The sequence below is a fragment of the Bufo bufo genome, chromosome 6 (genome assembly GCF_905171765.1).
Source record: "Bufo bufo chromosome 6, aBufBuf1.1, whole genome shotgun sequence".
Taxonomy (NCBI): Eukaryota; Metazoa; Chordata; class Amphibia; order Anura; family Bufonidae; genus Bufo; species Bufo bufo.
The window spans coordinates 217,130,275-217,413,605 of NC_053394.1; the positions used below are offsets into that span (position 1 = coordinate 217,130,275).

At 44.7% G+C, this 283,331-nt stretch overlaps 2 protein-coding genes across 5 annotated transcripts; one reads left to right on the top strand and one right to left on the bottom strand.

The window, feature by feature from the left end:
* The first annotated feature begins 52,617 nt into the window (after window positions 1-52,617).
* Window positions 52,618-234,535, top strand: LOC121004016 (L-threonine ammonia-lyase-like). 4 transcript variants are annotated; one of them, XM_040436039.1, is made up of 12 exons: window positions 52,618-52,851; window positions 62,266-62,289; window positions 75,027-75,372; window positions 96,724-96,840; window positions 102,961-103,202; window positions 106,042-106,207; window positions 117,924-118,020; window positions 137,912-137,987; window positions 155,501-155,626; window positions 191,986-192,153; window positions 196,491-196,548; window positions 233,815-234,535. In XM_040436039.1, the coding sequence occupies exons 1-12, from the start codon at window positions 52,751-52,753 to the stop codon at window positions 233,911-233,913; spliced, it is 1,620 nt and encodes a 539-aa protein (XP_040291973.1). In that variant the 5' UTR covers window positions 52,618-52,750; the 3' UTR covers window positions 233,914-234,535. The 4 variants fall into 4 exon arrangements, with proteins under 4 accessions (XP_040291973.1, XP_040291976.1, XP_040291972.1 ...); XM_040436038.1 differs by having other exon boundaries at window positions 52,718-53,009; XM_040436042.1 differs by lacking the exon at window positions 62,266-62,289.
* A 14,777-nt stretch (window positions 234,536-249,312) lies between these two features.
* TMEM254 (transmembrane protein 254) lies at window positions 249,313-280,104 on the bottom strand. The gene is made up of 4 exons (XM_040435377.1): window positions 279,947-280,104; window positions 277,791-277,894; window positions 271,794-271,853; window positions 249,313-249,966 (listed from the first exon to the last, which is right to left on the bottom strand). The coding sequence occupies exons 1-4, from the start codon at window positions 280,031-280,033 to the stop codon at window positions 249,849-249,851; spliced, it is 369 nt and encodes a 122-aa protein (XP_040291311.1). The 5' UTR covers window positions 280,034-280,104; the 3' UTR covers window positions 249,313-249,848.
* Window positions 280,105-283,331: the final 3,227 nt, after the last annotated feature.

A 283,331-nucleotide genomic window follows, 5' to 3' on the forward strand; every position in this document is an offset into this window, starting at 1 on the left:
GAGGACCCCCAGAAATGGCAGATGGGTTAATGTAGGTTCTGGAAGTCTTAGAGTGGTGGATAGAAGACATGTCCCACAGTCGGTGGTTCTCCATAATTCATTTGCAGCACTCTCAGAATGTAAGGACAACATGGATATGGACTCAAGCACAGAGGGTGAGAAACCATTGACTCCTATGTCTAATGTATGCAACAAAAAAGATAAAGTGAAGTCTCAAAGGATGCAGCTGTTGCTGGGTGATTCAATCATAAGAAGTGTGGAGCTTAAAGAAAATGCTTTTGTGAGATGTCTCCCTGGGGCTACTGCTAGAAGAGATAGAAGACGTATTATTAATATTGTTAAGCAAGCAAAGCAGGAAGGGGACGTGGATGTTCTTGTCCATCTAGGGACAAATGACCTGGCTTGCAATGAAGTGTCAGAGGTGAAAAAATCTTTTATCACACTTGGTAATGACGTACAGGATTTTGCATCTACCATTTCATTTTCTGAAGTTCTGCCTGTGCATAATGTTCAGAATGATAGGCAGAGGCGCATAAAGGAGTTCAACATATGGCTTGGTAAATGATGTCAAGAGCAAGGATTTGGCTTTGTTTCTCATGATAGCTCTACTTGGAATAGAAAGGAACTGTACAAAAAAGATGGTTTGCATCTTTCTCTCAAAGGAACAAATGTACTTAGTGAACAGCTCCAAGAATTTGCGAAAGAGTATTTAAACTAGGAAGGGGGGGCAAAAGAGTGAAAATAAAAGAGTCCAATTGCCCCCCGAAACAATGCCAGAACAGGTCAGAAGCACAGAGGTTAAGAAATGATAAGCTCAGAGTTCTGTCTACAAATGCTCGCAGTTTAGGTAAAAAAATCAATGAACTTGGGTCAATAATGGCATCTGAGAATGTAGATTTAGTGGCTGTTACGGAGACATGGTTTAATGAAAGAAATGACTGGGACATAACCATACCAGGGTACTCTTTATACAGAAGAGACAGAGAAGGCAAGAAAGGAGGAGGAGTGGCCCTGTATGTGAAAGATAGCATTAAATCTAACCTAATACAAGTTGGTGAGGCCAACATAGAGTCAGTTTGGGTTACGTTGCAGTTTGCTAACCATGCAGTAACTCGTGTAGGTGTGATATATAGACCACCTGGTCAAGTTAAAGAACTAGATGATCTACTAGTTGAAGAAATAGCTAAAATGACAATGAAAGGAGAAGTTATCATTATGGGAGATTTCAATCTTCCAGATATAAACTGGAAAACCAAAATAGCAAGTTCTACCAGGAGTACAGATATTCTAAATTCCCTACTGGGGTTATCTCTACAACAAGTGGTTGAGGAGCCAACCCGGAGGGAGGCCATTTTGGATTTGGTATTCACAAACGGGGATTCGGTATATGATGTCATTGTAGGCGAAACCTTGGGATCTAGTGATCACCAGTCAGTGTGGTTTAATATAAGAACTGTGAAAGAGTCCCACCACACAAAAACAAAAGTTTTAGATTTTAGAAAAACAGACTTTTCAAAAATGAAATTAGTCATAAATGAGTCCTTATCAGACTGGAACGGATTACATGGAGTCCAGGAGAAATGGGACTACTTAAAAGGTGCATTATTGAAGGCAACAGAAAATTGCATTAGACTCGTCAGTAAAAGCAAAAAAAGGAGGAGACCAATGTGGTACTCAGCAGAAGTGGCCCAAATCATTAAAAATAAAAAGCTAGCATTTTGTAATTATAAAAAAACCCAGAGCAATGAAGATAAGGAAATCTACAAGATTAGGCAGAGAGAGGCCAAGCAAGTTATAAGAACTTCTAAAGCGCAGGCAGAAGAAAAACTAGCTCAGTCTATGAAAAAAGGGGATAAGACATTCTTCAGATATATAAATGAAAAAAGGAAATTAAAACAAGGAATAACTAAATTAAAAACAAAGGACGGAAGGTATGTAGAAGAGAATAAAGGGCTAGCCGACTGCCTTAATGAATACTTCTGTTCAGTTTTTACAAAAGAAAAAGGAGAAGGACCTCCACTAGAAAGAATGACTATTAAATCGTTTGATGCATGTATCTTTACAGAGGAAGATGTTCTAAGTTTGCTGTCTAAGGTGAAGACAGATAAGTCACAGGGGCCTGATGAGATACACCCAAAATTATTAAAAGAGCTTAGTGGTGAGCTGGCAAAACCGTTAACAGATTTATTTAACCAATCATTAGTAACAGGAGTCGTCCCGGAAGATTGGAAATTGGCAAATGTCGTGCCCATTCACAAGAAAGGTAGTAGGGAGGAATCGAGCAACTATAGACCAGTGAGTCTGACATCAATAGTAGGCAAATTAATGGAAACCCTATTAAAGGATAGGATTGTGGAACATCTAAAATCCCATGGATTGCAAGATGAAAAACAACATGGGTTTACTTCAGGGAGATCATGTCAAACAAATCTTATAGATTTTTTTGACTGGGTGAATAAAATAATAGACGGTGGAGGTGCAGTAGACATCGCATATCTAGATTTTAGTAAGGCTTTTGACACTGTCCCACATAGAAGACTTATCAATAAACTGCAGTCATTGAGCATGGACTCCCATATTGTTGAGTGGATTAGGCAGTGGCTGAGTGACAGACAACAGAGGGTTGTAGTCAATGGAGAACATTCAAAACAAGGTAATGTTACCAGTGGGGTTCCACAGGGATCTGTACTGGGACCGATTTTGTTTAATATCTTCATAAGTGATATTGCAAAAGGCCTCGCTGGTAAGGTTTGTCTTTTTGCTGATGACACAAAGATATGTAACAGGGTTGATGTTCCTGGAGGGAAACGCCAAATGGAAAAGGATTTAGGAAAACTAGAAGAATGGTCAGAACTCTGGAAACTGAAATTTAATGTGGATAAGTGCAAGATAATGCACCTGGGGCGTAAAAACCCAAGGGCAGAATATAGAATATTTGACACAGTCCTGACCTCAGTATCTGAGGAAAGGGATTTAGGAGTAATTATTTCAGAAGACTTAAAGGTGGGAAGACAATGTAATAGAGCAGCACGAAATGCCAGCAGAATGCTTGGATGTAATAGGGAGAGGTATAAGCAGTAGAAAGAGTGAAGTGCTTATGCCGCTGTACAGAACACTGGTGAGACCTCACTTGGAGTATTGTGCGCAGTACTGGAGGCCATATCTCCAGAAGGATATAGATACTCTAGAGAGAGTTCAGAGAAGAGCTACTAAACTAGTACATGGATTGCAGGATAAAACTTACCAGGAAAGGTTAAAGGACCTTAATATGTATAGCTTGGAAGAAAGAAGAGACAGAGGGGATATGATAGAAACTTTTAAATACATAAAGGGAATCAACTCGGTAAAGGAAGAGAGCATATTTAAAAGAAGAAAAACTACCACAAGAGGACACAGTTTTAAATTAGAGGGGCAAAGGTTTAAAAGTAATATAAGGAAGTATTACTTTACTGAGAGAGTAGTGGATGCATGGAATAGCCTTCCTGCAGAAGTGGTAGCTGCAAATACAGTGAAGGGGTTTAAGCATGCATGGGATAGGCATAAGGCCATCCTTTATATAAGATAGGGCCAGGGGCTATCCATAGTATTCAGTATATTGGGCAGACTAGATGGGCCAAATGGTTCTTATCTGCCGACACATTCTATGTTTCTATGTTTCTATGTTATCTGTTTTACCATAAAACAGGCAAGTTTTGATATTGTCCTGTGGTTATATATGGCCAACCCTGGTACTCCTATCAAAGATACCCCTAAACTCATATATTCTAATCTAGAGAGGAGATTCACATTATAATCACAATTTTCTGGTAGCTGTAGGAAAGTGTCACTCGTGTGTCGTGTCTGCATTGCTGGAAATAGTGGTATCATTGCTAATGTCAGCCTGGCTATTGTACAGGGTCCCTCTGTAATATTGGCCGGTATGTATGTGTAACTAGTATTCCCACAGGCCAATACCCATCCTGTTGGTAGAGGTACATGTTTGTCTAGGGATGGTACTGTTTTTGTAATATTACATTGCATATTTTTTCCTGATATTATCTTTTTACAACTACCTAAATCTCTATCACAAATATTTGGCTTAATCTTATTCTGCATTTTTGCTTGTATGCAGGGAGGCAATAGTGTCTCATCACAGGTGAAGTTATAACATATTTCTGCTGCTGTGACAAGACCTGTAATTACTTCTATCATATTACTCTGCAGATTCTCATATGTAGGACAGTCAGAACAAGCATGATAAGGATTTACATATCCATATTTAACATCATGATCCTCCAAGTCTGTGTCGTTCCATTGGGAACGTAGGAGCTCCGTCCATACGTCTAGTGGGGTGGGGACTACTACCAGACATGTCTCCAAAATGTTAGATGCCGATAAAGTGGTTTGGAGACAAAAGTCAGTTAAGCTCAGAGTTTTGGCCAGGTACAGCCATAAGTTCTCCTTTGTCTTGCATAGACTGTCTTCCCCTCTGCATTCTGTTTCCAGGTATATCTGTCTGTTCCACAGCCATGGGACAGTAAGTAGGAGACACAAAATTACAATTATTAAGGCACTACATCTCAGCCATCTCGAGGAATTTCCCGACTGCGTCATCTTGTTGGGGGTCAAGGCTGTCTGCCTCCGTTAGTACCCCTTCTGTATCTTCTTCGAGGTCAAGGCTGTCTGCCTCCGTTAGTACCTCTGGGCCTCGTTGGAGGTCAGGGCTATCTGCCCCCGTTAGTACCTCTCTTTTCTTCACCAACTTAATCCTTGTGGCGTGGATCCACGTGGGCGATTGTTCAGTGAGGACTGCTGTTCTGGTGATCACGACTACCTCGGTGGGTTGTCCGTAGGTGAAACTTCCTGGTTCCTTTCCCTTCTTTAAGATCTTGATCATCACCTGGTTGCCTATCCGGAATGGACGGGTTGATTCCTGTGAAAGAGAAGGAGACTTACAAGCCACTTTTTCTTCAGTTTTACTGAGGACTTTGATCAGATTAGTACTTCTCTCTGATCAGGTCCAAGTCCCCTTCCTTCACCACCAGGGGGCGTCTTGCCCATGGTGTGGGGAAAAGGCCTACCCATGAGTATCTCAATGCTGTTTATGTCCTACTCTGTGGAATGTCCTACTCTGTGGAAATGTGCTACTTAAGATGGAAGCACTGTGTTGGGGAATGCATAACTTCCCCTCTTCGCAGACTAATCCTATCTCAGGATTTTTCTGCAATACTGGATAACACCAGTCCTGCTGTTCCTGTTCAGTGACATACCACTGAAGATCAGTAAGTATTTGCAGCATCTCAGGGGTTGGAGATGCCAAACATGGCATCTCCCAATGGTTATACAAACCTGTGAGGTTGCTTTTGGCAACTCATTTCGCCATCTTAACTGCCAGCGCATTGCCCTGTGAGACATGTTCCTTACCATCTGCTGCCGTAAATCCTCTCCTCTGCCAGATCATACCATGGTCCCACACTACCCCATGTGTGTACCTACTCTCAGTATGAATGGTGACAGGTCTATCAGCATGTAGAATACATGTCCTAGTGAGTGCAATAAGCTCAGCTGCCTGCTGTGTTGAGTGCGGATGTCCTTGAGTAGGCCTACAACATCATGAGTGGTGTGCAAAATGGTGTAATGTCACATTGTGAAAGAATTTGCCGACTCTACCATCATAGCACAGGCTGCAAGAGAACGCAGACATGCCGGCATCCCCTGGACAGAGGTGGGCATTACCTTTGAGAAAAACACACAAGGACGCAACTTGCCTCCGTTTTCTTGTGTCAGTACACCCGCCATGGTTTTACAATTTTGGCGTGCAAACATGTGGAAGGGCATATTATAGTCAGGGAGGCCCAGCCCTGGACTCGACATGAGCGAACATTTCAGATAATCAAATGCATTGTACATTTCAGAAAACCATTTAATCAAATCTGGATTTCCATCCAGAGTGGCTTGCCTCAAAACATTGTCAATAGTGGGAGCAACCAGTAATCCATTGTCTACCGTTTATCATACCAAGGAAAGATAACATTTCTTTCTTGGTGTGCGGGGCGACCAAACCCGCAATAGACTGGACTCTTTCTGCGCTGATTCTCCGTTCACCTTTTGTGAGGACAAAGCCCAAGTATTCAACCTGCATTTTACACCATTGCATTTGCTTAAGTGTCACTTTGTGACCACATCCTGACAACCATTATAACAGTGATAAACCATCCTGAATGCTGGCCTCCGCTGACATGCTACACAGTAATAAATCATCGACATATTGCAGCAGCACAGAACCTTGGGGGGATGTACCATGACTCTAACATCGCTCGGAGGACTATGCTGTACACTACAGGTGAATCAGCATATCCCTGGGGCATCTCTGCACCAGGTCAGTTGGCGTCTGTCAAAGGAAAAAGCAAAAAGTAGTCTGGTTATCTTATCAACTGGGATAGAAAAGAAAGCATTTTTCAGATCTATCACACTGAACCAAACAGCGTCTGCTGGAATGGCAGATAATAATTAAGTGACATCAGGTACAACAGGGGCTATAGGCACAATGATGTTGTTGATGGCCCTTAAATCCTGTACAAAGCGGGCAGCACCATCTGCCTTTGTCACTGGATTCACGGGCGTGCTGTAGGGTGAAATCACCTCTGCCAGGATTCCCTTTTGTAGGAATTCCTTTATCATTGGCCTAAGTCCATCAAGTTTCTCTTTTAACAGCAGGTATTGTTTCTGGAACACTGAGATGACACCTGGTTTCACAGTAGCTTTGTAAGGTGTGCAATCTATGAATCCTGTGTCATATTCATTTGAGGACCATAATGCAAGGTTAATGTTATTCTGGGTGGTCCTGTATGTTTGCAAGAATCAGTGGCACTGGTGTAGAGACTGGAATGAGACCTGAGTGTACTCTTATGTCCTGATTCTTTGCTGATACCTGCAAGTCAAGCTTAATGAACAAATCTCTCCCTAATAGGCTGACTGGGTAATCTAGTATAATGCTAAATACATGACATGATGTATTTAGCAAGGAATCTGTTCTGTATGTCCTTGTCAGTACCCCATTTATTCCCATAGAGGGCTCACATTTCCTTCCTGACACTCTGAGTCACCTAAGTCCGCCCCTTTTGGTGGACGCTTTGGTCTGTCTTCTGTTCTGCCATTAGTATCTTAGCTGTCCATACGAGCAGAGCTCTGATGTTAAGCACAACACTGAACATGTAACATGTAACTGCAAACATTGAAACAAACAGATCTGACAATACAGACATGAACACACAAAGGGCCCATAAAAACTTTTCATTGAAATAAAAATGTACAGCTTGATCAATGCTGTTGGTACCAATAAAAAACCAAAAAACTTCCAATAAAATAAAATAAAATTCTTAATGCGCATATTTAAAAACAAATACCGTATTCCATACGCATTCATATACATTTTCATGTACTCATCTTCACAAACCAGCTCATAACCACGCCCTTATACATAAAATATGAATTACACACACAGCTCTGCTACGTACATATAACTCAGAGCCACACCCATTCACATTCCACTGAATCATGTATCTTTCACCCAATCACACAATCTCTTTGTTACATCCCAAAACTTGCAGCACAGACAAACACAGCAATTGCTGATGGTCTGTCGCTGTAAAACAATATACATGTTAATCATACAGTCATTTTGTTAAAATTAACAAATCATCTTATATGCCATGTCGTTTTTTTTTTTTTTTTAGTGTTACACACATCGCCACTTATTGTATATAACTAACCCTTCCCCCATTTCCTCTGCCTTGCGTCTCCTATTTCAGGAGTGTTCAAACAGGGGAAGTAAAGCAATACATCAAGGACATTCAGCTGTACCACATGTTCCTCAAACTTTTACTCACATCTGAATAAGAACTTATTGGGTGCAACCTTAGATTGATACGAGTGGACACTTCTAATTAGCATCATCACTGCAGGCACATTTTAAACCATCGGAACATACAATTTGGAAAGATACAATCAATACTGGAGCCCTGTCTGGAATATCTTATAGATAACACAGGTTAGTATCTTCACATTGCTGCTTATGCATTTAGCAATTAGCAGCCCCCCTCCCCCCCTCAACCCCCATATGAAATTCCTGAGCAGAGGAGGGGGGTGAGATGGGAGGGGGCTCTCTCTGAAAACACATCTCAGACAGAACAGGAAGAAATTTTTTTTTTTTTTTTTGTGGGACTACAAGTGACATTTTGGAGTTCACTGCAGATGTGGTGGGGGGGGGGGGGGGATGCCTCATGGCAACTTCTTTGTTCTCTATAGGATTCAAAATCCTCCATCTTGAAATAAGAAATGCTGCTCATTTCATTTCTCTAACTTCAAGTTCTCTCAGTCACTTCCCTATACACTTTTTCACCATAACTCAGCTTGCACCAGGCTATTATTATCCTTCAACAACTTCTCTCTTCAACTATCAATACACTTATGCATTAACTGTCCATCTTTTAGTGCTGTAATCTCTAATTTTAGGACTATAAATCGTCACTATTTAAACACACACAGATCATTAGGGCAACAAAACTTAACCAGTTCATTTCTGAACGTTTAACACAAGCCCTTTCTAATTGCAAACACTGAAACACTTTTTTTCCTTGCCATGAATTAACTTCCTGACTCTGCTGTGTCTTGTCACTCACCCTAGCCCAATTGTCTACTCATGTTGTTAACTAGGAAATAATTTGTGGGACTAGACCGTGCAACAAAGTTTACATGTTGGCAGTGATAGAAACAGAATGATTTCAAAGCGGGATGCGACCGTAAACTTACCACCCGGCCAACATCTCACACAGACAGATAATCTTAATACTTCTAAAATACTTATACTATATATACATAAGAGTTAATTCAAGCTTGTATCCTTCTGTTCCCGGAACAGATATCCTTATATAGTGCACTATCTCTTAACGATACGGACTCAAATGAGCCTCTTACAATCAACATTTTATAACGATATGGACTCAATGATATGAGCCGCTTACAATCAACATTTTATAACGATATGGACTCAATGATATGAGCCGCTTAAAATCAACAAGCTCCCTGAGCTTTTGCGCGTGTCCCAGACATCGCAATTCACCGAAATCATAAATAGATGGTTCGACTTACTTGGATGAGATTTTGGTCATTGCTCCCAGGTCCAAGGCGGACAAAAATTGATGTCTTTCACGGTAGACCTGAAGAGTTGACCCTCCCAATCCCGGAAGCTGAGCCCCCAAAGCTGTAAGGATAATTTACTCTCTTCCCTAACGGTGTATCCCTGACACATGATTTCAGTGGCCAGCTTGAATTAAGTCTTACCGGTACCGGGAGAATGAAGAAGATAGACCACATGAACACATGTCTATTTCCAATCCATTCTGGTTTATTCACAGCTGGCAAACAGTTTTAATAGAGGGGGTTGAGCTTCCTTTACATCCAATCATATGTTAGCATTAGTATTTGACCAATAGTATGGTCACACATAAGCTCTGCATTAACATCATAGCTGACTCATAGTAACAGCATTTGACCAATCAGGTATATACACATAAACTAGCAGACACTTGAGCCAGATGTCCTTTTATGGCTAGAAGGCTGTTCATACTTTCAACATGTATGGATTTCCTGAAACAGTTTAAGGAAGTGTCTCACATTCCATAGGGGGGAGGGAGGTTTTGTAGTGCACTAACCAAATGTAATACACGTGGCTAAATGAGACAAAATGGAGTCACATATATCCCATCAGACCCTGGTAGTAGTAGTGGCAGAAGTAGCCACAGAAGTAGCAGTACAGTATGAAACTTGACTGACAAGGCAGGAGATGTGTGGCTGTGTAGGTGTATCAGTAGGAAGAGTAGTGGCTGCAGCAGCAATATAGTATGGTAAATGATGGACAGGCAGACAGCATTAGTGGCATCATTGGGCCAGTGATAAATAGCCACTGTCAGCAATGGTAGATCTATTCATTGACATCAGACAGAGGTGTGTGAAAATCTTCATGAATCTATGCCTGATTCATTTTCACAAATGTAATGTTTTTCTAGACTTGAGGAGGATAGTTTTCTCTTCTTTGGGGTGACAACACCACCTGCCGCGTTGAGACCTACCCTCTCTCATGGTACACTGGAGGCTGGACAAGACAGTAGACTGATAGAAAACTGGGTCAGTTCTAGCCACTGTTCCAATCTGCTGACTCGGAAGTCAGTGGGGTCAGGGAACAGGGTATTTCATGGAGAAAAAGCACAGTTGTTCAGACAGTTATTATCCGTTTGCTGATGTGCGTCAGGTTGGTGAGGCACTTGAAAAAATATCTTCTGCTATGTGCTGTAGCACTGTAGCACTGGCAGAGACTGTGAATTTGCAGTGGGTGGAAATGGGCTTCCTTGTCAGATGGCAAAAGCGGCAGCAAGCTGGATACAGAAAGTATCCTAGTAATATGACAATTTTGCTTTCCTTTCGGTATCAAGAAGACATTCCCCCATTTTGCTTTTATAGTGGAGGTCTAAAAGTAAAAGAATGACTATCTAGTAGTCATTCCTTTGCTTGATGCTACCAATACACTTGTCTGCACGTAAGCGACCAAGCATGCATGCAGCCTACCATGCTCGCCAGCATGCCCAAGGACACCAGTGTTGTCATCGTCATGATCATCAGCATGTCTGCCCTAATGAATGTCAGCCTTGTCCTCTAGCTGTGCCTGGGAAAACTCCATGTGCCCCTGTACCACCAATTCCTCATTTTCCTCCAGTTGTAGCCAGGCATGGGATTCAGCCGCTTCCCTCCGGTTCTCCAGATCCGGTTGTTAAAATTACTGCTGGATTGGAGAACCGTGTTACCGTCTGAATCCCGATCCGGTGCGGCGGGAGATGAGCGCTTGCATTGTGGAAGCGCTCATCTCCCTACATTCATCTGTATCCCCATCCTCAGGGCGGCGATGCAGAGGAACACTGCAGCAGGGCAAGGGAGAGGCGTCTACCTTCCCTGTTCCTCTGATAGGCTGCAGACACTATGCCGGATCGCATCGCTGACAGCGTGGAGGTAAGTGTTTTTTCATTTTTTTTCTTTTCTGTGGCACGCTGGGGGCATTGTTGGCACATGGGGGACACTATGGGGGTATCTACTTGGGGCATTGCTGGCATATGAGGAACACTATGTGGGTATCTACTGGGGCATTGCTGGCACATGGGGGACACTATGGGGGCATCTACTGGCACATCCTTGGGGACACTATGGGGGGCATCTACTGGGGACATTGTTGGCACATGAGGGACACTATGGGGGCATTGCTGGCTCATGGTGAACACTATGTGGGTATCTACTGGGGCATTGCTGGCACATGGGGGACACTATGGGGGCATCTACTAGCACATCCTTGGGGACACTATGGGGGGCATCTACTGGGGACATTGTTGGCACATGAGGGACACTATGGGGGCATTGCTGGCACATGGGGACACTATGGGGGCATCTACTGGGGCAATTGCTGGCATATGGGGGACATCTACTGGGGGCATTGTTGGCACATGGAGGCATCTACTGGGGGCATTGCTGGCACAAGAGGGACACTATGGGGGCATTACTGGCACATCATGGGGGATACTATGGGGGCATCTTATACTGGCACATTATGGGGACACTATGGTGTTGGAGGGAGGGAAGAACACTATGAGGGCATATTATATAGGCACATAATGGGGGCACTAAGAAGAGGCATTTATACTTATACTGGCACATCCTGGGGGCGCTATGGGGGAATCTTATACTGGCACATTATGGGGCACTATTGGGAAGAGGAGAGCACTATGTGGGCATTTACTAGGGGCATTATATAGGGGTATTTTATACTTGCACACATTATGGGGGCACTATGGGGACATTAGGTCAACTGGGGGCACTGAGGGAATTCTTTTGTACTGGCACACAGAACGGGAGCATTTTTGAACTAGTGCACATTATTATTATTATTATTATTGAAGGTGGCAGGTGAGTTGTTAAGAAGGTATGAGGATGAAGGAAAAGTAGGAACCTAAGATGTCTTTTGTCAAACTGCAGAGACAAGAGATGGGTGAAAAATGATCATGGCGGTCTGGTCTCAAAAGAGAAGATGAAGAAAGAAAAGGTCTGCATCAGAGGAGAAGTCACTTGATGTAAGAGGTATGTGGTGCTGTATTCTGGATAGCACAGAATATAATATGTATGCAGATATGTATTTAGTGCTAGGCACAAATGTGTATAAAATGTATATGGTGTAGGTAAATCTACTGTAAGTGTAGCCTAGGTATCATTTATATACTGTATGGTGTATATTGTATATGTGATTATGTGAGTGTAGTGTCTATATAGTCTGTTTACGTATGCATACCTCCCAACCATCCCAGATCTGGCATAACTACTGTGTGGGGGCACAATGGAGACTAAGCAGGGTTGGGATATGTACAGATAGACATTGGGAGGAGTTAGAGGTGTGGGCCAGCGCTGTAAAAAAAAACTTTGCGCAACACTGATAGTTTAGCTCCTTAGGCTTTTTAAAAGTTTTGTGGTATGTATGTGTAGTGTATACATGGTGTATTTATGTATGTGTACCATGCATATGGTGTATTTATGTGTGTTACATATTTATGGTGTATGTATATGTAACATGTGTCGTGACGCTGCGTATCTGCCATTGAGTAGGGAACCTGTTGTTAAAAATTTGAATCCCACCCCTGGTTTTAGCTCCTTATTCTCATCTTCTTCTACTTGCTCCTCCATGCGACTTCTTCCATGTTGGTTCCCAACAGCCACACGGCAGCAAGCAAGATTTGAAAGCTGTTCCTCTTCCATCTTGTAGCATCAGCATGAGTGGTTGCTTTAACATAAATAGCAGGGAGATGACATAGTTGATGGCGCTTTTGTCCCTACTCACAAATCTGGTGGCCTCTTCAAAGGACCTAGATACATGACACGTGTCCCTCATGAGCTGCAAATAAACCATGCTCCGTGCTGGGTGGTCTGTTGCATGATGTAATCATTAATCACTTTATGCTGCTAGTACAGAGGGTCAGCATATCCAAGGTGGAATTCCAGTGGTGCTAAGGCAAACTTTTCTGGCACTACAAATCCAGGATGGTGTTATTTGCCACATTAAGGGTCCATTCACATGTCCGTAACTGTTTTGAGGTGCGCAAATTGCGGATCCGCAAAACACGGACATCGGCCATGTGCATTCCGCATTTTGCAGACTGCACATGGCTGGCACTAAAATAGAAATGCCTTTTCTTGTCCGTGTCTGCAGACGAAAACAGGACATTTTCTATTTTTTTGCGGGCCTGCGGAACGGAAGCGAAAATAAATGGGTCCGCACCCGTTTCACAAAATTGCGGAACTGATGCGGACCCATTTTGCGGACGTGTGAATAGAACCTAAGATGTGCAGATGCTCTCCTGGACATGGCCAGTACCTTCTGTGAGCATGATAGCTTTACACCACCAAATTAATCGCATGCGCCAATTGCAGCTCAACTACTATGTTCCTGCCATTGTTATTGACTACGTTCTCCACTTGTAATTAGTAGGTAGACCGGCAGCAGAAAATGTTCTGCTCAATACAGATAAGCAAGTGAAATCCGTACACCAGGCCTATGCTGACATCTTAGTGTTGTACTAGAGCAGGGGTACTCAACTGGCGGACCGCGGTCCAAATACGGACCGCGGCCGCCAGTTGTCCGGACCCCGGCCATCCTTCAGAGCGCTCCTCCAATCGATTCAGTTCAGAGTGATCCGATCCGTTTGAACCGGCTCAGCTCAGTCACAGCACACAGCAATGCTGACAGAGACGCTCACCTCACGCTGGCAGCAGGAGCCTGAGGGCGGGACTCGGGAGGAGCGTAATATGATCCTAGAGTGGAAGCTGCTTCTGCCAGCCCCACCCCTCCCCGCCCACCAACCAATCACCGACCAGAGCTGAGGGGGCGAGGCAAGCACAGCACACTAGCAGCTCTGACTCGAGTCCTCAGAGTAGTGCAGGGTCAGGGAGTCTAAATGAATGGAATGAGTCAAAAGAACCTAAAGATCCGACTCAGTTAGTGACTCATTCGATTCATTGAGTTAGAAGAGCCGTGAGTCAGACTGTAGAACAGGTTACACTGAGGCTGTCGGCTCTTGTTGCAGCAGTGATAAGATTAAGGGACAGGAGCAGAGAGATAAGAGAAGGGACAGATGACACAGTTCAGCACATAGTTTTCCCTGTGCATTCACATTTCACATCACTTGGTTCGTTGTACTACTGTCAGTGTCAGACTGTTGTCACTGTGGGGAACAATGCACAACAGACAACAATTCACATTGCACACCACAGTGACAGCTTCCTCCTGTCCGCCTGTCCAACGTCAGCCTCAGCTTCCCTTTACTATAAAAAAAATCACTCTTCCTGACTCACTCAATACTAATCAGAGACGAGTTCAACTTCAGAGAGCTGAAGAGCCGACTCACTGCAGTGTCACTGACTGAGTCAGCAGCTGCGCATGCGCACCGGCACCTAGAGTCTTCAGTTCACTTGCGAGTCAGCTCAGCAGTCTGACTCGCCAAGTGAACCGAAGATCCGATTCTGATCCGAATGAGCTGATTCAAATGAACCGATTCACCTAAAAGATCCGAACTTCCCATCACTATCTCCTGCACACTGTGCCGTGCAGGAGGAGGAGCTTACCGGCGCACTTCCTCCTGTCCCAGAGCGCAGTGAGACAGGCCGGCTCCCTCCACATATAGCGCTCCTCCTCCTGCACACTCTCTGGTACGTGCAAGAGGCGGAGCTTACCGGCGCACTTCCTCCTGTCCCAGAGCGCAGTGAGACAGGCCGGCTCCCTCCACATATAGCGCTTCTCCTCCTGCACACTCTGGAACGTGCAAGAGGCGGAGCTTACCGGCAAACTTCCTCCTTCCCAGGGGCGCAGTGAGAGACGGCTCCCTCCACATGCAGGCACCAGCGCTTTCTCCCTCAGTGCGCTCACAGGTCCCTCCTCCCCTGCAGCAGGGACAGCACATAAGGGAGCTTCAAGCTCCAAAGGACACTTACGTGCTGCTGGAGAGGGGAGGGACATCACCACTGCCACCAATGAAATAAATGTCACATTTGGAAAGTAAGGGGTGCGTGGAGAGGGCTACAGAGAGGCGGGAACACGTCACTGACTCCAGTGTCATGTTCCCATCTCCCCTGGGCCATCTTCTTTAGGTAACCTGATTAAATAAAGTGATTAAGCCCCATCAAACCATGATAGTTTTGTTCCGCATCCAATTCCCATTATTGGGGCATTGGATGCGGCCCCTTAGTTTCAATGGAGCGGAAAAAGATGCAGACAGCACACAGTGTGCTGTCTGCATCTCTTGGGGCCCCATTGTAATTAAGGGGCCGCATCCAATCCCCCAATAATGGGAATTGGATGCGGAACAAAACTATCATATGTCTGTTCTTTGGCTTGAGTTGCCACCCGGCCAGTAGTTCACCAGCAAGGCTGGTATTTTAGTTCCCTTGCCGGTGCCAGAATTTTCCTGTAAGGACTGTTAGGGTACTTTCACACTTGCGGCAGGACGGATCCGACAGGCTGTTCACCCTGTCAGATCCGTCCTGCCGCTATTTTGCCGGACTGCCACTCCCCATTGACTATAGCGGGAGTGGAGCTACGGTGCAGCATGGCAGTGCACGGCGTGAGGCCGCCAGATGGAAAAGTCGGACATGTAGTACTTTTAGTCTGGCGGCCTCTCACCGTGCTGCGCCGTAGCTCTGCCCCCATCCCCATTATAGTCGATGGGCACAGAGCAGCGGCACGGCGAAGTAGTGGCAAAATGGATCTGACAGGGTGAGCAGCCTGTCGGATCCGTCCTTCTGCAAGTGTGAAAGTACCCTTACTAATGAACGCTTCCATCATGGAACGCCCATTAGTACAGCCGTTACCTCCACCGCAACTTGTGCTAGTAAAAAAATTAATAAAATTACGGTACCTCTACCTCCATTTGCTCACGCTGTGGAGAACACTCCCTGCTGACTAGAAGCTCAGGACAGGACCTACAAGACGTCATCACGTTGGAGCACCGGTCCTGAGCTTGCAGTCAGCAGCGAATGTTCACCGCAGCCAGGTGAATGCTAATTTTATTTTATTTTTTTGCAAAAGCAGAGAAGGGGGGCACTAATGGGGGCATTACTCTTACTGGGGGCACTAATGGGGACATTATTCTTACTGGGGGCATTATTCTTACTGGGGCACTAATGTGGCCATTACTAATTCTGGGACTTACCCGGGGCGCTCCACTATAACGTCAGAGCGCCCCACGCGCATGGATCACATGATCGCATGGCATCTTTACTGTTGGCGTTCAGCTCGGACCTTCACCTGACTGCAGACCCAGGTATGTGGACCTTTAATAAAACTAGTTGAGTACCCCTGTACTAGAGTAATGATTTTAAGATGCGATAGCACCCAGGACGTTCGTTGCCTATTTGAGCAGGAAAACTGTATTTATGATTAATAAAGTATATTACTAAAAAACTTTTTAGGTTATTTAGAACATTTTAAAGGAAGTTTGAAGAAAAGTTTAGTTACCCTTTTATGACGCTTGTCCTGTTCCTAGATAAATCCTCTCTCTTTATCAAATAATTAAATCAATCTATCAAACTAAATCCCTAAATCTTTCTCTATAAGACCCTGAACTCACTGTATTGGTTATGTGTCTAAAGATAACTTTAATTGCTTTATGTGTGGAAGGGGGTCCTGCCTCAAAAGTGGACAAACCCAGGATGCCATAATTTCCTTGTTTGGGGTCTTACTGCTTATGACACATATATATATATTGTCCTTTCTGATTGGCTGAGGCTGACTGCAAGGAATAAGGGGGCAAGCCCGCTGGCCAGGGTCCTGACCAGAGTTATGTGATCCTCTTCATCTACCCTGCCCTGCTGTGCTCACTACCGTGATATGTAAAATGGCGGATGCCATTTTCAGCAATTTGTGCAAATCGAATTGGAAAAACTTCAGTTTCATTTGAAAGACAAATTCCATTTTCCTTCTAGTTTGTTGGAGCACAGTGTCAGAATGTAAAGATCCCGAAAATCTTATATGGAGGGATCTGCATGGGATTATGATTATCCCAATGGTGGCCTTAGCTCATTTTGGCGGGAATTTTCCTGCCAAAGCCTGTGGTAAAGAGGGCTAAAAATAGCCTAAGTTGCTAGGTAGGATGAGGTAGCAGGGGATTGGGTAGGAAGGTGTCCTAAAGTGTACTGTTGCTGGGTTAATTTTAAGGGACCCCAGCAACAGTTAGGACATTGGATAAGGGTTTTTTGGGTGGTGTTATGGTGGGTATATAATTGCGGTGGCTCCGTCTACTCACCCTTTATCCCGCCCAGGTCCCCTGTTCTGCCCACCCCGCTCCTCTTGATTGAGGCCACGGTTCGCAGCATCGCTTACGAAATCCTGAATGAATGATGCGCTCCTGGTGTCGGATTCTTTACTGCACCTGCGCCGACTACGTCACAGTGAGGAAGCCGGCATCAGGAGAGCGGCCTTCACTCACTGCACCTGAAGTGAATGGCTCAGGCACGGGATTTTTGTAAACGATGCTGCGAACCGTGGCATCAGTCAAGAGGAGCGGGGCGGGCAGAACAGGGGACCTGGGCGGGATAAAGGGCGAGTAGACGGAGCCTCTAGGTGCTGATTTTACGCCCACATAGCACCTAGATGCTCATTAGCATATTATAAAAGTGCTTATTTTATCAGAACGGCTGCAGGGAGAAATGTAAAAAACATGATTGGGTTATTGGTCATTCCCCAGGGCCTCTCACCTCATTTAAGAAGATAAACCGCACCCCAACCCTTCTACCCAAAGAACACTCACAGCCTGGGTTGGATTAAATAGGCCACAGCAGCCGGTTTATTAATAAAATAAATAAATACATAACATGTATATAACAATGACAGTAACATACCCCCTGACAAGGGAGGTCATAGAAGCCCCAAATTCTTAATCACATATGTATAAACACCCTAACACGGCAATTCCATCTTGCCTCCAGCCGCAAAACTCAAGCTCAGAGACACCAACTGATGGACGCCTCTCTGAACCAACCAAATGCCTCAACTATGAGAATCCAGCCCCCATCCTGGAGGCCCTCCCATTTTCCATACCATCCAGTACCACCAGCTTCTATGACCTTCCACCGCCTCGACTGCCGCGACATCCCTATCACACCACTACCCTGACCCGTCCACTTTAAAAAAAAAAAAATTTTTATTAACCCACCACTCACCAACCCAAAGAAAAAAGGGGGAGGGTGGGCAGGAGATGCCTGCTCTTCTCTGCTTCCTCTAAAATGGCGCCGCCGTGCATGCGCCCGCCCCCCTTTATTACCTATACCCAGCCCCTTCTTACAGCCCGCCCAACTAGCCCCTTGCTAACCCCTTACCTCCCGGCTCTGTATCCCAAAACCCATCATGTCAGCCTCCCTTGATACGTCCAGCCTCACTTGATTGGGTTATTGGTCATTCCCCAGGGCCTCTCACCTCATTTAAGAAGATAAACCGCACCCCAACCCTTCTACCCAAAGAACACTCACAGCCTGGGTTGGATTAAATCGGCCACAGCAGCCGTTTTATTAATAAAATAAATAAATACATAACATGTATATAACAATGACAGTAACATACCCCCTGACGAGGGAGGTCATAGAAGCCCAAAATTCTTAATCACATATGTATAAACACCCCAACACGGCAATTCCATCTTGCCTCCAGCTGCAAAACTCCAGCTCGGAGACACCAACTGATGGACGCCTCTCTGAACCAACCAAATGCCTCAACTATGAGAGTCCAGCCCCCATCCTGGAGGCCCTCCCATTTTCCATACCATCCAATACCACCAGCTTCTAAGACCTTCCACCGCCAACAACGCGCAGCTTGACTCCTGCGCCTCAAGCCTGCGAGTTCCTCCAAACACCTAGCGCCCTCTCAATACCCCCCTGCAGGCCCAAGGACCACAAATCGATCCCCACCGTATTCAAATGAACGCCATCAGCCCTCCAAAAACCTCCGGTACCCGCCTCCAAATCAGTATGCCGAACCACCACAGCCCCATTCCTGGCCACAAACTTACCAACCACCCTATTCACTTTTATCCGCGCCTTATTCACCCGCTCCACCGACCTTGCGTCCCGCCACGACTTCCGATACACCATGTCCGACCAAACTGTTATTAAACCCGGGAACAATGACCATAACCTCAAAAGGTCAAATTTTATGTCCTTGATCAACTCCCTACATGACCGTACTCCCAGATCATTGCCCCCGACATGCAGCACCAGGATATCAGGGGAACGATCCAGCCGCGCATGCCGATGCACCTCCCCCATCACATTACCCCACAGCATACCTCTACGCCCGATCCATCTCATGATCACCGCCTCCCTACCAATCCCCAACTGTCGCCCATTCGGCTTCACGTCTGCCCGAAGAGCCCCCCAAAAAATGAACGAGTGCCCCAGGATCCATACTAACGCCCCTGCACCACCTGAAACATAAAGGAGAAACGAAAAAAGGGGACAAAAACACGGCATTAATAAACAACAATGCTTCACAAACCCCCTAAACGCACGTAAGACTTAAAACGAACAGATTCCCATCTCCCAATCTTCTTGAGCACCTCATCATCCAAACCCAACCATGCTGCTTCAGTCGCCGCCCCAATCCGGAAGGAATGACCCGTGAAACCTTTTGAGTCCATTCCCAACACTGCCAAACATTTTTTGAAAACTGCCACAAATTGAAACCTTGACAAAAACGACCCGTCCTCATGACGTAATAGAGGACCCACACCCGCCCAGCTAACCCCCGACCTATAATCCCTCAAACAACTGACCGGGCATACCAAACAATCCGGCACCGCATACAATGACACACAACAACCCCTGCCCTCCCTATCAGTCTTAGATACCCGAAGTCGTACCACCACCCTATCCCCATACAAATCCACATCCTCCCCCCCCAAACCCCAGGACTAACCACACTCCTGCTCACTAATTCACCCAAACTAAATGCCCCAAAAAAAGGCCAACGAAAAAGCCAACCTAAATAAACTCACCTCACTTGCTGACCTACACACCGAATCAACACAAACCCCCATCCGCAAAAACAAATCAAAAGAGACCGGCCTCCTACTGTCAGCCAATCGCCCGCCCCGCCTAAAACCCTTCAACACCTGCCTCACTAAAAACATCTTCTTAACATCCGGAAGGCCCCTCAATTTAAAGCTAAAAACCAAACCAGCTAAACACCTATTAACCCTTGCCAACCCTCTTCAACAATATGACCCAAAAACAATACCAACGGAGCCTCCCCCCCATCCACCCGCCTCCCCCCCCATCCACCCCCATTCCCAAACCAACACACCATTGCTTCCAACCACGTACCCGCACTCAACGACTGTCTAAACAAACCCGCTATGGTACCTCCAATAGATCCCAGAGCCAAACCGAACACTCCAACCCCTCCATCTCCGCCTCTGGCGCCAGCTGATGAAATCGCTCCAACTGTAGACGAGAAAGAGAATCAACCACTCCATTAGCAACTCCCGGCACATGAACCGCCAAAACCCAAGCATTCAAAGGCAAACACATTAGCACCAAATGCTGCAACAACCTGACAACGGGAGGGGAAGATGCCGTCAGACTGTTGACCGCCTGCACAACACCCAAGTTGTCACAATGACACCGCACCTTTTTGTTCCTGAATTTGTCACCCCAGAGTACAACAGCCAGCACTATGGGGAACAATTCAAGTAAAGCAACATTCTTTACCCAACCCTTCAAAAACCACGACTCCGGCCACTTTCCTGCACACCACTGTCCTTCACAATAGACACCATAACCCACCCCGCCCGCTGCATCCGAGAACCACTCAAAACTCTCGACCATGTGACCCATGACTAACGCCCTACCATTAAACTGCTCCAAAAACCCATTCCAAACCTCCAAATCCCTTCTCAACTCCTTACCCAGCCGAATAAAATGATGCCCTGAACACACACCTCCCGTGGCAGCCGCCAGCCTCCTACAAAAAATCCGGCCCATCGGAATAATTCGACAAGCGAAATTCAACTTTCCCAACAAAGATTGCAACTCCCTCAAATGAATCTTTGGCCCACCCCTCGCCGTCCTCACCGCAGCCTTCAGGTCATCCAACTTGTTCTCAGGCAGCCTACACTCCATCCGCACTGTGTCAAGCACTATACCCAAAAAACACAATTCCGTAGTAGGCCCAACCATCTTCTCCGCCGACAACGGCACCCCAAACGACTCAAACACTGACTGCAACGACGCCAACAACAACCCGCATACCCTGGAATCCGCAGGACCCAAACACAGGAAATCGTCCAAATAATAAAGTGAAGTGCACACCGACACGTCCTTCACCACCCATTCCAAAAAGTAGCTAAATTTCTCAAAATACGCGCAGGAGACAGAACACCCCATTGGTAAACACCTGTCAACAAAATAACCCCCATTCCAAAAACAACCCAACAAATGCAAACTATCCGGATGAACTGGCAACAGACGAAAAGCCGCCTCAATGTCCGTCTTCGCCAACAGGGTACCCGGCCCCAACTTCCGCACCCAACCGACCGCTGTGTCAAAGGACGTATACACCACTGAACACAGCTCCGGATCAATCCCATCATTCACCGACGCCCCCTTTGGGAACGACAAATGGTGAATCAAACGAAAGCGTTCGGCTCCTTTTTTGGAACCACCCCTAGTGGAGAAACTCGTAAGTCCACCATAGGCAAATCCTCAAAAGGCCCATCCATTCTCCCCAAAGCAATTTCCTTAGCCAACTTTTGCATCACTACCTCCGGGTGCACCAAAGCCGAATGCAAATTTCTAAGCTTCCCGACCACTGTTTCCAAAGGGGAAGACGGAATAACAAAACCTTCCCCGAAACCCTTCCTCAAAAATTCCGCCACTGCCCTATCAGGGTATCAACTTAAATACCGCCCCATCACGTCCACTCGCATCGGCATCTGCCCCTTTTCCAACCGCCTCTCCACCCCTTGGCCTGGGGCCCCGTAAACAACGACTGACCCCATGACTTCCCCCGCAAACAGAGCATTCGTGCTTGAACTTGCATTTTTGTCCAAACTTGCAATTCCCTTCATTGGATAAGAAACACAAGCCCTTGGCCAAAGCTGCCGCAAATCCGGAATGCTCTAGAGGAAGAAGCGAAAAAATATCCACGTATTCCCCCCTCCATATCCTGTCCCTCATCTCCTGCTTTAAGTGTGCTCCCAAGGGGCCCTCAAAGCACTCGTACACCTCCCCCCTAGCCGCGTCATCCACCCTGGGCCTATCCTCTTCACCCCCTACCTGCGTTTGCACCGACACTCCCCCAACCCCCTCGCCGCACGCCACGCCCCCAGCCCCCGCCTGCGTCTGCACCGATACCCCACCACCAACCGCCATCTCTCCCCCAAACCCCGTCCCCACCCCCCACGCTTGCAAAGGCCCTGCCCCGCCGGACCCCGACCCCATGCCCGCCAGACCACATAACAACCGGCCCAACCCACCAATGATTTTAGACTGACCACCCCCACATCCCCCCACACCGACACCCTGAATGAACGAAAGTAGCGTCCCCCAATGTTGCCTCACCTAGCTGCCCGGGTGCTGTGAACCCCCGCAGCCATTGATCCGGACTCCCGCTGCTCCACTTTGGATCGCACACGGACCCTCTTGCCGGAACGCGTCATCGAGTGCTATATAGCACCCGGTCACGCGGGTTCGGCTCATTGCAAGTCAGGGAGAGCTGCTGTTAGGAAGGGACAGAGAGTATAGGGAGAATTTGATCGCAAATTACTCATTTTAAAGACGTTTCAAATACCCAAAAGTCCTTTTAAAGACTATTGTGTGTGTTGGCAGCAATCTTTTTTAATTTTTTTTTATAATTTACATATATTTCCCAGAATCTGACCACATTTTAGCTGTCTGCGGTCTAATCCGTTAATCTCAGTGCTCTTCATTTGAACAACGTCTGTGGTTTTCAGGGCCATATATTGGGAAAAAGTGAAAAAAAAATATATACGATACATATTTCCCAGAATCTGACCACATTTTTGCTGTCTGCGGTTTAATCCGTTAATCTCAGTGCTCTGCATTTGAACACCGTCTGTGGTTTTCAGGGCCATATATTGGAAAAAAGTGAAAAAAAGGTGGCAAAAAAGTTTTTTTGGACACGGTTTAAATTTTTTTAATTTTAATGGTGTTTATCGGACTGGGTGGATCATGTGATATATTTAAAAAGCCGACCGTCACGGATGTGGCAATACCAAATATGTCTATTGATTTTTTTTTTCTATTTTTAACCCCTTAAGGACCCAGGACGTACCGGTACGCCCTATTTCCCGAGTCCTTAAGGACCCAGGACGTACCGGTACGTCCTGACTTAAAATCTGTATTCCGGCGCCCCAGGGGTTAATTGGAACGGGATTTCGGCTGAAATCATTCAGCCGGCATCCCGTAACAATGCAGGGGGGGGTCATTTGACCCCCACGTATCGGCGATCGCAGCAAACCGCAGGTCAATTCAGACCTGCGGTTTGCTGCGCTTTTTGTAGTTTCTGATCGCCGCGGTCCCTGACCGCGGGGATCAGAAACTTTAGAGTGGCTAAAATAAATATTTTTCACCCCCCCTGCACCCCTGCACGATTTTATGCCGGAGGGTGGTGCGGGGGGGGTGTCGCATGCGGTGGGGGCGTTGCGGGAGGCGGGCGGTGCGGCAGGCGGGATCGCGATCCCCCGCCCGCCTCCCCATGAATGATCGTTGGCTTCTAGTGGTTATACCAGGGTGCCAGCACATTGCTGGCACCCTGGTATAAACGGCTGACATCTGTGAAGATGTCAGCCGTTTAACCCTTTCCATACCGCGGTCCGTACGGACCGCTGTATGGAAAAAGTTAACTGTCATCGGTCAGGGAGCTCCCTCCCTTTCCATCGGGGGGCTGCTGTGCCTTTGCAGCCCCCCGATGGAGAGGGAGAGAGCCCCCAGAGAGCCCCCCTCAGCCCCGTGCTTACCCTTCCCCGTCTGCGAAGTTCTGAGCAGACGGGGAAGGTTCCCATGGCAACAGGACGCCTGCTCAGGCGTCCTGCTGTCCATGGTGCTGAACAGATCTGTGCTAAAAGCATAGATCTGTTCAGTGTAAGTAAAATACAGTACAGAACAATATATATTGTACTGTACTGTATTATACAGACATCAGACCCACTGGATCTTCAAGAACCAAGTGGGTCTGGGTCACAAAAATGTAAAAAAAAGTGAAAAAAGTTAAGATAAAAAAAAAAACATTTATCACTGAATAAAAATTAAAAAAATTAAATACACAACACATATTAGGTATCGCCGCGTCCGTAACGACCTGATCTATAAAACGGTCATGTTACTTTCCCCGCACGGTGAACGCCATAAAAATAAAAAAATAAAAACTATGAGAAAATTGAAATTTTGCCCACCTTACTTCCCAAAAAAGGTAATAAAAGTGATCAAAAAAGTTGCATGTGCACCAAAATAGTACCAATCAAACCGTCATCTCATCCCGCAAAAAATCATACCCTACTCAAGATAATCACCCAAAAACTGAAAAAACTATGGCTCTTAGACTATGGAAACACTAAAACATGATTTTTTTTGTTTCAAAAATGAAATCATTGTGTAAAACTTACATAAATAAAATAAAAAGTATACATATTAGGTATCGCCGCATCGGTATCGACCGGCTCTATAAAAATATCACATGACCTAACCCCTCAGGTGACCACCGTAAAAAAATAAAAACAAAAACGGTGTAAAAAAAGCCATTTTTTGCCATCTTACGTCACAAAAAGTGTAATAGCGAGCGATAAAAAAGTTATATGCACCCCAAAATAGTGCCAATCAAACCGTCATCTCCTCCCACAAAAAATGACACCCTACTCAAGATAATCGCCCAAAAACTGAAAAAACTATGGCTCTTAGACTATGGAGACACTAAAACATTTTTTTGGTTTTAAAAATGAAGTTATTGTATAAAACTTACATAAATAAAAAAAATTGTATACATATTAGGTATCGCCGCGTCCGTGACAACCTGCTCTATAAAATTACCACATGATAAAACCTGTCAGATGAATGTTGTAAATAACAAAAAAAAAAAAGTGGCAAAAAAGCTATTTCTTGTTACCTTGCTGCACAAAAAGTGTAATATAGAGCAACCAAAAATCATATGTACCCTAAACTAGTACCAACAAAACTGCCACCCTATCCCGTAGTTTCTAAAATGGAGTCACTTTTTTGGAGTTTCTACTCTAGGGGTGCATCAGGGGGGCTTCAAATGGGACATGGTGTCAAAAAAAACAGTCCAGCAAAACCTGCCTTCCAAAAACCGTATGGAATTCCTTTCCTTCTGCGCTCTGCCGTGTGCCCGTACAGCGGTTTACAACCACATATGGGGTGTTTCTGTAAACTACAGAATAAGGGCCATAAATATTGAGTTTTGTTTGGCTGTTAACCCTTGCTTTGTAACTGGAAAAAAATATTAAAATGGAAAATCTGCCAAAAATGTGAAATTTTGAAATTGTGTCTCTATTTTCCATTAAATCTTGTGCAACACCTAAAGGGTTAACAAAGTTTGTAAAATCAGTTTTGAATAGCTTGAGGGGTGTAGTTTCTTAGATGGGGTCACTTTTATGGAATTTCTAATCTAGGGGTGCATCAGGGGGGCTTCAAATGGGACATGGTGTCAAAAAACCAGTCCAGCAAAATCTGGCTTCCAAAAACCAAACCGCGCACCTTTCACTCTACGCCCTACTGTGTGCCCGTACAGTAGTTTACGGCCACATATGGGGTGTTTCTGTAAACGGCAGAGTCAGGGCAATAAAGATACAATCTTGTTTGGCTGTTAACCCTTGCTTTGTTAGTGGAAAAAATGGGTTAAAATTGAAAATTAGGCAAAAAAATGAAATTCTCAAATTTCATCCCCATTTGCCAATAACTCTTGTGCAACACCTAAAGGGTTAACGACGTATGTAAAATCAGTTTTGAATACCTTGAGGGGTGTAGTTTCTTAGATGGGGTCACTTTTAGGGAGTTTCTCCTCTAGGGGTGCATCAGGGGGCTTCAAATGGGACATGGTGTCAAAAAACCAGTCCATAAAAATCAGCCTTCCAAAAACCAAACGGCGCACCTTTCACTCTACGCCCCGCTGTGTGGCCGTACAGTAGTTTACGGCCACATATTGGGTGTTTCTGTAAACGGCAGAGTCAGGGCAATAAAGATACAATCTTGTTTGGCTGTTAACCCTTGCTTTGTTAGTGGAAAAAATGGGTTAAAATGAAAAATTGGACAAAAATATGAAATTCTCAAATTTCCTCCCCATTTGCCAATAACTCTTCTGCAACACCTAAAGGGTTAACAATGTATGCAAAATCAGTTTTGAATACCTTGAGGGGTGTAGTTTCTTAGATGGGGTCATTTTTGGGTGGTTTCTATTATGTAAGCCTCGCAAAGTGACTTCAGACCTGAACTGGTCGCTAAAAATTGAGTTTTTGTAAATTTCTGAAAAATTTCAAGATTTGCTTCTAAACTTCTAAGCCTTATAACATCCCCAAAAAATAAAATATCATTCCCAAAACAATTCAAACATGAAGTAGACATATGGGGAATGTAAAGTCATCACAATATTTTGGGGTATTACTATGTATTACAGAAGTAGAGAAACTGAAACTTTGAAATTTGCAAATTTTTTCAAATTTTTGGTAAATTAGGTATTTTTTTGTGCAAAAAAAATTATTTTTTTGACTTCATTTTACCAGTGTCATGAAGTACAATATGTGACGAAAAAACATTCTCAGAATGGCCTGGATAAGTCAAAGCGTTTTAAAGTTATGAGCACTTAAAGTGACACTGGTCAGATTTGCAAAAAATGGCCTGGTCCTTAAGGTGAAAATGAGCCCGGTCCTTAAGGGGTTAACTTTTTTAACTTTTTTTTTATTCCTTACTTGGGTATTTTTATTTTTTTGTTTGTGAAACCTTTTCTATACTTTCTATTTTTATTTTTTATTTTACACTTTTCGTCCCCCATAAGGTCATACAAGACCTCTGGGGGACATTTAACTTCACTTTTTTTTTTCCACCATTGATTTCTCCTGTAACTGGGGCTGACATAGTAGCCCCAGTTACAGGGGAAATACACCCCCCAGAGAGATTGTACAGCACTACACAACTCTGTACAGCCTCAGTGCAGGGCTGATCGAGGTCTGTGAAAGACCCGACAGCTCCTGCACTCACCCGGGTCCGGCGGTCACATGACCGCCGGGCCGGAAGAGGAAAGGAAGCGCATAGCACTTCATGCACTGTATTCACAGCGCTCGGTGCGTTAATTGTGTGATCTGCATTTCAAAGCATTTGCTGGTTGTCAGGGGCTTATCCAGGGAAAAAATAAAGGTTGTCAGGGCCATATCCAGGCCAATAATTTAAATACAGAAAAAAGTATTTTTTCCCAGAATCTGACCACATTTTTGCTGTCTACGGTGTAATACGTTAATTGTGTGATCTGCATTTCAAAGCATTTGCAGGTTGTCAGGGCCTTATGTAGGCCAAAAAATTTAATACAGAAAACATTATTTTTTCCATAATCTTAACACATTTTTGCTGTCTATGGTGTAATCCCTGAATTGAGTCATCTGCAATTCAGGTCCAGATTTTGACAAAAAATATAAAATACAGAAAACATGTTTTTTCCCATAATATATCCACAATTTTTATGTCAACGGTGTCTGCCATTAATTGTCACATCTGCACTGCAAAACCTTTTGTGTCTGTATGGTGCAAATATTTGAAAAAATTTAAAAAAGCTAAAAAAAAAGCTTTTCAAAGACCCCAAAGTAATTTTAATGACTACTGTGTGTGTGTGTTTGACAGCAGCAAGATATTTTTCTTTAATACCTATTACTGACATATACTGTACATCATCCGCAGACTGTGTTTTTTTGCGTAAATTCAAATAATCAGCTCCACATTTATTGTCTATAGTGTGTGTGCGTTTAATACACATCCGTGACATATACAGTACTCCATCCGAAAAGGGTTTCTTTAGGTATAATTGATCAAATATGGGCCTAATCTAGTGTCCATAGGGGTTGTTTTCTGTGACATTTACAGTTCACTATCCGAAAAGGGTTTATTTAGTTCAAATTTTAGTAATCTGGGCATAATCTAGAGTCCATAGTGTGTTGTTTTTTCTGTGACATATACAGTACACCATCTAAATCGGGTTTCTTTAGGTCAAACTTTACAAATCTGGGCTTAATGTTATAGTCCATAGTGTTTGTCTTTCTGTGACTAATACTGTACTACATCAGAAAACAGTGTCTGCAGCGCTAATTTAAATAATTTGAGCCACATCTACTGTGTGTGTGCATTTGATCCATATCAATGACATATACTCTACTTTATCCATACACGGTATATGCTAGTCTGTGACATTATCAGGGATACATCTCCAGTGTAATGTGTGAGCATCCCAAATAGCTATTTTTCTTTACTTGCACATACGCTTACAAATCCTACGCTACTGTACGTGTGACATACTTTGAAGCTTATATAACATTTGATATTATGAAGGTGGCATGTACGGGCCGTGTAAGTGGCCGTGTTGCTGATGGTGCACGCAGAGGCTCAGGTCCTGTGCGCAATGAAACTGAGTAAAATAATGTAGCAGAGGGCCTACAGGTGCACTAACACTCAAAAACATTATTTGAAATGGCCTTCCGGTCAGCTAACCTTAAAAAATATTCTTTTCTAGTCCCTTCCAGTCAGCTGACCCTCTAAAACATTATATGTCAGGGCCTTACGGTTGAGCTCACCCTCTAAAACATTAGATGTGAGGGCCTGCAGGTGAGCTGACCCTACCAATCATATGTGAGGGCCTGCAGGTAAGCTGACCCTACCAATCATATGTGAGGGCCTGCAGGTGAGCTGACCCTACAAATCATTATGAGCGAGGGCTGCCTAAAATGCATGTTGATATGATGGATGATGAGAAGAAGGATGAGAAAAGGAAGATTGAACCATATAACCTTTTTTGTGGTGGCAGAGGTGCATGTGAATACAGTGTATTCAGTACATTAAAAACACCACATTTAAATTGCCTTTATGTTCAGCCACTTTCATCTGGTGCAGTAGAGAAGTCAGGGGAAATCCAGGCCTTGTTCATTTTTATAAGAGTCGACCTGTCAGCATTTTAAGTTGACAGACGGATGCGCTTATCAGTTATTATGCCCCCAGCAGCAACAAATACCCGCTCTGACAAAACGCTGGTGGCAGGGCAGGCCAGCACCTCTGAGGCGTAGAGTGCCAGTTTGTTTTCACGTGCCCAGCTTGGACACCCAATAGTTGTAAGGCACAGAGGGATCACTAAGGACGCTGGCATGGTCTGCTATGAACTCCTTCACCATCTTCAAAAAAAATTCCACACGTGTGAGACTAGGACACGCATCAGGTGGATGGTGCTGGCGGGGTGTCATAAAACTGTTGGAACTGCTGTGTTTTTCCCATAATCTACCCTGCTTGGTTGGCCAAGGAACTAATTACTCTGCCGCCTGCGCTGTCAGGTTCAAATTTTTGCACAATTACATTTTGTTCTATTATTATTATTATTATTATTATTATTGTTTTTGTTTGGATTATTGTTGTTATTTATTGTATTGTTTTTATGGTTTATGGTTGAAAAAATTATTGTTTTTATGGTTTAGGGTTTGAAAATATGTTATGGTTATTTGGTTATTTTGAAGTTAATTAACAGGCCATCCCATTGGTTTACCTCCACTTTAGTGTGTTATGTTATTATTTATATTAATGTATACGTTTGGAATGTTTGTTGTGCGTGGGACATATAAGCTGTATGATTGCCATGTGTGTGCGCTTGCCGAGCTGAAAAGCTGCCAACAAGTTACGGCCATTATCAGACACAACAAACAACCATGCCTGGTTGTAGGTTGAGTGGCGAGAGCCACAGCTCAGTCTGGTCCCTTATACCCTGTCACAGCTCTGTGGTGGTGTGCTGTTTTTCACCTAAGCAAAATAATTTCAGAACGGCCTGTTGCCACCTCCCCACTGCCATGCTACACTGCTTACAGCTACTGACTGATGGCTGACTGGGGCTGAAATATGATAATTCTGAGGTGGAAATGGAGTAGGAGTAGGAGAAGGGGGGTTTGCTTAAACTAATGTAGGTGGTGGTGGTGGGAAGTGGGCCCGCAATCCTTTGCGTTGGTAGCCCAAGGTGCCATCCAAGGGTACAACCTGCTCCCGGCCTCCACAAGGTTCACCCAGTGTGCCGCCACGGACATGTAGCGTCCCTGACCAAAAGCATTTATCCATGTGTCAGTTGTTAAGTGGACCTTCATAATAACTGCGTAATGGTGTAATGCAGGGCTGGCACACCAAGATAAATAGTGGCGGCTGTGGACTCAGTAACGATGGAAGGCCGCTGCCATGAGGCTGAGGAAAGCCTCAATGTCCACAGGCCTAAATGACAACATTTCCTAGGCCACCTATTTTTAAAGGTTTGCATTAAGTGCTATGGCCTGTGGGTGGGTGGCTGGGTATTTGCGCTTTGGTTTAAAGGCCTGGGTTAAGGACAACTGTACGCGGGCCTATTTGGTGTGGCCTGCCTTTTCCCTTTTGCCACCCCACAGCCTCTTACAGCCTGTTGCGGTGCTGTGGATCCCTCCCCCTCTGTACTGCTGTCCTAGCTTGGTTTACCACCTACCCAGGTTGGGTCAGTGATGTCATCGTCCAGCAACCCCTCTTTCACTTCCTCATTCGGGTCATTCTCTTGACTTGTGTTGTTGACCAAACAAGACCCTCACTTATTGACAACTGTGTCGCGCCTGCATCATCCACCTCATTAAACACTGATTGCCATTCCCCACCCTCATCTTCTTCTGACTGTGGATGCTGAGGAGTTTGGGAATCAGTGCACAAGATCTCCTCATGTCCCTCTTCAGGGAGGGTCAGCTCACCTGCAGGCCCAAACCTAAAATCTTTCACTGGGTCAGCTCACCTGCAGGCCCGCAACTCAATTTGAATGAGGCGCTCATTAATGTGATATACAGGTTGTATAGGAGTGCCTATTTCTTGTAATTTTTTGCTGCAATTACACTTTATATACAAGTAAATCTACAAGAAATAATGTTTTTTTTTTCAATTTTTCATCTAAAATTTATTTTTGATTTCAAATGTCGGTGTAAACAATTACTTACATTGTGGGCTTGGTGATCAGTCTAAGGCCTTTTATGCAGCATCAGCAGCAGCATGGTGATGAAAATGAGTCGCAAGGTGATATACTGTGGAGATGGCAGGATGAGGAGGACACATAGTGGCACAATGAGAATGACCCGAATGAGGAAGTGAAAGAGGGGTTGCTGGACGATGACATCACTGACCCAACCTGGGTAGGTGGCAAACCAAGCTAGGATAGCAGTACAGAGGGGGATGAAAGACTAAGGCCACAGATTGATTATAAAGATGCAGATGGCAAAGGCATCTTTAGAGCTGTATGACGGCACCTGCAGAATAATGCAGCCATCAAAATGAAGTTGGGATTGTCGGTTCCACCGCAGCTCACCAGCAGGACCGAAAATCAAATCTTAAAAAGGATCAGCTCACTTGCAGGGCCAAATCTAAAATCTTTTACAGGGTCAGCTCACCTGCAGGCCCAAACCTAAAATCTTTTACAGGGTCACCTCAAGTGCAGTCCCAAACCTAAAATCTTTTACAGGGTCACCTCACGTGCAGTCCCAAACCTAAAATCTTTTACAGGGTCAGTTCAACAGCAGGCCCCCAACTCATGCTGCCTTGCTTTGAAATGGTAGCCGTATTTGTTTCTCAGGAGCCCTCTCCGAAATCGAACAATGATTCACCTTCACCCGTGGTCACCATGTTAGGCGCATAAAAGAACATCGAAAGTTGATAGGGAAGATATCAAAATGGATCATGCATCAGGCAGAAGTTATAAAGCGGCAGCAGGGCCTCTCCTGTATAACGTTTCCTTATCCAAAATACCGCAGTGACATTCCCTGTAATTTTTTTTTGCTAATTCCAAAAACAGGGCATTTTAAGAGTCCTGTATTGTTATTTATCGTTAATACCTCCCAGAGTCAGGAGAAATTTGTGCGCCCCCCGCTTGCCTTCCTTGGATGTGGTAGCAGGTTGTCAGGCTACCTCTCCGGAATCAAACACTGATACCCCCTTACCCGTAGTTTACAATTGTTTTGAGCTGACTATTACATGGACAGTTAATAGGCCAGACATCCGAATGGATCGTCGTCGTCACGGGGACGTGCCATCAACCCCAGGTTAACTAGAGTCACCAAATCGGCAGCAGGCCACCGCCCATAATGTTTTAGATGGTCAGATCAGCAGGCCATTGCTCCTAATATTTTTGAGGGTCACCAGCAGGCCATCAATGATAATTTTTGAAGGGTGTGTATGATGCCCTCCTTTATGTGTAACAAAGCGTGTATTGGAGCGCCGGTTCATTGTAATTTTTGGCAGCCCTTTCACTTAGTGCATAGGCTTTATGAGTGTAGGAGTCCCACTACCTGAACAATTGTAACACAATGTGAATGAGGCCCTCCTTTATGTGATATACAGGCTGTTTCAGAGTGCCTCTTGCGTGTAATTTTTTGCAGCACTCGCACTTTATATACAATTTAATATACAGGAAAGAATGTTTCCTAACAATTTTTACTTTAAGGCCTCTTTCACACTACCGTTTTTTTTTCCATTTTGCGGTCCGTATACGGTCCGTATACAGAACCATTCATTTCAATGGTTCCGCAAAAAAAAGGGAATGTGTTCCGTATGCATTCCGTTTCCGTATTTCCGTTTTTCCGTTCTGTTGAAAGACAGAACATGTCCTATATTTGGCCGCAAATCACGTTCCGTGGCTCCATTAAAGTCAATGGGTCCGCAAAAAAACGGAACACATACGGAAATGCATCTGTATGTCCTCCGTATCCGTTCAGTTTTTTCTGAACCATCTATTGAAAATGTTATGCCCAGCCCAATTTTTTCTATGTAATTACTGTATACTGTATATGCCATACGTAAAAACGGAACGGAAAAACGAAACCGAAACGGAAACACAACGGAAACAAAAAAACTGAAAAACGGATCAGTGAAAAACGGAACGCAAAACACTGAAATCGACATACTGTAGTGTGAAAGAGGCCTAACATTGATTTTTTGGGGCGGCTTTGTGCGTATTTTGATCAGTCTGTAAAAGTGGGGTACAAAGCAGACAAAATGGTTCCCCGCAGTGACCTGGGAGTCCAAGATGCATCCAGACATCGTCCCCATGCTGTTCCCGATCCTTTTCGGTGGTGTTTCTGTCACTTTCTGACCTTTTCCAATGGACTAGGTACCCTCCCCTCTTCCGAGCAGGGGGTGCCTGGTTGTCTCCCATTGACTTCCATTATACTTGGGTGCTCGGCTGAGCGCACGAATATCGCAATGTGTTCGGGCCGAATACTTTGGTGCTCGCTCCTCACTAGTCCCAACCTGAATTTGTCAGAGTTTTCATAGCTGTCACTGGTTATTAACTGAAACTACAATGCTACACCTACAGAGATAGGCAGTATTTGGCAGAATCATGAAACTGTCTAAATGAAAAAAGGGGCATTTACATTTTCAGATGGAGCAGGCAATTATCTGAAAGGAACTGTTGCTTCCCAATAACTGCCTTCTCATCAGTGGAGGTAAAGAACTGCAATTTCTGTACATGCAACAATCACTTCCACTGTATGGGGATGAGCGATCATTTCACCTCATGATCCACAGCACATTGATATGTAATGTTCGTTCCCGATAAACTTAAAAACAACTGTGCTCTGTAAATCCACCATAACTTTTTTTTTCCCATAGCGGCCAATCACAGCACTTCTTTCATTTTTCAAGAGCACAATATGAAATAAAAGCTGTGCTGTGGTAGGGGAAGAAAGACAGTTTTCTTTTAGACAGTTTCCTTCCCCTATGAACTTGTCCAAAAAGATGAGTAAATTTGAAATCCAAACACTTTAGGTAAATAGCAAACATTATATGACATCCACATTAGCTAGGTTTCTCTGAAGACAGAGATGAATGTTACTGAAAACGTGGCATGAAACATGCCTTTCCATAGATGTCCAATATGAGAGCCAATATTTGGTAACTTTCAAATTATGTGTTAAAGTAGATCTTACTTGTCTCTAAAAAAGGCTTGTGATGTATATATATGCAGTGAGGTGTGAGTGCGGTGGGCCGATGGGTGTAGTAGTGGTTACTCACGGTTAGCAGCTCCCTGTGCCTTTCGTGCAGTGACGGGATGGACAGCCCTGGATTCCTTCAGGGCACACCAGATCGAAGGGATCTCCTGCCAGATGTTGGTTGAGGTGCCTTTGGTGGTATGGTTTTAGGTGCAAGAACGGCAGGGTCCCTGGTGTTTGTGATGCCAGCACCCTTGAGTCCGTTTTTAGAAAAAACGGTAACATTTTCTTATAATCCCTTGCCTTGAGTTATAATCCCTTGCCTTGAGGTAGTTGTTGAAGTCATTGACATGGCAGAGGTAGTAGTAATCCATATAAAGCACATTACATGTAGCTGTGGCTCTAATCCTAGTAACAAGCTCTTGGTGAGGTATAGACTCTGTTCACACTCAGGCTGATGTAACTTCTAGCTGACTGTTTATCTTCCAGGTGTGGGGTATACAACAATAAACTGCTTCACATGGCCATTACACATATATCTCGCCTTACTGGCTTACTTACAAATTCACAAGTGTCCACACTGTCCATAGAGGAATGTAGCTCTGAATACAGCTTGTACTTCACTGTAGATTGTGAAAAGGCACCATGGGCTAAATCCTGTTTCACATAGGTTGCTAGTGGGTCCATAGGCTGAGGAAAACACTCTCAGCTCCACTAGGCTCAATTTATACTCTCTCATAACATACTGGATCACGTTAGTCCTTTTATTAAGGCCTACCCTTGGTCTGCGCACAACTCCGAGGGGTAGTTACTTGTCAGCTCTTGCAGGTGCAGCAGGTCCAGCCCTAGCCTTGGTCCTCTACTTCTTTTATCTGTCCCACTTCAGTATGGCTATGGCGTTTGACCTCTGTGGGTCTGATGCCGGAGGCAGCCTCCAGCTGGCGGCTAAACATGTGCTGCCCTTACTGCACTTCACACTGCTCACATCTTACTATACTTCTAATTGCTCTTCTTCTACTCTGCTTTCTACTCTGCACTGCCACACCTTGTGATTATATATATATATATATATATATATATATATATACACATATATTGTAGGAGGATTTAAGGGATGATCTTGAATGATAGATATGTGTCACCGAGAGCCGGTTTCATGTGTTAGCAGCAGTTGCTGTTTGACACGTTGCTATTTAGTATGGCTTTAATAGCTGATCTGGGACGGCTCTTACTGGGAGTAGTGCTGGGTGGGTGACTAATCCCCATGTTCCAGGCCGTGTCTTGGTTTTGGGCTATAAAACACAGGCAGCACTGTCAGGTGGTGTGGATTACTCCTCTCTGAAAGTGGAGCTCTGTCAGTCTCTCTGTTGGGACCTGGGAGTTTGGGCCTGGATTAAGGCCTGCTACCTTGTTGGTGTGAAAGCAGGTGGATTCTTTGGCAACTTTGGATCTTGGCTGTGTGCTTGCAGTCATTGCCTTGTTGGAAGGTAAACATTCAGGCCAGTCTGAAGTCCAGAGCTGTCTGGATCAAGTTTTCATTAAGAATATTTTTGTACTTTGCTCCATTCAGTTTTCCTTCAACTCCAACCAGTATCCCAGTCCCAAATTCTGAAAAATACCAACACAGCATGATGCTGCCACCACCATGCTTCACTGTACGGGTGGTATTGGGTAGGTGATAAGAAGTGCCTGGTTTCCTCCAGACATGATACTTAGAAAAGTGCCATAGCAAATAGTCTGTATACTTATTTCTATGCAAAATTTTAGTTTAGAGTCCTGATTGATAGGGGGAAACTTAAGCTTTTTTGATATTAGCACAAGGCCGCAGCATCATGAAAAAAGTGAAAGGGTCAGAAGAAGAGGATCTCCCGGGTAGTGGCATCGTCCAGAGCAGGTGAGGGTTTAATTTGAGGCCTGATCTGAGGTCTAAGACACGCTGGGGGTCTGACTGGAGGTCTGATCTGAGGCCAGAGACATACACTTGAGGTCTAATGCTGAGGGTCTCATCAACACTGGGGTCTGATATGAGGCCTGAGAAACACTGGGGGTCTGATCAACACTGGGGTTGTATTGGGATCTGATATGAGGTGTGGAAAACACTGGGAGTCTGATTGGGGGTCTGATCTGAGGTCTGAGAATCACTGGGGGCCTTATTGGGGGTCTGATCTGAGGTCTGAGAATCCTTGGGGTCTGATTGGGGGTCTCATCAACACCAAGGGTCTGATCTGAGGTCTAGGACACACTGGGGGTCTGATCTAAGGTCTGAGAATCATGAGGGTCTGATTGCAGGTCTGATTGAGGGCATGATCAATATTGGGGGTCAGATATGAGGTCTGAGAAACACTGGGGTCTGATCTGAGGTATGATTAACATTGGGGGTCAGATATGAGGTCTGAGAAACACTGGGGGTCTGATCTGAAGTTTGGTGAAAAATATTTTTTTTCTTATTTTCCTCCTCTAAAACCTAGGTGCCTCTTATGGGCAGGTACATCTTATAGGGCGAAAATATGGTATAAATGATATACATACTGTATATAATATACATATGTGTAAACTTGGTTTTGAAGTCTTGACGTCTCTGGATTTTTAATCTCCAGTCGGAGGCAGTGCCCCCTTGTCTTCTAAGGGGATTTTACATGGAACAGCTTTTCGCCATATTTTTTTAGCCCATTTATATACTTGTATATGTTAATCATGTCCCCCCTTAGAAGCCTCTTCTCAGCACTAAATAAAATTAATTATTTTAATCTTTCTTCATAACTAATACATTCCATGCACCTTATCAGTTTAGTTGCCCCCTTTACTTTTTCCATCTGCAGGGCATCCTTTCTATGGACTGGTGCCCAGAACTGAACTGCATATTCCAGATGAGGCCGCACCAAATCTTTGTAAAGTGGTAGTATTACATTTCTGTCCTGTGCGTTCAAGCCTCATTTAATTCCTGACAATATCCTGCTAGCCTTACAAGCAGCTGATTGACATTGCATGCTGTTATTTAATCTATGATCTACAAGTACACCCAAATCCTTCTCTACAAGTGACCCTCCCAGTGTTACATCCCCTAGGACATATGATGCATGTAGATTATTACTACTACCCAGATGCATACGTTTACCTTTATCCATATTGAACCTCATTTGCCAAGTTTATGCCCAAACACTCAGAGTGTCCAAGTCAGCTTGTAGTTTATGGACATCTTCCATAGACTGCACAGTAATACATAACATGGTGTTATCTGCAAAAATAGAATCACTGCTATTAATCCCACTCTTTATATCATTAATAAATAATTTTAATAATAGAGGACCCAGCACTGAATCTCGGGGTATACCATTTATAACCTGGGACCATTCAGAATAGGAATCATTTATTACAACTCTCTGGACATGGTCCTTCAGCCAGCTTTCAATCCAATTAGAAACTATACTTTCCAAGCCAATAGACCTTACTTTACCCATTAAACGTCTATGAGGGACAGTATCAATAGCCTTCGCAAAATCCAAGAATACTACATTGACAGCCACCCCAATGTACAAGCTTCTACTCGTCTCCTCATAAAAAAAAAGGAATCAGGTTAGTCTGACAACTTCTGTCCTTGGTGAACCCATGCTGGTTATCACATCATAAGTTATCACTTATTATCACTTATCACTAATATTATTAACAATTAAATAATCCTGTCTATAGTCCTTCAAACCTTTTTTCTAGAACAGAAGTTAAGCTTACTATGCTATAATTACCTGTGGAAGACCTAGAGCCCTTTTTGAATATGGGCACCACATTTGCCTTGCGCCAGTCACTTGGAACTGCACTAGTCCCTAGAGAAAAGGGGCAGAGCAATAACTGAACTGAATTCCTTAAGAACTGTTGGGTGTAATCCATCTCGACCTGGAGCGTTATTCACATTTACCTTATTTAACTTAGCTTGGACCATATCTTCAGTTAGCCAATTGAGTATATTACTGGTTGTACTAACAGCCCTGGCCATGGGCGTAGCTATAGGGGGTGCAGAGATAGCAGTCGCTACTGGGCCCAGGAGCTTGAGGGGGCCCAAAGACCCTTGTTCCACATAAGAAGACACACAACGCACTGAGGGAAGGGGAACCAAGCTGAACTCTTGCACCAGGGCCCATGAGCCGTTAGCTACGCCCCTGTCCCTGGCACAACCGATATCAGCTCATTTTTCTTGTTTTGTACTGTATGTACACAGGAGTGTAATTTTAACAACTGGATCTGGAGAACCTGAGGGAACTGGCTGAATTCCATGCCTGTATGTACAGAGCTAAAAAATCCATTTAGTAGTTCTGCCTATCCTGATCTTCAGTGACCATTCCCCCTTTTAGAGGACCTACCTGCTCCGATTTTTTATTTTTTTAGCAATTATATAATTAATAATTTTTGGGGGGGGATTTGTTTTGTTCTCTTTGGCCATTTATTTAGTATTTTTGCAGATTTATCTCTTTTTTTCTTTACAGATTTTATTCAGCCCAACTCGGCTTACCCCTTCAGACTTTTTTGTCTTTTATTGCACTTTTTACAGTAGCTGTAAGCCATGGGGGGTTTAATTTTAGCCACTTATACTTGAATAAATGTTGCAGTGTAATTACCCAAAATGGATTTAAAGCTCTCCCATTTATCCTCTGTATTATAATGTGACAATAGATATTCCCAGTTAATATCCTGAAATGCTGCCCTTAACCCCGGAAAATTGGCCTTTTAAAAAAAATATATATATTTTTGCAGAGTTTGCAGTTACATTCCAACAAGCACTGCATTTTTTGCGGCAAGAAAACACTTCAGTGCACCAAGTGTCCAAGTGTCTAGGTGGTGCCCCTCGGTGCACGGAAGCCCTCATGTGTATAAAGAATAAAAGTCATTTTTCTTCTTCTTGGGAACGCAGCAACTGATTTTAACAAGACACTTATCATTTTAATCAGCAGGATCGACCCTATCAGGCAGTATGCATAGTTAAAAGGGGTTAATCCCGCTGGCAGGTGCTCTTTACCTAAAATATTAAAGTAAAAGGAAATCCCTCATGGTGTTTTCTTGTGCTGCTTACACAGGGCCACATAGGGCAAGAATCTCTGGTTATGTAACTGTTAATGGTCGTTTTCATAAGAAAAAACAACTTTGAACTAATTCTTTCCTATAACATCTATATACAATAGCTGTCTCTCTTCCCTCAGTCTAATCTCTCCCTAAAAAAGGGACCTCCCTTTCCCAGCGCAGACATCTGGCTGTGTTCCATGCCTTCATTGGGATACTGGAATCCCTCCCAGCCATGTGAATACACGTAGTCCTGGACATGTTTGTTCTGAGAATACAGTCTTTCAGTACCCGTAAGGGCTGTTTCTTGTTAGTCTACTCTGCTGATTTCCTCCCACTCTCGGCTGCGCTGAATTACTTCATTTATTCCCACATAACAACCGCATGATGTATATGAAAAGTCAGAGGTCAGATATGAAAACTTTAGAAAAGGTGCCTGAAAAAAGACAGCGTGGATTACGAGTTTGTACACAGGCTGGGATGATGCTACAGATTTCACTTGCTCTGCACCAATTTTATTTTATTTATTTATACTCACTTATATATTTTGTGCAGTGTTTTATTGAAAATATCCACAGATCGAATTCAGATGTGGCACTAACCTTATTGTAAGGATTATTGAACTGTACAACATCGAGGTAAAGAAAAAACGATAAAGACACCCAGGGGTGGACTGAGATTTTTCTGCATTTGCTCTTTGATAAAATTGTGAAGGCTTGGTAGGTTTGATATATTCATTGCCAGACTTGGTGGTTTTAAAAGATAAAATGATTTTATCTGCATACCCCTGTGAAATCCAAATTCTTTGACAGCATGAATTCCACTGCACTATTGAAACCACTTTTAAACACAGAATACATACTGTAGTAGGGAGCTATACATTTTATGGCCTTGCATATGCTCAAAACCTGGTAATACGGTAAAAAGGAGTTATGTTAAGGTCTATTAACATGGAGCAATGTAGTCTAACTCACCACATGACAAGCAGTGTTAACAACAGTCAGTCTGTGTAAATGAGCTATAACGGGCAAAGGGTGTGGAACGACTGTGGTTTGGCTTTGGGCTAAACATAAGGCTGTAGTCCTGGTGGTTCCCTATTATTCACCCTTTAACCCCTGTACAAGGATCTGGACTTTGCTGCATGGAACGAACCAGGCTGCTACCTCCTAGAGTAGTCCCAGTGTAGTTGGCAGCTGACCCACAGGAGTCAGAGACACCAGTGTGAACCACCAAGAGATCAGGCAATACTTATAGTCAGGAAACAGTTGGTTAGCACCTTAGCAGCTGAACAGAATGCAAAAGTGAAGTTTAACACCTGTAATACTACAATCCCCAATAGACACAGGTTGAGTGCAGCGATGCCCGAGCCCACCCAGGATAGCTGAGTAGCAGAGGACATGGGTCACCAGTGCACCAGAGCAAATCAAGAGTAGATTAAAATGTTCCTTATAATTTGGAAAATGTGTCGTGCTCAGATAAACATTTGTCAAGCAGCGCAAGGTATCATGTTATGGCCCTAGCTCCAGTAGTTTAGTAATAATTCATTTATTCATAAAACCATATTGAATGCGTCAATGATAGCAACTAGAGTTGAGCGAACACCTGGATGTTCGGGTTCGAGAAGTTCGGCCGAACTTCCCGGAAATGTTCGGGTTCGGGATCCGAACCCAAACCGAACTTCGTCCCGAACCCGAACCCCATTGAAGTCAATGGGGACCCGAACTTTTGGGCACTAAAAAGGCTGTAAAACAGCCCAGGAAAGAGCTAGAGGGCTGCAAAAGGCAGCAACATGTAGGTAAATCCCCTGCAAACAAATGTGGATAGGGAAATGAATTAAAATAAAAATTAAAAAAATAAAAATTAACCAATATCAATTGGACAGAGGTCCCATAGCAGAGAATCTGGCTTCACGTCAGCAGAGAATAAGTCTCTTCATGCCATTGCAAAGAATCTGGCTTCATGTCAGCAGAGAATCAGTCTCTTTATGCCATAGCAGAGAATCTGGCTTCATGTCAGCGCAGAATCAGTCTTCATGTCATAGCAGAGAATCAGGCTTCACGTCACCCACCACTGGAACAGGCCACTGTCACATATTTAGGCCCCGGCACCCAGACAGAGGAGAGAGGTCCCGTAACAGAGAATCTGGCCTTATGTCAGCACAGAATCTGTCTTCATGTCATAGCAGAGAATCAGGCTTCACGTCACCCACCACTGGAACAGGCCACTGTCATATATTTAGGCCCCGGCACCCAGACAGAGGAGAGAGGTCCCGTAACAGAGAATCTGGCCTTATGTCAGCACAGAATCTGTCTTCATGTCATAGCAGAGAATCAGGCTTCACGTCACCCACCACTGGAACAGGCCACTGTCACACATTTAGGCCCAGGCACCCAGACAGAGGAGAGAGGTCCCGTAACAGAGAATCTGGCCTTATGTCAGCACAGAATCTGTCTTCATGTCATAGCAGAGAATCAGGCTTCACGTCACCCACCACTGGAACAGGCCACTGTCACATATTTAGGCCCCGGCACCCAGACAGAGGAGAGAGGTCCCGTAACAGAGAATCTGGCCTTATGTCAGCACAGAATCTGTCTTCATGTCATAGCAGAGAATCAGGCTTCACGTCACCCACCACTGGCACAGGCCACTGTCACATATTTAGGCCCCGGCACCCAGACAGAGGAGAGAGGTCCCGTAACAGAGAATCTGGCCTTATGTCAGCACAGAATCTGTCTTCATGTCATAGCAGAGAATCAGGCTTCACGTCACCCACCACTGGAACAGGCCACTGTCACACATTTAGGCCCAGGCACCCAGACAGAGGAGAGAGGTCCCGTAACAGAGAATCTGGCCTTATGTCAGCACAGAATCTGTCTTCATGTCATAGCAGAGAATCAGGCTTCACGTCACCCACCACTGGAACAGGCCACTGTCACATATTTAGGCCCAGGCACCCAGGCAGAGGAGAGAGGTCCCGTAACAGAGAATCTGGCCTTATGTCAGCACAGAATCTGTCTTCATGTCATAGCAGAGAATCAGGCTTCACGTCACCCACCACTGGAACAGGCCACTGTCACACATTTAGGCCCCGGCACCCAGACAGAGGAGAGGTTCATTCAACTTTGGGTTGCCCCGCAATATAATGGTAAAATGAAAATAAAAATAGTATTGAATGAGGAAGTGCCCTGAAGTAGAATAATATATTGTTAAGGGGAGGTAGTTAATATCTAATCTGCACAAGGGATGGACAGGTCCTGTGGGATCCATGCCTGGTTCATTTTTATGTACGTCAGCTTGTCCACATTGGCTGTAGACAGGCGGCTGCGTTTGTCTGTAATGACGCCCCCTGCCGTGCTGAATACACGTTCAGACAAAACGCTGGCCGCCGGGCAGGCCAGCACCTCCAAGGCATAAAAGGCTAGCTCTGGCCACGTGGACAATTTGGAGACCCAGAAGTTGAATGGGGCCGAACCATCAGTCAGTACGTGGAGGGGTGTGCACAGGTACTGTTCCACCATGTTAGTGAAATGTTGCCTCCTGCTAACACGTTCCGTATCAGGTGGTGGTGCAGTTAGCTGTGGCGTGGTGACAAAACTTTTCCACATCTCTGCCATGCTAACCCTGCCCTCAGAGGAGCTGGCCGTGACACAGCTGCGTTGGCGACCTCTTGCTCCTCCTCTGCCTTCGCCTTGGGCTTCCACTGGTTCCCCTGTGACATTTGGGAATGCTCTCAGTAGCGCGTCTACCAACGTGCGCTTGTACTCGCGCATCTTCCTATCACGCTCCAGTGTAGGAAGTAAGGTGGGCACATTGTCTTTGTACCGGGGATCCAGCAGGGTGGCAACCCAGTAGTCCGCACACGTTAAAATGTGGGCAACTCTGCTGTCGTTGCGCAGGCACTGAAGCATGTAGTCGCTCATGTGTGCCAGGCTGCCCAGAGGTAAGGACAAGCTGTCCTCTATGGGAGGCGTATCGTCATCGTCCTGTGTTTCCCCCCAGCCACGCACCAGTGATGGGCCCGAGCTGCTTTGGGTGCCACCCCGCTGTGAACATGCTTCATCCTCATCCTCCTCCACCTCCTCCTCATCCTCATCCTCGTCCTCTTCGTCCTCCAGTAGTGGGCCCTGTCTGGCCATATTTGTACCTGGCCTCTGGTGTTGCAAAAAACCTCCCTCTGAGTCACTTCGAAGAGACTGGCCTGAAAGTGCTAAAAATGACCCCTCTTCCTCCTGGGCCACCTCCTCTTCCATCATCGCCCTAAGTGTTTTCTCAAGGAGACATAGAAGTGGTATTGTAACGCTGATAACGGCGTCATCGCCACTGGCCATGTTGGTGGAGTACTCGAAACAGCGCAACAGGGCACACAGGTCTCGCATGGAGGCCCAGTCATTGGTGGTGAAGTGGTGCTGTTCCGCAGTGCGACTGACCCGTGCGTGCAGCAGCTGAAACTCCACTATGGCCTGCTGCTGCTCGCACAGTCTGTCCAGCATGTGCAAGGTGGAGTTCCAACTGGTGGGCACATCGCATATGAGGCGGTGAGCAGGAAGGCCGAAGTTACGCTGTAGCGCAGACAGGCGTGCAGCAGCAGGGTGTGAACGCCGGAAGCGCAAACAGACAGCCCGCACTTTATGCAGCAGCTCTGACATGTCGGGGTAGTTGCGAATGAACTTCTGCACCACCAAATTCAGCACATGCGCCAGGCAAGGGATGTGCGTCAAACCGGCTAGTCCCAGAGCTGCAACGAGATTTCGCCCATTATCGCACACCACCAGGCCGGGCTTGAGGCTCACCGGCAGCAACCACTCGTCGGTCTGTTGTTCTATACCCCGCCACAACTCCTGTGCGGTGTGGGGCCTGTCCCCCAAACATATGAGTTTCAGAACGGCCTGCTGACGTTTACCCCGGGCTGTGCTGAAGTTGGTGGTGAAGGTGTGTGGCTGACTGGATAAGCAGGTGGAAGAAGAGGAGGAGGAAGCTGAGTAGGAGGAGGAGGAGACAGGAGGCAAAGAATGTTGCCCTGCGATCCTTGGCGGCGGAAGGACGTGCGCCAAACAGCTCTCCGCCTGGGGCCCAGCCGCCACTACATTTACCCAGTGTGCAGTTAGGGAGATATAGCGTCCCTGGCCGTGCTTACTGGTCCACGTATCTGTGGTTAGGTGGACCTTGCCACAGATGGCGTTGCGCAGTGCACACTTGATTTTATCGGATACTTGGTTGTGCAGGGAAGGCACGGCTCTCTTGGAGAAGTAGTGGCGGCTGGGAACAACATACTGTGGGACAGCAAGTGACATGAGCTGTTTAAAGCTGTCTGTGTCCACCAGCCTAAATGACAGCATTTCATAGGCCAGTAGTTTAGAAATGCTGGCATTCAGGGCCAGGGATCGAGGGTGGCTAGGTGGGAATTTACGCTTTCTCTCAAATGTTTGTGAGATGGAGAGCTGAACGCTGCCGTGTGACATGGTTGAGATGCTTGGTGACGCAGGTGGTGATGTTGGTGGTACATCCCATGTTTGCTGGGCGGCAGGTGCCAACGTTCCTCCAGAGGCGGAGGAAGAGGCCGAGGCGGCGGCAGCAGCAGAAGAGGTAGCAGGGGGAGCCTGAGTGACTTCCTTGTTTTTAAGGTGTTTACTCCACTGCAGTTCATGCTTTGCATGCAGGTGCCTGGTCATGCAGGTTGTGCTAAGGTTCAGAACGTTAATGCCTCGCTTCAGGCTCTGATGGCACAGCGTGCAAACCACTCGGGTCTTGTCGTCAGCACATTGTTTGAAGAAGTGCCATGCCAGGGAACTCCTTGAAGCTGCCTTTGGGGTGCTCGGTCCCAGATGGCGGCGGTCAGTAGCAGGCGGAGTCTCTTGGCGGCTGGTGTTCTGATTTTGCCCACTGCTCCCTCTTTTGCTACGCTGTTGGCTCGGTCTCACCACTGCCTCTTCCTCCGAACTGTGAAAGTCAGTGGCACGACCTTCATTCCATGTGGGGTCTAGGACCTCATCGTTCCCTGCATCGTCTTCCACCCAGTCTTGATCCCTGACCTCCTGTTCAGTCTGCACACTGCAGAAAGACGCAGCAGTTGGCACCTGTGTTTCGTCATCATCAGAGACATGCTGAGGTGGTATTCCCATGTCCTCATCATCATGAAAAATAAGTGGTTGTGCGTTAGTGCATTCTATCTCTTCCACCCCTGGGGAAGGGCTAGGTGGATGCCCTTGTGAAACCCTGGCAGCAGAGTCTTCAAACAGCATAAGAGACTGCTGCATAACTTGAGGCTCAGACAGTTTCCCTGATATGCATGGGGGTGATGTGACAGACCGATGGGCTTGGTTTTCATGCGCCATCTGTGCGCTTTCTGCAGAAGACTGGGTGGGAGATAATGTGAACGTGCTGGATCCACTGTCGGCCACCCAATTGACTAATGCCTGTACCTGCTCAGGCCTTACCATCCTTAGAACGGCATTGGGCCCCACCAAATATCGCTGTAAATTCTGCTGGCTACTGGGACCTGAGGTAGTTGGTTCACTAGGACGTGTGGCTGTGGCAGAACGGCCACGTCCTCTCCCAGCACCAGAGGGTCCACTAACACCACCACGACCATGTCCACGTCCGCGTCCCTTATTAGATGTTTTCCTCATTGTTCCCGTTCACCACAATTTTGAGAATGGCAAATTTGGGAATAGTTTTTCACCCCAGAACAAAAACTGTGCTTTTACGGTCACTACAAATAACTTGACCAGCTCAAACAGTACAGATTTAGTTGAATAGAAATGTGAGGCCTATTTTTTTTTGCGCTGTGTGACAGGTATACGTTTAATCACAGAATTAGACTTGTATCTGCACGGTAGCGTGTGTGTTACGTTTTTCTGAATGACACTATCAGCACCTTGAATCTAAGATATCCTTTTTGGGATAGATTTCAAGTAGGCCTCATAAAGCATAAACTACTTATTTTGAGAATGTCAAATTTGGGAATAGTTTTTCAACCCAGAACAAAAACTGTGCTTTTACGGTCACTACAAATAACTTGACCAGCTCAAACAGTACAGATTTGGTTGAATAGAAATGTGAGACCTATTTTTTTTTTGCGCTGTGTGACAGGTATACGTTTAATCACAGAATTAGACTTGTATCTGCACGGTAGCGTGTTTGTTAAGTTTTTCTGAATGACACTATCAGCACCTTAAATCTAAGATATCCTTTTTGGGATAGATTTCAAGTAGGCCTCATATAGCATAAACTACTTAGTTATTTTGAGAATGTCAAATTTGGGAATAGTTTTTCAACCCAGAACAAAAACTGTGCTTTTACGGTCACTACAAATAACTTGACCAGCTCAAACAGTACAGATTTGGTTGAATAGAAATGTCAGGTCTATTTTTTAGGCGCTGGGTGACAGGCTCAACTTGCCCCTGATGTAGTATATGGCCAAAAAATAACCACACTATTGATGGTTAAATGCACTTGGGTGACACAGGCTCAGCCTGCACCTGATGTAGTATATGGCCAAAAATTAACCACACTGTTGATGGTTAAATGCATTTGGGTGACACAGGCTCAGCCTGCACCTGATGTAGTATATGGCCAAAAAATAACCAGACTGTTGATGGTTAAAAGCACTTGGTGGTAGCTTGTGCTGGCACACCACAAGCCACAAAATGGCCGCCGATCACCCCAGAAAAAAGTGATCTAAAAACGCTCTGGGCAGCCTAAAAAAAGTGAGCTATTCAATATCAGCACTTCAATGATCCACAGCTGGAGATCGATCACTGGATTAAGTCTTTTGGAGGAGTTAATCTGCCTAATCTCGCCCTAACGTCGCAGCAGCAACCTCTCCCTATGCTTGAATCAGCAGAGTGACGTGCAGCGCTACGTGACCCAAGCTTATATAGAGGCTGGGTCACATGCTGCACTGGCCAATCACAGCCATGCCAATAGTAGGCAAGGCTGTGATGGCCTCTTGGGGCAAGTAGTATGAAGCTTGTTGATTGGCTGCTTTGCAGCCTTTCAAAAAGCGCCAAGAAAGCGCCGAACACCGAACCCGAACCAGGACTTTTACGAACTTATACAGTTCGGGTTCGCTCATCCCTAATAGCAACTAGTGAAGTGAATGGCGATGAAATCTCCCTGATCTTTCTGATAGCTAACCATACATAAGGGTCTTTTCACAGCAATGCTGTAAGTTGATCAGCACTGATTTGAAGATCTTTTACATGTGCAGATAATTGCCCGAACGAACTGCAGAGGAATGATTGTTGTGTAGCTGGTCACTTTTACATTATGGTCAGCAGCACATGCCCTGTAAATGTAATTTACTTTGGAAGTTGATCATCTGATGGTGTGCACACAAGTGTGTTTATTGTCTTCTAGGACAGGAGGGTACAGCAAGGTTCTTGCAAAAAGGATGCGACCAACCTGGATAATCAAGAAGAATTTTGCAGATGATGCTAGAATCAGTGATGGCTAACCTCCGGCACTCCAGCTGTGGTGTAACTACGACTCCCAGCATGCTCCATTATTTTTTATGGAGTTCTGAGAACAGCCAAGCAAGTGTGCATCTTGGGAGTTGTAGTTTTACCACAGCTGGAGTGCCGGAGGTTAGCCATCGCAGTGCTAGATGATATTTTTCTAATTTCAGAAGTGCACCACAATGTGCTGGCACGTGCACGGGTGCTCTGCAATTGTTTTACAAAACCTTTTTACCTCATTGTTGCCCAGTAAAGTAGAAGTGATTTACAGTGCAGCAGGTTTGGCCAACACTTACTGAATAGAATATACTACCAATACACTTTCATGAATGGGAACAGAAAGGCCCCTTTACATTGCCAGAGCATCGGCCAAGTAATAGCTAGGAAGCATTCATAGGAATACTCGATAGCGATTATCTGCCGGTGTGAAGGTGCCGCCAATTACCAGAAGAATGAGCAAAACGCTTGTTCATCGGGTAATATGATCGTTTGTGCGGTCACCTACATCGTCGTTTGCCGGCAGTAGATCTACCATCTAAACAGCACTCTGCTGCTGGCAAACAATGAATCTGTGTGGTGAGAAGCGATGGCATTGGCGATCGCTCCTCTCTATACCATGGAGGGGATCAGTGCATGAAAACACAACACTGACGAGCAGGCAATTGTTAAAAAGGAACACTTTCTTCCCGACAATCGTCTGCTAAGCAGTGTAGCAGTCTAGCAGTTTAAAGGGGCCTTGAACCAGTGCCAGACTCCTCTGGCAGAAGTTTATCTCCCTTATTTGCTGTCAGGGTAGAGGTAACATCCCCCATAACATAAGTTGCTAGGCCTGTCCCGCCAAAATTGGTGGATTTGTCCGACTTTGCAGTAATGTGTATGGGCACCTTAAGCATAGTTAGTATATCTAGCAATTTCCCCAAACATGAGAACCATTTTTAATATCTGCAGATGCTCACCAAGACGACATATTATCAGTTATCTATGCATCTATAACCAACTTCTATATTTGTTAATTTTACGTTTTCAGAGATATTTTACATTGTCCAAGAGATTCTAGAAAATCCTTGAGCTTCCAGTGCTAGCACTTCACTAAGTTGTCTAAAATTACCTTTCTATAAGATTCTCTATAAGCACAAGTTGAGATACTCTCTAAGATTCCATCAGACATCCCAGTGACCTTTTAGTGGAGAAATACATTCCAAGCTTAGATTAGGCAGCCATTTCAGGTCTCCGGATGAGATAATATGGGATTTCTAAGCCTTGTGAGCACTCTCACTACAGGATAGCAACAGTTTGACAGAAATGTGATGGCTGAAGTCCTCTGACTAGCATTGTGCAATAGTCTGAAGTTGTAGTTATATTTCTGGTGTAGGAACTGTAGATTATAACTGAATAAATATGAAAGATACCGCGCACTCCTTTCCCTAAACCAGTAAGATGTCGTGCATATAAGTTGTACCCCCGCACTCTTAAGGAGAGAATAGTGACGTCACTATTCAAACTACGGATAGTTGCGAGAACCAGTTTGATAGTTGCTACTATCCGTAGTTTGTGCGGTCTTGCTGTGATACCGCAGCCAAGTGTAGAGAAGGAGGGTATAAGTGCCAGGGAGACACTATAGCATAACTGTAGATTATAAATTCCATTGGTGCAGGCAGTGGTGGATCACACAAGGTATGTGTATTTTATTGCAGAACCTTTTCACGCTTAAAGGGAACCCGTCACCTAGAAAATGCATATTAAACCACCAACAGTACCTTATTGCAGCCTGTAGCATGATTATAAAGGTGTCTGTGTCTTTTCTGTACAATGCTCCATAAATCTGAAAAAATACTTTTATTCAACAGGCCACGCTATGTAAACAATAGTCTTAAAGTCAAAGGGGCAGCGGCTTTCTCGCCTGAAGTCAAGCGTGCCCCGCCCCTTGACTGCCCTTTAGTATTTGATTGATAGGATGTCCAATTCCTTCACTGCTGGGTGCTTGAGCTTAGTTTCGCGCATGCGCAGGCTCTCATGTGCGAGTGCCTAATCATTGAGCCTACCTCACAGCGGAGTGGAACAGTGTGCAGGCGCCGGCACTGCAGGGTCACAGCGCGCGCGCAAGATTACGTTTGAGAGTCCAGTGGTGAAGGAATTGGAATTCCTATCAATCAAACGCTAAGGGGCCAGAAAGGGGTCAGGGCACGCTTGACTTCAGGCGAGAAAGTCGCTGCCCCCTTGACTTCAAGACTATCGTTTACATAGCGCAACCACTTATATAAAAGTATTTTTTCTGACTTTTGCCGCATTGTACAGAAAAGACACAGACACCTTTATAATCATGCAACAGGCTGCAGTAAGGTACTGCTGGCGGTTTAATATGCATTTTCTAGGTGACAGGTTCCCTTTAATATGGAGAATTTATTAAGATCAGCTTTTCATATGCCAGTCTTAAACTGATGTGCACTGGAGTAATATGCACCAGAGGTGCAGCGTAGGCCATCTGTACATCTAAAAAGCAAATCTCTGGAAAAGGCGTAAATTATAGTAAATCTGTTGGCCCACTGGAAACCTTTGGCACATCCTGCAAAATGGAAAAAAAGGTGCAAAACTGGAGTAGACCAAAATTTAGAATTTTTTTCATGTCAGATAACTCACACTGAATATTTGGTAGTTTGTAATGCCATGCACAGTGCTATTCAATGGAGGTCACTGATGAACAGGTCTGGTCCCATGCCCATCCATTGGCAACCATGTGGCAAGTAGCGTACTGTACTGTGAGTCTGATAGATTGTACTAAGCGAGAGGGTAGCACTTTAGAAAAGGGGGCATCGGTGCTCCTCTGGTAATAACATTATATTACTAAATGGATGAAATGGTTGTATCTTGCACAAGTGGCTGATCCCTTTAGTGATATGCCTCTTTCTCTAGTGTTAACTACCAGTGATATGATTTGACCATTGTCAAAGTTCTAGTATTGCTAAAACACCCCAGGTCAGGGGGCGTAACAAAACACCCCAGGTCAGGGGGCGTAACAAGTAACTATAGAGCTCCATAGCAAAACTACTTTCAACATGTTCAGAAAATCTTATGACTGGTCTCCCTAATGCACAGGGCTAAGGCACACATTGAAGTCATAGTACAGGGATAATGCACATAGTGATGTCACAATACAGAGCTAATGTACATAGTGAAGTCACAGTACTGCACACATTCATGTCACAATATTGGCATAATACACACAGTGATGTTACCACATTAGAATTATACAAACGGTGATTTCACAATACAGGGATAATGTACATAGTGAAGTCACAATACAGGGATAATGCACATAGTGAAGTCACAGTACTGCACATATTGATGTCACAATATTGGCATAATACACACAATGATGTTACCACATTAGAATTATACAAACGGTGATTTCACAATACAGGGATAATGCACATAGTGATGTCACAATACAGGGATAATGTACATAGTGAAGTCACAGTACTGCACATATTGATGTCACAATATTGGCATAATACACACAATGATGTTACCACATTAGAATTATACAAACGGTGATTTCACAATACAGGGATAATGCACATAGTGATGTCACAATACAGGGATAATGTACATAGTGAAGCCACAGTACTGCACATATTGATGTCACAATATTGGCATAATACACACAGTGATGTTACCACATTAGAATTATACAAACGGTGATTTCACAATACAGGGATAATGTACATAGTGAAGTCACAGTACTGCACATATTGATGTCACATTATTGGCATAGCATACACAGTGATGTCACAGTACAGGAATAATTTACACGCTGATGTTGCCACACTAGAGTTATACAAATGGTGATGTCACAGGCAAGTATAATGCGCATAAGATGTCACAGCACAGAAATAATGTAGTGATGTCACAGCACAAGAAAAATACAAATGCAAGGGATAATGCAAACCAAGTAGCCAAGAGACTCCATAGTAAAACTTAGAATGAGGTCACAATAAATTTCCATCCTTTTATCACCTATACATCACTTATCACTTTACAACTGCACTGTACAGCTGCTACGCAGGTAGTTACACCCATGCCCTTGGTGTTGACAACAGCTGGAGAGCCACATTTAAGGGACCTAAGAGCCCATGTGGTTCCCCAGCCACAGATAGGGGAACACTTCCCTAATTAGCTGAGAAGTGAATATAGTTGTGTCCTGTCTAGACAATGCTCTGTGAGCCAAATACACCAGTGACAGTTGTGGCTCCCTACGCACCCCAAAACAGCTGTCTACAGATGGATATCTGGTCTGGCTATGTTCCTTTGTGAAATCCCAAGACTTGTTGGAAAGTCGGATTTTGACTCATAGGGAGCCACTTCCAATACGTGTCACTGGTGAGATTGTTCTCTTTCTTGGGAGATGCCTCTTTGCATATTCGTTTCCCATGGAGCATGGCCAATATGTCTTCATACCGTGGAGCACTTCCAGTAAGGCTCCATACAGGACTGGTCTCTTAAGGAGATTCAGCACCCGGCCACGCTTGTATTTTGGAATAAACATATGCTGTACACAACTAGCTACATAGTTAAAGTCACTGGAATAACTATGTGTATAGCTTTTTTGCCTCTGTCTTCCCTTCCAATAAAAGGATTATCCCTGACAATAAAATGAACTGGGGCAGTGATGTAGCAAAGAGATAGTCGTTAAGCCTCTAAGGGATTTAGCCAATTCTCCATCTTCAAAGTACAGTATAATCCGAGGTGTGAAGGAAATTGGCAGGGACAGGTTGGCATGTGTAGTAAGCTCTATATATAGCAGCAGCCAACATGCAGCCACCCTCTGTGTTTGCCAGTGTCCTCTGATCTGAACTTCAAAGAGAGAAAAAAACTGAGAAGTCAAGCAAAAGGCCCCCCATAAAGTGGGGTGACTCCACGGCCTGGAGAAGGAGGGAAACAAGAAAGCAAATCATGTATCTTGCTGCTCAGTTCATTTATTCCAAGATATTACGCAGCAGGGATCGTGCCCTGGAGTTTGAGCGGGAGGAAGATTCTGATCCTTTCTGGAACAGGTTGGGAAATCTGTAGTCTGCTGTTTACTCTTAGGAGACATGGGCAATGAGCGAGCCCTCGGTGCCCCTCTGTATCCAGACCCTCTCCTTCCTCCCTTGGGGGCAGTAGTGGCGTGCTTGCTTCACATCGCTGTATTTGTTGTAGCTGTGCTATATAGGTAAATCCCTCAATGCTACTTACTGTACATTTAGCATTTGTCTGTTTCCAGTGATTCTGATTAGTATTGTGGTACCTGTTTGTGTACAGTGCAATAGACAGTTTGAGGTAACCTTCTACAATGTCATATGCGGAGGCCAAAGCAGAGTAGTGGCGGTGAAGCAGATTTACTAATCCAGTCCATAGTGCAGACAGCGTAAACTTCAAGTCGAAAGATCAACCAAATTTATCACAGTGGTTCAGAATGGAGGATCATTTTTTTCCGCTTTCCTGTTAGTTTCTTATAATGTTCTAATGCCCCTTTCACACTTAGGCCTCATGCACATGACTGTATCCATTTTGCGGTCTGCAAATTCCAGAGCCTCAGAACACAGATATTGGCTGTGTGCATTCCGTGTTTACCCATTCTACTCGTCCCACCCAATATTAAAAATGTTTGTCTGCAAAATGGACAAGAATAGGACATGTTCTATTGCTTTTGTGGGACAACGGAATTGACATATATATGTGGACGGCACACTGTGCGTTTTGTTCCTATTTTTATTTTTTGCTGCCCTATTGAAATGAATGGGACCACATCTGATCCACAAGAAATGCAGATTGGTTGCAGACAAAAAATACAGTTGTGTGCATGAGGCCTAAGCCACGTCCACTGATGAGTGAGGAAGCTGGTTTGTTAGATATGTCTTAGACTCCATTCAGGCGTCCGTAGAATGAGTCTGCATCCTTTCCGCAATTATCCGGAACGAGTGTGGACCCATTCATTCTCTATGGGGCCGGAAGAGATGCGGAGAGCTCACTATGTGCTCTCTGCATCCGCATTTCTGGAGCGCGGCCCCGATCTTCCGGTCCGCAGATCCGCAAGAAAATAGAGCACGTCCTATTCTTGTCTGCAATTGCGGACAAGAATAGGCATTTCTATGGGGGTGCCAGTCGGGTGTATTGCGGATCCGCAATTTGTGAATCCGCAATGCACTACGGACGTCTGAATAGAGCCTAAAACTAGATGCGACACTTTGCTCCAATAATGTGTCAGATTTTGGCACAATATATGCAAGAATTCAGGCAGAACCGCATTGTCAGCTTAAAGAGGACCTGTCTATTTAAAGGGATTGTCTCACTTCAGCAAATGGCATTTACCATGTAGAGGAAGTTAATACAAGGCACTTACTAATGTATTGTGATTGTCCATATTGCTTCCTTTGCTGGCTTGATTCAATTTCCCATCACATTATACACTGCTCTTTTCTATGGTTACGACCACCCTAAAATCTAGCATCGGTGGCCATGCTTACATAATACAGGAAAAAGCGCTGGCCTATGTGCACTGCTAGCAAGGTGGATAGATCTTTAGGGGAATAAATCCCTCTGAGAGTAGGTCTCGGGAGAAGAGAAAATGGGGGGAAAAGGGAAAAATAAGTGTAAGAGTAAGTGCAAATAATGTATAATATGTAGGTATTATAGTGTAAAGGCGTCCTATATCATTCCGCTACTAGGTACTTGGGCTGTGATCAGAAAGCATTTCTTCCACCAACAGAGACTATAGAATTAAATGTATAGTAATAGTGGAATATTTGTGCTTTTAAAATATTTGAGAAATATTAAATATATTGGTTATCAACTTACTTCACTGGGGAGGGGGCCTGAGGGATAAACTCAAGACACCGACAGGTCCCACCTCCCCCGCCGAGATTGCTTGTAGAGTGTTAGAAATTGATGTCAGCTTCAGGAGGCAGCATCTTCACCAATAACCTTTAATAGTTAGCTCAACGCGTTTCTGGGGTTACAGACAAATCCCCCTTCTTCAGGAGAGGTATAACAGTAATAAAGCAATGTACAAGACAAACATAATCACAACATACAGCTTTACCCCTTTAAATAGTGGTTGTTCAGCTCTGAACCCGGAGAACCCCTTTAATAAATACTTCAAAATATTCTAAAAATATATTGGTGGCAGTGAAGGGCATTCCACAAGTGAACGCTGAGACTTTTAGTGTTCTGCAGAAACTGGCCGGATCGAAGAGGAAACTGTCCGGATCCACGCCGGATCCTAACAGACAGGAAAGTTTGGGCTAACGATAGGACCAGATCTAAAAGTTCGCTGTGGAACGCATGTGCTTTCCACAGTATTTAGTTAATTATGAAGAAGAATAGCGTGCCTGGGACTGTATGGGTAGAGCAGACAGGAGGAAAGTATGCTAATTATGCAGGTGGAACGCACACACGTTCCAAGGACCTGTATTGGGAATATATAGGGGGAAATGAGGGGGAAGAAAAAATTAAAATGAACAGAGATTTGTGAAATCTAAATTATTCACTATCTATCAAATAGCTGGAATATATAAAATATAAAAACAATATATATATATATATATATATATATATATATATGGGAGGGAACTTAGGATAGGCCTAGATGTATACTCAAACTGCACATATAGACCTATATGGCATATGGAACATGAATAAAATTGTAATTAAAACTTGCAGAAGAATGTTAAAACTAACAGAAAAATATTAACATGCCTCTGAACATAAAAACACTGTCAGACATACAGTAGGTACATAAAAATAACACTTGTCATTAATAAAACAATTAATATAGACTAAGGACGGTAAAAATCATTTAGATGGATCCATTGGATCTATTGACTCAGCCGGATAGTTATAAAAAGGGGGGAGGGGAGATATTGTGTTCTGGGGGTGTGTGGGAGTTCTGTAGCTGGTCCAGATACTTCCCTTATCATTATAGGGAGGTCAGTTTAACAGGATCTTTTTCTACCCATTCAATAATTGGTATATTCAAGGGTTTCATTAAGTCCAAACGGTGTTAAAGTATTTAACCAAAAGATCCCAAAAATTTCCTTGCGGCTTAGCTGTTGGAATGAGTTGCAAAATGTTTGGACACACTTTGCATCTCTATCCGACGTTGAATGTTGGAGCGATGTTCGCTCATCCTTTCCCTCAGTGTCTGTGTGGTGCGACCTACATATCTTAGGTTACACGGACATTCCAGCATATAAATTACGTTGGATGTGTCGACCGGATCTTTAGTGGTGTGGATGATTATTTGTTTAGTTCCGTGGTTGATGATATTGCAACATTTGAACCGTTTGGTGCCACATTTGTAAGCTCCATTCTGGGGCTCCATCGGCCCAGATTTTATTGACTTGGCATTTTGTTGGTAAGACATTTAGGGGCAAGAGGGGGCTAGAATACTTTAAAGTGTCTTGGCCCTACGAAAAGTCAGGATTGGATTCTTCAGCATAATTTCACCTAGGATGGGATCTTTTTGTAAAATGTTCCAATATTTGGCCAAAATATGTCTGATGGTTATATGTTTCGAACTGTAGCCAGTAATTATACTAACCCTAAAGGGGTCATGGTCTTTTACCCTTGTTGTGGTGTCCCTAGGCTTCTTATTAGATGGTTGAAGGCAGTGTTCCCTCTAAGCTGCGCGGGTGGGCGGCCGCTCAGCAATTATTGTGGCCCCGCTCACAATTTTATAATGCCCGCTCACTCAGCTGTGCCGGCCCCCAGCTGATTCCCCTGTCTGTTTTGCAGGCTGACGCCGCCCGCCGCACGGTCAGTTCATTTACAATACCTGACTGTGGGCTGCCGGTGGGCGGTGGCTAGTATTCAAATAGGGGGGCGGAGTCCCGGACCCGGTGGAGGCAGAGAGGGAGTGCGTGCTGTGCGGCGCAGGCTATGTTGACGTCACATCACGTCACGCTGCATCTGATCTGAGTACCCTGCGCGCCTGGCCGTCTGCTAGCTGGTGAGGTGAGGGCATATAAAAAAAGAAGTATGTCCCCCCCCTGTCCCACAGTGCTACGAATCCTCTGTTGTCCCCTGTATTACCCTGATACCCCTCAGTTATATAATATATCTGAGGGGTATCAGGGTAAATTATACAGGGGGTAATATAACTAGGGGTATCAGGGTACATGAGGGGTAATATAACTGAGGAGGGCTAGACTACTATCAGACATTATACAGGGGTAATATAACTTATCTTACCCCTCACCCCTGTATTATGTCCCTGATAGCCCTCCTCACTTATATTACCCCTGTATAATGTACCCTGATAGATACCCCTTAGTTATATTACCCCTGTATAATATACCCTGATAGATACCCCTTAGTTATATTACCCCTGTATAATGTACCCTGATACCCCTCAGTTATATAATCTAACTGAGGGGTATCAGGTTAAATTATACAGGGTGGGGTAATATAACTAAGGGGTATCAGTGTACATTATTATACAGGGGTAATATAACTAAGGGGTATCAGTGTACATTACTATACAGGGGTAATATAACTAAGGGGTATCAGGGGACATTATTATACAGGGGTAATATAACTTAGGAGGGCTATCAGGGGACATTATACAGAGGTAATATAACTTATATTACCCCTGTATAATGTACCCTGATACCCCTTAGTTATATTACCCCCTGTATAATTTACCTGATACCCCTCAGTTATATTACCCCTGTATAATGTCCCCCATAACAGTGTGTCCTCCACAGGTCCCCCATAACAGTGTGTCCTCCACAGGTCCCCCATAACAGTGTGTCCTCCACAGGTCCCCCATAACAGTGTGTCCTCCACAGGTCCCCCATAACAGTGTGTCCTCCACAGGTCCCCCATAACAGTGTGTCCTCCACAGGTCCCCCATAACAATACCCAAAGGAAAAAAACTATTTTAAAAACCTGCTGTTTCTCTAGATGGCCTTATGTTTATGGTAGTGGTAATAGAGTCTCAAGGGTCTATAAAAGCAGCTACACTATTTTTACAGACCTTTGAGACTCTATTAACACTTCTATTAACATAAGGTCATCTAGAGGAAAAGCAGGTTTTTAAAATTCTTTTTTTCCCCCCCTTTAGGTGTTAGAGCAATCTAATGAAAGTTATGTTTTAACACCTAAGAGATGAAAAAATAAAAACCTACGGTTTCTCTAGATGACCTTATGTTGATAGTAGTGTTAATAGAGTTTCAATGGTTTGTAAAAATAGTTGCTTTTATAGACCCTTGAGACTATTACCACTACTATCAACATAATGTCATCTAGAGAAACAGCAGCTTTTTTAAATTATTTTTTTCCTTATTAAAGCAATCAAATGAAAGTTATGTTTTAACATAAGGGTCAGAAACTGGGTTTTGTTTAGCCTCTTGGTTATTAGTTTTTCTATGTAAGTTCTCTGGATCAAATATTTTTTTTCCCTGTATGGTTTATATATGGAGAGCAATGTCCAGTGATAACAGAGAGGACTATACTGTATATTGTACGGGATGGTGCAGGGGTTATACTGTATTGTATGGGATGGCGCAGAGGTTTGTATGCTCTTTGAAGTGACAATTATCTTAGGTTTTCCTATCGCCCACCTTTGATGGCGCTGTGCCCAGCTCTGAGCCGATCCCGCTCAGCAGCTGCGAAGGCTTAGAGGGAACACTGGTTGAAGGCTGTCCCTCTGGCTTAGAGTGGAGACCCTTTTGACTGAATCCTCCACTATTTTTTTTAGGAGAGCCCTTTAACCTACCCTCTTCATCTGGCTGTAGGGTATAACCTCATTTTTGATAGTGGCATCTTTTGTAATCGAAGTAACTATTTGCATCAACGTCTTTAAAGTACGTTTTAGTGCATATCCCCCCAGTGGCACCTATCCACGTATTTCACTAACCGTGGGAGAAGGCTTTTTCCCAAAACCTTGAAATATAACCCTCTATCTTTTTTCCCCTCTCTATGTGCGCTGCCACAGTCAAAGCCACCAGTGAAATATTTTCCTATAGTTTAGAAGCATGACCACCGCTGCTAGATTGCACGGTGGTCATAACCCCTGGAAATGAGTAGTGTATAATGATGGAAAAATGAATCCAGCCAGCAAAGAAGACAATATGGACAATCACAATACATTAGTAAGTGCCTGTTACTAACTAACTTTCTCTACATAATAAATACCATTTGCTGAGGTGGGACAACCAAATCAGTATGCAGGTTTCCTATATTGATGACCTATCTTCAGGCTGAGATGTAATTACGATGTCGGCAGCAAGCAGGTAAACAGCGAAGAGAAGGCAGCGCTTGCACAAGTGCTGCGTTCTCTTCAAACTGCTGATCGCCGATCAGATATAGATGAGCTATCCTGACGATAGGTCATCAATATAGGAAACCGGACAACCCATTTAAGAAAATGCTCCCTTTTTCGTATAAAAAGCAATTCTGGAACATGTTTTATCTGGGTTTTTTTTGCCATAGCTACTTTATTCCACTTGTAAATGTATGAAAATGCCAGTGGTTACATTCAGTTGTTGTTTACATACATTTCCAGAAGGAATAACAGAGGAATATCAAAGCACAGGTTTATAAGGCTATTTCCAGAATATTTAATTTAGGCTATTTTCACACTAGCGTTCGGGGCTCCGCTTGTGAGCTCCGTTTGAAGGGTCTCGCAAGCGGCCCCGAACGCATCCGCACTGCCCCAATGCATTCTGAGTGGAGGCGGATCCGCTCAGAATGCATCAGTCTGGCAGCGTTCAGCCTCTGCTCCGCTCAGCAAGCGGACATCCGAACGCTGCTTGCAGCGTTCGGGTGTCCGCCTGGCCGTGCAGAGGCAAACGGATCTGTCCAGACTTACAATGTAAGTCAATGGGGACGGATCCGTTTGAATTTTACACTATATGGCTCAATTTTCAAACGGATCCGTCCCCCATTGACTTTCAATGTAAAGTCTGGACGGATCCGTTTGAAGCTACTTTCAGACTTAGAATTTTTTCTACACTATAATGCAGACGGATCCGTTCTGAACGGATCCAAAGTCTGCATTATATGAGCGGATCCGTCTGGGCAGACCCCAGACGGATCCGCTCTGAACGGTAGTGTGAAAGTAGCCTTAGTATACCAGTATTTGAACAGACTTAACAGGACAGCTAAAGAAGTTCTCTGCAAAGATCTGAAGCTCTGCTAAGGCCCAACAGTCCCGCCACTGCAGCCAATTGCACTATGCAGGCCACACCCACAGATTTTTCATGCTGCCATTGGCTGAAGCAGGTGAGTTTGGTCTGTATTTGCAGCAGACTGGCCTTACCCTAAGGGCTCATTCAGATGGCCGTATGCTGTCCGCAAAAATGCGGATCCGTTTTTTTGCGGACAGTTCAGCATGTCCGCAAAAAAAATTATTGCATTCCGTTTTTTTGCTGATCCATAGACTTCAATAGGGCCACGTCCTGATTTTCACTGTCAAGTATAGGACATGTTTAATTTTTTGCTGAGCTGTGCAATGGAAGAAAAGGTCCCCATAGAAATGAATGGGACAACATCTAATCCGCAAAAAAACTGATTTGCATTTTTGCGGACAGCATTCGGCCGTCTGAATGAGTCCTAAGACCTATTTACCATTGATCATGATTGATCGTGCCATCATCAAAAGGATTATTTTGGCAGCAAGATCAGTGATGTAAATATCAGTGGCAGTGACATTTACAACAGGCATTGCATCCTAGTGTGCGGCTTTCACGAGAGCTGACACTAGGCAATAGTGATGCTCCTTGCCTGTCAATCCCTGGTTAAACTGGTTGTATGTAGCATTTGCATTGAAATTGAGATGATTTGGAGGCATGCTGGAAAGATGGATGTGCCATAGATGTAATCATATCTGAAGTTGTCTTTCTCATAAATAAGGGTGATCTGGTGGAAATGACTGGACAACAGCTGGAGGGAGAAGGATGAAATCTCTGTGCCAGCAGGTCGCCATTCAATAGCTTTTAAATTATAGATTACTTAGGCTCTGATCACACTGGTGTCATGAGTTCTGTTTTTACAGGAGTCATGAGGGGTCCAATATGATCCGTTTTTTTTATCGACTTAGATTAGACAGGTTTCCATCAGGCATCTGTTTGTTTGCTGAATACAGCGCTACAGCATGCATGCTCATCTAACTATCAAAAAACAAAAGCCGGACAGAAATGCAAGTGTGAACAGAGCGTTAGTTGTATGTTGGCTTAGGGATTTATCCTACTGTCCTTCACTGTCTTCTTTACCAGCATGTATATTTAGAAAGTGACGTGGGCGACAGCCATGGGGAGAACGCAGCATTGTGCACACTGTGTGCCGCAGGCTATTTATGGGACTCCTTTGGACACTATCCTGTTTTTTATGTCAATGGTTTTATCTGTTATCAGTTTTGGCAACCTATATTCTACTTGTGAACTATTTCATATTATGGCTTTTTTCTCAAGCAATTTCAAATTGAAATTCTAACAATGTTCTCCTTATCGATTGTGAATATTTTCTTCTGCTCTAGAAGCTAGCTAGTAATGGCATTAACAGCCTTTTGAGGGTTGGAAGTTACAGAGACCTCAAAATGGAGGCTACAGGTCTGGCCCAATGAAATGATTAACTTGATATCATCCAATATTACTGTATATATGTATACAGGGTCATATGTAGGTTCCTTGGGTGCAAAAAAGGAAATGACTCTAAGTCGCCCCCTACAACCTGTACAGAACATGTGATGAAGTTGTTCTGTGTGACACTTCATTGCCTTATTACTAAGAGGATCCTGGGGTGTGCTAATCCAATGTGTGTAGGTACATTTATATCTATCAGTAAGAGGAGACAGTTCTGTAACATTCTTCTCAGATTGAGTACTTCCATATACTTTAATATACTGGTACACTTACCCCATGAGGATAAGGACCCAGGATTTATAGGACGTCAATAAAGTGATATCATTCACAATAAGAAAAGACCACAGTGTGATGACACAAGTTACAGCATCATTTTCTATGTGTTCAGTCGGGAGAGGCACCACTGGTGGTGGACATAAAAATTCTGAATGCCCTAATTCTTTTCTTAGGAGAGTCAGGAGCTCCCTGTACATGTTAGACTATTGGCCGGTCTCTTCAAAAATGGTGGAGTTAGGCAACAATAGTAGAATGTGTATGGGGGCCTTACCTTTGCACATACACAGTATAAGTAAATCTGCCTCAATAGGTTTATGCCACAAAACGGATGTCATCAGGTAAGGCCAGATCTAGTCTTTGCCATGTAATCCATGCTGTTCATACTGGTTAGGTAGAGAAACGCCTCTGAATGTGACATCTTAAATAAGTTAAACTATCAACTATTTCATTTGGCAGTCAATTTGCATTAATGTCCAGGGCTGCATTTTTGTCCTCTGAGTCACTGTATTATCAGTTCTGCCTTATGTGATACAATTGCAATTCTCTTTTTCTTTCTTCCTGTTCCAGCTGTGTCCAGAGGTTGGTCAACAAGTAGGTTCCTACGTACATATCCTTAACTCTTGCCTGCTTGTTGTTTTTTGAGTACTTGCTGTGGGTCTGTCAAGCTCCTCAATTGGTGGCCTGATAACAGAAAATACATACTTTACTAATTCACTCCTTGTGTCTGCTCTTGATGAGGGAATGTTTCCAGCCATACATGTGCAAACCAATAGGCCAGAAACCCTATCTATCATCATTTAAGCAAATGACATACACTATATGATCCAGAGCACGTCAGCATTAAAATAATTGGTGAATTGCGGAATTGCTTCCCCTTGTAGTTCTACAAAGCCTGAGGTGATGTAATAAAATGAACAGAAGACAATTATAGCAAAGAGTGTGGGAGAAGATAAAACATGTCTAAAGGAGAAACCTAGTTAAAGCACTTAGGCTTCTTCATTACTGCACATAACATCTGAGAGCTGGACTCTTCTCATGACTGGGCTGTAAATCTTCAAGGTTTTACACTCTTTAGAAACGATAGGGCTAACCGCAAAGGTGTATGTCTGTATGCTAGGAGTGATATGAAAGTAAGTGTGAAAGAAACAATTCTGGATGAAGGTTCTGAAGAAGTAGAAACTTTGTAGGTGGAATTACATAGGGAATAAAATAATGAAAAAATAATTCTTGGTGTGATATATAGATTTTAACTATTCAAACATAGATTAGGAACATGATTCTGCCTCTGCTGCAAAACCGAGAAAGTTCCTCAGCTTTTTGCAAGGTAATTTTATGGGCCAGTTTATAGAAGATCCTACTAGAGGCGATGCTCTTCTGGATCTAGTAATTTCTAACAATGCAGAGCTTGTAAAAAATGTCACTGTCCATGAAAACCTTGGTAACAGAGACCACAAAATAATTATATTCTAACTAAACAGTAAAAAAACAAACTCGGGTTGGTAGGGCAAAAACACTTATTAAAAACATGTTTTATTTCTCCCTATAAGATGCCAAAAGTAGGGGCAAAATGGCAGTGCGTCTTATGGGGCGAATGCTGCAATTTACACTGATACACCGCCGCAGTGATGCTGCACAGCGCGGCCAGCGGGTGTATCAGTGGGGAGGGAGGAGGGTCTGGGGGCCGGCATCTGGTTTTGTAATGGCAGCGGGGCCCAGTGCAGTTACTGTATTCTATTACACCGGGCCCCGCTCACTGTAGTAATCATATCTAACCTGTAGACAATGTTAAACTATAGAAATCATTTGTAATCCAGCCTGTAGTACTTACTACAATCTTCCGTAGCAGGCAGGAGGCCAGGCGGACGGCAGCGTAACTCACTACGTCACGCGCCTGCTCCTCCCACTTTATGAATGAAGCAGGCAGCGCAGACGCTTGACGTAGTGAGTTATGCTGCCGCCATCCGCTCGCCCGGCCTGCTGCCTCCTACGGAAGATTGTAGTAAGTACTACAGGCTGGATTGCACATGATTTTTATACTTTAACATTGCCTACAGGTTAGATATGATTACTACAGTGAGCGGGGCCCAGTATAATAGAATACGCTGCCATTGCAAAACCAGATGCCGACCCCCACCCCCTGTATTGGGGGTCATTCACTACACAGGGACACTGTTATGAGGGGGATCTGTGGATGACACATAGCATAAGATGCTATATATGTGTCATCCACAGATCCCCCCCCATAGCAGTGTCATGCCATCCACAGATGCCCCCATAACAGTGCCATCCACAGATGCCCCCATAACAGTGCCACCCACAGATCCCCATAACAGTGTCATCCACAGACCCCCATAACAGTGCATCATCCACAGATGCCCCCATAACAGTGCCATCCACAGCTGCCCCCATAACAGTGCATCATCCACAGATCCCCCATAATAGTGTCATCCACAGACCACTATTAGTTCAAAACCCACCAAAGCACACCTTTTGGGTCAAATCTTTTTTTTCTTATTTTCCTCCTCAAAAATCTAGATGCGTCTTATGGGCCAGTGCGTCTTATAGGGCGAACAATACGGTAATTTTAAAAAGGCGAATTTCCCAGGGTTGAGCGCTGCACTTCAGGATATAGACTGGGAGCAACTATTGTTACATAATGACACTAATGCTATATATAATTAAACTCCACATGGCTTACAAATAGTGTAAAAAGGGCAATAAACGACAAAAAGAAAGAATTGATAGAATTATGAGAATGGAAGATATGATGGCCTCAGAGTCAGGTACTTACTCCACCTTTGGCTCATTATGGCTACCTTGGGTATCCTTTAGGGACTCGCCCTCTTACCACAGTTGGCTGGAGGGATATCTACAGTATATATCTAATCTTATCCAGAAACATGTAGTTCATGCATAAGCCTTACCAATATGCCTCAACTAAAGCTATCTTATAAGTAACAGCAGCTGGAAATAATTGAACAGTTACAGTATGTGAAAGACTGACATAAAAAGGCTGGAGGTTTTGTTTTTTTTACAATTATTGCTGCTGAATTGATTCAACCAGTTATTAGGATTGTCTAGGATTAGAAAAAAACAGTGGCCCAGATTTACTAATGTGTCTTGCGCCAAGAATCTGTAAAAAATTGGCAATTTGGCACAACTGGTATTTCCACACTTTCTGACCTTTTTCAACTTGCTTGGAAAGGGGGTGGTGGTTTCATGTTATCTATCCTAAGACACTTATGAAATCTGTCACTAGAGGTCTCCCTTCTAGCGATTTTTCTCTTCACTCACTGTTACTAGGGGAATCCTCTCCTTAGCAGCATAGACGGACATAAGGAAGTGGGTGTGTCTTTCTTTATTGGCTGGCTCCAGAGCTCAGTGAGCTTCTGCGCTCTTTTCAGAGGCCCTTCCCCATCTAGGTCTGAGTGCTTGAACACTGCAGAATGCTTAGCATCTCAGACAGGGGCATAGCTATAGGAGATAGCGGTCACTACTGGGCCCAGGAGCCTGAGAGGGCCTAAAGACCCTTGTGCCACATAAGAAGACACTGGTATTATAGAAAGAGCATGCAGGTCAAGTTACACCTCTGGCTGGAGGGAAGGGGTTAGGTCAGAATTTGGCATGGGAGGGGTGCCGTTTCAAATTTTGCCTCAGGCAGCACAAAGGCAATGTGTTTCCCTGCCCATGGTCACAAAGCAGTAAGGGGGCTCAAGCTGAACTCTTGCACCAGGGTCCATGAGCCTTTAGCTAAACCCCTGATCTCAGACATCTTCCCTTCAGTACATAGTAAGCGCATTTCTTACTCCAGTGATAATAGAATTAATTTATGAAGAGCTTGATGGGTTCTGCATGTGTTGGTTTTAGTTTGTTTATTAGTCAGCATCCTTCCCTGGACGGACTCTGCCTCATTTGTGCTATAATCAATAGTGTCTCTTGTGTTTAGAATCTTTCCCCTCTCTATGCTGTAATACTAATATGCATTCTGGGCCCTACATCTGTGTGTTGTGAGCATAAAATATCTGTTACACACTATGGGCCAGATTAGCTCAAGTCAGGATAATGGAGTGAAAAAGTTGCAAATTTTTGCGCAATCGCTTAAACTGCGCAAAAATTTGTGACTTTTATTGGCTCTGCGCTATGCTCGCCAGTTTTCTGAAAGTGGGCGTGTTTTCTTATGTAAATGAATCTCTAGACAGATTTACTATTGCGACTATTTAAAAAGTCGCAAAAAAAGTCGCAATTTCACTCCAGTGAGGACCATGCTCATCTTATGCGACTTTTTAATAGAACATGCAACTTTTTTGTAAAGACGTGCGACTCTTGTAAAGCTGCTTACTGACGGATAAATTGCTACCGTCAAACCACATTTATTACAGTCTTAAAGGGCCGATCATAAATCTGACTTGGCTCAAACTGACTTTAGCCATATGTGAAAGTGGAGTGAGCTGTCAGAGTAATGATAAATCTGGCCCTTTGTGTGATGTAGATAGGGGCAAGGATTAGGATAGGTCTCATTGGTGATTGGCCTAGCAGTATGGAAAGGAAGTCTAGAGCAGTATAGTACTTGCAAACTGCTTTATTAGGAGATGTCCCTGGGCTTGAAGAGAACTGCTGGATGCAGGTGCAGAACACTAGGGTAACTAGAAGTCATACAGTATGAGAATCTATTCCAGCCTCCCCCAGTGCTCTGGCCTGCATACAGTATCTCACAAAAGTGAGTACACCCCTCACATTTTTGTAAATTGTTTATTACATCTTTTCATGGGACAACACTGAAGACTTTGATACAATGTAAAGCAGTCAGTGTACAGCTTGTATAACAGTGTAAATTTGGTGTGCCCTCACAATACCTCAACACACAGCTATTAATGTCTAAACCGCTGGCAACAAAAGTGAGTACACCTCTAAGTGAAAATGGCCAAATTGTGCACAAAATGTCAATATTTTCAATATCCACTTTTCAATCTTCCACTCCTCCATGACAACATTACACAGCTGGTGGATGTTAGAGACCTTGCGCTCCTCCACCTTCCCTTTGAGACGCCAGTCTTCGTCCCTCCTACGCTGGCCGTTGTTCCACCTCAATTATGTAGAGCAGCCAACTCTACATAACTTGTCTAAACACTTGCTGGCATGGATTTGGACCATTTTCTATGCCTAAAACAAGTGTAGAAAATGATAAATGAGATGAACCTGCCCTTTTCCCCTCCCACACCATGCCCCCTTTCTTAGACCTGGCATGAGCGGCGGAACAGGGGAAAGATTTGCAGATTGCAGAGCAAATAACCCTTGCGCCGCAATCTGCAACAGATATACACCAAAAAGTGGTAAATATCTATTTGTAAATGACCGCCATAGTGCAGAGAATCAGGTATACAACATTGGCTGTAGAACATGAGAATGTTCTAAGAATCTTATAGTGCATCGTTACAGGTTTTCAATTTCCTTATGTTGTAGGAATAGGTTCCTTTTTGTGTAGTACATGAACTCCTGATCAGAACAGTTCTCAGAATTGGAGGTTGTTGGTAAAATAGCAAGGGTGGGTCTGGGAAAATATATTTAGCTGCTCACTCTTATGTAGGACATTATGTAAATTCTGTAAATAGTTTTTGAAAAATTTTGTCTTTGGCTCCTTTCAGTCCACCCCTCCATTATTTTACTGATTATACTGTCTGGCTGGTATCTAAGTCCAGTCACATCTTGCCTTGATGAGGGCAAACACACCTAAAACAGAAATTTAGAAGAGGAAATCCTGCTTCTAAATAAGTTTTATTTTAAAATGAATAATCTTCTTGTAGATTTGTGATGACAGTGATAACATACAAACGCCTTCTATTTGTAGACAGGAATGGTGTACTTTTTACAACCAGATCTTAGAATGGTTACTTGAGAAAATGACATTCCATGCTACTGAGCCACAGTAATATACTCTATAACTTTACACAGTGGCGTACACACAATCCATGGGGCCCCAGTGTGAAACTGATCCATGGGGCCCTCTCCCCACCGCCCCCCCCCCCCCCCCCCCCAACCTGCCTCAACCCCCCCCCCCTCCCCCACTACCTCCTCTACCAGTGGTGTAACTATAGTGCTCTGGGCCACAGTGCAAACTTTGGATTGGGCCCCCCCCCCATTTTTACAAAGAAGCGGCAGATTTTCATACTAAGGGTTCTTTCCGTGTGGCTAATCCGCTGCGTGAATGAGTGCCAAGCCCCATTCTGGACAGCAGAGACACGGAGCAGTAACATGATTGACTGTGATCTTTTTACTACAAAATCACGGTGACAACTTTATCTCACTGTGATTTTGTAGTAAAAAGATCACAGAGAGGCAAAGAGCATTATCAATCATGTTAATGCTCCGTGTCTCTGCTGTCCGGAACGGGGCTTGGCTCTCTTTCACGCAGTGGATTACCCACACGGGATCCGCTCGTGTTAAAGAGCCCTAAGCCCAACGCATGGCTACACTCACCCAGTCCTAATGAAATCTGGTCCTACTGGATCCAGAACAAGATCCCTGTGGTGAGAAAAAAAGAATAATCACATAAGGAAGGGATGGTGACTGCCCCTGTGAAATCACCAGCAGGGGGTGCTGTGCTGGCCTGTAAGACTAAGCCATGCCAATGTATAGCAGGGTAATCTAGGACATTTCCCCTAAGTGCAACTACACAGTACTAATGCCCACCTTGTGGCCCCTCACAGTAGTTATGCCCACCTTTGTTCCTGTCACAGTAGTTATGCCCAGATATGTGCCCCCTCACAGTAGTTATGCCAAATATGTGCCCCCTCACAGTAGTAATGCCCAGATTATGTGTCCCCTCACAGTAGTAATGCCAGATTATGTGTCCCCTCACAGTAGTAATGCCAGATTATGCGTCCCCTCACAGTAGTAATGCCAGATTATGTGCCCCTTCACAGTATTTATGCCCAGTTATGTGTCCCCTCAAAGTAGATATGCCCAGATATGTGTCCCCTCAGAGTGGTTATGCCAGATTATGTGTCCCCTCACAGTAGTAATGCCAGAATATGTGTCCCCTCATAGTAGTAATGCCAGATTGTGTCGCCTCTCAGTAGTAATGCCCAGTTATGTGTCCCCTCACAGTAGTAATGCCAGATTATGTGCCATCTCACGGTAGTAATGCCAGATTATGTGCCCCCTCACAGTAGTAATGCCAGATTATGTGCCCCCTCACAGTAGTTATGCCAGATTATGTGCCCTTTTGCAGTATTTATGCCCAGTTATGTGCCCCCTCAAAGTAGATATGCCCATATATGTGCCCCCTCAGAGTGGTTATGCCAGATTATGTGTCCCCTCACAGTAATAATGCCAGATTATGTGTCCCTTCACAGTATTTATGCCCGGTTATGTGCCCCCTCAAAGTAGATATGCCCAGATATGTGCCCCCTCAGAGTGGTTATGCCAGATAATGTGCCCCTCACATTAGATATGCCCACATATGTGCCCCTCACAGTGGTTATGCCAGATTAAGTTCCCCCTCACAGTAGTTATGCCTTCATATGTGCCCTCTCATAGTTATGCCTTCATATGTGCCCCCATCACAGTAGTTATGCCAGATTAGGTGTCCCTCAGTAGAGATGCCCACTTTTGTGCCCCCTCACTCTAGTTGTGCCCATCAAACCCCCCCCCCCCCCCCCCTTGCCCCCAGTCTGCAGCGTTAGAGAAAAAAAAAACACATACTTACCTTCTTCCCTGATGACAGGCTCCCTCACTTTTCGCGCTGCTGGCTGTGCTGAAGGCAGATTTCCGAGCTTTTAGCTCTCCTCCCACAGCCAGCAGCGCGATGTGGGGCCAGAAAGGTGGAGCTCCTGAGCTCTGAAGATCAGCGAAGCAGGGAGCAGAGAGGTTTCCCTGCTTCACTATGGAAACGGAACTGCCTGGCCGGGTGTGTGTGAGTGATTGCGTGCCCCCCCCCCCTCTTCCTTCACCCCCCCCCCCCATATTATACATGTAATGGAGGCATGGAGCGCTCTGATGGGGCCCAAAATTGCCACTGTACTGGCCCCATCAGAGCACTCCATTACATGTGAGTACAGCGGGGCCCCTGCCAGCGGCCTTTACACCTACAGTCACAAATCTTGCTGACATATAGTTCACAAGGGATCATAGCTTACATAACAAGCTTACAACTGGCATTTGAGTAAAGGCAGTTGTGTCACTTCAGTAAATAATATTTATCATGTAGAGAAAGTTAATAGAAAGCACTTACTAATGTATTGTGATTGTGATGGAAAAATCAATCAATCAAGCCAGCAAAGGAAGCAATATAGACAATAACAATACATTAGTAAGTGCCTTGTATTAACTTACTTTACACGAAAAAATGCCATTTACTGAAGCGAGACCCCCCTATAATACTTGAGTAAAAGTTTTATACAGCCACAAATATTGTGTGATCAAGTTAATAAGTTCAATAAGTTATTTATCACTGTTTTTAAACTCATAAATTGACCAAATCTACCCTTCTTATTATGTGTCTCTTCTAGTATGGTGTGCATTATGGTGTCCTGATGTCAATGTTCAGAATGCCTCGTTAACACCGCAAACTGTCCCTATGATTTTAATCTCCCACCTGATCTGACATCAGGCATGGAAGATGAAGGGAGGACACTGGGCTGACATCGAAAGAGTCATGTGCATGAATTATTTCAATGAATTCACCAGATTCTTTATACTTCATATTGTTGTACACAAGTTATAATTAGAGTAAACATAAAAACATAATTAGTGCAAACACTACTAGATATAGTTGTGTCATGAATAAATAGTAATTTGGCCACTTTAACATTGAACTCACTGGATTACTTAGAATGGATTTATAAGTCAGTAAGAGTTTTCCAATGAATTAATTGATCTAAAATGAAAGGATACTCGCCTACAATTCATGACTCCTTAGTGCAGGGGTGGGGAACCTCCGGCCCGAGGGCCGTATGCGGCCCACGGTATCATTTCATGTGGCCCCCGGCCCCCTGCCAGAACATAATGTGAAAATGCTTATGACCCCTTCCATTATGGAAGCGGTCATTAGCATACGGGAGGCACAGGAAGGTGAGAACAGCACTGCACTGGCTGTCCTCACCTTCCCTGGTCTTCTTTCAGCCCCACACTGTGTCCTGACACATCCAGCGTCAGGACGCAGTGCACGTAGACGTGCACTATGACCTGACGCTGTGCGGTGTGAGGTGACAATATAGTGCGGCAGGAAGAAGAACAGGGAGGGTAAGTGAATCTGCCAAGAGGCAGCGCCGTACGGAGCTGGAGAGGTAAGTTTATTTGTTTATCTTAAATACAGTATCTGATCTGATGTCTGATTGGGGCTGATCTGAGGCTAAAGGAGGGTGGGGAGGGTCTGATGGGGGTCTGATCTGAGGCTTGGGAGGGTCTGATCTGAGGCTGGGGGTGTCTGATCTGAGGCTGGGGTTTGATAGGGGTCTGATCTGAGACTAGGGGGGCTGATGGGGGCTGATCTGAGGCTGGGGAGGGTCTGATGGGGGCTGATCTGAGGCTAGGGAGGGTATTATGAAGGTCTGATCTGAGGCTGGGGGGTCTTATAGGGGCTGATCTGACCCTGGGGGGTCTGATGGGGGCTGATCTGAGGCTGGGCGTCTGATCCGGGTCTGGTCTGAGGCTGGGGGTCTGATGGGAGTCTGATCTGAAGCTAGGAAGGGTCTGATTGGGGTCTAATCTGAGGCTTAGAGGTCTGATGGGAGTCTGATCTGAGGCTGATGTAGGCCTGGGGGGTCTGATAGGAGGCTGATTTCAGGCTGATGGAGGTGGGGGCAGATATTTTGCTGAGAAAGGGACAAAGGCAGGGACAGTTGCGAAGAAAGAGGCAGGGAGAGTGAAAGCTGGGTGAACCCCTCTCTGGACCCCCTGGGTTTAGCTTCCTGCCATTAATGTCAAATAAGTAACATTCTGAACTTAAAAATTAGACTGCTATGTGTGGTCAATATGGCGCCTGTATTGTATGTAATATACTGTATATATATAGTGCAGGCGCTATTTTGTGCTGCAAAAATACAGCCCTCTAGATTATTTTAATTGAAGTGCAATTTCTGTAACTTATCCCTAAGTCAATTATATGTTTGACCAAATACAGCAGTAAAAATTTTTTATTGAGAATTTTGTATGGCCCCCGAATGATGTTACAAATATCCAAATGGCCCTTGGCAGCAAAATGGTTCCCCACCGCTGCCTTAGTGGAAGGTTTTACATTTAATAATCTTAAACTAGAACACTGTTTCTCAACTCCAGTCTTCAAGTGTCCTATTTTCTGGATAATTATTTCCTGGGTAATTATGATCCGGGCATCAGCCATTATCACAATAATTCTTTAAATGGTGCGTCCTCCAGTAATGACACATTTTGAGTACTTTGGGGACTGGAGTTGAGAAACACTCATCTAAAGTAGAGTCTACATTGCTGCACGTGTGGTTTGTGCAGTCTTCTTTTTTGTCTTCCAATTAGTAGTTTCAAAGGCATTTTTGTAATTTCAGGAGTATCATTTTTCATGAATGTCAATAACTTATAGATGGAAGTTAATTTCTTCATAGCATTCTTCCAAATCTTGATGTTCTTAGTTGTGATTTCATGGATATTGAAGTAATGTTACCGGGGAAAGATGGTGATGGTCTAGGGTGCCAACTTCCTTGTTTATCTCTTGACAGCTCTTTTTTATAGGCAAAATGTAAAAATGGCAATGATAAAGATCAGGCATGCTCCCGGTATGCCCGGACAGCCTACATCCGTATGTTGGAAGTTGTAGTTTTTCAACAGCTGGATGGCCGCAGGTTGAGCATCCCTGATTAAAGATTATAAGCAAGATCTTTTTAGAGTTCAAGATATTAATGTGAACTTATTAGCAGAATTTACTGTAAAGTACAGAATTATAATTTGTTATAATAATATCTTCAACATCCTCTAGCTTCAATAATAATTACAGATGCAACAATTTTTTCTGTTATTGACACAAATTTACAGACAATTGACAACCCTGGCAGGATTCCTGCAAAGCACTTTAAACACAGACAGAAATCCCCACTACTGAAAACATATAACTTTATATAACCATATTTAAATGTTATCTATCATAGGGTAAAACTAATCAATTTCCTTTGTTGCATTGTTTATGGGAGCAAGCTCATTGTGGAGCTATGGAGCTCCTGGAGAATAGTAAATGCAGATCGAGCAGGCAGAAATGTTAAGTTAGATATCCACGTAAAATATGAGCTTTTTGCTTGTTCATTGGGTGATCTGTATACTGGTATATCAGTTCTTATTGGTGTGGTGGATTTATTTTGATATACACAGTTGTGACTCTGTTGGAGCCATCTGTATATTAGTAAAAACAACCTGTTAAATTTATTCTGCAGGTCAGTACAATTACTGCAATACCAAATTTCAGTTTATCAGCATATTCTAGCACCCACATCTTTTTTTTATTTTTTATCACCCATTAGGAATTTACATGATGACCACTAATGGGAACTTCTTTATCACCAGCCTCTGTTACATTTTGCGAAATCATGCATTTTGGAGTTTTATTTTCATCACTATCTAAATGACTGTGATTTTGTGATGTCAACATGTATGTTGGAATCTGTAGCAATAACTATTGTGATGTACCGTATTTTCCGCCCTATAAGATGCACCTAGGTTTTAGAGGAGGATAATAAGGAAAATAATTTCATCAGACCCCCAATAGTAATTACACCCTGAATCAGACCTCAGATCAGAACCCCAATGTTAATAAGACCTCCAATTAGACCTCAGATCAGACCCCCAATGTTAATCAGACCTTAGATCAGACAAAAAAGAAATCAGCTCACCTCTCTTGTTCTGGACTCTGCTCCATGCTGTGGCATGACCCAACGTCGCACAGCATGAAATCACAGAGTGCACTGACATCCTCATGCTGTGTGCAGGTCACACCACAACATGTGGAGCCGGTAGATGAAGACCAGGAAGCTGTGAGTACAGAGCCAGCACAAGGAATGTCACATACACCGCTCCCTGGTCCTACTGTACTAATGAGCACTTCCATAATTGAGTGCGTCTTATAGGGCAAAAAATACAGTAATTTACTGTATTCTTACCTATGATGTCATCCTGTCATGGTTCCCCAACTGCTGCTGCCTCCATATGGCAGCAGCGTCCAGTTGCCCTGGGGACCAGGAATGTGGCCCGGCCCTCACTGATGTTGGAACCCCGGGCCAATGAGGAAGGGCGCAAGGGCTCCTGAACATGCAGGCACACTGGCGTGAGCTGCCTCTTCCCCAGCATAAAAGACTGGCACCTGCACTGTACAGGTGCCTGTTTAGGGTGATTATAGGGATAGTGGATTATCCTGTAAACTGTAGGGTAGTCCTTCAGAATGATTTCCTTTGACATGGGCTTAATGTAGCCATATTCTATACTGACTTGAAAATGTTCTACCCTGTTAAATTAGATACAAAAATTAGATCCAAATATCAGGCAAAATATATTATTATGATGAGCGAATTTCATATTTTGAAGTTTGTGTGCTGGTTCGTGTTGTGGTATTTATTGAATTGTGCTATGGATTCAGTTACCACGGACCATAACGCAATTCCATGACGGAATGCATAACGGAATGCCTTTAGAGGCGTTCCGTTATTCATTCCGTCATAATAGAAGTCTATGGCCTGCATAATGGATCCGTCCAGTTTACGTAATGCAGGAGAGGACTGATCCGTGGTAACGGAATCCATAACGTAATTCAGTAAATACCACAACACGAACCCGCACATGAACTTCAAAATATGAAATTCGCTCATCCCTATATATTATATTTTCATTTGTAGATTCACAGAAAATTAAACACAATATGTAATATCTCTAAGTATTGATAAAAAATTACAATAGTCTGGAAAATCTGATGACCTCTCAAAGTGCTGGATTCGCAGAGCTTTACTGTGTTTGTATATATAGTATGCAGAATATTGACAGACCTTTAAGCATGTTTTCATATAAAATCATTTCTTAACCTAAAACGCTTTGATGTGAAACTTACATATAGATACTAAATGCAAAAAGAATTTAGACATTCGGATTATATGCTATTTCCATTTGCATGCTTCATTTTACTAAATTCTTCTATTTTCCTTTTATACTCTCATTATTGTAATTTGGAAAATATCTGGAGAGTGCATTTGCATCTGTTTTCATATACCCCTACTATCCTTAACAGATGTGTTCATATAATTTATAGTCAGATATTACATGACTACAAAATACTAAAAACTGTTGGAGTATCATATTGTGCTATTACATATTCTTGTTTGTAGAAATGATGGAAGTCCAGACAAAAGACAACATGCTGCAGAGAAAAACAAGACACAGGTCCCCAAAAATGGCCCAGTGCAAAGTGACAAAAATGGTCATCGTGTTCCTCCAATTCACCCTGAGAGGCTGAAGGACTTTGCAGAAGATGAATACCTGGATGGAAACCATACCACATGGGAAATGAAGATTTCCGGAAACCCAGAGCAACCATTGAAAGATGCTGTTGAACCTGTTGCTATAAAAGTCCGAAAGCCAAGTGTACGGCCAAAGAATGAGTTCTTGAGATTTGAAGATATCAGTGCAGCAGCTTTTAAAATTCAAAGTGGTGTTCAAAAGACCCCCTGCATGGTACGAAGCATGGTAGATTAAGATACTTACAATTGGTAGTACTACACTGCAAAAAGAATGTTGTTGTCTATATAAATCATCTAGAAAGGGGTGTTGGTAGACCCTGAAGATGCCTAGGGTACCGTGAGGCAATGGAGGAAGGGGAGGAAGTAGATAAAATTGAATGTGGTTTTAATGTGTTTATTAATTTAAAAACATCTTTGCAATGTGTACTATAGATAAAGTATACCATAGAGATGAGAGAATACATTTTAAACTAATTAGATTAGTTATGAATTTCACAAAAATTTGTCTGTCAAACGAATCCAAACTTTTGGCGATTCGATTCAGGGTAATTGCGCAGAAACTGCACCAGCGCCTTTTTACTTTAAAAATTTGGAGGAAAAACAACAGGAAGGAAAAAGTTTGAGGATCACATGACACTGTGAAGGAGGTGGAAGGCTTTGATGCTGGCAGACAGCCTGATCATCCAATCAGGGGCAAGATTGTGGCAGGTCTTTTTGCTCAGAAGGACGAAACACAATTGTGTGCAGCTTGTGAACTAAAAGCATAAGTTTTAGCTATGTCTGCCAAAAAGCAATTGCAGATACACTAGCAATATAAGCAATATACTGTAGGTGTGATAGGGAGAGTATAAGGACATTATATGGTTATAATTAGGTAGATGTGGGGTTTTATATGGAAAAGTATAGAGAATGAGGCAGAGTAAACATTGAGAGTAAGGTCACTCAGAGTTGTGTGTTTCACAACTGCTGGCAAGTTCTATATTACAAGATCCTACAAAAACTTCATTTTCTCAGAAAATGGACAGCAAGACAGCTTTTTTGGGGGGAAAAACCTGAAGTTTCTATAGTTCATAGGCTTATTTCCAGTACCTCCAGAATCGATAGTGTACATTCTGCTGCAAACGCTGAGCAATTGCTCCCTTTTTTTTCCTATAAAACAGTTTCTTCAATTTATCTACCATTTGTAATTGAGCATTTCAGTAACGCATTGTATTACTTCAAAACACCATGCAATTACAGCAAGCGCAGTTTACCTCAATAACTGCATTAGAATACCTGTGTCAGTGAACGTATTTTATGGCAACAACTACATTAGTATATCCATGTTAGTGAATGTGTTGTATTACTTCAAGATGCTGTGCAATGTCAGAAAATTTATTTTATAGCAATAACTGCATTAGTATATCTGTGTTAGTGAAAGCATTGTATTATTTCCCGATACCATGTAGTTTCAGCAAACACATTTTACTGCAATAACAGCATTAGTATAGTCGTGTTAGTGAACACGTTGTATTACTTCAAAAGACCATATAGTTTTAGCAACCACATTTTACTACAATAACTTCATTAGTATGTCCCTGTTAGTGAGCATGTTGTATTACTTCAAGATACCGTGCAGTTTCAGCAAATGCCTGTTACAGCAATAACTGCATTAGTATACTCATGTTAGTGAACATGTTGTATTACTTCAAGATACCATGCAGTTTTTGCAACCGCATTATATAGCAATAACTGCATTAGTATATCTGTGTTGATGAATGCATTGTATTACTTCAAGATACCATGCAGTTTGAGCAAAGGCCTTTTGCTGCAATAACTGCATTAGTATACCTGTGTCAGTGAACATGTTGTATTACTTCAAGAGACCATGCAGTTTTAGCAACCGCATTTTACTACAATAACTGAATTAGTATGCCTCTGTTAGTGAGCATGTTGTGTTACTTCAAGATACTATGCAGTTACAGAAAACGCATTTTACAGCAAAAACTGCATTGTTACCTATCTAAATTGTCAATACAACTGTGTAGTGTTTTTTTTTTTAAGGAAGGGATGTTTAATTTTGCCTCTATCTGTAAATTACAGAAAAAAGACTGTTTGCTACAGTTTAATAATCTGTGTACCAGACGTGTGACTCTACATTTAAATAGGTCTCATAATAAGATGTCTGGTAGAATGAGAAGTGGAAAACGAAAGACATTGTACTAAAGTCAGAATGTGAGTGGCTGCAGTAGTGCAAACAGCAGTAGCAGAGCCAGCCATCCGGTTAGTAGCAGCAGGCAACAGTTTTCCTTGAATATTCCTATATGTAACTCAAAGGAGAGCACCAATAGTGAGACACCGCAAAGTGAGATCAAATAAATAACATTTATTATACTCACAAAAGTAAAAGTATCAACAGCATGTCAAAATACAAGCAAAGTTCCTAGTATCATGCCCGACCTAGGTTTCACTTTCACTTCATCAGGGGCGTCCTTGTCCTCTGCTCCATTGTAGGATATCCATAAAAGAATGTGGGCCATAGAAAACGATTCGCTTAAGTGTAAAGTAATTAACACATAAGAGGACAGTATACTGCTACAGATGGATCTGGATAGATTGGATGCTTGGGCAGAAAGGTGGCAGATGAGGTTTAACACTGACAAATGTAAGGTTATGCACATGGGAATAAATTATGCAAGTCATCTGTACATACTAAATGGTAAAACACTTGGTAACACTGACATGGAAAAGGACTTAGGTATTTTAGTGAACAGCAAACTAAACTGCAGAAACGAGTGCCAGGCAGCTGCTGCCAAGGCCAATAAGATAATGGGTTGCATCAAAAGGGGCATAGATGCCCGTGTTGAGAACAAATCACTAGTCAGACCACACATGGAGTACTGTGTACATTTTCTGGGCTCCTGTGAACAAGGCAGACATAGCAGAGCTGGAGAGGGTTCAGAGGAGGGCAACCAAAGTAATAACTGGAATGGGTACACAGAACGATTTAAAATTAGGGTTATTTACTTTAGAAAAAAATGACTGAGGGGAGATCTAATAACTATGTATAAATATATCAGGGGTCAGTACAGAGATCTCTCCCATCATCTATTTATACCCAGGACTTTGACTGTGACGAAGGGACATCCTCTGCGTCTGGAGGAAAGAAGGTTTCTACACAAACATAGAAGAGGATTCTTTACTGTAAGAGCCCTTTCTGCCAAAATAGACATATTTGGAATCACAGCATCCGTAATGACCTGCTATATAAAAAATATCACATGATTTACCTCGTCAGGTAAACACCATAACAAAAATAATAATAAAAACTATCCCAGAAAATATGTTTTTTTCCACCTCGCCTCCAAAAAACAGTATCAAATGATCAAAAATATGTAACTTGAAATGGTACCGATGAAAATGTCACCTCAAATAGAAAGCCCTCACACAAGACCATTGCTAGAAAAAGTTTTAAAAAAATGGTCTCAGAAAATGTTGACACAAAAACATGAGGGTTTTTTTTTCAAAAATACTTTGTGTAAAAAAAAAAAAACTATATAAAATGGGTATCTCTGTAATTATACTGACCAGCAGAATAAAGTTAAATATCTCATTTTTCCTGCAAGGTGTATTCTGTAATAACAAAACCCAAAAAGCTATGGCAAAATTGCTGCCTTTTCTTTATCCTGCTAATAAAAAAGCTAATTAAAAAGTGACTAAAAAGTCCTAGGTACCCCAAAATAGTACCAATGATAATGGTAATTCATTCCACAAAAAAGCCCTCAGTTGAGAGAAAAAAAAAGTATGGCTGTCAAAAAATATCTGTACTGGTACCTCAGAGGCTTTTTGAAAGCAACATGGCTCCCATAAATCAATCCATCAAAATCTATACTGCAAAAGTCAAAAGGTGGTCTTTCCCTTTTGAACTCTGCACCTTACCAAAATAAGAGTTTACAGCTATGGTTATGCCATTTCTGTACCAAGTAGAACCTGTCTATCAATTTACGGGCCATGGTGTGTCTCAGATGTCACTAGCTGGGTACAGCATAGTGGGGACTGAAAGGCCATATATGTGGAAAACTTGCAATTGTAATTTTGCACCGTCCCCTGCTCATTCATTTCTGCAAAATATCTGTGGTGTCAAAAGGCTCACTCCACCCTCTTGATAAATAACTTGTAAGGTGTAGTTTCAAAAATGGTGTCATTTATTGGGTGTTTTCACTGTATGGGTACCTCAGGGTCTTTGCAAATGTGAGGGAGTGTCTGAAAACCATTCCAACAAAATCCGCACTCCTGAGCTTTGCCATGTGCCCACACAACAGCTTATCAGATGTCAGACACTAAACGAGTGCTCGTTTAAAGGGCCTTTCAGCCAGCCCAATGCAAAGAAAAGAAAGAGGGGATCGCTATTACAATGATTACCCCCATTCACTTTTCATATTGTCAGCAGCACATCCCATGTTTAAGGTGGTGTGCAGAAACAAAGATACGATCATCTGACAAATGAGCGCTTTGGCAGCATATTTACATGGGCCAGTTATCAGAAATGGACGTTTGAAGGAATGTGCATTCCTGATAATTGACCCAATCTTTAGCTAGTGTATAAGGGCAATAAAGGGACTCTGTCAGCACATTTGGCTGCTTACGTATGGGCTGGAGAGAGCAGTACAAGCATACCTTTTGTGGACCTTTTCTCATCAGAAGTAGCATGAATATGAAGTTTTATCCAGTGACAGCTTAAGCATCCCTCCAAGAGTACATCTGACACTCAGAGCTGTGGGAAAGGGGTTGTGAAGCAGTTCAATGCAAAGAGCAGAGAGCACTACACAATGAAGCTTTGCTTCCTGCACACTGGCAAGGGGGGAATATGGCAGAATAAAACATAATTTTCTCACTGATCCTGATGAGAAAAGCTGCACAAAAAGTATATTTGTACTGCTCTCCCCAGCCCTAGATAGTGGTGTCAGCAGTTTAGCATTGTCAAAACTGCTGACAGACTACTGTTAAGTATTTTTCTTCAGTGCTTGCAATATAGAGTTACTGTATATGTATCAAATTGAGACTAGAGCAACATCGCTCTTTGTATGGGCTATAATCTGGCTCTGATACTAAAGACCAAAGACAGAATCTGCAGCATCAGCCAGTTCAGTTTCATGAACATGATGGAGCAGTTTTATCATGTGCCAAGCCAGGCACTTTTGATTCAGGTAATATTGATTCAGACCGAAATCAAACTTTTTTTTTTTTAAGATTTGGCGTATTAGACACAAAAGGTATTTTTAAAAATTCACTCATCTCTATTGTAGGTGACTCAACAGGAAAGGGTGCTTTATATATTGCAAGACTTTCCTGTTGAGTCACCTACAATAGAGATGAGTGAATTTTTAAAAATACCTTTTGTGTCCAATACGCCAAATCTTAAAAAAAAAAAAGTTTGATTTCGGTCTGAATCAATTTTATCTGAATCAAAAGTGCCTGGCTTGGCACATGATAAAACTGCTCCATCATGTTCATGAAACTGAACTGGCTGATGCTGCAGATTCTGCTACTTGTGGTAGCATTGACAGCAGGTGGAAAGGGGGTGACTCAGAGCTGGATGTAGAGAGGCCTCCTGGTTAGGCACACAGGCGGCTGCTCACTGAAAGCTGCGTATATAATGTATCTGGGTTATTCACAATTTGGCCTTCATTTCGGCAACAGGATAATATTCCCTCATTTTTGCTTTGATAGCGAGGATGGCTATCTAGTAATCACCATCAAATTGCTTGATGCTAACGATATGCCTGTCAGTACATAAGCAAGCATACAGCTTGCCATACTTCCCAGAATGCTTGGGACCTAGTTCTGATCCATCCCCACTGCAACGACTGGTTATCATGACCAGTGTCGTCCTCATCATTAACCTTATCCTGCTGCACCATTGAATACACCTCCTCCAGTGGATGCCTCTCATCCTCCTCCTTCATGGGACTTTGTCTAACTGGGTCCTTAACAACTACCTTTGTGCAAGGATTTTTGCCTCCCTTGGCAAGATAAAAATTCCCCCCCCCCCCCCCCCCCTTGACATCACATATGTTCCACCCCTTTCTCGGCATTTTAATTAAAATAACTGCTATGTTTCCCTTAGGGTTAATTAAGTTTCTTGTAGCTGTCTCCCTGACAGCTGCTAGAGGTGCTTCCGCGATTCTCACTGTGAAAATTACAGTGGGAAGACACGGAACATAGTTTTGAATGCGTGTGCATTCGTAGCTGAGAGGAGGATCGGGGAGAAGAGTTCCCAGTGACGGCGCTGGAGAAAGGTAAGTGGCTGAAGGGGTTTTAACCCCTTCAGCCCAGTGGGAGGGGGACACGAGGGTGCCCCATTCCTAACAACTATATAGTGCCAGGAAAATGAGTTTGTTTTCCTGGCACTATAGTGCTCCTTTAACACCAGTACTGCACAGTCTCTTTTCTCTGCAGGAACAGGCTATAGACACCAGTACCACTACATTAAACTGTAGTGGTTCTGGGACTATAGTGTCCTTTTAGGCTCCATTCACACGTCTGCAATTTCGTTCTGCATTTTGCGGAACGGAATTGCGGACCCATTCATTCTTATGGGGCAGCACGATGTGCTGCCCGGACACGGAATTGCGGATCCGCACTTCCGGGTCCGCACTTCCGTTCCGCAAAAAAATAGAACATGTCCTATTCTTGTCCGCAATTGTGGACAAGAATAGGCATATTCTATTAGTGCCGGCAATGTGCGGTCCACAAAATGCGGAAAGCACATTGCCGCTTTCCGTGTTTTGCGGATCCGCGGCTCCGTGTATCCGCAAAACCCGTTGCGACGTGTGAATGGAGCCTTAATGTTAGGTAAATTAGTTTCCAATGTAGTATTAATAACTAAACAATTGCATAATAAACATATTGCATTGTCTACTTACCACCAGGACAATAAGATGATCTGGTCTCTGGCTGCAGTCTGGCTCTTGGTCTGGCTCTGGGGACTCCCTTGTCACTCTCTTCTCCCCCCCCCCTCCCTTGTCACTCTCTTCTCCCCCCTCCCTCCCTTGTCACTCTCTTCTCCCCCCTCCCTCCCTTGTCACTCTCTTCTCCCCCCTCCCTCCTCACTCTCTTCTCCCCCCTCCCTCCCTTGTCACTCTCTTCTCCCCCCTCCCTCCCTTCTCACTCTCTTCTCCCCCCTCCCTCCCTTCTCACTCTCTTCTCCCCCCTCCCTCCCTTGTCACTCTCTTCTCCCTCCCCCCACTCCCTTGTCACTCTCATTTACTCCCCCCCTCCCTTTTCACTCTCATTTACTCCCCCCCTTGTCACTCTCATTTACTCCCCCCCTCTCCCTTGTCACTCTCATTTATTCCTTCCCCCTTGTCACTCTCATTTACTCAAGTGCTAAGTGAGCACTTCCTGTCAGTCCGGCCGGGTACAGGAAACAAAAGCTCCTGTACCGCAGACCGAACAGAGCTCAGCCACGCTACATTAGAGGCGCTTCCCTCCTGTGACTGTGAGTCCCTCTCTTCCAGCTGCCCGCGCCGTACTTAAAAAAAAAACGCAACGCTTTTTTTTTTTTTAAACCGCACGACCGCTGCCTAGGTTGCCTTACAGGTGGCGCCGACCCTGCATTTGTTACATCAGTGTGAGAATTTTCTGCAATATAAATATCAGCCGTTGACATCGTTGATCCCACATTTGTCTTTACTGACAAACCTGGTGGCCTCTTCTAATGGCCTAAAGATGCCATATGGGCAGGGCTGGGACAAGGCCATTTGGTGCCCAGGGCGAAGATGGCAAACTGCGCCCCCCCCCCCCCCCCCCCCCCCCCGTTTTTAAGAAAGAATCAATGTTGTTTCAAAACAAGAATATACTTAAAGCAATAGAACAAAGGACTGTGGGACTATGAACTTTGCCCCACGATAGCTCTTTTGTAGAACCCCCATAAAAACTTACAGTTACTTGACTTGGCCCTTGGGGATCTCGGACGCCACTTCAACACTTGGCCGGGGGCTCGGCGGAGCTGATGTTGTGCTTTATCCTAATGAGAAAGATTTCATAATAAGGATTTGGAGAAGGGGCAGAGGAATAGCAGAGCAGGGAGAGGCTGGTGCTGCTACTAGGGGGTCATACCATGGGGGAGTAATAAAGCCCACCATAATGCCCCCCCCAGTAGTAATAATTCTCCTTATAATATGCAAAACATACCCCTTTGTAATGCCCCCAGTTGAGCTAATGTTCCCATAATGTGCCAACATAAAATACCCCTTCTCAGTGCCCCCGTAGATGACCCCCATAGTGCTCCCCCCTTCCCCATAGTACCCACCATAATGTGTCCCAGTATAAAATGCCCCTATACAGAGCCCCCCATATAAAATATCTTCTTTTTAGCCTCAGTAGATGCCCCTAAATAATCTGCAGTAAGATGTGCCCCCATAGATGCCCCCATATCATGTGCCAGTAGCCAGAGCCTCCCCCCATATCATGTGCCAGTAGCCAGAGTGCCCCCATATCATGTGCCAGTAGCCAGAGTGCCCCCATATCATGTGCCAGTAGCCAGAGTGCCCCCATATCATGTGCCAGTAGCCAGAGTGCCCCCATATCATGTGCCAGTAGCCAGAGTGCCCCCATATCATGTGCCAGTAGCCAGAGTGCCCCCATATCATGTGCCAGTAGCCAGAGTGCCCCCATATCATGTGCCAGTAGCCAGAGTGCCCCCATATCATGTGCCAGTAGCCAGAGTGCCCCCATATCATGTGCCAGTAGCCAGAGTGCCCCCATATCATGTGCCAGTAGCCAGAGTGCCCCCATATCATGTGCCAGTAGCCAGAGTGCCCCCATATCATGTGCCAGTAGCCAGAGTGCCCCCATATCATGTGCCAGTAGCCAGAGTGCCCCCATATCATGTGCCAGTAGCCCCCCATATTGCCAGTAGCCCCCCTTATTGCCAATAGCCCCCCTTATTGCCAATAGCCCCCCTTATGTGCCAATAGCCCCCCTTATCATGTGCCAGTAGCCCCCCTTATGTGCCAGCCCAGTAGCCCCGTAGTCCCCCCTTATCATGTGCCAGCCCAGTAGCCCCCCCTTATGTGCCAGCCCAGCCCAGTATTGTACCTATATAAATAAAAAAAATAATAAAAAAAACTTATACTTACCTCCAGCAATGTGATGCGATGCAGGCCGCCTCTTCCGTCTGTGTCCCTCGCTATACGGCAGTCAGGCGACACGATGACGTCATCGCGCCGCCTGCACCGGCCTCTGATAGGCTGCCAGCACTAGGCCGGCAGCCTATCAGAGGAACAGGAGGGGACACACCTCTCCCTCCTCTGCCGCAGCGCAGGCATCTGTATTGCCGTCCTGAGGACGGCAATACAGATGACTATGGAGATGAGCGCTTCCGCAATGGAAGCGCTCATCTCCTGCTCTGCCCTGCCGCCGGCCGCGGCCGCCCCCACTTGTCACCAGGGCCGCGGCCTTGCGGCACTCAGGCTTGCCGGCCCACCGGGAAATTTCCCGGTATCCCGGCAGGCCAGTCCGGCCCTGCTGCGCCCCCCTCCTTGTAGCGCCCAGGGCACCCGCTCCTTCGGCCCCTGCCTTGTACCGGCCCTGCATATGGGTCTCTAATTATCTGCCACTGCTTGACCCCTAAACAACATAGGCTCCATAAGATATTTCCCTCTCATGAAGCATAGCCATAATGTTCTTGCGATTGATGCTGACCACCTTGCTCAGTTGAAGTAGGCTGGAAGACAGCCAGCAGGATGCTTGCTGGTTGATGCACTTTAGCAAATAATCCAATGTGTGGTTACTCTTGCCCAAGGTGATCAGCTCTAGCACAGCATGGCAACAATTCACTTTACACACATGATAGGGTTGAGAGGGATCCTGTTTTTGTTAGGGAGGATGTCCACTAAGGACATGGAAGAGGCAGATAACCGCCTGGTGTTGGGCGACAAAAACTAGAAGAACTTGAGCTCATAGACAACCAATTAAGAAAAAATACTTTATTGTTGCATAATAAATATTGTATATATTGCCATTAAAAAGAAGGGTAAGGAACAGAGAAAAACACCATCCCGGCATAATGCAGACCACTAGACATAAGTAAAGTGCATATACCCTCACCCCTAATGATTTAGAAGGTCAGATCAGCAGCAGACCCTCACCCCTAATGTTTTAGAAGGTCAGATCAGCAGCAGACCCTCACCCCTAATGTTTTAGAATATCAGCTCAGCAGCAGACCCCCCTAATGTTTTAGAATATCAGATCAGCAGCAGACCCTCACCCCTAATTTTTTAGATGGTCAGCTCAGCAGCAGACCCTCACCCCTAATGTTTTAGAAGGTCAGATCAGCAGCAGACCCTCACCCCTAATTTTTTAGATGGTCAGATCAGCAGCAGACCCTCGCCCATAATGTTTTAAATGGTCAGCTCAGCAGCAGACCCTCACCCCTAATGATTTAGAAGGTCAGATCAGCAGCAGACCCTCACTCCTAATGTTTTAGAAGGTCAGATCAGCAGCAGACCCTCACCCCTAATGGTATAGAATATCAGCTCAGCAGCAGAGCCTCACCCCTAATTTTTTAGATGGTCAGCTCAGCAGCAGACCCTCACCCCTAATGTTTTAGAAGGTCAGATCAGCAGCAGACCTTCACTTCTAATGTTTTAGAAGGTCAGATCAGCAGCAGACCCTCACCCCTAATGTTTTAGAATATCAGCTCAGCAGCAGACCCTCATCCCTAATTTTTTAGATGGTCAGCTCATCAGCAGGCCCTTGCCCCTAATTTTTTAGAAGGTCAGATAAGCAGCAGCCCCCCCCCCCCCCCTTAATGTTTTAGGAGGTCAGATCAGCAGCAGACACTCACCCCTAATGTTTTAGAATATCAGATCAGCAGCAGACACTCACCCCTAATTTATTTGTTGGTCAGCTCAGCAGCAGACCCTCACCCCTAATTTTTTAGATGGTCAGCTCAACACCAGACCCTCACTCCTAATGTTTTAGAAGGTCAGATAAGCAGCAGACCCTCACCCCTAATTTTTTATATGGCCAGATCAGCAGCAGACCCTCACCCCAAATTTTTTAGATGGTCAGCTCAGCAGCAGACCCTCGCCCCTAATGATTTAGAAGGTCAGATCAGCAGCAGACCCTCACTCCTAATGTTTTAGAAGGTCAGATCAGCAGCAGACCCTCACCCCTAATGTTATAGAATATCAGCTCAGCAGCAGAGCCTCACCCCTAATTTTTTAGATGGTCAGCTCAGCAGCAGACCCTCACCCCTAATGTTTTAGAAGGTCAGATCAGCAGCAGACCTTCACTTCTAATGTTTTAGAAGGTCAGCTCAGCAGCAGACCCTCACCCCTAATGTTTTAGAATATCAGATCAGCAGCAGACACTCACCCCTAATTTATTTGTTGGTCAGCTCAGCAGCAGACCCTCACCCCTAATTTTTTAGATGGTCAGCTCAACACCAGACCCTCACTCCTAATGTTTTAGAAGGTCAGATAAGCAGCAGACCCCCCCCCCCCCCTAATGTTTTAGAAGGTCAGATCAGCAGCAGACACTCACCCTAATGTTTTAGAATATCAGATCAACAGCAGACACTCACCCCTAATTTATTTGTTGGTCAGCTCAGCAGCAGACCCTCACCCCTAATTTTTTAGATGGTCAGCTCAACACCAGACCCTCACTCCTAATGTTTTAGAAGGTCAGATAAGCAGCAGACCCTCACCCCTAATTTTTTAGATGGTCAGATCAGCAGCAGACCCTCACCCCAAATTTTTTAGATGGTCAGCTCAGCAGCAGACCCTCGCCTCTAATGATTTAGAAGGTCAGATCAGCAGCAGACCCTCACTCCTAATGTTTTAGAAGGTCAGATCAGCAGCAGACCCTCACCCCTAATGTTTTAGAATATCAGCTCAGAAGCAGACCCTCACCCCTAATGTTTTAGAAGGTCTGATCAGCAGCAGAACCTCACCCCTAATTTTTTAGATGGTCAGCTCAGCAGCAGACCCTCACCACTAATTTTTTAGATGGTCAGATCAGCAGCAAGCCCTCGCCCCTAATGTTTTAGATGATCAGCTCAGCAGCATACCCTCACCCCTAATGTTTTAGAAGGTCAGATTAGCAGCAGAACTTCACCCCTAATGTTTTAGAAGGTCAGATCAGCAGTAGACCCTCACCCCTAATGTTTTAGATGGTCAGATCAGCAGCAGACCCTCACCCCTAATTTTTTAGATGGTCAGTTTAGCAGCAGACCCTCACCCCTAATGTTTTAGATGGTCAGATCTGAATCAGGCCCTCACCCCTAATGTTTTAGAAGGTCAGCTCAGCAGCAGACCCTTACCCCTAATGTTTTAGAAGGTAATATCAGCAGCAGACCCTCATCCCTAATGTTTTAGATGGTAAGATCAGCAGCAGACCCTTGTCCGTAATATTTTAGAAGGTCTGATTAGCAGCAGGCCCTCGCCCCTAATGTTTTAGAGGGTCACCAGCAGGGCCTTGCTCCTAATGTTTTTGAGGGTCACAAGCAGGCCATCAATCATAATTTTCCAAGGGTGTGTATGATGCCCTCCTTTATGTGTAAGAAAGGGTTTATTGGACTGCTGGTTTCTTGTAATTTTTGGCAGCCCATTTACTTAGTGCATAGGCTTTATAAGTGTAGGAGTCCAACTACCTGAACAATTGTACCACAATGTGAATGAGGCCCTCCTTTATGTGATATGCAGGTTGTATCGGAGTGCCTCTTCCTTGTAATTTTTGGCAGCACTTGCACTTTATATACAAGTAAATATACAGGAAAGAATGTTTCCTAACAATTCTTCCTCTAAAATCGATTTTATGTTTGGTGCGTATTATTGTCGGTCTGTAAAAGTGGCGTACTACTCGTACTACATCGTACCCAGCAGCAACCTGGGATTCCAAGATGCATCCAGACATCCTCCCCATGCTGTTCCCGAACCATTTCAGTGGTGTTTCCATCAATTTCTGACCTTTTCCTATGAACCAGACACCCTCCCCTCTTCAGAGCAAGGGATGCCTGGTTTAATGCTCAGGTTCTCCCATTGACTTTCATTGTGCTCGGGTGCTCTGCCGAGCACCCAAGCATCCCAAAGTGTTGTACTCGAGCACCCGAGCACTTTGGTGCTCGATCAACACTAGACCTGACCTTGTTGCCTTGCTGTTACATTGCTGCTGCAGCTGCTGTGAAAAAACATTGATCCAGTGGGCTGTGAAAAGACATGTACTGTCCCTGCCCCTAACAGTTGTAGGTGTCCATGGGGGCTGCCATGGGACAGTACAAGGCAGGGGTGGATTTTTTGGAGAAATAATGGTGGCTAGGTATCTACAGCAAGGCTGAGCAGATGCCATCAGTTTCCTAAGGGCAGCAGAATCCACTAAGTGGTATGGCAGAGACTGCACTGCCATAAACCTGGCCATGTTGGAGTTAAGCTTACACACCATTGGATTGCTGGGAGTGATGGCGCAGAATGGGAGGGACAGTAAGCAGAGCGAGAGAAGCAGTAAGTGATGACAATGGCAAGGACACCGTACTGCATGCAAATGCAGTTTATCTGCCGCAAATGAGACCAGGAGAATGAGAACAGTCTTGTTCTAATTGCTGATGGCCAGTTAAATTTTCCCACTGGTGATGCCGTTTTATGTGCCTCAGTAGAGCAGTAGTGCCTATGTTTGAATGCCAATGGATTATTTTCATCCTGCAGATCTTGCACACAGCAGTGCTTTTGTCTGCCAGCACTGTTGAGAAATAATGCCAGAAGAGCTTGAAGCAGCAGGGCTTGGCCTAGGTCTTGCACATTGTGAACCTGAGTCCACAGTATCAGTGGCATCACAATTTGCCAAGCTGAGCAGAACAGAAGCAGATCTGGCCCTGGCAGTTTTTTTGGAGGTTTTGGCCATACATTACCTCGTTGCTCTTTATTGCTGCTGTGACCACCACCCTCCTCCCTTGATGTCAACTGCTGCTCAACACCCTGATTTGACTCCCAGGTCCTGGCCAACGCACAATCATTGTCATAGTCCTCATCTTCCCTGCAACTTTTATCAGACTGTGATATATCATTGGGAGCTACTTGCCCCCCCTCATAATTCCCTTCTCTGTATTTTCTCCAAGCACCACCGTTGCTACTGCTACCATAGCCCCTACCACCACCACCATGGCTACAAGTGCCAATACTTCTACCACCACCAATAAGTTAGGTGTCTGTCATTCCATGCCATGAGTAAGACTGCACAGTGCGGTTGAAACATGTCGGCTCTGGAGTACTAACAGGAGTGTGTTTGTACCTGTACTGGATTTTAATATGTGGAAATAAAGCATGAAGATGTTATTGCATTCAATACCTTCTTTCTTCAAAAACAACATAGCTATGCATTTGGTCCCCCAGATCCACCTAAACTTCCTGCTCATTGCAGTCCAAATCCTGACTGTTCTCATATAATTAATAACCGAATCAAGAAAAATCATATGAAAAGCTGCACATCACAAAATAAAAGCAATACATATTTTATTGAACAACACACAAAGAGATTAAAATATATGTATACAATAAACTTGTGCAGGACAAAAGATAAATCCTATGCGAAAACGTGCACACCCAGTCCTAAATGCGGACAATTGTATGCTGTCAAAAGACAACAAATGCAATACATATGATATACATGACATCAAACAGTTTGGTTACAATACCAATAATAAAAATGTCCGGGCAGAGAGAGTGCACAGATAATGCACCCCACGCGTATCGCTGGAATCACCAGCTTCCTCAAGGGTATCTAACAGAAGTGTTGTTGTACATCTATTTATATGTATCCTAATAAGAAAACCATAATCACCCGGTCAGAGGCAGAGCATGATATGGGTATAATGTAATGGAGTGTCAGCGTCCATGGAATTCCCAAAACCGAACTGTGCATGCGCAAAATGGCGTGAAACGGGAACTGTGTTCCAACATGCATTCCACAGACCAGAAATGATTTAAAACAAGGATATGTAAATGAAATAGCCGTGAGCTGCATTGATTGTAAATGAAATAGCCGTGAGCGGCACTCACTCATATGAGTGCCGGACAATAGTCCCGCCGGCGGCCCGATGTGCACAATATCATTGTAATCTATGATGCTGTGTGCTCTGTGCGCACGATCAATGCCGCTCCGGGAAATATGGCCCGCTCACGGACTGTATGTTTCGGAGGGCATAAGGTCGTGTGCAAGGGCCCTTATGCGTATACCGTAACTAGGATGGCACCTTATACATTATGTACTGATCTCCATGGTATTCATATATTCATGATGGACAGCTAACTGGATTTGATATTTGCTTAATGGATGATCATCTCTATCATGTTGGCATGTCCTTGTTTTACAGAGACACTGATCTAAATGGGATGTATTTTAATATTTGTTTCGATCAGGGTTCTTAGCCATCGCACATCATTTTTGGTCAGGGATATACACAGTCGTTGCATCTTCTTGCTTAAACTCTAGGGTGATTCCCTATATTTTTAACCTCTGGTACTTTGCTGTCTTTTATCAGTGCCCCCGGTGGCCTAACCTATGTTGCGCATGCTCTTATTTCTAACAAATTGCACCAGTTTGAGCCCTGAATTCCTATGCTTTGGGATGTGTGAAAGGGTTTTATAAGTCATTTATGCTGCAGGCGGCCGATGGACTGACTGCGCAGGCGCGGGATCTCGGCGAAACAACAAGTTAGTAGATAGGCGGTCAGAGGGAAAGGATGGGCGGGCGGAGGGAAGGAAGGGGCGGGGGGAAGCGAAGAAAAGGCTGAGCTAGCAGGGCACCTACGAGCGTAACGCCGCCCCTGGGCACTTGCGAGCCCTCATTTGCATATGCTACAAAGATGTTTTTTGACGGTTTTATAAGTCCAGCATTGATGCTAAAGGTAACGTTTTTATTAACTGTAAGGATGCTAGAAACCTATGGGAAGGGTTACAAACGTTAAATGTTGATGACAGACTGCCTTTAAATCATGGTTATAATTGTTAAATAATTATGTTTACTATAGTCTAATAAAGTTCATTACTTTTATAATTATATTTGCTGTATAGTAGCTTTAGAAGGATTTATTGCGGTAGGAACTTGTATGTACTATCTTACTCCATGTATTTTGAATTATGTATTGTACCAGCGATTGATTTTAATCATTTCATGTTCAATCTATTGTGGATGCAGCATTTATATAATTATGTTTCACAATGCTTTAACAATATCATTTGTTTCCATAAAAATTGCCTGGAATGCGCCATAAGACATAACCCTACTGTTCTCAATACTACAGAGAGTGCCCCACTATTACTAATTTACTTATAAGACATAATGTATTATATGATTTTTTTGCACATGCGCATATATACTTTCTCATTTACTGACATACTTGTTTGCGATTCGATCATTATATAGTATTGTTGCCAGGTATATGCCATTGTTTAGCGTTATTTTTCTTCATAAATCTCTATTCATAGTTTTATGTTAAAAGTTATCATCCTGTATTGTGGCTGTGTTCCGGGGTTTAGAACGCATGGTGAAACGCATATGCCATCTTACGCACGTGCATTATTACGATTTACGCTATTTCATTTACATATCCTTGTTTTACATCTTTTCTGGTCTGTGGAATGTATGTTGGAACACAGTTTCGGTTTCACGCCATTTTGCACATGCGCGGTTCGGTTTTGGGAATTCAGAGAAAGCTAACACTCCATTACAGTAACTTAGTAACATAGTATATAAGGCCGAAAAAAGACATTTGTCCATCCAGTTTGGCCTGTTATCCTGCAAGTTGATCCAGAGGAAGGCAAAAAAAAAACTGTGAGGTAGAAGCCAATTTTCCCCACTTAAGGGGAAAAAAAATCCTTCCCGACTCCAATCAGGCAATCAGAATAACTCCCTGGATCAACGACCCCTCTCTAGTAGCTATAGCCTGTAATATTATTACGCTCCAGAAATTCATCCAGGCCCTTCTTGAACTCTTTTAGTGTACTCACCATCACCACCTCCTCAGGCAGAGAGTTCCATAATCTCACTGCTCTTACCGTAAAGAATCCTCTTCTATGTTTATATTCAAACCTTCTTTCCTCCAGACGCAGAAGATGTCCCCTCGTCACAGTCACAGTCCTGGGGATAAATAGATGATGGGATAGATCTCTGTACTGCCCCCTGATATATTTATACATAGTAATTAGATCTCCCCTCAATCGTATTTTTTCTAAAGTGAATAACCCTAATTTTGATAATCTTTCAGGGTATTGTAGTTGCCCCATTCCAGTTATTACTTTAATTGCCCTCCTCTGTAACCTCTCCAGCTCTGCTATTGTCTGCCTTGTTCACAGGAGCCCAGAACTGTACACAGTACTCCATGTGTGGTCTGAGTAGTGATTTGTAAAGTGGTAGGACTATGTTCTCATCACGGGCATCTATGTCCCTTTTGATACAACCCATTATCTTATTGGCCTTGGCAGCAGCTGCCTGGCACTGGTTTTTACAGCTTAGTTTGCTGTTCACTAAAATTCCTAGGTCCTTTTCCATGTCAGTGTTACCCAGTGTTTTACCATTTAGTATGTACGGGTGACTTGTATTATTCCTTCCCATGGGCATTACCTTACATTTGTCAATGTTAAACCTCATCTGCCACTTATCTGCCCAAGCCTGCAATCTATCCAGATCCCTCTGTAGTAGTATACTGTCCTCTTCCATGTCAATTACTTTACACAGTTTTGTGTCATCTGTAAAAAAATTTATTTTACTGTGCAAGCCTTCTACAAGATCATTAATAAATATATTGAAGAGAATAGGGCCCAATACTGACCCCTGAGGTACCCCACTAGTGACAGTGACCCAATCTGAGTGTGTACCGTTAATAACCACCCTCTGTTTTCTATCACTGAGCCAGTTACTTACCCACTTACAGACGTTTTCTCCCAGCCCGAGCATTTTCATTTTATATACTAACCTTTTATGCGGTACAGTGTCAAATGCTTTGGAGAAGTCCAGATACACAACATCCATTGATTCGCTGCTGTCATATCATATCATGCTCTGCCTCTGACCAGGTGATTATGGTTTTCTTATTACAGTACATATTAATAGATGTACAACAACACTTCTGTTAGAGCTCCCTGTGGAAGCTATTGATTCCAGTGATATGCGTGGGGTACGTTATCTGTGCACGCTCTCTGCCCAGCTTCCAAAAAGTAAAAATACAGCCTTTATTGTTCCAAAGGATTTTACACTTATGGAACAATAAAAGCTGTATTTTTACTTTTTGGAAGCTGGGCTCTACATTTTTTCTTGTTCAACGTGTGCTATGCTCCTGGTATTACCCGTGCTTCCGCCCTTGACTCAGGTGAGCGCAGCTACCATTCTTATTTTTTTTAACTAACTGTTTGGTGTCATGTATATCATATGCATTATTGCATTTGTTGTCTTTTGGCAGCATACAATTGTCCGCATTTAGGACTGGTTTGTGCATTGGATTTATCTTTTGTCCTGCACAAGGTTTTTATTGTATGCAATATTTTAATCTCTTTGTGTGTTGTTCAATAAAATAGGTATTGCTTTTATTTTGTGATGTGCAGTTTTTTTATACGGTTTTTCTTGGCACTGAGTTCATACAAGAAGTGTGTACCCTTGTCTCTTTTTTTATATTGTTCTCACACAATTTATCAACAGGGAAACTATCTTGAGTATCTTCCATAACACCTAAGATTTTGTTGCCTCTTCTTAAGAAAGGGACTAAGAGTGGGCCATGAAGACAGAGATGATGCAACTGAAAGGCTTTTCTGGGGTCAAAAGGAGGAGGAGGAGGAGCAGGAGGAATATTGTAACCCCTAGCAGTGGCCTACTACTACTACTGGCCGGACACTTCTGCTGTTTTCACCACTATAGCCACCTACATTCTAACTCTTGGATGAAGAGGCTTGGGTCTTTTGTTTTCCACTCTTCCATTTTCAGACATTTTATTATGAGGCCTATAAATGTAAAGTCACAGGTTCACTGCACATATTATTAAGAGGTAGCAACACTTCTTTTTACAAAATTTAAAGACAGAGGCACAGTTAAACATCCCTCCCCTTCTACAAACATACTGCATATCGTTATTGAGAACTTACAATGGTAATACAATGTGTTGGATGAATCTGCTATATTAATGCAGTTATCGCAGTACAATATGTTCACGAAAACTGCACGGTATATTGAGGCAATACAATGCGTTGAATGAAACTGCTATATTAATGCAGTGATTGCAGTATAATGCATTCACTAAAACCAGACGGTGTATTGATGTAATACAATGCATTGAATGAAACTGTTATATTATTGCAGTACAATACGTTTACTAAAATTGCATGGTATATTGATGTAATGCAATGAATTAAACTGCTATATTAATGCAGTTATTGCAGTACAATATGTTCATGAAAACTGTACGTTATATTGAGGTAATATAATGCGTTGAATGAAACTGCTATATTAATGCAGTAATTGCAGTATAATGCATTCACTAAAACCAGATGGTATATTGATATAATACAATGCATTGTTATATTATTGCAATACAATACGTTCACTAAAAATGAATTAAACTGCTATATTAATGCAGTTATTGCAGTACGATGCATTAACTTAAGCTAACTTTACACGAGTAGATGATTGGTACAATTCAGCGCTGAACTAGTCGTTTCTTGATGTAGTGAACATTTCAACAATGACCCTTTAGGCGTGCCGATTATCATTCACAAAATTGTAATTTCGATGGCATATTTCATCGTTTGTAAAGCAGACAGTTGCATTTACACAAAGCGATAACTTGAGTGGTGTGCTTAAACACACCGGTGGTGTAATCGTCTGCAAACGTGCGTGCAGTAAATGATTCCTATTTACACGTGTGAAATTGTTAACATCCAACGATGATTTTTGTGACCATACAAACGATCGAACCAACGAGAAATCTACCGATTGTCAGTGGACACTATCATTCATTGCTTTTACACTGCTTGATAATCATGCAGTTTTGATCGATTTAACGATAATCTACATGATATTTGTCTTGTGTAAAGGTACCTTAGGACTCCATTGTATATTAACGTAATACAATGGTCAATTAAAACAAATGCGATGAATGAAACTGGTATACAATGAAATGCCAAACAGTAGCTAAATTGAAACAGGTTTTTCTGTACATATCAGAGGGGCAAGTTAACATGTCCTGGTATAAAAAAAACAGGTAAAATGTGACGAACTTCTTAATTACATACGGTAGCAAAAATTGCAGCTTTTTTTCAGCTATTAAGAGGCAAAATTATGTGCTGATATCAACACACCAAAATACGCTTAAATGCTTCAACAGTAGTACAATTTAACCTTTTCTTTTTAGAGCAAAAAAGGGGGAGATAGGGCGATATTTGTAGCAAAAAGCCTATAAAACACTAATGTACTGTAAATTTGAGGATTTAAAAAAAAAAACAATAAGTCTGGCTGGCTGTGCATGTACAGAATAAGATGATGTTGGTGCAGGATTTTGGTAATTGTAGAATTTGTAGTTATTACATGAACTTTCTATTTCTTGCCACGTCTGTCCTCAATTGGAAACACACACACAGAACTCTATTCTCTCCCTGATAAAACCCTGACTTTTCTACCTATTTATTCAATCTACTTAACTAAATATGTCCCTATATTGTCCATTCAACACGTGATTCCTAGCTTGTGTCTATAATTTCTTACTGCCAGAAACATTAAAAAAACATGCTCATAGATCGCAAGTTAAGCTCAGAATTGTCGTTTCTGGCTAGTGATCAAGCTCAGAAACTAAAGAATCTGCCAAAATCCTGACCCTGATTGGCTCACAGCCTGTCTTTCAGCCCCTGAGCCAATCAGGGCAAGCTCCCTCCTCCTTCCCCCCTCCCGCCTAGTGTCACGTGATGTAATTTTCATCTTTCCTATCGTATTACACGCCAATTCTCATTGTAAAGTGACGCTAGTGCAGTTTTGCGCAATTCATCCGAATTGAAACCTTAGATTTGTATGGCAGCAGAATTTTTGTGAAATTCATAATTAATCCAATTAGTTCAGAATAATTTCCCTCATCTTTAACCCACAGCCAGTAGACTCCCTAGATTTTTTGTATAATACTAATCTACTCATATGGTACAGAAGGATCTTTTGGCCTTTGTTTGGCTCATGGGCCTGGTTGTTAACACAACCTCTGCCCCCTTATTTAGATCCCTGGTATCCACATGTATAATGAAAAATCTGTGTTTAAGTATTAATCATTCTTTCAGGGACCAGCTGTGTGTGTGTCTCTGTCTTTCCTTTTAACCCTTAATGACTACCCACTGTCTTTTTTTCATTGCTGTTTTAGAGGGAGCAGAGCACTTCCATAAGCACTCATGCTCTACAAATGAACTGTAACTGAGTCTTTTGCTCTGCAGACAATTTAAAAAAAAAAAAAAATGTATGGCTGTTTAAATATGGAGAAAATATGCTGAAAAAAATAGCTGGTCATTAACGGGTAATAACTGGAAACTTACAACACATCTTCACTTATAATATCTTATTTCAGTATTCAAGAATTTCAAAACAATATGGCGTAGACATTTACCTGAAGAAAGAATATCTACAATATACAGGATCTGTGAAAGAAAGGGGTGTTCTGTACCTTCTAACATCACTCCACGAGGTACAGTAGGATTCTTGGTTTTGTATTAACACAATCTTATTTCTTTAAAAAAGCATATACTGTAAGTAAAATCAATGCTCCCAGTGGACTACATTTGCATGATACATAAATAACAACTGCCTTAATTTTTCCACAATCTGGACACACAGATGGAAAGATTGTGTACTTCAGGTTATTCCAAATGGTACAAAATCAAAACTGTATATATAAATGTGGGGTTTCAAAATCGAGCACAATAATTTGGGCTGTTCCCTATTGTTAAAGTTCTCCTAGCTTTAAAGGTGTTGTCTCACTATAGCAAATATCATTTATTACATAGAGAAAGTTAATACAAAGCATTTACTAATGTATTGTGATTGTCCATATTGCCTCCTTTGCTGGCTGGATTCATTTTTCCATCACTTTATACGCTGCTTGTTTCCATGGTTACAACCACCTTCAATCCAGCATTGGTGGCCATGCTTCCACACTATAGGAAAAAGCACCGGCCTAGGAGCACTTCCATGGTCCCAGCCACCAGAGAGGCCAGTGCTTTTTTTGCTATAGCGTGTAAGCATGGCCACCATTGCTGGATTGCAGGGTGGTCGTAACCATGGAAACAATCAGTGTATACTGTGATGGAAAAATGAATCAAGCCAGCAAAGGAAGCAATATGGACAATCACAGTACATTAGTAACTGCCTTGTATTAACTTTCTCTACATGATAAATGCCATTTGCTGAAGAGAGGCAACCCCTTTAAATAGACAGGTCCTCTTTAAGCTGGATATGCAGTTATCTCTGAAGTGAGACAACTACTTTGATACAGATAGTGATACCTCATATAATAGTTATTATTAATTATTAATAAATGCTATTTGCCAAGTGACACAACCTCTTTAAAGGATCCACCATTTTAATACCTTCAGACATACAAGAGACCTGTCAAAAAACATCAGTAAGATAGCCCAGATCCTCGACCAAAATGAATGGTCCCTGACAGTGATTTTAATGAATAGATTGACTGATTTTAATAACTGTAAAATCACCTTTCCATTGAAATGGTATACAGCAGATAAGCAAAACAGAATGATACAGTTTTATGGGGAAAGATTCAATAAAAACCTGTATTTCATTAAAGAGGTATTCCAGTTTTAATGATTACATTTATTTATTTAGAAAATATGATGTTAAACTATTTTCTAATATGCATCTATTTAAAAATTTTCTTGCAAACTTTTATTATATCGATACAGTGTCCTCTTGCTAAAGAAAAAAAGGGCACGCCCCATTTAAAGGGAACCTGTCACCTCTACTATGCTACCCTCACTGAGCGTTTCTAAATGTTCATTGTGTAACCCTAAACATATAAATTACACTTTTAATTTCATTTCCAGACTAATTCAATAAGTATTATGCATTTTTGTACTTCCCGCCTCTTATGCAAATTAACATAAAAGAGTCATATCTTACTTGTGTGACCAGAGAAGAGTCATATTTTCAAGCTCTGACTCATCTCAGGTTAATTTGTATATGTATCAAATCGTTTTTTTTTACACAATAAAAGCACACAGAGCTATGGGTATTGGGTATTGCGGATGTCCTAGCGGCCATCTAGCAACCCATGTCCTCAGATCTATACCCAAAATCCAGGTGACAGGTTCCCTTTAAGTCCTGTAAAATGCTTCCATAGAAGAGCTGCATAACATGTCATTAGTCATGTGAGCCATCATGTGACCCTTAGGCCCCTTGCAGACGAGGGTTCCTCCCGCAGCGAGTCTGTAACGCAGCTCCCGGCCTAACCTCCCAGCGCTGCCGGGGGTCACATAGCATTATATTGATTTATGATGCTATGTAACACTTACAGTTCTGGAATGTATTGGATAACACTGGCATAATGCTGCCAGTGTTATCCAATACATTCCAGAACTGTAAGGGTTAACATCAATATAATGCTATGTGAATCCCGTCAGTGCTGGGAGGTCAGGCCGGGTGCTGCGAGCGGGAAGAACGCTCGTCTGAAAGGGGCCTTAGAAGAATCATGTGACCTGGCTTTCAGTTATCTGCCCAGATATGTAACAGGTGAACAGTAGTGTATTATTGAGGAACAGTACATACACAGTATATACAGTATTACTCCCTGCAGCAGCATCTTATCATGTCTGTCATTGCCTGTGTAGAAACAGAATCTGTGTTGTGTTTTATTTTTACACTAAACTTTATTAACAACCTTATAACATCACGTAGAGACTGGCAGCTATTTTTCTCACATCAACTAGAGACAGGCGGCCATTTTACAAATCACCTACAGACAGCCATGTAATTACACACAGTAATGTAGTTACTGTAATAGTAACATAGTAGTACATAAGGCCGAAAAAAAGACATTTGTCCATCCAGTTCGGCCTGTTATCCTACAAGTTGATCCAGAGGAAGGCAAAAAAAAAAAACTGTGAAGTAGAAGCCAATTTTCCCCACTTTAGGGGAATAAAAAATTCCTTCCCGACTCCAATCAGGCAATCAGACTAACTCCCTGGATCAACGACCCCTCTCTAGTAGCTATAGCCTGTAATATTATTACGCTCCAGAAATACATCCAGGCCCCTCTTGAATTCCTTTATTGTACTCACCATCACCACCTCCTCAGGCAGAGAGTTCCATAGTCTCACTGCTCTTACTGTAAAGAATCCTCTTCTATGTTTGTGTACAAACCTTCTTTCCTCCAGACGCAGAGGATGTCCCCTCGTCACATAATCACAATAAAATAATTATTCCACCACTACTCATATTATTAGTAGTATTATTACTATAAGACCTCTTGCACACAAACGTTTTTTTTCCGTTTCCTTTCCGTTTTTTTGTGTTCCGTTTGCGGTCCGTATGCAGAACCATTCACTTCAATGGGTCTGCAGAAACAATGGAAGGTACTCCGTATGCATTCCGTTTCCGTATTTCCGTTCCAAAATAGAACATGTCCTGTTATTGCCCGCAAATCACGTTCCGTGGCTCCATTCAAGTAAATGGTTTCATAAAAAAAAAACTGAATGCATCCATATGTCTTCGCTATCCATTCCATTTTTGCGGAACCATCTATTGAAAATGTTATGCTCAGCCCAAGTTTTTAATGTACTTACTGTTTAAACATTTTTGTATGTTTCTGTTTCCGTTTGCGATCCACAAAAAACGGATCACAAACAGAAACCAAATGGAAAAACTGAACAGCAAAACGGAACGGAAGAGGAAACACTACTGAAACAAAAAAAAAAGCCATACGGTCGAGTGCAAGAGGCCTTATATTTACTATTAAAGTACCATGGTTCTGTACACATGAAAAGGGGTATACATACATAATATAAAACAATTGCAATATGAACGAACAAGACATTATACAAACTGATAGAGAAGGAGAGAGGGCTTACTATCTACATGGGATGGGGGAAGGATACAGTGGGTCTCATTTATCACAGTGGAGGTCACATATCACATGAATGTGTCTTGTGTGCTGACCCAGCACATGTATGTCATGTAACACTGCTGCTTACTGAATGTCAGGGATCATATGATGTGAGGAGTATCAGTTAGGTCATGGATACATTAAAATGGACCGATTCATGGACTGCACCATTCTACTGTATATAGAGATCAGCTGCAGAATTTAAAATACATGTACAGTATATTAGAAAATTGTAGAATTTCCTATTATATAAACAAATATATATATATAAAAAAAAAAAAAACTTGAATACCCCTTTAAATTAAATCCTTGCTCATTCTATGCTTTGGGACAAAAGTGCAGCCCTATCCGTGATTGACACCCTGAGTCTTCCCACAAAAACTATATATCAACCAGGTCAACTCCTCCTGCTCTATAACATGCCGGTTCATCATCATCAGTTGATAAATCAGCTATGGAAAACTATCAGTAGGTGTCTGCAGTTACCATAAGTGTAAACTCCTTTTAACATAGAAACACAGCCCTCAACAAGTCTGCCTATTTTAGGTCCTCTCATCATGGTCAAATTAAATGCACTTTTAGATCAGCTATAATCTGTGGGAACTCTGGTAGCAAGTCCGCAATTTCCCTGCAGCACCACCACAGGAGAAATTAAACATTACACAGTGCCCATTTAAATCAGTGGGTTATCTGTGTAAGGCAGGACAGGCGAAGTCCTCCAGAGCGATGACTCAGAGATGAGGATCCTGAACAGAAGAAGTCCCGTAATTAATTTGGAATCCCATAATAGAAGCAATGAAAATGGCTTTCGCAAATCAGATAACCTATATCTATGATTTTGGAGAAAGATTTGTAGAAGGAATTTTTAACATGCCCTTTCTGGTCAAGACTAGCTAAAAGAGAAGGAACTTGTTACACTGGTGGTCCATGTCCATCACTGCCCCTGTTCACGTGGTCCTTGTATGCCATGTGGGCTGGTTGCCGGATACTGTGGTGTGTATCTAGGGCCATGTGTCAGTTTGGCAGTGCATATTCGCCCCCGTGTTGTGTGCGTTCTGGCCACGGATACTTTGTGGTGTGAATATGACCATTGGTATGTCTCTCCTCTCTGTTCTGTTCAGCAAGGTAAAAGTTACCTGCTCTTGCTCGCTGTGTGTTCTGTGTTTCATGTAGAGGTTAATCCCTCTTTCTGTTTGTGTGCACCTGTGGGTGCTGTGGGCTAAAGAGCTCAGCCGTACGTTCTGTCTGTGTATTATTGGCTCATAATATCACTGCCTTACATCCAAGATCGAATGCGGCCAAGAGCATTTTGCCCTTTCATGCTTTTTAAACCCATGTAAAAATGAAAGTTGATATGAACTCTTGCTCTTCCTACTATTGCTGAGAATGGAAAAATAGGGAGTCTTGTTCAAGTTTACCCAGCAGAGTGGTTTGCTCGTCTCATGAGTCACCTGTCAAGCTGTTTGGTTGCCTTTACTATTAACACCCTTGGCAGCAAATCAGTCTTTGCAATCAAAGATGTCCCTATAAGCCATATACTGTGACCTGAAAAAGGCAATGCATTTAGTCTGTCACCTTCCTTTCACCTGTTAAAAGGTTAACAACATCATGTAGGTGTCACACAGTTTCCCAAACATACTGTTATCACATATTTTTTTTGTTTTGTTTTTTTGCCTCAGTTAAGCCCCTGAAAAGACGACTTTGATACAATTTGCAAATTAGGTGACAAGAGCCCACTGGGTGGTTCCCAGTGCTAATGGTGCCCAGTCCCCAAACTAAAATCACATGCGCCATCCATACTCTTCTGTGGGCAGATGCCTTAAGAAGTCCACTGCACGTGTGCTACAAGCATGTTCAGTGCAGAGAAGCTGGAAGAGGCCTGGGATTTTAATTCAGGTATTTGGTATGCTAATTAGCTGTCTTTCTAAAAACTAAGTTGTGCCTCTGGTGCAAGCTTTAAAGGCTATGTACACCTTTGGGGCCTTTTTTTAAATTATTATAGCATTGTACTCATTTTGAGCTAAGAATATTTAATTGGTCTTTATTAAAAATATGAAGTCATTTTTTCTGTACATAGCTGAGATGCTCTAGTAGCACTATTTGGATTTTCTGTCTTTTCCGTCAGACCAGGAACTGAAGGACTCCTTATCTCTGCTCTCTGACCTCCTAAACACTAATTATAGCTCAGTTATTATTAGATGACCAGCACAAATTGAAAGTGAAAGTGCCAGTCACACAGCTAGAAACACAGTTAACCCTTTGTGACAGAACGGCTCAATATTATTAATAAAGGCCAATTGAAAAAATAAATTTTAACCAAAAATGAGTAAAATGCCCTAAAAAAAAAATTGCCTCTGAAGGTGAACATAGCCTTTAAGACATTGGAATCTCAAAACGATGGCGAAAGGGAAAAATGGGGTTTGATTTACATGGGATGGCCTGGGCTCCATTAGTGCTGAGGACTACCCTGTGGACTCTTTTCAGGGGTTTAGCAGAAACACAAAAGGAACTCTATTAGACACCTTTATGGCTTTGTTAACAGAATAATGAGTGAAAGGGAGGTGATTCCCTGTAAGTAGATTCTTGGAAACAAATAGGATGCAATCATTGTTTATTATGGAGATTTGTGGATTTACCCCATATATTTCACTGGTACACAGTACGTTGTAACTTTTTTTTATTTTACAGGATCAGCAGAGAAAAGGAGTGATTGTGGCCACAGACAGTAATTTTGCCATGGCTGTAGCTTTCCATGCTTCAGAGTTACAAATCCCTGTGTTTGTCATTATGTCAGCTGGGACATCCCCAAACCGTGTCAAAATGTGCCGTGACTATGGGGCAATGGTTGTTTTATTTGGACCCACGGCAAAAGATGCCCAGAGCCACGCCCGAAGACTGGCGCAAGAGAATGGTTACCTCTATATTGAGGAGTATGTATCATATTGACTATCACCCACCTCCTACCCACACAGTTGCTTTTCTCACACTGCTGAAGTTTGGTAGAGTTCTTATAGTACTTTTTGTGCCTTTTTTAGTTATTTATTGTGGCAATGATAAACAAAGCCTTGTGTAGATGAAACATTATTTAATAAAGTGAAGAAAAAATGTTTATTTTATTAGAGCTAAAAAATAGAAAATAGAAATAGATATCATAGATGACGACAATACCCTTGTGTGTCTGACAGTACAATTATACTAGGAAAAAAGGACCGGCACTCGCTGTTAGTATATAATCTTGCTGTGATTTATTGCCACATTCCAGTGACGCGTTTCGGCACACAATGTGCCTTTGTCAAACTGTTTGACGAAGGCACATTATGTGCCGAAACGCGTCACTGGAATGTGGCAATAAATCACAGCAAGATTATATTCTGACAGCGAGTGCCGGTCCTTTTTTCCTGTTATCTACATGGGACGCCTGCCTGGAGACACGCGCACCGCCACTCTGTCTCTCCCGTAGTGCAGATTGATATATGGTATACATAGGACAATTATACTAGTCAGGATTATTGCTAATTTTGATAGCAGCAAGGGCATGGCAATGCGTCTAAACAGGCCTTGTATGGTGACATATGGAGTCCCTATGGATCCATGTGCCTCTGAGGCAAATTCTTCTTGTATGTTCTCATGGAATATGTGAGAAAAAAACTACATGCAGCTTTATTTAATTTGGGAGACAGATGGTGGTACGTATGAAATGTAGAATTTTTATTCTTATAGATACCTTACCTACCAGCAAGATTTTTTCCCTCTAATTATCTGCCAAATGCTTTGTGTATAAATAACGCAAAAAAAAACATATATTTCTAAGATTCTAATACAGTTCTGTTAGAATTAGAATAACAGAGAGCTGGGATTCAAGTTTATATTTGTCCAAACAAAACAGCAGTAATCTTTGACCAAATGTCAGTTGCTTCTTCACTGCACCTATTGCAGCATGTATGTATATTGCAGTCTTTTTAGCTGCTGACATTTAAAAGAGACCACAAGTTCAAAGTAAAAAAAAAGAAAAAAAGAAAACTAAACATAAAAAACTCTATTGGTATTTCATTTGCTGCCATTTTTTTAATATTATATATACAGTACAGACCAAAAGTTTGGACACACCTTCTCATTCAAAGAGTTTTCTTTATTTTCATGACTATGAAAATTGTAGATTCACACTGAAGGCAACAAAACTATGAATTAACACATGTGGAATTATATACATAACAAAAAATTGTGAAACAACTGAAAATATGTCATATTCTAGGTTCTTCAAAGTAGCCACCTTTTGCTTTGATTACTGCTTTGCACACTCTTGGCATTCTCTTGATGAGCTTCAAGAGGTAGTCACCTGAAATGGTTTTCACTTCACAGGTGTGCCCTGTCAGGTTTAATAAGTGGGATTTCTTGCCTTATAAATGGGGTTGGGACCATCAGCTGCATTGAGGAGAAGTCAGGTGGATACACAGCTGATAGTCCTACTGAATAGACTGTTAGAATTTGTATTATGGCAAGAAAAAAGCAGCTAAGTAAAGAAAAACGAGTGGCCATCATTACTTTAAGAAATGAAGGTCAGTCAGTCAGCCGAAAAATTGGGAAAACTTTGAAAGTAAGGGCTATTTGACCATGAAGGAGAGTGATGGGGTGCTGCGCCAGATGACCTGGCCTCCACAGTCACCGGACCTGAACCCAATGGAGATGGTTTGGGGTGAGCTGGACCGCAGAGTGAAGGCAAAAGGGCCAACAAGTGCTAAGCATCTCTGGGAACTCCTTCAAGATTGTTGGAAGACCATTTCAGGTGACTACCTCCTGAAACTCATCAATAGAATGCCAAGAGTGTGCAAAGCAGTAATCAAAGCAAAAGGTGGCTACTTTGAAGAACCTAGAATATGAAATTTTCAGTTGTTTCACACTTGTTTGTTATGTATATAATTCCACATGTGTTAATTCATAGTTTTGATGCCTTCATATTAATGAAAATAAAGAAAACTCTTTGAATGAGAAGGTGTGTCCAAACTTTTGGTCTGTACTGTATATATATATATATATATATATATATATATATATACTGAGGAACAAACAGAAAAGTTACGAGATACCCTTCTTTTAATCTTGTAGCTGCAGATCTTTCGATTCGGGTCACAATGTGCATCCGTAGTCCAAGACACTCTTGCCTGTCCAGCCCTGCTATTGAATTGAAACTCTAACAAACAACCAACCAACAGACGACAAACTCAAAATCAGAGTCGTACGGTAATGAGTCAGAACCAGATGGGCTACGCAGTACCAAATAAGATACAGAGAGTGGTCAGAAGACAAGCCAGGGTCAGAAGGACAGAGGAATCAATACGCAAATGCAGGAACAGGGAACAAGGAACTTAGCTAGTGAGCCCAACAAGACTATCACTGGCACTGGTGTAAGGCCAGGAAGGGATTTAAATAGAATGCCGAGTCCCCTCAGAATCTGATAGGTCCATGACTCTGAGCTCCATTAGTCAGAAACACTAGCTCGCAGTAATCCATTGCTAATCTCTCCCAGCACATGCCTGCTGTGGGGAGAAACAGAGCATTGCATCCTGATACTAAGGATGCAGTTGCATCTCTCCCAACAGACAGGTAAGTTTATCAAAAGGTCACCATGTTCTGTTCATGTAAGTGTTCTGTTCATATAAGTGTTCTGTTCGTTACCCAGTTAACGTCAATATGTTTCTTGAGTTGGAGAGTCACTTTAAATATCTGTTAAAATGTATAATGCACTTATAATATCTCTTTTTTTTCTCTCAGGGAAGACAGTGCTGGCTATCTTGCTGGGCTGGGAACAGTCGGGCTAGAGATATATGAGCAGGTGCCCAATATAGATACCATCATATTTCCTGCAGGTGGACATTGTGGCTTGTTAGCTGGATCAGCAGCTGCCCTAAAGCATCTCAATCCAAAAATTACAGTGATTGTAAGTATGCATAGCGTTTTAGATGCTAGTGCTAATAACCCCCATAGCTGGCGGTGAATCCTTGCTGTCTTACATTTAGAAACAGGCATAGAAAATGATGCATGAGACTGGCCTGCCGGCCGCCCCCTTCCCTGCCTACCCCACGCCCATTTTTTTAGACCTGGTGTGAGCAGGGAAAAGATGCAGATTGCTGCAGAAATTACCTTTGTGCCGCAATCTGCGTATTTCTGTATAGTAAATGACCCACATAGTGTTTAATTACCATATTTGTCGCTTTATAAGAGGCATCCAATGATAAGATGCACCCCAGGTTTAAGAAAAGGAAAATAAGAAAAAAATATTTTTCATCAGACCTCATATCAAATCCTCAGATCAGACCCCCATAAATATCAGGACATCAGATCAGGCCCCCATATCAGGACATCACATTTGACACCCTTATCAGGACATCACATCAGCCCTTCATGTCAGACGCCCATCAGACCTCAGATCAGCCCACCTTGTCAGACCCCCATCAGACCTCAGATTAGCCCACCTTGTCAGACCCTCCTCAGACCTCAGATCATCCAACCTTGTCAGACCCCCATCAGACCTCAGATCAGCCCACCTTGCCAGACCCCCATCAGACTTCAAATGAGATTAAAATAAAAAACTTCTCTTACCTATACTGCTCCGCGGCTCCTCTCCACCTCCGGCAGAACTCGCGCTCCCTGTCTTTCCGGCCTGCCCTGCTCTATCACCTGACTACATGCAGCATCAGGTCATAGTGCGTGCACTACGTTCTGACACTGTACACGGTCAGGACAGTAAAGCGGCGGCCCCAGCAATAAAGACCGGGAGGGTGAGTGTGACGAATACCACACCTCGTGCCCCCTTGACGTTGCTTACGTCGAGCTCACGAGACGCGGTATGGTCACGGGTTTACCAAAAACTTGACTTTACGCCCTCCGGGAGAAGCAGGTAGGGTCAGGTTGGTACAGTTTACACACACACACGTCCTTTCCACGCGGGCACAGAGAGGCAACAAGCTGAGAGAGCCTTTTCACTGCCGCAGTAAAAACAGCGCTGTCTCCGCCTGGGAAATCTGCCACCAGCTTCTCGTTTGATATAAGCCCGGTTCGCTAATGGGATTATATAGGGTCAGAAACCAACCCGCGGTAGATTATAACTAGGCCAAAACACAGACGTGGGGATTCGTGATCGAGATACAAGATAACACAAGATTAAATTATATATTTAATCGCCGTAAGGACACACTAAATTTAACACAATATACACAGAGAATATATACAGTGATCTTAGGTTACAGATACAGATTATATGGGTTAAGCCATGTAAAAGTCAGTTACCGGGTAAGATGAAAGTTCCTTTTGGTTGTGAGATGTTCTTTGCTGGAGTCCACATGAAGGGCCATGATCTCAGCGAGTTCCTGGGTCCCTCTAAACACATTTGTAAGATGTGACCCTTCTTCAGAGAAAGAGACGGCCGCTTGCTGGCCCAAGCCTTTTAACCTTTAGCCGGCCCCTTCCCTTCCGGCCTCAGGGAGGGGTCCACTCCCCCTCTTCTGGGCTGGTAGCAAATGACCCACAAAACCCTTTAGGGTTCATAGCTCCAGACCAGAGGGTCATAGGGAGATGGTTCTGGGACCAACGGACCTGCCTGGGTTCCGGCTACAAGTAGAGTCCAAACCTGGTACTGTTATGTGGTTTCTATGGAGAGATATGGATATCTACCTCCCCTGACCTCATCCCATTAAACAAAGACCATGGGCACGTACATTGTGTATGTATCCGGTTTGCGGATATCCGGTTTAAACTGTCACCTTTTTTTCCCCACCAGTATTGACTGTTAGGTTTAGATTAGTTTAGGCCCCTTTGGTAGTTAACGCCCAGCGCACCGCACCGCAGTCACTGATTCACTGATTAGCGTATCGCTAATCAGCATTGGTACTTTTATAGTATCTGTAAGTGATCAGAACTGATCACAGTCAGATCTATAATAGTATTAGTGTCAACTTAGCTTGCCCTCCACCCAAAACGCAGTGTTTGCCCGATCAGGCCTGATCGGTCGCCCACACGTGCGTTCACCCACGCCCGCCCCGCGGCAGTGACAAAAATATATATATTTTTTTTATCACTGCACATTCACTACACAAGCGCTGCGGCGATAAAAAAAATCTGTTTTGATATTTTTTATCAATCGCAGCGGTATCCTGCACTTCGCTAGCCTCCCATTTGTAAGACAGGCTTGCTTTTTTTCTTGGGTAGTCTCAGGGAATACCCCCTAAATTTAGTTGACCAAATGGCAAGTAAGGGGTATTCTTCTGAAGAGGCCTACAGGCTTCTGACCCAGTCGGATGAGGAATGGGAACCCTCCTCTGACGAATCCAGCGGGTCAGAATACGAACCTGTAGAAAGCAGTGGCAGTCTGACTCAAAGTTCGGACGATGAGGTTGAGGTCCCTGATACCACCAGGCGTACCCGGCCCCATGTTGCTAGACCACAGGTTCCGCAGGATCCGCTTCAAAGGCAGCAGAGTGGGGCTGGCGCTGTCGGATTACGTGGTGAGGCATACACCAGCAGCGCAGCCCATCCTGGACCTAGTACCAGCACTGCCGTAGAACATGGTGAAGTGGCGAGCACCAGAAGGGCAGTTGAAGCTAGTACGGTGGCACGTGCAGTAGTTCCCCCGTCGCAGCCACCGCACAGACAGGCCCGTAGAGCCCCTAGAGTCCCTGAGGTGCTGGCAAACCCTGATTGGCAGGCCTCACCTTTAGCCGCACCAGTAGTTCCCCGTTTCACCGCCCAGTCTGGAGTTCGGGTTGAGACAGCTCAGATCGGATCGGCACTGGGGTTTTTTGAGCTGTTCTTCACTGCGGAGCTCTTAGACTTAGTCGTGGCAGAAACAAACCGGTATGCCACTCAATTTATAGCCGCCAACCCGGGAAGCTTTTATGCCCAGTCTTTCCGGTGGAAACCCGTCCAAGTTTCCGAATTTAAAATTTTTCTGAGCCTTCTCCTCAACATGGGCCTGACAAAAAAGCATGAATTGCGGTCATATTGGTCCACGAACCCAATTCATCACATTCCCATGTTCTCTGCTGCCATGTCCAGGACACGATTTGAGACCATCCTGCGTTCCTTGCACTTTAGTGATAATAGCACCTCTCGTCCCAGAGGCCACCCAGCTTTTGACTGGCTCCACAAAATTCGGCCCCTCATAGACCACTTTAACACCAAATTTGCAGATTTGTATACCCCTGAGTAAAACATCTGCATAGAAGAGTCCCTGATACATTTTACCGGGCGCCTTGGCTTCAAACAATACATCCCAAGCAAGTGCGCCCGGTATGGGGTCAAATTGTATAAGCTCTGTGAAAGGGCCACAGGCTATACGCACAAATTTCGTGTCTATGAGGGTAAAGATCAGACCCTGGAGCCGGTCGGTTGCCCTGACTACCTGGGGAGCAGTGGGAAGACAGTCTGGGACTTGGTGTCACCCTTATTTGGCAAGGGGTACCACCTTTATGTGGACAATTTCTACACAAGTGTGCCCCTCTTCAGGCATTTGTTTCTAGAACAGATTGGCTGCTGTGGCACCGCGCGACCTAGTCACCGGGGCTTCCCCCAACGGCTCGTTACCACCCGTCTTGCAAGGGGGGAGAGGGCTGCCTTGTGTAACGAAGAACTGCTCGCGGTGAAATGGAGAGACAAGCATGACGTTTACATGCTCTCCTCCATTCGCGCAGACACGACAATCCAAATTGAACGAGCAACTGGAGTCATTGAAAAGCCCCTCTTGGTCCACGACTATAATTTGCTCATGGGAGGGGTGGACTTCAATGACCAGATTTTGGCTCCTTATTTACTCTCCCGCAGGACCAAATGCTGGTATAAGAAGGTGTCTGTATATTTAATTAAATTGGCTATGTACAATAGTTTTGTTCTCTACAGTAAGGCTGGGAGAACAAGATCCTTCCTCAAATTTCAGGAAGAGATCATCGAGAACCTCCTGTATCCAGGAGGTTCCGTGGCCCCATCCACCAGTGTAGTGAGCCGTCTACACGAGCGACATTTCCCCAATGTCGTTGCTGGTACCTCAAACCAAACCGCCACCCCGAAAAAGATGTCGTGTCTGTAGCAGGAGTGGAATAAGGCGTGACACCCGCTATTTCTGTCCTAACTGCCCTGACCACCCTGCCCTATGCTTAGGGGAGTGTTTCCGGAAGTACCACACACAGGTACACTTAGTATAGGGATTGCGTGACACAGGACAGGCACACAGGGGTCTTAGGGCCCTTTTACACAGAGCTGCTACAAAGCTCTCCTTTCACCTGGGACAAAGTCCAAAAATGGAGTTTGCATGCCTCTCTGAAGCTAACAAAATTCTCACTGCCCCCGGAGAACGTTTCCGGAAGTGAGACCTTTGGCTCGCAACAGACTCCATGAGCCGGAGCAGAGCCCAATGCTTGAAGCTGAGTCATAGATTGACGGAGATCCGATACTTCCAAAGAAAGACCCTGCATGCGGTCAACCAGGCCAGAAAGCGGATCCATGTCAAAAAAGGACGGTTTTGGTGGATTATAATGTCACGGCTGTATGTGAGCAACAATAGTATACACAGTAAAAGAGCTACTGACCGGACCCAAACTAGGGAGGATAAAGGGTGACCCCTGTCAGACCCTCAAAGCTCTCCCTATTCTGCTAAAGCACATGCCCAGATCCAAATGGCGGAACGAGGCATGCCCACGTGCCTAAGACTGATGACCACTGTAACCCCTACAATAGTGGAAGGGGCACGGCCACCGGTGCCCTACTCAGTATATGGAGGGAACCGTGGCCACCTCAGATCCAGTCAGAAAATAATCAGGTACACAACAATGTCTGTACACTTAGCTGAAGGTGTTGCAGCCGCAGAGAAGACGGATCCAAGGACAGCTGGCAATATCCGGAGTGCTTGCTGCAGCAGAACACAGGTCCAGTGAAATGATAGCTACAAGTGAAGATACTAAAGCAAGAGCTACAACTGAAATGAGAACTATAATCCACGCCCTACAATAGGAGGAGGGGTGATATAAAGAGAGGGAAATCAAACGCATGAGGAACAGCTGGGAGGAAGGAAACCAAAAGTAAACAGAGCAGTGAGAACTCCTCCCAGCTCTAGTAGTGACATCATCACAGGGGTGGAGAAACAGAGCTGTGAGAACGTCCCAAAGCTCTGGTAGTGACACTGTGTTGTGGATGAACAGGTAGTCTCTCCCCTGCTCTTAAGTGAGGGATTTCCAGGGCGACTCAGGATATTAGGTATCCAGTGTATGAGCCGTCCCATCATCGGGGTCCACTCATATGGTGAGGAGTCAGGGAGAGGATTAGGGATGCGGTAGGAGGTGACCTACTCCCTTAGCACTCATTTTGGCCTGGCTGATCCCCTTTTTCTTTTGACACCGCACGGTGGGGTGTTTCCCCCACTCCCTGCCGTGACAGGTACACATACATAAATACACCATATATATACTACACACATACCACCCAACTTTTAAGAAGCCTAAGGAGCTAAACTATGGAATGGAAGCGCTCATCTCCAGCTGCCGCTATAATTTTAACAACTGGATCTGGAGAACCTGAGGGAACTGACTGAATCCCATGCCTGGGTGCAAGTGCTGTTTGATACAGCCATTAACAGGGTTTATTACAAGGAAATATTTCTAAGTCTTATTTGCCCTTGTGCGGTGCAGTTATATGTTCTAAAGCATTTTTTGGCCTCTATTAGTAGGAAAAAAGGGCTTATTAGCCATTGTGTGGTGAAGTGCGAAAATTACAGCCCTTTTTGTCGTATTAGTGGCAAAAGAAAAATGTATTTGCCGTTCAGTGGTGCAGTTTTATGTTCTACAGCCCTTTTTGTCGTGTATTCGTGGCAAAAGAAAAATATATTTGCCGTCCAGCGATATGTTCTACAGCCCTTTTTGTTGTGTATTAGTGGCAAAAGAAAAATGTATTTGCCGTTCAGTGGTGCAGTTTTATGTTCTACAGCCCTTTTTGTCGTGTATTAGTGGCAAAAGAAAATATATTTGCCGTCCAGCGGTGCAGTTATATGTTCTACAGCCCTTTTTGTCGTGTATTAGTGGCAAAAGAAAAATATATTTGCCGTCCAGCAGTGCAATTATATGTTCTAAAGCCTACTGCGGCGTGTACAAGTGGAAAAAAATAAGGGCCTACTTGCCATTCAGCGGTGCTGTTACAGTATATGTTCTAAAGCCCTTTTTGCCATGTATTAGTGGCAAAAGAAATATATATTTGCCGTTCAGCGGTGCAGTTATATGTTCTAAAGCCCTTTTTGTCGTGTATTAGTGGCAAAAGAAAAATATATTTGCCGTCCAGCGGTGCAATTATATGTTATAAAGCCTACTGCAGCGTGTATAAGTGAAAAAAAATATGGGCCTACTTGCCGTTCAGCGGTGCAGTTATATGTTCTAAAGCCCTTTTTGCAGTGTATTAGTGGCAAAAGTAAAATATATTTGCCGTTCCGCGCTGCAGTTATATGTTATAAAGCCTTCTGTGGCGTGTATAAGTGGAAAAAAATAAGGGTCTATTTGCCGTTCAGCGGCGCCAGTACAGTTATATGTTCTAAAGCCCTTTTGTGGAGTGTATAAGTGGAAAAAAGAAAAATATATTTGCTGTTCAGCGGTGAAGTTATATGTTCTAAAGCCCTTTTTTGCGTATATTAGTGGCACAAAAAAAGTATTTGCCGTTGTGTGGTGAAGTGAGAAAATTACAGCCCTTTTTGGCGTGTATTAGTGGGAAAAAAAAGGGCTTATTAGCTGTTGTGTGGTGAAGTGAAAAAATCAGACATTTTTGGGGTCTTTTAATTTCCTTTTTATTTATTTATTTGATCTAACAGTATGTCAGACAGAGAAGTGCCAGGCCGTGCACAGGGGAGTGGTAGAGGCCTAAATGTTTCTGGTGCAGGCACAGGTCTCAGCAGAATAAGGGGGCGTGGCAGCAGGAGTGACAGTGAGAGGCCTGAGCTCCCGGTGTCATCTAGCGGTCGTGTCTTGACCAGCAACCCAGTGGTTCTTGATTGGTTGACTCGGTCATCTTTGTTTTGGATCCACACCTGTTTTTTTTTTGGCATTAGCAATACTGATGGATTACTGACCAAATGCTGACCGAGTGAAGGCCGATGCTCCACAGACAGGATCCGTTTTTGGGGATTATTGTTTTGATAAATCAGAGGAAGGTCAAAAGAATCTGTGACGTGAACACAAACTTACTGCTGACACCCTCTCCACTCTGTCGGGGGGCTCTACTTGTATAAGCATTAACAGAACATGTTCTGTAGAAATCTATCTAGAATCAGCTGATGACGGTTTAAAAGGAGTGTGCTTCTTCTTGGCGCTAACATCGACCTATAAGGCTGAGTTCATACTTGAGTTATTTGGTCAGTTTTGGCCTGTGACTGCCCAAATAAATGAAGTGTGCAGTGATTCTAAGAGCGACGCCTGTCATCTGAATGTCATACGGACTCACAGTATTATTTCACTACCAGAGCAGACTCCCTATACTTGTTACTGCAAGGCACAGTGTTCTACACCATTATAAAAGCTCTCTGCAGCCATTTTTATGCCATTTGCCGCAAATAAATTTGGATCAAACTGAATTTATAAAAAAATTAGGCGAACTGGCCGAAAATTATTTTTTTTAATTCGCTCATATCTAATTATATTCTTTTTTTTCATTGAGATATTCCAGTATAGCATCTCTTAGAAAACCTTCAGTTTACCCACAACAGATGTTAAACCGGCCTATAGTTTCCTGGCTCTGTGTTTGTCCCCTTTTTGAATATTGGCACCAGTGGCGTACTGCCAATATAGGCAGACCACACAGCTGCTATGGGGCCCGCGGCACAGGGGGGCCCGGAGCGCATGGAAATCCCCACCTCCTACCCTACGTCTACTCTGCACACTTAGCCAGTTTATTCATAATTTACTTAACTAGTTATTATGGGGCATTGAGGCGGCCCACGACCCGCCCACTTGTGTTCTGTTCCTAACTTCCTTTGCTCAGTCAGGGCCCCCCTCCAGCTCCACCCCCCTTCTTGTGTGAACAGGTAGCACGATGTCTTGGGTCTGACCGCTCCCCTTCATGTCTGACCTGTCCATGATCCAGGCTCCCTCCCAGGCACTGTATCTGCTGCATTGCGCACTGGCCAATCAGCATTTAGCAGGGCAATGATCCTGCTGCTGATTGGACAGTGTATTGCTGGCAGGCAGCAGGAGCAGCGCGGCAGCACAAACTTTAAGGGCGTGCCCGGCGCGGTAGTTGTCCTCTGCGCTCACATGCTGCCCGCTACCTGCCTCAACTCATCAGCCACCCCCAGCCAGGACTGATGAACTGCTCCACCCTCTGGCTCCTCCGGTCACTGAACAAAGAGCCAGCCCGGCCAGAATAAACAGTACTTGCCTGCAGCTGCAGGCTGCCCCTGTAGTGTGCCACAGGCAAGCCAGCCGCCCGCCCACAGTAAGTTAGGTAGGGGTGTGGCAGCAGCAAACAGAGTTCCTGTGGGGTTGGGGGGGTGGCTTATAGAGGACTCAGGACAGTGTGCCCCCCCATGAACTCTGCTTGCTGATAGAGGACAGTGTATCCAGTAGCACATCCCCACTCAGTCACCTTGCAGGGGGGATGAGGGGGAATAGGATTGGTGGCTATACACACTAAGCATCAGCAGCAAGGAGTTAAAGGGGTTATCCAACCCCTATAATGCCCCCCAAAATGCCCAGGCACCTGACTTACCTCACTCCCCAGCACCCACATCACTCCTAATGCCCGCACAGCCGCCCCATCACGCGTATGAAAGCATCCAGCAACGTGGGAAGCAGTCAATAGCAGGCCACGATGGGAACGAGCCTCCCTAGCATCAAAGATGAAGCAAGGGAGGCTCATTTCCGACGTGGCCTGCTATTGGCTGCACCCCCCCCCCCCCACCAGGCATAAGTATTATCTGTATGTGGTGGGGCATTTTGGGGGACATAATAGGGGTTAGACAACCGCTTTAACCCTTAAGATACCGGAGGTTGTTTTGTTTTTGCATTTTAATTTTTCTTCCCTATCTTCCTTGAGCCATAACTTTTTTATTTTTCCGTTCACATATCTATATGAGGTCTTATTTTTTGCAGGACAAGTTGTACTTTAATATGGCATACAATGTAGGGGGAAGCTGGCAAAACATTCCAAATGGGGTGGAATTGGAAAAAAAACGCAATTCCACTGTTTTACGGGTTTTGTTTCTATGGCGTTCTCTTTAAGGAAAAACTGACCCGTGCCCTTTATTCTGTGGTTCAGTATGATAATAACGATATCACATATGTATAGGTTTTTTATGTCTAAATAGTGTAAAAATAAATTAAAGCTTTGAAAAATGTTTATTATTTTTTACAGCACCATATTTTGACCCCCATAACTTTTTTATAGTTATATCTACTGAGCCCATTTTTTGCGGGATGAACTGCAGTTTTTATTGATGCCATATTGGATTGTGTGTGACTTTTTGATCACATGTTATTGCATTTTTTGGGGTAAGAGAAGTGATAAAAATGGCACTGGTAGCAGAAGAGTTTAGGAAGGGTGGGGCATGGGCTATGTCAGGCTTTAGCACAGTGAGCTTCTGCCCTGCACTCGTTCAGCTGTGCTCGAATACATATCGCTCCCTGTGTCCACTGTCCTATGTCCACTCTGCTAAAGCCTGACATATAGCCCATCTATGCCCGGCTTTACCAAAGCAGACAGACGGGAGCAGTGGTGTGTGCTGTACATCACTCACTGCAGCCCCAGTGAAATCCTTACTCCCATACAGCACTGTCATATCAGCGGTGTATGAGAGTATGGATTATAAAGCGATATAGGCATCTGAATAAAGCACCTATAGAGAGAAAATAAAAAATGTCATTTTAAGGCACTTACAATAGGGTTTAATAAACTTTTTTATTTTTTTATTTAGGTACACTTGAACTTCTTTAAGTCAGAGTGATGTCCAAACTTCGGAGCTCCAGCTGATGCAAAACTAATTACTTGCAAAAAACATGCATGCCCTGCCTTGTAATTGCAATAGATGGAGGGCCGCGGGTTGGACATTCCTGCTTTAAAGGGATATTCTGATTGTTTGAAGTATTAGATTAGTTGGGATCCCACTGTCCCAGCGGGGAATGGGGGCCCCATACTTATTGGCAAATGGGGGTGTTGCAGGGGAGGAACCAGGGCAGGAGATGGGATGGGCCATGGTTGGGTAGTGGGCCAGGTTATGGGCCTAGTTCAGATTCTTGCTATGGGGCCCAATGATTTCTATGTAAGCCCCTGATTGGCACAAAATTTTCTAAGCGCCAATCCTGTGGAACACTCCATGTCATTAAAATATCAGAAATAAGGGTCTATCTATTACACTACTTAATTATCGTAGAATATGGGGGTGCAATTTATTGCCCCCATTACTTTTATATTTATCCACTTTTTTTGTTCCCGACCCTTTTATTCCCATAAAATATGTAATTCTCATATAGGATGCTTTTAAAAATATCCCATTTTGTACATCTGTTGTTCTATCAGGTCTATTAGTTAATAGTCCAGTGTGGTCGTCCCTGTAGTCAGATCCTGAACCAGTTGGGAGAGATAATTGTCTTTAGTTTTTGCCAAGAACTTGTTTCCTTTATGAGAGCTACAGGTTTCAGTTTCCCAGTTTCTATCTGGGTAGTTGAAGTGCCACCTCATCTATTTCCATTAGTAGTAGATTTTCAGTGGACTGTGTTATATTAGATGGCTTAGGGTGGGCTTACATCACGGTTTATGCCTCCGTTTGATGTATACATTAGAAAAATAAATGATGATGAGGGCATGTACAATTAGTTTCACAAACTCAAAGTTGAGGAAAGTGCAGACGCGGGAGATGTTTTTGAGTTGGAGGCGGCAAGTGGTGGAAAGGGATTGGATGTGTGGTCGGAAGGAGAGGGCAGAATCCAATGTCGCTCCAAGGCAGTGGACTTGGTTGACCAGGGAGACTATGCAGTCATTGATTGTGATAGATAGGTCTGTTGGGGGGGTTGAGCAGGATGGGGGAAAGATGATGAATTCTGTTTTGTCCATGTTAAGTTTTAGAAAGCGAGAGGAGAAAAAGGAGGATATGGAAGATAGGCATTGTGGGATTCTGGATAGTAGGGTGGTGATGTCTGGGCCAGAGAGTTAGATTTGTGTGTCATCAGCAGAAAAGTGATACTGAAAGCCATGGTACTCATATCCAAAAATGGTATCAATAATAGTTGCTCTATTCCTAACTGAAGGCTGAGAACCTACTCAGTGATTAAAAAAACCCAAAAAAACTTGTATAAATAGAAGGAGTGCACCTGCAAAAAAAACAGCCCTTGCACAACTCCATACATGGTAAAGTTATGGGATCCGAATATGCAATAATATTTTTTTATTTCCAGTGTTATCTTTAAAAAAACTTTTTAAAACATTAGAAAAAACAAATGGCGTATCACTGTAATCATGCTGCCAACAGAATAAAGGAAACATTTTTACTATACAGTGAACTCCATAAGTATGTCTCACGGCATTACTACCTACCTCCTAGATCAGATAATTAAGGCTCAATGTCAAGGCTGAATGTAACATTTTAGAATCATTGTAGTCCATTTCTAATATTGTTCTCAATGTTTGGTTCTATTATTTAGGGTGTGGAGAGTGAAAAGTTCCCCATTGTACAACAAGCACTGAAAACAGGACGCTGCATGACAGAACACGAATATCTCACTCATCCCTTGTACGGGGGTAAGATTAAGGTTGAATACGACATTTACACAATGGTTTAGCCATTATAGTTGATCAAATGCAGGTGAAATTCTGATTAGCTTTTATTGTAAGGATCCAATTACACATGCAGATACAGTATATTGCTTGTAACAAGAGACAATAGATGATATAGTGAGTTGATCGGTGCTCGTTATTTATAAATCTGGACACATTTACACTGGACAATGATTATGAATGATTGCTGAGGGGATCAAATGTAAATATGCTTTAGGTACGCAAGTTTTCAAGTACACACATCATATATGTACTGTATTTATATATTAGTAAGTTACTATTATTTAGCTTATTAGAAATGGGTTTTAATATAATACATACCATTTAAATCAGGGTTTTGCATATAATATGCTTTTTTTGGTGGCTGCATGATAAGTAGCCTCCAAAGGACCATGGAACAACCCAGTGGAGCGAAAAATAGCAGAAGTGACACAATGCTTTACTAGGGCCACTACCACTTTATTCTAGTTATCAGCCAGGGTCACTGTCACGATCAGTGTGGGGGAAAAACTCCACACTAAAGACAGGAGGGAAGGGGAATAGTAACTGGGCCTGGAATGAGTTTAGGACCAGAGACAACCCATTTCTCCCCAGATGGATGAATGGAAGTCTCTGTCTCAGGCCCAGATACAAACAACAGGGATTATAACAAACACAAAACAATAAGAATAGACAAGACTTATCTGAAAGTAGAAAACTGGCAACTCCAGAAGCCCCACAGAGTACAATCGACCAGCTAGTTAGAAGGCAGAAAGAAAATCTATAAACCACACCTCCAAGAGTGAGAAGCGGCTACTTATGGGAAAAGTAAATTACCAACAAGCAACACCTGAAGGAAGGGGTGTGGCATTCACCAAAACACAGACACAATAAGATCCACAGTGAACTTGTCAATTTAACGCACGAGTTGCCAGTCTCTCAGATCTCCTGGTAACTGCCGCGGGAACGTCCGTAACAGTCACAAAGATCAGACACTGATGGCACATTCTGGCAAAGCAAAACTTAAAGGGGTTCTCAGAGATTTTTATATTGTTTGCCTATCCAGCTCTTATTGTTCTGGTTCTGGCCAAGCTGCCAGTTCGGTTGATGTACTGCTCCAAATTAATTAATTAATGTACGTGCACGGAGAGATCAGACTGAGACAACTCACAGCAAGGAGTTAAACAGGATCTCTGCTTTATTTTCCGAAAACAACACACAATACATAGGTTTTACGACTAGTGATGTCGCGAACATAAAATTTTCAGTTCGCGAACAGCGAACGCGAACTTCCGCAAATGTTCGCGAACTGGCGAACCGGGCGAACCGCCATAGACTTCAATAGACAGGCGAATTTTAAAACCCACAGGGACTCTTTCTGGCCACAATAGTGATGAGAAAGTTGTTTCAAGGGGTCTAACACCTGGACTGTGGCATGCCGGAGGGGGATCTATGGCAAAACTCCCATGGAAAATTACGTAGTGGACGCAGAGTCGGGTTTTAATCCATAAAGGGCATAAATCAACTAACATTCCTAAATTGTTTGGAATAACGTGCTTTAAAACATCCAGTGTGTGTATACGATCAGGTATGATGTTGTATCGATCAGGTAGTGTAAGGGTTACGCCCGCATCACAGACATTGACAGACCAAACTCCCCTTTTAATGCACCGCAAACAGTTCATTTGCACAACCGCAAACTCCCCATTTGCACAAGGTTGGATACCAAGCTAGCCACGTCCCGGTGATGTCATTGAAGGTTTCTTCCTCCACCCAGCCACGTACAACACCAAGGGTCCCCGAAAGGTCAATTGAATTGATTTTTCGAACGGGGAGATGGTTAAAAAAACGCTGGCTCCCTCCCCTTTGTTTTTATCCACGGTGACTGCGTCTGCGCCGTGCAATTTACTGTCACACCCGATATGAGTGGTATTTTCTGTAGTACTATTCTCATCAGTTTAATCCCTCTAACATCCCCAATCTGGGGGCCATTTATTAAATAGATTTTTTGAACGGGGAGATGGTTAAAAAAACGCTGGCTCCCTCCACCGATATGAGTGGTATTTTCTGTAGTATTATTCTCATCAGTTTAATCCCTGTTACGTCCCATATCAGGAATTGCCTTTTATGAAAAAAAATTTAGGCCGGGTACCTTCGACTGCCTTCACAGTGACAGACCAAACTCTCATACACTAAACTGAATTGATTTCAGGAACCGGGAGATGGAAAAAGCAGCTTGGTCGGTCCTCTTACTCCCAAATTGGGGCACTGCGCGTATCAGTGGTTGGCACTGGCAGTGGGCACACTACAGTCAGTGGAAGAGGGCCTGACACACACTGGCAGCAGGCAAGCAACTGAAATTACACTAAAGTGTAAAAATTAAATGCCTTATTTATCGGCAAGCTACTGTGCCACCCGGTATGAGTGGTTGGCACTGGCAGTGGGCACACTACAGTCAGTGGAAGAGGGCCTGACACACTGACTGGCAGCAGGCAAGCAACTGAATTTAGACTACTGTCTAAAAATTAAATGCCTTATTTATCGGCAAGCTACTGTGCCACCCGGTATCAGTGGTTGGCACTGGCAGTGGGCACACTACAGTCAGTGGAAGCGGGCCTGACACACACTGGCAGCAGGCAAGCAACTGAAATTACACTAAAGTGTAAAAATTAAATGCCTTATTTATCGACAAGCTACTGTGCCACCCGGTATCAGTGGTTGGCACTGGCAGTGGGCACACTACAGTCAGTAGAAGCGGGCCTGACACACACTGGCAGCAGGCAAGCAACTGAAATTACACTAAAGTGTAAAAATTAAATGCCTTATTTATCGGCAAGCTACTGTGCCACCCGGTATGAGTGGTTGGCACTGGCAGTGGGCACACTACAGTCAGTGGAAGAGGGCCTGACACACTGACTGGCAGCAGGCAAGCAACTGAATTTAGACTACTGTCTAAAAATTAAATGCCTTATTTATCGGCAAGCTACTGTGCCACCCGGTATCAGTGGTTGGCACTGGCAGTGGGCACACTACAGTCAGTTGAAGTCGGCCTGACACACACTAGCAGCAGGCAAGCAGCTGAAATTACACTAAAGTGTAAAAATTAAATGCCTTTTTTATGCAAAGTCCTGTGCCAGCCGGTATGAGTGGTGGGCACTGGCAGTGGGCACACTACAGTCAGTGGAAGTCAGCCTGACACACACTGGCAGGCAACTAACCTTAGATTAAAGTGTAAAAATTAAGTGCCTATTTTTTAAGCAAAGTCCTGTGCCACTCGGTATGACAGGGGTGGGCACTGGCAGTGGGCACACTACAGTCAGTTGAAGTCGGCCTGACACACACTAGCAGCAGGCAAGCAGCTGAAATTACACTAAAGTGTAAAAATTAAATGCCTTTTTTATGCAAAGTCCTGTGCCAGCCGGTATGAGTGGTGGGCACTGGCAGTGGGCACACTACAGTCAGTGGAAGTCAGCCTGACACACACTGGCAGGCAACTAACCTTAGATTAAAGTGTAAAAATTAAGTGCCTATTTTTTAAGCAAAGTCCTGTGCCACTCGGTATGACAGGGGTGGGCACTGGCAGTGGGCACACTACAGTCAGTTGAAGTCGGCCTGACACACACTAGCAGCAGGCAAGCAGCTGAAATTACATTAAAGTGTAAAAATTAAATGCCTTTTTTATGCAAAGTCCTGTGCCAGCCGGTATGAGTGGTGGGCACTGGCAGTGGGCACACTACAGTCAGTGGAAGTCAGCCTGACACACACTGGCAGGCAACTAACCTTAGATTAAAGTGTAAAAATTAAGTGCCTATTTTTTAAGCAAAGTCCTGTGCCACTCGGTATGACAGGGGTGGGCACTGGCAGTGGGCACACTACAGTCAGTTGAAGTCGGCCTGACACACACTAGCAGCAGGCAAGCAGCTGAAATTACATTAAAGTGTAAAAATTAAATGCCTTTTTTAAGCAAAGTCCTGTGCCAGCCGGTATGAGTGGTGGGCACTGGCAGTGGGCACACTACAGTCAGTGGAAGTCAGCCTGACACACACTGGCAGGCAACTAACCTTAGATTAAAGTGTAAAAATTAAGTGCCTATTTTTTAAGCAAAGTCCTGTGCCACTCGGGATGACAGGGGTGGGCACTGGCAGTGGGCACACTACAGTCAGTTGAAGTCGGCCTGACACACACTGGCAGGCAACTAACCTTAGATTAAAGTGTAAAAATGAAGTGCCTTTTTTTTAAGCAAAGTCCTGTGCCACACGGGATGACAGGGGTGGGCACTGGCAGTGGGCACACTACAGTCAGTTGAAGTCGGCCTGACACACACTAGCAGCAGGCAAGCAGCTGAAATTACACTAAAGTGTAAAAATTAAATGCCTTTTTTATGCAAAGTCCTGAGCCAGCCGGTATGAGTGGTGGGCACTGGCAGTGGGCACACTACAGTCAGTGGAAGTCAGCCTGACACACACTGGCAGGCAACTAACCTTAGATTAAAGTGTAAAAATTAAGTGCCTTTTTTTAAGCAAAGTCCTGTGCCACACGGAATGACAGGGGTGAGCACTGGCAGTGGGCACACTACAGTCTGTGGGCCTGCAGCTCCTCACACACAGGCAGGCCAGGCAACTGCAATATGTATATAAAGGAAAAAAAAAAAGCAGACTAATGTTGCAGCCCTAAAAAGGGCTTTTTGGGGTGCTGTCAGGACGCTGTCCTTACAGCAGAGATCAGATGAGTCTTTCAGGACTGGAGTGGACACTGAATTCACTAGCCTAGCTATCGATTTCCCAATTAAATCAGCAGCAGTTACAGTCTCCCTCCTCTCACTAAGACTGCAGCTTCAGAATGAATCTAAAATGGATGCTGTGCAGGAGGTGGGAGGGTCTGGGAGGGAGGGTATGCTGCTGATTGGCTGGAATGTGTCTGCTGACTGTGAGGTACAGGGTCAAAGTTTGCTCAATGATGATGTATAGGGGGCGGACCGAACATCGCATGTGTTCGCCCGGCAGAGGCGAACGCGAACAAGCTATGTTCGCCGGGAACTGTTCGCCGTCGGATAGTTCGGGCCATCTCTATTTACGACAGGGAGAGGGGGTGAAAGATAAAGTATATCTTTTCTATTGGCTACGAACACTCTATATGCTTTTCTGTAACCTTGACGGCCAGAAGAAGAAATTCCTCCACCCTCCCCCCTTGCTCGTGGGAGATACCGTTATTTCTTATTCTTTGTAACTGCTTGCTTGTGCTGAACGGAAACCTCTTTGTAACTGCTTGCTTGAGCTGAACGGAAACCTCTTTGTAACTGCTTGCTTGAGCTGAACGGAAACCACAAAGAAACACATGATAAAACACAAAATAAGATTCTAGTTTATAGGTGTTGGCTGAATGCCTGGCCGCCATCTTAGCTAAACATAGTCCTCAACAAGCAATTATCCATTTTGTATTAATAGTCCATAACAGTCCCCACTTGGAAACTTGATTGTAGACTTTCCCTTCACCTAGCGAATCCCCTGGGCATACCATTCGTATCCTCTTCACCCGCAGTGGCGACAACCTACCCCTTATAGGTAGGCTCCCGGTTGCTCGGACTTGTGGTAATACCCTGGGATTCATCTCACCCTATCTCAGCCAGGCATCATTGTGAGGAGGGGGAGCTGTGTTGAATGATGTTTCCTTCTGTCCTTCCTCATCGTAGAGGAGCATAATAGGTCGTTCATCAGTTTTCTTCATTCTTTTTGAAAAGCGGGTCACACAAATAAGAACGAGCTTAATCACTACATATATCACCAATATTATTAGGGCTGCCTGCAATATTACTTGGACAATTCCCATGAACCAACCCCCAATACCTTTGAACCAGTTATTGGGGTTAAGGGAAGAGACCACCATGTATCTTTATCAACTTTATGTGCATCCAGCCATTTATCTCTTAAATCCGCCATCTTCTCTATATCCACCTTAACTTGCAAATTACCCTGCGGGTCTATGTAATGGCAACAAGAGGGTCCCACAACCTGGCACATACCTCCATCTTTAGCTGTAACATAATCTAGAACTAATGTGTGTTGGTTGGTGACAATGATTAACTGGTTTTGCACAATGTTTGAGGTATTCATAAGTCTCATCACCTCCCATATTTGGTCATCCAGGTAGTCTGTTGCTACTACCAGATGATCCCACATCTGCATTATCAAGGGATATATGAAGATGGAACTAACAATTTTGTTGGTAATGCTCATCTCTACTACATGTGGCTTGCCATTTGGTCTGGGTGTGTTATCTTTGGCCCTACGATACAAGGTGTGTTTAGGTACTGCATTTATGTCAATTTCAGAGTGTGGTACTATAAAGGTAGCAGGAGTAAGCCTGGCGATGGTGCACAGTCCTGTGACATTCTCGGATAACCATTTGTATGCTTTGTGTCCACACACTAAGTATATGTCGTCTGGAACTGCTACTGCTGTGCCATTGAATAATCAGGTAATTAGTTTGGCTAATTGTGTCCCTTTCGCCAACTCATATCCTTTTGACTGACTTTCGGTGTCGTTAGCTAATATACCTGTCCGGAGATCCTGTACAGTACGGTTGTTACAGGGCAGATCCTTTCCGTTCACAGCATCTACACCAATACACTGCACGTGGCTGTCTGTTTTTGAATCATTGCAACCTGAGTGTATGTGTGGACTAAATGTCATACCTTTGGTTTGTACTTGGAGACAATAACAGTGTGTCCAGCTAGGAAAACATGTGACATTAGCCCAGTGTCCCTCTTGCCAAGGAGTAGAGCTATGATCTACCGAGGGTCCTGATCTGTTTATCATGAGCCATGGGGCATCTGCCCACCCTGCGACAGGTAAGGCTACTTCCTTGTCCTTGTTTGTACTGGATTTAACTTGGTGTATAGGGACTGTGGGTACAGATCCAACAATCTCTCAGAGTTTCAGTCTCCTTCAACCCCTGGACTAAAATTTGATGGTGCCGTATCAGTGAATTGTCCCATTCATCACCCAATGGCGTGAATACTGCAGATATGCCCACTGTCAAAGTCATGATCAGTATGTGAATCCTCATGGCTTATGGTTCCTGGGACGGTGGGACAGCCTTCACTCTTTTACAATGTGAAGCGTGGATCCAGGTGGGTCTCCCTTCGAGTTTCACAGAGGTTGGGGTGGTCAGCAACACCTGGTAAGGTCCCTCGTATCGTGGTTCGAGGGTGCTTCTGACGTGTTTCTTGACCACCACCCACTCTCCAGGTTTGAGAGTGTGGCTTCCCTCCAGGGAGTTAGGATCTGGAATGGAAGAGAAAACTTGTGCATGTATATTAGACAATTGCTTGCTCAAGGCTATCACATATTTTGCAACAGATTCATAATGCATTTGTAACTGTTGTGGGAAATACTGTCCCATTCTTGGCCCTGTTCCAAATAAGATCTCATATGGGGTTAGTTTGTGTGGGGGCCTTGGTGTATGCCTAACTGAAAAGAGGGTTATAGGCAAACACTGAACCCAATTAAGCCCTGTCTCCCTGGTCATCTTCAGCATTTTAGATTTAACACCCCGTTCAATCTTTCGACTTTGCCGCTGCTTTGGGGCCTGTATGGGGTATGATACGCCAGGTGTGACCCTACCATCTTCCAGACCTCTTGGGTTAGACTAGCAGTAAATGCTGGGCCCTGATCACTCTCAATGACCTCAGGTACTCCGAACCTACAGACAAGCTCCTGCATCAGTTTTTTTGCAGTAGTGGTTGCTGTCTGGTTTCGGACGGGGTAGGCTTCTGGCCACCCAGAGAACAAGTCTATCACTACTAGCACATATTGAAACCCTTGGCACATTGGCATCTGGATATGATCGATTTGTATCCTCTGAAAGGGATATAAGGCTTTCGGGAGACATTTTCTGGGAGTGGGCTCGGTTCTGCCGGGGTTACACTCTGCACAGATGAGACACGCTTGAGTATGTCTCACCAGGACAGGGGTCATCCCTGGGGCCACCCATATTTTGTCAATTAGTTCTTTCATGATGGTTTTGGATTGGTGGGTGGGCCCATGGGCCACTGAGGCTATTAGGGGATAAAGAGCTCTGGGTAGGCAGACTCTCTTTCCTTGTGTCCAGAGTCCAGATTCTTCTTCGAGGGCTGATTCTTTCAGCCAGATTTCCTTTTCCCTGGGAGTGGCCTGTTTCTGCATTTGTTTCAGTAGGTCCCATGTGATTTCTTCTTGTTCCAGGTCCTCCTGTGTTATCATAATCTGGTCTGACTGGACTCTTTCCTCTTTCACTGCTGCTTCCTTGGCCGCTTGGTCAGCTAGGGCGTTTCCTCTGGCCTCAGGGGTGTCAGCTCGAGTATGGGCCTTTACTTTGATCACTGCCACTTGGTTGGGCAGGAGTACTGCTGCCATTAGGGCTGCTACTGCTGCAGCATTCTTAATGGGGGTTCCTGCAGCTGTGATGTAATCCCGGGCCTTCCATATTAGTCCAAAGTCATGAACCACTCCAAAGGCATATCTAGAATCTGTGTAGATATTGGCGGTAGAGTCTTTTGCCATGAGGCAGGCTTCAGTGAGGGCAATGAGTTCAGCTTCTTGTGCTGACTGGTCTGGGCGCAATTGTCTTGCACACAGCACTTCATGTTCACTTGTGACTGCCATGCCTGTATGGAACTTCCCCTTGTCATCGGCGTACCTTGAGCCGTCCACAAAGAGAATCCAATGAGGGTTTGTCAGAGGAGTGTCTTGGACTGATGGTGGTGTCCCTACTTCAGCTTCCATCATTGTGATGCAATCATGTTCTTGTTCCTTGTAAAGAGAGTCGGTTGAGGCCTATAGTTCTTCTTCCTGAAGATCCTCTTCAGCATGTAGATCAATAAAATCTTCAGAATCTCCATTATACTCCCCCCTTGGAAGAGGAAGGAGTGCAGCAGGATTGAGGATGTGGCACCTCTGAATGGTGACATTATCTGGCAGAAGCAAACTACACTGAAGCCGGAGGTGGCGCTGTGCAGTGAGGTGTTTAGGTTGAGTCTGCTGGAGGATGGCAGAAATGTCATGGGGAGCCAGAATAGTGAGGGGATGACCCAGCACAACGTCAGATGTGACGTTTAGAAGAGAGCTGGCAGCATGGATAGCTCTGACACAGGAAGGGGCTGCTCTGGCTACCGGGTCAAGACGCTTAGAATAGTAACCCAAGGGTCGATTGCGGCCACCATGAGTTTGAGTGAGGACTCCAGTGGCGTGACCTTGGCGTTCCATGACATACAGCCGGAAAGGAAGGTTGTAGTTGGGGATGCCAAGAGCAGGGGCAGATGCAATGGCGGCCTTCAATGACTGAAAAGCTTCTCCGGCCTCCATTGTCATCTGGAAAGGAGTAGCAGCATTGCGAGGTATACAGTCATATAAGGGCTGCATGAGGACAGAAGCATCAGATATCCAAGGCCTGCAGTAGGAGATGAGTCCCAGAAAGGTTTGCAGCTGATGAGGAGTGTCCGGGAGTTGGATGTCAGAGATAGCCTTCTTCCTCGCCTCAGTTAGGTGCTTGTGACCTTGAGAGATGCAATGACCTAGGAAGACAACTTTGGGGAGACACAGTTGTAGTTTGGCTTGTGAGACTCGACATCCAGCAGAGGCTAAAAACTGGAGAAGTTAGACAGATTTTGTCATGCAGATTTGGGGAGAGACCGCACAGAGGAGAAGGTCATCCACATACTGGAGGAGTTCCACATCCGGGTGATCTGCTTGCCAGGGTTGCAGAACAGAGGACATAGCCTTGCTGAAGCAGGAAGGGCTGTTTTGAGCCCCTTGAGGCATAACAGTCCAGGTGTACTGTTTGCCTGCATGTGTGAAAGCAAAAAGAAACTGACATTTCTCATGTAAGGGAACAGAAAAGAATGCATTGGCCAGATCAATGACAGTGAAAGTAGTGGCAGTGGGTGGAATGCCAGCAAGGAGTGTGTGCGTATTGGGGACAATAGGTGTCTCAAGAACAGTAGCCTCATTGACAGCTCGGAGGTCCTGCACCATGCGGTACGTTGGAGGCTGTCCTTTCTCCCTTTTCTTCCGTACTGGGTAAAGGGGTGAGTTACAGGGAGAAGTAGTGATCTTGATTGCCCCATTCTGCAGGAGGGCCTGCACCTGGAGGGTAATAGCATCCTGTTGTGAGATAGAAAGCGGATATTGCGCTTTGTATGGCAGAACCTTGGGATCCTTCAGGGTCACAGTGACCGGTGGGACATTGAGGCGTCCGATATCATGGGGTCCTTTGGTCCAGAGAGTATCGGGGATGAGGTGCAAAATGGTTTGCAGCGAATCCCCTTGTTCATATGAGTCAGCGTCCTGAAGTGTGGTTAATGCCATAAGGAGGCAAGTATCCTCCGGGTGTAGGGCTGTACCGAGGGTGACTGTTCCATCCTCTTTGAACTGTATGTTAGCCTGGATTTTCTGAAGAAAATCAGAGCCTAACAGATTGAAGGGGCATGTTTGGCTGACAACAAACTGTGACATGACTCCTGCAGGGAGGTGGAGTTGGGGGATTTTAGTCCGGGAGAATCTAGGAGAAGTGACTGTGAGTGGCTTGGTCACGGAGTTATGTTGCACAACCCCCTCTAGTCCAGAACAAGGTAATTGAATGTCAGTGAGCCAAGAATGAGGTACGGCAGTCTCACATAATACACTGCGGACTGCACCAGTGTCCACAAGAAATGAAAGTTCCTTCCCTGCAACCTCGAGAGTCACTCGAGGGGTGGGACCGGTAGGAGGGGTAGAGACTGTCATACATGGAATGTCCCCTCCCTGCACTGGTTTGCCAGCGTCCTATTGCGATGAAGGGGGCTGAGTGTCCCCCTGTCGCCGTTGATTGGTTGGCCACAGATGTTTGCTACGGCAGTGTCGTTTTATGTGACCGGGCTTGCCGCACCCATAACAGACATAAGGGGGTGGGTGTTCTCCACCATCTTCTCCTGACATTACGGCTATCACAGCAGCACGGGTTTTCTTTGTGTTACTCTCTAGACCCTTTGCAATCTGCTCCAACATATCTAGTGTCAAGGATTTCCACTCGGGGCGACAGGTCACAAGGGCTTTGTTTATCTCTGGTCGTAGACCATCGACAAACGAGCGGGTCAAGAGTCTGAGATGAACAGGCTCATTCTGACTAAAACCCATGTCTTTGTAACTTTGTTTAATCCTCTGAGCAAATTTCTCGACAGTTTCAACTTTTTCCTGTGTCATATCCTGTAATGTGGTGGATTGGTCTGCTAATCTTGCTTTCGCCCATTTCTGCAGTTGTTCTATAAAGAATTCTCCAGACTCATGATCCCGGGGGTCAAAGTTGGCACCTTTAAGTTCAGGGATGTGGATTTGATCCATTACCAGTGTGGAGTATTCACCTGTCTTGTTTTCCACTATACTTTGCAGGTCCGACCATGTGCACCCATAGGTTTGATGCACTTGGGACAGTTTCCTGAAAAAGGGCATGGGATGGGTCTCAGGGTCAGGCAGTAAATTCACTATGGTGAATAACTGTTGTGGGGTGAAAGACACATATTTTGGTGGTCCCTGTGGCCGGTTAAGTGCTAGGGCTTCTTTCAGTGTCTCAAGGTTTCCCTGCTCAATTTTCTGTAAGTTCTTTTGTAACTCTGTAATCTGACCCTGCAGTATTTGATCTTGTGAACGTCGTGATGGGCGCACGACCATGGGCACAGTCCACTGTGGTGCCAGGGATAAAGTTGGCGGATCACCGTAGTCTGTCGGGGTACCGCGCGGAGGAGTCTGCATATTACCCGGTGCATTTTGTATGCCCATTGTGGATTCTGCAGCACCGTCTGCATCCCCCTGTTCTGCTTCATCAGGTTGCCCCCCTACTATTATAGGAGTAAGGGTGGCAGGTGAGTGTGGTAGCATGAATGTACCGTCCGGGTTAACCATGGGGTACAAGGTAGTAGGAAGGGGCAAGGGTGACATAGGAGTGACGGGGGGGTCCGGACCGAATGATATTAAAGGTCCGTTCATGGGCGTTGCCTGGGGACAAGATGGCGCTGTAGCTAACACGGGAAGTGATGGGACGTGCCGAGAGTAGTTACCAAGGTGTGGTTTTGTGGGTGGGGAGCCCCACAGGCAAGGCACGTATTTCGGGAGGAGGGATTCTGTTGACCACATGTTTTGCAGGTCCACCCACCTGCTTTCTTCCCGGCGCCATTATAAGGTGGTGGCAAGTCATGTATCAATGCAACACCAGGCTTACAGAAATATCTCTGTCTTTTCTCATCAAAATTTTGTTCTCCCCCCCGTCTGTTCAAATTCTTTACTACAGTCCAACCACACACGGACCATGTCTGTCAATTTATCATCTTCTAACTTCCCCCTCTTCTCGATTAACAACACTTGCCAGGTGGCACTACAAAGGATGCCTCCTTTACAGACACTATAACTCTTCTCCAACTTAGTTAATCCTTTTATGAAACGTTTGCCTCTCCTGTCCGCCACGTACTGTTCAGGAGAACAGTAACCCTTCGGGACACTTTCCTCATTTCCCATCTTCTGGATCCTTCACCTTGTTCTGGACAACACAGAAACCCGATATAACACATTGAGCCTAATGTCCCACACACTCTGGGTAGACACTGGCCGGTCTCCTCCCTTCTGTCGCCTCTCGGTCACAACACCAGGGTGACCGATTGACACAGGCACTTTAGGAGACCTTTGGGTTTCTATCAGTCTGTGTTTCCGTTACAAAGGGTCGCACATTAAAAACAATAAACCACAATACATCAAGGAAGAACCCTTGCGTACTGTGTAATCGTCTATCGCACCTACTGGAGCCGCCTAAAGACCTCTGTATAAAGTAATCACTGGACGTGAAGACCTTTGAGTCCCCGCAGCACACTCTGGGCTACCCCGAACCGCTCTCCACCCATCTGTGATCGTCCCCTTTATGGAGATTTGAGTCAGACGCCGGGCTGAACTCCGATACAGGCACACAGGAGAACTCCGTGTCTCAGTCAGTGATACTTGTCAACAGGGTCTTCACAACTTATAGGCACAACACAGTACATCAAGACTTTAAAAAAACATATGGGGTTCTTACTTTCATGCCCTCGAGGACGTCCCAGACTGCTTCCGCACCCCTCCCTCAGACGAACACCAACAGGCTACACCAGGGGACACTTTATAGGCAAGATGACTCAATTTTCTTACCTCATATCACGGGTTGCGATCCCGGTGTCCGTTAGTGCGCCTCTCCTCGTCTGGTCTCCGGGGGTACGGGAACAGAGGGTCCAATCCTCGAGCCCCACGTTTGGGCACCAAAATTGATTTGGTTCTGGCCAAGCTGCCAGTTCGGTTGATGTACTGCTCCAAATTAATTAATTAATGTACGTGCACGGAGAGATCAGACTGAGACAACTCACAGCAAGGAGTTAAACAGGATCTCTGCTTTATTTTCCGAAAACAACACACAATACATAGGTTTTACGACAGGGAGGGGGGGTGAAAGATAAAGTATATCTTTTCTATTGGCTACGAACACTCTATATGCTTTTCTGTAACCTTGACGGCCAGAAGAAGAAATTCCTCCACCCTCCCCCCTTGCTCGTGGGAGATACCGTTACTTCTTATTCTTTGTAACTGCTTGCTTGTGCTGAACGGAAACCTCTTTGTAACTGCTTGCTTGAGCTGAACGGAAACCTCTTTGTAACTGCTTGCTTGAGCTGAACGGAAACCACAAAGAAACACATGATAAAACACAAAATAAGATTCTAGTTTATAGGTGTTGGCTGAATGCCTGGCCGCAATCTTAGCTAAACATAGTCCTCAACAAGCAAGTATCCATTTATGTATTAATAGTCCATAACATTATCTCCTGAATATCGAAAAGGCAGGAGTGCAAGGGTGTCAGACCCCCACTTATTTGATATTGATCATTCACATAGACTTAATATGCAAATCCCTGAGAACCCCTATTTGCATGGAAAGCTGACAGCGCATTTTCCAATTGTTTGTTGTTTATTTTTATATACTTTGACATGTCAAACAACCTGCAGCAAGACCACACCAGATAACAATAAACATACAGTATGATACTGAAGCTTAAATGCTACCATATATCAGAGGTGGCCATTTACTGTATATTAGTGTCTGCTTATGTGTAGGAGAAGATTTCTATTCCAATGAACCTTCAGGGACAGGTTGACAAATATAGGAATTTTGTTTTAAGATTTTAAGCTATATCCAGTGATCTTTGTTATCATGTTACAATTATTTACTTTTTATCAGATTGAAACCAAGGCCCCGAGGCTGGCGAGTGTGCTTCTCCCTAGTCAGGGTTCCAGAGTCCTGTTGATATGGCTACTAGGCTGGGCCTCCGAAGGCAGGAGCAAAGGCCAATCGGTAATAACGTTGAAATGTCTGTCATGCTGACATTAGTAGTCAAGTGACACTGGACGCGTCATGTGACCGGCAGTGTAGCCTATTTAACATAGGCAACAACTCACCACAGTTGCCTGTGATTGATTTTATTCCCTAGATCGCTGCATTAGCCCTAGATTATTGAATATATATTCTTGGATTCCTGACCTATGCCGTGGACCTAGATGCTGACCCTTTTCCTGACAATTTGTAACCTGATGTGACATCCTGGTATTGACTCCTGGCTTTGTATCGTGTCTGGTTATTGATCTCTGACTTTATCCTTTCTGTTTTTCCAGGTATTGACTTTGGTGCAGCTTAGTTTCTGATTTGTGTCACCTGATTTGGTTTGGCTTTTGTCTCTTTTGTTCTGACCCGGTTTGATTGTTAAGCCGATCTGTCACTCGTTTAATATTTTTCCCTCCACAGTAACCTTCCTGTAGGCCCCAGCACTTAGATAAGGAGGGATTGTCGACCAGTTGTAGGCCGTCACGACGAATCGTGCAAATAGGTAGACAGAAGGGTTGTGGTGAGTTCAGGATCCCACTAGTGCCTACAGTGACATGGATACCATTTTAACTAGCAAGGGTTTAAATAAGTTTTATTACATTATGAGGACATCATCAGGATTGAATTAAGTCAATGGAGAATCATCTGATGGTTTCAAATTCTGATGCAATAATTCTATCAACTTTAAATTGATATATTAAAAAATACAATAGATCAGATAGCAATCAATTCACTCCCAATCATTAAAATCAACATAGGCCCACATTTCCACTGGTAAAGATTTAAGGTGCATATTGGTCCCAACATCAGGGAGGGGGGATTTTGAAACGGTATACTCACCCTATTGAGCCCTTATATATCTCCCTATGTTGGGTGGAGTAAGAACTCCAAAAAGGGTAGTCAAGCACAGGATCTCATGTTAAACCCTCTTAATCATGAAAAATCATAAAAATGTAAACAGTCCTCCACAAAAACAAGAACCAAAGTGCAATGGTAAAAATTAGCACAATATAGGAAACAGTTTGCTGTGTCCTGATTTGGTTCCCTAATGTCAGTGGTTAATAGGGCATGAGATCTAACATCAGCATCTGGCATGGAGGGCTTGATGTCAGTAGGATGGAGGCCCCTCATACTGGTAACAGCTGGAGAGCCGCAGGTTGGCCATCCCTGCAGTAGGCCATACATGCTCCTCTGGAATTCTGGGAAGAAGGGATTCAAATGAGGTCTTAGCAAGTTCTGCATCTGATGCCACCAGATGTAAGGCAGCTACCCTATAAGTCAATGTTCAACCCTTCAAATAGGCCTTGAGACATGACTTGGATATTAAATAAGCCAGTACCTCATCTGCAGACACCTGTTTCGGGGTGATTGCCCCTGAAATAAGACTAACTCATTAATATTTATTTCATAATTTTGTAAGTAATATTGGCATATGACTAACTAGTGAGATTTCCTCTGAGGACAATCCTGAATTAATATATAAGCCAACAAGGTCCATATACATTGGACATTTTGTGATATCTTTATATATTTATTACTGTGTACAACAAACTCAAAAGGTAAAACTTTTTTGACATGTTTTCCTGGTGGAATAAAAGACCATGAAAGATATTTTTTCAGGCAAGAAAGACCCACATATGTTTCTATATTGTATCTGAGATCAGTTGCATATGTTTGCTTTTTGTCTGCACTTGACTAGATATGCATTGAGCAGTGTATACAATGCATATGAAAATGTTTGCAAGCAATTTTCCCAGAACTATTTATGCTACATACTGTTTGTTATAAATTAATTATGTTATATGTGGAAAACTTTTACCAAAAAATATCATGCTCTTAAGACTAACTACATTAGATGATCAGATCACAAGATATCAATGTTACTATTAGGCCTCATGCACACGACCGTTGTGTGCATCCGTGGCCGTTGTGCCGTTTTCCGTTTTTTTTCGCGGACCCATTGACTTTCAATGGGTCTGTGGAAAAATCGGAAAATGCACCGTTTTGCAGCCGAGACTGTGATCCGTGTATCCTGTCCGTCAAAAAAATATGACCTGTCCTATTTTTTTGACGGACAACGGTTCACGGACCCTTTCAAGTCAATGGGTCCGTGAAAGAACACGGATGCACACAAGATTGGCATCCGTGTCCGTGATCCATGGCCGTAGGTTAGTTTTTATACAGACGGATCCGAAGATCCGTCTGCATAAAAGCTTTTTCATAGTTGAGTTTTCACTTCGTGAAAACTCAGAACCGACAGTATATTCTAACACAGAGGCGTTCCCATGGTGATGGGGACGCTTCAGGTTAGAATATACTAAAAGAACTGTGTACATGACTGCCCCCTGCTGCCTGGCAGGTGCTGCCAGGCAGCAGGGGGCAGTTCCCCCACCCCTGTAGTTAACACATTGGTGGCCAGTGCGGCCGCCCCCCCCTCCCTCCCCTGTAGTTAACTTATTGGTGGCCAGTGGGCCCCCCTCCCTCCCCTGTAGTTAACTCATTGGTGGACAGTGGGCCCCCCTCCCTCCCCTGTAGTTAACTTGTTGGTGGCCAGTGCGGCCGGCCCCCCTCCCTCCCCTGTAGTTAACTCGTTGGTGGCCAGTGGGCCCCCCCCCTCCCTCCCCTGTAGTTAACTCGTTGGTGGCCAGTGGGCCCCCCTCCCTCCCCTGTAGTTAACTCGTTGGTGGCCAGTGGGCCTTCTCCCCTCCCTCCCCCTCCTAATTAAAGTATCCCCCCTATCATTGGTGGCAGCGGCGTGTACTGATCGGAGTCCCAGTTTAATCGCTGGGGCTCCGATCGGTAACCATGGCAACCAGGACGCTACTGCAGTCCCGGTTGCCATGGTTATTTAGCAATTTGTAGAACCATTATACTTACCTGCGAGCTGCGATGTCTGCGTCCGGCCGGGAGCTCCTCCTACTGGTAAGTGACATGACCTTCAAGTAAGACCCACGGACGAAAAAACAGTCACGGATCATGGAAAAACGGAACCCGTTTTTGCGGACCGCAAAAAAATACGGTCGTGTGCATGAGGCCTTAAGCAAACAAAACTGCAGTCCAACGTTGTAAAACAGCAATTAACTGGTGCACGATCCTCACAGACCTGATCTGAAGTCCAAAAATGTTGAACCACAGAAAGTGATGGAGGAAGCACACAGTGTAAATGGTTGATTTATTTACTCATTGCAATGTTTCAGCTCTCACAAGAGCAGTTTTCAAGCAAGTGGACCACACTCATGAGACGGTCTGTATTGTTAAAGGGGTTTTCAGGATAGGTCATTAGTATCTGATCAGTGATCCGCAGCCTTCTCAGAGCTTACCAAGCACAGCACCCTATATTGTATAGCGGCTGTGCTTAGTATCGCAGCTCAGCCCCATTCACTTGAATAGGACTGAGCTGCGCCTAGGTGACTTTACCGTCAAAGCGATTTTACTGGTCTAGGGAAAGCTGCAAGAAGGCCGCATGCTTCACTGGAGCACCGCAGCCTCCTCAAATAACCTAACTTTGTACTTGCGAGAATGAATAACTCCAAAACAGTGCTGTCTACAGAAGGTTGTGCGTGGTGTTGTTGATTACCCCACTGTTGATTACCAGAATAGCCATCTGGTGGAGAGCTATTTTGTATATAAGAAAACATAAAAAATAACATATTTGGGACCCAACCCTCTACCCCACTGCAAAAAATAGGAGATGAAGCATGTACAACATAAAAAAAATCTCAGATTTGCAGTCAGTCCATTCATATCTGGTAGCGCAGGTTTGTGGAGATAAGTACTGTAGCAGGAACAAGATTCTCAGCCCTAATGATCTGCAAATGATGGCAAACTAATGTTGAAGGATAAAAATATCTCTATATGAACACTCTTATCTTCTACAGACAGTCAGGCATGCTGGCAGTTGTAGTTTTGTAAAAGCTGGAGAGCCACAGGTTGGTAACCACTGCATTAGACAGTTGCCTTTTATGTATTTCTCTTTAAATGGAGTTGAAACCAGAAATTTACTTTCAGATGTTCAATGCTTTCCATGTCTGGCCATCATATGTAATCTACTCAACTTAAAAATAAATGTCTTTAGACTCATTAACATAGAGGAATGTGAGCATGTTGAGTTTATAAAATGTACAATGCAAAGTAGGAAATAGTTTCAGATAAAAAGCCCTTTTTAAGTCACTCGTCTGTTCGTCTGTTTCTTATTAAAAAGAAATACTTGTTGGAATATTATAGCTATGCCAAGTAGAATCAAAACAGCAATTATGGTTCTTCCATTACATGTTTCCTGTTCAGTTCAGTGATGTCCTAAGTGCATTGTAGCTGTAATTTTTTATTTTTCATATATTAATGAAAATGACGGCAATAGCTACAAACACTATGAAATACATTCTTAAAGTAAAGACATCTTGGGACATGACATGGATCAGAGGTCCATTTATGTTATGCAGTGCAATACGAAAAGTGCTAAAGCATTGTAATCTACATAGTGTGACAGTGTGAATACCAGGGATCTTGAGGATTAGGGGTTTAAAAACTGATTCTGTAAAAATCTATTTGGGTCCATTACATTTAAAGGGCCTCTGTCAGCAGACTTGTACCTATAAAACTGGCTGACCTGTTGCATGTGCGCTTAACAGCTGAAGACATCTGTGTTGTTCCCATGTTCATATGTGCCCGCATTGCTAAGAAGAAGAAAGTTTCAATATATGCAAATGAGCCTCATGGAGCAACGGGGGAGTTGCTGTTACACCTAGAGGCTCTGCTCTCTCTGCAACTGCTGTGCGCTCTGCACATAGACTGATCACGGCTGGTCCTGACTTCACCTAAAGTCTTGCGCTGTGCTGTGTGCTTTTGTATCTGGTGCAGCTGCAGCCAGATACTATTTATTTTACTCACTTATACAGGAAAGAGGCTCAAGTACAGAAGAGAACTACCGGCAAGCCACTTTCCTGTACTGCGCCTGTGCTGGATACTGAAGCACACAGAGCAGTGCAAGACTTTAGGTGAAGTCAGGGTAAGGCGCAATGACATCCACAATGCCTGGCCCTATCAGAGTGCAGAGCGCGAAGCAGTTGCAGAGAGAGCTGAGCCTCTAGGTAGCAGCTTCTCTGATGATCCTAGAAGCTCATTTGCATATATTTAAACTTTACCATTTTTCTCAGCAATGTGGGCACACATGTACATGGGACCAACACAGATGCCTTCAGCTGCCAAGCGCACATGTAACAGGCCAGCCAGCTTCATAGGTACAAATCTGCCGACAGATGCCCTTCAACACTATGTATGTAGCATTATCACTGAAGCCAATGAATTATTATATGTATAAAGTTTTATATTGTGATCAAAGCACTTTTGTGACCAAGGGAACCAAATCCATGTAACCCATTTAAAGATGCTATCAATGAATGAAAAGTAAAGTAATTATGCATTTGTCATTATTTTCTATTTGAGTAGAGAAATTCTATTTTTCGGTTTGTACATTTTAGAGCTGGGTGGACCTTCGTTTGGTGCAAACACATTAAAGCTGACCAAGAAGCTTATAGATCAGGTTATATCAGTGAGGTGAGTACCACTGTTTTTTATACTTCAACTCTATGGAAAATGATTGCAGATTGTTCATTTATTACACAGACATTTTTGTAGAGATTCTGATAAGCAGCAAAATGCACATACTTTTTTTAAGTCAATATGTATTCCTCAGTCTGATACATTTTTAGTATGCTTCACTTATTTAAAGGGGTTCTCCAGAAATTAAGAAAATTAAAATACTTAAATATTACTTTATTGTAAATATTTTCCCATTATATTTCATTAGTTATATTGGCTTGTTTTTTCTAGGGAGCAAACATTAGGAGAAATAAAATTGCCGCCGTCCTATTAGTACACACAAAACCTGTCCTAATCACAGAGCAGGATGAGTTACTTCTAGTGATGAGCGAGCATGCTCAGCCGAGTACCGGTTCGGCTCGAGCATCGCTATGCTCGGCTCGTGGCAGTACTCGGCCGAATACCACGTCTGCTCGTCGCATTGCTCGAGTCTCCGCCCCGCACGTTTGGCACCTCCTGAAGCATCCAATCAGCGTTCAGGTAAGTAATTCCCTCCAGTGTAATGTCATAGCCATGTTAGCTATAAGCCTTACACTGGTTGGCTGGCCAGAACACGTGGTACTAGTTTATATAGGAGCCGACATCCCGCGCTCGGATCATTCAGCGTCAGGGAGAGCCGACAGTAAGCAGGGACATATAGCGGTTTGCTGAAATTACAACGATTTAACAAGGGTTAAATTCCGCAGTATTAGGGACTGGTGTCTACAGGAAGGGACAGATAGTGCAGGGCTGGAAAATCGCTGTGTTCAGTACCAAAAGCTTTCAAAAGAAAGAAATGTTACATATCAGTGAGATCTACAGTACACCATCAGAAAGTGTGCCTGCTAGTGAGATATACACCACTCCATCATAGAAATTTATTTTTCTGGGGAAATTAACCTAATTTGTGCCACATCTGTGTGCGCGCTCAATCCACAAACGTTATATACAGTATTCCAGCCTAGAATCATTTCTATTTGGGACCAATATTACTAGTTTGGGTCACATCTGTGTCTGCATTTAGGCCGCAACCATATATACAGTAATTCAGCAGAGAATTCTTTCTATTTGGGAAAAAAATCCCTAGTGTGGGTTTCATCTGTGTGTGATTTTAGGCCGCAACCATATATACAATAATTCTGCGTAGATTTATTTCTATTTGGGACAAATTTCACTAGTTTTGGTCACATCTGTGCGTGAATTTTGGCAGCAACCATATATACAGTAATTCAGCAGAGAATTCTTTTTTTTGGGACAAATATCCCTAGTTTCTGTCACAACTGTGCGTGAATTTAGACTACAACCATATATACAGTAATTCAACAGAGAATTATTTCTTTTGGGACAAATTTCACTAGTTTTGGTCACATCTGTGTCTGCATTTAGGTTGCAGCCATATATACAGTAATTCAGCAGATAATTATTTCTGTTCAAAATCTAGTGTCCATAGCGCGTGGCTCTGTTTCAAATACAGTACCACATGTGAAAACAGTGTATTTTTGTGAGAAGTAAAATATTTGTGCCACATCTACTGTGTGTGCATTTCATACATATTACTAACATATACTGTACTTCATCCGCAGACGGTGTATGGTAGTCTGTGACATTATCAGAGCTCCTTCCCCTGTGTAAAGTGTGCGCATCCAAAATACCTGTTTTAATTGATTGGCGCATACACTTACATATCCTACAATACTGTAGGTGTTAGATACTTTTAAGCATATATAACATTTCATATTAAGAAGGCGGCCAGTATGGGACGTGGAAGTGGCCGTAATGCTGATGGTTCACGCAGAGGCTGTGGCCCTGAGCTCAATGAAACAGAGTAAAATAATGTAGATGAGGGCCTCCAGGTGCGCTAACCCTCTATAACAGTGAAGGCGATGGCGAACCTTTTAGAGACTGATTGCCCAAACTGCAACCACAAACACACTTTTTATCGCAAAGTGCCCACATGATCATTTACCCTGAATACTACAGTCCAATATAGTATATCTTCCATGTTCCTTATTATTTAGCTATAGTGGCCTGCCTACAGTCAATGTGCTGCTTGTGCCATTCATGGCGTACCCAACGCTGATGAATGGCAGGAAAACTGTAAGGCATATTAGTGCACCATAGACTTTTTCAAGAGTAAGGGTGTCCACAGAGATGGTTCTGAGTGACGCCCCTGGCACCTGTGCAAGGGTTTCGCTGACCCTATAAAACATTATGAGCGAGGACAGCCTAAAAAGCATGTTGATATGATGGAGGAGGAGGAGAAGGACGAGAAAAGGAAGATTGAACCATATAACCTTTTTGGTGGTGGCAGAGGTGCATGTGAATACAGTGTATTCAGTACTTTACAAACAGCACATTTAAAGTGCCTTGTTGTTCACCTGCTTTCCTCTGGTGGAGTAGAGAAGTCAGGGGCAATCCAGGCCTTGTTCATTTATTTAAGAGTCGACCTGTCAGCATTTTCAGTTGACAGACGGATGCGCTTATCAGTTATTATGCCTCGAGCAACACTATATACCCGCTCTGACAAAACGCTGGCAGCAGGGCAGGCCAGCACCTCTGAGGCATAGAGCGCAAGTTTGTGCCACGTGTCCAGCTTGGACACCCAATAGTTGTAAGGCACAGAGGGATCACCGAGGACACTGACACAGTCTACTATGTACTCCTTCACAATCTTCCACAATGTTTCCCTCCTTATGACACTAGGCCGCGCATCAGGGTGAGGGTGCTGGTGGGGTGTCATGAAACTGTCCCAGGCAGGAGTGTTTTCCTGCCTCTGTTGGAACTGCGGTGTGTCCCCCTCATCTCCCCTCCTGGGTTGGCCAAGGAACTATGTACTCTGCCACCAGCGTTGTCAGCTGTAAATATTTCTGCAATGACATTCTGTTCTGTTATTATTATAGTTTTTTGTTTGTATTATAGTTGGTATTATAATAGTTATTATGGTTTATGGTTGTAAAATATGTTATGGTTATTTGGTTATTTATAAGTTCTTAAAAAGTTCATGCCATTGGTTTAACTCCACTCTTGTTTCTTAGGTTTTTAGTTATATTAGTGTATAAGTTTGGGATAAGTTTGTTGTGCATGGTACATATATGCTGTATTATTGCCATGTGTGTGAGCTTGCCGAGCTACAAAGCTGCCAACAACTTATGGCCATTATCAGTCACAGCCAACCTGGTCCCTTATACCCTGCCCCAGCTCTGCAGCGGTGTGCTTTTTGTCACCCAAGCATATTAATTTCAGCAAGGCCTGTTGCTGCTTCACCATGAGAATTCAGAGTTTGCAGTGGAGGATGAGGTGGAGGCGGAGGAGAAGAAGGGGGGATTGCTGCCACTAATGTAGGTGGTGTCAGAAATCCTGATGGCAGTAGTGCCCTTTCAATCCTTGGCATCAGTGGTACCTGTGCCATCCCAGGGTCCGACTAGCTAACGGCCTACACAAGGTTCACCCAGTGTGCCGTAACGGAAATGTAGCGTCCCTGGCCAAAAGCACTTGTCCATGTGTCCGTCGTTAAGTGGACCTTCCCAATAACTGCGTTTATCAGGGCACGGGTGATGTTACGGGACACACACACAATTGCTGGTGTAATGCGGGGATGACGCACAGTGAAAAATAGCAGCGGCTGGGGACTGAGTAAAGAAGGACGGCCGCCGCCATGAGACTGAGGAAAGCTTCCACAGGCCTAGATGGTAACATTTCCATGCCTAAAGATTTTGAAAGGTGCGCATTTAGTGCTATAGCCTGTGGGTTGGTGGCGGGGTATTGGCGCTCACGATCAAAGGCCTGAGGACATCTGTACGCTGTGCTTGGACACAGAAATGGGTGTGCTAGCAGATGTGCTTGCGAAGGCCCAGCTGCAGGGCGGGAGTCATCCAGGCCTGTCTAGGACAGATGATTGGCCAGCACGTAACACAGGTGAGGAAGAGGAGGCAGTGGTGTGACCCACAGACACTGATTGTGGACCCAGGGGTTCGGCCCACCGATTAGGGTGCTGTGATGCCATGTGGCGGATCATGCTGGTGGGGTTGAGGTTGCTACTGTTCCCACCCCTACTCATTTAGCGGCCAGTGTACAGTCTTCCCCCATTATGTTCCCATGTTTGAGTGTTTATTGTTATGTTTTTCGTTAGTTTATTAATAGGATGTAAAATATGTTATGGTTATTGTTATTTATGAAATATTGAGTTCTTATTTAGGTATAGCACAGTTACAGTTAGCAAATTACAATTCTTTTATCGTCCCTACTTTCCTTAATAAAGCCCCAGACTGCGGAACACCTACTCCTTGTCAAGGGAGATTTGCACAAGGGGGAACAGTTGCGGGCCTGTTTATTGTGGCCCGCCTTCTCCCTTTTGCCACCACACAGCCTCTTCCAGCCTGTTGCAGTGCTGTGGATCCCTCCCCCTCTGTCCTGCTGTCCTCGCTTGGCTTTCCACTTTCCCAGGTTGGGTCAGTGATGTCATCGTCCCCCATCTCCAAATCCAGTTCCTCACTCTAGTCATCCTCCTGACTTGTGTTGACCTAACAAGACCCCACTTATTGACAACTGTGTTTCATCCCCATCATCCACCAAGTGAAACACTAATTGCCACCCCCACCCCCACCCCACCCCCCATCATTTTCTTCTGACTTTGGAGGCTTAAGAGTTTTGGGATCAGTGCATAAGATATCCTCATGTCCCTCTTCAGGGAGGGTCAGCTCATCTGCAAGCCCTCTCCTACAATTTTTTTGGGGGTCAGCTGACATGGTATATTATTTTCTATGTTTCAGACTTGGAAGGAAACATAATTTGGTTTCCTTCAGTGGTGAATCTTTCACGCATGTGTTTTTTTTTTTACAAGATTCTGGTTTTTATATAGTGGCACAGGGGTAAATATTTCAATGTTTTTTAAAAAAAAAAGTCAGGCTTGACTCCATTTTCTCCTCTCTCCTTTGCAGATGCCTTTTCAGGAGATATTAGACCCTTTCGCATTTGGAGCCTGGAGGAATTACAATTGTATTCCTTTTTTTCATTGTATGTGCCACTTTCCCTAGATCTTTCTTTGGGGTAGACAATAGAATTCCAAGATAGTCAGATAGCAGCTTTTAATTGTGGTACAGTTCTATAATGTAAAGAGGCAACAAATGCTGACCGCCATTCCCTGCGCTAACTCTGCTATGTGACTTCTCTGGAACCCAAAGGAACATTACGAATATAAATTGGTAATTCTTTCTTGGTAGCCTGTGCTGACCGCCACTCCCTGCGCTAACTCTGCTATGTGACGTTCTCTGGAACCCAAAGGATCATTACAAATAGAAATTGGTCATTCTTTCTTGGTAGCCTGTGCTGACCACCATTCCCTGCGCTAACTTTGCTATGTGACGTTCTCTAAAACCTAAAGGAACATTACGATTAGAAATTGGTCATTCTTTCTTGGTAGCCTGTGCTGACCGGGTCAATTAACCTTTTAGGTGGTCAGATCAGCAGGCCCTTGCTACTAATGTTTTTGAGGGTCACCAGCAGGCCATCAATGATCATTTTTAAAGGGTTTGTATGATGCCCTCCTTTATGTGTAATAAAGGGTGCATTGTAGTGCCAGTTCCTTGTAATTTTTGGCAGCCCTTTCACTTAGTGAATCAGAATTAGCTTTATTCGCCAAACACGACACAGTCGATCGTGCTCGGAATTGGGTTAGGCACAGGTACAGGCATAGTACTAGGGGGTGGAAGGGGGGGGGGTTATGCAATGGGCACATCAGGGGCGAGGGATTATGGGCGGGAGATGGGGCGTGATGAGTTCAGCAGTCTGACGGCCGTTAGGAAGAAAGTGTTCAGCCTCCTCGATGTCCTTGCAGGGATGGCCTGATACCTGCGGCCAGACTTTAGACGTCTGAAGAGATGATGGCCCGGATGGGAGTGGTCATTGAATATTTTCAGAGCCCTGGACCGCAGTCTGTTGGAGAAGATAGAGTCAAGGGGTGGTAGTGGCAGTCGAGTAATTCTCTCCGCCGAGCTGATTACCCTTTGTAGTTTGCGCTTGTCACTGGCTGATGACCACACCAGAAGGGACAAGAACAATACCGACTCGATGGTACAGGAGTAGAAGGACTTCAGTAGGTCCTGAGCCATGCCGAACTTCCTCAGTTGTCGAAGGAAATAGAGCCGCTGGTGAGCCTTCTTTATGATGGACGAGATGTTGGGACGCCAGGATAGGTCCCCAGAGATTGTCGTGCCTAGGAGGTGGGGACTGGATACCCTTGCGACTATAGATCCGTCAATATAGGTCGGGGGGGGGGGGGGGACTACCCTTCCCTTCCTGAAGTCGACGACCAGCTCGACCGTCTTTGTGGCGTTTAGGACCAGATTGTGCGCGCCGCACCAGTTGCTGACCCTGTCGATTTCCTTACGGTAGGCCTGCTCATCGCTGTCGCTAATCAGGCCCACGAGTGTGGTGTCATCTGCGAACTTGATGACTTTAACTGAGGCCTCCTCCAATCTGCACTCGTTCGTGTACAGAGAGAACAGGAACAGAGATAGTACACATCCCTGAGGGGCGCCAGTGTTGGTGACCCTCGGTTTGGAGGTCAGATTGCCTAATCTGACGACCTGGGACCTGTTAGTGAGAAAGTCCATGATCCAATGTCGTAGTGTTGGGTGGACATCAAGCACCGTAAGGTTCCTCTGCAGGATGCTGGGGGAGATGGTATTAAAAGCCGAGCTGAAGTCTGGAAGGAGGATTCTCGCGTATGTGTTGGGTTTGTCGAAGTGTTCAGTGACGTATTCTAGGCACATGTTAATCGCATCGTCAGTGGATCTGTTTGCCCTGTAGGCGAATTGCAGAGGGTCCAGCCGGTCCAGAGTGGCGGTCTTCAGGATGGAGAGGACCACCTTCTCTAGGGTCTTCATGACCACCAAAGTCAGAGCCACGGGCCGGAAGTTCTTTAGATCAGAAACGCCCTGCTTCTTCGGCACAGGGATGATAGTTGAGATCTTAAAGCAGGCAGGGACATGTCCCTCCTTAAGGGATCTGTCAAAGATTGGGGTGAGGGCCGCGGCCAGTTGGACTGAGCAATATTTCATCACGCAGGAGTGACACCATCGGGACCAGGGGCTTTTCTCGCATTTAGCTTGGACAGCAGGGTGCGAACTGTAGTCACATTCACTGTAGGTGGATCAGCAAAGTCAGCGAGCGGGCCAGATAATGTGGCAGTCGGGACTGGGGTGCCCACTCTGGGGGGCATTGTCCGAGTTACATCACCCTCGAATCTGAGGTCTCGAATCTGCAGTAGAACCTGCCCAGCTCCTCTGCCAGCGCTTGACGAGGGGTGGTGAGCGCCGGGGGGGTTTGTAGTTGGTCGCGGACCTAAGGCCCTTCCAGACCGCTCTCCGGTCGTTTGAGCGCAAAGAATGGTGGATGCGTTCCGCTGACCTCAGACCTTTCCTCCTTAGTCTGACGAGAACACCGGCACAGCGACCTCTAGGCCGTCTGTAAGCATGGGCTGTCGGCGTGGCTTCGGAGATCATTGCTGCATGGCTCCACACCTCGTCGAACAGCAGCTTGCCTTCCAGGAGGGAGGTGCCGCCCGTCTCCCAGCGGGTGAGATCCGATCTGGAGAGGGTGGGGGCCTTAAGGGCAACGCTGGGAGCAACCATTGCAATTCTTCCTGGAGACACCGTTGTACCCTGATGAGGAGCTTGGCCGGAGGGGGAGGGTTAACTTATATGCAGGCACGGAGGAGCCGCAGCAGCTTGGAAGTCAGGGAGACGCAGGAGATCGGCGCAAACGCTGGCCTGGGAGGGGGGGGAGCTGGGAAGTCAGGGGAGCTTTGAAGTCGGGGGGGGGGGGGGGGGGAGACACAGGAGACCAGCGCAACGCTAGCCTGAGGGGGGGGGCTGAGGTAGGTGGCTGTAAAGCCGCAGGACAGCCATCATCAATGCCATCTTGGATACAATATAGCCTAGTGCATAGGCTTTATGAGTGTAGGAGTTCCACTACCTGAACAATTGTAGCACCATGTGAATGAGGCCCTCCTTTATGTAATATACAGGCTGTATCTCTTCTTCCTTGTAATTTTTGGCAGCACTTACACTGTATATACAATTGAATCTACAGGAAAAAAAAAATCCTAACAATTTTTCCTCTAAAAAGGCGCTTTTTTTGTGGGGGCGGGGTTTTGTCCATTTTTTTCTCAGTCTGTTAAAGTGGCATACAACTTGGACAACATGGTTCCCAGCAGCGACATTGGTGTCCAAGATGCATCCAGACATGGTCCCCCTGCTGTTCCTGATCGATTTCAGAGGTGTTTCCATCACTTTCAGACCTTTTCCTATGGTCCAGGCACCCTCCCCTCATCCGAGCAGGGGATGCCTGGTTGTCTCCCATTGACTTCCATAATACTCGGGTGCTCGGCCGAGCGATATCGCGATGTGTGCGGACCGAACACCCGAACACTTCGGTGCTCGCTCATCACTAGTTACTTCACAACAATGAGGTAAATAGCTGCCTCATCCTCCTCTCTTATTTGTCAGGGATTATGATCCTGAATACAGATCTTTGGCTGAATCTCTGTAGGAATGAAGTTTATGAGGAGATATGAAGTACAGAAAGGATGGATAGGACAGACTGTGGTAATATGGCGCTGTGGTAATGGAGACTGCATACATGGTGCTGCCCATTAGCCACATCCCCACCTCCTCTTTATACTTAGTGTCTCCTCATGAACTCCATTCCTACAGAGATTCAGCTGAAGATCTTATCAGCTGTATTCAGGATCATAATCCCTAACAAGCAGAGCAGAGTGGAGGATGAGACAGCTCTTTGGCTCAGTGTTGTAACATGGCTTTCTGTGTGATTAGGACAGGTTTTGTGTGTACTTATAGGATGGCGGCCATTTTATTTCTCCTAATGATTGCTCCCAAGATAAAACAACCCATTATAACAAATGAAAGGTATTTGGGAATATATTTATAATAAAGTAATATTTGAGTATTTTGATTTTCGTAATTCTCGGAGAACCCCTTTAATACAACCTTTTGGAAACTACGAATTTGCTACATCTATGGCTTAAAATAACAGTTACCACACAACTTCAAAATCCCTCGTTGACAGTTAACTTGCTTGTGGCAACAATCCTGCTGTACAGTCTATGAAAGATAAACTACTGTCACGGCTGAGGATGGGGGAAATCCTCAGCCGTGTGAAGCCCGGTGATGTTACGGCTGCTTGGCCATGAAGACAGGATTAGGGAGCAGGTCACCTCCTAAACGCATCCCTAACCTGACCCTGGCTCCTAGCTACATGAGCCAACCTTGATGGTAGGAGGGCCCATGCTCCGGAACCTAAAAGTCCCTGCTAGCCCTCAAGATGACCCTCACCTAGGAGCTGAGTAAGACAAGCCCACTCCTCCTAGACACGGAGGAGCAGGAGTCTCAACGGCCAAGCTGCAGGAAAAGGGGAAACATAAACAGCTCTATGGATATGGCAGGTGAACAAAGAGTTCCACCTACCTGCCACAGCCTTGCTGACTGGATCCCTGTGTTAGCAGGGTGCAGATCACAAACGCATCCCCACACAGGGACCCAGATCCATAGCTGCACAAAATCACATATAAAACATCACACGGACATCACACATAACTAGAAATAACTTAAAGCGACATTATGGTTATGACCACAGGGGTGGCTCTTACTGGCAGGTAATAAAGACATGAGGCTGCTCTCAGCTAAGCATGGCTGAAGCAACCTGCAGGCCTGCAAAAGCAGTGAGGCTTTATAGGCCAAGAAGCCACACCCCACAGTCGGACACACCCAGTGCACACACACACACTAGGAAGGAGATTAACCCTTCCAACACCAGGGAAGGGAAAACACCACTTAAAGGAGACGTGCACACAATAACATAAAAAGGAAGTGCACACATACACACATAACTCAAAACCGCATGCACAACGTAGCGAGCTGCAATGGCACAGCTCAGCCTGCTACGCTGCCACATACACACTGTTGCCAGCGGCAACCACAGGTGAGGCAAATACCACAGCCCTCACCTGTGATTGAACACCAAAGAAAACCGCTGACAACCGCATGCGGTTCAGGAGTCACGGTCATAGCCATGGCCGTGACAACTACAAGCTGACTTGAACACTCTGAGTGATTGGGCATCAACTTGTAAATGTAAAGTTCTGCATCTTGGTAGTAATAATCTCTGTGCTTCATATGTCCTAGAGGATGTAACACTGGGAGAATCACATATAGAGAAGGATTTGGGTGTCCTTGTGGATGGTAGATTAAATTACAGCATACAATGTCAATCAGCTGCTTCTAAGGCCACCAGGATATTGTTATGCTTTAAACGAGGCATGGACTCATGGGGCAGGGATGTAATATTACCACTTTACAAAGCGCTGGTGCGGCCTCATCTGGAATACGCAGTCCAGTTCTGGGCACCAGTCCATAGAAAGGATGCACTGCAGCTGGTAAAAGTACAGAGGAGAGCGACTGAAATTATAAGGGGCATGGAGGGTCTTAGTTGTGAAGAAAGATTAAAAAAATTGAATTTATTTAGTCTTGAGAAGAGACGTCTAAGGGGGACATGATTAACCTATACAAATATATAAATGGGCCATACAAAAAATATGGTGAAAAGCTGTTCCATGTAAAATGCGCTCAAAAGACAAGAGGGCACTGCCTCTGACTGGAGAAGAAAAAGTTCAGTCTCCGGAAGCATCAAAACTTCTTTACTGTAAGAACTGAAGCTGTGGAATAGACTTCCTCAGGACGAGGTCACAGCAGGAACAGTGGACAGTTTCACAAAGGGTTTAGACAAATTCTTAAAAGTAAAAATCATTAATGCTTATGAATATATATATATATATATAAATAACACATAAATATATATTGCAGCCAGATAAAACAATAGTCCTTAAAAGGACTTTTGGGTCTCTAACCCCTTTCAACAGTAAACCCTGCCTGAAAAAAAAAAAGATTCCTGTCCCGACACTATCTGTCCCTTCTGCTGCAACTCTCCCTAAGACTGAGCCGAACCACGCGTCATCGGGTGCTATATAGCACCCAATGACGCGTGTCGGCCAGCCAATCACTGTAATGCCAGTCACCAACATGGATATGCTATTACAGTGAGTGCCAGTACTTCCCAGCATGTTGATTGGCTGCGTAGCAGCCAACAAACATGCGGGGAGGAGATTCGAGCATCGCGCTCGAGCACACGTGGTGTACGTCACTATTAAGCTCAGTTCCCACTTCACTTCTTCGGTCAGTTACGATTCAAAAACACAGAACATGTGCAGATCTTTTCAGGATACCTTATCTGAGAATAGGATTTGCTCCTGATTTTGGCTCACCATACAGTAACTGCTAGAATTAACTGACCAAATAAGGTTATTTGGTCAGTAATTTATCAGTATTTGTAAAGCAAAAACAGGATTAGGTCCAAAACAGAGTTGCTGTGATGGAAATATTTCCATGTCTTCTATGTTTTGGACCGACTCCTGCTTTTGGCTTCTGAATCATGATGAAATCCAGATGCAAAATATTGGCTGTGTGATCGAGGCCTTATGGATGTTCCAAAGACAGGATGCGTAGTTTTTTTCAATTTTTGGTTCTTCTGACAGATCAGAAGGGTAAAATAAAGGGTAATGTCAACAAGGCCAAACAGGGACACAAGTGGCCCCAGAACAGAGTGGTGAGGGTGGAATCCGCATAAGGAGTCGACATAGTGAACCAGTCACAGAGTGGTGAGGGTGGCAACAGCATGAGGAGTCAACATAGTGGCCGGTGAGGGTGGCAACTGCAAGAAGAGTCAACATAGTGGCCCAGTCACAGAGTGGGGGGACAACAGCAGTGGCTGTAACAGCAAAAGATTGTGGCAGTAGTAGAAGATGGCAGCAGAGGCAGCAAGTGAGTGGCAGCATCAGAATAATGGCTAAAGCACGTGGCCAAAAGTAACGGACCATATTTCACAATGTTCTGCTGTGGCAGCACACTGCAGTCAGAACATTACTGCCAGATTGATCTACTCCGATGCACTGGTATGTGGAAATCCTGGCTAACCCATGCCTGATTCATTTTTATAAAGATTAATCTCTCAAACACCTGCTTTGATGCCACACTATTGGCTTGGCAGAAAAAAACTTGCCCAGAGCAAATGCGACCCATTGCGGCCACAATTCTACTTTGGCTGCCTGGTAGTCCAAAGGATCTTGGATCTGGGATGACAGGGTGCTGTCCAAGTATGCCACCACCTGCTGGTTCAGGTTCTGCTCCATGTCCTGTTCTATAAATGAGACCGCACAACTCATACACAACCAATGGGAATATACACAGTCAGACTTGAAGCAGGGAATCTTCTTCACATGTATTTAATCACTGGGCTTGCGGTCCGACTCCAACAGTCATTCACCCTATTTCCTAGATGTCATACGGAAAGAGCTTGACATAGTGAAGTACCGCAAGTACTGTATTTTATTAATCACACATTTATTGTTATACTCACAAAGTTAAAATTGAGCAACAGCACATATAAAATCATATGGAGTATTTTTTAGTTTTACACCTGCCCGACCCGGGTTTCGCTTACGCTTGCTTCGTCAGGGGCAACTCTATGTTTTAATTCCCAGCCGCCCTTTTATAATTATGTGGGCGTTATCGACATTCATCCAGCTTCACAAAAAGCGGTCTGGACTTACTTATACTCCTCCTTACTAATACACTTTAAAAACATAAAAACCATAAAAAAAACTATTCATCTTAAAAGCTTATAGCTAAAATATTTTTTTCATACAAATAATTCAGACCTTTTACTAACACATATTCCATACTCCAATATAGCCTACCTATATGCATTATTAGCCCATATAGAGAACATAACCAACCTCTTCAGACAAGCCTACAACCAGTGACCCTGCTGCCTCTATACCGCCATGACCAACTTCACCCGCACCTACTGTGTCCTTCTCCCATACCATGTAGATTGTAAGCCCTCACGGGCAGGGCCCGCTCTCCTTCTGTACCAGTTTGTAACTCGTCTTGTTTATGATTAGTGCAATTGTCTGTATTATGTATGTACTGTATATCCCTTTTCATATGTACAGTGCTATGGTATGAATGGCGCTTTAATAATAAATAATAATAATAAATTTGAGCTGTGTTCACATTGCTCATAAACTGCATCTATCTAAAACACTTGAAATTGTATCTATACCTCATTTACCATTATTTAATAGCAAGATAAATACATCAATGTGAACACAGCCCAAATTAATTATGTTCTCTATATGGGTTAATAATGCATATAGGTAGGCTATATTGGAGTATGGCATGTTAGTAAAAGGTCTCAATTATTTGTATGAAAAACATATTTTAGCTATAAACTTTTAAGATTATTTTTTTTTAATGGTTTTTATGTTTTTGAAGTGTTTTAGTAAGGAGGAGTATAAGTAAGTCCAGACCATTTAGTGAAGCTGGATGAATGTCGATAACTCCCACATAATTATAAAAGGTCGGCTGGGAATTAAAACATAGAGTTGCTCCTGATGAAGCAAGCGAAAGCGAAACCCGGGTCAGGAAGGTTTAAAACTGAAAAAATACTCCATATGATTTTATATGTGCTGATCAATTTTAACTTTGTGAGTATAACAATAAATGTGTGATTAATGAAATACTTGCGGTACTTCACTATGTCAAGCTCTTTCCGTACGACATCTAGGAAATAGAGTGAATGACTGTTGTGGTCGGACCGCAAGCCCAGTGATTAAATACATGTGAAGAAGATTCTCTGCTTCAAGTCTGATTGTGTATATTCCCGTCGGTGGTGTATGAGCTGCACGGTCTCATTTATAGAATTTTGGACTTAGTGTGAATTGGAACCTACCTCACCATAGACCTGCTGCGCTCCGAGAAATATTGCGGTTTGAGTCCTTTTTTGATTTTTGAATCAATTTAACCTGTATATCTGCTCCATGTCCTCCTGCTGGCTGGTTTCTTCAGTTGGCGGGTGAAGAAACCTGCTCATCAGAGACTCGAGACTCAAGATACTGCTGACTGAGCTACTGTTGCTCCAGCCCCCCACCCCTGCCTCCTCCAGCAGTCATGGCAGTGGAGAGTGAGCACAGAGGGTCCCCCTGGTCTGACCTTCGTAAGGATGGGTGATGGCACACATAGGCAGCAACCAACATTGCTATATTCTGCCTAGGTGGTATGCGGGAGCACCACTCAGAACTGTGCCTACAGTGGAGGCTGAGGACAAGGTGGATGATAAGGAGACAGAGGAGGACATTGGCACCTGAATCACAGCATGAGAACGCGAAAGGCAAGTTGCTGGTGTGCCTGGGCAGGAAACACATTCACCCAGTGGGCCTTGAACATAGGTAAAACTCCACACGTTGACGCTTCAATGAACTGTACCAGACACTGACAGGCTCAAGGACTGGCCCACCTTCTGGTGTATGTAAGTTTGCATGGCTGGTACAGCTTTTTTTTTTTAAATGGTAGTGATGGCTTTGCACTCACTATCTTGGCTTGACACAAGCCATCAGTTCTCTGAAATGTTCAGAGTCAACCACATGTGTCATCAGCTACATCATCATCCACTACTGTCTGCTCGTCACTTATGTCACCCTCACCAAACTCATGGCCGCATTCCCGAGCGCTCTCAACACCTGCTCCCACGCGACTGTCATCATTGTTACTTGCACACTTACAGGAGGAAGCAGCGGACCTCTCCTCCAAATCTGGGCTGCTGATTGTCCGAAATAGGCTCTGGGCTTGTCAGTAGCTGCTGATTGTCCTCAATAAGCTCATATTTGTGTTGTACAGCTGCATTGCTCATTGGTATCTTCTGCCGGCTACAGCAACATTTTTGCCACTGCCCTGGCAACTGTACATTAACACTAACTGTATATATAAAATAATTTATTCAATGTCAATGTGGATTATGGACACCCCAATACTAGTAGAACAAGACAGGTTATTCACCCCAATTTGAGAATCGAGGTCTAATAGAATTATTTATCTATTAAACAAGGTGGAAACCCCAATACCAGTAGAACAAGACAAGTTATTCACCCCAATTTGAGAATCAAGTCCTAATAGAATCGATTATATATTTAAAAAAAGGTGGACACCCCAATACCAGTAGAACAAGACAGGTTATTCACCCCAATTTGAGAATCAAGGCCTTATAGAATTGTTTATCTATTAAAAAAAGGTGCACACCCCAATACCAGTAGAATAAGACAGGTTATTCACCCCAATTTGAGAATTAAGGCGTAATAAAATTGATTATCTATTAAAAAAGGTGAACACCCCAATAACAGCAGAACAATACTGGTTATTCACCCTGATTTAAGAATCAAGGCCTAATAGAATTGTTTCGTTATTAAACAAGGTGGACACTCCAATATCAGTTGAAGGAGACAGGTTATTCACCCCAATTTGAGAATCAAGGCATAATAGAATTGTTTATCTATAAAAAAAAAAGTTGTTATCAAACCTTAATCAGGTTCCACAGATTTTCATGTGAAATCCAAATTAGTAGAAAGTTACCGAACTCGGATCAGAGAATAATTTGAGACACAAACAGTATGTGTCCAAGATCATTTCACTTTTATGAAACATTGTATAAGATTATATAATACTTACAGATAAGGTGGTGGATACAGGCCAACCTTCATAAACCATAAACATAACATTTGACATTTACTGTATTTTTTGCCCCATAAGATGCATTCGCCCCCCCCCCAAAAGTAGGGGGGAAATGCCCCTGTGACTTATGGAGCAAATATTAATGAAGCGCTTCTATTATGGAAGCGCTCATTAGTACCGGAGGATCGGGAAGCGGTGAAAGATCTGTACTCACCGCTTGCTGGTCCTTGGCTGTCAGCTGTGCAGGGCTGCGCACAGCGTGAAGGCGCACTGTGACCTCACACTCTGCGCGCCAGTTCACAGCGCAGCAGACTGTGGAGGAGTAAGACTGAGCATGGGCAGTGAGGAGTGGCGGCATCCAGGAGCAGGAGAGGTAAGTCTTTTTTTATTTTATAAAACCTGATGCTGCTGGGGGCATAATGGCTGATGGGGGCTAATGAGAGGCATAATGGGGGATAATGAGAGGCATAATGGGGGCATAATGGTTGCTGGGGGAATAATGGCTGATGGGGTCTAATGAGAGGCATAATGGGGGCATAATGACTGATGGGGATAATGAGAGGCATAATGGGGGCATAATGGCTGCTGGGGGAATAATGGCTGATGGGGGCTAATGAGAGGCATAATGGGGGCATAATGGCTGATGGGGGATAATGAGAGGCATAATGGGGGCATAATGGCTGCTGGGGATAATGAGAGGCATAATGGGGGCATAATGGCTGATGGGGGCTAATGAGAAGCATAATGGGGGCATAATGGCTGCTGGGGCATAATGGCGGCTGGGGGCTAATGAGAGGCATAATGGGGCATAATGGCTGATGGGGATAATGAGAGGCATAATGGGGGCATAATGGCTGCTGGGGGCTAATGAGAGGCATGATGGGGGCATAATGGTTGCTGGGGGCATAATGGCTGATGGAGGCTAATGAGAGGCATAATGGTGGCATAATGGCTGATGGGGCTAATGAGAGGCATAATGGGGGCTAATGAGAGGCATAATGGCTGCTAATGAGGCATAAGGGCTGATAATGGGGGCTAATGAGGCGTAAGGCCTGATAATGGGGGCTAATGAGGCATATGGGCTGATATGGGGGCTAATGAGAGGCATAAGGGCTGATAATGGGGGCTAATGAGAGGCATGGGGCTCTTATCTGAGGTCTGATTGGGGGTCATTTACATTGGGGTCTGAGCTGAGATCTGATTGGGGGTCTGATTTTAGGTCTTATTGGGGTCTTATTAACATTGGGGGTCTGATTGGGGCTGCCAGCTGAGGTCTGATTAACATTGGGGGTCTGATTGGTGGTCTGACCTGAGGTGTAATAAAAAAATATTTTTTTATTATTGTCCCCCTCTAATACCTAGGTGCGTCTTATGGGCCGGTGCGTCTTATAGGGCGAAAATACGGTACATAGATTGGTACAGAAGAGGGATGATCCCTTGTACTCCCTTGTACTCCCCTTATCTATTTTGTCTTCTTGTTCACTCTTTGGCTGCACACCCAGAACTGGCACGCTTCACACAGTCACGACTAGATAGTCTGCAGATGCTCTGCAGACTATCTCAAGGCCAAAGACGACAGATGAATATAATTCTAGAAGGAAGTTAATACCGACACAATATATAATATAATGCACTTTTTAACTTTTACTAAACTACGGATCAAATTCCACTTCGCTCAATACTAACTGTAACTATAGACAGTTTCTTGATTAAATCTCCTCTTTTATACAGCACTGTGCAAGAAGGATTCCTTTAACAGCAATCTGCTGCACTCTCTTATATTACTGCTTGCTGAATGAACGGTAAGAAATGCCAAAATGATAATGATTAAGTAGTTCTGTCTCCATCCAGAGAGGAGGACGTGTTGTTGTCCATGCTGAGGTTGCTAGAGTGTGAGAGGGTTACGGCAGATGCAGAAGGAGCAATGGGACTGGCAGCTATAATATCTGGAGCACTCCCGGACCTGAAAGGGAAAAGGTAACACAGCCCATGACATATACTGTTCGTACATTACTGTTCACAATTATATTACAGTCAGTAGTAGAAAGAGTTTATTCACACACAGCAGATTTGTGCATAATAAATTCAGCATTATCAGTATATCTTAAAATATGAAAGGACCTACACAGATGTGACACAAATATTAAGAAGCCTGTTCCTCTTAATAATTGTGGTGGGAAAGTAATGGGGTTGTGCTGTTTCCGAAATAGATGACCAATCCTCAGGATAGGTCATCAGTATCAGATTGGTGTGGGTCCAACTCCTGGCACCCCTGCTAATCACCTGTACAAAGGGAACACAGCACTAATGCGAGCGCTGCATTCTGTCCCGTTTATTTGAATAGGACGGAGTGCAAGTACAAATGCTGCTTCTCCTTCTAGAGAATTCTAGTGTGTAATTACAGTGCTCGTCACTGCAATTTAGAGGGCGAGCAAGTAAACAGTGAAGAGAATGCAGGGCTCGCAGGAACCCTGCATTCTCTTCAAACAGCTGATCGGCAGGGGTGCCGGGTGTTGGACCCTCGCCAATCTGGAATGGATGACCTATCCTGAGGATAGGTTATGAATATTGGAAACCGGACAACCCCTTTAAGACCAGCGTGTAAAATGCCAGTCTTGATAAATTTCCCATATAGTCTTTATTTGCTGACACTGTTGTCCACCTTTAGACATCATAGCAAGTTGCACTGTAACTATCTACTGCAATTGTGTGATAATGTAGGAAAACAAAAGCAATCTCTGCAACATTTTGCTTGTGGTAAATTACCCACCCAAGCTATGAGGGAGACATACAATAAAGAACAATGTTACAGCCCTGAAGAACACCTTTAAAGACTATGTACACCTTTGGAGGCAATTTTTTTCATGATGGCATTTTACTTATTTTGGGCTAAAAATTATTTTTCTATTAGAGAATCTCCGCCCTGTACAGAAAAAAAAGGGTTCAATATTTGTAATAAAGACCAAGTTAAAAAAAGATTTTTAGCCACAATGCAATACTTTAAAAAAAATTGCTCCCAAAGGTGTACATAGCCTTTAACCACTTCCAGACCGGCCATTTGTCCCCTTCCTGAACAGGACAAATTTTGCAAATCTGACGTGTCACTTTATGTGGTAATAACTTTGGAATGCTTTTATTTATCCAAGCCATTCTGACACAGTTTTCTCGTGACACATTGTAAATCATGTTAACGGTAAATTTGAGTCAATATGTTTTACCTTTATTTATAAAAAAATCCAAAAGTTAACGAAAATTTGGAAAAAATTACTATTTTCTTAGTTTGAATCTCTCTGCTTTTAAGACAGTGGGACCTCATAAAATACTTATTAATTAACATTCACCATGTGTCTACTTTATGTTGGCATCTTTTTGGTAATGTAATTTTATTTTTTAGGGCGTTAGAATTTTAGAAGCAATTTTTGAAATTTTCAAGGACCAGTTCAGTTCTGAAGTTACTTTGAGGATCTGACAAATTGGAAACCACCCATAAATGACCCATTTTAACTCTTTTGCAACCATAGACGGCACTGGAGCGATATGCAAACCTGGCGCCAGCTCACACGTGCAGTGGGCGTCATGGCCAGCGGGTCTCCGCTGTTTCAAACAGCAGTGACTCGTGGCTAATTACCGCGACTGGCAATAATGCCGATCGCGGAAATTAAAGCCTTTAGATGCCGTGATTAAGTGAGATCACGGTATCTAAAGGGTGAAAATCCCAAAGCTCGCACTTCCTGGCTTCTTACCGGCATCCTTTGTGGCCAATGAGGATTCCGGTAATTGGATTCAATGTGCTTAACCTCACTGAAGAGGCTGAGGGCATTGAAGCTGCAATTCTAATTTTGGCCACAAGGTGGTAGGCCAACATAAGAAATTAACAATAGTCAGTAATAAACATATTTTAAAGATCCATGATTGTTCAAATACGAGCTTTAAAATCATTACAAAAATAAAAAAATATATAAAAAATAAAAAAATATAAAAGTTTACATCACCATATAATAAAAAAATAAATACATAAATACCAAAAAATATAAACATCATAGGTTTCACCACGACTGAAAACGCCCATACTATTAAAATATAAAAATATATTTCCAATACAGTGTATGGTGTAACGGAAAAAGGGTCAAAATGACCAATTTCATTTAATAAAAAACTTTCTTTTTCATAAAGGATATCAGGAGAATATCCCCCCACAATTTGCTACCCATTTTCTCCTGAATACAGTAACACCCCAATTGTGGCCGTAAACTGCTGTTTGGGCATATGCCAGGGCTCAGAAGGGAAGTAGCGGCATTTGGATTTTCTAACATGGAATTTTCTGACATGGTTTTTAAGAGTGCTAACTTTTATTTTTTTGTTGACTGAGCTATGTAAAGGGCTTATTTTTGTGTTTTATCTCATTTATTGTGAGGTGAGGTCACAAAAAAGCAGTTTGGTGTCATTTTTCAATTATTTTTTTTTACACTGTTCACCTTTTTGGTCATGTGATATTTTTATAGATCCGGTCGTTACAGATGCAGCGATACCAAATATGTCTATTTATTTTTATTTTTTTACGTTTTACACAATAACCGCATTTTCAAGTATTACTTTATTATAAATATATTGCCAAATACATTGCATTAGTTATAATGGCTCATTTTGTCTGGGAAGCAATCATCAGGGGAAATAAAATGGTCGCCATCCTATTAGTACACACAAAACCTGTCCTAATCACACAGCAGGACAAGTTACTTCACAACACAGAGCTAAAGAGCTGCCTCATCCTCTTCTCTGCTCTGCTTGTCAGGGATTACCATCCTGAATACATCTGATAAGAACTTCAGCTGAATCTCTGTAGGAATGACATTAATGAGGGGACATGAACTACAGAGAGGACCGACAGGACAGACTGTGGTAATGGAGACTGCATACAAGGACTGCTGCTCATTATCCACATCCCCACCTCCTCTCTGTACTTCATGTCTCCTCATGAACTCCATTCCTACAGGGATTCATCTGAAGATCTTATATCATCTGTATCATAATCCCTGACAAGCAGAGCAGAGAAGGCTGAGGCAGCTCTTTAGCTCAGTGTTGTGAAGTAACTTGTCCTGCTGTGTGATTAGGACAGGTTCTGTGTGTACTAATGGGACGGCAGCCATTTTATTTCTCCTAATGATTGCTCCCCTGACATAACAAGCCATTATAACTAATGAAAGGTATTTGGGAATATATTTATAATAAAGTAATATGTAAGTGTTTTCATTTTCCTAATTCCTGTAGAACCCTTTCCTGGAGAACCCTTTAACCCCTTTCCAACATCCCAAACTGATTTCACACATTTCACTGTGCTCGCTTATTCAGGACAATCGAAAAGTCTCATGTACCCCAAAATAGTACCATTGAAAACGTCAACTCATCCCACAAAAAAAGAGCCCACACAGAAGACATCGCCAAAAAAATTAAAATAAATATGGCTCTCAGAAAATTGCTATATATAATTGTATTGAAGGGCAGAATAAAGTTAACATATCATTTTTCCTACACACTACATGCCAAAAAAACTAATTCCAAAAAGCAAGGGTGGAATTGCTGCCTGTCCTTCATCCTGCTTTCCAAAAAACTAGATAAAATGTGATCAAAAAGAGAGAGAGAAAAATAAAAATGTATGGTTCGCAGAAGATAGCTGTACTGTTCCACTGAGGCTGTTTGAAAGCAACATGGCTCCCATAAATCAATCCATCAAAATTTCCCTTTTGAACTCTGCACCTTACGAAAATAAGAGTTTACTGCTACGTTTTTGCCATTTCTGCACCAAGTAGAACCTGTTTAACAATTTACGGGCCATGGTGTGTCTCAGATGTCACTAGCTGGGTACAGCATAGTGGGGACTGAAAGGCTTTATCTGCCCATAAACCAATCCATCAAAATCTGCGTTGCAAAAGTCAAAAGGTGGCCTTTCATTTCCGAACTCTGCCCGGTGCTCAAACAGAAGTTGACAACCAGTAGAACCCACCTAACAATGTAAGGGGTGTGGTGTGTTTCAAATGGTACATGCTGGGCACAACATATTCAGCACTGAAATGCCATATCTGTGGAAAAATTTAAATTTTCATTTTGCACAGCCTGCTGTGCATTCATTTATTCAAAATACCTGCGGTACCAAAATGCTCACTCTGCTCCTTAATAAATACTATTGAAGGTTGTACTTTCCAAATTGGGGTCTCTTCTTGGGGATTCCATTTATTATTTCACCCCAGAGCCTCTACAGTTGTCAGCACAAGTAATGTAATTCCCCACATTGGTCCTCAAAATGCTTATGGTGCTCTTGTAATTGTGAGCCCTCTCTTACAGTCAGATAAAAGATTAGGGCCACATGGTTGCTAAAACTAGAAAACACAGTATATTAATAAGAGTGTTTACTCTTCACACTGGCACGCGGTGGACACAACATATTGGGTACTTAAATGCCAAAATATTTTAACTTTGCTATGCATTGATTTTTGCAAAACATCTGCAGGGTGGAAATGCTCACTCCACCTTTTAACAAGTGGAGTTTCCAAAATTCTTGGGGTCACTTCTACACTTGTCAGCACAAGCTGCGTTAAGCTACTTTCACACTGGGGTTTTGGTTTCCGTTTGTGAGATCCGTTTCAGGGCTCTCACAAGCAGTCCAAAATGGATCAGTTTTGCCCTAATGCAAACGGCATGTTTAACGGCAAACTTTGCGAGTTCACAATTCTCCGAACATGCGAACATATGGCGCCATATTCTTTTGCATTGCGCCAAACTTTGACCCATGACACATCCATTAGGTGGCACAGTACAGCCAGTTGAGACGTTTCAGCACATGGACACACCCCCACCCTATCACAGAACCCGATCTTGCAGCCATTTTACATTCTTTGCTTTGCCAGTGTAGGGAGAGGTTGCTTTGTGGAGCAGGGACAGGCTGTTACAAACACCAAACGCTAGCTAATAGGGCCACAAAAGTCCTTTTAAGGACTGGTATAGGAGTGCTATTGATAGGTGTGATATACAGAGGGGTGTGATATACTGAGGGGTGTGATATACACCTGTATATTATAATGCATTTGTATTGTGCAGCAGTTGTGTGCAGTTCTTCTGCGATACTGCAGCTATACAGAGGGACAAACGCTATTGGAACAACTAATTGCAATGGGTGTTATATATACCTGTTGCCCCCCAAAAAACTGATTCGGTAAAACGGGGCCAGTTGATTCAGGCCTAAGGGGTGCCACACCGTCAGCGCATTCTCCTGCCTCCACTATCGCCACGAGTATCTCTATCGGCGCCAAAGAGATGGTCCGTTAACTAGTCACCTCACTGAGGATGTTATGCGGTCATTGCTGGAAAACCTGCGCTCTTCTATGAAAGAAGATATGATGGGATTTTTTTTAGGTATCTCAAAAGAGATATACAAAGCATTGGTGATCGCACGGCGCACTTGGAAACTAAGATGGCAGAGTTTGCTATATAACACAGCTCTCTCATAAATGCCCAACGAGGCTATGGAGGAGGACATTTCCAAACTTTCAGCCAAACTACATGACCTGGAGGATCGACACTGTCAAAATAATATTAGAATCCGTGGGATCTCAGAAAATGTGGAGTCAGCTGAGCTTGAGACATTACTTAAGAAGCTTCTTAAAGCAGCATTGCCGACGGTCACTGAAAGAGACCTGATAATAGATTGCATTCATAGAGTGCCGAAACCGAGGGGTTTAGACGGGTCCCTACCTCAGGACGTCGTAGCAAGAATCCACTTCTGGATTCTGGAGGCATTCCTGAGAGCTCTGAGGCAAGACCCCACCCATATGATGTTTTCAAGGGCATTTCTATCTACTCATTTCTATCTGCAGCAACTTTGGCCAAAAGAAAGAAATTTGTTCCCATTACCAAAGTGTTGAGGGAGCATCAAGTAAAGTACCGGTAGGGTTTCCCCGTGAAATTGCTGGTCACCCACAATGGGTCCCTACAGGCTCTCAACTCTCCACAAGCGGCATACCGTTGCTGGAATGGGGCCTTATCATGAAGAATCACAACTGGCGGGAGACGCTGCCACTCGTCCAGACAAGATTACCCTGGACTGGGACACTGCCTGATCCATGAGTTATGGAAGTTTATTGGAGAAGCAAGGACCAAATATAATGTGTTGGTCCGAGGCAGGGGCGTTTTTTTTCCTTTTTTGCCCCAGCACCTTATCTTTTTCCTGACCATTGAGGTCAGAAGCCCTGATAGGGCATTTTTGCCATATTGGCCTTTTGTTACACATCACCATTTTTGTTTTTAATTTCAATATGTTCCTTCTTATCTCTTGAATGTGCTGTGGACATCTCTGCGCCAAGCAGCATGCAGCACCGGGGTTTATCGTGTCACCACACTGATAAATGGGTGTATAGTGGGATGCGAAAGTTTTGGCAACCTTGTTAATCTTCATGATTTTCCTGTACAAATCGTTGGTTGTTACGATAAAAAATGTCAGTTAAATATATCATATAGGAGACACACACAGTGATATTTGAGAAGTGAAATGAAGTTTATTGGATTTACAGAAAGTGTGCTATAATTGTTTAAACAAAATTAGGCAGGTGCATAAATTTGGGCACTGTTGTCATTTTATTGATTCCAAAACCTTTAGAACGAATTATTGGAACTCAAATTGGCTTGGTAAGCTCAGTGACCCCTAACCTACATACACAGGTGAATCCAATTATGAGAAAGAGTATTTAAGGGGGTCAATTGTAAGTTTCCCTCCTCTTTTAATTTTCTCTAAAGAGTAGCAACATGGGGGTCTCAAAACAACTCTCAAATGACCTGAAGACAAAGATTGTTCACCATCATGGTTTAGGGGAAGGATACAGAAAGCTGTCTCAGAGATTTCAGTTGTCTGTTTCCACAGTTAGGAACATATTGAGGAAATGGAAGACCACAGGCTCAGTTCAAGTTAAGGCTCGAAGTGGCAGACCAAGAAAAATCTCGGATAGACAGAAGCGACGAATGGTGAGAACAGTCAGAGTCAACCCACAGACCAGCACCAAAGACCTACAACATTATCTTGCTGCAGATGGAGTCACTGTGCATCGTTCAACCATTCAGCGCACTTTACACAAAGAGATGCTGTATGCGAGAGTGATGCAGAGGAAGCCTTTTCTCCGCCCACAGCACAAAAAGTGCCACTTGAGATGGGCTAAAGCACATTTGGACAAGCCAGCTTCATTTTGGAATAAGGTGCTGTGGACTGATGAAACTAAAATTTAGTTATTTGGCCATAACAAGGGGCGTTATGCATGGAGGAAAAAGAACACAGCATTCCAAGAAAAACACCTGCTACCTACAGTAAAATATGGTGGTGGTTCCATCATGCTGTGGGGCTGTGTGGCCAGTCCAGGAATCAGTGACAAAGCTGAAGCTGCGCCGGGGCTGGATCTTTCAACAAGACAACGACCCTAAACACTGCTCAAAATCCACTAAGGCATTTATGCAGAGGAACAAGTACAACGTTCTAGAATGGCAATCTCAGTCCCCAGAACTGAATATAATTGAAAATCTGTGGTGTGACTTAAAGAGAGCTGTCCATGCTCGGAAGCCATCCAACCTGAATGAACTAAAGATGTTTTGTAAAGAGGAATGGTCCAAAATACCTTCAACCAGAATACAGACTCTCATTGGAACCTACAGGAAGCGTTTAGAGGCTGTAATTTCTGCAAAAGGAGGATCTACTAAATATTGATTTCATTTCTTTTTTGTGGTGCCCAAATTTATGCACCTGCCTAATTTTGTTTAAACAATTATAGCACACTTTCTGTAAATCCAATAAACTTCATTTCACTTCTCAACTATGACTGTGTGTGTCTCCTATATGATATATTTAACTGAAATTTTTTATCGTAACAACCAACGATTTATACAGGAAAATCATGACAATTTAACAAGGTTGCCCAAACTTTAGCATCCCGCTGTCTTTTTAATGAGGGTTTATGATTACTTGTCATGGGGTCAAAGATATATTCGCTCAACGTGAGGGGATTGAACTCCCCATACAGGCATACGCAGCTATGGACAGAGATCCTCAAGTCTAAAAGTTATGTGCCTTTATACAAGAATCTCATTTGTTGGAGACGGATGTACATAGATGCGTACACCAGAAGTTTCCCGGTATATTTCACTCTCATGCTGAAAAGAAAAGGAAAGCGGGAGTTTTTGTTTGTATAAAATCCACAGTCGTGTTCTCATTGACAAAGTGCATTACCGACTCTATTGGGAGATATGTCATCCTGGTATGCACGATTGATGGTAAACAATACACGTTGGTCTCGGTGTACACTCCCAATGCCGGACAGTTGGCCTTTTGCAGGAGACTGTTTAAAAAAGTGCAGACAGAAGCTGCTGGAGAAGTAGTAATACAGGGAGTGCAGAATTATTAGGCAAGTTGTATTTTTGAGGATTAATTTTATTATTGAACAACAACCATGTTCTCAATTAACCCAAAAAACTCATTAATATCAAAGCTGAATATTTTTGGAAGTAGTTTTTAGTTTGTTTTTAGTTTTAGCTATTTTAGGGGGATATCTGTGTGTGCAGGTGACTATTACTGTGCATAATTATTAGGCAACTTAACAAAAAACAAATATATACCCATTTCAATTATTTATTTTTACCAGTGAAACCAATATAACATCTCAACATTCACAAATATACATTTCTGACATTCAAAAACAAAACAAAAACAAATCAGTGACCAATATAGCCACCTTTCTTTGCAAGGACACTCAAAAGCCTGCCATCCATGGATTCTGTCAGTGTTTTGATCTGTTCACCATCAACATTGCGTGCAGCAGCAACCACAGCCTCCTAGACACTGTTCAGAGAGGTGTACTGTTTTCCCTCCTTGTAAATCTCACATTTGATGATGGACCACAGGTTCTCAATGGGGTTCAGATCAGGTGAACAAGGAGGCCATGTCATTAGATTTTCTTCTTTTATACCCTTTCTTGCCAGCCACGCTGTGGAGTACTTGGACGCGTGTGATGGAGCATTGTCCTGCATGAAAATCATGTTTTTCTTGAAGGATGCAGACTTCTTCCTGTACCACTGCTTGAAGAAGGTGTCTTCCAGAAACTGGCAGTAGGACTGGGAGTTGAGCTTGACTCCATCCTCAACCCGAAAAGGCCCCACAAGCTCATCTTTGATGATACCAGCCCAAACCAGTACTCCACCTCCACCTTGCTGGCGTCTGAGTCGGAATGGAGCTCTCTGCCCTTTACCAATCCAGCCACGGGCCCATCCATCTGGCCCATCAAGACTCACTCTCATTTCATCAGTCCATAAAATCTTAGAAAAATCAGTCTTGAGATATTTCTTGGCCCAGTCTTGACGTTTCAGCTTGTGTGTCTTGTTCAGTGGTGGTCGTCTTTCAGCCTTTCTTACCTTGGCCATGTCTCTGAGTATTGCACACCTTGTGCTTTTGGGCACTCCAGTGATGTTGCAGCTCTGAAATATGGCCAAACTGGTGGCAAGTGGCATCTTGGCAGCTGCACGCTTGACTTTTCTCAGTTCATGGGCAGTTATTTTGCGCCTTGGTTTTTCCACACGCTTCTTGCGACCCTGTTGACTATTTTGAATGAAACGCTTGATTGTTCGATGATCACGCTTCAGAAGCTTTGCAATTTTAAGAGTGCTGCATCCCTCTGCAAGATATCTCACTATTTTTTACTTTTCTGAGCCTGTCAAGTCCTTCTTTTGACCCATTTTGCCAAAGGAAAGGAAAGGAAGTTGCCTAATAATTATGCACACCTAATATAGGGTGTTGATGTCATTAGACCACACCCCTTCTCATTACAGAGATGCACATCACCTAATATGCTTAATTGGTAGTAGGCTTTCGAGCCTATACAGCTTGGAGTAAGACAACATGCATAAAGAGGATGATGTGGTCAAAATACTCATTTGCCTAATAATTCTGCACTCCCTGTAGGTGGAGACTTCAATGTCCCGATTAACTCAGACCTTCATTAAAGTTCACTTCACAGTAGCCACTGGGTGGACCTTTAGGCAATTCTTCATAAATCGCCTTATCATTATATATGGAGATACCAGCACGGAGGAGAACGCAATTACACATTCATTTCCTCAGTACATATGTCCTAATCAAGGATTGATTATATACTAATCTCCAGAAACCTGCGGGCTGACATTGGGAGCGCCACGTGGTCTGATCACGCGCCTGTGAGTATATTGATTGAAGATGGCCTTCCTAATTCTCCCCCTCCACAGTGGAAAATGAATCCATACTTAATCAAATGCCCTAAGAGGGTTGAGGGATACTCTACCACCTTACAGGAATTTTTGAGTTTTAACAACACTTCAGAAATTCACATAGATACTTTATGGCTTATGCACAAAGCATATATGAGAGGTATCCTATTACAGTCCGCTGCACAAAGAGGATATGCTAACTGAAGAGGGCTGAGGGGTATTGCTATCTAGCTTTAAATTATATATGGAGGATAGCTGCACAATTGAAAAGAATTAGAAAGTGGTCACCTTGCCCAAACCAGGGAAACCCCCTAATTCTTCGGAAAATTTTAGGCCGATCTCTTTGCTTAATGCGGATTTAAAAATGTTTGCCAAATTGTTAGCCGCCCGAATCAACGACTTTCTGCCCTCCCTCTAGTACCATCCCTGCAGACAATGCAGGGATGGTACTAGACGTATGATAAACTTAATTCAGATAGCGAATTGGTCCAGGACCCCTACAGTATTTGTCTTCTTAGATGCTGAAAAACCGTTCGATAGGGTACACTGGGGGTTCCTGGACCAAGTACTCAAAAAATTTGGATTTCAGTGGCACATATTAAAAGCTATATCTGGATTATACTCCTCCCCCTCTGCAAGGATTTTAGCTTCAGGATTTTTATCAAAGGCTTTTCCAATCACCAACGGCACCAGACAAGGGTGCCCATTATCGCCCCTTATCTTCACCATGGTCATGGAACCGTTGGCGGAAATTATTCGTACATGTAGGGACATCTCAGGCATCTCGGTAAGTGAGCGTCCAAACATAATGGGGCTCTACGCTGATTATGTTATTTTGACACTATCGGACCCCCTAAGATCATTAGAGGCAGCTTCCAATATTATAACTCAATATTCCTTCAATATTCCTAACTTTCTTACTACAAGCTTAATGTTAATGAAAATAAAGTGCTACCTACTAATGTTCCGGACACACTGAAAAGCAGCATATGTAGTTGCTTTCAATATAACTGGGCTGAGAAATCATTGGCTTACCTGGGGGGTGGAACTGACTCATTCTATCTCTAAATTGGTTACCTCCAATCTTAAAAACCTAAGATCAGAATTACAGAAAGATTATGCCAAGTATTCTAATGTACAGCTATCCTGGATTGCAAAAATAAACACAGCAAAAATGTTAATCCTGCCAAAAATTCTATATAAATTTCGCTGCATTCCCCTTAAGATACCAAAATATTTAATCGAGCAACTGCAAGTGGATATGTTGCACTTTATATGGAATGGTTCCCGGCCTAGAGTTACTAAGAAGGCATTACATCCTCCACTCCATCTGGGAGGTTTTTCAGATTTGTACAATTACTATTTACCTAATCTACTGGACCAGGCCATGGAGTGAGGGTGTCCGGCTGTACCCCATCAAAGGTTGCTCATAGAGGAGCATTTTGTTAAAAGAAAATCTCTGAAAGCACTGTTAGAGGCATATGGGTTAAAACCGTACAGTCACCCCCTGCGGCTACACACAATGCAGGCCACTTTTTTCGCTTGGACAAGGCTGCAGAAGACCAGAGCACACACATATCTGGACACTAGTACACTCACCTAAAGAATTATTAGGAACACCTGTTCTATTTCTCATTAATGCAATTATCTAGTCAACCAATCACATGGCAGTTGCTTCAATGCATTTAGGGGTGTGCTCCTGGTCAAGACAATCTCCTGAACTCCAAACTGAATGTCAGAATGGGAAAGAAAGGTGATTTAAGCAATTTTGAGCGTGGCATGGTTGTTGGTGCCAGACGGGCCGGTCTGAGTATTTCACAATCTGCTCAGTTACTGGGATTTTCACGCACAACCATTTCTAGGGTTTACAAAGAATGGTGTGAAAAGGGAAAAACATCCAGTATGCGGCAGTCCTGTGGGCGAAAATGCCTTGTGGATGCTAGAGGTCAGAGGAGAATGGGCCGACTGATTCAAGCTGATAGAAGAGCAACGTTGACTGAAATAACCACTCGTTACAACCGAGGTATGCAGCAAAGCATTTGTGAAGCCACAACATGCACAACCTTGAGGCGAATGGGCTATAACAGCAGAAGACCCCACCGGGTACCACTGATCTCCACTACAAATAGGAAAAAGAGGCCACAATTTGCACGAGCTCTCCAAAATTGGACTGTTGAAGACTGGAAAAATGTTGCCTGGTCTGATGAGTCTCGATTTCTGTTGAGACATTCAAATGGTAGAGTCCGAATTTGGCGTAAACAGAATGAGAACATGTATCCATCCTCTGATGGCTACTTCCAGCAGGCTAATACACCATGTCACAAAGCTCGAATCATTTCAAATTGGTTTCTTGAACATGACAATGAGTTCACTGTACTAAAATGGCCCCCACAGTCACCAGATCTCAACCCAATAGAGCATCTTTGGGATGTGGTGGAACGGGAGCTTCGTGCCCTGGATGTGCATCCCTCAAATCTCCATCAACTGCAAGATGCTATCCTATCAATATAGGCCAACATTTCAAACGAATGCTATCAGCACCTTGTTGAATCAATGCCACGTAGAATTAAAGCAGTTCTGAAGGCAAAAGGGGGTCCAACACCGTATTAGTATGGTGTTCCTAATAATTCTTTAGGTGAGTGTATATTCCCTATTACGGTCCTTGAACACCACATCCCTACACTTTCTCTTTCCAAATGGTTGGAATGCGGTATTGATACTCTGGGATGCCTTTTTAGTGACTCAGTGCTAGTAGATTTCGAGACGTTACACTCTAAATTTACATTACCTAACTCTCTTTTCTATCAGTACCTGCAGATTCGGCACCTGCTTTCCAAAATTCCACCACAGGCAGAGGTGGACAGAGATGACCCATTGCACAGGCTACTCAAAGGTGGTACCACATGCCGCTCCAGCCTCTCCATATGGTACTCAGTCCTACTCTCAACTAATAGAAGGGGAAAACAGCCTTTCATGTTAAAATGGGAGGCTGAGTTAGGGAAGGAATTCTCATTGTCCTCATGGGCAGCTGCTTTATACTGGTCTATGAAGTGTTCTAGGTGTATCAATCACACTGAACAGAACAGGAAAATTCAACTTAGATGGTACTTAACTCTGAACAGGTTATCCCACATCATTCCAAATTACTCCCCTCTATGCTGGAGGGGCTGTGGACACATAGGAACCCCGACCCACATGTGGTGGCAGTGTCCGTCGGTCAGCAACTTCTGGACAGATATATCTATTATGTTGGGAGAGGTGACGAGTCTGCAGATAACATTAGAACTGGAACTGCTTATTTTGAGCTGGAAGGAGGCACAATCTCCTTCAACAAAGGAGGTAGTGCAGTTGGTAAATTTTCATATGCACTGTGAACTGGTTTTTGCTCACACGATGCTATCCAGGGTGGCTACCCATAACAGGTGGCTTATGTGGTTATCAAGCACTTATGCCACGCCATTACCAATAAGTGTCATCTGAGCACAGAAAACAAAGGCTGAAACACAGGGCAAGTGAAAATGTAGTTGATGACTAAATGGTACTCACCTGATTTTCTAAATGTATACGCATGACACATGACAAGTTAGATATTAAGGAACACACCTTTATTATGTCATTTTTTTTATTATTTGAATCAGGGGCGGACACAGACAGCAGAGGGCCCCTGTGCAAAGAATGTGCCTGGCCCCTAAACCCCCTCCCCTGCCTCCCCCCCCCCCCCCCCCCCCCGCCAAGCCAAATTCGCAACCTAAACTATTCCGTCCTAACATTACTTTTAGCAATACAAAACATACAGGTTAAGGCTACTTTCACACCTGCGGCACTACGCTCCGGCCACCTGATCCGGCAGAAAATGCAAGGAATCGGCCAGACACAAACCGCAGCATGCAGCAGTTTGTGTCCCGCTGATTCTCCACATTTTTGCCAGATTGTGGCCAGATCTCTGCCGCACCCAATTATAGTTAATGGGGCCGGCGGGGATTCCGTCTGCATCCAGAAGTGCTGGATTCAGTGAATTCCAGCAGGCTGTTCTCTGCTGGAACAGCCTGCCAGAATCACTAATGCAGATGTCAAAGTAGCCTAATACTTCGCCACATACCTTTTCCATCCAGTGACGTCTCCTTTGATGTAGATGTTCTCTGTCCTCATGTTCTCCTTTCAGACCAGACCGCCATAATAATTTCTTTCAGCCATCTCTTCTCTCTTAGTTTCCTACTTTTCCATCATCCTCCCACCTTCTGAACACCCCATCCTGCCACCCCCAATACTGTGCCCGCTGTGCTCCCTATACAAGTTATACACAGATAGTTCCCCTTCAATATTGGCACACAGTGTCCTAAAAAATAACTGTGCCCAGGAAACAGTGTCCCTGACACTAATAGTGTAAACATAATGTTCCCCAAAAATAATTATGCTAAGCTGATACTGTGCCAGGGTGCCCCCCACAGTAATACTGCTCCCCAAAGTCCCACCAATAGAAATAGTAATAATGCTCCCATAGTGCTCATACTAGTATTCATGTTCCTCATAGTCCTTCAACTGTAATAAAGCCCACCATAATGCCCCCGGTAATAATAATTCTCTTTATAATGTGTTACAGTAAAAATAAAAATGCCCTGTTGTGTAGCAGTATAAAAAATAAGTGACAAAGAGAAATATACATGCTTCTAAAATTACATTTATTTATATATTATGGGTAACAGGACAAACCTGATAATGACCAAAATGTGAAAGATTAGCACTCGCCTAACAATAAAAATTTATGGAGTAGATAAGTTGACAGGGACGGTGCAGGTATTAGAGGTATCTCTGGGGTGACAGATGTAAGGAGGCTGGGTAGATACAAGATCTATCCCTATCCGACCCTACCGGTAATCTCTGCCCAGGGATGCCCCCTGATGGTGGAGGCACTCTGCCCCCGTACCTAAGCCCTGAACAACACCCTGTTAAGACCCTACATATAAGTACATACCCAGAGTGTATATACTACTTAACAAATTCAGGTATACAGATAACCTGGAATATAGCGAACCCGACGCGTTTCATCCGCAACTCGCGGTTCATCAGGGAGTGATCACTAAACTAAATTGTAGGGATAAAACAATAGATAGAGGGTTACTTAGCTCTCTGAGGTCACTTGTGGGGTTAAAATGAAGCGCACCATGTCAGTGGATACATAGAGCTGAAAAAAATACATTTGGAGAGAATATGTCACTATCCAATTGTATAACCAACAATAGACTTGTATCACACATAGCTATACTTACTGGCATGGGTAACCCACAGCGCCTGACACACCGATATTCGGGGGAGCTATCGTAGCTAGTGACGGACACCGGCGCTCAAAATTTAAGCGCAGGCGCCACGAGTAACTTCCGGACGCCGGAGAGAGGACTTCCGGCCAATGGAGCGCATAGGTGAAGTGCAAAAACGTGACTTCCGGTACTCGGAACGCATGTGTGGAACGCAAAGCTCCGATTAAGAAGGGCAGAAGCCTTAAGGACCGTTTGGTACACAGTCATTACGCTGGCCCAAAATATCAGGGTACTTGGCGTGATAGAAGACCAATAGGAGTCTTCAGTTGTGGCACGTGCAAGGCTTGTAAGTTTATTTGGACATCTAAAACTGACATGTTCTGTAACCAATTATATTCATAAGATTAGAGACTTTATCAATTGCAAGACTAAGGGAGTCGTTTACATATGCCAATGCCCCTGCCTCAAGGACTATATTGGGAAGACCTTCAGAGAATTCAGACGGAGAGTTTGTGAACATACTAATGATATCATTAAACGTAAGGACACCCCCATTGCTAATCACGTTAACCAATGCCATGGGGGTAACCTGAATTCCATCACTTTTTCAGCACTGGAGGTCATTCCACTGTCTCCAAGGAGGTGTGACTGGGATCGGAAGATTCTCCAAAAGGAAACTGAGTGGATTTATCGCTTCCGATCCCAGTCACCAGACGGTCTTAATGAGAGACTGACCTATACGTGTTTTATTTTAACGTTCCCTCCTGCCCTACGGGCTCTGCCTCAAGTAACATTGTTATTGTCCCCATCTGGTCCAATTTGGTGCGAGAAGCACCCTAATTATTTATGGTGACCCCTTTTATCTGGGTCCCTTTATCTGTCTATTAGTGTCCGGTGATACCCCATCATAGTATCGCTAAAATCCATTTATCCTTTATATGTTTCTCCCCTTTCAGTAATAGGCAGCTAGTGATAATCTATATACACCAAGTATATTATTACTTAATACACACAAAAGGATTTTTGGGGTCGAGTATAAGTATCCTTTGGGGGCGTATAGTTTTTATTCTTAGCGGCCCTCTTTTTTTACCTCTGTACTTTCTCCTCTTCTTAATGTGCTCCACACATGCGTTCTGAGTACCGGAAGTCACGTTCTTGCGCTTTACCTATGCGCTCCATTGGCCGGAAGTCCTCTCTCCGGCGTCCGGAAGTTACTCGTGGCGCCTGCGCTTAAATTTTGAGCTCCGGTGTTCGTCACTAGCTACGATAGCTCCCGCGAATATCGGTGTGTCAGGAGCTGTGGGTTACCCATGCCAGTAAGTATAGCTATGTGTGATACAAGTCTATTGTTGGTTATACAATTGGATAGTGACATATTCTCTCCAAATGTATTTTTCCCCCCTCGCCTATGACAGCACCCATGGATAGCATCCGCCCCCTTCCTCAGGACAGGAAACAGGAAGCACAGCCTCTTCAAAAGGGAGGTACAACCCCCAACATGCCAGTTCTGTTTCCTGTCCTAAGGGACAGGGTGGATGCACAGCATGAAGAGACAGAGCTGCGGGAGCCCCTTGGTTTTGTTACCCGTGGGAGGAGGGCCTACCCGAGCGGCGTAAGCCTTCCTCGGAAGCCGCTGCTGAAGCCTGGACCTCTGGACTCCCCCTCGTTCCGGTCACTCCCCCGTCGGGGCCGCCCTGTGTGTCCCCAGCACGGCGAACCGCTGCGGCCGTGCTGTATGTTCGGCTGCGGTCTGGCGTTCGCGCGGGGCGCGACGCGATCACTTCTGGGTAGGTCAGGCCGGCGCTGACGTCATTAGTTGGCGCCGGATCCTGGCCTCCGGATTCTGCAGAGGGAGGAGGCGTGGCCTTGGGCCGGAAGAGGAGGGTGCCGGTACGCGCCCGGCAAGTTCAAATCCAGCCAGCTCTCACTGCAGGCTGGTGTTTTGGCCTGCAGTGACCTCCATAGATGAAAGCCAGTGGCAGAAAATGGAGCCCACACAGCGCGCAGAACCCACTGAAACCACCAACGAATCCTTGGTACCGGTGGGGGTAAGAGGGGTGAATGCCCTGCTTTTTTCATTTATTTCAGCTCTTGATGGGAGTCTTTGTTTATTTTATGTGTTTAGACTTCCAAAGAGAAAAGGGGGTCAAGGTCCAAGGAGCGGGGCTGTGCTATTTGCAGAGGAAAGCTACCGTCCGGTTGGGGTAAACCTGCCTGCCAGGCCTGCGTGGGCAAATTGTTGGAGGATGAGGCCCCTTCTCTCTTATCAAGCCTAAAAAAGATTATCAAGGATGAGGTTAGAGAATCAGTGAAGAAGTCCTTGAGTAATCTACTTGAAGATCGCCCTTGCACTTCCACTGCTGTCTCTAATCCCGCTTCAAGTGATCAGGAGTTGTTATCGGGATTAGAGGAGGAGGGAGAACTTCCGTCCTCGGATCACTCCCAGGATGAGCAACTGGCAGGGAGACCTCTGTTCCTTCCAGAGAACATTAATTCCCTAGTCGGGATCGTCAGGGCAACTATGGGGCTTGACGATCAGGCAGAACCCCAGTCCATGAGAGATTCCATGTTTGAGGGCTTAGGGCCTAGGAGGCTGAAGTGTTTTGATGTACATGAAAACATAACTTCGGTAATTAAGAGTGAATGGAGTAGGCCAGATAGAAAAATTTTTGTGCCGTCTGCCTTAAAAAGGAAGTATCCCTTCGAAGACAAAGCCTCAGCTGACTGGGATAGAGCCCCGAAGCTAGATGCTCCGGTAGCGAAAATCTCTAAGAGAGCAGCACTCCCGTTTGAAGACTCGGGTACTCTGAAGGATCTAATGGACAGAAGAGCCGAGGTCTATTTAAAGAAGAACTGGGAGGCGACAGCTGGCTCATTCAGGCCCGCTATAGCCGCCACTTCTGTTGCTAGGTCTTTAAAGGTTTGGATGAAAGAGATGGAAGAGCAAATAAAGATGGGAGCGCCCATGGAACAATTGCTCTCGTCATTTCCAACTCTGTATAGTGCCATCGACTTTTTAGCAGATGCCTCAGTGGACTCCCTGAAGCTGTCAGCGAGAGCCGCAGCTCTTTCAAATTCCGCCCGCAGAGCGATTTGGTTAAAGGACTGGAAGGGAGATGCAGGTTCAAAAGCGAAATTGTGTGCTATTCCCTGTCAGGGGGAATTTCTCTTCGGGCCCACGTTGAAAGATCTGCTGGAAAAGGCTTCTGACAGAAAGAAGGGTTTCCCTTCTATGCATCAGCAGCCTCCTAAAAAGCCCTTTCGTTCTCAGACATCCAGATTTAACTTCAAGAGAAGAGAAACTCCCAGACAGTCTGGTAATGCGGCTAGAAGGAACAAGGGGTTTCTTTTTTCAGGAGGAGAGGCCTCTAAAAAACCTTCGCAATGAAGGTCGGTTGGAGGTCGTCTCTCCCTCTTCACAGAGCAGTGGCGGAAGATCTCGAACAGCCCTTGGATTCTTTCAATCATTTCAGAGGGCTATTGCCTGAACTTCCTAAGAACTCCTCCAGAGAGATTCGTTTTGACGGACTATCGCTCCAGCCCAGAGAAGCTAGAAGCATTAAGTCTGGAGATTTCGGATTTACTGAAGAAAAGGGTCCTGCAGGAGGTCCCAGCTCAAGAGAGGGAGACGGGATACTATTCAACGCTTTTCCTTGTAAAGAAGCCAAATGGCACCTTCCGTACTATAATAAATCTGAGGCTGCTCAACAAATACCTGGTGTACGAGAGGTTTCGTATGGAGACTATCAGTTCCATAATCCCAGAATTTATTTCCAGGCTGCTACATGGCGACCCTGGATCTCAGGGACGCTTATTACCACATTCCAATCCATCCCAGTCACCAGAGGTATCTAAGAGTAGCAGTTCAGCTCCCGGACAGACTCCTACATGTACAGTTTCGGGCCCTGCCGTTTGGGTTGTCTCAGGCACCCAGGCTTTTCACAAAGATTGTAGCAGAGATGATGGCTCATCTGAGGGAGAAGGATCTGATTGTCATTCCCTATCTAGACAATTTCCTCCTTCTCTCTCGAGAACCAGATCAATTAATCGATCAGATTTCCTGGTTCAGGGAGGTGCTGGTGAAGTTGGGTTGGGAGTTAAATCTCCAGAAATCCAATCTTGTGCCAAGCCAGATATGCACCTTTCTGGGGCTACTTCTCGACTCCCAGAAACAAACGTGTTTTCTTCCAACACGGAAAATTTCTCTGCTAGTCTCCAGGGTTCAGGACATTGTAGCCCGCCACTCCATCTCTTTAAGAGAAGCTATGTCAGTTCTAGGCCTAATGACGGCCGCAATCCCGGGGGTGGAATGGGCCCACTTCCACTCGAGGTCACTTCAATTGCAGATCCTGGGGGTTTGGGACAAAGATCCCCAATCCTTGGATTCTCTCTTTTTCCTTTCAACCCAAACGTTAAACGATCTAGAATGGTGGACGGTGCCTTCCAACCTTCAAAAAGGAGTCCCTTGGTCAAGGAAGGATCCCCTTACTCTGACTACAGATGCAAGCCCTTGGGGTTGGGGAGCTCACACAGATTCTCTACTTCTGCAGGGACAGTGGAATCAGGAGATAGTTCCCAAATCTCACAATTTCAAGGAGCTTCTAGCGATCCTCATGGCCTTGAAGAGGAGCCTCCACCTCTTAAAAGGCAGAAATATTTTGGTCTACTCAGACAACATGACGGCAGTAGCTCATATCAATCGTCAGGGGGGGACCAGATCTCCAGACCTAATGTCTCTCACCAAAGAGATTTTCGAGCTAGCAGAGGGTTTCCTTCCATCAATCAGAGCAGTACACTTAAAGGGAAAGGAGAATGTGACGGCGGATTTTCTGAGCAGGCATTGTGTTCGACAGGGGGAATGGTCCCTGAATCAACAGGTCTTCAGCGACATTGTGGCTCTTTGGGGTCTCCCGGTGGTAGATCTCTTTGCCACAAGGGGAAACAGAAAAGTGAAAAGTTTCTTCTCTCTGTCCCCATTAGAGCGGCCCACGGCGGTGGACGCATTGGCCCAATCATGGAGAGTAGGCCTCCTGTACGCCTTCCCTCCTATAAAACTACTCCCAAGAGTCCTGAGGAAGATTCGGGAGGAGAAGGCCCTAGTAATTACTATAGCCCCCTTTTGGCCCAGGAGGGTCTGGTTTTCCTGGCTAAGGAGGATGTCAGTAGCGGATCCCTGGGTACTTCCTGTCTTCCCGGGGCTACTAGTGCAGGGGCCGATACTTCATCCAGAGTTAGAGAGCCTGCACTTGACAGCCTGGCTGTTGAGAGGCGGATCCTAGAGATGAAGGGTCTCTCTGGGGAAGTGATAAACACCCTTTTGTCCAGTAGGAAAGCTGTTACTTCTAAGATCTATTTGAGGGTTTGGAGGGCCTTCCTTAGATTTGCAGATAAGCCAGTTAATGTCTTGGAGCCCCCCGGGTTGCCTCTAGTCCTTAGCTTCCTCCAGGAGGGCTGGAATAAAAAACTGAGGCCTAGTACTTTGAAGGTTCATATCTCTGCCTTAAGTGCTCTCTTTGAGTATAAGTTAGCAGACCACCCCTGGATTAAAAGATTTGTAATTGCAATTTCTAAACTTGCTCCCGTCCAGAAGTCTAGAGTTCCCCCCTGGGATCTAAATCTAGTCTTGTCTGCCTTAACCAGGGATCCCTTTGAGCCTATTGAGGATATCTCAATAAAGATCCTAACCTATAAATTAGTTTTTTTGCTAGCCATTACTTCAGCTAGAAGAGTGAGTGAGATATCGGCCTTCTCAATCGAGAGACCATATCTTAATATTTTAGAAGATAGGGTTATTTTATCTCCTGACCCTGCCTTCCTTCCAAAGGTTTCATCATCCTTTCACCGGTCTCAAGATATAGTTTTACCTTCCTTCTGTTCCTCACCCAAGAATCAGAAGGAAAGGGAATTCCATTGCCTCGATGTTAGAAGGTGTCTAATTCAATACCTTTCTGCCACTCAGGACTGGAGGTCGTCCTCTAAACTTGTGGTTTCTTTTCAGGGACAGAAGAAGGGCTCCCCTGCTTCCTCTCAGTCCATTGCCAGATATATAAAACAAGCCATTTATCTTGCATATTCCTCTAAAGGGGTTCCTCCTCCTGCCGGGTTTGGAGTACACTCAACAAGAGCGGTGTCTACATCCTGGGCAGAAAGAGCTTCCGCTTCTATTGACCAGATTTGCAGAGCTGCTACGTGGAGTTCTTCTCATACCTTCTTTAAGCACTATAGACTGCAGCTTCCTTCACAGGAAGGTTTAGGGTTTGGGCGTAAAGTCCTCCAAGCAGTTGTCCCACCCTAGATAATCTCGCCTAGATATCCATGGGTGCTGTCATAGGCGAGGGGGGAAATATAGGATTACACTTACCGGTAATCATTTTTCCTTGAGCCTATGACAGCACCCGCCTAATTCCCTCCCAAAAAAAATAAAAAAAAATAAAAAATATATATATTTATATATTATAAAGAGAGATATACGTGTGTGTTTACATATACTTCTATGTACACACGGATATAAGCATTTGTTCTGTTGTAGATTTGTTGTGGTGTAGTCTGGTTTTTGTCTCCTTAGTTCTTGGAATAGGACTGGCATGTTGGGGGTTGTACCTCCCTTTTGAAGAGGTTGTGCTTCCTGTTTCCTGTCCTGAGGAAGGGGGCGGATGCTATCCATGGGTGCTGTCATAGGCTCAAGGAAAAATGATTACCGGTAAGTGTAATCCTATATTTTTCAGCTCTATGTATCCACTGACATGGTGCGCTTCATTTTAACCCCACAAGTGACCTCAGAGAGCTAAGTAACCCTTTATCTATTGCTTTATCCTTACGATTTTGTTTAGTGATCACCACTTGATAAACCGTGAGTTCCGGATGAAACGCGTCGGGCTCGCTATATTCCAGGCTATCTGTATACCTGAATTTGTTAAGTAGTATATACACTCTGGGTATGTACTTATATGTAGGGTCTTAACAGGGTGTTGTTCAGGGCTTAGGTACGGGGACAGGGTGCCTCCACCATCAGGGGGCATCCCTAGGCAGAGATTACCGGTAGGGTCGGATAGGGATAGATCTTGTATCTACCCAGCCTCCTTACATCTGTCACCCCAGAGATACCGCTAATACCTGCACCGTCCCTGTCAAGTTATCTACTCCATACATTTTTATTGTTAGGCGAGTGCTAATCTTTCACATTTTGGTCACTATCAGGTTTGTCCTGTTACCCATCTCTTATATATATAAAAATTAGTTTCTGTCTGTCTGTCTATCTGTCTGTCTGTCTGTCTATCTGTCTGTCTAGATGTTCTTTATGCGCGACCAAACGACTGGACCGATCTTCACCAAATTTACCAAAATAAAGAGGCGGTCACTGTGAAAGTCACTGTTAAAGGGGCGGTCACTGTGAAAGTCACTGTTAAAGGGGTGGCCACTGTGAAAGTCACTGTTAAAGGGGCGGTCACTGTTAAAGGGGCAGCCACTGTAATAGTCACTGTTAAAGGGGCGGTCACTGTTAAAGGGGTGGTCACTGTTAAAAGGGAGGTCACTGTGAAAGTCACTGTTAAAGGGACGGTCACTGTGAAAGTCACTATTAAAGGGGCGGTCACTGGGAAAGTCACTGTTAAAGGGGCGGTCATTGTGAAAGTCACTGTTAAAGGGGCGGTCACTGTTAAAGGGGCGGTCAATGTGAAAGTCACTGTTAAAGGGGCGGTCACTGTGAAAGTCACTTTTAATGGGCTGGTCACTGTAAAAGTCAGTTTTAAAGGGGCGGTCACTGTGAAAGTCAGTTTTAAAGGGGCGGTCACTGTGAAAGTCACTTTTAAAGGGGCAGTCACTGTGAAAGTCACTGTTAAAGGGGCGGTCACTGTGAAAGTCACTGTTAAAGGGGCGGTCACTGTGAAAGTCACTGTTAAAGGGGCAGTCAATGTGAAAGTCACTTTTAAAGGGGCGGACACTGTGGAGTTCTCTGTTAAAGGGGCGGGCACTGTGAAAGTCACTGTTAAAGGGGCGGGCACTGTGAAAGTCACTGTTAAAGGGGCGGTGACTGTTAAAGGTGTGGTCACTATGGAGGTCAATGTTAAAGTATAACTGTCATATTATTATTTTTTTTAGTATTGGATTGTGGTGATTAATATCACCTTGGTGGCCCTATTTCAACTTTTCACTGTATATTCAATTACCCCTTAATTCCACATTTTTGTTCCCTGTACTGCCTATTTTTACCTGTGCTTAAAACAGGGTTGCTAGGCATGGTCCGTCTATCTGTTGAAGGACGGAGCACGCAGCGTGCAGGGTCACATTACTGACAGCCAGGGACTGTAAGTAAATGATTAAAGCCAGGTCCTCCCCAGCAGCTGATAACAGTGCCTGGGCTGTGTGCACTTCTCCCTGTCCCTGCGCTTGGCAGATACTCCCTCACTCAGCAGACTTGGGGAATGCAGAGTTGGTGCAGCGCAGACCAGGGAAGGGAGATCTGCCATCTGCTCAGTGTATAAATGAAAGCAACATGTCGTAAGAGGACCCCTTTGTGCTGCTGGAGATTAACCCTTAAGGGGGGCCTCTGGTTACTGACACTTTTGGGGGGCTATTGTTACTGGCTAGTGAGGGCAGGCGGGATTAGCCTCAGGGTGATGGCAGTGGCGGCCATCTTAACGGAATAGTGAAATTGCAGTTTTATGCAGACTGGTTGCTAAGGGCTGAATCTTATTAAATATGGGGTAAGTCAGTCTAATAGTAACTGATTCTGAAATATCATGTTATTAGTAACTACATATATGAAAATTGAAATTAGGGTCTAAATGTTACATTTATCCTTTAAAGGGGCGGGCACTGTGGAGGTCATTGTTAAAGAGGACCTTTCACCAGAAGAAAGCCTCTAAACTGACTAAACAGAAGTGTAGAGCGGCGCCCAGGGATCCCGCTGCACTTACTGTTATCCCCGGGCGCCGCTCCGTTCTCCGGTTATAGCCTCCGGTATGTAAGTAGTTAGGCTCCACCCACTTGATCCTGCCGGCGTCTTCTTCTCCTATGCTGTAGCGCTGGCCAATCGCAGCGCTCAGCTCATAGCCTGGTGGTCACTCTTTAAAGGAGCAGGTATTGTAGAGGTCACTGTTATGGGGGAAACTGTCGATATCTTTTAACAACACACGGAAACATAAAATGAAATAGATTAAATATACCCATGCGAAGCCGGGTCCTTCTGCTAGTAATATATAAATAAAGGTAATTTTAGAAGCATGTATATTTCTCTTTCTCACTTATATTAATTTAGTTATTACGTGTCTATTATCTGTAACATCTGTTATTACATTCTAATTTTCGCAGTATAAAAAATACCTCCTCTTAGTGTCCCCTGTAGAGCCAATGTCTCCATAGTACCCTAATAATGTGTGCCGAAGCCCCCTACTCTGTGCCCAAAAAAAACTCTTAGTGCCCCCAGTTGAGACAAGGTCCCCATAGTGCCCTATAATTTGCGCCAGTATAAAATACTCCTATATCATTCCCCCCCTTATCCCCATGGTGCCTGACAATGTGCCAGTATAAAATTTCCCCATAATGTGTGCCAGTATAATTCCCCTATATAATGACCCCAATAGTGCTCCTCTCCCCCCTTCTCCATAGTGCCCCCCATGTGTGCTAGTATATAAGATAGGGCCCCAGAAGACTCCCCCATAGTGCTCCTTTCCCCCCCCCCCTTCTCCATAGTGCCCCCCCCCATGTGTGTCAGTATATAAGATAAGGTCTCCATAGTGCTCCTCCCTCTCCATAGTGCCCCCCATGTGTGCCAGTATATAAGATAGGGCCCCCATATTGCCCCCCCATAGTGCCCATGTCAATTGCTCAGGCCCCCCCATATGTCACTTGCTCAGATAGGCCCCCATATCTGTTGCTCAGGACCCCCCCATATCAGCTGCCCATTCACGCCCCCATATCAGTTGCTCAGACCCCCCATATCAGTTGCTCATTCAGGCCCCCCATATGTCACTTGCTCAGGATCCCCAACCATATCAGTTGCTCAGGGGGACCCACCTCCCATATCAGTTGCTTATTTAGGCCCCCCATATGTCAGTTGCCCAGGACCCCCCCCCATATCAGATGCTCAGGAGGACAGCCCCCCAATATCAGTTGTTTATTTTATTCAGCCCCCCCCCCCCCCCCCATATGCTCATTCAGGCCCCCCAAATGTCATTTGCTCCAGAACCCCATCAGACCTCAGATCAGACTAAAAATAAATAATTAAAACTTACCTCTCCTGCTCCGCTGCTCTCCGTGTCCTGATGTGAATGCCTGCCCTGCTGGTCTCCAAAAGCCCGCGCTGCACAGTCACGTGACCTGACTGCGTACAGCATCAGGTCTTAGTGCGCGCTGTACGCAGTCAGGCTGGAGGGGACCAGGGTGGAAGCGGAGCCGGAGGGGTAAGTGAGCGCCGATCTCTTGCATACTAGTGAGCGCTTCTAGTATAAATGGGCCCCCTCACACGCTGGGCCCCTGTGCAGCTGAACCGGCTGCACCGGCTTATGTCCGCCCCTGATTTGTATTCTACTATGTATACTCACATTGCAGAAAATAAAAACTTATTGAAACAATCACAATTTCTTTTCTGTCAGGTGAATGCCTAATTTTTGGGGCCCGTACTGGCCTACAGTAAAATTTGTATCCAGTGACCGCCTAATGTACCTCCAGCCACATAATCACAAGTTCTTTTCTGTCAGGTGAATGCCTAGATTTTGGCGCCTGTACTGGCCTACAGTAAAAAAAAAATATCCAGTGACCACCTAATGTACCTCCAGCCACATCATCACAAGTTCTTTTCTGTCAGGTGAATACCTAATTTTTGGGGCCTGTACTGGCCTACAGTAAAAATGGTAGTTGTCTCACTTAAAGAGAACATGTCTATTTAAAGGGGGTTGCCTCTCTTCAGTAAATAGCATTTATCATGTAGAGAAAGTTAATACAAGGCACTTACTTATGTATTGTGATTGTCCATATTGCTTCCTTTACTGGCTTGATTAATTTTCCCATCGCGCTATACACTGCTCGCATCCAGGAGTTAAAGGGATCCTGTCATGACATTTGAGGTCTATAACCTAAACATATGGCCAGGTCCCTACTAATACCCTGAATCTGAAACTGTCCTTATTAAATGTGCCTGTGGCTCTATTAGCACATAAAACAGGTTTTTATAACCTGTCATTCACCTACCTAAGGTGCCCAAGGGGACGTCGCTTCATACAGGGTGCCCGGCTGCAGCCATCTCCGTCTAGTGCCCAGCGCAGCCTTCCCACTAGAAATCGCCGCCCTCCCTCTCTATAGAGCCGCCTCCCTCACCTCAGCACCGCCTCCGAAATCGTCCACTTCCTCAGCCAGATCCCGTGCGGCTGTGAGAGGATGGCTGCAATAGGGCGGTCAAGGCATGTTTGAGCGAAGTGCGCCGGACAGCGCATGCGCACTTCGCTCAACGAGGCCGCTGCCAGGAGTCCGCAAGGGCGCATCAGGTTATACCTAGTGCGCGCGCGCGGGATCTGGCTGAGGGAGTGGACTATTTCGGAGGCGGTGCTGAGGTAAGGGAGGTGGGTCTATAGAAAGAGAGGGCGGCGATTTCTAGTGGGAAGGCGGCGCTGACACCAGACGGAGATGGCTGCAGCCGGGCACCCTGTATGAAGCGACGTCCCCTTGGGCACCTTAGGTAGGTGAATGACAGGTTATAAAAACCTGTTTTATGTGCTAATAGAGCCACAGGCACATTTAATAAGGACAGTTTCGGATTCAGGGTATTAGTAGGGACCTGGCCATATGTTTAGGTTTGTGCTGTTCCTTTCATATTGAATTTCTGCACTGTATTATTTCTTGTTTTACCTATGTTGTTTAAATCTATTGTTCTCTGCTGCCATCTGCTGGCCGGAATTTGTATGCTGCACGCTTCGTTCGTTGTCTATAAAGTTTTCTCTGGGCGTGGTTTTAGCAGCCTTGGGCCTGGTCACTTCCTGTAGCCTTTTTCAGTGCTGCATCCTTTGTGACTGGAGACACACACCTCGGCTTGTGAAGGCATCAGTTTTTGACCAGCAGTTGCCTCAGCAGTTGCCTCAGCAGTTAGCCTCAGCAAAGACATCCACATCACAGCATCTACTGCATTCCTGTATTGTATCACTGTATGTCACTGCTCTGGATCAAATAAACCCACGTTTGATTGCATCCTCATGTCTACGTCTGGATCCATCTAACCTGAGCATCTGCCGGTCCGGTCTGCTCCACTGCTTGGATACGAAGGTAGGACAGTCACAAAGTCATTATCAGTTACACCTTCAATCGCCTTCATGTGGGGACAGAACAGTCAAAAACTGCCTTAAAGCCTTATACCCCAGTCAATATCCGTCTGAATGTCCAATGCCCGGCTGCAGGTTCCCTCAGAGCCCAGTGCCACACTCAGGAACCTCCCCTGCAACAGGCCCACTCCCAGCAAATCTGCCCGGCAACAGTGCACGTCCCATAAGCCTAAGGGGGAGCACGGCGTGTCCGCAGTAGATATAGTCTCGCCTGGAAGTCCTCCACTACTCGCCAAGCCACTTTCTACATCCTATATTAACCCTTGCTCGCATGATATAAGAACTGTTCACGCACGCGGGGCCTCCCTCAAACCAAAACCCCGCAATTCACTCAAAACACCTTGGGAAACTCATCGGGGTGCCTCATCTGAGCCGCACAGCAATTTTCAGCCCCCAATTCAAAAGTTCATTTTCTTAAAGAGACAGCGCACCTTAAATAAAAATGGCCGAAAAGGACCTCGTACAGTTCCCCAGTGATGAAACAAAACAAATGCAACCTGATACTGATCATTATGAAGAGCTCGAGGTAGAAACCACACTTCCAGCAGACCAAGTCACGCGACCAAGGCGCTCTCTCAAACCAACTATAAAGATCACAGAAAACTATCACACCAGGAAAGATGAGCTATGTGACAACCTGGAAGAGCTATGGGAACGAGTTTCCTCCCTCATATCAGGATTTAAGTCCTCCTCAGGCGATGCCACCAGTTTACAAGTTGCCGTCGGGCGGCTGAACGCAGCCCATGAAAGATACAAGAGACTGTCCACAAGGTATATAACCTTTCTAAAAGACTCTAATATTGAAGAAGCCCCGTCAGAATTGTGCAAGGCAGAATCAATAGACAGACAAAGAGACGCCATGGTGCTGGATGCTAAAGATAAAGTGGAACTCCGTATCTCTCATTTGCAAGAAACTAGATCACACAGATCGCATTCATCCAAACATTCCTCGCGGTCCTACAGATCATCATGCTCTAGAAGCTCCACCCTGAGCGAAAGATTACTAGAGGCCCGCATAAATGCAGAGCAATCCAAAGTGAGGCGTTCCTTCACCGAAAAAGAAGTCCTTGCGAGGGCAGAGGCACAGACGGCGGCCAAGAGGGCTGAAGCGGAGGCAGAAGCCAAGAGGGCAGAAGCAGAGGCGGCGGCCAAGAGGGCTGAAGCGGAGGCAGAAGCCAAGAGGGCTGAAGCGGAGGCGGCGGCCAAGAGGGCTGAAGCGGAGGCAGAAGCCAAGAGGGCAGAAGCAGAAGCCAAGAGGGCAGAAGCACAGATGGCGGCCAAGAGGGCTGAAGCAGAGGCGGCGGCCAAGAGGGCTGAAGCGGAGGCAGAAGCCAAGAGGGCAGAAGCAGAGGCAGAAGCCAAGAGGGCAGAAGCAGAGGCTCGAATAAAGATCCTTGAATCAGAGAGGGAAGAGGAAATTGCATTAGCAAAAGTAAGACTACTTGAGCAAGCATTGAGCCAAGGCCTTGATTCAGTCTGCTTACCACCAGAGGAGATAGACGATCCAGCTGATCGCACCAGCGACTACATACTGAAACAGTTATCTGCACCACCCCCAGTGTGCAGTACTGTCCAAGCCAACAACACTGAAACCTCCAAGTCAGCTCTACCTGCAGTGGCAGCGATACCCACAGCACCCGAGCAATCCAATAACAGTTGCCCAGACGCGCCCTCTCAAGGGCAGTTATTACAGCAAGATGGCTACCAGGTGTTTCCTGGCCTACGTCCACAGCTCAAGCAGCAGTTATCAAAATCTACAGAGGCTAGACCACAGCTCAACCCTGCAGCAACATCATTCTACCCGGAAGCATCTCACCCTTTCACGCCACGCAGCCTATACGCCCCAGGGGCATCACAAGTTGTCATGGCAACAAGCAGTGAGAAATCAGATATGTCTGAGTTTGCCAGGTTTATGGTGAGCAGAGAGCTAATTAACACCAGTCTCTCAAAATTTGATGACCGTGCGGAGAGCTACAGAGCCTGGAAGGCAACCTTCAAAGCTGCCATCGCCAACCTCAACCTAACCGTAGAGCAGGAGCTCGACCTCTTGATCAACTGGCTGGGCCCAGGCTCCACAAATCGCATCAAGAGCCTTAGAACTGTCTATGTGGGACAAGCAGAAGCAGGTCTCGCTGCAGCCTGGCAGAGACTCGAACGCACCTTTGGCAGTGCAGAAGCAATAGAGAAGGCACTATTCAGGAGACTGCAGAACGTCCCCAAGATCAGTCTCAAGGATGTCCACAAGCTTCAGGATTTAAGTGATTTGCTCATGGAACTGGAGCTTGCCAAAAGAGACCCTCGTCTGTCCGGGCTGTGCTACCTGGATACAGCCCATGGGGTGAACCCAATCGTCGTGAAGTTACCATACAGCCTGCAAGAGAAGTGGGCGGCATCAGTCTCAAGGTACAAAAGAGTGCATGACGTCACTTTTCCCCCATTTATTCATTTCTGTAGGTTCATCGATGAACAGTCCCAGATGAGGAATGACCCCAGCCTCGACTTCCTGGAGTTCAATACTACAGCCTCAGTGACACCATCATCAAGGTATGAAAGTATTGTACATAAACACAGAGACTTTAAGAGCAGCGTGAATGTTAGAAAGACTAACCTACCATCATCTGCAGTACCCACTGGTAGACAGTACACTACCTCATCAGGAGACAAGGCCTTCAATCGTGAATGTCCCATTCATAAAAAACCACACTCACTGAACAAATGCAGAGGATTTAGATCCAAAACAATACAGGAGCGCAGGAAAGTCCTGACCGAGCTTGGGGTATGTTTCAAGTGCTGCGCTTCATTGGAGCACATGGCTAAGGACTGCAAATCCATTATCAAGTGTGAGGAGTGTCATAGTGATAGACATGCCTCAGCTATGCACCCAACTCCACTCACAAGGGATTCACCTGCTGCCGTCACCACCAGTCCTGCTCCAAGTCATGGCGGGGAGCCCCAGAACCACGCTAACACAGCCACTGCTGTTTCCTGCTCATGCTTGGACGTATGTGGGGAGGGCCAGAGTGAGAAATGTTGTGCCCGCATATGCCTAATCAAGGTCTACCCGGAGGGGCTACCAGAAAAGGCAGTAAAAATGTATGCCATCATTGACGACCAAAGCAACCGCTCCCTAGCAGGACCTAAATTCTTTGAAGCCTTTGGAATAAAGGGACCGTCAGAACCCTACATCTTAAACACCTGCTCGGGTCGCATAGAGACTAGCGGCAGGAGGGCACAAGGATTCATCTCTTGTTCCGTCAGTGGAAATACAGAAATACCTCTACCGACGCTGATCGAATGCGATCAAATACCCAACCATAGGGATGAAATTCCTACCCCGGAAGCTGCATTTCACCATCCACACCTAAGGCACCTAGCCAACGTTATCCCACCTATGGACAACAACGCCGAGATTCTACTGCTTGGCAGAGACAATCTAAGGGTACACAAGGTGCGTCAACAGTGTAATGGTCCCGACTATGCACCATACGCCCAGAGACTGGACTTGGGATGGGTAGTCATAGGAAATGTATGCTTGGATCAACCAAAAATCCGCTCATTCAAAACGTACGTGCGTGGAGATGGACGCACAACTTGCATTAAGCCTTGCCCTCATCACTATGAGGTGAAAGAGAAGCCTCCAGACCTCATACAACCACCTGACGACATTCCTCCCTTTGCTGACAACTTGGGAAGATTAGTCTTTCATACCAGCAAGGACGATGATAAAGTAGCTTTGTCAGTAGAGGACAGAGAATTTATCAAGATAATGGACAATGAGTTCCTTAAAGACGAAACCAATCACTGGGTTTCTCCATTACCCTTCCGAGCTACCAGGGTGAGACTCCCGAACAATAGGGAACAAGCTCTGTCTAGATTTAACTCTCTTCAGCGTACCATGAACAGTAAGCCTGAGATGAGAGAACACATCGTTGCCTTTATCGACAAAATATTCCGCAACAACCATGCAGAACCAGCTCCATCCTTAGGGAAGAACGACGAGTGCTGGTACTTGCCTTCATTCGGAGTGTATCACCCACGGAAACCTAATCAAATTAGGGTTGTTTTCGACTCAAGTGCCAAACATCAAGGTGTATCGCTTAATGATGTCCTTCTCACAGGTCCTAATCTGACGAATAACCTAGTTGGAGTGCTGATGAGGTTCAGAAAAGAGCTTGTTGCCATCACCGCCGACATTGAACAGATGTTCCACTGTTTCGTAGTCAGAGAGGACCACCGGAATTTCCTCAGGTTTCTGTGGTACAAGAATAACGACACCAACGCAGAGATGGCAGAATATCGTATGAGGGTACACGTATTTGGAAACAGCCCTTCACCTGCCGTGGCAACTTACGGCCTTCGGCGCACTGCATTAGAGGGAGAATTCGAGTACGGTAAAGACGCCAGAGACTTTGTAGAAAAGGACTTCTACGTAGACGATGGACTCAAATCACTACCCACTGAAGAAGCGGCTATCGATCTGCTCAAAAGGACTCAAAGTATGTTGTACCAAGCTAAACTTAGACTACACAAAATTGCTTCAAACAGCCTGGCCGTTATGAGGGCCTTCGAATCAGGCGATCATGCACCAGGATTCAAGGACATTAACTTGGGACTGGACAGTCCACCTGTGCAGAGGAGCTTGGGCCTCAGATGGGATCTCTCGGCTGACTCTTTCGGCTTTCAGATAAGTTGTGCAGACAAGCCATTCACAAAACGAGGCGTCCTATCAGTGGTAAACAGCCTATTTGATCCGCTGGGATTTGTAGCGCCCATCACCATACAAGGTAAATCTCTACTGAGACAGTTTTCTGAAACAGTCAAGGATTGGGATACCCCACTTCCCTCCGAGAAAGAGCAAAAATGGGAAGCCTGGAAGCGATCTTTGTGTGCCTTGGATGAGATCCACATCCCGAGATGCTATATTAAAACCTCACTTTCCTCTAGCATAAAGAAAGAACTCCACGTGTTCTCAGACGCCTCCACGGAGGCCATCGCAGCGGTTGCCTATCTGAAAGTGACAGAACCTAACAACCAAAACCACGTTGGATTCGTCTTTGGTAAGGCTAAGTTAGCCCCCAAGCCCGATCATACTATTCCCAGACTGGAACTTTGTGGGACTGTGTTGGCAGTTGAGATTGCGGATTTCATACAACAAGAACTGGGTGTCGACATAGCTGAAGTCCAGTATTACACCGACAGTAAGGTCGTTTTAGGTTACATCCACAATCGGACCAAGCGATTCTATGTGTACGTTAGTAACCGCATAGAGAGAATCAGGAGGTCCTCCAAACCTGAACAATGGCACTACGTACCATCCGAACTTAATCCAGCAGATCACGCCACTAGGCCTATGTCTATAGGTTCCTTTATTAACTCTACTTGGCTTACAGGTCCAGAGTTTCTGCTTGAAGAGGCGGACGAATGTGTACAGGAAGTTTTCAGCATCCAGGATCCGGATAATGATCCAGAAATCCGCGCTGAAGTTAGTGCATTAGTCACTGGAACAAAGCAAACCGCCAGCTTCGGTTGTCAGCGCTTTGAACGTTTCTCCAGCTGGATGAGACTCGTCAGAACTATTGCAAGGTTAGTGCACATTGCAAGATGTTATCATAATACTCACCAAGATAAAGATTGTCATGGTTGGCATGCCTGTCATAAACCCTTCTCTGCTGAGGACATCTCTCATAGTGAGTACCTCATATTACGTCACGTCCAGCAGGAAAATTTCAACATAGAATGGAAGTGCTTGTACAACAAACAGCAGATTCCTTTAAAAAGCCCTCTTGCCAACTTAAATCCAGTTATCGACAGTTTTGGCTTGCTAAGAGTTGGTGGTCGTTTGAATCAAGCCCACCTGGGAATTGCAGCACAAAATCCTCTCATCATTCCCAGCAAACATCATATCACCGTCTTGCTAATCCGACACTACCACGAAAGGGCCGAACACCAAGGCAGGCAAATTACTGAGGGCAAAATACGGTCTGCTGGCCTTTGGATTATAGGTATGAAAAAACGCGTGGCCCAAGTATTGCATGAATGTGTGCACTGTCGTAAAGCAAGAGGAAAACAACTACACCAACAAATGGCCGACTTGCCTGCGGACAGACTATGTACAGAGCCGCCTTTCACCTATGTTGGCCTAGATGTCTTTGGGCCATGGATGGTATCCGCACGCAGGACTCGCGGCGGTCACGCAAACAGTAAGCGTTGGGCTGTACTATTTACTTGCATGAGTGTGCGAGCAGTTCACATAGAGGTGATAGAATCTATGGACACATCCAGCCTTATCAATGCCTTAAGACGGTTCTTCGCAATCAGAGGACCAGTAAAACAATTGAGGTCTGACCAGGGAAGCAACTTCATCGGAGCTTGTAGAGAACTTAACATCGACACCAAGTCCATTCAAGATCAGTTGGCGGAAAAAGGTTGCACCTGGATTTTCAATCCTCCTCATAGTTCCCACATGGGGGGCTCCTGGGAGAGAATGATCGGCATCTCACGCAACATCTTAAATTCTATGCTGATGGATGTAAACTCGTCAAGACTCACACATGAGACTCTAGTCACCCTTCTTGCCGAAGTTTCGGCTATTATCAACTCAAGACCCCTTGTGCCAGTGTCTATGGATCCTGAAACACCTGCCATACTGACTCCGGCTATTCTACTTACCCAAAAGACTGAGAGTACGCTAACACCTAGTGGAGAATTTACTCATGCTAACATCTACCAAAAACACTGGAAACGTGTACAATATCTAGCAGATTACTTCTGGAACAGGTGGCGAAAGGAGTACCTCAGTATTCTTCAAGGAAGAAGAAAATGGCAACACAACAAACCAAACTTGAAGGAAGGAGACCTTGTATTGATGAAAGAGCAACAAACCGAAAGGATTGACTGGCCTATCGGACTAATTTCAAAGGTTTTCCCTAGCAAGGATGGCAAGGTCCGGAAGGTGGAGTTGAAGATCTTCAGGAAAGGCGAGCTTAAAACGTTCTCAAGACCAATCAACGAACTCATTTTAATATTACCCGTCGAGAACGTCCCTGCAGGGTGAACAGGACTAATCTATGTTTGCATTCTAACATGTTTTCTTTTACAGGTTGTTTATATTTTATGGACATTCGTCATAGTGAAATCCCCAAAGTGAATTTCAGACGGGGAGTGTGCTGTTCCTTTCATATTGAATTTCTGCACTGTATTATTTCTTGTTTTTACCTATGTTGTTTAAATCTATTGTTCTCTGCTGCCATCTGCTGGCCGGAATTTGTATGCTGCACGCTTCGTTCGTTGTCTATAAAGTTTTCTCTGGGCGTGGTTTTAGCAGCCTTGGGCCTGGTCACTTCCTGTAGCCTTTTTCAGTGCTGCATCCTTTGTGACTGGAGACACACACCTCGGCTTGTGAAGGCATCAGTTTTTGACCAGCAGTTGCCTCAGCAGTTAGCCTCAGAAAAGACATCCACATCACAGCATCTACTGCATTCCTGTATTGTATCACTGTATGACACTGCTCTGGATCAAATAAACCCACGTTTGATTGCATCCTCATGTCTACGTCTGGATCCATCTAACCTGAGCATCTGCCGGTCCGGTCTGCTCCACTGCTTGGATACGAAGGTAGGACAGTCACAAAGTCATTATCAGTTACACCTTCAATCGCCTTCATGTGGGGACAGAACAAGGTTATAGGCCTCAAATGTCATGACAGAATCCCTTTAAGACACCCTGTAATCCAGCAGTGGTGGCCGTGCTTGTACACTATAGGAAAAAGCACCTATATGCACTCCCGTGGTCATGGTCACCAGAAAGACCAGCACCTTTTCCTATACTGTGCAAGCACGGCCATTGATGGATTGCAGGGTTGTCATAACCATAGAAACAAGCAGTATATAATGTATCACAATACATTAGCAAGCGTCTTGTAATAACTTTCTCTACATGATAAATGTTATAAAGGCAGAGAAATTCTAATTTAGAAAATTGCCAATTTTTTTAAATTCAGCTTTTTAAAAAAATAAAGATAAAACATATCAACTGAAAGTTACCACTAACATGAACTTCTATGTGTCTCAAAATCACTTGAATAAGTAAACATTTCAGATGTGCAAAATTAAGTTCTGACAGGAAGGTGAAAACTGGCTGGCCAGGAAGGGGTTAAATGTTTACAGGTGGGCCACTAAACATCCTACCGTGTAACTGTAGCATGTTCCAATGACTACTCTCCCAGCTCCATTGCTCACCTCTCGTATATGTAATATTGATATATACACTGCCCCTAACACAGGCTCTCTTCAGCCAATCCCTAACCAATGCACTAAAAAGAGAAGCACTTATAATACAGTATTATGAGCATTTCATATCCCCCCAAACTCCCTCCCTCCTTCCCCCATGGAGCCCTTGGTGCTGCCAGCCTGCCTACCTCTCGTCCCTGACCTGATACAGGAAATGGTAAGAAGCATACCTATTATCTTTCTCTGCAATTATATTCTAAGAAAAGCTTTCTGTTCTCCAGGGTGGCTGTGGTTGTGTGTAGCGGGAACCTGCCATTGCCTTTACTTCGCCATTGCTTGGACAGAGCTCTGGTTCTGGATCATCGTGTGTGCAAATTTTCTGTTGTGCTGCCAGACTTTCCTGGGGAGATCACTAAACTTTTGGAAGCCATTGGACGAGAAGAAGTCAGGTGATTATACAAGTTCACCAAACAGTTTAGTCCCCATTATGGGGTTAAAGCGTTATTTTATTACTCAAGGAACATTCCTAAATAATAACAGTGGCAAATTTTTAATTACTTTGACCACATTGAACATCACAAAAATGTTGTACACCTGATATTTCCAATTTTGCAAGTTGGGTACATATCTTGAAAACCATTTCTTCAAAGCTAAAGTAATTTATTCTAAAAATTCTAATACCCCCTGTGCTGGCGTAACTGCAATGTGCCGCCCCCCAGGGCTGATCATGTTCCAGGTCTATAGGAATGCCAAGTGGTGTGGCGCGGCCCTTAACATTCTCTGTTGGTGTCACGGTGCTCCTACCTGGTACCTTCGCTCCCCAGAGTTAGGCTCCTGAAGCAATAAAGGGGATGAGTAATGATGGAGAAGTCAAGTCCAGATCTTATAAAGTTCAACAGCTTTACCTGCATCAACTTGCATCCAGACAATACAGTATTTAGGTTTTCTCTTGGTTCCAGCAGGCTTTGGCATAAACTGGCAGGCAAACTTTATAACTCTGCTTTCTCTCTCTTCTGTGCTGAACTCGGCTCTATTCTGGCAGCTGGCATTTAGGACCATTCTGGTACCTTAGGAGTCGGGTGCTTTTGGCTTTTGACCCCCTCGTGATACTCTGTCTCTAGATGTGTAAGGAGTCAGGGGGCTCTATGAGCTGCTTCCCTCTGGAGAGACTCCTGCTGCATGAGGGGGAAAGTCTTCCCCTTGCTGCAACATCTTTCATGTCTTTTCAGCTCCACTGTCTAGACTAGACTGCCCTGAACTAGTACTGCAACCCCTTCCTTTGGTAGGAAACAGGACTAGCCCACTTTTGCCCAAAAGGGGGAGAATAGAATGGTAAGTTCCATTCTATCTAAGGATCTCTCTCTCTCTCTCTCTCTCTCTCTCTCTCTCTCTCTCTCTCTCTCTCTCTCTCTCTCTCTCTCTCTCTCTCTCTCTCTCTCTCTCTCTCTCTCTCTCTCTGCCAGATAAACACCACCATCTGCTGGACATCTAGGAACATTACATGAACATAACAGTTTCAGAGCAATATTATCAATGCACAGTGACAAAGGACCTGGAATCCATACACAGATGACATTATGGTTAGCCCATTAGAAACAGTACCACTCTGGGGTATTACATAACTCCCTTGCTGGCATAGATTTAGGTAATTTTCAATGCCTAAAACAAGCGTAGAAAATGATAAATGAGACAGGCCGGCCAGCCAGAACCCACCCACTTCATACCCCCTTTTTTAGACCTGGCGTGAGTGGGTAAAAGTAGCAGATTTAGCTGCAAATACCCTTTGCAACCGAATCTGCGAAAGATATACAGTGGGATGCGAAAGTTTGGGCAACCTTGTTAATCGTCATGATTTTCCTGTATAAATCGTTGGTTGTTACGATAAAAAATGTCAGTTAAATATATCATATAGGAGACACACACAGTGATATTTGAGAAGTGAAATGAAGTTCATTGGATTTACAGAAAGTGTGCTATAATTGTTTAAACAAAATTAGGCAGGTGCATAAATTTGGGCACTGTTGTCATTTTATTGATTCCAAAACCTTTAGAACTAATTATTGGAACTCAAATTGGCTTGGTAAGCTCAGTGACCCCTGACCTACATACACAGGTGAATCCAATTATGAGAAAGAGTATTTAAGGGGGTCAATTGTAAGTTTCCCTCCTCTTTTAATTTTCTCTGAAGAGTAGCAACATGGGGGTCTCAAAACAACTCTCAAATGACCTGAAGACAAAGATTGTTCACCATCATGGTTTAGGGGAAGGATACAGAAAGCTGTTCAAGTTCAAGTTAAGGCTCGAAGTGGCAGACCAAGAAAAATCTCGGATAGACAGAAGCGACGAATGGTGAGAACAGTCAGAGTCAACCCACAGACCAGCACCAAAGACCTACAACATCTTCTTGCTGCAGATGGAGTCACTGTGCATCGTTCAACCATTTGGCGCACTTTACACAAGGAGATGCTGTATGCGAGAGTGATGCAGAGGAAGCCTTTTCTCCGCCCACAGCACAAAAAGTGCCGCTTGAGGTGGGCTAAAGCACATTTGGACAAGCCAGCTTCATTTTGGAATAAGGTGCTGTGGACTGATGAAACTAAAATTGAGTTATTTGGCCATAACAAGGGGCGTTATGCATGGAGGAAAAAGAACACAGCACTCCAAGAAAAACACCTGCTACCTACAGTAAAATATGGTGGTGGTTCCATCATGCTGTGGGGCTGTGTGGCCAGTGCAGGGACTGGGAATCTTGTCAAAGTTGAGGGACGCATGGATTCCACTCAGTATCAGCAGATTCTGGAGACCAATGTCCAGGAATCAGTGACAAAGCTGAAGCTGCGCCGGGGCTGGATCTTTCAACAAGACAACGACCCTAAACACTGCTCAAAATCCACTAAGGCATTTATGCAGAGGAACAAGTACAACGTTCTGGAATGGCCATCTCAGTCCCCAGACTTGAATATAATTGAAAATCTGTGGTGTGACTTAAAGAGAGCTGTCCATGCTCGGAAGCCATCAAACCTGAATGAACTAAAGATGTTTTGTAAAGAGGAATGGTCCAAAATACCTTCAACCAGAATCCAGACTCTCATTGGAACCTACAGCAAGCGTTTAGAGGCTGTAATTTCTGCAAAAGGAGGATCTACTAAATATTGATTTCATTTCTTTTTTGTGGTGCCCAAATTTATGCACCTGCCTAATTTTGTTTAAACAATTATAGCACACTTTCTGTAAATCCAATAAACTTCATTTCACTTCTCAAATATCACTGTGTGTGTCTCCTATATGATATATTTAACTGACATTTTTTATCGTATCAACCAACGATTTATACAGGAAAATCATGACGATTAACAAGGTTGCCCAAACTTTAGAATCCCACTGTATGCCTAAAATTGGGGTATATCTAATAATAAATGACCCCAATGTTTTTTTTGCAACTTTCTAAAGTTTTCTTCTGTTAATTAGTCGCCATATAAGTGGTCTATGCAATTCAGATCACACATAACATAAAGCCAGATTATGCGACTGCTATGGAGCCCCTGGGGAGACAGGGGCCAGACCTGGTTGGTTGCATTCTTTTGGAGGGTGAGAGAACTTGTTCAGGGATCCACTTATCCTTAAGGCAAGGGTGTGCTGAATGAACCCAAGGATCATGGAAGGGAGATGGGACAAACAAGTCCTCCTGTTCAGGTGTTAGGGCATTCTGGTGTTAAAATAGGCCCCATCACCTCTATGTACACCCTGTCTCTAATAGGCTAATGGGGGAGCTGTATTTCAAATCCATTATATTTTTGTAGGATTAGAGGGACTTAGATTTTTCAGTGTTTCTTTAAAGTCATTATTGAAATGCTAAATTTTGAAAATCCATTTGGAATTTACATTAAAGAAGTAAGAATCAATCGTCCTAAGCTCAGGCTGTTCTGAACATCTTGTGGTGGGTATGGCTGCCAGCACAGCATTATTGCTAGGTTGCTCACGTGGACTCTATTAAATGCTTTTGTTCTGAATTTCCTCCTTAATATGTTTTCAGGGGAGGCCCAAAGCATTAGGGCATATGCACATGGCAGTGTCATTTATACAGATTTTCCACATAGAATTTCATGAGTTTTTTGCAGGTTTGCACCAGATCTCACTCTGCTCTGAATATCTGCACAAACAATTGACATGCTGCAGATTTTTTAAAGTCTGCACTGCAGAACAATTTCCACGTGGAATTTTTCCATGTGCATGTAGCCTTTGGCTACATTTACACGACCGTATGTGTTTTGTGGTCCGCAAAACACTGATCCGCAAAAAATACGGATGACGTCCTTTTGGCATCCGTATTGCATCAATTTTTTGGGGGGATCGATTGTAACAATGCCTATCCTTGTCTGCAAAATGGACAAGAATAGGACATGTTCTATATTTTTTTTCAGGGTTACAGAACGGAAATACAGATGCGGACAGCACATGGTGTGCTGTCTGCATTTTTTGCGGACCCATTGAAATGAATGGGTCCTCATCCAATCCGCAAAAAAACAGAACGGACACGGAAACAAAATACGGTCGTGTGAATGTAGCCTTATTATGTGAATTTCCACACCATGTAGATGATATTTTAAAATCGTGCTGCCTTTCCATTCATTCTCTATGGCGGCACCGAGTACAGAAACGGGACCCCCATTTTTGGGATGGGACCCCCAATGATCAGCTAGTTATCCCCTATCCTGTGAATAGGGGATAACTTCTAAACTTGGCACAACCGTTTAAAAATGTTATTAATACGGTCTATTGATTACAGGGTTCTGGATATGCAAAAACAGAACATCTTCTTGAGCACTGATCTGTTCACCTTGGAGGTAGGCTCTATTGCCATGTGATTTTACTTTTTGGCTGTATACTGTCTTTGGAATGTTGGAGGAAACCAGAGTACCCGGAGGAAAATCACGCAAACACAGGGAGAACATACAAACTCCATGCAGATGTTGCCCTTGTTGGATTTGGAGCCACCGTGCTGCTTAGCGTGATTATAGCCATACATACATCACACCTTGCGTTCTTGTGTCATATATCACATTACTATGAAAAATGTGTACCATGTGGATATTGTTATGTATCATTTAGAGATGAGCGAATCAAAGCTGACGAAGTGGAATTCGATCCAAATTTCAGGAATTATTCGATTTGCACTGAATCCGAATTTCCTCACACTTCGTGGTAACGAATTGCATTTTTTCCTAAAATGGCTGCTGCACATGTTAGGACATAAGTTGAAGTTTGGTGTGAAGTTTGAGGAAAATGGTTTTATGAGGTGTCTCCCTGGTGCTACCGCTAGCAGGGACAGACGACGTATCCTTAATATTGTTAGGCAAGCAAAGCAGAAAAGCGAGGTGGATGTTATTGTCCATCTTGGGACAAATGATCTGGCTTGCAATGAGGTTTTAAAGGTGAAGGAAGCTTTTCACACACTTGGTAATAATATACGGGAGGTTGCATCGACTGTTTCATTCTCTGCAGTTTTGTCTGTGCATAACCTTCAGCATGACAGGCAGATGCGCTTTAATGGAAATCAATGGATGGCTTGGTGAATGGTGTCGGAAGCAAGGGTTTGGCTTTGTGTCTCATGTTAGCTCTTGTTGGAATGGAAAAGAACTGTACAAGAAAGATGGTTTGCATCTTTCTCTCAAGGGAACGAATGTCCTCAGTGAACAGTTCAAAGTATTTGCTAAGGAGCATTTAAACTAGGAAAGGAGGGCAAAAGAGTGATAATCCAGCAGTCCGACTGCCCCCCAGAACAATGCCAGAAGATGCCAGTAGCACATAGGTTAAGAAATGACAAGCTCAGAGTTTAGAAAATAAGATCAATGAACTTGAGTCTATAATGGCATCTGAGAATACAGATTTAGTGGCTGTTACAGAGACATGGATCAATGGGAGTAATGACTGGGATATAACAATACCAGGGTTCTCTCTATATAGGAAAGACAGGGAAGGCAAGAAAGGGGGAGGGGTGGCCCTGTATGTGAAAAATAGCATAAAATCTAATTTAATACAAGTTAGCGAGACCAATTTAGAGTCAGTTTGGTTTACGTTGCAGCTTAATAATCATAAGGTAACTCATGTAGGTGTGATATATAGACCACTCATGTAGGTGTGATATATAGACCATCAAGCCAAGTCAAAGAATTAGATGATCTACTAGTTGAGGAAATAGCTAAAATGACATTGAAAGGGGAAGTTATCATTATGGGAGACTTTAATCTTCCTGAAGTAAACTGGAAAACCAAAATATCTAGTTCTGTCAGGAGTACAGATATTCTAAATTCCCTACTGGGAGTACCTCTACAGCAAGTAGTTGAGGAGCCAACCCGGAAGGAGGCCATTTTAGATTTAGTTTTCACAAATGGGAATTTGTATCCGATATTACTGTAGGGGAAAGCTTGGGATCTAGATATCACCAGTCAGTGTGGTTTACTATAAGTAAAGTGAGTCACACCACACAAAAACAAAAGTTTTGGATTTTAGAAGAAGGGACTTTTCTAAAATTAGATTAGTGGTATACGAGTCCCTATCAGATTGGAACAGTTTCAATGGAGTCCAGGAGAAATGGGACTACTTAAAAATGGCACAATTGAAGGCAACAAATAATTGCATTGAAGGCAACAAGAATCGCGCGCCTGTCTTGATTCGGCGCAGGCACTCTGAGAGAAGGAGGCTCGCCTCCTCAGCACTCCCTCAGTGCACCTGCGCCGATGACGTCACCGAAAGAGAAGACGTCATCGGCGCAGGCGCACTGAGGGAGTGCTGAGGAGGCGAGCCTCCTTCTCTCAGAGTGCCTGCGCCGAATCAAGACAGGCGCGTGATTTTTGAAATGCAGACAGGGCCAGCCGGAGGAGGAGATCACTGCTGGCCCTGTCAATCAACAGGAGGAGGGGCGTTTTTTTGCGGCTGCTACCAGCAAGTAGCCGCCCTACTTGCTGGTAGACAGGTAATTTGCATATTATAAAAGTACGTTTTTTTGCATTATCTACTGAACAAAAATGATTAATAACATAATGTATAGATATATCGCAGTATAGGGATTATAAGTACCCCAAATAAAAAAGAGTTTAATGGGGTGACAGAAGCCCCTTAAAAACAAAAGAAGGAAGGTATATGGAAGAAGATAAAGAACTAGCTGACTGCCTCAATGAATACTTCTGTTCAGTTGTTACAAAGGAAAATGAGGGAAAAGGACCTCAGTTAGGGAGGAAGACTAATTAATCTTTTGACGCATGTGTCTTTACAGAGGAAGAGGTTCTAAGTCAGCTGTCTAAAATTAATACAAATAAGTCACAGGGGCCTGATGGGATACACCCAAAGCTATTAAAAGAGTTTAGCGGTGAACTAGCAAAACCATTAACATATTTATTTAACCAATCACTGGTAACAGGATGAAAAAAGATGAAAAACAGCATGGGTTTACTTCAGGGAGATCATGTCAAACTAATCTTATAGATTTTTTTGATTGGGTGACTAAAATAATAGATGGCGGAGGTGCAGTAGACATCATTTATCTAGACTTTAGTAAGGCTTTTGATACTGTCCCACACAGAAGGCTTATTAATAAATTGCAGTCTTTGTGCTTGGACTCCCATATTGTTGAATGGATTAGGCAGTGGCGGAGGGACAGACAACAGAGGGTTGTAGTCAATGGAGTATATTCAGACCATGGTCTTGTTACCAGTGATCTGTTATAGTGGTACCTCAGGGATCTGTTCTGGGACCCATATTGTTTAATATCTTTATCAGCAAAATTGCAGAAGGCCTCGGTGGTAAGGTGTGTCTTTTTGCTGATGACACAAAGATTTGTAACAGGGGTGATGTGTCACGCCCATGTGCATGGTCGTGACTCCTTGGGAGCCGCATGCAGTTGCCCGCAGTCTGGGTGTTTCGTCAACCGCAGCTGGGGGCTGTTAGTAGTTTGCCTCAGGTGCGGTTGCCGTGGACAACAGGTGTTTGTTGTCAGTGTAGCAGCCTGAGCTGGTTGCTAGGCATCTCACTGTTGATGCGTGCGGTTGCCTCTGGCTATGTGTGTGTGTATGTATGCAATTTCTCTGTCTGGTGTGCACGAGGTTTATGTATGTGTGCACTGTGACACTTCCCTTCACTTGTGGCTGCCCGTGGCAACGTGTGGTGTTGTGTACATGTGGTGGCAGTGACTCGGCCTTCTGGCTATTTCCCAGGACATGGTTGCCACGCATGTCGTTGCCTGCGGTAACAGCTGCTGCAGTGTGATAGTTGATTGTACACTTCCCCTTTTAGTGGCTTTCTTCCCTTGCCTGGTGTAGGAAGGGTTAACCCCCTTCTTAGTGTGTGAACACTGGGTGTGTCTGTGTGTGGGTGTGGCCACTTGGGGCTATTTAGCTTCCACTGGATCCCTGTACCCAGGGGTACTTCAGCCATGGTTAGCTGGAGTCATCCTCCTGGTTATATACCATCTGCCAGTGAGGGCCACCCTTGTGGTCATAAGTTATGTTAGACATTATTGTCCTTGTATTGTTATATGTCTAGTGGTGTCTTTATCTTTATTGCAGCTTATGGTCCTGGGTTCCTGTGTGATGTGTAGTGTGGGCTGTGTCCATTTGTGTTCTTGTGGACAGCAGCTCTCGTGCATGGGTTCCAGGCTGTGTGTCTGTGGCAGGTACGTGTAATACTAGTTTACTTACCTGCCATTGCCATATGCTGTACATGTGCCCCTTTCCTTGCAGCCTGGCCACTGAGACTCCTGTTTGTCCGTGATGTGGAGGAACAGGTCGTCTTACTCTGCTCCTAGTCCAGGGCCACCCTGAGGGCTAGTAGGGATCTTAGGTTCCTGAGTATGAGCCTTCCTACCATCAGGGTCGGCTCATACGGCTAGGAGACAGGGTCAGAATTAGGGATGTAATAGGAGGTGACCTGCTCCCTGATTCCTGTCCTGGCCTAGCAGCTATTTTTCATATTGACATCCCACGGATTAGAGTTCCCCCCACTCTGATCCGTGACATGATGTTCCTGAAGGGATACACCAAATGGAAAAGGATTTAGGAAAACTAGAGGAATGGTCAAAAATCTGGCAACTAAAATTTTATGTTGATAAGTGCAAGATAATGCACCTGGGGCGTAAAAACCCAAGAGCAGAATATAAAATTAGTGATACAGTCCTAACCTCAGTATCTGAGGAAAGGGATTTAGGGGTCATTATTTCAGAAGACTTAAAGGTAGGCAGACAATGTCATAGAGCAGCAGGAAATGCTAGCAGAATGCTTGGGTGTATAGGGAGAGGCATTACCAGTAGAAAGAGGGAGGTGCTCATGCCGCTACACAGAGCACTAGTGAGACCTCATTTGGCGTATTGTGCTCATTACTGGAGACCATATCTCCAGAAGGATATTGACACTTTGAAGAGAGTTCAGAGCAGGGCCGGTGCAAGGATTTTTGCCAACACAAGCGAAGCTACATTTTGGCGCCCCCCGCCCCAGAAGTTGAACTCTATGGTTCACGTGACCCATTGTTGTCTGTTTGTTGCAGCCGTAATACAGACGCTAAAATGCTCCAATAGTTCGGCCATGTGAAAGCAGAGAGGTTTTCATGTTTTATGTAAATATGGCTTAAAAATAAGCAAAATAAAAGGCACAATTAAAAAACAAGCAAACCAAAATCAATGAAGAACCATAAGAAGGCAAATAGCGCATGCACACAACCGCCATTTTCTGACCCATTCATTTCTATGGGGCTGAATTTTTGCAACTGTTCTGCAAATTACAGAGCAAGTCCTATTCTTGTTCATTTAGACGATAACAGCCCTTGCAATTGATGGGTGTGAGAAAAATACAGAACGCACACAGAAGGACCCCCCGCAGCTCTCCTGGCCCTAGTCCCGTCTGCAGCAGCTGGCTTCTCCTCTGTGTGGTCCTGGTATCTTCTCTCTGCTTCCGACAATCGCTGGTTTGAGGACCGTATTTTTCGCCCTCTAAGACGCACCGAGGTTTTAGAGGAGGATAATAAGAAAAAAATATTTTCCATTACACCTCAGGTCAGACCAGCAATCAGACCTCAGATCAGACCCCCAATGCCTCAGATTAGACCGCCATGTCAGCCATCAGCCCCCCATGTCAGCCATCATGCCCCCATGTCAGCCATTAGCCCCCCAAATCAGCCATTAGCCCCCCATGTTAGCCATTAGCCCCATGTCAGCCCCCATGTAAGCCATCATGCCCCCCATGTAAGCCATCATGTCCCCCATGTCACATTCCCCCCCTCCTTTTTACATAATCCCCTCTGTCACATTTCTCCCCCCATGTCAGATTTCACCCCCTTAATGTCACATTTCTCCCCCTCAAGGCCTCAATGTCATATTTTTCCCCCTCCATGTCAAATCACCTATGTTACATCAGCCCTCCATGTCACATTTTTCCCCTCCTTGTCACATTTCACTTACTCAATGTCACATTTCTCCCCCTCCATCCATGTCACATTTCTCCCCGTCCAAACCATGTCACATCACCCCCTTTGTGTCACATCATGATCACATCATTACCCCCTATTGTGTCACATTTCTCCCCCATGGCACATCATCGCCCCCCCCCCCCCCCCCCCCCCCCCCCCCGCCAGGCCCTGGCCCCATCCCTATGTCACAGACTACAGACATTGTCCCCCCTCCCATCATGTCATGGTCACCATCCCCCCCCCTCCATTTATGATTGTTGTTTGTGTAATAATTTTTTTAAAACACATTTATGCCGTGCACTCTGGTGCTAGTGCGCTCATCACCTACCCACCTGTCCTGCTGCTACTGCAATCTGGCTGTGTGTGAGTCAGACTCAAAGACACAGTCAGCTCCCTGCTGCCGCCGCTGCGCCGCTCGCCAGTCACACCCCCTGGCCTGACCCTGTGACCGTGCTGCTGGGCCCGTGTCGCTCTGTGAGTGAGGGTCGGGGCTGCACGGGCACGCAGGCTGGAGCAGGTGGCCGGCGGCGCGGCGGCGCAACTCACAAGTAAGTGATTTAAAAAAAGAAGGTTCATTTTTCCGCCCTCCCCCAGGGTGCGCCCTAAGGCAGCCGCTTGGTCTGCCTTATGGTAGCACCGGCCCTGGTTCAGAGAAGAGCTACTAAACTGGTACATGGATTGCAGGATAAAACTTACCAGGAAAGATTACAAGACCTTAACATGTATAGCTTGGAAGAAAGACGAGACAGAGGGGATATGATAGAAACTTTTAAATACATAAAGGGAATCAACAAAGTAAAAGAGGAGAGAATATTTAAAAGAAGAAAAACTGCTACAAGAGGACATAGTTTTAAATTAGAGGGGCAAAGGTTTAAAAGTAATATCAGGAAGTATTACTTTACTGAGAGAGTAGTGGATGCATGGAATAGCCTTCCTGCAGAAGTGGTAGCTGCAAATACAGTGAAGGAGTTTAAGCATGCATGGGATAGGCATAAGGCCATCCTTCATATAAGATCGGGCCAGGGGCTATCCATAGTATTTAGTATATTGGGCAGACTAGATGGGCCAAATGGTTCTTATCTGCCGACACATTCTATGTTTCTATGACATGGAGGAAAGAACTGTGTGAATGATGGATTACCCACAATTCCATTCATGCAGCCAATCAGCAGCCAGCCAGCCCTGTGATGTCACAGCCCTATAAATAGCCTCAGCCATCTTTGATTCAACCATTTTCCAGTGTACTTAGTGCAGGGAGAGACGTTAGCAGACATATGGGACAGTTCTAGGAAAGACTTGAAAACTTATATTTTGCTCAATAGAAGTTCAGGGAAAGACCATTAGAAGTTTAGGGAAAGGATAGGGAGGAATTATTCCACAGTATTGAAGCAGAACAGGGTCCAATAGGGGAGTGTACAGCCTGGGTAATAGGAACAATCCTATTACACCTTGCTGCACTGACTGCAGATCCAAATTGCCATTATACTTCTGATTATTTAATGTTTGCAATACCTCTGTTAGGGCTGTTTCACACGAGCGGATGCCGTGTGTGACATCCGCTCCGTGAATGACAGCCAAGACCCGATGTGGACAGCAGAGACGCGGAGCAGTAACATGATTGATAATGCTCCGTGCCTTTACTACGAAATCACAGTGACAACTTTATCTCACTGTGATTTCGTAGTATAGAGATCACAGAGAGGCACAGAGCATTATCAATCATGTTAATGCTCCGTGCTTCTGCAGTCTGCATCGGGTCTTGGCTGTCATTCACGGAGCGGATGTCACGCACAGCATCCGCTCGTGTGAAACAGCCCTAAGGCCACTTTCACACTTGCGGCAGAGTGATCCAGCAAGCAGTTCCGTCGCTGGCAATCTGCATGCAGACGGACAGCATTTGTAGATGGATCCAGATGCGGATCCGTCCTACAAATGCATTGCAAGAACGGATCCGTTATAGATTTTTTTTCAAATTTTTACTGGTCTGCGCATGCGGATCCGGCATTGCGGTATTTTATATGCCGATCCGGCACTAATACATTTCAATGTAAATTAATGCCGGATCCGGTATTCCGGCAACTGATCTGGAATTTTGGACGGAGATATTACCAGCATGCTGCGGTATTTCCTCTGTCCAAAACGCCGTTCAGTGACTGAACTGATGCATCCTGAACAGATTTCTCTCCATTTAGAATGCATGGGGATGAAACTGATCAGTTATTTTCTGGTATTGAGCCCCTATGACGGAACTCAGTGCCGGAAAAGAAAAACGCTAGTGTTTTTCCAGCAAACCTTTCTTGTTATTATGGTCTTATTAGGCTACTTTCACACTGCCGTTTCTGGGTCCGCCTGTGAAATCCGTTTCAAGGCTCTCACAAGCGGCCCAAAACGGATCCATTCAGAATGCATCAGTTTGCCTCCGTTCAGCCTCCATTCCGCTCTGGAGGCGGACACCAAAACGCTGCTTGCAGCGTTTTGATGTCCGTCTGACGAAACTGAGCCAAACGGATCCGTCCTGACTTACAATGTAAGTCAATGGAGACGGATCCGTTTTTACTGACACAATATGGTGCAATTGAAAACGGATCCGCCTCCCATTGACTTTCAATGTAAGTCAAAATGGATCCGTTTGCATTATCATGAACAATAAGGATCCGTTTTTTTTTTTTGTTCATGGTAATGCAAACGGATCCGTTCTGAACGGATACAAGCGTTTGCATTATAGATGCGGATCCGTCTGTGAAGATACCAGACGGATCCGCACCTAAACGCAGGTGTGAAAGTAGCCTTAGACCTTGTGCAGTGTAGTTATATATATATATATGTTCTAAAGCCCTTTTTTGTCGTGTATTAGTGGGGGGGGAAAAGGGGCTTATTTGCCGTTGTGTGTTGAAGTGAGAAAATTACAGCCCTTTTTGGCGTGTATTAGTGGCAAAAAAAAACTTTATTTCCCATTCACGGCCGCACTTATATGTTCTAAAGCCCTTTTTGGCGTGTATTAGTGGGGAAAAAATGGGCTTATTAGTCGTTGTGTGGTGAAGTGAGAAAATTACAGCCCTTTTTGGCATGTATTATTAGCAAAAAATATATAATATTTGCCATTCACGGCCGCACTTATATGTTCTAAAGCCCTGTTTGGCGTGTATTAGTGGGAAAAAAGGGGCTTATTAGTCGTTGTGTGGTGAAGTGAGAAAATTACAGCCCTTTTTGGCATGTATTAGTAGCAAAAAATATATATTATTTGCCATTCACGGCCACAGTTATATGTTCTAAAGCCTTTTTTTGCCATGTATTACTAAGGGGAAGGGGCTTATTAACCATTGTGAGGTGAAGTGGGAAAATTATAGCTCTTTTTGGCATGTATTAGTGGCAAAAAAAAACGTAAGTGTTTTTTTCCACTATTGAGATCCTATGACGGATCTCAATAGCGGAATTGAAGACGTTAATGTGAAAGCAGCCTAAGAGGTATGTTGTGCTGTATTCTCATCCAAGTCTTTTTTATTATAATCATATGTATTTTACATTTGGCAAATTTGTAACAGCCTAGATAATTTTATTTAAAATGGAGGCAGGGGCCCGAGTTGGGTAGACAGCCCCGGGCCTATCATGCACTTAATCCGCCCCATATAATAATAATCTGCATTTAGAGGGGGTCACCATATTTTACAACGCTTTACCATGAGGAAATACCCAAATAAAATGTCAAGTAATCAAATCACATAATCAGGCAATGAAACAAAAGGAGAGAGGTCCTTTAACCTATCCTTACACAGTGATTTTCCATTTTTTCTGTTTTCGTTTTTCACTCTGTGCCTTTCTGGAGCCATAATTTTTATATTTTTCTGTTCACTTAGCTAGCATAACATAGGTCATAAGGCTCAAAAAAGACATCTGTCCATCCATTTCAGGAAGGCAAAAAAAAAACTGTGAGGTAGAAGCCTCATTTTAGGTGAAAATAAAATCCTTCCTGACTCCAATCATGCAATCAGAATTATCTCCCTGGATCAACGACCTCTCTCTAGTAACATAGTTTATAAGGCTGAAAAAGACATACTGTAGCTGTATATATAACCCCAACTCCCATAACTTTTTTATAGTGGGATGATCTGTAGTTTTTGATGATGTATGACTTTTTGATCACTTTTAATTAAATTTTTTGGGGAGGTAAAGTGATTAAAAAAGGGTGAATTGCCCACTTTAATTTCTTTTTCTGTTACACCATTCATGGTTTGGGCTAAGTTTTTTTAAAATATTTTAATAGTAAAGCTGTTTTTGCCGATGATGTTGATTTTTTTTATTATTTTTTATTGTTTAAGTATTTAGATTTTTGGGGAAAGGGGGGGGAATTTTTCTATACGTGTATTTTTTAGCTTTTTTTTTTTTACTTTTTATGGAATTTGCTCCATTATGCTATACAGAAATAGGTATCTTACAGTTCAGTGCTGCTACCTGCTGGCCTGAATTTTAATATACAAGTAATGAGTCTGGAAGCCAGATTCTCAGATGGCATCTGAGAGGTTAAATGTCCGTGATCAGCATTACCGCTGGTCGCAGACCTTAGCCGTGGGTGTCTGCTGTATGAAACAACAGGCACCCGGTAGCTATGGCGCTTGCTCTGCTCTGGAGCCAGAGTCATCTTTAACCTGTTTGGGACATAGGGAGTACAGGTACGCCCTGATGTCCTGGTACTTAAGGACACAGGGCATACCTGTACGTCCTGTGAATTTCCGATCACCGCCGCGCGGCGAGAGGTGATCGGAACAAGGTGCGTGCTCAAATCATTGAGCAGGCACCTTAGGTCAATGCGCGGGGGGGTCCCAGGTCAATTCAGACCTGCGGTTTGTGGCTTTCACTGTAGGTTGCGGCGGCGGGCAGCGGTGCCATCGTGTCCCTGTGCGGCTGTAGGGAGGACCCGATGGCATGGAAGGCTGCCTTCCGGTAACGAGCCTGTGAGATCCAGCCCCCTGGATCTCACAGGCCGGAATCTGTATGAGTAATACACACTATATTACTCATACAGCCAATGCATTCCAATACAGAAGTATTTTAATGCATTGTAAAGGGGATCAGACCCCCAAAAGTTGTAGTCCCAAAGTGGGACAAAAAATAAAGTGAAAAAAAAAGTTTGCCCCCAAAAAAATGAAATGTTTCTTTGAAAGTTTTTTGATAAATAAAAATGATTTTTTTTACTCCATTTTACCAGTGTCATGAAGTACAATATGTGAAGAAAAAACAGTCTCAGAATGGCCTGGATAAGTCAAAGCGTTTTAAAGTTATCACCACATAAAGTGACACTGGGTAGATTTGCAAAAAATTGACTGGTCCTTAAGGTGAAAATGCAATGAGCAGGACCGTGGTACGGTTAGGCGGACGCCAAAATATGCAGTGGGCCCGGATATGGGTATATAAGTCTATAGTTTTTTGTTCATGACGCCAATTGCAGCATGCGCAGGGTACAGTCTCAGAGCCCTTTAAGGTGTTGCAACTCGCGTACCAGGTGAGGAATGCCAGAGTGGGGTAATGTCTCTGTGTAGTAGTAGTAATAGTGTCAACGGTGTCTCCTACGTGGGTACGGCTGGACTCCTGGATCCTGGCTCACTTGCAATAAATGAGTGTGTTGCTAGTAGGAGTAATTGAGGAACTTGGTAGTAATGAATGAGATCCAGACTTGAAATATAATTCAACTTGTCTTTACTGGAGGCAGCATTAATCCACATGAGATACAGCAATAGTCTTGGGTCCCAGCAGGTATTGGCGATGTATGGCAGGGATCAATATCTCTTCTGCTTCTATCATGTGCCTGGAGAATATGGCAGGAATCTGTCTTCTGCTCTGTCTATCTTCTGCTTGGTATGGGACTGACTAGCTGAGGAGGAATTTGGCTTCTCCTGGTCTCTGGATGGTACTCACAGTTATGCTCACAGGGAATGGTTCGTCCTGGAGGTGGCTGCTTGCTTGTCACCAGCTAAGGCTGTAAGGCTCAGACTGGGAAGGGTGATCTTTGGTCTCAACCTCAAGACGAGATCCTGGTTTGGGATCCCTATTTCTGGGAGCTCCTACTTGCACAGCCTTCCCCTATCCGGGGTGGCTGGCACACTAATTCTAACTTCCTTTCCTCCCCATGAGGCAGGATGTGGGAACATTCCACACCTCCTCAAAGAGGGGGGAGCTAAACTGGAATGTACTATTCCAGTCTAGATATGCTAAACTGTTACTAAAGCCCTGGCAGGGGCGGGCTGGGCCGGGGGGCAGGGAGGCAATTGCCCCCCAGGCCGCCCGAAATAAACGGCCACTGGGCCGCGCGTCTTTAAAAAAAAAAAATATATATATATTTTTTTTTATTCTTCAGGGCCGCACCGCCAATCATCACCACAGGCGGCGGCGGCGCGGCCCTGGATGTCATTGCGGCCGTGCTGTGTGCTGTGGGGCAGGGGAGGGACAGGCGTGTCCTTCCCCTGTTCTTCTGATAGGCCGCAGGCACTAATGCCTGCAGCCTATCAGAGGCCGGCTCAGGCAGAGCAATGACGTCATTATCATTGCGACACCTGAGTCGGGCAGCACACAGCAGAGACACAGGCCAGAAGAGGCTGCATCGCTGCTGATGGAGGTAAGTATTAGTGTTGTTTTTTTTTTCTTCTTTGCGGGGGCTGGCACTATGGGGGGGGGATCTGGCACTATGGGGGGGATCTGGCACTATAAGGGGGGCTGGCACTATGGGGGGGGATCTGACACTATGGGGGGGGGGGATCTGGCACTTTGGGGGAGCTAGCACTATGGGGGGGGGGCACTATAGGGGGAGCTGGCACTATAGGGATGGCTGGAACTATGGGGGAGCTGGAACTATGGGGGGCTGGCACTATAGGGGGAGCTGGCACTATGGGGGAGCTGGCACTATGGGGGGGCTGGCACTATGGGGGAGGAGCTGGCACTATGGGGGGGCTCTGGCACTATGGGGGATTTGGCACTATGGGGGGGAATCTGGCACTTTGGGGGAGCTAGCACTATGGGGGGGCACTATAGGGGGAGCTGGCACTAGTATATGGGGGGGCTGGCACTATGGGGGGGCTGACACTATGGGGGGGCTGACACTATAAGGGGGCTTGCACTATAAGGGGGCTGGCAGCCTGGCACTATGGGGTAGGAGCTGGCACTATGGGGGGAGCTGGCACTATGGGGGGAGCTGGCACTATGGGGGAGCTGGCACTATAAGGGGGCTGGCACTATGGGCGAAGTGGCACTATGGGGGGGCTGCCACTATGGGGGGCTTGGCACTATGGGGGGCTTGTACTATGGGGGGGGGGAGCTGGCACTATGGGGGCATTTCTTGCTGGCACATTATGGGGGGGCACCATGGGGGAGAGGAGCACTATGGGGGTATCTGGGGGCTCTAAAGGGGCTTTTTTTTAAATTATTGGCACATTCTGGGGGGGCACTATAGGGGAGAGCAGCACTATGGGGCATCTGGGGTTACTATAGGGGCATTATTTGGGGGCACTATGGGGAAGTGGGGGCTCTAAAGGGGCCTTTTGTATTGGAACATTATGGGGGGCACTATGGCATTTGGTAGCACTAAGGGGGCATTTTTTACTGGCACATTATGGCAGGCAATATAAGGGAGAGCGGCACTATGGGGCATTATTTGGGGGCACTATGGGGGAGTGGAGCACTATTGGGGCATATGGTGGCACTAAGAAGGGGAATTTTTTTACTGGCACATTGTGGGGGAGAGGAGCACTATAGGGGCATCTGCTGGGGGTACTAAGGGGCATTTTTTTACTGGCATATTATGGGGGACACTATGGGGAAGGGGGAGAGGAGCAGTATGAGTGCATTTACTGGGGCACTATATAGGGGTATTTTATACTGGCATACATTATGGGGACATTAGCTCAACTGCGGGCACTAAGCGGGGGTATTTCATGTACTGTCATATTATAGGGAGAATTAGTACTATGGTATTATGGGGAGCTTTACTACTACTGGGGGGCTATGAGGAACATGATTACTAGGGCACCATAGGGGCATTATTACTACTAAGTGAGCTCTGGCAGAGAATTATTTCTATTGGTGGGATTTTGGGGGGCACTGTTACTTTGGGGGCACCCTAGCACAGTATCAGCTTAGCACTATTATTTTTGGGGGACATTATCTTTATACTATTAGTGTCTGAGCGCAGTTATTTTTTAGAGCACTGTGTGTCAATAATTGTTTAAGGGGGCACTATCTGTGTGGTAGTAGTATTCCCAGGGGGACTGTTTCTGCAGTATAGTATTGGGGGCACAGCGGGTACAGTATTGGGGGCACTATCTGTGTGGTAGTAGTATTCCCAGGGGTACTGTTTCTGCAGTATAGTATTGGGGGTGGCAGGAAACTAATGTCTGTTTGTTAATCTCTACAGAGACGGGAGATGGCTGAAAAATCATCATGGCGGTCTGGTCTGAATGGAGAAGATGAGGAAAAAGAACGTCTACAACAAAGGTGACATTAGATGTAAGAGGTATGTGGTGCTATGTAGGAGAGGAGATGCTCCGGCTCCTCCCCCTGCCATTTGCAGAAGGATGATTCAGAGCTGGGTGAGGATGACGAAAGGGGGCAGCAGGCCACGGGCGGGTGGCAGATGGTGGGGGGAACCACAAGCCTTAAGCAGGATCAGGGGAGGGAGGAGAACGGAGGAGCTTCCTGGCTGTAGCTTGTTATATAAGCAGGCAGTGCAGCCGGGACAGGTCCTCCCCTCTTCGTATGATGTGTAGACAGGCCTGAACTATAGAATGTCAGCTGTACAGTGTGTGTTGGGAGTGGCCTATTAAATGTAGGAGGGCCTTTTAATAATGGGCGGGGCTAAAAAATGGGCCACTTGACTGGATTTGCCCCCCAGGACTAAGGCTGCCAGCCCTCCCCTGAGCCCTGGTAACACATTGCTGCCAGCTGCTGGTGTACATTGAAATTACATCAAATTACATGTAACAGGCTTAGAAAATGCACATTTGGGAGAATGTGATGTTAAATTACACAGGATGACAATGCACATACACTTAACAGGTTGTAGCGGGGTAAAAGAGTTTAGTAACATAACTCTGGGATGTTACAAAAATGAGCCCGGTCCCTAAGGGGTTAAAGACCAGACATCTGCCATACAAGTACGGCGGGTGTTGTGAAGGGTTTAAAGGGCTTCTCCGGTTCCATAGTGGATTTTTTATCCGCCCAGTGCAGCCCAAATACTGCATATTTTTACACCATATAACTCTGGCAACCAATCAGATCAAACCACTTCACCACATCCAATGTCCCAAGTGAGAGAATTAATCTTTTATTACTTTGTGTTCATTGGAAATGGCCAGATGTGCTTCTAATGCATTATCCACCACTGCCAAATAATGAATCACAAAGGCATTCTTGGCTCTGAGCCCTTCAACTTTCTGTCTTGTTTTCCCTATAGACATGGAATTTGCTGTTCTAATTCACAAATGGTTCACATTATTGTAACCAAAATAAACATGCGACCTTAACTCCTCGCACTCTGGTTCCATTACCTCAACATCATCACAAAAAAAAAATAAAGGTTGCACAAAACAGTATGACTGTATTGCTTATATACAGGTAGTTGTCTTGTGTGTGTATGTATATATATATAAAATCAGAAAAGGCCTTTAACCCCTTCAGGACCTTGCAATTTTCAGTTTTTTCATTTTTTACTTTTGGCCTTCCCAGAGTCATAACTTTTGTATTTTTCCGTTCACATAGCCATATGACGGCTTGTTTTTTTGTGGGACAAGTTGTACTTCTAAAGGCAACATTTAATGTTGCATACAATCAGGGGCAGATGTGGCATGTCTGGGGGCCCCTGTCACACCACTAAGCCCCACTGTCAGCAGTACAGTAATACACTTTTGCTACTGCCCTGCAGCTAGAAAGGGCCCCATACCCACAGCTGAACTGGCTGCACAAGTGATATGTTCGCCCCTGGCTTAGTTACCGTACTTGTTGAATTTTTTCAACCAATCATTTGGGCCAAGAGTGGGCCTCTTCGTCTCTGGAGCCCCAAGCATTTGCTTGGTTTGCATGGTGGTAAGTGGAAGTGAAGTGAAAAACAGCGAATCAAACTTTTTTTTTGTTATGGTGCTTTATGTATGTATGGCGCTGATACCTTTGATCTCAGTTTTTTGTTTATTTTCATTTTTAGTATAATGAATTTTAATATTTATATTTTTTTACTTTTGTTATATTTTTAAAATCAACATTTTTACTTTTTTAGTGGATTTGAACATGTGATCGTCAGATTGCTTCTCCCATAGATGACAATGAATTCCCATTGCAGCCTAAAGGAGATTCAATACATTCTTATGGAGCCCTTATGTGGTAGCCCCAAGTACTCTTGTGGTAGCCCCCCTGTGTTAGCCTCAAGTGAATAGGATGGAGCCATCCCATTGAAGTGAATGGGGCAGAGGAGCTGTAATTACACTGCTTGCTGCTGCAATTTCAACGGCAATCAAGTAGACAGTGAGGAGAACACAGGATTAGTACGAGCACTCCATTTTCAGTATACAGCTAATCAGCAGGGGTGCCGGCAGTCGGGCCCCTGCCGATTTGATACTGATGACCTATCCTCAGGATAGGTAATCAGTAGAGATGAGTGAATCAAAATTGACGAAGTGGAATTCGATCCGAATTTCAGGAAAAATTAGATTCACACCGAATCCAAACTTCCTGATGCTTCGTGGTAACAAATCAAATTTTTTTCCTAAAATGGCTGCTGCACATGTTAGGACATGGAGCAAAGAACTTTGGGAACAAGGGATCACCCACAATGCCATGCATGCAGCCAGCCAGCCCTGTGATGTCACATCCCTATAAATAGCCATCTTGATTTCAGCCATTTTCCAGTGTGCTTAGTGCAGGGAGAGGCGTCAGCAGGGGTTAGGGAAAGTGCTAGGAAAGACTTGAAAACTTTTATTTTGCTCAATAGAAGTTCAGAGAAAGATCATTAGAAGTGTAGGGAAAGGATAGGGAGGAATTATTCCACACTAGAAGAGGAGAACAACATGTTAGTTTCACCTTTTAAGTTGCATTACTGAAATAAATTAACTTTGCACGATATTCTAATTTTTTGAGTTTCACCTGTATGTTGTAAAGCCTTTTTTGGGGTGTATTAGTGGGGAAAAAAAGACTTATTAGCTGTTGTGTGGTAAAGTGAGAAAATTACAGCCTTTTTTGGCGTGTATTAGTTAAAAACTAAAAGTATTAGTTGCCGTTCAATGGTGCAGTTATATGTTCTAAAGCCTTTTTTAGGGTGTATTAGTGGGAAAAAAAATAAGGGCTTATTTGCCGTTCAGTGGTTCAGTTATATGCTGTAAAGCCTTTTTTGGCGTGTATTAGTTGAAAAAAAAAAAGGTGCTTATTAGCCGTTGTGTGGTGTAGTGAGAAAATTACAGCCTATTTTGGGGTGTATTCATTTCCTTTTTATTTATTTATTTGATCTAACAATATGTCAGACAAAGAAGTGACAGGTCCTGCCCAGGGGAGGGGCAGAGGCCTAAATGCTTCTGGCGCAGGCACAGGTCGCAGCAGAGTAAGGGAGCGTGGCAGCAGGGGTCACTTCGAGAGGCCTGAGCTCCCGGTGTTATCTACAGGTCATGTCTTGACCAGCAACCCAGCAGTTCTTGAATGGTTGACTCGGTCATCCACTTCGTTCCAAGTGACATCAGACACGCCCTGTGCCCTCACCTATCCTCAACCTGCCTCTTTCCTTTTATGTTCCCTCAGCCAGAGAAGTATTATATGCTGTGTGCTCAGCTCCACTATACAGTGAGGACGAGCTACTAGTGGACAGTCAGCAGCTACTGCCCAGTCAAGATCTGAAGGAGAGTGGTGTGGGAGCTGGTGTTGCGAGCGGTCAGGCTCCTGGCTCAGAGACCATTGAGGAGAACATCAGTGATGGGCAGACAGTACTCGATGATTATGTAGCCGGTCGCAGTTGGGAGCTGGGTGACGAAGCGGGTGGCAGCTTGCGCGTGAGGCAGCAGCGGAGCCAGCAAGTTGGTAGCGTGGCCGGGAGTCAGCAGGGTGGCAGCAGTGGGAGATCAGGAGCCACTCGCTTTACAGGGGTCTACCTGCCCAGAAAGTAGTGGTGCAGGGGCTCACGGAGGCAGCGGCAGTAGCAGTTAGTCAGTGCGGAGTGTTGGGAGTAAAATCACCAACTCGGCGGTGTGGCAGTTTTTTGTTAAGCCGCCGGAGGAGGTGAACATGGCCATTTGCCGAATCTGTGGGAAGAAGGTAAAGCGTGGCCAGGGTGCCAATGTTGGCACCACGGCCCTGCATCAACATATGCAGCGTCACTATAAAGTGGCCTGGGAGAATTATGCCTCCAATGTGGTGGTCCAGCCTACCGCAGCAACCGATGCATCACCCAGTGGCATGCACCCGATTTCAGGCAGTTAAGGCTCCACCACCTCAGCCGAAGGGAGCTATCTGTCCTTCCAATCATCTACCGGTCCTTATGCTCCTGCTCCTCGCCCTCCTACTCCTCGTCAGTCATTCCATCAGCAATCGATTACCGAAGCGATTGCCAAGAGACAACAGTATGCATGCACTCATCCAATGGCGCAGAGGTTTAATGTGCTCCTGGCCAAGTTGCAGGTACTGCAGTCCCTCCCTTTCAGAGAACTGATGGCTTATGCCGAGCCGAGGTGGAGAGTCCCAAGCCGTCATTTCTTTGCCAAAAGGCAGTACTAGCCCTACACAAATATGTAGAACAGAAGGTGGGCCAGTCCTTGAGCCTGTCAGTGTCTGCCAAAGTGCACGGCAGCGCCGACGTGTGGAGCTGTAACTATGGTTCCTGCCTAGCCAAACCAGCAACTTGGCCAGGTGACGCCTCCACATCCTCACACCGTTGGTCTTGCAACAATGTCCGCCTCTGCCTCCTCATCCACCACCGTGTCCTCAGCCTCCACTGCAGGGACAATTCACAGAGCTCCTCCAGCATACCATATGTGCAGGGCACGGCGATGTCTTGCTGTTCTACACCTTGTTTGCCTGGGCTCACAGAGTCACACAGGGGAGGAACTGCTCCTTCATCAAGAAGTCGAATCCTGGCTTTCTCCACGACAACTCAAAATCGGAACCATGGTGACCGACAACGGGAAGAACATGGTGTCGGTGCTGCGTCAAGGAGGGCTGAGCCATGTGCCCTGCATGGTGCACGTGTTCAATCTGGTTGTCAAGCAGTTTCTGAAGTCTTCCACCCATCTGCAAGACATCCTAAAAATGGCCAGGAAACTTTGCATGCACTTTGCATACACTCATACACCGCCAAGCACGCCCTCCTTTAGCTGCAGAAGCGTCCCCCAACATAGGCTGATATGCGACGTTTCCAACAGTTGGAATTCCACCCTCCATATGTTGGACCGACTATACAAACAGAGAAAGGCCATAAACGATTTCTTGATGATCCAAGTGGATAGGAGAACTCCCCTGTGTAACTTCGATGTCAGCCAGTGGCAGCACATGCGTGAAACCTGCCATTTGCTCGTGCCCTTTGAGGATGCCACGCTATTTTTCAGTCGCCAGGACTACGGAATGAACAACGTCATTCCACTGCTTCAAATCCTGGAACAGATGATGGTAAATCTGGCTGGTCAGGGGACTGGAGAAGTGGCGCCTACATCTCACGGCCACATGAGCCCTGTGGGTGCTGAACTGGAGGAGGAGGAGAACATTGGAACACAAGGAATGTGTAGAGAAATGGGTGGTTTTTCTACACAGGTGACAGGAGAGGAGGAGCAGGAGCAGCCGTAGGAGCAAGAGGGAGATGAAGAAGATGAGGCAGATGACCCAGGCACACCGTGGCAGTATGCAATGGAGATGAAGGCAGGGAGTCCCTCCGAGTCATTTTAGCAAATGGCCCGCTGCATGCTCACTTGCTTGGGTAGTGACAGCCGAATTGTCACCCTTCAGCAGAGGGATGAACTACTGGCTTTCACCTTGTTGGACCCTCGCTACCGGTCCAAAATGGCGGCCATTTTTACACCCGCTTTGAGGGAGGACAAAATGAACTACTATAGAGACATCCTATGTAGTCCTATGAAGTATCTGCGCCATCATCCATCCTCTCGCAGGTCTTGACCAGGGTGCACTCTCGTTCCACTGCGATGGCTGCTGTGGTGGGGAAGGGGGGGGGTAGTACCAGCTCCATCAGCAGCAGCTTTTGTCTAGAGTCGATGATGAGCAGCTTTCTAACCTGCCTAGTGAAGAAACTACTCACCAACAGCAGCTAGGGCCTGGAGCAGAACCTGACCAGCAGGGTGGTGACATATTTGGACAGTACCCTGCCACCCCACATAAATATCCGCTGGACTACTGGGCAGCCAAACTGGATTTGTGGCCGCAACTGGCCGAGTTTTCCCCTAGAAACGCTGTCCTGCCCGGCCAGTAGTGTGGCATCAGAGCGGGTGCTTAGTGCGGCGGGGCCATAGTTACCCCAAGGAGAACACACCTGTCCACCCAAAATGTGGAGAGACTGACCTTTGTCAAGATGAATTAGGAGTGGATCAGCCAGGATTTCCCCCGACCAATACCTGATGCATCAGATTAGATCATCCATGCTGCCTCACCCAAACCTTGACAAAAGAGACCGGTTTCTTCTGGCTACCTGCCTCGGCTACTATTCCCATGCTGCCACCCGCCTGATGCAAGTGCTCCTTCCTATAGCCACCATAGTCAGCGGGAACTGGTTATTGCCACCCACCTCCCCACTATGTCACCGGGTTGCTCTGTGGTCTCCTGATGATGCTGCCATTCACCACTCACTTCTACTCATGCTGCTGCTGCCACTGCCACTATGTCATCTTGCCACTCTGTGGCCTCCTCATGCTGCTGCTGCCACCTCCACACTATGTCATTGTGCCACTCTGTGGCCTCCTCATGCTGCTGTCACCTCCACTCTATGTCACCTTGCACTCTGTGGCCTACTCATGCTGCTGCTGCTGCCACCACCATACTATGTCACCTTGCCCAGTCTGTGGCCTCCTCATGCTGCTGCTGCCACCTCCACACTATGTCATTGTGCCACTCTGTGGTCTCCTCATGCTGCTGACACCTCCACACTCTGCCACTGTGCCACTCTGCAGCCTCCTCATGCTGCTGCTGCCAACTCCACACTGTGTCACCTTGCCAGTCTGTGGCCTCCCCATGCTGCTGCTAAATCAACACTATGTCACTGGGCCACTCTGTGGCCTTATCATGCTGCTGCTGATGCCACCTTCACACTATATCACCTTACACTCTGTGGCCTCCTCATTTTGCTGCCACCTCCACACTATATCACCTTACCACTCTGTGGTCTCCTCATGCTGCTGCTAACTCAACACTATGTCACTGAGCCACTCTGTGGCCTCCTCATGCTGCTGCTGATGCCACCTTCACACTATATCACCTTACACTCTGCGGTCTCCTTATGCTGCTGCCACTTCCACACTGTCACCTTGCCACTCTGTGGTCTCCTCATGCTGCTGCTAAATCAACACTAAGTAACTGAGCCATTCTGTGGCCTCCTCATGCTGCTGCTGCCACCTCCACTCTATATCACCTTACCACTCTGTGGTCTCCTCATGCTGCTGCTGATGCCACCTTCACACTATGTCACCTTGCCAGTCTGTGACCTCCTCATGCTGCTGCTGCTGACACCTCCACACTATATCACCTTACCACTCTGTGGACTCATGCTGATGCCACCTTCACACCATGTCACCTTGCCAGTCTGTGGCCTCCTCATGCTGCTGCTGCTGCCACTTTCACACTGTCACCTTGCCAGTCTGTGGCCTCCTCGTGCTGCTGCTGCCACTTTCACACTATGTCACTGGACACTCTGTGGCTTCCTCATGCTGCTGCCACCCTCAACACTATGTAAATGAGCCATTCTTTGGTCTCCTCATGCTGCTGCTGATGCCACCTCCACACAATGTCACCTTGCCATTCTGTGGCCTCCTCATGCTGCTGCTTCCACCACCATACTATGTAACCTTGCCAGTCTGTGGCCTCCTCATGATGCTGCTGCTGCCACCTCCACACTATGTCATTGTGCCACTCTGTGGTCTCCTTATGCTGCTGCCCGCCTCTACACTATATCAACTTACCACTCTGTGATCTCCTCATGCTGCTGCTAACTCAACACTATGTCACTGAGCCACTCTGTGGCCTCCTCATGCTTGCTGCTGATGCCACCTTTACACTATGTCACCTTGCCAGTCTGTGGCCTCCTCATGCTGCTGCTGCCACTTTCACACTATGTCACCTTGCCACTCTGTGGTCTCCTCATGCTGCTGCTAAATCAACACTAAGTAACTGAGCCATTCTGTGGCCTCCTCATGCTGCTGCTGCTGCCACCTCCACACTATATCACCTTACCACTCTGTGGTTTCCTCATGCTGCTGCCACCTCCACACTATATCACCTTACCACTCTGTGGTATTCTCATGTTGCTGTAAACTCAACACTAAGTAACTGAGCCATTCTGTGGCTTCCTCAAGCTGCTACTACCTCCACACTATATCACCTTACCACTCTGTGGTCTCCTCATGCTGCTGCTAAATCAACACTAAGTAACTGAGCCATTCTGTGGCCGCCTCATGCTGCTGCTACCTCCACACTATATCACCTTACCACTCTGTGGTCTCCTCATGCTGCTGCTAACTCAACACTATGTCACTGAGCCACTCTGTGGCCTCCTCATTGCTGCTGCTGATACCACCTTTACACTATGTCACCTTGCAGTCTGTGGCCTCCTCATGCTGCTGCTGCCACTTTCACACTATGTCTCCTTGCCACTCTGTGGTCTCCTCATGCTGCTGCTATATCAACACTAAGTAACTGAGCCATTCTGTGGCCTCCTCATGCTGCTGCTGCTGCCACCTCCACACTATATCACCTTGCCACTCTGTGGTCTCCTCATGCTGCTGCTGATACCACCTTCACACCATGTCACCTTGCCAGTCTGTGGCCTCCTCATTCTGCTGCTGCCACCTGCACACTATGTCACCTTGCCACTCTGTGGTCCTCCTTATGCTTCTGCTAAATCAACACTATGTCACTGGCCATTCTGTGGCCTTCTCATGCTGCTGCTGCTGCCACCTGCACACTATATCACCTTACCACTCTGTTGTCTCCTCATGCTGCTGCTGATGCCACCTTCGAACTAGGTCACCTTGCCACTCTGTGGCCTCCTCATGCTGCTGCTGCCACCACCATCCTATGTAACCTTGCCAGTCTGTGGCCTCCTCATGCTGCTGCTGCACCTCCACACTATGTCATTGTGCCACTCTGTGGTCTCCTTATGCTGCTGCCGCCTCTACACTATATCACCTTACCACTCTGTGTCTCCTCATGCTGCTGCTAACTCAACACTATGTCACTGAGCCACTCTGTGGCCTCTCATGCTGCTGCTGATGCCACCTTTACACTATGTCACCTTGCCAGTCTGTGGCCTCCTCATGCTGCTGCTGCCACTTTCACACTATGTCACCTTGCCAGTCTGTGGCCTCCCCGTGCTGCTGCTGCCACTTTCACACTATGTCACTGGGACACTCTGTGGTTTCCTCATGCTGCTGCCACCTCAACACTATGTAAATGAGCCATTCTTTGGTCTCCTCATGCTGCTGCTAACTCAACACTATGTCACTGGGCCACTCTGTGGCTTCCTCATGCTGCTGTCACCTCAATACTATGTAAATGGGCCATTCTTTGGTCTCCTCCTGCTGCTGCTAACTCAACACTATGTCACTGGGCCACTCTGTGGCTTCCTCATGCTGCTGCCACCTCAACACTATGTAAATGGACCACTCTGTGGTCTCCTCTGCTGCTGCATACCTCAACACTATGTCATTGGGTCACTCTGTGGACTTCTCAAGCTGTTCTCCACCCTCACCTCTCCATGGACTGGGCCATTTTGGCCTGTTGACATCATCATTTATTTGACCCTTCTTCTGATCTGTCAGAAGGAAGGAAAAATGAGATGCACAACGGATCCTGTCTGTGTAGCAGCTGTAAGGCCTGTATGGTTCCATCAGAATTGGCTTATGATTTGGTAGCCAAAAGCAGGAGTGGGTACAAAACACAGAAGACATGCAAATATTCCATTCACGTGTCATCTATGTTTTGAATCCACTCCTGTTTTTTTTTTTTGCTTTAGCAATACTGATGGATTATTGACCAAATGCTGACCGAGTGAAGGCAGATGCTCAACAGACAGGATCAATTTTTTGGGGGGGGGGTTAGTGGTCTGATGGATCAGAGGAAGGGTAAAATAATTAGTGACGTCAACACAAACTTACTGCTGACACCCTCTCCACTCTGTCAGGGGGCTCTACTTTATAAGCGTTTAATAGAAAGATTCTGAAGACATCTATGTGGAATCAGCTGACGGTGCAAAAGGAGTGCGCTCTTTTCACACGACAGTAGGATCTTTGGCATCTGCACGGTTCTTTGTACCTGGCGCTAACATCGACCTTTAAGGCTGAGTTCACACTTGAGTTATTTGGTCAGTTTTGGCCCCGTAACTGCCCAAATAAGGGAAGTGTGCAGTGACTCACAGTATTGTTTCACTACCACAGCAGACTCCATATGCGTGTTAGTGCAGGCACAGTGTTCTACACCACTATACAGGCTCTCTGCAGCCAGGAAATAGCTGTTTTTAATGCGATTCATCACAATTAAATTCAGATTGAATCAATCTTTTCGGAAATTTGCGAACCGGCCGATTCGAATATTTGAGAAATTCGCTCATCTCTAGTCATTAGTATCTGATCGGCTGGGGGTCCACACCCGGTACCCTATCAATTAGCTGTTTTGAGCACCGAGTCCTTCTCCGTGCTTACCAAGGACCATCCGTGCCTTCTCAAAAACCCCACTGATTAGATAGTGATGACCTATCCTGAGGATAGGTCATCAGTACAGAAATCCTGTAAAAACGCCTTTAACTACCTCAGCCCCATAGCTTAAACACCTGAAAGACCAGGCACTTTTTACACTTCTGACCTACACTACTTTCACCGTTTATGCTCGGTCATGCAACTTAACCCCCAAATGAATTTTACCCTCCTTTTCTTCTCACTAATAGAGCTTTCATTTGGTGGTATTTCATTGCTGTGACATTTTAACCTTTTTTTGTTATTAATCGAAATTTAACGATTTTTTTGCAAAAAAATGACATTTTTCACTTTCAGTTGTAAAATTTTGCAAAAAAAAAGAGATCCATATATAAATTTTGCTCTAAATTTATTGTTCTACATGTCTTTGATAAAAAAAAAATGTTTGGGTAAAAAAAAAAAATGGTTTGGGTAAAAGTTATAGCGTTTACAAACTATGGTACAAAATTGTGAATTTCCGCTTTTTGAAGCAGCTCTGACTTTCTGAGCACCTGTCATGTTTCCTGAGGTTCTACAATGCCCAGACAGTACAAACACCCCACAAATGACCCCATTTCGGAAAGTAGACACCCTAAGGTATTTGCTGATGGGCATAGTGAGTTCATCGAACTTTTTATTTTTTGTCACAAGTTAGCGGAAAATGATGATTTTTTTTTTATTTTTTTTTTTTTTTACAAAGTCTCATATTCCACTAACTTTTGCCAAAAATAAAAACTTCTATGAACTCACTATGCCCATCAGCGAATACCTTGGGGTGTCTTCTTTCCAAAATGGGGTCACTTGTGGGGTAGTTATACTGCCCTGGCATTCTAGGGGCCCAAATGTGTGGTAAGGAGTTTGAAATCAAATTCTGTAATAAATGGCCGGTGAAATCCGAAAGGTGCTCTTGGAATGTGGGCCCCTTTGCCCACCTAGGCTGCAAAAAAGTGTCACACATTTGGTATCTCCGTATTCAGGAGAAGTTGGGGAATGTGTTTTGGGGTGTCATTTTACATATACCATGCTGGGTGAGATAAATATCTTGGTCAAATGCCAACCTTGTATAAAAAAATGGGGAAAAGTTGTCTTTTGCCAGATATTTCTCTCACACAGCATGGGTATATGTAAAATGACACCCCAAAACACATTGCCAACTTCTCCTGAATACGGAGAATCAGATGTGTGACACTTTTTTGCAGCCTAGGTGGGCAAAGGGGCCCATATTCCAAAGAGCACCCTTTCGGATTTCACTGGTCATTTTTTACAGAATATGATTTTCAAACTCCTTACCACACATTTGGGCCCCTAGAATGCCAGGGCAGTATAACTACCCCACAAGTGACCCCATTTTGGAAGAAGACACCCAAGGTATTCTCTGATGGGCATAGTGAGTTCATGGAAGTTTTATTTTTTGTCACAAGTTAGTGGGAATATGAGACTTTTGTATGAAAAAATAAATAAAACTAATCATCATTTTCCACTAACTTGTGACAAAAATAAAAAATTCTAGGAACTCGCCATGCCCCTCACGGAATACCTTGGGGTGTCTTCTTTCCAAAATGGGGTCACTTGTGGGGTAGTTATACTGCCCTGGCATTCTAGGGGCCCAAATGTGTGGTAAGGAGTTTGAAATCAAAGTCTGTAATAAATGGCCGGTGAAATCGAAAGGTGCTCTTTGGAATGTGGGCCCTTTGCCCACCTAGGCTGCAAAAAAGTGTCACACATGTGGTATCTCCGTATTCAGGAGAGGTTGGGGAATGTGTTTTAGGGTGTCTTTTTACATTATACCATGCTGGGTTGGAGATAAATATCTTGGTCAAATGCCACTTTGTATAAAAAAATGGGAAAAGTTGACTTTGCCAAGTTATTTCTCTCACCCAGCATGGGTATATGTAAAATGACACCCCAAACACAATCCCCAACTTCTCCTGAATACGGAGATACCACTGTGTGACACTTTTTTGCAGCCTAGGCGGGCAAAGGGGCCCATATTCCAAAGAGCACCTTTCGGATTTCACTGGTCATTTTTTACAGAATTTGATTTCAAACTCCTTACCACACATTTGGGCCCCTAGAATGCCAGGGCAAGTATAACTACCCCACAAGTGACACCATTTTGGAAAGAAGACACCCCAAGTATTCGCTGATGGGCATAGTGAGTTCATGGAAGTTTTTATTTTTTGTCACAAGTTAGTGGATATGAGACTTTGTATGAAAAAAAAAAAATCATCATTTTCCACTAACTTGTGACAAAAATAAAAAATTCTAGGAACTCGCCATGCCCCTCACTGAAATACCTTGGGGTGTCTTCTTTCCAAAATGATCACTTGTGGGGTAGTTATACTGCCTGGCATTCTAGGGGCCCAAATGTGTGGTAAGTAGATAAATGACCTGTGAAATCCGAAAGGTGCTCTTGGAATGTGGGCCCCTTTGCCCACCTAGGCTGCAAAGAAGTGTCACACATGTGGTATCTCCGTATTCAGGGAGAAGTTGGGGAATGTGTTTTGGGGTGTACATTTTACATATACCCATGCTGGGTGAGAGAAAAACTTTCCCATTTTTTATACAAATTGGCATTTGACCAGATATTTATCTCACCCAGCATGGGTATATGTAAAAAGACACCCCAAAACACATTCCCCAACTTCTCCTGATACGGAGATACCACATGTGTGACACTTTTTTGCAGCCTAGTGGCAAAGAGGCCCAAATTCCTTTTAGGAGGGCATTTTTAGACATTTGGATACCAGACTTCTTCTCACGCTTTGGGGCCCCTAAAATGCCAGGGCAGTATAAATAACCCCACATGTGACCCCATTTTGGAAAGAAGACCCCCAAGGTATTCAATGAGGGGCATGGCGAGTTCATAGAAAAAAAAAAATTTTGGCACAAGTTAGCGGAAATTGATTTTTTGATTTTTTTTCCGCACAAAGTCTACCTTTCCGCTAACTTGGGACAAAAATTTCAATCTTTCATGGACTCAATATGCCCTCAGCGAATACCTTGGGGTGTCTTCTTTCCAAATGGTGTTATTTGTGGGGTGTTTGTACTGCCCTGGCATTTGAGGGTCTCCGCAATCACTACATGTATGCCCAGCATTAGGAGTTTCTGCTATTCTCCTTATATTGAGCATACGGGTAATGAGATTTTTTTTTTCCGTTCAGCCTCTGGGCTGAAAGAAAAAATGAACGGCACAGATTTCTTCATTCGCATCGATCAATGTGGATGAAAAAATCTCTGCCAAAAAAAAAAAAGGAGGGGAAAGGCGTCTGCCAGGACATAGGAGCTCCGCCCAACATCCATACCCACTTAGCTCGTATGCCCTGGCAAACCAGATTTCTCCATTCACATCATCGATGTGGATGAATAAATCATTGCCGGGATTTTTTTATTTATTTTTTTATATACAAAGTGTTTGGCCAAAGCATAGGAACACCGCCACCTTCCTCAGCTCATATGCCTCGGCAAACGTATCTTTACTGCAGAGGAGAAATCTCGTCTTGCAGTGCCGCATACACCGACTTGCGTGTAATCTGACAGCAGTGCAATGCTTCTGTGAAATGCACATCAGTGCTGCAGCTAGTCGATCGATTGGTCCACCTGGAAGGTAAAAAAAAAAAAACAGGCCGCAACACAATAATTTATTAACTTTGGAAGAGAACATATAAACTTTAACTTTTTGAACTGAACATTAACCTTTTTGCTTACTGGTGTTTTTTTTTTGTGTTTTTTTTACCTTTATAGAACAAACCTCTCCTTCCCATGGGTCAATGTGCAAAGCGCAAATCGCCCAAAGATGTGGCGAAGTACGTTATGCACTTTGTCCCATGTGAAAAGGAGACGTTTGCAGCAGCTGTGAGTGAATGGGCCCTAATAGCCCTGTGTGCCTGTCCTGGTGAGATGTGATCCCTATGCTAGGTGTACCTGTGTGTGGTACTTCCGGAAACACTCTCCTAAGCATAGGGCAGGGGTGGTCAGGACAGTCAGGACAGAAATAGCGGGTGTCACGCCTTATTCCACTCCTGCTACAGACATGACATCTTTTTCGGGTGACGGTTGGGTTGAGGTACCAGCAACGACATTGGGGAAATGTCGCTCGTGTAGACGGCTAACTACATGGTGGTTGGGGCCACGGAACCTTCTGGATACAGGAGGTTCTCGATGATCTCTTCCTGGAATTTGAGGAAGGATCCTGTTCTCCCAGCCTTACTGTAGAGAACAAAACTATTATACAGCGCCAATTGAATCAAATATACAGACACCTTCTTATACCAGCGTCTGGTTCTGCAGGAAACTAAATACGGAGACAACATCTGGTCATTGAAGTCCACCCCTCCCATGAGCAAATTATAGTCGTGGACTGAGGGGGCTTTTCAATGACACGGGTTGCTCGCTCAATTTGGATTGTCGTGTCTGCGTGAATGGAGGAGAGCATGTAAACGTCACGCTTTCTCTCCATTTCACCGCGAGCAGTTCTTCGTTACACAAGGCAGCCCTCTCCCCCTTGCAAGACGGGTGGTAACGAGCCGTTGGGGGAAGCCCCGGCGATTAGGTCGCACGGTGCCACAGGCGCAAATCCGTTCTAGAAACAAATGCCTAAAGAGGGCCACACTTGTGTAGAAATTGTCCACATAAAGATGGTACCCCTTGCCGAATAAGGGTGACACCAGGTCCCAGACTGTCTTCCCACTGCTCCCCAGGTAGTCAGGGAAACCGACCGGCTCCAGGGTCTGATCTTTTCCCTCATAGACACGAAATTTGTGCGTATAGCCTGGGGCCCTTTCACAGAGCTTATACAATTTGACCCCATACCGGGCACGCTTGCTTAGGATGTATTGTTTGAAGCCAAGGCGCCCGGTAAAATGTATTAGGGACTCGTCTATGCAGATGTTTTGCTCGGGGGTATACAAATCTGCAAATTTCTGGTTGAAATGGTCTATGAGGGGCCGAATTTTGTGGAGCCGGTCAAAAGCTGGGTGGCCTCTGGACGGGAGGAGGTGTTGTCGCTAAAATGCAGGAAACGCAGGATGGTCTCAAATCGTGTCCTGGACATAGCAGCAGAAACATGGGCATGTGATGAATTGGGTTCGTGGACCAATATTCATGCTTTTTAGTTAGACCCATGTTGAGGAGAAGGCCCAGAAAATTTTTAATTTCGGAAACTTGGACTGGTTTCCACCGGAAAGGCTGGGCATAAAAGCTTCCTGGGTTTGCGGTTATAAATTGTGTGGCATACCGGTTTGTTTCTGCCACAACTAAATCTAAGAGCTCCGCAGTCAAGAACAGCTCAAAAAATCCCAGGGCCGAACCGATATGAGCCGTCTCAACCCGAACTCCAGACTGGGCGGTGAAAGGGGGAACTAATGGTGCGGCTGAAGTTGGTGACTGCCAATCAGGGTTTGCCAGCACCTCAGGGATTCTAGGGGCTCTACGGGCCTGTCTGTGCGGTGGCTGCGACGGGGTAACTACTGCACGTGCCACCGTACCAGCTTCAACTGCCCTTTGGTGCTCGCTACTTGTACGGCATGTTGTACGGCAATGCTGGTACTAGGTCCAGGAAGGGCTGCGCTGCTGGTGTATGCCTCACCACGTGATCCGGCAGCGACAGCCCCACTCTGCTGCTCTTGAAGCGGATCCTGCGTAAACCTGTGGTCTAGCGACACGGGGCCGGGTACGCCTGGTGCTATCAGGGACCTCAGCCTCCTCGTCCGAACTTTGGGTCAGAGAGCCACTGCTTTCTACAGGTTCATTCTGACCCGCTAGATTCGTCAGATGAGAGGTTCCCACTCCTCATCCGACTGGGTCAGAATCCTGTAGGCCTCTTCAGAAGAATACCCCCTGTTTGACATTTTGGACTACTAAATTTAGGGGTATTCCCTGAGACTACCCAAGAAAAAAAGCAAACCTGTCTTACAAAGGGGAGGCTAGCGAAGTACCGGAGGCCGCTGCGGTTGATAAAAAATATCAAAACTGATTTTTTTTATCGCCGCAGCGCGTGTAAAGTGAATGTGCAGTGATCAAAAAATATATATTTTTTGCCACTGCGGCGGGGCGGGCGTTGGTGAACGCACGTGTGGGGGACCGATCAGGCCTGATCGGGCAAACACTGGTTTTGGGTGGAGGGCGAGCTAAGGTGACACTAATACAATTATAGATCTGACCGTGATCAGTTTTGATCACTTACAGATACTATAAAAGTACAAATGCTGATTAGCGATACGCTAAACAGCGAATAAGTGACTGCGGTGCGGTGGGCTGGGCGCTAACTCACGCTAAACTACCTAACCAAGGGGCCTAAACTATCCCTAAAACCTAACAGTCAATACCATAAGTGAACTTGTTCTTCAACTTTTGCCGGCCCGCGATGCGCATGCGCGGGCCGGCTCTGACCGAAATCTCGCGTCTTGCGAGATGACGCACGGATGCGTCCAGGAGGAATGAATCAACCACCTTCCGGACGCATCCGTGCGTTAGGCGGTCGGGAGGTGGTTAAGTAGAGAGTATAGGGATTATTTTCCTCTATTTGTTTTCCACCCTGGTTACTTATATTTCATTGCATAAAACATGACACACACAGTCTGTCAGACCATTTATCATTCAAAATCTTCAAATTTTGCAGATGATGGATTGATGGGAAACAAGTAAAGTATTGCAGCAGACTATTGTATGTTAGCAGCCTTTGCTGATCATTACCTTCTGACATTTTACATGGTTTATGAGCCTCCCATCAAATAAAACTTTTCTAGTGTAAAAGGGCCCCTAAGAGGAAGATCAAGAACATATATGACATGTAAGAATTACAGCTTTATGTAAGGCTGGTTTACTGTTAAGTTTATGGAAACATAAATTCTCCAAAAATAAAATGTTTGCTTATAAAAATCTGCTGTCAAAGGCAGTTATCCTTATTCATGAGATACGGGATAAGTATGTTATTGTGACGGTCTGACTGCTGGAACCACCACCGTTTCTGAGAAAATGGGTCCTGGGCCCCCTGTGAACAGAGAGGTAGGTTGCACATGTGAGATTCATTCTCGATGGGACTGATGAAGATAGCCGAGTACAGAACTTAGCTATTTTTTGCATTTCTATAGAGAATGAATGGAGGCTCAGTGCCAGATTACTGCTACACGTCCTACTGCGTGCCTTACTGCTAGGCGCGTTCCATTTATATGGAGGTACAGTACCCCTATTCTCGGGATTGTGGGAGGCAAAAAGGTCAGACCCCCACTGATCAGATACATATTCCCTCTCCTGTGTTTAGGGCATAAATTCAGAGCTTGGCACAATTCAGTATGGCAGCATAATCTGTGTGTAGTGTATGGTGGCATTATTTACTTTAGAACTAACACACTTAGGCCTCTTGCACACGACCGTATGTATTTTGCGGCCTGCAAAAAATACGGATGACATCCGTGTGCATTCCGTATTTTATGGAACAGCTGGCCCTTCATAGAACAGTACTATCCTTGTCCGTAATGCGGACAATAATATGACATGTTATATTTTTTTGCGGAACAGAAATACGGAAACGAAATGCACACGGAGTACGTTCCGTTTTTTTTTTTTTGCGGACCCATTGAAATGAATGGTTCCATATATGGTCTGCAAAAAAAAACGGAACGGAAACGGAATAAAAATACGTTCGTGTGCAAGAGGCCTTAGGGTACAGGCACACATGGTGAATATGCTGTGGAGTCCCGCAGAGGAATTGCATGCAGAAAATCTGTAGCATTTACAGTACCAACAAAAGAAGATGAGATTTCATCCACACGCAGAATTTCCACATCAAAATCTGCACATGACTTGTTGTTCGGTGTGGATTTTATATCCTCAGTATGTCAATTCACTTCTTCAGCTGATTTCACCATTTGCAATGTAAAGGATGGGATCTGTATCAAAATTTGCACCATTTGATGTGGATGTTGCTGCTGTATCTGCAGACATGCTGCAGGTCTTCCACTGTGGAAATTCCACAGCATACCGCTATGTGCGGTATGGGGTTTCGCTCTAGTAGATAGGGTAAGCGGGCGCAGTACAGACACAAAATACAAGTTCTTAACTCAAAACGTCAGTGTTTATTCACACTTGAGGCAATCGCAATGGAAAGTTCATATAACACAAGTCACTTTGCTGGCAGTTCTGCCTCCAGTAGTCCACAGCAGGCTTTATAGGGGCCTGTTTCCCCAGCGTGCGGCTCTCAGCCCTCCAGCACAACACATGAATTTAAGGACAGCCAGGTGCTGCCAAAATCCGGACCGGCACTTAAACTCCAGTCCGGTATTTGACCTCACGTGGCTGGAAACCAGCCCAGCCCCACATGCTGGGAGGAAAATACCTGCCTTGCCAGACACAACCCCTCACTGTGTCACAGCGGCTATACCCTTGCTGTATCTGTCAAGTATGTGACATCCATTTGTAGATGTGTGCATGCTGCATAAGCATACTCATAAGGCTTCCATTATTACAGTCCGTCTTATTTACTGCTGTTATATAACAATTTTCAGAAAAGGATGAAAAGTTCCATTCTGCAATACTCAGGGGACATTTTGATGAAGGAAAGCATATACAGAGCAACATCTGCTTTTTATATTTATTTCTAGAGAAGAAAAACCATGTTATCAGCAAATTAAAAATTTGCCTATCTTTAAAGGACTCTGTCAGCTAATGTAACTATATATAACCCAAGCAAGGCGACATAGTTTTGCCTAAAGGTGGATTTACCACGGGCACATGAGCAGCAGATTTTCGGGGAAAAGCGTTCCTTCCCGACAGCGGCTGCTCGTTCAGTATGAGGACGAGCAGTCGTATTGCGATTGCTCATCCTCATACATCTACATTGTTTCTCAGTAGAAGATGAATGAAAGCTATGTTTCCGCACATAATACTAACAATGGCATGTTTTTCTTTGTGTTAGGCAGAACTATGTAGCCTTGGCTTGGGTTACATATAGTTAGATTAGCTGACACTACCTTTAAACAAGTTTCTGGTTCAAGTTTTTTAAATTAGATGTTGTAAGAGGTCTGGAAAAATGTATATATGGAGAAATTTGGATCAAGATGCCATTTTACATAATTTTACTTTCTGTGAACACGCTAGCAATTTTGTATATGAGAAGAAAAAATATATTTGCATATTGTAATATTGTACATTTTTCAACTGCATTCAGAGAACTGCAATGCATTCGGAGTTCCTGCTTTACTTGTTTTAGATCTAACTAGCTAGATTTATAAAAGTTTACAACTATATTATAAGTTAATTTATTCACTTCTCAGCAGTCGTGTCGTTATCAGGCTTCAAGCCACAGCTGTCCCCATATTTCTGTAAACAATGCGACATCGTGCCCATGTGGGAAGGGTGCCAGGGATGAGAAGAATGAGAGTAATAGTTTGAACAGTGGCAAAGCCCTGCACTGGCGCTCCCTAGTACCACGTGCACAGTGAGGGGGAGCACCTAAATTCCCCCAAGGCACACCCTAAAAAGAGAGGTCTCCTGCCCAATGTATGATGGGTGACATTGGTGTGGAGGATTGGGATGAGGTGCAAGGCAGGTATCCTAGGTTGCAGGAGGCCACAACACAAAGATTAGGTTGGATTGGTCAAACAAGTAACAGGTTATTTATTGCAAACTTTTGGCAAGTTTGGCAATGCTTTTGGCAAAAAAACACATTTTTATAAGTAGGCACATATCTTGTTAACAGCCACAATAAGCTTCCAGTTTGACAAAAGAATGAACTCTGTGTGTCCCATCTAGACAGTCTTTAGATACCAATATGCTTCACTCTGATTGAGCCTCATGTGATTTTCCTCAACTGCAATATTATCCCAAAGTGTGGTTCTATAATACACCCTGCAGGTGTAGTCCTTTAACAGGCTTGTAATCTGTCTTTCTCTCAGATGACTAGGGACCTTAGCCTATACCCTAATCAAAATGTGGTGAAGTCCAAAGCCAATATATTAGCATTATCTTTACAGGCAGTGGTCCCTGCACCAACCAGAATGGCTGATTAACCTTCAATAAAGTTGCTTTCAACACTCTGTGTGGTTGAGCTTTAGGAATTTCTCTTATAGACCCCACTGCACCCCTCCTTCCTGGTGCTGCTCACTGTTCAGCTACCAACCTTTAACTCTGACCCCCGTAGGAAGGGGACCAGCTCAGGGGTTGGGCCTGCCCCTGCCCAGAGACTACCAAGCAGTGGATTTTAATGCTGATGTGAACATAGACTTTGCATAACACTGCAAAAAAATAAAAATAAATTTTAAACCCTAACACATCAAACTACATAACATCTATCAAACTCTGTTATAAGCAACAGAAGGCAGCTTTAGGCTACGTCTACACAACGACATTTGTCGCGCTACAGATAGGGCACAACTACACTGCAACATTTGTAGCGCAACATTTTGTTGCGCTAATGTCGCGCGACAATTTTTATAATGCCAGTCTATGGTGTCGCACTACAACATGCTGCGCACTGCGACGCAGCAGTCGCAGAAAAATCCATCTCTAATGGATTTTCTGCGACTGTTGCGTCGCAGTCGTAGCATGTTGCATGTTGCAGTGCAACACCACAGACTGCCATTATGAAAATTGTCCCGCGACATTAGTGCAACAAAATGTTGCGCGACAAATGTCGTCGTGTAGACGTAGCCTTAATTTTGGCATCCGGGTCGCTACAATACCAGACCCGGATAACTTTTATTTCTGCATATTTCTTACTCCTATCAATAGAAAGGGCTATTCTCATTCACAATACGGACAAGAATAGTATGTGTTCTATGTGTTGTATGCATGGCCTCATAGAAATTAATGGCCCAGTGTGCTACTTGCAAAAAAATGTTGTTCTGTGCATAAGGCCATACATGAAGGCAACACAACTGTTATGGTATAAAGATGGAGACAGATAACGCAGGCACCATTGACCTTAGGTGATGGACACATTTCACCTCCTCCCTGTTCAGTGGCCTCCGTACAGGTCACAGAGCATGCTTAACATTCTTCCACAAAAGTACAGTCAGGTCCATAAATATTGGGACATTAACACAATTCTAACATTTTTGGCTCTATACACCACCACAATGGATTTGAAATGAAACGAACAAGATGTGCTTTACCTGCAGACTGTCAGCTTTAATTTGAGGGTATTTACATCCCAATCAGGTGAACGGTGTAGGAATTACAAGAGTTTGCATATGTGCCTCCCACTTGTTAAGCGACCAAAAGTAATGGGACATAATAATAATCATAAATCAAACTTTCACTTTTTAATACTTGGTTGGAGATCCTTTGCAGTCAATTACAGCCTGAAGTCTGGAACGCATAGACATCACCAGATGCTGGGTTTCATCCCTGGTGATGCTCTGCCAGGCCTCTACTGCAACTGTCTTCAGTTCCTGCTTGTTCTTGGGGCACTTTCCCTTCAGTTTTGTCTTTAGCAAGTGAAATGCATGCTCAATCGGATTCAGGTCAGGTGATTGACCTGGCCATTGCATAACATTCCACTTCTTTCCCTTAAAAAACTCTTTGGTTGCTTTGCAGTATGCTTTGGGTCATTGTCCATCTGCACTGTGAAGCGCCGTCCAATGAGTTCTGAAGCATTTGGCTTAATATGAGCAGATAATATTGCCCGAAACACTTCAGAATTCATCCTGCTGCTTTTGTCAGCAGTCACATTATCAATAAATACAAGAGAGGCAGTTCCATTGGCAGCCATACATGCCCACGCCATGACACTACCATTAGCCTGCTTCACTGATGAGGTGGTATGCTTAGGATCATGAGCAGTTCCTTTCCTTCTCCATACTCTTCTCTTCCCATCACTCTGGTACAAGTTGATCTTGGTCTCATTGTCCATAGGATGTTGTTACAGAACTGTGAAGGCTTTTCTAGATGTCGTTTGGCAAACTCTAATCTGGCCTTCCTGTTTTTGAGGCTCACCAATGGTTTACATCTTGTGGTGAACCCTCTGTTTTCACTCTAGTGAAGTCTTCTCTTGATTGTTGACTTGACACACATACACCTACCTCCTGGAGAGTGTTCTTGATCTGGCCAACTGTTGTGAAGGGTGTTTTCTTCACCAGGGAAATAATTCTTCGGTCATCCACCACAGTTGCTTTCCATGGTCTTCCGGGTCTTTTGGTGTTGCTGAGCTCACCGATGAGTTCCTTATTTTTAAGAATGTTCCAAACAGTTGTTTTGGCCACGCCTAATGTTTTTGTTATCTCTCTGATGGGTTTGTTTTGTTTTTTCAGCCTAATGATGGCTTGCTTCACTGATAGAGACAGCTCTTTGGATCTCATCTTGAGAGCTGACAGCAACAGATTCCAAATGCTAATAGCACACTTGAAATGAACTCTGGACCTTTTATCTGCTCATTGTAATTGGGATAATGAGGGAATAACACACAAGGAACAGCTGAGAAGCCAATTGTCCCATTACTTTTAGTCCCTTAACAAGTGGAGGCACATATTCAAACTGTTGTAATTCCTACACCGTTCACCTTATTTGGATGTAAATACCCTCAAACTAAAGCCGACAGTCTGCAGTTAAAGCACATCTTGTTCGTTTCATTTCAAATCCATTGTGGCAGTGTATAGAGCCAAAAATGTTAGAATTGTGTCGATGCCCCAATATTTATGGACCTGACTGTATTTTTTTTTTCTAACAGATTTTTTTATGTCCATGTGGCTGTTTTAAATCAAATATTTCCAACTACTATTCACAGATAAAAATGTAGGTTCAATCAGCTTTTGTTTCTCATTTATACAGGTAACATGCTTGGTGGAGACTAGAGATAAGACACACTCTCTACAGTTAAGGACATCCCTTGCAGAGAGGTATTCCACCCTGAAGTGGATAGAGCACTAAGAAAGATCAACATGGAAAACATTTCCATTTCTATTGTATAAATGCCAAGACAATTTTGTTAAAAGTGTTAAAATCTGCATACAAATGGTAAAGACTTGGTTAAGCGGTAAGACTTAGATTGTGACCCATGCTGCTGAAGACACACACTGTGTCTTGCTAAGATGAGAATTATGTAGGTAATACATTAAGCATTAACTTGTTGTTCCATTTTGGTATTTTTGGAAAAATGTTTTCCAATATAAATTCCTTTCTAGTAGTATGAAAAATATATTAGGAAATTGTATTCACAGCCTCTGTGTAGCTTGGAGGCCATCTAAGAATTTATAGTTTTTTCCTGGTAAGTTTTATCCTGCAATCCATGTACTAGATAGAAACATAGAATGTGTCGGCAGATAAGAACCATTTGGCCCATCTAGTCTGCCCAATCCCTAAACACTACCATGGTTGTTAAACTACTTTCATATCGGCATTTAGAAATCCAGCAGGGTGTTCTGGCAGAATTTCAGCCAAATTTCAAAACGCTTATGAGATTAGTCACAATACGTTTGGCCATATCGGTTTACCAGGCAGTTAAGATGTTTTGTCACTATTGTAAACAGTTTGCTATTACAATTTAAACTAAATTTTGCACTCACACATACTAATGTACATAATATGGCCAAAGGAATGTGGGCAACTGACGATAATATCTAAGCTTGTTTGACATCCAATTCCAAACTCACAGGAGTTAATATGGAGTTGGGGCAAATTCTGCGGCTATAACCTCCTCCATTCTTTTGGGAAGGATTGCCAAAAGATTTTGGGACGTGTCTGTGGGATTTTGAAAAACAAAAAACACATTAATGAGGCCTGGTACTGATGTTGAATTGGAATGTCTGACTCGAAATCAGTGTTCCAATTCATCCCAAAGGTGCTTGATAAAATTGAGATTAGGGTTCTGTGCAGCCACTTGGGTTTCTCCACACCGTACTTATCCAACGAGGTATTTATGGACACAGACATGATGGAATAGGAAGAAGGCCTTCACCAAATTGTTGCCATAAAATATTTTTTAATTACTTGGCATGTAGCATTAACATTACTCTTAACTGGAAATAAGGGGTTTAGCTAAACCCTGACAAAAAGTTCTACAATAACCTCTATCACATTTTACAGTAGGCACTATGCCTTTTGGTAGATTCATCAAACAGACTAGTGATAGTGAAATGTGATTCATCACTCCAGAATTAATGCCTGGAGTGGGCCAACTGTGGAAGTTATCAGGTATGAACCATTTATTCCAGATTATTGCCTGATCATGAGTGGAGGTGAGAGCTGCCTTTCTATTCAGCAATCACCTCCTCTGTATGGGGATGAGTGATGGCTAAGATTTATTTATTTTATGCACTTATATAGCGCTACTATATTCCGCAGCGCTTTACAGCCATTAGCATCCAACTGTCCCCAAATGGGGCTCACAATCTAAGGTCCCTATCAGTATGTCTTTGTGTGGGAGTAAACACGCAAACACAGGTAGAACATACAAACTCCATGCAGAGGTTGTACTTGGTAGGATTTGAACCAAGGATCCCAGCGCTGCAATGCACCAGTGCTAACCACTGAAACACCATGCTGCCCCAGATGACCCTTGTCCCTATAGTTTCATTATTTCTGGGCAGCAGATCCCATTCTATATAGGACTAGTTTACTGTTAGACTCAACAGTGCATTCACCTACTGAACAAGCATTTGCTAGTTCATCGGGTGATTGGCAGCACCTTTACACAAGGCAATTATTGAGAAGGCACGTTCCTTCAACACTCCTTCCCAATACTTGACTGGATCATCATCCTGTATAAAGGGGCCTTTAGACAGAATGTGGATTAGGAAAGATATATAGGTCTAAATGATCGAGATTGAGTTGTTTAGATGAGATAAATAGTATTTTGTGCAAACTACTAAATTGAATAAGTGATGTTGCCTACCAGTAACACCCCAAGTTGTTCATTCCTCTCAGTTTTAAAATACATTGATATCAAGCAGTGTAATAAATAAGAGATCTTAAAAGGGATTGTCCAAATTAATATAGGTTTTTGAATTCCTGACATTCAGCAGGACCAATTGTGGAAAGCATGCTAACCTGCGGTCCACCAATCGGTTCTGGCTCTGTGGGTCTGCCACTATAGTCACTAAAACAAAACAATAGCTGATCTTAGGGAGACCAACTACAAAAAACACAGTAGAGCCTATCTTCACTATGCTTCGGTAGCCATATGTAAACTTCTGTTATGACAGAAACATGTGCCCCATACTAGCCACCACGCTGGCACAGATTTTATTCTAGGCACACTGACTTATGGAGGATACATCTTTGTTATGAGGTGTGTGCTTTGTCATAAATTACTGTAAGCGCATCTTTCAGCGGTGCAGGGGATTTCAAAACTGGTGTTGAAACTACCAGTCTTGATAATTCCCCCCCCTTTGTGTTTCAATTCACAATTTTCAAGATATTTGTTTGAAAGGGAGAACATTCTTGCTTACATTCTAGTTCTGTTCCTAGCTAAGTGCATACAATATATCCAATATATGCAATTATCTTGAGCTAAACACATCAGCAGCAAAAATCTGTATAGTAATTTGCTAAAATGTATCAGTCTAGAGTCCAGGCTGTTCAGCATTGGCCATAACTATTGGCCACTATGCCAATCAACTGGTTTGACTTTGGGCTATAACTAAGAGCATTATCCTGGCAGTCTCCTGATATTCATTCTTTAACCCCTATACAGGGATCTTGACTTTGCTGCAGGGGTGACATCAGGCTACTACCTCTTGGAATAGTCCAGTGGTAGTTGGCAGCTGACCAACTAGGGTCAGAGACACCAGTGCGAAACACCAAGGGGTTACACAATACTTATAGTCAGGAAATAGGCAAAGGTCAGGGTAGGCAGAGTTCGTGAGAATCTGGAAAACTAGTCCATTAGGCTTTAGCCTGTTGACCATACTGACCCTTTGCTGCTTGCCCGGACCTAAGTCAGGTCAAGCAGCGGAGTGTCAGAATCAGTAAACCGGCAGAGGAAGGTTGGCATACCTTCACTAGAAACTAGCAAGCTAGATAACCTAAAGCTCAGGCTCCCTTTCCTAGGGGAAGGTGCCATAAATTCCTTAAGGAGACCAGCCATTAGATTGAGGAGACTAGAGTACGTGTGTGCTCCCCAACTCTTAATGGGCCAGTATATGTTAGAGACAGGCAGAGAGGACCCAGCAGAGACACACAGGCTACAACATGCAGAAGACACATGGGACACCAACAGCCGGACCCCTTTCTGAACTGAGGGAAAGCAGGTCAAGCGTTACTGCTCCACTCATTCACTATGTGATTGACAGAAATAGCTGAGCAATGTACTCCGTTATCTCCGACTGCCCCATAGAGAGTGAATATAGCTTATCACCTATCCAGTGAATAGGGAAAAAGTAGGTATTGTGGGTCAATCACTTTAAAGGGGATTTCCAAGACTTTTATACTGATGACCTATCCTCCTATCCTTCGCAGCTTACTAAAGGCCATGTGACATCACATTCATCAGTCACACAGCCTTGGCACAACTCAGCCCCATTAAAGTAAATAAAGTTGAGCTGCAATACCAAGCGGTATGGTGCTGTGCTTGGTGAAGGCCATGGCACTACTAAGAGTACCAGAGCCTTATCAAACAGCTGATTGGCGGGGGTCGCAGATGTGTGATCCCCAACAATCAGATACTGATATCCTATCCAGAGGATAGTGTCCAGTGTCTCAGAAAACCCATTTAACCATAATTTACATAAAATGAAAAACCAACATTAAAAGGGGTTGTCACAGGAAAAACATTATACCTTTTTCAAACCAGCACCTGGATCTGAATACTCTTGTAAGTGAATGCAATTAAAAATGTATCATAGCAATCAGTTATGCAATAAAATGCATCTGTATAGAGCGAGCCACCTGCTGTTTGTTCTTTTCCTTATTTCTCTGTCCACTTCAGTAACATCGTTTCATTTGCTCAGTTCCATCTTTCAACTGCTATCAGCCATATCTTCTGTTAGAAGCTGTGACAATTACGAAGAGAGCTGCAGAAGAAAGGACCCCCCCCCCCCCCCAAGAAAGTACACACACAGCCTTAATGGACATGCCCCTGAGCTGCCAGACTGAAGAGAATGTAACACGCAATTGAAGCAATGAATGGGGAGATCTCTGGTTCCATAGGATAACACCTTTAGGTATGAATGTGAACCTAAGTCAAAATAATACAGTAGTGATATGATGGACATACTGCCTGATTTTCAAATTTAAGAATATTAAATGATGCAAACTAAGCTGTAGAAACCAGTATCAGGCAGCGCTGCCAAGGCCAAGATAATGGGTTGCATCAAAAGGGGCATAGATGCCCATGAGGAGAACATAGTCTTGACACTTTACAAATCACTAGAAAGACCACACATGGAGTACTGTGTACAGTTCTGGTCTCCTGTGAACAAGGCAGACATAGCAGAGCTGTAGAGGGTTCAGAGGAGGGCAACTAAAGTAATAAATGGAATGGGTGGACCTCAGTACCAAGAAAGATTATCAAAGTTAGGGTTATTCACTTTAGAAAAAAAGACGACTGAGAGGAGATCTAATTACTATGTATAAATATATCAGGGGTCAGTACAGAGATCTATCCCATCATCTATTTATCCCCATGGCTGTGACTGTGACAAGGGGACACCCTATGCGTCTGGAGGAAAGAAGGTTTGTACACAAACATAGAAAAGGATTCTTTACGGTAAGAGCAGTGAGGACTATGGAACTCTCTGCCTGAGGAGTGGTGATGGGGAGTACAATAAAGGAATCAAGAGGGGCCTGGATGTGTTTTTGGAGTGTAATAATATTACAGGATATAGCTACTAGAGAGGGGTCGTTGATCCAGGGAGATATTCTGATTGCCTGATTGGAGTCGGGAAGGAATTTTTTATTCCCCTAAAGTGAGGAAAATTGGCTTCTACCTCACAGGTTTTTTTGCCTTCCTCTGGATCAACCTGCAGGATAACAGGCCGAACTGGATGGACAGATTTCTTTTTTCGGCCTTATGTACTATGTTAAAATGTGATTAGGAGAAAAGCAATTTACACTGCCAAAGTTTGTATGGGGGTTAATTGTGCCTCGGACTGAACAAGAACAGAATAGTTTCCATGTGGTATAAGCAATGCGTAAGGAATGGAGCACACCACATGCTTGGTTAGATACAGTAGATGGAGTCCCATGGGAAACTTCAAATGTGGGCACTGCGCAATGTGTAACATAAATGCGCACGGGGAAACAAGTCCAGATAGGAAATATAACACACACTATTAAGCAATTTATTAATTGCAAGTCAGCTTATGTAGTGTATGCGATTTTTTGCCCATGCGAAAGATTTTATATCAGCAAAACCCATAGACCCCTATATGTGCGATTCAGAGAACATAAAAGGTCGATCGTTACAGGTATTGGAGCTACACGTCTTATAGAACATATTAAGATGAACATCAGGGTAATAAAGAATTTTTAAAATGTGCAGGGATCGAGAGTGTTAATCTACCAGCAAGAGCTGGGGACAGAAAGCGCATTTTATTGCAACGAGAAGCACAATGGATTATTGGGAGGTTTAGGCTTCAATGACAAAAACGATCTTGCTGTCTTTGTATGATTTTAAAGTTTCATATGTATACTAAGGTGATCCGAATATTTGATTGATTGATGCACCTGTTTAGCAGTGACATGCAGGGAGGAGACAGGTATATTGGGCGCTCCCCTTTCACGTCACAGTAGGCTCGACAAAGCGCGATTGTAGAGCGAAACAGCTGTTGCCTTTCCTTTTGCTATATATGACCCGCACCCGCTATGTTTCAAACCGAATAAAGCGTCGATTTAACGAAGATTCGGTGAGTGCCGCCTTTTTTCTTCTGTTTATGGAGCACACCACAATGTCTTGTCCTAGCTTTAACAAAACTGTATGTTCTAGTATTAAACCTAGAGCAAAGAAGGTGAAGCTGCCTATGATTAGATGTTGGGTTTTGATCTCCAGCCTGTCTTGACAGATAAAATCTGGTTGCTGTAGTTAAACATTGCAGTTCTTATTGGCAAAAGGTTTTACACATCACACCTCGCAACAAGAAGACCATTTCATTTACACAGTAGATATAATGGGAGCAATGGAGGTTTTGTATAAAATCTGATGGCCCTGGCAATCTGGATCTGGTCGACAACACCTCCACAATTTGTTTGCCCTACATTTTATACGTAAGGATGAGGTTTTCAACTGTCTGCTGGAGTGAAAGGTCTGCGTTCCTTTAATAGTATTCAATGTGACTGGGTTTCAGTTAGAAATATTACTAGTAAACTTCTATTGCAGAACCTCTAATTATCTGTACACATACTGCATTGTAACCATATGTATTCCCTACCTATAAGTGGTAGATTAGCAGCAGCCCACTATAGGGCTGCGTTTCATAGTAATATGATTTGTGACATTTTGTATTGGCACTTTATCTGCTGTTTTTGACATTTTAAGTCTATGGGAAAAAAAACATCAGGAATAGAAAACAGCATAATGCTAGGCTCTGCTAGGCTTAGATAAAATTGGAACGCTATGAAAACCGCAACAAAAAAATTGCTTTGTATGCTTTCATCGGGCTGCAGATACTTCAGCAAAAAAATAAATAAAAGCATGGAAAGGCCACGACAAACACCATAAAAATGTGTCAAACCCTGGGCATGAAACACACCTAAGGAACAATGCTAAAGTGACATTTTCAGAGCAGAAACACCCCATAGGTTTAGACCCTTGCAACCTGGAGATCCCTGGACTACAGTCCTAGATGAGTCTTGACAATTGCTGAACAGGACGTGAGCATGGTAGCAGATTGCAGAAGGAGATAGTGCTTTCCACTACAGGTTCCCAGGTTAATCTCCAGACTGGCAGAGAACAACTAATGAAACTTTGTAAGGGCTCTTTCACACTTGCGTTATTGTCTTCCGGCATAGAGTTCCGTCGTCGGGGCTCTATGCCGGAAGAATCCTGATCAGGATTATCCTAATGCATTCTGAATGGAGAGAAATCCGTTCAGGATGCATCAGGATGTCTTCAGTTCCGGTACGGAACGTTTGTTGGCCGGAGAAAATACCGCAGCATGCTGCGCTTTTTGCTCCGGCCAAAAATCCGGAACACTTGCCGCAAGGCCGGATCCGGAATTAATGCCCATTGGAAAGCATTGATCCGGATCCGGCCTTAAGCTAAACGTCGTTTTGGCGCATTGCCGGAGCCGACATTTAGCTTTTTCTGAATGGTTACCATGGCTGCCGGGACGCTAAAGTCCTGGCAGCCATGGTAAGTGTAGTGGGGAGCAGTGTACTTACCGTCCGTGCGGCTCCCCGGGCGCTCCAGAGTGACGTCAGGGCGCCCCAAGCGCATGGATCACGTGATCGCATGGATCACGTCATCCATGCGCATGGGGCGCTCTGACGTCATTCTGGAGCGCCCGGGGAGCCGCACGGACTGTAAGTATACCGCTCCCCTGCTCCCGCTCCTACTATGGCAGCCAGGACTTTAATAGTGTCCTGGGTGCCATAGTAAAACTGAAAGCATTTGGAAGACGGCTCCGTCTTCAAATGCTTTCAGTACACTTGCGTTTTTCCGGATCCGGCAGGCACCTCCGGCAACGGAAGTGCATGCCGGATCCCAACAACGCAAGTGTGAAAGAGGCCTAAGTGGGGACTCCACTGTGGAAAAACATGTGACTAAATATATTGAGCAAATACTAAATGTTCTCCAAGCCCCCCAAAAAAACATAGTGAGGGCCAAGAAAATGTTATTTTTGCTTTCTTTTAAACAAACACTCACTTAAACGTTGGTCAGACTCGTCATTGCTGAAGAATGGCTGCAGTGGTCCACATGACCACTAATGGGACACCACTTCCACATAACCTGGGAATGGATGGAACAGATGGGCGACTCTGCTCTTGAACAGAGCAGTGTTCAATAGGCGTTTTTGTTTTAAATTGTTTCATGACCTTTACAATTAAAAAAAAAAAAAAAATCTGTCAGGTTGTACATGGTGTTTGAACTGCAGGGGAAGCTGGGCAGATTTATACATAGCTTTATGGGAAAAGATTCAGTAAAACTTGTATTTTATTCATTTAAATTCCTGCTCTTTCTGGGATTTGGAGTCAAGGAGCTGGTCTTATCAGGTATATTCTGCTCTGTAACATGGCGCCTGTGGCTTACATTGTATTTTCATGGTGACAGGTTCCCTTTAACCACCTCCGGACCGCTGTACGCACAGACGCGTCCTGGAGGTGGTTGATTCATTCCGAGTGGACGCATATACGCGTCATCTCGCGAGACGCGAGATTTCCTGTGAACGCGCGCACACAGGCGCGCGCGCTCACAGGAACGGAAGGTAAGAGAGTTGATCTCCAGCCTGCCAGCGGCGATCGTTCGCTGGCAGGCTGGAGATGTGTTTTTTTTAACCCCTAACAGGTATATTAGACGCTGTTTTGATAACAGCGTCTAATATACCTGCTACCTGGTCCTCTGGTGGTCCCATTTGTTTGGATCGACCACCAGAGGACACAGGTAGCTCAGTAAAGTCCCACCAAGCACCACTACACTACACTACACCCCCCCCCCCGTCACTTATTAACCCCTTATTAGCCCCTGATCACCCCATATAGACTCCCTGATCACCCCCCTGTCATTGATTACCCCCCTGTCATTGATCAACCCCCTGTAAAGCTCCATTCAGATGTCCGCATGATTTTTACGGATCCACTGATAGATGGATCGGATCCGCAAAACGCATCCGGACGTCTGAATGAAGCCTTACAGGGGCATGATCAATGACTGTGGTTATCACCCCATATAGACTCCCTGATCACCCCCCTGTCATTGATCACCCCCCTGTCATTGATTACCCCCCTGTAAAGCTCCATTCAGACGTCCGCATGATTTTTACGGATCCACTGATAGATGGATCGGATCCGCAAAACGCATCCGGACGTCTGAATGAAGCCTTACAGGGGCATGATCAATGACTGTGGTGATCACCCCATATAGACTCCCTGATCACCCCCCTGTAAAGCTCCATTCAGATGTCCGCATGATTTTTACGGATCCACTGATAGATGGATCGGATCCGCAAAACGCATCCGGACGTCTGAATGAAGCCTTACAGGGGCATGATCAATGACTGTGGTTATCACCCCATATAGACTCCCTGATCACCCCCCTGTCATTGATCACCCCCCTGTCATTGATTACCCCCCTGTAAAGCTCCATTCAGACGTCCGCATGATTTTTACGGATCCACTGATAGATGGATCGGATCCGCAAAACGCATCCGGACGTCTGAATGAAGCCTTACAGGGGCATGATCAATGACTGTGGTGATCACCCCATATAGACTCCCTGATCACCCCCCTGTCATTGATTACCCCCCTGTAAAGCTCCATTCAGACGTCCGCATGATTTTTACGGATCCACTGATAGATGGATCGGATCCGCAAAACGCATCCGGACGTCTGAATGAAGCCTTACAGGGGCATGATCAATGACTGTGGTTATCACCCCATATAGACTCCCTGATCACCCCCCTGTCATTGATTACCCCCCTGTCATTGATTACCCCCCTGTAAAGCTCCATTCAGACGTCCGCATGATTTTTACGGATCCACTGATAGATGGATCGGATCCGCAAAACGCATCCGGACGTCTGAATGAAGCCTTACAGGGGCATGATCAATGACTGTGGTGATCACCCCATATAGACTCCCTGATCACCCCCCTGTCATTGATCACCCCCCTGTAAAGCTCCATTCAGACGTCCGCATGATTTTTATGGATCCACTGATAGATGGATCGGATCCGCAAAACGCATCCGGACGTCTGAATGAAGCCTTACACGGGCGTGATCAATGACTGTGGTTATCACCCCATATAGACTCCCTGATCACCCCCCTGTCATTGATCACCCCCCCTGTCATTGATCACCCCCCCTGTCATTGATCACCCCCCCTGTCATTGATCACCCCCCCTGTCATTGATCACCCCCCTGTCATTGATCACCCCCCTGTAAGGCTCCATTCAGACATTTTTTTGGCCCAAGTTAGCGGAATTATTATTTTTTTTTCTTACAAAGTCTCATATTCCACTAACTTGTGACAAAAAATTAAATCTCACATGAACTCACCATACCCCTCACGGAATCCAAATGCGTAAAATTTTTTAGACATTTATATTCCAGACTTCTTCTCACGCTTTAGGGCCCCTAGAATGCCAGGGCAGTATAAATACCCCACATGTGACCCCATTTCGGAAAGAAGACACCCCCAGGTATTCCGTGAGGGGCATATTGAGTCCATGAAAGATTGAAATTTTTGTCCCAAGTTAGCGGAACGGGAGACTGTGAGAAAAAAATAAAAAATATCAATTTCCGCTAACTTGTGCCAAAAAAAAAAATTTCTATGAACTCGCCATGCCCCTCATTGAATATCTTGGGGTGTCTTCTTTCCAAAATGGGGTCACATGTGGGGTATTTATACTGCCCTGGCATTCTAGGGGCCCCAAAGCGTGAGAAGAAGTCTGGTATCCAAATGTCTAAAAATGCCCTCCTAAAAGGAATTTGGGCCCCTTTGCGCATCTAGGCTGCAAAAAAGTGTCACACATCTGGTATCGCCGTACTCAGGAGAAGTTGGGGAATGTGTTTTGGGGTGTCATTTTACATATACCCATGCTGGGTGAGATAAATATCTTGGTCAAATGCCAACTTTGTATAAAAAAATGGGAAAAGTTGTCTTTTGCCAAGATATTTCTCTCACCCAGCATGGGTATATGTAAAAAGACACCCCAAAACACATTCCCCAACTTCTCCCGAGTACGGAGATACCAGATGTGTGACACTGTTTTGCAGCCTAGGTGGGCAAAGGGGCCCATATTCCAAAGAGCACCTTTCGGATTTCACTGGTCATTTACCTACTTACCACACATTAGGGCCCCTGGAAAATGCCAGGGCAGTATAACTACCCCACAAGTGACCCCATTTTGGAAAGAAGACACCCCAAGGTATTCCGTGAGGGGCATGGCGAGTTCCTAGAATTTTTTATTTTTTGTCACAAGTTAGTGAAAATGATGATTTTTTTTTTTTTTTTTTTTTCATACAAAGTCTCATATTCCACTAACTTGTGACAAAAAATAAAAACTTCCATGAACTCACTATGCCCATCAGCGAATACCTTGGGGTCTATTCTTTCCAAAATGGGGTCACTTGTGGGGTAGGTATAATGCCCTGGTATTTTAGGGGCCCAAATGTGTGGTAAGGAGTTTGAAATCAAATTCTGTAAAAAATGACGAGTGAAATCCGAAAGGTGCTCTTTGGAATATGGGCCCCTTTGCCCACCTAGGCTGCAAAAAAGTGTCACACATCTGGTATCTCCGTACTCAGGAGAAGGTGGGGAATGTGTTTTGGGGTGTTATTTTACATATACCCATGCTGGGTGAGATAAATATCTTGGTCAAATGCCAACTTTGTATAAAAAAATGGGAAGTGTTGTCTTTTGCCAAGATATTTCTCTCACCCAGCATGGGTATATGTAAAAAGACACCCCAAAACACATTCCCCAACTTCTCCTGAGTACGGAGATACCACATGTGTGGCACTTTTTTGCAGCCTAGGTGGGCAAAGGGGCCCATATTCCAAAGAGCACCTTTTGGATTTCACTGGTCATTTACCTACTTACCACACATTAGGGCCCCTGGAAAATGCCAGGGCAGTATAACTACCCCACAAGTGACCCCATTTTGGAAAGAAGACACCCCAAGGTATTCCGTGAGGGGCATGGCGAGTTCCTAGAATTTTTTATTTTTTGTCACAAGTTAGTGGAAAATGATGATTTTTTTTATATATTTTTTTTTTTCATACAAAGTCTCATATTCCACTAACTTGTGACAAAAAATAAAAACTTCCATGAACTCACTATGCCCATCAGCGAATACCTTGGGGTCTCTTCTTTCCAAAATGGGGTCACTTGTGGGGTAGTTATACTGCCCTGGCATTCTAGGGGCCCAAATGTGTGGTAAGGAGTTTGAAATCAAATTCTGTAAAAAATGACGAGTGAAATCCGAAAGGTGCTCTTTGGAATATGGGCCCCTTTGCCCACCTAGGCTGCAAAAAAGTGTCACACATCTGGTATCTCCGTATTCAGGAGAAGTTGGGGAATGTGTTTTGGGGTGTCTTTTTACATATACCCATGCTGGGTGAGAGAAATATCTTGGCAAAAGACAACTTTTCCCATTTTTTTTATACAAAGTTGGCATTTGACCAAGATATTTATCTCACCCAGCATGGGTATATGTAAAATGACACCCCAAAACACATTCCCCAACTTCTACTGAATACGGAGATACCAGATGTGTGACACTTTTTTGCAGCCTAGGTGGGCAAAGGGGCCCACATTCCAAAGAGCACCTTTCGGATTTCACTGGTCAGTTTTTACAGAATTTGATTTCAAACTCCTTACCACACATTTGGGCCCCTAGAATGCCAGGGCAGTATAACTACCCCACAAGTGACCCCATTTTGGAAAGAAGAGACCCCAAGGTATTTCGTGATGGGCATAGTGAGTTCATGGAAGTTTTTATTTTTTGTCACAAGTTAGTGGAATATGAGACTTTGTAAGAAAAAAAAAAAAAAAAAAAATCATCATTTTCCGCTAACTTGTGACAAAAAATAAAAAGTTCTATGAACTCACTATGCCCATCAGCGAATACCTTAGGGTGTGTACTTTCCGAAATGGGGTCATTTGTGGGGTGTTTGTACTGTCTGGGCATTGTAGAACCTCAGGAAACATGACAGGTGCTCAGAAAGTCAGAGCTGCTTCAAAAAGCGGAAATTCACATTTTTGTACCATAGTTTGTAAACGCTATAACTTTTACCCAAACCATTTTTTTTTTACCCAAACATTTTTTTTTTATCAAAGACATGTAGAACAATAAATTTAGAGCAAAATTTATATATGGATGTCATTTTTTTTGCAAAATTTTACAACTGAAAGTGAAAAATGTCATTTTTTTGCAAAAAAATCGTTAAATTTCGATTAATAACAAAAAAAGTAAAAATGTCAGCAGCAATGAAATACCACCAAATGAAAGCTCTATTAGTGAGAAGAAAAGGAGGTAAAATTCATTTGGGTGGTAAGTTGCATGACCGAGCAATAAATGGTGAAAGTAGTGTAGGTCAGAAGTGTAAAAAGTGGCCTGGTCTTTCAGGGTGTTTAAGCACTGGGGGCTGAGGTGGCTAAAGAGGATCTGTCAGCTCTCCTGACTTGTCCATTTTAGTAAATACTTGTATTCCCCATAGTATAACATTTGGCTTCTTTTCTGTGTTGGAATGTTTTAGTTATTCCTACAAAAAAAATAAAAATTATAAAGTTAACAACTTGGTGTTACCAGTTTGGGGTAACGCCAGTTGTGGTAGACTGAGCCAATGAATTCATATACTTTGGAGTAGTAAGTCTATGGTCTCATTTTATAGGAGTCAAACACTGAACATACTGTTTCTGTCAAATTATGGAAATGGCGGTGTTAGCTGTTAGCCACCACTGACTAATCGACTGTAGTGTTATCGGTCCTCCGCAGGAGCCAACAGGTTTTCCTTAAAGGATTACTCCAGGAGAAAAAAATAAAATAAAAATAAGTGGCTTAGTGCAGAATAGGCTTTTAAAGAATAGCGTAGAGGCTTTTTTTTTTTAGGTGAACTGCCATTTACAGTATGAGCTGTCTGTCATTTTGATTCTTTCTTCCCCCGAGATGTGGTGGTTTTCCTAATGCAGTCTACATTTCCCAACATGTCTTTGGCCTTGTAGAAACAGAGGTGCAGAGTCTCAGCACATGAAGGCCACAGGCTCAGGGATAAGAGAATGTGCGCATGTCTGACCTTTGGGCACCCACCAATCACAAAAATGTGTGTATTAAATATATTTTCCATCCCAATCAAGTTGGCTGAAGATAAGCATGTTACTTGTGATTAAAAGAGATTAAAGGGGTTGTCCAAGTTATGGAAAAAAAAAAATATATAGCACTGAAAATCTGGTGGGCAGCAATATATAACTAAGTTAAGCAAGTTTTATGCAAAAAAATATATTTCCTCATTTCCCTGGTTCTTTTCTGGCCCTTGTTTACATGCAATAAAAACAATCTCTGCCCCTCTCCCTGCACTGCTAAGGGAGTGGCTACAAGAGCTGCCCTGAGTGCTAGGAAGAATCAGCAGCATGTTGTATGTGTAGGACTACAAGTCCCAGCTGTACAATGACACTGCTAAGGGAGTGGATACAAGAGCTGCCCTGAGTGCTGGGAGAATCAACAGCAACTTGTAAGTGTAGAACTACAAGTCCCACCTGTATAATGACACTGCTTATACACACAGGATCTTCCCCCTACCTTCTTGTGCAATGCTCTCTCTAGTCTGTCAGCTCCTGTGCCCAGAATTGTCACTGCTGCTGCTACCCAGTCTGTGCAGCTGAAGGGGTTAAGAATCCTAGGATAGAGCAGAAGGCAGTGAAGGGGCGTGGCCAGCACAGTGACATGTCGTTTACAGGCTTGTAAACAAACTTTATCAGAGCAGGGAGAGAAGCTGACATCACAGGTCATGTGACTCAGTCAAATCTAAGAAACCAGGCACTAGGGATAAAGTGAGTTAATTGGAAAGTTATTATATTTGCTTAGTTAGGAACATAGAAAGAACAAAAAAATAACTCAGACAACCCCTTTAAAGGGGTTGTGGAAGATATTTAAAATCCCAGAAAGCCCTCCAATATGATAAATCATCTTATAGTCACCCGTTTCTCCAGAACTGTTCTCTGCGGGACTGGTTGGGTACTCTTGCTGATGCTTACTAACATTGAGGGCAGTGATTGGCAGGAGCAGTCACATGCCGTACACCTGCAGGTGTATGGAATGTCACTGCTGCAGCCAAATGCTGTATGCTGGCATACCTGTTTAATAGGTTATCAACACCTTGTCCTGTGTTTTTTGTGAAGGGAGAGGTGTCCACGCATGGGTGGTTCTCTTCATTAACTTCTGTGGGATCTCCAAAAATAGCCATGAATGTCAAGATGGGGAGTACATGCAGCCTGATAACCGAGCACAAGTTACACTGAGGTTCAGTCTAGTAAACAGACTATAGCATTGGTGTGCATCTTTCCTTAGGAGCCAGGTAAGAAAAATAAGCAAAAAACACTAATTATGAACCAAGCTTTATCTTTCACTGGACACATCTACCAATTTTCAGTCTCTTCTGTATTATCTGATGCAGAAGAACAAGTACACTGGTGGAACGTCATTACCCACAATATTAAAACAAAACAGACAAGAACTTTAGACAAGAATCGTAGTTTATTGTCTAGAATCCAGAATCAGCTCACACACAGGATATACTATTAAATGATTTTCATAAGGTAACCATTTGTGGTTCATTCGTGTGTCTGCCGGATCTCCTGGGCTGACCACGGCTCCCCTGAACTTATCTTACTGTTTTATGATGCAGTCAGTTCATATCTGATCGTGGATCTCTTGTACTAAACTGATGCAGTCAGTTCAGGGGAGCCACGGTCGGCCCAGGAAATCCAGCAGACACAGGCACAGTGTTTCCTGGGCCAATCATGGTCATGTGCATGAGCCCTTCAACTAGTAGGTTTCCTCATCCCAGCATCAGAATTCTCTCTTTGTTTCCTAACTTTGACTGATTAATAAACATTGGATTATTATTGAGGCATCATGTTGATTGACTTGAAAAAAGACAAGATCTAGTAGGATTTTACATAATAGGTCCCTGGTACTGATAAAGGGTTAACCATGTAATAACCCAGGAAGCACATTGGTCTCGATTCAATGTCCAGGCTTTCCTCCTGGCTTATCTTAGTTTCTTTCCTGGGTTGTATCTAAGGAGGAGACGGAGAGAGGCTATTCCAAAAAGGAAGGTTTGTACAAGCCACAGCATTCTGGCTCCAGAGTCGGTGATCCCTTTATTGCTGCAAAAAAAAAGCATATAAAAAAAGTCACCAAATGTAACAAGAAACATTAAAAGATTTATTTTATATATATATATATATATATATATATATATATATACACATACAGTGGGATGCGAAAGTTTGGGCAACCTTGTTAATCATCATGATTTTCCTGTATAAATCGTTGGTTGTTACGATAAAAAATGTCAGTTAAATATATCATATAGGAGACACACAGTGATATTTGAGAAGTGAAATGAAGTTTATTGGATTTACAGAAAGTGTGCTATAATTGTTTAAACAAAATTAGGCAGGTGCATAAATTTGGGCACTGTTGTCATTTTATTGATTCCAAAACCTTTAGAACTAATTATTGGAACTCAAATTGGCTTGGTAAGCTCAGTGACCCCTGACCTACATACACAGGTGAATCCAATTCTGAGAAAGAGTATTTAAGGGGGTCAATTGTAAGTTTCCCTCCTCTTTTAATTTTATCTGAAGAGTAGCAACATGGGGGTCTCAAAACAACTCTCAAATGACCTGAAGACAAAGATTGTTCACCATCATGGTTTAGGGGAAGGATACAGAAAGCTGTCTCAGAGATTTCAGCTGTCTGTTTCCACAGTTAGGAACATATTGAGGAAATGGAAGACCACAGGCTCAGTTCAAGTTAAGGCTCGAAGTGGCAGACCAAGAAAAATCTCGGATAGACAGAAGCGATGAATGGTGAGAACAGTCAGAGTCAACCCACAGACCAGCACCAAAGACCTACAACATCTTCTTGCTGCAGATGGAGTCACTGTGCATCGTTCAACCATTCGGCACACTTTACACAAGGAGATGCTGTATGCGAGAGTGATGCAGAGGAAGCCTTTTCTGCTTGAGGTGGGCTAAAGCACATTTGGACAAGCCAGCTTCATTTTGGAATAAGGTGCTGTGGACTGATGAAACTAAAATGGAGTTATTTGGCCATAACAAGGGGCGTTATGCATGGAGGAAAAAGAACACAGCATTCCAAGAAAAACACCTGCTACCTACAGTAAAATATGGTGGTGGTTCCATCATGCTGTGGGGCTGTGGGGCCAGTGCAGGGACTGGAAATCTTGTCAAAGTTGAGGGACGCATGGATTCCACTCAGTATCAGCAGATTCTGGAGACCAATGTCCAGGAATCAGTGACAAAGCTGAAGCTGCGCCGGGGCTGGATCTTTCAACAAGACAACGACCCTAAACACTGCTCAAAATCCACTAAGGCATTTATGCAGAGGAACAAGTACAACGTTCTGGAATGGCCATCTCAGTCCCCAGACCTGAATATAATTGAAAATCTGTGGTGTGACTTAAAGAGAGCTGTCCATGCTCGGAAGCCATCAAACCTGAATGAACTAAAGATGTTTTGTAAAGAGGAATGGTCCAAAATACCTTCAACCAGAATCCAGACTCTCATTGGATCCTACAGGAAGCGTTTAGAGGCTGTAATTTCTGCAAAAGGAGGATCTACTAAATATTGATTTCATTTCTTTTTTGTGGTGCCCAAATTTATGCACCTGCCTAATTTTGTTTAAACAATTATAGCACACTTTCTGTAAATCCAATAAACTTCATTTCACTTCTCAAATATCACTGTGTGTCTCCTATATGATATATTTAACTGACATTTTTTATCGTAACAACCAACGATTTATACAGGAAAATCATGACGATTAACAAGGTTGCCCAAACTTTCGCATCCCACTGTATATATATATATATATATATATATATATATATATATATATATATATATATATATATATATAAAATAACAAAAAGGGCAGCACTCCAAGAAGTAAAAAATGAAAAAAATTCTTTATTTACCCATATGGGACAAGCTATATATACAGAAAATGGACGGCACTCCAGTGAAATGAAATATAGTGAATCCTTTATTCAACCATCCAGTGCAACGTTTGGGCTCTGGAATGAGCCTTTTTCAAGCAGAGATACAATGTGAATGAGGACATACACATACACACATATATATATATATATATATACACACATACACATTACCGTTTGCTTTCAATATTTTAAAAGGGTTTTCTGAGATTTTAGTACAGATGACCAATCCTCCGCTGCCTTCTCCCTGCCTACCTAGCACAGCACCGTACATAGTATAGCGCCTGTGCTTTGTATTACTCTCAGCCCCATTCACTTCTATGGGGCTGAGCTGCGCCTAGGACAGGCCATGTGACCGATGAACGTGACGTCACTGGCCTAGGAAAAGCTGAGAGAAGGCTGCGGCGCTACTGCGAGCTCCGCTGCCTACTCAAACAGCTGATCGGCTGAGGTCCCAGGTGTCAGACCCCCACCGATCAGAGGATAGGTCATCAGTAGCAAAATCCCAGAAAACTCCTTTAACATTTTGGATTGTGTGAATGCTAAGAACATATTGTAAAAGGAAACATTAATGATACTGTATATCCATTATACTTTGTTTGCGTTTCTACGTAGTGGAGACAAAAAAATAAATCTGCTGCTGCTAATTAACTTTTAGTAAAATTTTGGATTGTATGAATGCTAAGTCCAGAAGACAGTCATTGACAACCTCCACAAGGAGGGTAAGCCACAAAAGGTGATTGCCAAAGAAGCTGGCTGTTCACACAGAGGTGTATCTAAGCATATTAATCAAAAATTGAGTGGAGGGAAAAAGTGCGGTATAAAAAAGTGCAAAAGAAACAGGGATAACTGGAGCCTTGAAAGGATTTTCAGGAAAAGGCCATTCAAGAATTTGGGGGAGAGTCACAGAGTGGACTAAGCAGTTTGTGGGGTAAAAAAAAAAAAAACTGCGAAGGTTTTGGGGGTTTTAACATCACAGTGTTCACTGTTTACCAAAACTGACATGATGTCCTTATTATGCGGCTCAATACAAATACTGCAATACCAAACTTGCCGTCTTTTTTTTTTGTATTACTACTTTTAAAAAAAATTATATATATATATATATATATATATATATATATATATATATATATATATATATATAATCAAAATTTTCTGACAGCCATAACTTTTTTAGATTTCCATCCACAGAGCTGTATGACAAACTGTACTTTGTATTGGTACCATTTTTGTGGCACGTACGACGTTTTGATCACTGTTCAATTTTTTTAGGAGGAAAAAGGTGACTAAAAGAATGGCAAATCGTGTGGTTTTCATTTTTTTTTCCATTACGGTGTTCACCACACAGGAATTTTTTTTATATAATAGTTCAGACATTTTTGAATCCGGCGATACTTGATATGTTTATTTTTTTATTGTTAATTCCTAAATTTGCATATAAAAATATAAGGGGGGGCGATTTAAACTTTTAAGCCACTTAAATTTTTTTTAACTATTAGACCCCTTAGTAGGCTAGAACCTGGGATCTTTTGATCCCTTGTCCTATTCACCCCAATAGAGATCTATTAGGGGAATAGAATGTCCCTGCTGCACTGTGCCTCATGCACAGAGCTGCAGGGAACTGCGTAGGAAGCGGGCTCACCGCAGCATCCCGCTCAATACCTTCCCTCAACCACTGTGACATACTGGTACGTCATGGTGGTTGAAGGGGTTAAAGTGGTTCTGGATATAAAAACTGGCATCAAAGTCAGCAGATAGACACTTTTTACAGATTTGAATAAGTAGCTGGGGTTAAAGGGCGTGTGTCAGTAGATTTGTACCTATGAAACTAGCTGACCTGTTGCATGTGCACTTGGCAGCCTAAGCCATTTGTGTTGGTCCTGGCCCTGTCAAAGTGGAGAGAGCATGGCAGTTGCAGAAAGAACAGAACCCTATAGGTGTAACGGCAACTCCCCCTTTGCTTCTAGAGGCTCATTTGCATACATTATTGTTCTCAGCAATGCAGACACATATGAACATGGGACCAACAAAGATGCCTTCAGCTGCCAAGAGTACATGCAACAGGTCAGCCAGTTTCATGGGTACAAATCTGCTGACAGAGGCCCTTTAAATAACTCACTTCTAGCATACAGAGCGTGACACCCTACATCGAATTCAGTTGAGGTCAGCCTGACCCAAAGTTGTTCTGGCACGTCATCTCTGGGTCAAAACATCTAGGGCTTGGGCACCGGATATTTTGTCTAGGGCCCCAAATGCACTAACAACAACTATACAACTGTATCACCGTCCTCATGATGGCCATATAACATATGGACTAATTTATACATAATAATCATTAACACAAATATCCAGGGGTGCCTCGGCTAGCGCATCTAGTTTACTGAGCATTATAGTACTGCCCCTGTATCAGAGGCATACAGAGGATTTTCCTGTTGGATTCCGAATGACAGATGCCATATTACAGAAGACAGAATACTTTCATGTGTGAGAACTTATTGTGTTTAAGGGCTGATTTGATAATATATCTTACTGGAACATACTGCCATCTAGTGTACACTTTGGTTTACTACACTACTGTAGCTAAGTGTTTGTAGAAATGTTTGTTCCCAATAACTGGCTCATGTAAAGGTGCCAGTGATAAAGCGATGAATGAGCAAGCACTTGTTCATTGGGAGATTGTGTCCTTCGGCTGGCACTAAAAAGCATTGTTCCACTATGGGGACAAGCAATCATGGTAGCGATTGCTTGTCCCCATACAGTGGACCTGATTGCTGCATGTTAAAGGGGTTGTCTCATCATAGACAATGGGGGCATACGCTAGGAATATGCCCCCATTGTCTTATAGGTGCGGGTCCCACCACTGGGAGCCCCGCAAGGTGTGGCTGGAGGACTCCGGTCCTGGCCACCACAAGCCGGCTCCCCATAGAAGTGAATGGAGTGTACCGTGCATGCGCTGCCCCTCTCCCATTCATTTCTATGGGGCCGATGGAAATAGCCGGAGCCGCTATTTCTGCCGGCCACACAGAAAATGAATGGAGGGCGGCTGCACATGTTCCAGCGCACCCTCCTTCACTTGGCGGGGCTCCGTTCTCGATATAGGTGTGGCTCCCAGCGGTGGGGACCCGCACGTATATAGACAATGGGGGCATAGCTAGCGAAATTCCACCTTTGTCCATGATGAGACAGCCCCTTTAGGCCCCCTGCACACGATCAGGATGCGTGCGGATTTTTCCGCGCGGATTTTGACCTGCGGTGCGGATTTTAAAATCCACGACATGTCAATTAATTTTTTTTTTTCCTGGGCCGGATTTCTCATACACTCGTGAAATCCGCATGCGGAAAATCCGCACCGGAATCCGCACCAAATCCGGCACGCAAATCCGCACCAATTAATGCGGATTGACCGCACAGTTTGCCTGCGAACACCTGCAATTTCAGTGCGGATTCTCCGCACATGAATCCTGAACGTGTGCATGTACCCTAAATGTCTCTTTACCTCTGCTGATGATTAGCAATTATAGGGAATATTTGGTTTATTCCAGATGATTTGCCTGTAACATCGGAAGTGTAAAGGACCCTTAGGGCATATTTAGACAGTGTAGCTGTCAAAACCAGGCAGTGAAAACTGTACCATCTGGATAGGTTATCATTATCTGATCGGTGATCAGCTGTTTCAGAAGGTACTGATGCTCCTGTGAGCGCTGCGGCCTCCTCTCTGCTAACCAAGCACAGCACCATACATTGTATAGCGGCTGTGCTCGTTATCGCGGCTCAGCCCCTCTCACGTCAATGTGACTGAACTACGCCTAGACCATGTGACTGAAGAACGTGACATCACAGGCCTATGATAAGCTGACTAGGGGGGTCCTGGATAGGATAGGTCATCATTTTAAAAATGTCAGAAACACCTTTAAAGTGCATAGGAAAAATAGGAATATAATCAAAAAAGTTTAGATTAGTGGGGGTCTGAGCACTGAGACCCCCACCGATCTCTAGAAACAAGCAGAGAGAAGCTCCCAATTTGCACTCTCTCTCTTTGATGCACGAGTAGACTCTTCTGTTGAGTCTTACTTCCTGTTCTGCAGCAAGAGAGAGAATGTGCTAAGTAGTCGCTTCTATTCTAGAGAATGGTGCTCAGACCCCCACCATATCAAAAGACATTAAAAAAACTGCGAAAATAGTGCATCAGGCAATATACTGTCTATACGGCATAAAAGGTATATTCATTTTCCTCAGACATCTTACACTAGGATCCCCGTTGACTATAATGGGATCCGATGGAGATCCGTCCGGTTCCAGCATCTGTGCTGGCTTTCAGCCAGACAAAGTCCTGCATGCACCGAAAGCAGTCATTTGCAGAAACTCAATATAGGCAATGGGATGCGGTGGTCCGCTGCATTATCCGGCTATGCTGGATACGGTGAGCTCTGGCGGGTTGTTGCTCTGCCGGAACAGTCTGCCAGATTTCTAAACACAGATGTGGAACGTACCCTTAAGGTTATTTGTGGCTAAAGCTTTTCAGAATAAGCTGTTGTGTATGTACCCGAGGAGTAGCAATATACCTGTTAACATACTGGATTCCACATTTTTACCCCTCTGGATGGAGATATAGAGCCAGCATCATCATGTTTTGTGTCTGCCTCACCGCAGCAGCTCACTCCTCTCCATAGTCTCCTATGGGCCAGCTTGTAACCCGATAATCAGTCTCATCTTCAGTACTTTTTTACCTATGAATTAGAGGGTTTTCTGGGATTACTATGGTTTTCAACAATGTTCTTGTAGTTGCTGAGCTTGTGTACCTAGTGCTCTTTTTCAATTTAGACTCTCCTGACAGTTTTCACCATGTGAACAAATCACTGGTTTGTTTCCATCCTGCATGTAAACCCATGATGCACTGGAGCACTCCCCTATCACTGCCCATGTTGCTTTGGACATAGCTTCACAAGAAACAAGAAAGAGCTGCATCAACACGTGACCACTGCTCAGAACAGAAGATGGGAGCAAAATTATTATTTTAAAGGCTGTTGATGCACAGTGGAAACCCCCTTTAAGGGGCAATGATCAGGAGACAGAGAAGAAGAGAAGTGGCTTGTAAATGAGAAAGCTATTTTTTTTTCAATAAGATATATTACAAAGTTTCTTATTTGCTGGTACTGTTGATTTATTAAGGGTTTGTTTGAAAGCCAAAGTGTTGTTGCAGCATTCATAGCATAAATGCAGGGGTCTGCCTTAGATTTCACCTTCTGCACGGCAGTCTATGTGGTGGAAATCCACAGCATAGACTGACATGCTACAGATTTTAAATCTTCACCACAGGTCAAGATCTGTGCGGATTCTGTTGAGGATCTTTTAACATCTCATCTACTTTGCTGCTACTGTATATGGTACAAATTTGGGATACTCAATTTGGCTGCGGACAATCCACGGCATGCTTGCTACATGTGGCTGTACTCTAAAGGTGCACTAAATTGCTCCATCTGTTGCAGAATGGGTGCTGCAGGTAGAGTACAACTTTCATTAAGGCCTCATGCACACAACCGTAGTTTAGGTCCACACTTTTTGCAGATCGCAGATTCTTACGGCCCTGCAAGAAAAACAGAACATGTCCTATTCTTGTCCGTTTGGCGTTGTGGCATTTCATAGATAAGGGGAATTCGTGATGGACAAACATTGGCCTAGACGTTTCGCGAACATTAATTCAAGATCAAAAAACACGCATTTCGCGGCGGGGGCCCCATTCACTTTAATGGCAGGCGAACCTGAAAAACCTTTAGGTCACATCTGCAGCCACCAAATACTTACTAGGAGTGCACAAATAGTCCCACAACATGGACAGTGACATACCAGAGGGGGATCAATGGCAAAAAATTCCCACAAAAAAATATGTTTTTAATCAGAGGCCATTTTTATGCGTCTTAAAAAGGGAAACTCAAAAATGTGCCCTGCTGGCCCCAAATATTAGGCATTCACCAGACAGAAAAGAACTAGTGATTATGTGGCTGGAGGTACATTAGGCGGTCACTGGATAAAATTTTTTTTTACTGTAGGCTACTGGAGTAGAGGCCCCAAAAATTAAGCAGTCACCTGACAGAAAAGGCCTTTTATGCCAATGTATATACATAAGACGAAGACCATTCTTTGTTCTGAGTGGTGGCAGATATGTGTGGGCTGGCATGAGGAAATTCAATTACACATGGTCGTTACAGGTGTGGAATTCCTCCGAGATCCATGCCTCATTCATTTTTAGAATGTGAAGTAGTCATGAGCTAGGCGACTGCGCTCATCGGTCATGATCCCCCCTGCTGCGCTGAACATACTTTCAGACAGGACACTCGACGAGGGGCAATCCAAGAGTTCCATGGCAAATTGTTCCAGCTCTGGCCACAGGTCAAGCCTGCACACCCAGTAGTCCAGGGGTTCCTCGCTTCTCAGAGCGCCCACATCCCCCGTTAACCCGATGTAGTCCGACACTTGTTGGTCTATGCCTTCCATTAGGCTGGATCCGGAGGGCGGCTCTCGATGGGTTGGCTGCAAGAATGATCTCATATCCGAAGTGACCAACACATCTTCAAACCACCCTTTTCTTGCAAGCGCGGTAGGATTGGTACCCACTACTGTTGATAGAGCACCATAGTGCTCGGGTGCTCCGTTCATAGGAAAAAGGTCAGAAATTGATGAAAACACCACCAAAATGGTTCGGGAACAGCATAGGGAGGATGTCTGTATGCACCTTGGACTCCCAGGTTTCTGCTGGGAACGATGTTGTCCAAGTAGTACGCCACTTTTACAGACTGGCAATATGCACAAAACCGAAGATAAAATCAATTTTAGAGGAAAAATTCTTAGCACACATTCTTTCCTGTATATATTTACTTGTATATTAAGTGCAAGTGCTGCCAAAAATTACAAGGAAGAGGCACTCCGAAACAACCTGTATATCACATAAAGGAGGGCATCATTCACATTGTGGTACAATTGTTCAGGTAGTGGGACTCATACACTCAAAGACTATGCACTAAGTGAAAGGGCTGCCAAAAATTACAAGGAATGGCACTACAATACACCCTTTGTTACACATAAAGGAGGGCATCATACACACCCTTGAAAAGTTATGATTGATGGCCTGCTGGTGACCCTCAAAAACATTTGGAGCAAGGGCCTGCTGATCTGACCATCTAAATCATCATGTGCGAGGGCCTGCTGCCGCTTTGGTGAGTCTACATAACCTGGGGCCGATCGCAAGTCCCTGTGACGGCGATGATCCAGTTGGATGTCTGCCCTATCAACTTTCGATGTTATTTTCAGCCCAAACCATGTAGAACATGGGTAACGGTCTGGTATTGCACCTTTTTGCTCGTCCACTCCACCACAGGAATGAGAGATGAGAAGTTCTCTTTGTAGCAGGGTCGAGAAGGGTGAACAACCAGTAATCCATGTCGTCTAAAATGAGTATAATGTGCGGGTCACGGGAAAGGCAGCATAACAAAGTCAGCCATGTGTGCCAGAGTACCAACAGGCAAGACTTCGCTGTCGTCATCAGGAGGATCACTCAATCTCCTCATCCTCTTCTGCCCACCCACCCTGAACAGATGAAATTAAACTTCCATGGGTACTACCCTCTGTAGTGGAGGCAATCGTCTCCTGCTCCTCCTTCTCTTCATCGTCAAATTTGTGCTGAGAAAACGAACTGAGGGTGGTCTGGATATCACCCTGTGTACTTTCTTCCCCCATTTCCACCTCTTCCACATGCAAAGAGTCATCCTTAATTGTGAGCAGCCAGCGTTTGAGTAGACACAGAAGTGGGATGGTTACGCTGATAATAGCGTTATCGCCGCTCACCATCTGTGTTGATTTCTCAAAGTTTCTTAAAACCTCACAGATGTCAGACATCCATGCCCACTCCTCACTTGTGAATAGCGGAAGCCGACTGGAAAGGTGACGACCATGTTGCAGCTGGTATTCCACTACTGCCCTCTGCTGCTTACAAAGTCTGGCCAAAATGTGGAACGTGAAGTTCCAGCCTGTGCTCACGTCGCACAACAGCCGGTGCGCTAGCACTTTCAAGCACTGCTGCAGCATTGACAGACCAGTTGAAGCTGTCGACTTGCGGAAATATGCACACACGAGGCGCACCTTCACCAGTAGCTCAGGCAAATTAGAGTAGGTTTTGAGAAACTGCTGAACCACAAGGTTGAACATATGGGCGAGGCATGGGATGTGTCTGAGCTTGCCGAGCTCCAAAGCCGCCACCAAGTTACAGCCATTATCAGACACAACCATGCCTGGTTGTAGGTTGAGTGGCGAGAGCCACAGCTCAGTCTGGTCTCTTATCCCCTGCCACAGCTCTGCGGCGGTGTGCTGTTTGTCCCCTAAGCATATCAGCTTCAGCACGGCCTGTTGACGCTTCCCCAATGCAGTGCTACACTGCTTCCAGCTACCGACTGATGGCTGACTGGTGCTGCAAGAGGATAATTCGGAGGAGGAGGAGAAGTGGGGGTTGGAGCCTTTAACGTAGGTGCTGGCGGAAACCCTGATAGACATAGGGCCCGCAAACCTTAATACCTGTGCCATCCCAGGGTACGACTCGCTCCCGGCCTCCACAACATTCAACCAGTGTGCCGTCGGGGAAATGTAGCGTCCCTGGCCGAATGCACTTGTCCATGTGTCCGTGTACCTTCCCAGTACCTGCATTGGTCAGGGCATGTGTGATGTTACGGGACACATGTTGGTGTAAGGCGGGCACGGCACAACTTGAAAAATAGTGGCGGCTGCAGACTGCATAATGCCACCAACATCAGGCTGCGGAAAGCCTCAGTGTCCACAAGCCTAAATGGCAACATTTCCAGGGCCAGTAATTTGGAAAGCTGCACATTTAGTGCTATGGCCTGTGGGTGGGTGGCTGGGTATTTTCACTTGCGTTCAAAACTAAGATTTAGTCTTACCGGTAAACGGTTTTCCAGGAGTCCGACATGACAGCACCCACTGGAGGATGTCCTATTGGACCTCTGTAGGGACAGGAAGCGAGAGGTTAAAAGGCCCCACCCCTCATACCAGTGTTTTTCCAAATTACTACACCAGATAGGATCCAAACTGTTTTATTTGAACCTCCATGTTAACTTCACATTGGAAATTCTGCATACAAGTATATATATGTATAATGTATACATGCATGGATCCCAGAAACAAAATCCAAAAACAAAAAAAGGGGGGGGTATTAAACGGGTGCTGTCATGTCGGACTCCTGGAAAACCGTTTACCGGTAAGACTAAATCTTAGTTTCCAGGACGTCCCTCCATGACAGCACCCACTGGAGAACTACCAGCTTAATAATTAGGGGGGGACCACTGCCTGAAGAACCTTACGGCCAAAGCCTAGGTCCTGGTTGGTAAGAGAGTCCAGTCTATAGTGCCTGACAAAGGTAGTGAAACTGGACCTAGTAGCGGCCCTGCAAATTTGTTCAATTGAGGCTTCTGCTTTTTCTGCCCAAGAGGTTGCCACCGCTCTGGTGGAATGGGCTTTAATGGACAATGGACATGGTAGTCCTTTTAGCACGTAGGCTTGTTGAACCGCTTCTCTGATCCAACGAGCTAAAGTCTGTTTTGAGGCCTTATTGCCCTTGTTCTTTCCTCCGAACAAGATAAAAAGGTTTGAAGATTTTCTCCACGAATCCGTTTTTTGTAGGTAGGCTAACATGGATCTCCTTACGTCCAGACAATGGAACTTTTCTTCCTGCACATTTTTGGGAGAGGTACAAAACGAAGGAAGAATTATTTCCTGATTTCTATGGAACGAAGAGACAACCTTTGGTAGAAAGGATGGATCCAATTTTAAAATAATCCGGTCGTCCAACACTTTTAGATATGGCTCCCTGATAGAAAGGGCCTGAATCTCCCCTATTCTGCGTGCTGTGGTAATTGCTAGCAGAAAGATGGTCTTAAGAGAGAGTAATCTATCAGATAACTGCTCAATTGGTTCAAACGGGGGATTACATAGACTTTAAGACTATATTAAGGTCCCAAGGTGGTACCGTCTGCCTAATAGTAGGTCTCATTCTGGAAGTAGATTTAATAAATCTTTTTATCCATCTGTGCTCTGCTAAGGAGGTGTCCAGAAAACAACTCAAGGCTGAAATCTGGACCTTGAGGGTACTGGGGTTTAAACCCAAATCAAACCCCAACTGCAGTAAATCCAGAATGTAGCCTATAGATGGGTCAGAAACCCCAGGATGTGTTTGTGACAGCCATGAGGTAAATTTTTTCCAAATTTTTAAATATATCGCTGAGGTTATAGGTTTGTTGTAGGGTAGAAATTACCTTCTCTGACAGACCCTTTTTCCTTAGGATCTGCCTTTCAGGATCCAGGCTGTTAACTGTAGTCTGTCGAGGTTTGGATGTTCCAGGGGTCCTTGTAGGAGAAGGTCCTTCCTTCTCGGAAGGGGTAACGGATCTCCTATCACCATCTCCTTCAGCAAAGGAAACCAGGCCCTCTTTGGCCATGCCGGAGCTATCAGAATGAGAGTCACTGAGCTTGACCTCAGCTTTTTTAGGACCGCTGGAATCAGGGGGAATGGAGGGAAGGCGTACCCCAGATCCATATCCCAATCCTGGGACAGGGCGTCTACCCCCAGCGGGTTGTCCCTTGGATTCAGAGAAAAATATTTGTTTAATTTGGTGTTTTCTCTTGCCGCAAAGAGGTCTACTTGCGGGAGTCCCCACTGATGACAGATCTGCTGAAACACTTCCTTGTTTAAAGACCATTCTCCCGGGTTGAGCGTGTGTCTGCTTAGGAAGTCGGCAGTGGAGTTTTCTACTCCTCTTAGATGGACTGCTGAAACTGAGAGCACCTTTTCCTCTGCCCAACCAAATATTTGGTCTGATAATCCCTGAAGATGAGGGTTCCTGGTTCCTCCCTGACGCTTCAGGTAGCATACCGTCGTCACATTGTCCGATAGGATCTTGATGTGGTGGCCGGAGAGTGTTTGTTCTGCCCTCTTCAGGGTCTCCCAAACAGCTTTCAGCTCTCTGAAATTCGAGGATCTGCGACTGTCGAGATCTGACCATTTCCCCTGAAGGAATTGATCTCTTAGATGGGCCCCCCAGCCCCACTGGCTTGCATCTGTAGTAACTACTATAAATGGAGAAAGATTCCAGGCGACCCCCTTCCTTAGGTTTTTGGGGTTGGTCCACCAGGATAGAGAATCTAGACTTTGACTTGATAGGATTATTCTTGAGTTTAAGGACCGATGGTTTTTGTCCCATGCACTCAGAATTGAGCTCTGTAGTAATCTGGAATGGTACTGAGCCCATGGAATGACCGATATGCAAGATGTCATTAACCCGAGAACCTGCATAGATTCTCTTAGGGTATGGTCCCTTCTTCTCTGAAAGGCTCTTATCTTTTCCCTTATCCTTTCGTGTTTTAGTAGCGGAAGAAAGGAATGCTGTCTCTCCGAGTCTAAGATGACACCCAAGAACTGTTTCCTGGTACTCGGAACTAGGTCCGACTTGGCATAATTTATTATCCAACCTAAATCTTTGAAGAGGGCCAGGGTCTGTTGGACATTGTCTAGAAGACCTTGCTTTGTCTCTGCGATTAGAAGGAAATCGTCTAGATACGGGATGATCCTTATTTGCTGCTGTCTCAGATATGCCACTATTTCTGTAATCACCTTCGTGAAAATCCGAGGAGCCGAGGATATTCCGAAGGGTAGGCACTGGAACTGATAATGGAGAATCGTGCCCCCCTGGTTGATTGCAAACCTGAGGTACTGCTGGTGGAGTGGATGTACTGGGATGTGATAGTATGCATCCTTTAAATCCATTGTGCATAAGAGATCTCCTACTGATATCAGGGGGATTGATGACTTTATAGATTCCATTTTGAATCTGTGGTAGACTACAGACCTGTTCAGGGACTTCAGATTGATGATCGTCCTGAACGAGCCGTCCGGCTTTTTTACCTGGAAAAGTCTTGAATAATGACCCAGGCCTTTTTGTTCCACTGGGACCTGTATTATTGCTTTTAGATTTAACAGTTTTCTTATGTCGAGACAGAACTGATTCTTTTGCTCTGTGGACTGAAAATTTGTTATCAGGAATCTCCACGGGGGTGGACTGCGGAACTCTATTTTCACTCCCTCTCGGATTGTACTGAGAATCCAGTGATTCTGAGAGACCCGAGTCCAGGCCTCCCAGAACAAACTGAGTCTGCCCCCGACTGGCCTGACGTCATTGTTTGTCTGTGTTGGAAGATGGGTTAAACAAGAAACCCCTTCCTCTACCTCCTTTGGGGTAGCTTCATCTCCCAGTCTTACCTTTTCCCCTCTGAGAGGTTGGAAACTGTTTGGAGGGTTTCCGAAAGGGCTGAGGTTTCTTTACTTTTTCCTCTGGGAAGCCTTTCTTTTTGTCAGCCGCACTTTCTAGGATGGAGTCAAGGACCTGACCAAAAAGATAGGACCCAGTAAAGGGGATTGCACAAAGTTTATTCTTTGATGCAATGTCCCCTGTCCAAGACTTGAGCCAGAGGGCCCGTCTTGCTGTGTTTGTGAGCGCATCGTTCCTCGCCGCAAACCTAATTGATTCTGCCGAGGCATCCGCCATGAAAGAAGCCGCCATTTTTAACAACGGTAAGGAATCTAGAATTTCTTCTCTGGATGTCCTCATCCTAAGATGATTTTCTAGTTGATCCAGCCATACACACATGGCCCGGGACACTGAGGTAGCCGCAATATTTGTATTTATAGAGGCAGCAGAAGATTCCCATGCTTTCTTTAAAAGCCCATCCACCTTACGATCCATAGGATCCTTCAGCTGTGAGGAATCTTCAAAGGGAATGGAAGTTTTCTTCACCACCTTGGCCACCTGAATATCCACTTTTGGTATCTCGTCCCAGAGTTTTGTTTCTTCTGGGTTAAAGATCAACCTGTTTTTGAATTCACGTGGTACATAAAGCTTCTTGTCACCCTCTTCCCATTCATCTTTAATTAGATCAGTCAGGTTAGCGTTGACGGGAAAGAGTTTCCTTTTCTTCGCTCTTAGACCGCCAAACATCTCGTCCTGTATGGTGCGCGTCTGCTCCTCTTCCTCTACCGCCATTGTTTGTCTAACAGCTGTCAAGAGTGGGTCTAGATCTTCAGCCGAAAACCGGAATCTCCTAGGTTCCTCTGATAAGGAAGGGGTCTGATCTTCTTCCAATTCGTCCGAATAGTACGTTGGTTCTTCCTCTGAGTCAGAGTCCACCTGTACTCTAGAACGTTTCGCCGGTGGGGAAGAGGGGACCGGCAGAGAAGAGGGGACTGGAAGGGACGGGGGCTGACTTGCTCCTGCCGCCTGTATCTCCTCCCTCACTATTGCCCTTAATTCTGCCAGAAAGGATGGTTGCTCCTCCTTTAATATTTTTGCCAAACAATCAGTGCATAGGGCCTTCTTGTATGACTCCGCCAGCTTCTTGGCGCAGGTCCCGCATTTCTTTGGTCTCTTCTTGGAGTCACCATGCGGTTTGTGACCTGGTTCTCTTTCCACCTTAACAGAAGGGGGAGAGAAAGATATAGAAACAGGGCCTGTCAGAGTAACCCTAACTATGTAGGACCTCACTTACATTTCCCTGGACGAGGGGGTCTGCAGTGGCATCTAGCTTCGCAGATACCTGGGCCTCCATGATGTGTGCTGCATGCAGAATACATCACTACTTTAAATGGACTTACCGCCCGGCCCCCCTCGATACCGCTCGGCTCCGCCTCCTCTTCTTGGGGACTCATCCTAGGAGAATCGACCCCACATGCGAGGCCCCAGAATCCCGAGGCCTCCAGCATGGATGCGCGACGCCAGCTGCTTCCGGCTTCCTCGCGTCACTTCCGGTCACGTGGGACGTGACGCGTCGCGTCATCAGAGAAGCGCCGGAGTCGATACTGTGCCCAGAGCTCCCGCAGGAGAAGCGGCAACAGCGTCCCCATACCGCGGCTTCAGGATACAGGTACCGGGAATGCTAGGGGACCTCTTCCCCCGAGAGGTGCTAGCTTCGGGCCCCATCTGAGGCTGAAGAGGAGAGGCACAAGCCCCCCGACCAGCCTCGGCCCATATCTCTCCCCACTAAAAAAGCAGGGAAACTCCTCTCTGCTCCTATCATTGTAGGGACAGGAAGAACACTGGTATGAGGGGTGGGGAGGGGCCTTTTAACCTCTCTCGCTTCCTGTCCCTACAGAGGTCCAATAGGACATCCTCCAGTGGGTGCTGTCATGGAGGGACGTCCTGGAAAGCCTGGGGTAAGGACATTTGGACACTATGCTGGGACATGGAAGAGGATGTAGTCGCTGATGATGCTTCCCGAATGTCCAGGTGCAGGGCGGGAGGCATCCGGGCCTGCGCCTTCGACAGGGGATTGGCCAGCACGTAGCACAGGGGAAGAGGAGGCAGTGGTGTGACCCGCAGACACAGATTGTGGACCCAGGCGTTTGTCCCACTTATTATGGTGCTTGTATGCCATGTGGCGGATCATGCTGGTGGTGGTGAGGTTGCTAGTGTTAACGCCCCGGCTCATTTTCGTATGGCAAAGGTTGCAAACTACTATTCTTTTGTCGTCCGCACGTTCCTCAAAAAAGTGCCATACTGTGGAACATCTACCCCCTGGCAAGGGAGATTTCTGCAAGGGCGTGCCCAGTGGAAAAGTTACGGGCTTGTTTGGTGTGGCCCGCCTTCTCCCTTTTGGCACCCCACTGCCTCTTCCAGCCTGTTGCGGTGCTGCAGATCCCTCCCTCCCTCTGTACTGCTGTCCTCGCTCGGCTTGCCACCTTCCCAGGTTGGGTCAGTGACCTCATTGTCCACCACCTCCTCTTACACTTCCTCACTCTAATCATCCTCCTGATTTGTTGACCTAACCACAACCTCAGTGATTAACAACTGTGTCTCATCCTCTTCATCAACCTCGAGACAGTAATTGTGGTTGACTCATTGGCAACTGTGTCTCATCATCATCCAACTAATTAAACACTAATTGCCATTCCCCACCGTCATGTTCTTGTGACTGTGGATACTCAAGAGGTTGGGAATCAGGGCAAAAGATCTCATGTCCCTCTTCAAGAGTGCTTAGCGAGAGGGCAAAATCAAGTAATGGCGATGAAAAGAGGTCCTCGGAATATCCGAGTGTGGGATCACTTGTTTGGCCAGACTGTACATGGTGGGAGGAAGGAGGATCAGGGTGAGGATTGTGTTGACCAGACTCCTGGCTACTGAGACTGGACTTGGTGGAAGACAGGGTGGTGCTTGAGCGACTGCATTATCTGCTGCAATCCAACCGACCACCTGGTTGCACTGGTCTGACTTCAAGTGTGGTGTCCTGCGCCGGCCTGCAAACTGGGACATGAAGCTAGGTATCGTGGGTGATTGTTTTTCTTGTGCTCTGGTAGCAGGCACAGTTTCTCCACACCCAGGGCCACGGCCACTTCCCCATCCCTTACTGCTCGCCTTCATTTTAAATGTGATATATGCTTGAAAGTATGTCACACGTACAGTAGCGCAGGATTTGTAAATGTATGCGCAAAAAAATGTACACAGGTATTTGTGATTAGGAAACATTATACAGGACAGGTAATGTACCTTTTTCCGTAAACACTGCGAATAGTGACACTTGATGTCACTGATATTTTAGAGATGCGCACACTTTACACAGGAGATGTGGCGCAAATAATGTAACTTTCCGCAGCAGCCTATTATGCGGTATTTATCGCAGAATGCGCTAAAAATATATATTGCTGCTGTCACACACACACACACACACAATAGTCCTTAAAAGGACTTTTGGGTCTCTGAAAAAAAAAATTGTACAAAAATCTTTCTATTACACTCCCTACACTGTCTGCCCCTTCCTATGCACAGCTCTTCCTAACACTGAGCAATATAGCGCAGGTTGCGCTACAAACATATATTGCTGCTGTCACACACAGTAGTCCTTACAAGGACTTTTGGGTCTCTGAAACGTTTTTGTACAAAAAAAAATATTCAATTACAATCCCTACACTCTCTGTCCCTTTCTATGCTCAGCTCTCCCCGACTACGAATGAGCCGAACATGAAACATCGGGTGCTATATAGCACGAGATAACGCGTCCCGGCCAGCCAATCACTGTAATGCCAGTAGCCAAAATGGCTACTTGCATTACAGTGAGGGCAGTACTTACCTGCACGTTTATTGGCTGCACAGCAGTATGCTCCATCATCATTAGTACCCGCACCCATTTCGCTGATGGTGGAAATTCCTCTACCAGCGCCTGCAACAGCGGAATCTAGCAGCAAGGCCTGGAAATGCTGCATTCTGACACCCCTCTGTGATGCTGGTAACATGTCCGCCATTTTGTGTTTGTACCGGGGGTCTAAGTACGTTGCCACCCAGTATTGGTCCTTGCCCTTTATGCTTTTTATATGGGGGTCCCTCTTCAAACACTGGAGCATGAAGGCCCCCATTTACACTTATTGGAAGCAGTGGAGCGCCCTGGCTCCTGCTCATCGCCCAGGAGAAGGTTGTCCTCGGTATCCTCACCCCAGCCACGGACAACACCAGGGATCCCTGAAAAGTTTAAAGTCCCCCTCAAAGCCTGCTCTTCTTGCTCCTCCTCCCCCAGCCACCATCCTCCTCTGACTGCTCTACAGACTCCTGCTAACTTGTCTCGGTGATGGGAGGCCAGGTGCCTTCTTAAGGCGGTCGTCCCTAGGTGAGTGTTGGGCTTACCACGACTTATGCGTTGACAGCACAGGCTGCAGATGGCAACACTATTGTCAGCAGCTGACACGTTAAAAAGAGCCCACCCTGCGGAGCCATGTGCCGTCATCCTGGGAGCGCCAGATGTGACCATGCATGGTGGATGGCTCGCTCCAGATACATTTGCAATCTGCTTTTTGAATCGTGTACACTGCGAGTTCTGCCTGCTTCTCCTCCCTATCTGCTGCTGTCTCTCCCTCTCTTCTGGGCACCCACATAACGTCCATCGACACATCATCATCACCTTCACCACCACTGACATTAGAGATCTCGGAGTAGGCAGCAACAGCGGGGACCTCCCTCCTTGGGCTGATCTGGGTACTGTCGTCAGACTGCTGGGTGTCGGCCGTTACTACCTCCTCTTCCTCATCCAATGCCAAGAATGGCTGCGCATCGGTAAGGTCTGGGAATGGATGGGAAAAAAATTCCTCTGACTTGGGTGGGAAGGCTATGGTGGTGGAGGTTGTGTCTTTGGGGGTGCACACAGCAGAGAGTGAGGGTGCAGATACAGAGGATGAGGAGGGTGCAGAACGCCGAGTGAGCCACTCAACCAACTCTGGTGCGTCCTTTGACGTAAATCGCACGCACCTTCTCCAACTTCCCACTTAGGCTCCAGCCTGGTGCACCTGCCCGACCTCTACCACCCTTGCAGAGTGGCCTGCCTCTTCCTCTGCCTGTCATTTTCAAAATGACCCTGTGCCACAGTCCCTAGAGAAGATCAGTATTTGTTGTAAGCAGGTATATCACACCCCTCAATCAGTATTTTGCAGAAGCAGGTATATCATACCCCTCAATCAGTTTTTTTGGGGCAACAGGTATATCACACCCATTGCAAATAGTTGTTCCAATAACGCCTGTCCCTCCATATACCTGCGGTATGGCAGCAGAACCGCACACAACTGCTGCACGATACAAATGCACTATAATATACTTTCTAGGTTATATGATAAGTATATCACACCTATAGCTAGCGTTTGGTGTCCCTAACAATCTGTCCCTGCTCCACAAAGCAACCTCTCCCTACAGTGGCAAAACACAGAATGTAAAATTGCTGCCAGATGGGGTATGTTATAGGATGGGGGGTGTGTCCATGTGCTCAAACATCTTAATTGGCTGTCCCACCTGTTGGATGTGTCATGGGTCAAAGTTCAGGGCAATGCAAAAGAATATGGTGCATGCGAACCTAGCCATAGGTTCCCCTTTTTCGGCAAATCGTGAACGAGCAAAGTTCGCCACAAACAACGGCCATCTCTAATGGGAATAACCTGAGTATGCACCGGCCAGGGGTAGGTGGAGTTACGGAAATAGTCGAGCAGCCTGTGCTCTGCTCCTTCCATAACTCCCATGGCAATGAGCGGGAGCCATACAAACAGCGTAGCATCTTGTGCCGTTTCTGTAGTTCCAGAGTTATGGAGACTGCATAGCTCCCATACACTGCTATGGCTGTTACAGAAACAGAAACACAGCCAACTTAAATCTTCCTGAAACTCTGCCCACCCCAACCGATGCTTACTACACTATTGGCAGCCGAACCCTCCATCTTTGCTGGGGCTGGCTGACAATCTATTGTGTTTAGGGAGCTCCTAATACTCCCATAACAGCTGTTGTTGAGGGAGAGAAGGATCGGATGCACTGAATATTAAAGTCGTTGTCCTCTTTTTTTTTTTCTCCATATTGATGACCTGTCCTCAAGATCGCTCATCAATATCAGATTGTCGGGGGTCCAACACCCCGCTAATCAGCTGTTTGAATAGAAAGCAGCGCTCATACAAGAGCTGCCTTCTCTTCACTGTTTACCTGCTGGGCTGTCGACACTGCAGCAGTGAGCAGATGTAATTACATTTTAGCCGTCGCATTTACTTCTATGGGACGACGACACCTTCCTATTTTAAAGGGAACCTGTCAACAACTTTATCCTGACCTCACTGAGGGCAGCATAAAATAGTGACAGAAATGCTGATTTTAGCGGTGTGTCCCTCATGAGCTAAAAGTAAGTGGTTGCCAAGAACCAGCATCATAATCATTGCAGCCCAGGCCTTGAAAAGAGTCAAATCTACCCGAGAAGAGTCCTGGTTATTCATAATCTCCTGCTCTCACCCACCTGATGATTGGCAGTTCTCTCCTAGAGAGTAAGGGAGAAAACTCGGTAGGAGACTGTCAGTCATCAGCGGGAGAGCCGGAATTTATAAATAACCAGGACTCTTCTCAGGTGGCCGGGACTCTTTTCCAGGCCCAGTCTGCAATGATTGTGATGTTGGCAACCACTTACTTTTAACTTATAAATGACCAACCGCTGAAATTAACTCACCTGTCTTTACTTTATTCTGCCGTTAGTATGGGCAGCATGAAGTTGATAACAGGTTCCCTTTAAGTGAATACTAGAGACATCCCATAAAAGTGAATGGAACGACTGAGCTGTAATTACACCTGCTCACCGGTCTGGTTGTGACAGCATGCAGGTAAACAGTGAAAAGAAGGCAGCACTCATACAAGCACTGCTTTCTCTTCAAACAGATGATTGGCAGGGTGTCAGACCCTCGCCGATCTGATATTAATGGCCTTTCCTTAAGATAGGTCATCAATATAAAAAAAGTGGACAACCCCTTAAACACCAGATTTTTTTCTCCTGGTAAATTAGAGTTGTCTGACAGCGGTTTTCTCTGCTCACCCCACTGAAAACACATAGCTGGCTGAACCGAGTGTGTATGTCTATGGAGGAGTCAGTAGAGACAGCTGTCAGCCGAACAAGCTTGCTTCTGAAAAATGTACATTTTTAAATAGAATGTTGTATGTGAAACCAGCCTTAAAAGAGGTTTTCTGTATAAAAAAAAAAAGTTTTTTTAACCATCTTCCTGTCTTCACGCTGTTTACCCAGCTGGCTATGGACATTGTCACATGCACTCCTGCAGTCAATCACTGGCTTCAGCAGTGATGTGGCCACAAGCAGCATGTCACTGCTTAAGCCAGTCATTGGCTGGTGGAGTGCATGTGACCATGTCCATAGCCAGCCGGATGAAACAGAGCAAGGGCCCGAAGATGGAAACAGCGGGCACAGCCAATACGAAGGAATCTTCTGTTTCAGGGCCATGCTGCAGGCACTTGATTAAACAATATTTTTCTACTGTAAACCTCCTTTAAGGTATCTTGTAATGTTGTTCATATTCTTCTAATAATTGTAGCAATAGGCATCCATATATCTATACCATTACATACTGACCTGCAGACTCGTAAACTGTATAAAGCCTCGCAAATGTGCACGGCCCACGCTAACCAAAACCTGAAACAAGAAGTACAGAGGAATATCAATCATGTCAGGTCATGTACTGCCGACAATATACAAGGAAACTGCATGAACAGCAATTACCTAACGTACTATAGCTGTGACGCAAAATATAGCTGGACACTGAGAAACGGAAAATTGCTTGCAGTTGCTGAAGTATCCACCAACTCCAGATTTTAGACAACAATCGGAGCCATGTTTTGCAGTTGCCCTTGTGCGGTTAGATGGCAATTAGAACATAGTTGTATGTCCATGCGTAGAAAAGGGTTAACTACCTTGAATTCTAACATCTACATTACTCCGACTCCAGGTCAAGGGTGGAATGTGCACTGTGTGCTGCAAGTTTATCATTCAGCTATCTTACATTTTTGTGTCCATATCTGACTTACAAGAGGCCAAAGAGCAAATCTATTTACTGATGTTCGAGAGAGTGCGCTGGACTTTCCATCATAAGAACTGAACTCCAGCCAGGGACAAAGGAGCCCGACACTAGAATGGAGTCCACCGGGGTTTTTTATGCTGCACTTTTTTTCTGGTATTTTTGACAGAATCTGTGATGGAGACTCTTAGGCCCCTTTCACACTGGTAAGTATTCCGCGCGGATGCGATGCGCGAGTTGAACGCATTGCACCCGCACTGAATCCTGACCCGCACTGAATCACCATGGTAAAAGATCACATGATCTTTTACCATGGTGATGGATCATGTGATGACAGGAGTGACGTCACCACAGGTCCTATTCCTGCACACAGCAAAGAAAGAAGACCGAAGCGATGCCGGCAGCGCGATCAAGTGGATTAAGGTGAGTTAAATTATTATTATTTTTTATTTTAACCCCTCCAGCGCTATTGTACTATGCATTCTGTATTCAGAATGCTATTATTTTCCCTTATAACCATGTTATAAGGGAAAATAATACAATCTACAGAACACCGATCCCAAGCCTGAACTTCTGTGTGATTTTTCTCACACGCGTGCAAAACGCATTACAATGTTTTGCACTCGCGCGGAAAAATCACACATGTACCCGCACCTTTTCCCGCAACGCCCGTCTGAAAGAGGCCTTAAAGTTGTTGTCTCATTTCAGTAAATGGCATTTATCATGTGGAGCGATCCAATCACAGCCAGGGAGAAGGTGAGCTGTTTTTCTCTCCCTGGCTGTTATCCTCTCCGCTGTGATTGGATCGCTCACAGCCAGGGAGAAGGAGACGCCCACTGAGAAACAGGGCAGTCTCCTCCTCCCTGTACCGATGCGAAAATTATCATACAGGGCGGGAGAATGTAACAGGGGCCACAGCGGCGCCCAGAGAAAATAGTAAGCGCTATTAGATCCCCGCTGTATGCCCTACATACCCTGATACTTAGTTTATAAAGTCTGGACCCATGAAAGGTCCTCTTTAAATGGAGACATATGCAGACCAATTCAGCAGCGGTGCTCACAGGAAGACGGTTCAGCCATGCTTTGCAGAACTCACTCCTGTGAGCATAGTCTATTTTCACTATGGACGCCTCCTGGATTTTATGGTTTGCTGTGGCTTTATAAGTATGGCGTGACTGATTAATCTGCCCTATTGTTCTTATGAATGGTAACCATGGGACTTATCGAAACCTTTATTAACCAATAGCTGGAATGTGACTGGCCGCTATTTGCTGCACTGTGGTTTATATGGTGCCGTACAGGTTTAGAAAACATGCCCGTCTTCTTCTAGAAACAGCGACTTTACATGGGTTGTGTCCGGTCAGGTGCGTAACTAGAAATAACTGGGCCCCATAGCACATTTCTGAATGGGACCCCCACCACCTCACAAACCACTCCTCCTGTGCAACCCCCACTCCATCGGCTAATCAAGATTGCCCACGCTTGCCATACAACCCCACCACCAGGCGCAGCAATTGGTAAAAAACATCATGTAGACTCCTCACTGCAGGGCCGGGCCTCCGGTGCTGAGCAGGTTCATAGGTGATAGGGAGGGAGGGGTCCTGCGGGGCCTGACGAGACCGCTGTCTGCCTCCTGCAATTATCAAGCCTCTCTAGACATTAGACTGTAGTATGCCGGCCCGGACTCCCTGCTGCTACAGCGATAGTTACGCCCGTGTCGGGTATTGCAGCTCACCACCACAGAGTGGTACTGTTTTGGGGAAAAAACAGGCATGTTTTTCTTTTTTATGTATAACAGGTAGATTTGCAGAAGAACGCTGGGATTTTCAGTGTATGGGGATCTGGCAGTGCCCGGCTATGTTGGATACAGTAATTCCAGTGGTCTGCTCCTCTGCTGCACATGTGAACCTACCCTTAAACAGCAGTTCATCTGGTAATGCAGGTGCCTTAGGGTCGCTTTTACACAATCAGTATTTGGTCAGTGATTGTGAGGTACAGACTACATAGCGATAAGGTATAATATAAAGGTTTCATTCGGTTCTGTATTTTGGACCCACGCCTGTTTTTGGCTCCCAATCACTGATGGAACTCCCTGATCAAACACTGGCTGTGTGAATAAGGCCTTAGTGATAAAGCTGGCATGTGCTCCCTTCACTAGTACAGACTAAAGCCAGGACATTGACACCCATAGAATGTGTCCGGAACGGGTGCGGACCCATTCATTCTCTATGTGTGCTGTCTGCATCCGCATTTCTGTAGCGCAGCCCCGGAAAAAAATAGCAGACAAGAATAGGCAGTTCTATGGGGGTGCTGGCCAAATTTATTGCGGCTCTGCAATACACTACGGACGTGTGAATGGACCCTTACACTGCCTGAACTGGATGGACATGTTTTTCAGCCTCACAAACTATGTTACAATTGTCGGGCAGATGATCAGGGAGGAACTTGATACAAAGCTTCGTTCCTGATAATTTACTAGTGTAAATGGTGCCAGAAATCACCCAATGAACGAGCAAAACCATTGTACATCGGGTGAAGTGATTTATGGTGCAGACACCTTAGGGTCCATTCACACGTCCGCAAAATGGGTCCGCATCCCTTCCGCAATTTTGCGGAACGGGTGCGAACTAGGGTGGCCAGACGTCCGGTTTTAGGCCGGACAGTCCGGTTTTCAGGCTCCCTGTCCTCCGTCCGGCGCAGTGCCTGGACGGACACAGGGATGTCCTCCTTTTTAGTAGCTCACGTCTCAGACAGCAGCACTGTGCTGTCTGAGCGTGAGCTGCAGCAACTGACCGAGGCTTCTCTCACCCCCAGTCAGTCACTAGAGCCGCAGATATGACTCCCTGTGGATGACTGAGGGGAAGAGAAGCCCCCCGGCTGTCCCCGCTCACCTTCCGTTCAAACTTCTTCCCTCTCCTCCCCCGTGTTTTTTCCACCAGCCGATTGTGGGGGGCGTGGCTTCACGGCATGTGGGCGTGGCTTTGTGGTTTGGAGGCGTGGTTTGGGGCGCTGTGGGTGTGGTTTGGGGCGGTCCGGCTTTCTAGGGTGAAGCCAGTGGCCACCCTAGTGCGGACCCATTCATTTTCAATGGGGACCGCAAAAGATACGGACAGCACACTGTGTGCTGTCCGCATCCGCACTTCCGTTCCACAGCCCCGCAAAAAATTAGAACATGTCCTATTCTTGTCCGCAGACACGGACAAGAAAAGGCATTTCCATTATAGTGCCGTCCATATGCGGAACGCACACGGCTGGTGTCTGTGTTTTGTGGATCCGCAATTTGCGGACCGCAAAACAGTGGAGGACGTGTAGATGGACCCTTAATCACCGTTTCTGGGAAGCAGATCGTGCTGTGTGAACAACGACCTGCTGCCCAGAAACAATGAATCTGTATGAGGATGAGTGATAGCAGTAGACATCGCGCCTCCCTATACTGTGGAGGTGATTACTGCATGTAAATACAGCTCTTCACCACCACCACTACTGCTGCTAGATTGCATTGGGATCGTAAACATGGAAACAAGCAGTGTATAATGTGATGGAAAAAAGGAATCAAGCCAGCAAAGGAAGCAATATGGACAATCACAATACATTAGTAAGTGCCATGTATTAACTTCCTCCACATAATAAATGCAATTTGCTGAAGTGAGATAACCCCTTAAAAAGGCTATGTACACCTTTGAAATAATTTTTTTTTCATTGCATTTAACTTAAAATCATATTTTCAATTGGCCTTTATTAAAAATATAGAGCTGTTCAGTCACAAAGGGTTAACTGCTGTGTGACTGATCTCTAATAAGCCTTATCTCTAAACTACTGAGAGGTTATAAACACTTATTTATGCCACATTCTTATCAGTAAGGTAGGGTTCAGCTTCAATGAGTGTTTATAAAGGTCAGACAGCAGAGATAAGGAGTCCATCTGCTCCTCAGATGACAGAAAAGACAAAAAACCCACAGGCAGCTGGTAGAGCATCTCAGCTCTATACACACTGTGAGACAGTGACAGGTCTCACTCAGGTTAGAGGCAAGGAAGGGGTGGATAGTGCCGTCCACACCCCTGTTCCACCACAGGTGAGAGAAGCTGGAGGTAATCAGCCTGGCATAAGGCACCTCCCAGAGTGTCAGAAAGGGGGTAGTGTGTTACCTGTGGAGAGAGGCCTGGAGGCTCTGTCTGTGTAGTCTCAGCTGGGCAAGGCTGAGGGACCACAAGGCTGGGAGATTGCCTGGAGTTGGGGGACGCAAGGACGCAGCGACGCCTGGGAGGGTCGCAGGGCCATAGTCAGGCAGACTACTGAGCCCCAATCCCCCACAAGAAACAGTGAACTAGAGACAGTGGGCGTAGTGTGCTCTGTACAGCCAGGAGGCTGTGGGACATTGGCTGACAAAGCCGCATGAGTTCACAGGGTGTGAACTGGGACCTAGGTGAGTCAGGAAACTTTTTGTTTAGTTAGAGCCTGGACGGGCGAGTGTTTATTATTTTATGTGGATGTCACATGTGTTAGGTGAAGCTGCGACTTCATGATAACCTGTATTGGTTGGAGTGTGCACAATAAATACACTGTTTGGACCTGAAACCTGGTGTCCTAAAGGCGTATCTGTGAGAATGACCCCCGGTGAAGAGCTAACCCCCTACAATACACAAAAAAAAAAAAAAAAAAGATTCCATATAGTTAATAAAGACCAATTGAAAAAATGATTTTTAGCTTAAAATAAGTACAATGCAATAATAAAAAAAAATATTGCCCCCAAAGGTTTACATAGCCTTTAAATAACAAAAGGCCAACTTTAGAACAATCTAGTAACGGATCTAGTCTTGACGACTACCAACTCTGAGAGCCACATTAGAAACCACTCTGGAGTTGACGGGCCACAGGAACATTTCCCGGTGGGCCGATGGCATGGTGGGCACCCTCCTCACTGCCGTTATGTTCCCGGCTGACGCCTTAGGTGCCCTCCTGAATTCAACTATATGGCTGTCCACAGATCTAGGATAGTGTTGAATACTGCGGCTGAGCATCGTAGCCTATGGCTCCCTACCCTGTTGTTCACCCTTACAGGGTACTACATGAGGCAGTGCAGAAATGGCGGAGGGACACAGGCACCACAGGCTGGAAACGGCCTGTAGCCTGCACCAGAGATGGTGACTTGGTATTCTATTTTTTTCTTCTTTCCTTGGCTACTTGAAGAGAATACTACCGGGGGTTGGGCACGGGTGGGCAATATATAGCGGTCATTAGGGGAAGTCTAGGCAGCACTGAAGGTAGAGCTGGCTTAGTGCTGCTGCCCGCATTTCACCTTCTAAGCCCAACACTCCATACCATAACCAGAAACAACTGGAGGAGGTGCAGGACAGAACAGTGGCAGCTACGGATGGCCACCACTGATGGACAGCTTCTGGGGCAGTATATTGGGCTGCCCTGTTGTATTGCTGACCCTGCTTATGTTGCCCCACTTTTGGATCCGCCTACAACATGGGGCCACTTTTAGTTTTTTCCAGAGCCACATTAAAATTTCCAGTCCATCCCTGAAACCACTCCTTAAAGCAATACATACCCAATATATAATGCTCTGTAGTGATTCTTAACCATGAACTGTGCAAATAATCCTAGAGGTCCTAGCTGCTCATACGGGACTTGTGTAGGCCAGAAAACTGTCCACTGCAAATGGAAGCAATAGCGTATCAATCACAGATAGCATGTAATGGACAGTCTATAGCGGTGTGTTTCATATAATAATACCTTTATAATATGTAATGGACAGTCTATAACTGTATCTGGATTCTGTCACCTCTTTTTAGCCTATAGAGCTGCGGACATGAACAGCTAGATCGCCGCTAGCATGTCCGCAATATACCTGTCCCATAGCTCTGTGTGGTTTTATGTGTAAAAAATGATTTTATATATATGTAAATCAGCCTGGTAAGGAGCCCAAGGGGCTGCACTAACCTTCTTGGAGCCCAGCACCGCCTGTATCCACGAATCTCCTCCTTGCTCACAGTTAGGGTACTTTCACACTAGCGTTATTCTTTTCCGGCATTGAGTTCCGTCACAGGGACTCTATACCGGAAAAGAACTGATCAGTTTTATCCCCATGCATTCTGAATCGAGAGTAATCCGTTCAGTTTGCATCAGGACGTCTTCAGTTCAGTCATTTTGACTGATCAGGCAAAAGATAAAACCGCAGCATGCTACGGTTTTATCTCCGGCCCAAAAAAACTGAAGACTTGCCTGAATACCGAATCCGGCATTTTTTCCCATAGGAATGTATTAGTGCAGTCCGGCATTCAAAATAGGATCCGTCCCTCCGGCCTGCACATGCGCAGACCGGTAAAAATGTGAAAAAAGATACAAGATGGATCAGTCTGTCCGCATGACCAGCGAAGAGACGGATCCGTTCTTGCAATGCATTTGTGAGATGGATCCGCATCCGGATCAGTCTCACAAATGCTTCCAGTCAGCAGCAGATCGGCGGATCCGGCGGGCAGTTCCGATGACTGAACTGCCCGCCGGATAACACTGCCGCAAGTGTGAAAGTAGCCTTAGATCGCCGTTATCTCACGATGTGTGAGCTCGCGCCGGCATAGTGTTCCTTCCTTGTGCTGGCATCAGCCTCAGGGAAGGAACTGCGCATCGCGACATTACAGCGATCTAACTTTGTGAGCAAGGAGGTGATTCGGAGTACGCAGGCGGTCGTGGCTGGGCTCCAGAACGGTTAGTGCAGCCCCTTGGGCTCCTTACCAGGCTGATTTACATAATATATAAAATCATTTTTTAAACACAATAAAACCACACAGAGCTATGGGACAGGTACATTGCGGACATGCTAGCGGCGATCTAGCCGTGCATGTCCGCACTCTATAGGGTAAAACGAGGTGACAGAATCCCTTTAAAGGGGCTTTCTGGAGACTTATTACCGATTACCTATCCTCTGGTTAGGTCATCAATATCCCATTGGTGGGGGTCCGACATTGAGGATCAGCTGTTTGAGAACGCAGTAGCGCCGCAGCCTTCTCTCAGCTTTTCCTAGGCCAGTGACATTACGTTCATTGGTCACATGACCTGTCCTAGGCGCAGCTCAGCCCCATAGAAGTGAATGAGGCCGAGCTTCGATACCAACCACAGCCGCTATACAATGTACGGCACTGTGCTTGGCGACCTGAGAGAAGGCTACTGTACAATGTGCTACTGCGAACGCGGGTGCCTTCTTGGCAGGGCGCCTGGGTGTCAGACCCCCAGTAATAAAATCTCAGAAAACCCCTTTAATACATTTAGAAGATATAGTAGACATGTAGTATAACTGTGTCCCATATAATAATATATATATAGCAGTATTTTTTGTGGCAGCAAGAAACCCAGTGGGGGGAGATTTATTAAAACTGGTGCAAAGGAAAACTGGGTAGTTGCCCCTAGCAACCAGATTTCAATATTAATTTTTCAGAGCACCTTTGGAAAATTAAAGGTTCACTCCGGTTGTAGTGGAAACTAAGCCAGTTTTCCTTTCAATAACTCTCCCCCAGTGGGAGCCACAGTTTATGGCGATTCTAATACGGAGAAAGCTTGGAGGCAGCACGGGATTGCATGTGACAACACTGTGACTTGTCATTCCTCGTAGACTAGAACGGAGCTGTCACTTCTGTCACATGTCATTGTACGTTTATTACTAAGCATTGCAGCCGAGCACTGCATCTACCGCCCTGCTCGCCCCCTTACCGTGAAGAAGCCCATGGCCAGGGAGATGACAGCCATCCACACGATGCCAGTTCTCTGGAAGTACGAGGCACTGCCTGCCGACACCATGGTGCTCCCCTACGGTAGTGACTAGAATGGAGGAGTTGATCCTGGCGGGTATAATGTCATAGGAAGAGGCGGGGTCTCGTCATCCGTGGGGCGGGGCCTCAGGATGTTTCTGCAGGTGGCTGTGTGGACCGGGTTTTGTAGGGGCTGAAGGGAGGAGAAATAATCCTTGTACTGAAGACTATGTTAGAGAGGTATGAGGGGGGTGGGGGGATTTAATTACATGGGACTGTATGCTGGAGGAGCTGAAGGCAGGGGGAGTGATGTACGTTACATGGGACTGTATGCTGGAGGAGCTGAAGGCAGGAGGAGTGATGTATTTTACATGGGACTGTATGCTGGAGGCAGGGGGAGTGATGTATTTTACATGGGACTGTATGCTGGAGGGCTGAAGGCAGGGGGAGTGATGTATTTTACATGGGACTGTATGCTGGAGGGTAGGGCTGCAGCTATTTTAGTAATCCAGTATTCTACCGATTTATCCAATGAATAATTGAGTACTCTAATAAGAAAAAACTAATTAAAAGAACGTTTTCTACAAAAACTCATCAGCCCCCTGCCATCAGTTCCCCCTCTCTTGTACCATCAGCCCCCCTGCCATCAGTTCCCCCTCTCTTGTACCATCAGCCCCCCTGCCATCAGTTCCCCCTCTCTTGTACCATCAGCCCCCCTGCCATCAGTTCCCCCTCTCTTGTACCATCAGCCCCCTGTCACTACCAGAGCTTTGAGACGTTCTCACAGCTCTGTTTCTCCACCTCTGTGATGATGTCACTACCAGAGCTTGGAGGAGTTCTCACTGCTCTGTTTCTCCGCCCCTGGGATGAGGTCATTACTTTCTGTTTCCTTCCTTCCAGCTGTTCCTCCTATGTTTGATTTCTCTGCCTTTAAATCACTCCTCCTCCTTTTGTAGATTACATTAATGTCTGCACACTTAGCTGAAGGTGCTGCGGCAGCAGAGAAGACGGATCCAAAGACAGGTGGCAATATCCGGAGTACTTGCTGCAGCAGAACAAAGGTCCAGTGAAATGATAGCATACAAGTGAAGATACTCAAGCAAGAGCTACAACTCAAATGAGAAATATAATCCACACTCTACAAAAGGAGGAGGAGTGATTTAAAGGCAGAGAAATCAAACATAGGAGGAACAGCTGGAAGGAAGGAAAGAGAAAGTAATGACCTCATCCCAGGGGCGGAGAAACAGAGCAGTGAGAACTCCTCCAAGCTCTGGTAGTGACATCATCACAGAGGTGGAGAAACAGAGCTGTGAGAACGTCTCAAAGCTCTGGTAGTGACACCCCCCTGCCATCAGTTCCCCCTCTCTTGTACCATCAGCCCCCCTGCCATCGGTTCCCCCTCTCTTGTACCATCAGCCCCCCTGCCATCAGTTCCCCCTCTCTTGTACCATCAGCCCCCCTGCCATCAGTTCCCCCTCTCTTGTACCATCAACCCCCCTGCCATCAGTTCCCCCTCCCTCTGTGCCATCAGTTCCCCCTCCCTCTGTGCCATCAGTTGCTCTCCTCCAATACCACCAGCTTCCCCATGTCATCAGTTGCTTCCCCTCCCAGTGCCATAATTCCCCCCTCGCAATTCCACCAGCCCCCCCCCCCCCAGTGCCACCAGCTGCCCACAGTGCCATCAGTCCCCCCACTCCCTCTCCTAGCCATCAGTGCTCAGCTGCAGCACAAGTGAACAAAAATGTCCTGACTATGTGTGTACGTCAGGATCCAGTGCAGCACTGTGCAGGCGGGTGACCACGGAGCGCGAGTAATAGCAAGCTCTTCACTCACTCCATGGTCACATGGCACAAACAAATGATCGATGCAAAAAAAATTACATAGAGTTTTTTTTCGTGTTGAGTTAATCGATTAATTTGAGTAATCGTTTCAGCCCTACTGAAGGCAAGGGGAGTGATGTATCTTACATTGGACTGTATTTTGGAGGGACTGAAGGCAAGGGGAGTGATGTATTTTACATGGAACTGTATGCTGGATAGGCTGAAGGCAGGGGAGAATGATGTATTTTACATGGGACTGTATGCTGGATAGGCTGAAGGCAGGGGAGTGATGTATTTTACTTGGGACTGTATGCTGGATAGGCTGAAGGCAGGGGAGTGATGTATTTTACTTGGGACTGTATGCTGGAGAGGCTGAAGGCAGGGGAGAATGATGTATTTTACATGGGACTGTATGCTGGATAGGCTGAAGGCAGTGGAGAATGATGTATTTTACATGGGACTGTATGCTGGATAGGCTGAAGGCAGTGGAGAATGATGTATTTTACATGGACTGTATGCTGGATAGGCTGAAGGCAGGGGGGAATGATGTATTTGATATGGGAATGTATGCTGGATAGGCTGAAGGCAGGGGAGAATTATGTATTTTACATGGGACTGTATGCTGGATAGGCTGAAGGCAGTGGAGAATGATGTATTTGATATGGGACTGTATGCTGGAGGGGCTGAAGGCAGGGGAGAATGATGTATTTTACATGGGACTGTATGCTGGAGGGGCTGAAGGCAGGGGGGAATGATGTATTTTACATGGGACTGTATGCTGGATAGGCTGAAGGCAGTGGAGAATGATGTATTTTACATGGGACTGTATGCTGGATAGGCTGAAGGCAGTGGAGAATGATGTATTTTACATGGACTGTATGCTGGATAGGCTGAAGGCAGTGGAGAATGATGTATTTGATATGGGAATGTATGCTGGATAGGCTGAAGGCAGGGGAGAATTATGTATTTTACATGGGACTGTATGCTGGATAGGCTGAAGGCAGTGGAGAATGATGTATTTGATATGGGACTGTATGCTGGAGGGGCTGAAGGCAGGGGAGAATGATGTATTTTACATGGGACTGTATGCTGGAGGGGCTGAAGGCAGGGGGGAATGATGTATTTGTTATGGGAATGTATGTTGGAGGGATCTGAAAGGAGGTTAGTGGTGTTTTTGCAGTGGTGAAGGTAGGGTTGGGCCATAATCCGGTATCTATGATATACCATGGTATTAATTAACGGCGATATCACTATTTCTTAATTACCGCAGTATTTTAGTGACGTTAGCCCGCTTCTACCATGAGAAGGCCTGAAGCTCATGAGGCAGTAGAATGGTGCAGGTGGTCGTGATAACATCATCACAAGCTCACCAGGTCATGGGCGGCGTAGCAACGCTGTCACGTGCCTACATCATCATGCAGCCTGTGACTTGGCGCAGGAGGTTGAGGTGATGTCATTGCCACCGCCTGCATCGCAGACAAATACAGGTGAGTATAAGGTTTGTCTTTTTAAATATATCTATGTCCG

Excerpts from the sequence above, each read along its gene's own strand:
- LOC121004016 (XM_040436038.1), top strand. The coding sequence starts at position 52,891 with ATGGGCAATGAGCGAGCCCTCGGTGCCCCTCTGTATCCAGACCCTCTC. Across the intron at positions 96,841-102,960 it reads TTCTAACATCACTCCACGAG|GATCAGCAGAGAAAAGGAGT; the intron begins GTACAGTAGGAT and ends TTTATTTTACAG. Across the intron at positions 155,627-191,985 it reads CCGGACCTGAAAGGGAAAAG|GGTGGCTGTGGTTGTGTGTA; the intron begins GTAACACAGCCC and ends TCTGTTCTCCAG.
- TMEM254 (XM_040435377.1), bottom strand. The coding sequence starts at position 280,033 with ATGGTGTCGGCAGGCAGTGCCTCGTACTTCCAGAGAACTGGCATCGTG. Across the intron at positions 277,895-279,946 it reads TGGCCATGGGCTTCTTCACG|TGGACAGTTTTCTGGCCTAC; the intron begins GTAAGGGGGCGA and ends TTCCATTTGCAG. Across the intron at positions 249,967-271,793 it reads TACAGTTTACGAGTCTGCAG|CAATAAAGGGATCACCGACT; the intron begins GTCAGTATGTAA and ends TTTTTTTTGCAG.